This window comes from Podarcis muralis, chromosome 16 (genome assembly GCF_964188315.1).
Source record: "Podarcis muralis chromosome 16, rPodMur119.hap1.1, whole genome shotgun sequence".
NCBI lineage: Eukaryota > Metazoa > Chordata > Lepidosauria > Squamata > Lacertidae > Podarcis > Podarcis muralis.
This window is the reverse complement of record NC_135670.1, coordinates 14,655,748-14,932,550: the sequence shown is the minus strand read 5'-3', so window position 1 is coordinate 14,932,550 and position 276,803 is coordinate 14,655,748. Positions and strand designations below refer to the sequence as shown.

At 48.6% G+C, this 276,803-nt stretch overlaps 17 protein-coding genes, 1 long non-coding RNA gene and 2 other non-coding genes across 36 annotated transcripts in view; 10 read left to right on the top strand and 10 right to left on the bottom strand.

Annotated features, from left to right (window-relative positions):
* Positions 1-25,914, bottom strand: part of PYGM (glycogen phosphorylase, muscle associated) — a 28,276-nt gene extending 2,362 nt beyond the window's left edge. Inside the window, exons 1-17 of the mRNA XM_028710039.2 lie at positions 25,549-25,914; positions 17,788-17,889; positions 17,551-17,629; positions 15,813-16,048; positions 14,770-14,881; positions 13,678-13,760; positions 11,528-11,671; positions 10,656-10,748; positions 9,163-9,309; positions 7,721-7,884; positions 7,430-7,544; positions 6,411-6,512; positions 5,165-5,312; positions 3,538-3,596; positions 2,973-3,114; positions 2,117-2,324; positions 1,129-1,263 (exon numbers count right to left, since the gene is read on the bottom strand). Of these exons, the coding sequence (XP_028565872.1) occupies positions 1,129-1,263; positions 2,117-2,324; positions 2,973-3,114; positions 3,538-3,596; positions 5,165-5,312; positions 6,411-6,512; positions 7,430-7,544; positions 7,721-7,884; positions 9,163-9,309; positions 10,656-10,748; positions 11,528-11,671; positions 13,678-13,760; positions 14,770-14,881; positions 15,813-16,048; positions 17,551-17,629; positions 17,788-17,889; positions 25,549-25,791 (2,312 nt within the window). The 5' untranslated portion in view covers positions 25,792-25,914. The remainder of the gene's footprint in view (positions 1-1,128; positions 1,264-2,116; positions 2,325-2,972; positions 3,115-3,537; positions 3,597-5,164; positions 5,313-6,410; positions 6,513-7,429; positions 7,545-7,720; positions 7,885-9,162; positions 9,310-10,655; positions 10,749-11,527; positions 11,672-13,677; positions 13,761-14,769; positions 14,882-15,812; positions 16,049-17,550; positions 17,630-17,787; positions 17,890-25,548) is intronic.
* A 10,990-nt stretch (positions 25,915-36,904) lies between these two features.
* SF1 (splicing factor 1) lies at positions 36,905-52,701 on the bottom strand. Of its 6 annotated transcripts, none has more exons than XM_028711245.2 (13): positions 52,150-52,701; positions 49,861-50,007; positions 45,138-45,213; positions 42,444-42,596; positions 41,715-41,804; positions 41,005-41,188; positions 40,723-40,838; positions 40,529-40,636; positions 40,034-40,214; positions 39,295-39,580; positions 39,003-39,059; positions 38,732-38,894; positions 36,905-38,224 (listed from the first exon to the last, which is right to left on the bottom strand). In XM_028711245.2, exons 1-13 carry the CDS (start codon positions 52,625-52,627, stop codon positions 37,969-37,971), a joined length of 2,295 nt encoding a protein of 764 aa, XP_028567078.2. In that variant the 5' UTR covers positions 52,628-52,701; the 3' UTR covers positions 36,905-37,968. The 6 variants fall into 6 exon arrangements, with proteins under 6 accessions (XP_028567078.2, XP_028567076.2, XP_028567079.2 ...); XM_028711243.2 differs by having other exon boundaries at positions 38,736-38,894; XM_028711246.2 differs by having other exon boundaries at positions 38,736-38,894; positions 39,003-39,054.
* LOC144325795 (uncharacterized) lies at positions 51,655-52,100 on the bottom strand. The gene is made up of 2 exons (XR_013390972.1): positions 51,962-52,100; positions 51,655-51,929 (listed from the first exon to the last, which is right to left on the bottom strand). It is a non-coding gene; the product is annotated as an uncharacterized LOC144325795 (long non-coding RNA).
* A 4,141-nt stretch (positions 52,702-56,842) lies between the features above and the next one.
* On the bottom strand, positions 56,843-96,200 carry MAP4K2 (mitogen-activated protein kinase kinase kinase kinase 2). Its single transcript, XM_077920197.1, has 32 exons — positions 95,991-96,200; positions 90,196-90,253; positions 89,050-89,140; positions 88,372-88,436; positions 86,315-86,370; positions 84,526-84,573; positions 84,266-84,308; positions 83,390-83,462; positions 82,859-82,990; positions 79,634-79,696; positions 78,612-78,693; positions 77,828-77,938; positions 76,501-76,579; positions 75,865-75,923; positions 75,354-75,397; positions 74,945-74,983; positions 74,470-74,506; positions 74,213-74,384; positions 71,690-71,802; positions 71,111-71,152; positions 70,838-70,922; positions 70,672-70,751; positions 69,525-69,585; positions 68,927-69,050; positions 68,150-68,208; positions 66,391-66,494; positions 66,077-66,248; positions 62,502-62,570; positions 62,291-62,377; positions 61,759-61,829; positions 60,434-60,489; positions 56,843-58,751 (listed from the first exon to the last, which is right to left on the bottom strand). Exons 1-32 carry the CDS (start codon positions 96,087-96,089, stop codon positions 58,664-58,666), a joined length of 2,562 nt encoding a protein of 853 aa, XP_077776323.1. The 5' UTR covers positions 96,090-96,200; the 3' UTR covers positions 56,843-58,663.
* TRNAM-CAU (transfer RNA methionine (anticodon CAU)) lies at positions 75,575-75,652 on the top strand. Its single transcript has one exon. It is a non-coding gene; the product is annotated as a tRNA-Met (tRNA).
* A 3,444-nt stretch (positions 96,201-99,644) lies between the features above and the next one.
* Positions 99,645-110,687, top strand: LOC114586499 (pre-mRNA-processing factor 39-like). Its single transcript, XM_028710038.2, has 14 exons — positions 99,645-99,885; positions 100,847-101,157; positions 101,367-101,492; positions 102,003-102,121; positions 102,524-102,691; positions 104,156-104,351; positions 104,657-104,764; positions 105,426-105,590; positions 106,035-106,161; positions 106,846-107,114; positions 108,078-108,262; positions 108,391-108,465; positions 109,540-109,702; positions 110,070-110,687. The coding sequence occupies exons 1-14, from the start codon at positions 99,819-99,821 to the stop codon at positions 110,130-110,132; spliced, it is 2,142 nt and encodes a 713-aa protein (XP_028565871.2). The 5' UTR covers positions 99,645-99,818; the 3' UTR covers positions 110,133-110,687.
* Positions 110,688-111,289: 602 nt separating this feature from the next.
* MRPL49 (mitochondrial ribosomal protein L49) lies at positions 111,290-115,311 on the bottom strand. The gene is made up of 4 exons (XM_028710216.2): positions 115,152-115,311; positions 113,124-113,289; positions 112,070-112,197; positions 111,290-111,462 (listed from the first exon to the last, which is right to left on the bottom strand). Exons 1-4 carry the CDS (start codon positions 115,245-115,247, stop codon positions 111,316-111,318), a joined length of 537 nt encoding a protein of 178 aa, XP_028566049.2. The 5' UTR covers positions 115,248-115,311; the 3' UTR covers positions 111,290-111,315.
* Positions 115,312-115,413: 102 nt separating this feature from the next.
* Positions 115,414-119,722, top strand: FAU (FAU ubiquitin like and ribosomal protein S30 fusion). 2 transcript variants are annotated; one of them, XM_028710217.2, is made up of 5 exons: positions 115,414-115,544; positions 117,871-117,953; positions 118,606-118,750; positions 119,127-119,182; positions 119,557-119,722. In XM_028710217.2, the coding sequence occupies exons 2-5, from the start codon at positions 117,879-117,881 to the stop codon at positions 119,680-119,682; spliced, it is 402 nt and encodes a 133-aa protein (XP_028566050.2). In that variant the 5' UTR covers positions 115,414-115,544; positions 117,871-117,878; the 3' UTR covers positions 119,683-119,722. The 2 variants fall into 2 exon arrangements, with proteins under 2 accessions (XP_028566050.2, XP_028566051.2); XM_028710218.2 differs by having other exon boundaries at positions 115,445-115,544; positions 117,866-117,953.
* Positions 119,723-122,135: 2,413 nt separating this feature from the next.
* On the bottom strand, positions 122,136-122,299 carry LOC114587236 (U1 spliceosomal RNA). Its single transcript, XR_003704243.1, has one exon. It is a non-coding gene; the product is annotated as a U1 spliceosomal RNA (small nuclear RNA).
* Positions 122,300-122,558: 259 nt separating this feature from the next.
* On the top strand, positions 122,559-124,189 carry ZNHIT2 (zinc finger HIT-type containing 2). Its single transcript, XM_028710138.2, has one exon. It carries the CDS (start codon positions 122,707-122,709, stop codon positions 123,934-123,936), a length of 1,230 nt encoding a protein of 409 aa, XP_028565971.2. The 5' UTR covers positions 122,559-122,706; the 3' UTR covers positions 123,937-124,189.
* A 1,970-nt stretch (positions 124,190-126,159) lies between these two features.
* TM7SF2 (transmembrane 7 superfamily member 2) lies at positions 126,160-136,372 on the bottom strand. The gene is given in 12 exon segments (XM_077920531.1): positions 126,160-126,456; positions 127,755-127,877; positions 128,234-128,314; positions 128,885-129,053; positions 129,679-129,798; positions 130,404-130,507; positions 131,908-132,102; positions 132,397-132,451; positions 133,444-133,640; positions 134,416-134,545; positions 135,461-135,489; positions 135,492-136,372. Coding segments are annotated over 12 exon segments (1,464 nt in total). The 5' UTR covers positions 135,592-136,372; the 3' UTR covers positions 126,160-126,295.
* A 2,345-nt stretch (positions 136,373-138,717) lies between these two features.
* LOC114586969 (toll-like receptor 5) lies at positions 138,718-144,077 on the bottom strand. The gene is made up of 2 exons (XM_077920259.1): positions 143,982-144,077; positions 138,718-142,598 (listed from the first exon to the last, which is right to left on the bottom strand). Exons 1-2 carry the CDS (start codon positions 144,025-144,027, stop codon positions 140,671-140,673), a joined length of 1,974 nt encoding a protein of 657 aa, XP_077776385.1. The 5' UTR covers positions 144,028-144,077; the 3' UTR covers positions 138,718-140,670.
* A 1,602-nt stretch (positions 144,078-145,679) lies between these two features.
* Positions 145,680-154,916, bottom strand: VPS51 (VPS51 subunit of GARP complex). Its single transcript, XM_028709165.2, has 10 exons — positions 154,638-154,916; positions 153,490-153,619; positions 153,124-153,270; positions 152,651-152,870; positions 151,099-151,843; positions 149,907-150,122; positions 148,399-148,617; positions 147,582-147,703; positions 147,143-147,230; positions 145,680-146,092 (listed from the first exon to the last, which is right to left on the bottom strand). Exons 1-10 carry the CDS (start codon positions 154,827-154,829, stop codon positions 145,832-145,834), a joined length of 2,340 nt encoding a protein of 779 aa, XP_028564998.2. The 5' UTR covers positions 154,830-154,916; the 3' UTR covers positions 145,680-145,831.
* Positions 152,126-159,737, top strand: CATSPERH (catsper channel auxiliary subunit eta). 2 transcript variants are annotated; one of them, XR_013391052.1, is made up of 3 exons: positions 152,126-152,265; positions 157,684-157,783; positions 159,336-159,374. XR_013391052.1 is itself a non-coding variant. In XM_028709166.2 (3 exons), exons 1-3 carry the CDS (start codon positions 156,063-156,065, stop codon positions 159,410-159,412), a joined length of 351 nt encoding a protein of 116 aa, XP_028564999.1. In that variant the 5' UTR covers positions 155,387-156,062; the 3' UTR covers positions 159,413-159,737. The 2 variants fall into 2 exon arrangements, 1 of the variants encoding a protein (XP_028564999.1); XM_028709166.2 differs by lacking the exon at positions 152,126-152,265 and adding an exon at positions 155,387-156,236 and having other exon boundaries at positions 159,336-159,737.
* An 82-nt stretch (positions 159,738-159,819) lies between these two features.
* Positions 159,820-167,434, bottom strand: ZFPL1 (zinc finger protein like 1). Of its 5 annotated transcripts, none has more exons than XM_028709159.2 (8): positions 167,293-167,434; positions 166,338-166,476; positions 165,561-165,672; positions 164,940-165,133; positions 164,247-164,322; positions 163,570-163,749; positions 162,178-162,307; positions 159,820-161,313 (listed from the first exon to the last, which is right to left on the bottom strand). In XM_028709159.2, exons 2-8 carry the CDS (start codon positions 166,437-166,439, stop codon positions 161,127-161,129), a joined length of 981 nt encoding a protein of 326 aa, XP_028564992.2. In that variant the 5' UTR covers positions 166,440-166,476; positions 167,293-167,434; the 3' UTR covers positions 159,820-161,126. The 5 variants fall into 5 exon arrangements, with proteins under 5 accessions (XP_028564992.2, XP_028564991.2, XP_028564990.2 ...); XM_028709158.2 differs by having other exon boundaries at positions 167,249-167,431; XM_028709157.2 differs by having other exon boundaries at positions 167,280-167,430.
* Positions 167,435-167,516: 82 nt separating this feature from the next.
* Positions 167,517-176,580, top strand: CDCA5 (cell division cycle associated 5). Its single transcript, XM_028709163.2, has 6 exons — positions 167,517-167,684; positions 168,096-168,226; positions 168,490-168,552; positions 172,114-172,152; positions 172,629-173,132; positions 175,490-176,580. Exons 1-6 carry the CDS (start codon positions 167,624-167,626, stop codon positions 175,568-175,570), a joined length of 879 nt encoding a protein of 292 aa, XP_028564996.2. The 5' UTR covers positions 167,517-167,623; the 3' UTR covers positions 175,571-176,580.
* A 3,242-nt stretch (positions 176,581-179,822) lies between these two features.
* On the top strand, positions 179,823-187,406 carry LOC114587059 (uncharacterized). Its single transcript, XM_028710974.2, has 6 exons — positions 179,823-181,672; positions 182,517-182,545; positions 182,854-182,982; positions 183,224-183,290; positions 184,042-184,149; positions 184,915-187,406. Exons 1-6 carry the CDS (start codon positions 180,185-180,187, stop codon positions 185,902-185,904), a joined length of 2,811 nt encoding a protein of 936 aa, XP_028566807.2. The 5' UTR covers positions 179,823-180,184; the 3' UTR covers positions 185,905-187,406.
* A 10,574-nt stretch (positions 187,407-197,980) lies between these two features.
* Positions 197,981-202,320, top strand: LOC114586968 (solute carrier family 22 member 20-like). The gene is made up of 6 exons (XM_077920665.1): positions 197,981-198,404; positions 198,782-198,912; positions 199,102-199,256; positions 200,012-200,180; positions 201,428-201,598; positions 202,059-202,320. The coding sequence occupies exons 1-6, from the start codon at positions 197,994-197,996 to the stop codon at positions 202,318-202,320; spliced, it is 1,299 nt and encodes a 432-aa protein (XP_077776791.1). The 5' UTR covers positions 197,981-197,993.
* Positions 202,321-207,575: 5,255 nt separating this feature from the next.
* On the top strand, positions 207,576-238,395 carry POLA2 (DNA polymerase alpha 2, accessory subunit). 2 transcript variants are annotated; one of them, XM_028709583.2, is made up of 18 exons: positions 207,577-207,772; positions 208,749-208,873; positions 209,685-209,770; positions 210,297-210,354; positions 211,607-211,713; positions 213,496-213,689; positions 214,396-214,484; positions 215,470-215,625; positions 216,199-216,261; positions 216,490-216,532; positions 217,628-217,752; positions 219,798-219,836; positions 221,428-221,501; positions 222,288-222,393; positions 226,293-226,399; positions 235,596-235,655; positions 236,628-236,754; positions 237,939-238,395. In XM_028709583.2, exons 1-18 carry the CDS (start codon positions 207,676-207,678, stop codon positions 238,089-238,091), a joined length of 1,809 nt encoding a protein of 602 aa, XP_028565416.2. In that variant the 5' UTR covers positions 207,577-207,675; the 3' UTR covers positions 238,092-238,395. The 2 variants fall into 2 exon arrangements, with proteins under 2 accessions (XP_028565417.2, XP_028565416.2); XM_028709584.2 differs by lacking the exon at positions 235,596-235,655 and having other exon boundaries at positions 207,576-207,772.
* An 18,851-nt stretch (positions 238,396-257,246) lies between these two features.
* CDC42EP2 (CDC42 effector protein 2) lies at positions 257,247-269,150 on the top strand. 5 transcript variants are annotated; one of them, XM_028709943.2, is made up of 3 exons: positions 257,247-257,369; positions 267,676-267,878; positions 268,058-269,150. In XM_028709943.2, exon 3 carries the CDS (start codon positions 268,070-268,072, stop codon positions 268,790-268,792), a length of 723 nt encoding a protein of 240 aa, XP_028565776.2. In that variant the 5' UTR covers positions 257,247-257,369; positions 267,676-267,878; positions 268,058-268,069; the 3' UTR covers positions 268,793-269,150. The 5 variants fall into 5 exon arrangements, with proteins under 5 accessions (XP_028565776.2, XP_028565780.2, XP_077776488.1 ...); XM_028709947.2 differs by lacking the exon at positions 267,676-267,878 and having other exon boundaries at positions 257,299-257,369; XM_077920362.1 differs by having other exon boundaries at positions 257,299-257,369; positions 267,673-269,150.
* The last annotated feature ends 7,653 nt before the right edge of the window (positions 269,151-276,803 follow it).

The window sequence follows — 276,803 nt, the reverse complement described above, 5'->3', positions numbered from 1 at the left end:
TATTCAGACCAGAAAATAGAGGGAGAGGAAGCTTCTCTCTTCCTAGCCATGCCAGGGAGAAAACTCCACCCCTACCCAACATGAGCTTAGAAAAAAAGGTTTCATAGCCACTTTTTTGGGTGGGGGGAGGATAATCTTTGTCCCAATAAGGATCCCCATCCCCATCCCACGTGCCACAACCCATGCCTGCAATTAAAACGAAAGGTGAAAGGTTTTCCCCCAAAGGCACAGTGGAATTGAACGAAAAGAGGAATAAACAAATTCACTGGCCCCTGGGTGCCAGCTGGGCATCACAAGTGGGGAGAGGGGACTGTGGCACTCGGGTTCTGATGGGGGGCATCTGCTGGGTTACTGGGCAAAATAGGATGCTGGACTAGATGGGCAAAAAAACACAACCCAACACAGACTTTGGTTCTAAGCATTAAGCCCAGAAGTGAAGAGCCTCTAGCTATCACACACACACACACACACACACACAAAGTTACAGGCAATGGCAGGTGTGGGGCAGGCAGAGACACAGCCCACAACTCTTAGCCCACAGCCAGTCCCTGCAGGAAGCCAGCTGGCTGGCCGGACTTCAAAGGAGCATCCAGGACTCCTGGCAACCCCTCCCACACCACCACTGCTTTGAAGTCTGACCTCATTACTACATCAGGTGATTGGCAGGTGGGTGGTCCTCCCAGGATAGCTCAGTTGGTTGAGCACGAGGCTCTTAATCTCAGGGTAATGGGTTCGAGTCCCAGGTTGGGCAAAAATATTCCTGTACTGCAGCGGGTCGGACTCAATGACCCTCGTGGTCCCTTCCAAATTTACAAGTCCACACCTGTTGAATCTGGCCCATGAAGGGGCGGGGGAGATTGAGATCTTGCCCACCCCTGAGTGAGCATCAGGTGTGTTTGGTCCTGAAGCTCCCCTCTCTCAAAAGGTGGGAAAGGATGCCTTGTGACCAGGGCCCAGGCCAGGTTCGTTTCATTTGTTTGCAGGACAGACAGGGCGAGACGCACCTTGAGCAGCAGAGGCACCGCAAAAAAGAGATGGAAAGGAAGAATTTGGCAGCGCTGAGGCCTCCAGAGGGTTCTGGCAAGCAAGGCAGCAGCACTCCCCCACCCCAACGCCCAGCCGTCTCACCTGTCGTGATACATGAGCATGTTGACAATGTCCTTAAAGAGGTCTGGCTGCTTGGGAGAAAAGAAGCCGCTGCTCAGCTGGTCAATAACTTGCTTCAGCTCAGGGATGTGGTCATAGTAGTCCTTGGCACAGTAGCTGCAGGGGAGGGGGCGAGGAGAAAGGGCAGAATTTAACTTGGAGCGTGTGTAAGTATCCATACCCTCCCAGGCCTTCCACATGTTCTTAGGATAATGATTTCAGTGATGGCTGTGGCACCTCTAGCACACCAGTGGCAGTCTACCCCTGAAGACCGTTCACTCATGAACAACATCGGGAGAGGCCTACTGCGCTCAACTCCCACATAACCTTCCCAGGAACAACAACTTATTTATTTATTTGTACCCCGCCCATCTGGCTGAGTTTCCCCAGCCACTCTGGGCGGCTCCCAATCGAGTGTTAAAAACAATACAGCATTATATATTAAAAACTTCCCTAAACAGCGCTGCCTTCAGATGTCTTTTACAGATAAGATAGCTGCTTATTTCCTTCACATCTGAAGGGAGGGCATTCCACAGGGCGGGTGCCACTACCGAGAGGGCCCTCTGCCTGGTTCCCTGTAACCTCACTTCTCACAATGAGGGAACTGCCAGAAGGCCCTTGGCGCTGGATCTCAGTGTCTGGGCTGAATGATGGGGGTGGAGACGCTTCTTCAGGTATACTGGACTGAGGCCGTTTAGGGCTTTAAAGGTCAGCACCAACACTTTGAATTGCGCTCAGAAACTAGTGGGTTGCTGTGAGAAAGAGGGGAGCTGGACTAAGATGGGTCTGAAACTATATAGGCATTTAAATCTCCAACAACAGGGCTGGCCTTTGCCTCCTTGCCTTCAAGGTACGGCCACTTTGAGCATTTCGAAATCGCAGCAAAGACCAGAAGGCCGGGCAGAATAAGCCCAGGAGCCAAGGAAGGTCGATGGGGCCCAGAATGAGCAACCCCGACTGGCACACTCACCCCTTCCTGTCCAGCTCATCGACGTCCTCCACCCGCATGCCGAAAATGAAGAAGTTCTCCTCGCCAGCCTCCTCGGCCATCTCCACATTGGCACCATCCATGGTGCCAATCGTCAGCGCCCCGTTCAGCATGAACTTCATGTTCCCGGTGCCAGAGGCCTCTGTGCCAGCTGTGGAGATCTGTTCCGAGAGGTCGGAGGCAGGGACCACTGCAGGGGACGCAGGAAGCGGGGTTCAGTGGGAAGCCCAGAGGTTGTCACACAAAGCGACAGGAGGAGCCCACCCAAGAGATGGGGAGATGAAATATACTCTAATCTTCCTCCTTTCCACCCTATGTCAATCACAGACGGGCTCATTTATAAGAATTCCATCCCGTCGCGTTTGCATATCCATCTGCAAATTTCGTCTGTGTGTGTGGTGGTTGTTTTCAATCCACATGATTTTTTAGAAAGTCAATGCAGATTTTAATCTGTTTCGTTACTTTAACTTTCTGAAAGCTTTTAAGACTTGTTTTTAATTTTTCTTATTGATAATTTCAATCTTTTTCATCTGAAACCACTTTGAGGTTTCTTTGTTTTAAAAAAACCCATCAAGCAGCGTACAAATTTTACGAAATAAAAAAATTGTACTAAAATATATTATCACAAAACATATTGAATTTTTTTTTAATCTTGATGAATGCATTTCTAAACGCATTCTAAAATATGCATTGCGATGCGTCTTGGTGCGCATTTCAGGCAGAAGCCTTCATCGCAAATTTTGAAGGATAATGACATCCCAGCCCCCAGATGAGCCCAGGTGGGGTGAAGCTGGTCAGCTGACAGAATCCCGCAAGCCCACCCTGGCCCCTGAGTTACCTTTTTCAGCCAGCGAGACACGGTAGTTCTCTAAGAAGATGACCTTGAGCCGATCTCCGATGACGGGGTCGTGATTGACAATGTCCCCAATGGACGTGATGAGTTTGATGATCATCTTGGCCATGTGGTAGCCGGGGGCAGCCTATGGGGAAGGGAAGATTTAAGATGACCGTAACAGGTGGGAGAAATGGGCCAAAACTTCTTGTTGCCATCCGTCTGTCTCGAGAGACAATGGAGTGCGCCTTCGGGGGTGAAGTCAAACCAATGCCTTATCTATGCCAAAGTGACCTCCCTGGGACGCAAGCCTGGGCAGGGTGTATGGAGGTCCTGGGCTGCCCAGACGACAAGGCCCCCCTCTTGGTCTCGCTGATGTGGTCCAAAGGAAAGCAGAGCAAGACATTTGGCACCAGCTTGGCTGCAGGAGTTGCAGGAAGGGGGCATACAAGGCGCCAACCACCCCTTTCCTTCCTATCTGCCCCACCCCTCTCCAGACTTGCCACCCTCACCCATACAACAACCCCCCAGAACTTGTCACCCCCCACCCTGCACCGCTCACGGCTCTCACTTTGCCTCCAATCATGATCGTCCGTGGCACAAATGGCTTGTTTGGCTCCCTCTTGATCCCTGCAGGGAGGAGAAAAAGGTGGAAAAAACCAGCAACACTCTGGGACCTCCTGCTCCAGATTCAGGGAGCTGCAATGCCCCCACCCCTGCAATGCCCCCACACCAGGTTGCCCAAACTTTCCCTCTAATGCTTGGCAGCAGAAAAGAGGTAAAGGAGGTTTTCTCTGGCGCTGCCCCATCCCAGCTTTGGGGAAGGAGAGACCTCAGGCCACAGAATGGGGGAGAGGGGAAACCAGCTTTCCCACAACCCCCATTAATTAACACGACAGCATTAATTAACTTCACAGGCACCAAAGCGCTGGTGGAAGCCTTCCTAGCCAGTTCGCCTGAACCCACTGGCTGTAGCCTGTGCTGGAGGACAGTATCAGTGTGTATGTGTTCATTTGTGCTTCCCAGACAATGCTGAGCCGACTTCTGCACATGAAATTGTGCAGGCATCAAAATGCCTTGGGCAAGCCCTCATCAGCCCCCGCTCCAGCTGATTCTTTCCGCCTTGTTTAAAACAATAAAACACTGCACATTATTAAAATAAGGGAAAGGACTCCTGGACGGTTAAGTCCAGTCAAAGGTGACTATGGGCTTGTGGCGCTCATCTCGCTTTTCAGGCCGAGGGAGCCAGCGTTTGTCCACAGCCAGCCATTGCCATTACAGTCGTACCTTGGTTCTCGAACGCCTTGGTACTCAGACGTTTTGGCTCCCGAATGACGCAAACCTGGAAGTGAGTGTTCCAGTTTGCAAATGTTTTTGGGAAGCCGAACATCTGACGCAGCTTCCGCAGCTTCCGATTGAGTGCAGGAATCTCCTGCAGCCAATCAGAAACCACGCCTTGGTTTTTGAACAGTTCCTGGAGTCGAACGGACTCCCAGAACGGATCAAGTTCGACAACCAAGGTACAGCTGTACAGTGGTACCTCGCAAGACGAATGCCTTGCAAGACGAAAAACTCACAAGACGAAAGGGTTTTTGGTTTTTTGAGTTGCTTCGCAAGACGAATTTCCCTATGGGCTTGCTTTGCAAGACGAAAACGTCTTGCAAGTTTGTTTCCTTTTTCTTAAAACTGTTAATACCCAGGGTGCATTGCTTGAAGAGGTGCAGTTGCACGCGGTGTGGTAGCCTTTTTTGAGGTTTTTGAAGACTTTGGTGATTTTTGAAGCTTTTCCAAAACTTCTTTTGAAACCGTGCTTCGCAAGACGAAAAATTCGCAAGACGAAAAAACTCGCAGAACGAATTAATTTCGTCTTGCGAGGCACCACTGTATAAGAGAACGAGGGAGGCATTCAGGGTGAGTTCTGGCACCTCTTTTTCTAGAAAAATAGCACTGCTCCTGACTCTCCTTCTCTCTACAGCACCCCCCCCCCTTCTCAGCCCTTCCAGGAGAGGAGGGGGCTGGTGACCACTCAACTCAGCCCCCTCCCTAGTGGCTGGAATCAACATGGAGCCGCCAGTTCCCAACCCTAATCCCAACCAGTCCCCAAATGTGGAAATTAGGAGTTTGTGGGTGGGTGTCCCCACTTCCCCCAGGGGAAGGGGACACCAAGGGGGTCAGAATAGGCAGAGCCCCCTACTCACGGTTGTAGAGAGTGATGATGTGGAGGCAGTTGAGCAGCTGCCTCTTGTACTCGTGAATCCTCTTCACCTGGATATCGAAGAGCGAGTTGGGGTTGATCTTCACTTTGTACTCCTTCTCCAGGTAGGCAGAAAACTTCAGCTTGTTCTCCTGATGTGGGGGGGAAGGCAGAGGGGTGTGAGCTTTCCCAGAGCACCTCCCCCCAAAACACAACTGTGGACGCAAGAGAAACCCCACAGGGCCCAACTAATAAAAGGGATACTGCTGCTTACTAGAGCAAGACTTTTGATTCCAGATTCTCAAACTGTATTACATCCCCCCAACCCCTATCTAGTGACTCTCTTCTGCCAAAGAGGGGGGCACATTATAGGGGGGCACCAAATACAGAACAGGACGGGGGGGGGGACTGCATAGCCCCCAAGTATCCTGGACCGGGACATCCCATTTTTTTTAATCAAAAGAGCACAGAGGCCATTTGGGTTGACATGATCACTTTTTTCCCAGGCCCACGATTCTGTGCACTGCCTCCAAATGTACATTTGCGGGCAGTGTGTGTGAAAAAAGTACTTTTGGGGGGTGGAGGCAGTGCAGTGCGAAATCACGCAACCAAAACAGCCGCCATTCTCTCGCAATAGAAAAGAGAGAGAGAATGTGAATCAGCAAAACAGAAATACGTGACGAACTACGTCCTGTATTGAATCAATACAGGACACAGCATTTTACATTGAAATACAGGGCAATCCTATATTATACAGGATGGGTGGCAACCCTACTCTCACCTCTGAGCAATCAGCATGATTCCCACTGAATTCCAGTGAAGGATCTGAAAAGAACAAAGAACCCAACCTCTCCCTTGGGAAAGGAGGCAGTCCGCCAAAAGGCAGGAGGGGGATCTTCTGGGCACCAGCATAGCACGAGAGGCTTGTTACAGTTTACACATGCGCTCACAGAGTGTCAGGGTACTGCTGACCACAGCCCCTTGTGGTGGGTTGCATAACTGCAGCTTCTTCCCAGGGAAGGAATCTCCAGAGCGGCTCCCCCCACCCCAGCTGCCCATTGGTTCATCCTGGGCAGGAAGGAGGATAAAAGGACTTCCTTCCTTGGCAGTTGAGCCTCCCTTGGGCAACACAGTCTACCTGAGCTCTTGTGTGTGCCTTGAATTTCTGGTTTTTCAGCTCCCAGGTCCCGACTGTTTTTCAAACTACTACCACCAGCCCAGCCCTGGCCCATGGACCCCTTATTCCTCACCTGCTTGACTTTTGCCACGTCCCGGATGAAGCCTTCATCTTCCACAAAGTTCAGGAGTTTCTTCAGCTGATCCAAGTCGGAGATGTAGTCTTCTCCAATGCGCTGGAGGAGGAAATGGGAAGAGAAAACTCACCACAAGCCCCCCAGGAAGTGTGGAGTGTGGGGCGTGCTCCCTCTGCAACAGCAACCAGGAGAGGCACCCCCTCCTCTCCCCTCTGTGCTGTCCGCTTTCCCTCACCCTTCCTGTCCGAACAGTAAGATTTACGAGTGTCCCGAGGCTTCACACAAGGCCAAACCTATTCTTGGTTTTCAATGCTTTGATCAGGGAAGGTGTGAAATAATAATCGAGAGCACCACCAAGCCACATGCAGAGGGTCTTTCTGATGTGCCATGTAAGAGCCACACCCAGCTCATCTCAGGACCAAATGGGATGTGACAGTTAATTTCAGGAGTGCCACTGGTGGGCATGTGTTTTGTTATGGAAACCTGCAAACTGAGAGGAAGCTTCCCTTAAAATGCAAATAGCAGTCTTTGGGGAGGCAGAGAGAGAAAGGGTTAAATTCCACACACACACACACACACACACACTCCGAACACAGCAATTAATGGCAGGCCCAGTTTAGCCATCTGATCTGCAGTTTGGGCTTCCACGTGAGGAGGGGTCCCTTAAGCCAGAAGAAAACTAACGTACAAACTCAAAGGTATGGATGCAAAAATTAATTTGATTCTATAATGCCAAGTGGAGGGGTAGTTAAGAAATACAATGGCATTTTATATCCAACAGATTTCAAAAAATCAATACTGCCACCTTCACACACACAGCCTTAATCCAACTGTAATTGAGAATGTTGCATTAAAATGCCATTGAAGAGACTAAACGTCCATATTTTGGTAAGTGAATCAAATGTGGAAGCCGACCGGCCCAAAATTCTTTGAGTGAAACCTCCAAGACTTTGCATTTGGCCAAATGGGGAAAACAGCAAAGCCAGCAGAGAGGGCCTCATCCTGCTCATCTTCACCTCGGCAATGATTTCAGCCAGCCCTGGGTTGCACAAGACCAGCCAGCGACGGGGGGTGATGCCGTTGGTTTTGTTCTGGAATTTGTGAGGCTCAAACTCATAGAAGTCTTTAAACCTGGAAGAGGAGTAAAAGGAGAACTGCAGTTAGAGGCACTTGTGGAATTTGATGGACCAACACTCTGGCAGTTTCATGTGTTCATAACAGCCACCCAACAATGTGTCACGGGACCAGAAGAGGGCAGGAAAGGAAAGGGGGGGTGAAGCCTGCCTGTCGTGGGGCAGAGTACCTACACGGTGGCCTTCAGGATATCGGAGTGGATGCGAGCCACGCCATTGACAGCATGGGAGCCCACGATGCAGAGGTGGGCCATGTTGATGCGCTTGACGCTGCCTTCCTCCACCATAGACATGCGGCGCATGCGGTCGAGGTCCCCGGGGAACTTGGCATAGACTTTCTGCGGGGAAAGAAGGGCGCCCCAAAGAAGACATTAACACCCATTCCCATTTATAGGGCCCATCCCCTCCCCTCCATCTCTGCTCCAAGCCCAAAACTAGGGTTTGAATTAGAGCAGGGTTTCCCAAACTTGGGTCTCCAGCTGTTGTTGGACTACAACTCCCATCATCCCTGACCACTCGTCCTGCTAGCTAGGGATGATGGGAGTTGTAGTCCAACAACAGCTGGAGACCCAAGTTTTGGAAACACTGAATTCGAGGAAGTGGAACCAAACCCCCCTTGACCACTTTGCTTTTAAAATGCCAGTGGAGAGAGAGATGATTTAGCAAAAAGAGTGGGGAGAGGAGTGTGTTCATTCAGGGCCCCCCAGTTTTCTGTTGCCCAACATTTCAGGTACTGACTGGAAGTGTCCTGAGGGGTGCCTTCCTTACTCAGCCCTCGAGCTCCTTCCCCAGAGGTAGATGAAGGGCCAGGGCCAGATTAAGACCTTTAGAGGCCCCATGCACCTTAAAGATTTTGGTGCCCCCATATATACCTATTTCAAAATATGAACAATAATAACGCGCAAAATATATTTTTTATTTTTCAAAATGAAATGGAACCCACAGTAAGATGGAAAATAACGTTTGTGTGCCTGCACTTTAGTTATATTTGAAAATAATTATTTTTTCCAATTGCAAAACCTTTGATCAGATCTTCAAAAACAAACCTTACATCACACATCTGCTTCTATACATAGTACAGTGGTACCTCGGGTTAAGTACTTAATTCGTTCCGGGGGTCCGTTCTTAACCTGAAACTGTTCTTAACCTGAAGCACCACTTTAGCTAATGGGGCCTCCCTTTGCTGCTGCGCCGCCAGAGCACAATTTCTGTTCTCATCCTGAAGCAAAGTTCTTAACCCGAGATACTATTTCTGGGTTAGCGGAGTCTGTAACCTGAAGCGTATGTAACCTGAGGCATATAGGTACCACTGTAGAGATAAGGCATCATCCAGCCTTCTTTGTTGCAATAGTTGTTCTGTTGTGATTTTTTAATATACTTCAGTGGAGAAAGTGAATGCTCAGACAAGCAAATTTGTGACCATTCATGTTAAAAATCTGGCAACAAGGAATTTCTGCGGTGCCCTCTTTCCTCGATGCCCTAAGCACATGCTTATTTTGCTTAATGGTTCATCCAGTCCTGGGGAGGGTGCTGGCAAGGCTCCTCCCAACTCCTCACCCCCCTCTACCCGCCCCCAGTGGCCTCCCTTCTTTCCCACCCGGGGCTACTGAACTCACATCGAGGAAGCGCTGGTTGATCTCATAGATGATCTCCAGGTGGCGGGGCAGAAGGGCCTCTAAGAGGTGGACAGGCCAACGCTCCAGAGCCTCTGGCAGCACGGTGTGGTTGGTATAGGCACAAGTTCGCACTGTGACATCCCAGGCCTAGAAGGGACAGAGAGAGAGACTGAGAGAGAGAAGCAGAAGCAGCCCTTGAGCCAAGCCGGAACAGCTCAAGAGGATCCTGCTGCCTGACTGATTGATGGTGGCTCTGCAGGGTCTTCAAAAGGGACCGGAAAACAGTGATGGAGAAAGCAGATAAGAGAACCCCACCCCACACTGCAACCCCTGGGGTATCCCTGGTGAGGAGGAGCACAACCGTGAAAGGGAAACCCAATTAAAAGCTTGTTTCTAACAGGACTGCCTCCTGTTTCCTTGACATGCCCCTGGAACAGGAGGACACGGGCACAGGCCAATATACCCCTTCAATACCACTACTACCAACGATGTTTTTTAGAAAAGCTGTTGGGAAAGGAGCCCAAAGTAAAGCCACCCTCCCACCACACCCATTTCTGCCCTGCTGGTCCAGGCCTGACCAGGCTTTTGATTTCGTGACTTCTCTGCCCACCTGGTAGGACTGCGGGACCTGAGTCTTTCCCAGGGTTTCATTTCAGCCAGAGCTACCAAGGGGAAGGGGTCTGTGTTGGATCCTAGGGTTTGTTTTTGGAAGGGGTAAGCAGAGGCCCTCTTTGAGCACCCCCAGAGAGCCTGTCCCTCACATCGGAGCAGCTGCAAGGAGCCCCCAGGAGCTGTCCTGGGATTATGTGGAAAGAGCCAATTCTCCAGGCGTCCCTCCTATGGGAAACCTGCCTGGCTCCCTCTCTCTGCCTGCCTGCCAGTGAGGCTCACTTGCCGAGCACAGGGCTCCTTTAGAGAATGGGTGCTGGAGCGAGAGGGTGCTGGAGCCACCCAGGGCCACCAGTTTTCCCCTGCCTTGCCTGACCCCTGCCTGGGACCCTCACAAGATGAAGATGCTTCTTAAATATTCTTGTCATCTCTGAATTTTTTTATTTTTTTTGTAGGGAATGTTCTTTGGCTTTTTAGCAGGAACACTGATGTGTTTGGTTTTTATACTGCTGAAAGGTTTTGAATTTGCATCGTTTGTAGTATTTGCATGATTGCATTTTTGTGTGTATCCGTATTTGTGTGTATCTGGGAGGGTTTTGGCCTGACAGGCAGCATATAAATAAACAACAACATTAACATAACATTCCTCTTCCTGCTGTCAGAGTTTCCTTTGGCTGTTGGGTCTTGTTTCATTTAGCGCTCGGGTCATATAAATGCATTTTATGATTGTGACTTCATTGTCGTTTTAAATAGTCATAAGCTGCCTCCTCATGAAAAGGCAGGATAGACATTATTTACATGAATAAGCTCCGTGGGGAAGGATTTCTGCATCCGTCCACCCTGCTCTGGCACCGGCCATTGCTTACAGTCCAGCAGCTCCTCACCTTGTCCCAGTCCAGTTTCTCAATGTCCACTAAAACCCTCATGAGTTCTGGGATGGCCAGAGAGGGGTGGGTGTCGTTGAGCTGAATAGCAACCTGGAGGAGGCAAGGAAAGAGAATCAGGTAGAGAGGTCAGACTGGAGAAATCAAGGCCGCCCTGTGGCTCCCTTCCCTTGGTGCCCTAAGCACATGATTATGTTGCCTTAATGGTTAATCCAAGGGACGTGGGTGGTGCTGTGGGTTAAACCACAGAGCCTAGGACTTGCCGATTGGAAGGTTGGCGGTTCGAATCCCTATGACAGGGTGAGCTCCCGTTGCTCAGTCCCTGCTACACATCAAAGTGCAAGTAGATAAATAGATATCGCTCTGGCGGGAAGGTAGACGGCGTTTCCGTGTGCTGCTCTGGTTCGCCAGAAGCGGCTTAGTCATGCTGGCCACATGACCTGGAAGCTGTACGCCAGCTCCCTCGGCCAATAAAGCGAGATGAGCACCGCAACCCCAGAGTCAGCCACAACTGGACCTAATGGTCAGGGGTTCCTTTACCTTTTAATGGTTAATCCAGCCCTGCTCCCACCCCACTGCAGAGTCCCCACCGGAGGGAGGAAGTGTAACTGCCAGGAGCCCCCCATTTCCAGATGAACCTGGCTCTCCCTCTGGCCTCTGCACACTGCTGAGTGAAAACAGGCAGGCGAGGGAGCAAGGGAGGCCAGCTGCCGATCCTTGTCACCGGCTGCCACTTCTGCTGAGCCCAAGGGACAGAGAGGAGCAGCAACAGGCGCGGAGGAGACATTGGCAGGCGACTGACAACAACGCTGGCCCCAAACACCAGGCCAGCCTGCACTCCAAGCCCCCATCAGAGAAACCAGCCCCGCTACCTTGTCTGGGAAGGCGTCGAAAGAGGTGCGGACGGGATCGCGGCTGCCAAACTTGGAGGACTTGAAGCGGCGGATGATGTCTTGCAGCGTGGCGGCCACAACAAAGTACTCCTGCTTCAGGCGCAGCTCCTTGCCCTCAAAGAACTGCGGAGGAGGGAGGCAAGGGGAACCCAAAGGTCAGCACAAGGAAGGCAGGGGAGGGAGGAAGCGTAACTGCTGGGAGCCCCCCTCCCCCATTCCCATAAGCAAAAAGATGAGCATTGTGGCAGCTTAAGAGCAAAAGCCACATTTGTTTTTAAGACACCACAAGATGACTGCCTGGCCCTGCAACCTACTCAGTTGCCATATTTTGAAGAGCAAAAAAGAGGACACATTTGCCGACTTCTGCTTTTAACTACGGAATGCTATGATGATTCTCATTTAAAGACCCCTACTGTATGTAGGCTATAGAAGTTGTGATATACTGCTCGTAACAGCGTTCTTAACTTACAACAACAACAACATAAAAATAATAATAATACATATTGCTCCCTCGCTTGCCACATGAAAGTACTTGGGCTCATGTTCACATCTTTGTGAACATAAGTGTGCACAGAACAATTTATTAAACTGTTTAGCTTGTGCATATAGACTCTCCTTAAGGGCCGGGGGGTGTTACCTCTTGCCCTCTCAGACTCCTCCTCCAATATCTTGTTGCTGAGTCAATGTCCTTTTAGTTCAGCCACAAGAGAAGAGATTTATACAGTATGTAGATAGTTTAAGATGCTGCCCTGTTGTGATTCTCTGCGGCAGACTAGCTTAGCTGTGTGCCTTAGATCTGAGTCTAATGCACTAGGAAAAAAAGCTTGGGGTACTTGTAGCACAATACTACTTTTAATGTCATTTTTTATAAATTGCTTCCTGGTCACTGACCGTATTAAAGATATTTGATTTGATTTGCTTGGGGTACTGTAAACAAAACAAAAAAACCCCAGACATTTTGCCAAATTTTAAAAATTTGCCTGGACAGATTTTACTCCTGAAAAAGAGGACATGTTCATGGGGAAAGGGGATGTATAGCAACTTTAGCAAGGTGCTCCCCTTCTGAAATTTGTCCACGTCTCTCAAGAAATTGACAGGTGCTGCCCAGGATCCCCTTGGGAGCCAGGAGTCCTGTGTTCTAATCACTCCCACTCTACCAACAGGCAAAACAGCAGCAACAGAGGTGGAAAACAGAAAGACCTTTGGAAGTAGGGCTCCCAGTGTGTACCATTTCACAGTGCATTTGTTCCGTCTTTCAGCAACGTGTTTTCTCACTATAAAGTTTACAACGTGTTTTCCTGAAACGTTTTTTTGATGTGTCTAGATCCAGCCTCAGAGGCAGGAGAGGAAGCTGGGGGGGGGGGGGCAAGAGGCAGGCTGCTGAAGATTCCAGGGAGTCTCCCCCCCTACTTCTGCAACCAGCTCCCCTCCCCCCCCATCCTCCCAGAACACACAGAGAAACGAAGAGGGCGGAGCGAAGAGAGACAAGGTGAATAAGTCTCAGATTGCTGGGAATGGTGGGAAGGCAGGGTCCTTCAGTCCTTGCAACTGCCTCATTGGGACAAGACCTATTGGGAAGGGATGCTGTGATCACGAGGCCTGCGCTTTTTTGGTTTCTTTGAATAAAGAGCTAACTTCACTGACACCAAGTGTTTTTTAATGCTCACCTGCTCCTGACTCCAGCTCCTGACACCAGGTGGCACGAGAGAAGACTGGCTGGGGGCTCAAGAACAAGAGGGGGGAGCTCTGCTGCCCTGCCTGCTGCCTGGGGAGGTTGCCCCATGCTGTCCAATGGTAGGGCTGGTCCCTGTTTCCTTCTCCCCCTCATCTCACTCACACTGCTGCTCTGGAAAGTAATGCCTGGGGGAAGGCACACCACTTTTATGCTGGGCCGTCCCAGAGAATACTGGAGACCACAAACTGGGAGCACCTAGACTTGGTCCTTCAGCCAGCATAGGTAGGAGAAGAGGGCTCAGAACCCTCCTTGTTTTCTTCTGCTCGCTCTCATCATGTGTGGTATCAGATGCAAGTCTAGCCTCTACATTAGTCTCTCCCCAACTCCCTGAATAGACCTGCACATTTCTGGAACGTTCTCTCACACATCAGGAAACTGAAATTACAGAACTTACGTTGTCATTGGGATACAGGACCCGGGAAATGTTCTCAGCCAGGTTTCTGTCCAACACTGCCTGGATGTAGCCACCGACATTAACTGCGAGAGAAAGGGAGAGATGAAATCTATTCAAATGGGGCAAAAGTTATACAAAGCGGTCAGAAGCTGCCTTGGAGGGGGCTGGACTAGATGACCACCTGTGTCCCTTCCAACTCTATAGTTCTATGGTTCTAAGTCAGCCTGGTTCTCTAGCCAGCTCAGTGCTGCCTGCTCTAACCAGCAGGGGCTTTCCCAGACTGACCTGGTGGTGGGAACTGAACCTGGGACCTTCTGCATGCCAAGCAGGTGAGCTCACTAAGAAATGGGAAGCCACCTTAGAGCAGGTCACCCAGCCCAGAGCATGGCGCCTGGGTTCTCCAGGGTGGTCTCAGGCAGGAAGAAGGGGGGACTTTTCCATTACCTGCTGGCACCCAATTCTTTTCTTAAGCGGAGAGATGCCAGCAGAGTTTCTGCATGCCAAGCAGGTGCTCTGCCACTGAGCTATGATGGCCCCTCCCCTAAGTGAGGTGCAAGGAAACCTCTAAAGATGTCCTGCACCCAAAAATGCTGCAGAGTTCTTGTCGGTAGCCAAACACACACTGAGAGACAGATATATGGAGTGAAAGAGGAAAGAGCTTCCTGTCTAGCAGGCATCAATAGGCTTCTCCTCCATTAATTTGTCCATTAAAGCCATCCAAATTGGTGGCCATCGCTGCTTCCTGTGGCAGGGAGTTCCACAGTTTAGCTATGCACTGCATGGAGAAGGACTTTCTTTTATCTGTCCTGAATCCAACATTCAGCTTCTTCGGATGTCCAGAGTGTTAGGAAAAGGAAAAACTTTTCTCTGTCCACTTTCTCCAGATCTGAAATGCAGGAAGCTGCCCCTCACTGAGTCAGCCTATCAGGTCCACTGTCTACACTTACAGGCCCCGCCTCTCTAGGGGCAGGGGATGTTCCCTGTCCCGTGTGGAGATGCCAGTGGGGATTGAACCCAGGGAACCTTTCGCATGCCAAGGAAACGCTCTGCCTGCTGAGCCACACAAGGCCTTGCTGCTTGCAATCCACTTACAGTCCTTCAGGTTGAACTCATTGGGTGCCCGAGCAGACCACAGCCGCATGGTGTTGACGACGTTGTTGCGATAGCCGGGGACGGGGGTGTCGTAGGGGAGGGCAAGGACCACCTGCAAGGCAAGGGGGGAGGTTTTGAACTGGCCTTGGGGGCCCCTGCTGAGCACCCACGACCAGACAGCAAACCTGGTCAGACTGCCTGGGATGAAGAGGGGCACAGCAGCAAGACCCCCACTCCTGCAAGAGAGGGCCTAGGAGCAGGGAGGACGGACCTCGGGGTTGCCTTGGTTGGCCACTGCCAAGGGCACAGGCCCAAGGTGTGTGTACAAAAATTGCACCTCTCCACTCTGGCTCGAAGCGACTAGGAGCTCACCCACTCGGCTGCACACTGCCCAGGCTGCTCCAGGCACAGGAATCTGGCCGCTGGTGTGGGCCGTCAGAGCAGCCCTGGAGAGCCCCCTCCCCAGTTGGCTGGTGGTGCTATTTAAAGTGTGGGCAGAGCACCAGCAGAGCTTGGAGGGAAGAAAGAGCAGGAGGCAAGAGTTGCAGGAAGGGGGGGGATGCAAGGAAAGAGGCAGAAGGGAAAGGAAGGAGGGAGGCAAGAAGGCAGGCAGACCGATGGAGGAGGAAGTGGAGGAAGAGAGCAGAGCAGACCCAACCTTGATGGCCGTGGAAGAAGTCACTGGAAGAACGTGAAATGCAACAAAAAGCAAACCTATTGAGTTTTTGGTCTATGGTCTCTCCAGGCTCCAGAGGTGCCAATTCAGCTCCTTGCCAAGGGCCCAAAGAAGCCTTGGCTTCCCCAGCTATGAGCTCAGCACCATTTCTGGCCCCTGCAAGCAACGCCAGGGCACATCTGTGCACATCTGAGCACACCCACACCATATTTGGACCGGGGAGGCCGAATCCTTATTATCATTGTTGATTAAATTTCTATGCCACTCTTCATCCGAAGGTCACAGGACGGTTAAGCCACAGAAGAACACAAGAATACAAAGCAAATCTACCCCCGCCTTCCGGTCCCCTCCTCTCCTTCCTACTGACCTGGGTGTCTACCCATTTCACGCCATCATGGTCATGCTGGACGCGGCCGTAGAAGTGCACGGGGATCATGTACTCTGGGCGGGCCTTCTCCCAGGGGTTCCCATAGCGCAGCCAGTCGTCAGCCTCCTCCACCTGCCAGCCCCCGCAGATCTTCTGGTTGAAGATCCCAAACTCGTAGCGGATGCCATAGCCATAGGCTGCCAGGCCAAGGGTGGCCATGGAGTCCAGGAAGCAGGCTGGTTGGAGAAGGAAGGGAAAGGTTTAGCGGAGCCAAAGGGGGTTTGGGCTGCATTCCTCTAGGGCTTCCACAGGAATGGATGGATTGGTTGAGTTCAAATATATGCCACTTCCACACAACGGGCTGCTGGGCCTATAGCGGCTCACATCAAACATTAAAAGTGTCCAAATACAGAGCATTGGAAATACCATCACAGGATATGTCAGTATAGGACTAATTTAGCCAGCGAGCCCTGGTGATCATCTAATGTTTATTGGATGGATTTTCCCCCTAAATTGATTTTTGAATTCTGAATTTATTGTTATTCACGTTTTATACTGTATTTTATGCTGGGTTTTGTTGTTGTTGTTGTTGTTGTTTGCATCAATTAAGTGTTTTAAATTTGTTGTTAGCTGCCCAGAGCACGGTTTTCTGAACCGGGAAGGATGGAGTATAAATAAAAAATTATTATTATTATTATTATTATTATTATTATTATTATTATTATTAAATTTTAAAATGGCAAAAAACATCAATTTGGCAAACGCAAGGGAAAAGGAGCAAGCTTGTTTTCTGTTGCTCCGGAGGGGAGGACCCGCATCAGTGGACTCTTGTGACAAAGAAGGAAATCCCGACTAAACATTAGGAAGAACTTCCTGGCAGTAAGAGCTGTTTGACAGTGGAATGGACTCCATCAGGAGCTGGCGGACTCCCCTTCACTGTCAGGGGTTCCTTAACTCTGATTCCTGCCCTGCAGGGGTTGGGATAGATGCCTCTCGGCATAGCTGTCAACTTACAGATTTGAAAATAAGGGACCAGCAGCCTCGAAAATAAGGGATCAGCAGCCAAAATAAGGGATTTTCAGAGCACAGGTATGTTCAACTTCTGAGCCCCTCCGAGCCAAAGGCAGAAAGCCCAGCCAGCAGCCAAACGAAGCCTCAAGCGGTGGTTCCCACAGCGAAAGCAACCCGGCAAAGGGGATGCAGCAAGGAAAACCACCATCACCTCTCCGCTGGGAAGCGCTGAGCAAAGGCGAGTTCCCAGGCAATGCGTCCAATCTGATTGGCACAAGGCATTCAAGCTCCACCCCCCCAGTCATTCTTAGACTCCTTATTGGGTGAGCAACGCAACCAAGCAACACAGTTGGAGCCTCCCTCCTCCCTGGCCAGCAGGAAGGGAGGGAGAGGAGCTGCTTCCTTTGAAACCCAGGAAATTTAAGGGACATCATCAGTAAGGGACAGCAGCGGGACACAGTTCTGGGATAAGGGACTTTCCCGTCAAATATGGGACGGTTGACAGCTATGCCTCTCGGGGTCCCTTCCCATTCTATGATTCCATGGGACAGCCATGTTGGGAGGACGAGGAAGACCGTCAACACATGAGTGCGCTCCCGAGATCCTCGGCAGCCACAGGAAGGCCACGGTCATCCTAGCCCCACCGGGAGATGCTGCCAGGGAGAGAGAGGTGCTTGCAAAGCAGGGGCTCAGCCACCGAGTGGCAGCCCCTCCTCTGGTGGCTCACCTGCCAGGCGCCCAAGCCCTCCGTTACCCAGGCCAGCATCTTCCTCGATCTCCTGCAGCTCTTCCATGTCCAGGCCGAGCTGTTGGACAAAAGGAGGGTGCGGAGGGGAGAGGGGGTTGAATTAGCTCAGGTGGGGGTGGGGGGAAGGCCCCAGCCCCAGGAATCTCCCAAGCCTCCTTGGCCCATCACCACCAACCTCATCCACACACACCCCAGGCCCCTTGGCAGTCCCCAAACCTGGTAGGTAGCTTCATCGCAGGCATTCTGCAAGGCCAGGTTGACCATGGTGTTCTGCAAAGTGCGCCCCATGTAGAACTCCAGAGACAGGTAATAGATGCGCTGAAGAAGGAAGAAGATTGAGGAGGAGTTAGAGAGGAGCAAAGGTGGACCTGTGAGCTTGTGTTGTGTTTACGGGAAGAAACTGTGCACTGCCGTCTCCCACGGAGAGGATTAGATTTGGATTGTTGTTCTTATCACCATTGCGTTGTTTTTATTGAACAAGATGTTGCGCCTTGGTCACCTTCGACTGTTGTTTCGAAACACAATAGATTTTCTTTAGTTCCGCAAATATAAATATGGCACTGAGAACAATACTTTTAACTCTTTTTGAAATAAGTATTATAGTAAACTAGAGCTTAGTACCAGAAAAAGGTGGCTGGCAGATTGACGGGTGGGAAGGAATACTCATAGGAAAAAATAGATACAGTGGTACCTCAGGTTAAGAACTTAATTCGTTCTGGAGGTCCTTTCTTAACCTGAAACTGTTCTTAACGTGAGGTTTTGTTCTCATCCTGAAGCAAAGTTCTTAACCCGAGGTACTATTTCTGGGTTAGCGGAGTCTGTAACCTGAAGCGTCTGTAACCTGAGGTACCACTGCATATAATTGGACATATATAATAATTCCATAATAGCTTACATCATCCCCAGTAACGTATCCAGGTGACCATTTTCTTGTATCTTATTTCACCAAGACATAACAAACATGCCCCACTTTTCCAGAGGGGCTGTTGCGAACCAAAGCCTAAACCATCATTGGTCAATTTACTGTGCCTCATTTGTGGCAGCGAGACTTTGCCACGCAGGAGGGAAGAAGCAAATTCCTTGAGGGTATGAGTGGTCAAGACTGGAGGCAGAGGGGTTCTGGGGAGCAGCAGAAGAGCCCCACTGCTTTGGGGGCACTTGAGACATGCCGCTGGCATGAACTAAACACTGGTGGAACTCCCTGATGCACCAGCACAATGCTACATGGGTGCAGCTGGTCCACCTACCACTGCGGGAAGCAAGTCATGGATGGGGTGCAGGGGGCAAGCAAGGGCACAATCACTTATCTTTAAAACGCTTTGTTCATTATTGGCATAACGACGCACCCTCTTCTTCAGCGGATATGACCCATTTGTTTTATAGCTCATCAATACCAGATTGACTGTATCATTCCACACATGTCGGCTCCGAAATAAAGACTCAGTGTGATCAACACAGCTAATCCCAGGTAAGTACGTCTAGAACTGCAGCCTTATTTCACAATTTGCATTTCTGTTTCATGATTTGAAATTTGTAATATATAAAGCCTGCCTGAGCCACTGGCTGAAAGCAGCAGCTGTGAGCCACACAGCCCCTATTAAACTGCCTTATACCAAATCAGGCTATTGGCTGATCTAACTAAAAAGAAAAAGAAAAAAGGAGGCTCCAGTCCTCACGGTTTTGGATAAAAGGCTGATTTACATAGGGACACAGTGAGTCATGCCATTGACCCATATAACCTCCAGATGTTATTGGACTACAGTCCCCATCAGAGGCGGATTTAGGGCAGTGTGACCAGTTCTGCCACACTGGACACTGAGCCTAGGGGGCGCCGCAGCTACAACATAGTGAATTGAGAAGAACGGAAGGCAAGAGGTTGGAGGTACCAAATTTTGGCCTTGCACAGGGTGCTGCGGGAATTTGAAAGACCAAAGTCTGCCGCTGCTTCCATCACCTCTGGCCATTGGCCGTGCTGCCTGCAGGGGCTGATGGGGAGCACCACATTGCTTACCTCTGGTCTACACAAACTTGCAGCAGCTCTCCAGCCTTACAAAAAGAAGTCTTTTCCAGCCCTACCCAGGGGCTGAACCCAGCCCCTGCTGTGTGCCAGTGGTCCCTCCTGGGAGCACAGGAAGCTGCCTTGTATCAGAACAGGCAGCTTGTCCACCTTGGCCTCCAGGGGTGACACGCAGACCTTTTATCTACTCACCCCTGGAGATGCCAGGGATCAAGCGTGGCCCTTTCTGCCCGCCTACCTGCCTGCCAAGCAGGGGCTACAGGTCCCTCTCTTGACAGTTCCCCTCTATTCTACCAGGAACTTAGGCGCTAGCCGTGTGGCCACTTCTGCATTGCAAAAAAGAGAGATAAAGGCAACATCTCTTTTTGGATGTTATAGGTGCAAATTTAGAAATATTATAAGTTACATAGAAAAGTAATGCATCTCACCAACGACAGACTAGCCAGCCTATATGCCTGCTTGGTGTGCTCTCTATAGTGCATTCAGTGCTAATTTAATAATAATGAGGAGGAGGAGGTGGTGCTGGAACTCACTATGAACACCCCACTTATAATGGCAATGGCACCCACCTGAGAGGTGACGGAACTGAGTTCTGGCTGGGGGGGGAAAGCCCTGATTGCATTTCTATCCCACTATTTTTCAGGAAGAGCTCAAGGTGACATACATGGTTCTTCGTCTCCTCATTTAACTCCCACAACAACAACCCTGTAAGGTAGATTAGACTGAGAAGCAGTGACCGAGCTCAAGGTCACTCCCCACAGAGCTTCAGGCAGAGGGCCTTCTCGGTAGTGGCGCCCGCCCTGTGGAACTCCCTCCCACCAGATGTCAAAGAAATAAACAACTAGAGTACCAGACTTTCAGAAGACATCTGAAGGCAGCCCTGTTTAGGGAAGCTTTTAATATTTGATGGATTACTGTATTTTAATATTTTGTTGGAAGCCGCCTGGAGTGGCTGGGAAAACCCAGCCAGATGGGTGTGGTATAAATATATTATTATTATTATTATTATTATTATTATTATTATTATTATTATTGCTTCATGGCTGAGTGGGGATTTAAGCATTGGTCCTCCAGGTCCCAACCAGACATTCTAACTACTAGGCCACACTGGCTTCAAGGCCTCCACCCACCTTCTGCCCAGCTGCTCTCCTTTCTTGCAGTTCTTTTAGATTTAAACGGAACTTGGAAGAAGACTGTCCTCTGTAAGGTAGGACACTCAACCACATGGTACTTGGGGGGCCAACCAGCCATGGCTGAGTTCAGCCCACATGCAGGGGAACATCATGGGAGGACTGGAAAGGGGTGTTATAAGGATGGAGATAATGTAAGCAAAGCTCTCTGAAGTTTTAGAAAACAACACATCAATGTATTATCTTCACCATATTTTTCGCTCCATAAGACGCACCTTTTCCCTCCTAAAAAGTAAGGGGAAATGTGTGTGCATCTTATGGAGCGAATGCAGGGGGGAGGCAGGCAGGAAAAGCCCCCAAGAGCCGCACACAAGCTCCGCACGGCTCTTGCGGGCTTTTCCCCAGGAGCGAGAAGGGACTGACGCAGCCAGTCAGTCCCTTCTCCCTCCTCGTAGAAAAGCCTGCAGGAGCCACGCACTCCTTAAAGGGTGCGCAGCTCCTCTGGGCTTTTTGCGGGAGGTGAGGGAATTGCCATAGTCGCACGCAGCCTCTCCCGGCTGGAGAGGCTGTGCGCAGCTATGGCACAAGCCAAGACAGCGAGCAGGATCCATCCCTCTCGCTGTCTTGGCTTCCTCTTTAGCCCCGCGCAACCTCTCCAGCTGGGAGAGGCTGCACGCGGCTATGGCACAAGCCAAGACAACCAGCTGGATGGATCCCGCTCACTGTCTTGGCTTCTTTGCTCTTTGGGGCTGGGGGGGGGGATATTTTTTTTCTTGATTTCCCCCTCTAAAAACTAGGTGCACCTTATGGTCCGGTGCGCCTTATGGAGCGAAAAATACGGTATGTAGTATTGTGACAGCATTGTTAGAGGGGCTTCAATCTGGCAAGCAGATCCCACCTCCTGATAAGCCCAGCCTCTCCTCATCTGGATCAGCCTGTGTCCAGTAAGGAATGCCTCTGAGATATTCAAAAAGCAATGTGAGATAGATAGACATAGAGAGATAGGTAGAACAGGCAGCAAAACTTTACAAAAGATTGCTCTGTTTTAGGGCACATTTTCTTTGGGGGCGAAAATAGAGTTAGTTTGTTTCTCAATGGCTGGCCCGCAGGAGCCACGCACTCCTTAAAGGGTGCGCAGCTCCTGTGGGCTTTTTGCGGGAGGTGCGCAGGCTGACACAGGCCGGCGGCAGAGAAGCAGGCAATGCTAGTAAATGTGAGTTTATTTGCAATGCTATCCTAATCTCGATTCCTGGATATTTTGGGAACTGGGTAGAGTTACTCAGGCTGCAGCCCTAGGCACATGCGCTTAGCACGTAAGCCCGGGTTGAGGAATGAACGCAGGAGGACTTTGCTTCTGAGTGAAGATTCACTAGATGGTGCTGTCGGGGGGGGGGGGGGAGACAAGCACTCTGTACATGCCCAGAGGCACCCTGCTTTCCTACTCCTACACATATTCTGTTGCTCCACTTGAAGTGCTCATTGCAGATCGTTTCCCCACACTAAATGTGCGACCAGAAACATTTCTGAACAGCAGGATTCCCAGTGTGGTCAATGCCTGGGATAGGACATCCTGCCACCAGCCGAACTCTTGGCATTCTCCAGCTGAGTGCTTGCAAAATACTCATCCCCTCAAGAAGAAGCTCCATCTAAGGGACCTTTGTTGGTGCCCAGGCTTACTACCACGTCTTACTAACCATTAGCAGCACTAATATATTTATTTATACATGTGATCTACAGCCTACCACTCCTCCAGTGAGTTCAGCCCTGCTTGAATGCACATGCATACCGCAGATACCATTAGCTAGCTTGATTTCTCTGGGTATGGACCCTTACATAATCAAAAGGTCACCAACCATTCAAACTGAGAAAGTATCTGTAGGGTTGGGGAAATGCAGAGTTTGCAGAAGTACAGAAAACATTTATTAGAGACCCCACTCTGCAAAAACAAAGAAACAAACATAACCACAGCCAAATAAGAACTGTGCATGATATAATCAGAATGCTATTGGAGGGGTGGGGACCCAGAGGAAGGAAAGAGAACGTGCTGGAAGATGGCAGAGTTGATCGGCTGGAACCCTGAAGTGCAGCACATGCCACACTGCAACATTTTGTTGCAGGCTCCCTCCTCCTCCTAATAATAATAATAATAATTTATATTCTGCCTTTTCTCCATTGAGCTTAAGGCAGTTTGCAGGGTTCTCCCTCAATTTATCTTCACAAGAACCCTATGAGGGAGATTCGGCTAAAACAGAGACTAAGGTTGCCCAGTGGGCAGAGTGACTGAGTAGAGCATGGGTAGGCAACCTAAGGCCCGGGGGCCAGATCCGGCCCAATCGCCTTCTCAATCCAGCCCAGGAATCAGCATGTTTTTAGATGAGTAGAATGGGTGCTTTTATTTAAAATGCATCTCTGGGTTATTTGTGGGCCATAGGAATTCGTTCATTTCCCCCCCAAAAAAATATAGTCCGGCCCCCCACAAGGTCTGAGGGACAGTGGACCAGCCCCCTGCTGAAAAAGTTTGCTCACTCCTGGAGTAGAGGTTTGGAGCAAAATCTCTCCTGTCCTCTGGCCACTCTGGTCCTCAACTTAAAGTATATTTACTCAGCAGCGGCAGCATCGTGGCTCTGTGAGAATGACTTCCCACCAGCGGCAGATGAGACCCAGCCTCCTCCACACAGCTGGAATGAGCAGAGCCGGAGTCCAGGGCAGGTCACCTGGTGAGCTCTGGGTGGGATTGAGCCCCCTTGGCATTTCTCACTCCAGATGAATCCATGTCCTTAGGAATGACTACGGCACTCTGAGCATTCTCAGAGGCACTCCTATTGTTTGTTGCTTCATACGTCTCTAATTCTTAAACCCCTCTCTGTAAATGGGTAAAGTGGGGAGCACAATCTGGGTTTCTTTGGAGAGCTAGCAAACGTGAACCAAAGAGTTGCAGGGAAAGAGCAGATTTTGGCTAAACATCAAGGGAACTTTCCTAAAGGGAAGAGCTCTTGGCCAGTGGGGCAGCCTTGCCTCAGGGGGGTCATGAGTGCTCCCTCTCCCTTCCTCTCCTTTGCTAGAGCTACTTAAGCAGAAACTGGGCAACCAGCCATCAGGGATGCCAAAGTCCAACTTGCACCCTGCGCTGAGGTGGGGGTTGGGCTGGATGACCTCCCAGACCCCCCTTCAGACTCTCACATTCTTTGATTCTACGTTCTGGGACTCAGCCACAGCACTGGTGTGGTTGCCAGCACAAACTAAGCCCCTTTTTGAGATACTGGGAATGAGCAGCAGGCAAGGAGGCATTGCAAAAGAAAGGTGTTTCCTCTGGCAGAAGGAACCTGCGGCCAGGTACCCCTCAAGAACCAGAACGCAAGGCCCACCACAGCTGATGCTGTTCCTCCACCGGCCGGCTGACCTTTCCAAGCTCCGCAAGCAGAGACCGGCCCATCTTGGGTTTGCTTCTGCCAGCTGTATCTGGTGTCCTTCCCCCGGAGCCCTGGTGCTGCTGACACAGGCCTATCCCGAAATTAAATGGCAAAAGTTCACAGCAAATGTCAGGCTGGGCTAAATTTAAAGAGGACGGGAAGGAGCTGCCTCCCCTGGCCGGGCCCATCCCTTTGTGATGCAGAGAGAGGGAGGCAGATACCTGGAGACCCCACCCCCACCCAGCCTCTGGAAGGCTGAAATTGGGGTGGGTGGGGCAGATCTCCTGGATGTTCAAATGCACCTGGGTGTGCAGAATGAAAGTTAGTGGGGGGGGGCTGCTTTGCCTGGTCTTTGAAACTGAAGCCAGGTCAGCTTAGTGACCCACACAGAACATAAACTATGGAACTCCCTGCTGCAGCAGGCCACCCACATGGATGACTTTAACAGAGGAGTAGACATATTAATTGAGTGGGGAGCTGCTGATGGCTGCTAGCCATGATGGCGGAAGGCAGCAATGCTTCTGAATACCACTGGATGGAAACTGGGCTGGAGCCTTGGGGTGGAACACATGCTTGGCATGCAGAAGTTCTCCCCCTAACAGACCCCCCAAACAGAAGGGTTTTTGCCCTCCAAGCTTCAGGTGGGCGTCTTGGGGCTTTTTGGCCCTCCATCCCGACCCTCGAGTGGGAGCAGGTGGCCTCTCTCTCCCGCAGGCGGCGGGGAAGCGTCTTAAGCAGCTATTAATACCCCCGACCGAAGACTGGCTTGGATACCCCGCCTCCCTTGTCGCCCCGCCCTCCGGAGGGGCAGCTTCGACACCTGGAGCCGCGGGAAGCGAGAGGCCGGAGCTTGCTGGAACCCAGACATGCAAAGGGCACGCGGGGGGGGGGGGGGTCCGGAATAAGACACCGGGAGGAGCGGGGGGGGGGGAGGCTGACACCACTTTGAAGAAGGCACGGAGTGCGAAAGGTCAGACAGGAGGCAGACGCTCCACAGACAGTATTTGAAGAAGCAGCCCCCCCCCCCAAAAAAAAGCATTCCCCCATCCCAATCCTTCCTCCCAGGTCACCGTCTTTTCTCACTGAAGGAACGGAGTAAACTCCTTGCTCCCTCCCCCAGCCAACTTTGGAGGGGGGGCAACCCTGAACGGACACCCACACCCCTCCACCGGCCCAGGTAGGGGCGCCAACTTAAATAAAATATTGGTGGGGTGCAAGTAAGCACCGCCCCGTATGTTGATCACATGAAGGAGCTCACCTATACTATTTGAATGTCAATACCCATCAACTTGTGGGGGGACTCAAATATATTGGTCCTATGGGCCCAGGGTCCTCCCTCGGCTGGGGGCCACGAGCCCCTCCCCCCTCCGGACCTCTCCCCCCTCCCGCGCTCCTTTGATCTCCTCCTCCTCCTTCCCACCTTGGGGTCCTTCTCGTAGTAATACTGCTGGGTGCGGATCCATCGCCCGACGAGGTGGTCGCGGACGGTGTGGGCGAGGGCGAAGTAGTAGTCGCGCGGGGTGGCGACGTTGCGGTCCTTGACGAGGGTGAAGTGCAGGTGCCGGTTGAAGTTCTTCTTCAGGTCCGTCACGTTCTCCACGCCCGCCAAGCCCCGCACGCTGATCTGCTTGCGCTTCTCGTGGTCGGACAGTGGCCGAGACATCCTGGCGGCAGGGAGAGTGGCGCGGAGCGGGCGGCTAGGTAGATGGCAGGAGGAGGACTCGACGGGGCGGGCTCCGGGGGCGCTGCGCTCTCCGCTTCGGCACCAGCAAATGCGCCCCAAGCCCCTCCCCTGGGGCGCTATTAAACCCCCGGCCCCTGCTGCATTATTCAGGAGGGGGGGAAGGACCGCCCCCTCGCGCCTTCGACCCCGCCCACGCACCCAGGGAATCCCCCGCCCCTCCTACGCCTCCTGGGGAGAGAGAGCCCAGAGGCTGCAGCTCTGAATCGGGAACCACAGTGGTACCTTGGTTCTCGAACTTCATCCATTCCATAACCAAAGCTTTCCGAAACCAAGGCACGCTTTCCCATAGAAAGTAATGCAAAATGGTTTAATCCGTTCCAGACTTTAAAAAACAACCCCTAAAACAGCAATTTAACATGAATTTTACTAACAAGACCATTATTCCATAAAATGAAAGCAATAAACAATGTACAGTGGTACCTAGGGTTAAGTACTTAATTCGTTTCGGAGGTCCGTTCTTAACCTGAAACTGTTCTTAACCTGAAGCACCACTTTAGCTAATGGGGCCTCCTGCTGCTGCTGCACTGCCGCTGCACGATTTCTGTTCTCATCCTGAAGCAAAGTTCTTCACCTGAAGCACTATTTCTGGGTTAGCAGAGTCTGTAACCTGAAGCGTATGTAACCCAAGGTACCACTGTACTGCAGCCACACAATCAATCAAGCAGTAGCTGAACTGGGTTCCACACAGTCACAAAAACAAAACAAAAAACCCTGCAAAAACAAAAGTGCAAAATAAATAGCAAAATCAGACCTCAGCGTAACACTCAAAACAGAAGTGTGGCACTCAAAATGGAGCATGTTCAGCTTCCGGGAAAAGTTTGCAAACTGGAGCACTTACTTCTGGGTTTGCCGTGTTGGGTTCCAAATTGTTTGAGTACCAAGACGTTTGAGAACCTGTACTGCAGTCACAGAAGAGCTGGAAGGGTCCCTGGGAGCTGGGATCTCTTTGACACACACACCCCCAATAAAATATTTGAGGGGGTCAGGCCATGGGCGTAGCCAGGATTTATTTTAGAGGGGGCAGGCTTCGTGTTGTGGGGGCAGAACCAAATTATCTGCAATGCAAGTGGTCAGTTAGTCAAGTATTTTATTATTATTATTATTTTACTTGATGGGGGGCAGCTGACCCCTGCAACCCCTGGCTGTGCCCATGGGCCAGCCCCACCCCACCCCAGGTTGATGGGCATTGTCATTCAAATAGTGTGCATATGCTGCATAAAGTGATTGATTATGCATGGAGGGACATACCTGCACCCCCCCCCCCATATTTTATTCAAGTTGGAAACCCTGGAAGGGTCCCAAAGGGTCATCTAGTCCAACCCCTTGCAATGCAGGAATTGGGATTCTTATTATTATTCATAAGGCAATATAAGACTGTGCGTAGGATAGTACTTGAGTTTCAAATAACCTCCCTTGCTAGATATCAATAAATAAGGATGGGATAAATAGCTAAATATATACAGGTTTTTTATCCCACACTGCTTGCTCGTTCAGAGTCTGCTATATTAAGGGTTAAACTTAATAATTTCCCCCAAATGCCTCCAAATAGCAGATACAAATTTATTTTCCTTTGCACTTTCTGATGCGGGTAAAATACAACCAAGTTCCATTTTTTTCAATCAAGACACCTTCCATTCTCCTGCCTTCTCTCTCATCACCAACCTTGTGAGTTTAGGTGCCTCCCAGAGCCAATAATTTCCCTGTGGAGGACGAGGAATTTCCCCCGTTTTTTGCGAATTACCATTTTGCTGCTGCCTGTACATTGGCTGTCATTTCCTGGTTGGAAGGTATTCAAATATTAATATTACAAATGGAGCTCTGGGGAGATCCTGGCCAAGATTTGTTTTACAGTGGTACCTCGAGTTACAGATGCTTCAGGTTACAGACGCTTCAGGTTACAGACTCCGCTAACCCAGAAATAGTACCTCAGGTTAAGAACTTTGCTTCAAGATGAGAACAGAAATCATGCAGCAGCAGCCAGAGGCCCCATTAGCTAAAGTGGTACCTCACGTTAAGAACAGTTTCAGGTTAAGAACAGCCCTCCATAACGAATTAAGTTCTTAATCCATGGTACCACTGTATTTTGCTTCTATTAATACAAGCACCCAAAACATTTCAATTAGTGGGATTCCCAAATGATGTGGAGGATGTTTGCCTTTGCAGGATTTTGCATCTACAGTGTGGGCTGTTTATTGTTGCACATATCATGTTCACTCCAGTTTGGGGGGGAGGGGTTAAAATACCAGTAAGCATGATTTTATATATGAAAAAATATTTAAGCATCATGCAAATTTGGAAGTGTTCTTCCAAGCCCATATCCACTTTTATCAAGATATATTGCTGTGCATATCCACATTCCGCTTTAATTGGAATTTGTGCTGAGATGTTTCCAATTATGTGATTATATTATACATTTGTCCCTGAGGTTCCTTTCAGCTTATTGTTTCTAAAAGCCAGTGATTCAAAATTAGTACTATCTATCAGTGCCCCAAACATTCTCAATAAGTTGCTTATTATATGCCGTACCTGAAGTTACTGAATGAAATGCAGTTTTATATTTTGTAATGTTTTGCAAGTGATAGCCAAACCACTCTGACTTATAGCATGAAATTTGTCCGGATTTGTCTAGTGTCTTTAAAAGAGGTTCAAATTATTCTTCTCATCTTTTGACATCAGTACTTGATCATCCTCATACAGCTTTCTTTTTAGATTCCCTTTTTCATCCCTGAAAATCTTTGTTCTGGTCTATTAGCTTTGGCCAAAGATCCTATTATGGAGGTAATGTGAAGGTTTATGGATTTGCTTCACTTATGCATATTGAGGCAGTAGGATTCGAATAAATCAACTAATCCAGGAGGCAAAAGTAGAACCCACTCCCATTTTATACACTACTTGAAATAAATGTCTCCACATCACTCTGTCAAAAGCTTTTTCTGCATTTATAAACTGCAGTCTGTGCATGTTATCTATCTATCTATCTATCTATCTATCTATCTATCTATCTATCATCTATCATCTATCTATCATCCGTCACATTGATATCCCATCTTTCCTCCAAGACGACCATTTGAGACATTTTAATAAAATTCAGTAGTAGAGGTTTCAGGGCCTGTGGCTTATTCATTGCTGTCATTTTGCCTGTCCATTGACTGCTTTTGCACTTATTTTGCATTTTCAGGTTGGACTACATGATCCTCAGGGTCCCTTCCAACTCTATTATTCTATGACTATGTAATTGGGCTCCTGGGACTTTTCTGTATCCTAATGAGTGGGGGGCAGAGCTTTGAGCTTTCTAGAGGCACATGGAGAGCAACCAAATGCTGAATGAGATGAACCCCACTTTGATCAAGGCAATCCCTACAGTCCCTGCCCAGCTCCTCCCTTTTGGGCAAGCAAAGCCTCAAAAGCCTCCCTCCCCAGCCTGAGTTATGACAAGCAGGTGCCACTCAGCCACCCTGCCACCCCCCGAAGAGATCAGTGGAGGAAAACTGCCCAGCAACATTCTTTTCTATTTTGGGCCTCCTCTGGCAGGGATGGTGTTGAGTGGGTGTCTTGACAACAACATGACCGGTGAGCGGGTGGAGGGGGAGGTTACACTCTGCTTGGTTTTCAGGAGGGTGTGCAATAGGGCTTGGGTCTCCCCTGAACCAATGCATCCCCCACCCCCATCCACAGACCTAAGCCCCAACTCCAGATGCTGACAAATGTTTGGAGGTATGGTAAGCAGGTAGATCTGTATTGCTACAATAGCCCTGTTGCAAATGCAGAATTTGTTTAGGCAGTGACTTGCAAGCCTGTCTTCACTGCATGCTGGGAAAGTTTATAGTAAAGTAAATGTATTAACAAGGCAAACCAACTAGACCCAAATCTAAGCCCCCTTATAGCGTGGAAAGAATCTTAAAGCTTTCTCTTTCACGATACCCAGGAGCTGAACAGCGAAGCTGTAGAGGAGCTACAGCCAACATTCAGACTGCGAAAGACAAGACTCAGCAACAGCATAGGAGCAGGGCATGGGGTACTTCAGGAAGGCGACCCTGCATGCACAGCTTATAAGAAGACCCGGTTTTGACACATTTGCAAGTCTCCTCCTTGCATATGAAAATCGGTATACCATTGTGGCCAAGAGGCTGGGCTAGCAAGTTCCCAGTTTGTATCTCGCCTCTGCCCTGGACTTGCTATTCACACACTGCCTGTGTTTCCTGTCTCCTGTTCCCTAACCTGCAGAGCTCCACACCACCTTTTTGCCAGCAGCACCAAGTCCCTCCTGTCCCTAGGCCCTGTTTTTCTCCCATTTAATTTCCCTAACAGAGACTACACTGATTATCAATAATCTATTGCCGACAACCAGCCCCAAGCAGTTAAGATTATTCAATAAATAGCTGGAGAGTTGCTGTCAACAGTCCAGAGGTGGGGGGTTTGGGGGCAGGGGGGGGTAGGGCTTGATTCATAAACACACACACACACACACACACACACACACACAACCTGTGAAAACCCCTGTAACACCCGGTAAATCTCCTGCCCGCCTAGAACTGATTCCCACCTCTTTCTTCCTCCCCGCTTTCCCTGTAATCCTCTTTTATCTGAGCTTCTAATGCTCTTCCTCCTAATTCTCTTTCCCCTGATCCTTATCATCAGTCTACCTAATTTCACTCAATTTCTCTCTCTAATCTTGTTACCAGTCTAATCTCTCCAGTCAATGTTCTCAATCCCTCACGCTGCCACAAACCAACCATCCGGGGACTGAATCCTGGCTTTGCTCTTTGCAGCTGCAACAAAGGAGTGGCTCCAGGAATGGGCAGAAATTTCCCCTGTCCCAAAATGCAAACCACGACTTGTCCCTCCGCACTCTTCATCCCGCTTCCAGGGTCAATGATGACACACCAGATTCCCCCTGTTGGCTTTGTGCTGAAGGATAGCCGGAGGGTGACAGCCCAGTCTTACTGGGGTCGTAATTCACTGGGATCACAATGCTTTAATTGGTCTATCCAGCTCAGTATTGCCTACACAGACTGGCAGCTGCTGCCCAGAGTCTCAGGAAGAGAGGAATCTTTCCCAGCCCCACCAGGAGATGCCAGTTGGGTTTCAACTTGGGAACTATGGCCTACAAACACTGTGCTTGACTACAACTGGGCTATGGTCCTCTGCCAAAACATTTTCTTCCAGTGGATCCTTCCAGGGATTCTGCAGAAGTTGGCTGAACTTGGTCTAGTTGAAGTTGAAGTTGGTCTAGACCTGGAGCAGTTCACTTGCTAGACGCCTCTGGTGTTCCTGACCTCCAAGTTACGTTTTGATGATCACTTCCTTCCCTGTTGCTGCTGTTGGTGATGCAGATGGCCTGGATTGTGTGGGTCAATTAGCAGGATAGCACTCTGGTGAACCCCCCCCCCAAACTGGGGGCAGAAGCAGTCCTCTGCCAGGAGCTGCCATTTAAATCTCCCATCATGTTAGGAAGAGCAGAAGCTCAATGGCAGAGGATTTCCTTTGCTTGCAAAAAGTTCCAGGTTAAATCCTTGGCATTATCTCCAGGTAGGGATGGGACTTGTCCCGGCTGAAGCCCTGGAAAGACGCTGCCAGCCAGTGTAGAAAATCCTGAGCTAGATGAACCAATGCTGTGACTCACTGTAGGGGTCCTGTCCTGTCCTGTCAGCAGTGCATGTGCCCATTTGACAGATGCTGAAGGGAAGTCGAGAGCAGCAAGCCTAAGGTAGAGGCCCTGGGTTCTGTCTCTCTCCTGCAAGGTTTGGGCAATTGCTCCGGCTTCAAGCTATTGCCAAGCTGAGAGAAGCCTGCGCCTGTCACTCAAGGCCATCCACATCCCTATAAATATAGCAGCTTTCAGGGGAAGGTTGTGTTACTTGGCCAGGGGGCAGCAACCGCTGCACCAGATTTAGAACAGCTTCAGGCCAGTTGCTCGGTTCTGCTCTGTTGCCCCCATGGCATCCTGGGAGATGTAGTCTTGCCACCAAATATTAGACAGTGTTATCACCTGTTTCAGCCACTTCACTTCCCCTTCTGGCTCTCCACTGCAGCACTGCTGGTTTCCAAACCTAGCAGCTGTATCCCATGCTAGCCCTACTCAGAGTAGACCCATCAAAATCAATGGGTGTGAGCTACTTGCAACCCCTTGATTCTGCCTTTTGTGCTTTCATGCCTTTCTCTATTCAGCCCTCCAGCTCAGCTCCCTCCACAATAAAAAAAATCTCCCTCAAAATCTTAATTCTCAAATCTTAATTCTGGATCTGTCTGGTTTGGGGCCATGGGGACCAGTCACCACTGAGCAGGAGTCACTAGAGGGCTGCTGCTTCTTGATCTGAAGCGAACCTGCAAAAGCAGACAAAAGATCCAACAGGGAAGCAGCAGAAGCTGAAATCGCAACAAGGGAGCACCCCGAAGTGTAGCAAGAGAGAGAAACTGTGAGAAACTGTGGCGAGAGAGGTACATTTTTTCACACATGGTGGTTCTGTAAAGAAACCTTCACCTTCTGGTTCATTTGGTTCATTAAACAAAATACAGTCGTACCTTGGAAGTCAAATGGAATGTGTTCCAGAAGTCTGTTCGACTTCCAAACGTTCAAAAACCAAAGCATGGCTTCTGATTGGCAGCCCCGTCGGACGTTCAACTTCCAAAAATTGTTCAAAAACCAGAACACTCACTTCCAGTTTTCGATCGTCTGGGAGCCAATTTGTCCAGGAGCCAAGGATAATTTGCAAACCACATCAGAATCAGAGGCCAGTGAAGATGGCGAGAAGGGCATGGAAACAAGCTATGTGAGGAAAGGGTGTTGACAACCAGTGACCTAGTTGGGGGTGGGCTCTCTCCCTGGCTGGGGGGTTGAAAAGCAGAGGCTGTGCCACCATCCGTTCTAGCTCTGGGTTCTCTGCACTGACCAGAGGTTGAACTAGATGGGCTTCAGGAACCCGTCGGACTCTTATGACTTTCTGCATCTGTGCTATGGCTTCAAACCCACCAATGTCACACCTGTTCACACCTGTAAACAGTTTTGGGCACTTAGAAATGCCTCACTATCCCAAGAGAAAGAGGAGCTGATGCAAGGGACAATTAACAGCACACAACACCCAGGCCAGGGAAATCGCTGTGATGGTAAGGACAACAGGCAGCCTCCTCTCGTGAAAGGGGAGTGGCCAGCTCTTCTCATCCCTTGCAAAGCTAATGGCTCTTGCTCACCTCTCCACCCCAGACATTGTCCTGGTTGGCACAGGTGCGCTTTGCTCACCTCCTGCTGTGCAAGGCATCCCAAATTTAGCTGGGGCTGAGCTTGAAGAAGTAACAGGATTATGACACCTGGCGCCTGCAGCCAGAGAAGGTGGGGGCTGTAGCCTGCTCTTGACTTTCCTTTATTGGATCTAGCTGATGAGATGAGGTCTCCGAGACCGACCAGCTGATCAGCCAAGCCAGCCAGCTCCTGCTTCTCCTTGCAATATCGGGGGCGTATCTGCATTGATGCAGGATGAACACAGGGAGGGGTAGCATGCACGGCGCTTGGGTTGTCTTCACAGCAGGAGCGATGGCGTCATCTGCGGCACTTGCCAGTGCCATGAACTTGGAGGATTTGGAGGACAAGGCCTGGTCTGTCGGTAACCAGGCCAGGAACAGCCAGTCACCTTCATGGCTGATGAGGGATGTGAGCCCAGGTCTAGGCTACTGTTGAGCTTCCTAAATTGTAGGAGGAAAGACACTTTCACCAGCCCCAGAGCCCAAAGACACAGGAGCACATCAAGACTGGATCAACCGCAAACCTCAGATTTTTGCCCATGTTTTCCAGGGTGCCAATATAAAATTCCCCCATTGCTCATTTCTAAGAATGTCAAAAGCACATTGCCCCAAGTAATACTTTAGATCAGGAAGGCAGTGTGTGTGTGTGTGGTTGTGTTTTGAAGCATCCCCCAGTGAGATGAGGTGTCCAGACCTATTTATTGCAAATAAAACTTCAGCTCCTTATTCAGGGTGCTCCCTCTGCTTGTTGAATGCTTCAGTCCCATCACACTGTGCCTAAGATCACAGCAGTGGTCATGACTAAGGTTTGCATCGAAAAGATTGGTGAGCCTTGCACCCTAGTAGTTTGGGTCTCACTGAAAAGAAGTATTGAAAGGTTGACCTTCCCTAAGTTGTCCCGTTCATTTAAACAGGAACTAAGCACAACTAACTTAAGTCTGGATCCAACCCACTGAGCCTTCACTGCCAAAGCTAGCTAGGGCAAAATTCCAGTGGACAGGAAGCCCGGTGTCTCAAGTCCTCCTTCCCTCCCAGATTATGCAAAACAAGCGTTATGCTGCAAATCTGCATAATTTATACAAAACTCAGCATTTTGGGACAGTTGCTCTAAAAGCAGACAACACCTAGCCCCCATTTCAATCACTTGGAAGCTGGGGATAAAGAGAGCAGTTCTGCCTACCAAGAATCTCAGCTTTAAGTAATGTGTATTACCTTAAGCTTTACAATAGTCGGCAGGATGAATCATTTGCCTCTGACCAGCATGTTGTTTAAAATGAAGATTTCAATACCTCTAGGAACTGTGCACATGTAGATTTGCCAACTGAGGAAAACCTTGATGAGCACCTGGTAAAGTGGGCATGAAAATTGTGCCATTATCAGTAATTACAGCAGCACCTGTCTCTTTTTGATGCTACAGACTAGTGTAGCTTCTTCTCTGGGAGCAGTATTCTTTACGCTTACATAAATAAACATGGCAGTATCTTAGAAAGTCTGAGGAGGACCAGAAATAAGGAGTGGCAGGGGGAGCAGGAGAAGTAAAGAAAAATAGGACTCAAGCACTCAGCAAGCTTGTTACCCCCATACTGTCAGAGTAAGTTATGCAAAATTTGCTTACATAGCAAAACCTATTACACTGACAGTACTGCACCGAGATGGCCTGAAAAGTTAATGGGCACGAATTAGGGGGGGGGGGTACTGAAAAGCAACTGGTTTTCAAACTTCTGCTGGTTAAGCATTACTTGGTCCGAGAGTTCAGTATTTCTCTGCACATTCAGAGTCCAGTTTCAGTCCCTAGTAGATAATGTTGACTCTGCGGTGTGAATCTCACAACCACCCACCTCAAAAGGTGACAGGCCATTAGGTGAACTGCTTCTTTCAAGCTCTAGGAGCTTTCAGATGGGAACTTGAATCTTATATCAGATGCTTGAAGCAGTTAAAGAGCAAAGCAAGGAGTGAGCTGCATGCCATGAGGCTTCGCCCAAAGGTCAGGCATAAAGCTAAACAGAGAGCATTGGGTGACTTGGCTGGAGATGAAACCTGATCGGTTTAGAAGCCTACACAAGCCCTTAAGGATTGCAGACCCTCACAAGCCATGCCTGCCTGACCCATCTGACTTGGAGGGCAGATTCTTCTGCACAGGTGTGCAGAATCACACTTAAGCCCATTTTCTGTAACCCTAGTGTCAGCTTTAAGGTAGGTCCCCATCAAGATAGCAAATGGGCCACAAAATCTGCATCACAATTTTTTACAATTCTCTCTATGGTTTGATCCTGGAATTTGATTTTTTTGTCTTCTAGGAACAAATAGAAACTGTGTTCTCTTACAGAGGGGTTGATCTCACACAATGATGTAACCACATGGCTGCTGCAGCCAGGATTTGGCAGAACACTAGACAACCTGTGTAGCTTGGAGCAAACTGTCTCCATAGGGAAGTCTGGCCACACCTGTGCAGATTCCCATTTAAGAGCAAAGTGTGGATTCCAGGACACTTATGGGTGTTTTATCTCCTGTGCATTTTTAACCTGCTTGGAAGGTAAGCTACCTCTCAACTCCTGTGCTTGGGGTGGAAGACACCCCCCACCAATACGACAGCAACAGCTCCCCAGCTCAGCTCCCTGGGTTTGTTTCTTCCCCATATCCCAACAAAGTTTCTTTCCAGGATTATATTAAAGTACACAATGGGAAGAGGAATTGGTTTACGATACTCCCATTTGCAACTCAGAATTGACAAGAGAGCAGCCATCTAGTTATGAAATAGAAGTGTCTTGCAGTTGGCTTAATACCACCTTAAGCCACCTAAATAAATGTTAAATATGCCAGTGCTTTTCTCCTAATTGATATTCTGACCCTCATATGCAGACTGGAAACAGGGTGGGGAGACCTTTATATTCATGGGGGAACAGTAGCGGCAAGTGTACAGCCAAGCAGCTTTGCCAGTTCTTAACCAAGATGTCTCTTTCCAAATAAAGTCTGGGGGTGGGGGGCAGTGGGAGAGAAAGGAGGGACACAGCATCCCAACAGTGAACAAAAATGGTGGGCATGCGTCACCATTTTAAGCATCCCTCGCAACTGGCTTTAACTGCCGTCTCTGTGCACCGTAAATGCTGTTAAACGGCTGATTAATACGGGGACACCAGCATACTCCTTAAGCCTCAGAACAGAATGTTCTTGCTTGGAGCACTTTTGTATTCAGGTGACGCACAAAGACACCAACAGCAAATTGAATGGGTGGAAACGCTGCAGGAATCTGTTGTGGAGAGGACAGACTTCACACTCGCTGGAGCCACCAAAGCAGCAGCAGAGGGGACTGCTCAAAAGGACCCCACTGCCTCAGATGCTATACACACACAATAGCCACTGGCAGGCATTAATGAGCTAGCAAGAAGGCCTCAAGCCTGTCCAAAGTTGTAACTCTGTTTTAGAGGAAGTGAAATCCGTAAAAGGAGAGGGAAACCACGCCAACAGATTCAGGCAGATCAAGGAGATTTGTAATTTCAAAGATGAAATTGACTGGACTGTCCACATGCTTCTACTAGTGGACAAGAACAGCAACTGGCAAGAGTGGGAGTTGACAGTGGATGAGGGCCATTTGGTAGAACTTTTCCAAGCAGAAGTGACTCACTGATAACTCCCAGTAGCATACAGGGGAAGAGCCCTCTGGCTCAGTAGAGTATTCTCAGGACACATCTAGCTGATGTTATAGAACTTGGCCCCCACCTACTGGTAGCAGCAAACACCCGAAACAGAATCCTCTGCTCCCCCCACCCTTTAAAGGAAAGGGATGCACAACAAGAACTATTTTAAAAGCTGCATTTAATTGGAACCTCCCTTTCACTGCTCTTTTATTCTTACACAAAAAGCAATTAAGAAAATGGTTACAGGAGATCGAATGAAGCATTTGTACACACATCATTGTCAACAAAAATCATTCAATCTAGGGGCAGGTCCACCCCAAACCACAAAACACTCAAGGCATGTAAAAAGAAAAGAAAGGAGTTTCTAGGCAGATGGACAATATCAAAATGGACTTCAAAAGAGATGAAGATGCCCTCTCAATTGTGACTTCATCTCAACTACTCGACGGGAGTTGGGGAGAGGGCCTAAAGCCCCCACTCCCAGTTTCAAAGGAAGGCCCACCCTGTGAAGTCTGCCTTTCCTTTGCTATGGAGAAAAGGGGAGAAAACTGGCACTCCCCATATCAACTGCAGTGCATGCGACGTCCAGCTTCAGAGAAAGAAATCTACGGAAATAATCCATTTGCTTCTTTAACTCTACTGACAAGACTTTTCCGTGATGGGAGATACATGTGGCCATGGAAAACTTGTGTCTCTTAGATGAGGTTAAAAATCTAATTCTGTAAGAACAACTTAAAATGAACAAAAACCACTGCCCCACCCCAGAGGGCAAGGCAGGTAGAGCTGCATCTAAACACAGAAGGGGCCTTGCCACCGTTGCTACCACCATGGCTAGACCTGGCAGTTTCACATGGACTTTCCCAAACTTTAGGATGGTGGTGCAGACCTCACTTCGTGGGATGGGGGGGGGGGGGAGACTCAGCACTAGCATCCTGATGGGCAAGTTCTGCTACTGAAGTACACCAGTCAGTCATCAAAAAAGGATTCTGACAAGAGTCACACACCTCTCTAAGTACAGAGTAAGGAGGGGGAAGAGGAACACACACTCCTCATGTGCTCCTGGCTGGGTTTCAGAAGTCTCCCCTCCAGCTCCTGGCTCCAGATTGGCAAGAAAAAACAGTATAGAAAAACCATTCTTCAGTTCTGTGGTGGGGGTGGTGGGGGAGCAGGGGGCATGCCAAACGGTGGCAAGGCTGGCACTCCAACCCCCATCATGGTGACAAAATTAGTAGGGTCCATGGGAGGCGGAGGAGGGGGAGGGGCGTACATCATGCCCGCGGAGCCAGGCGGCGGGGGCGGGGGAGGAGGCGGGGCCCCGGGCGGCAGAGGAGGCTGGACCCCTGGAGGCAAAGGCACCATGGAGGGGCTGCCTTGCATCTGCGGGGCCCCCGTAGAAGTTGCCACCGCCGCCGCTCCCTGCTGCTGCTGCCATGGAGGGATGGCCCCGGTGCCAGCGCTCGTGGTGGTGGTGGTCGTCGTATCTAGGATTTAAAACACCAAGTGGTCACCCCAAGAGCTCAGAGCCAAGCTGCTCCCCCCCGCCCCGCATCAAGCAGGGAAATGGCCGGTCCAACCTTCTCCAAAGAGGAAAAAGACCCAGCCCATCAATAATCAACCCATAGCTAGGATACTGCTCCAATCCCCACTGACCAAGGTGATTCCCTCCTGATTTAAGATATGCCAGCTTTTCTGCCAACTTTCCCCAAAAAATTTGGCCAAGGCAAGGAGAAGTCAGGCCCTGGAGGGAGAGGGGTGGCCAATTGAGGAACCTCCTGAGGAGCCAAGCTCAGATAAACATGTAGCTGCAAATCAAGGGGGAAAGAGGCTTCTTGCAGATGCTGAAGGCCAGGCTAGAGGTCAACAACTTTCCCCAAGTGCAAGCAAGGCACAGGAAGAGAGAGGGAAGAACTGGCCGGTGGCCACCAACCCACGTTTAGTTTGCCCAGAGGCAGGTCACAGAGGTGCAAAATTAAAAGAAGTGCTCTTACTCACTTTGCTGCCATGGCAAGGGAGTACTGCTGCTGGGAGGCGGGGGTGGAGGCTGCTGCTGCTGCTGCCATGGGGGGAGAGGACCAGAGGGAGGCGGGGGAGGCTGACCACTGGGTGGAGGGGGCGGAGGGGGCATCATACCCATCGGAGGCGGCATCATACCTGCAAGGTCAGAGCCAGAAAGACAGTTAAGTAGAACCGGGTAACACCCACACACATGCTTTGTGTGCCCCCACCTCAATTGGAAAAAGAAACAAACAGGTTGCTCACCTTTTCCTTGGAGGCGATAGACCCCAGAGCCCACTGGCGCATTGCCCAGGTACTGATCTTAAGGGAATGAGAGACCATAGCTTTAGCAACAGTTGGAATTGATGAGCTCCACCAGCCCAGGTCCTCATGACAAAGTCAGCCACCAGCAGAAATAAACGAGACTGGGCTACGGAAGGGCAAGGCTCATCAGCCCATGCGGCTGCACTGAGGTTGACCCTACCCATTCCCAAGATCGCCAAGGCTCATCCCCCCTCTTCAGTAGGCTCCCCGTGGTGTTCTGGATTGTACTCACCCATGTGATGGGGCCCGGGGGGACCGTGAGGATGTGGTCCCTGGTTCATTGGTGGGTTGTGAGGCTGCATCCAAGGTGGAGGGCCGTTGGGGTTGTGCTGCATTGGGTGACCCCCATGTCCTCCCATATTTGACATGTGGTGGGGGAAATTGTGAGGGCCACCATGCCCTCCAGGTCCCCCTCCTCCCCCTCCTCCTCCTCCGCCGCCTCCACCTCCGCCACCACCATGCATGCCATGGAAGGGCCTGTTTTCAGAGGGGCCAGAGTTCATCCATGGCGGGCGGTTCTAGGAGAAAGATGGAAACGAGCAGTTATTCCAAGGAGGTAAGAACAAACGAGGAAGATCACAGGCCATGTACACTCTGCACTGGAAGTGAATTCCCCATCGGTCAGTGCAAAGTATCAAAATCCTAACCCCTGTCCAAGGGGAATATCTGCTCACCCCTCACCACAGGATTATGAAATTTCAGCAAGCAGTGCTCAAGTGTTTTAAAACTTACCTTTGCAGCCATGCCAAAATTAATGACACCCTCACCCGTCCAAGGATGTTACACTTTTTACTTCCACATAACACAAACAGTCTTCCTGGACCACAACAAACTCTTCTGATGTCCTGCCAGGCACACTGGCTCAATTCAATCCTATTATTCCTTTTTGAAAGACTTGAAGCATCTACTCCCATGACTTCCAGTCTGCCCTCACCAAGACCTTCCACCTAGAGAAGCCCATGACTACTCACAGGAGGTGGCTGGTTGTTTCCTGGCCCCGAAGGTCTTGGACCACTTGGCAGTGGTGGATTGGAAGGTCCCGAAGATGATCCCACAGATGCTGGGACAGGAGCTTCTCCCAACTCAGCCATCAAAGACAGGTATTCCTTGTCCATGCGTGCTTTATCCTGGGCTGACTGGGGGTCTCCAGGCCTGGAAGGAGAAAGCCAGTTACTGGAGGCTCTGTGCCAGACAGAGGCCAAGATCCCAACTGCAATATCAAAAACACCCAAGTCCTGAGTTGGACAGTAATCCTCCCCTCCTGGCCAATTATGGGTATCTTCACTTCTACCAGAAGCTATTTAAGGCACCCATAGAATTGTAGAGTTGGAAAAGAACACAAGGGTCATCTAATACAACCCCCTGCACTGCAGTAATCTTTTTGCTCAACGTGGGGATTGGATGCCCTGCTCCTCGCTCTGGAGCACGAGCAGTGCCATTTTCAGGCCTTCCCAGCTGAGGCTTACCGGGCAAATTTGCAATCTGATGCAATGTGGCCAGCTCCTCCACACTTGGTACACACAGTGGTGTTGGTGATGCTGCGAGTCTCAGTGTTTTGCCATGGACGCAGAATTCTGAAGTGGGACAGTAATAAGAAAAGATTGGTAACTGACCCGAGCTCCTTTCCAGTGGGCAAAATTGGGCACTGACCAATACACACCTGTTGTCATCTTCACGCAGTGTCCCATTGAGGCGGGCCAGTTCCCGCAGCTGCATCTTGCGCAGATCATTCTGGTCCTCTGGAGTTTCAATGCCTTGCTTCAGAATGTTACGGATCTAGAAGAGGAGAGGAGTGTATGTTGCTCTATCATTAAGTCTGGATCACTGGCCGCTTACCATGGTCCTTCCAAGGGGCATGCAGGAAACTCCCAAAACACCCACCAATGCATGAGACAGGGAGGATCACACAGTGTTTTGTTGCTTGGCCCTCTGTGTCCTTTACCTGTTCCACTGCCTTCTTCACATTCTCCATGGTGTTAGCTGTGACCAAAGCATGAAGTGGCTCATCCTCACCAGGCAGCATCTGGCCATCTTTCCGGCCCACCTTCCCTTCTTTCACAGACCCTTTGCCTCTGATCATAATCTTAGCATTGCACTCCTTCTCAATGTTCTTCAATGTGTTCCCTCTAGAATGGGGAGAACCCAAATCCAAGAGTTGAAATCAACAGCCAACACTCTGAGTGTCTTCAAAAGAGAAAAGGCACTCCCACCACTAACAGCTTCAGAAACAAACAACCAACTAGGAGGCTATCTTGCAATCTTGAAGGCAGGGGGAATAAATTTCAGTGATAAGGAAACAACATAGCTAAAGGAACCTAATCCTATTGCTACTGTACAAGGTTTACAAAACAGGTTCCAAGGATCAGCTTTGCCTCATAATTAAAGTCTTATCAGGAAATATTGTGGGGAGAAACAGAAAATTTACAGTATGCCTGCTGAATTTACTAAGGATCAATAGTGACACATTAAACTAGACATTTTATCTGATCAGAGGAAAAACTTCACGAGCTAAAGCAATTCTCACATATCCAACATTCTACATCACCACCCCTTGACATCAAGACCATTTCCCAAAACCTTCCCATGATTCTGGACTTGCCACTTCTCAACTCTCAATTATCCACCCTCCATGGAAGAAACACATGCTCTTACCTGGGTCCAATCAGAAGCCCAACAAAGTTAATCTCAGGATATTCATCCTGTGGGATCATCACCTTATCACTCACTCGAGTTGCTGGAGGTCTGCGAAGGATTAGACAGCAAGTGTCATGCATGGTTGTCCCCAACAACAAACCCCTGCCAAGCTCAAACTGACAACCCTTGAAAACAATTCAAAACAAAGAGGCCCTGGGATAGCACCAGTTGAGAGGCCATAATCAGTTCATTTATTTTATTAAAAATGCTATTACTACTTGCTTTAAAAAAAACCCCTCAAAGTGGTTATTGAGCAAATGATTCTACAATGGCTGCTAATTTTGATAAAATACAAACCAGACCACCTAAGATTTTCAGACACCCTGTTGAGAGTGCCCCCCACCTTTCGGGATCTGGTGAGTGAGAATGCAGAGCAGGGTCTCCTCAGCTGTACTGCCTCACCTTCTGAGCTCTCCTCTTTGTTAACTTGTCAGATATCCAGATGTGTCTAGGTGACTGCCAAAGACCTTTCAATTCTTTATTTTGACGGTATTTGACTGACTATAATGTCATTTGCTGAGTCTTCTTAAGAAATGTCTTTTACATCTTTTACAGTTTTGATTTATGTGAAATGCTGCTAAGCAAGCTCAAAGTGACTGTGAGGCAAGCTAGATCCATTTCAAGTAATAGGCTAGGCAAGAAAGAAGCTACCCCTAACCCCAAACTTGTCATTCTCCCCCAGTTTACTTGTAATCAGCTGGTGGCTTGAAGTCTGGGTTGAGCGCCACCATCTCTGTTATCAGGTTGTGCCTCTCCTCTTCCAGTTTCTTGCGTGTACGGAATTCACGGGTGTTCAAACGCTTCCCCTCGCTATTGTAAATCGGTTCAGGGGAAGGAGACCTGCAGAGGAACAATCTCCAGTTATTTCTCATGCAACTGAACCCTCGAGGCTATTTATTAAGTACAGGCTTCCCCTCAACTCTAGCACAATTTAGAAAAATAAAATGAAATAAGAGACCACAGGAAAGGAAGGTGTAAACTCACTCATGCCCATTAATGCCTCATGGACAAGGCGGCTGTAGCAAACCACTGCCTGCTACCAGGAAGAAAAAAACTGGGGTATTTTATTGGGTAAGGAGGGGTGCAGAAAAGGGAGTGGGGTCACACACAGCCATGACAACAGCTCTGCCATGAGTGTGCCTGTTGTTAAAAAAGGGGAGGGGGGGCAGGGAAGATGGAGAAAGTTGATTCACACAAAGAACAAACTTTCCAACTTCATTATTCCATGGAGGCAAAGAATTAGAAAGAACCCTGGTGCAGGAGGTAAATCAATAAAGAATTATTCATGTTAACCCTGGACTTTTTAACATCAGAAAAGTAACAAGACAGGTTAAGCTTCTATCAAACCCTTTCTGTCAATACAAATTATGTCTATTTCACTGGCACCACGTGGACGGGTCAAGGCTTCTGTCCTGGCTTTACCTCCATTTTGCTGGCTGCATCAAGGCCGACTGAACCTGTTTACTGTGTTTAAGAGTTAGAGAACTGGGGTGGGTACAAGTTCAACAAGCCCACCCTTCTCATGCCACAGTCTGGGCCTGTAAACCGCTAGAGACAGACCTGCTTTCTCCATGTAGTTTAGATGCCCAGAGGTTCTAACAAATAAAAATGTTATAACTAAAATTAAAAAGAGTCAGTTTGATTTATCACAGCTGCACTTGCGGTAAAAAAGCCACACTCTTAGAATTCTGCTTAAGTTTATGGATCTTTTTCCAAACATATTGAAATAAAAATTTAGAGTTAGCTGCAAGAAGGGAAGAGATATTGGTCATGTTATCAAAAAAATACAACCTTGAAGTAATCAGAAACCTAAACCTTGGGATTTTAGTTAGACAATCTTTCTTTCTAGTTGGTTAAAGGATTGATTAGAGCCAGTTGATCCCAATGTCTTCTCAGCCTGAAGTGAATCATCAACACAAGAATATGAAATAAAAAGGTCAGATTTTGTAAGGAGTGATCACATCTATATTACACCTCCGTTTCTAGGACCTGAGAAGGCTTAACAGTCCCAAAGCAATGTGAACAATTTTATCTCCCCCAGTCAGCATTCACTAATAAGTTTAAAATAAACCCATTCACTAGCTGAGTAGATCCTTTTAAACACAAAGACATGGGTAATTAATAAATTGATGGTTCCAAGATTAAACCTTCAGGAAAAGTTTAACGCTGAATGTATCTAATAGCTTCATGCCTTTAGTAAGAGCTGTCTTTCTGCAAGCAAGTGAGGTAATTCACTTTTACTATATGTTAATGGCATCATGTATTTTAGCCAGTATGGTCTCAGTTCAAGAACATCTTATGTATACATGACAGTAACTGCAGCCCCCACTCCCACCCCACATTCTGTATTAACCTTCTGTTACATTAAGACCCAACACCTCATGTTACTCTTCTAAAGCACAAAAATAAGGCGTATAAATCTGCTCCCACCAAGAATGAGTTCACCTGTCAAGTTTAACCCAAAGCCCATTATGGGAGTCCAAAAGGTATTCCTCAACTGTACTTTTAAAACTAAAATAGGCAATATCAGGCCCCAAGAACTAGAGCTGAAAGCTCTTTTCTTTTGCAAGGCGTCCAAAACTACTAGCAGCCTCACCATGTTTATTTACGGTCCCAAATAACTGTTTCAGTTGGGCTAAATTTAAGGGGAAAGTGTATTCCACTTCAAGAACAAGAATTAGTTTACAAGTTGTGCAACATGCTATAACACAACAATTTCCTGATTATACCTTCTGATAAAGAAATTAATGTTTACAAGCCAATTTAAAAACGAATCAAACACAGAAGTTATTTTGTTGGATGACACTGAAAGCCCAACAAAACCACAGGTGTCCAATTCGGCATACTGCAGGTGCAGTACTGCTTGGGCCCCAAATCCCAAGATATTGGCCAATGCTGTGTAGTAGCTGCTACCAAAGAAATTGGTTAGTACCCATCTGGTTTAAAAACCATGCTCAGCCACCACTTGAAAAGTATTGTAAAATCAGCTGTCAGAAAAAGTTTCCAGGCTGCTCAGACTCAGTGACTGTGCTGAGGATTCCTCAGTGTGAACCTGCGAGAAAAACCTCTGGACACTTGCCCAAGACCAGCACTGAACAGGTTAAAATTAGTTGGCCACCATGTATGTATCTTTTTCTTAGGTCGGGTTAAATAATTGCAAACTACAGACTTAGAAATCCTCAAGCAATGATGGAACCTTTATCCCTTTCTGGTTTTACCTTCCCTAGCAAGTAAGATCTCAGCTACCATCTCTGACAAATTAGACCACTGAAGACATTTCATTAGGAAGAAATTGCATTGAACTGACATTATGATGCCACCAAAAAATTATTGAAAAAGGTAAAAAATGTTACTGTCAGCTGGTTAAAACTGTTTCCCAACCTGTCCTCAGGGTTAGGGGGGATGCCCAGGTCTCCTGTGCGCAGTTTACGAGTCAGGTCTTCTATCTGCAGTTGCACTGGAAGAAACCAGGTTAGGAAAGAAAAAAGGATGGAAAAAAAGACAATGTTACCAAAAAACATCTCAAATCTCAACATCAAAGCATGAAGAACTGGAGAATTTGCAAGGGATGACTGATACTTCATCAATATAAAGATCAGGAGACCCTACAATGTTATTTCAGTCAAATATGTTCATCAGGATTCCAGAACAGTCCCTCATTATTTCTAGCAAGTATTCAAAAAACATTACACATCAGGAAGCAAAGCATTCATCTGAGAGTTAGCAATAAAATAAAATAAAATATCTGATCTTTGTGAATCTTATTTCCAGCCTACTGAAAGATAATCATCCCAACTTTCTATAATTGGCATTGGACAAAGACTTCTAGTAGGAAGCATGGGCATCACCAATGCTTACTTCTTTAAAAACATCAGAACCATCTTGCTTTGTTATGAATGCATTGGTCAATCTAAGATGGAACTTTGAAACTGCACAGATCATACCCAATTAGCAGAAGCTGTTTCTTTCTTGAGATTCTGTCATATTGGCCATGCTTCTGCATGTATTATGTAACCCATTGCTAACTAGCAAACACTAAACATTGAACTGCATAATTAAAGGAAAGCATGCTTTAATTTTCTGGTTATCCAATACTGCACAAAGACAACCGAACACCCAGTACTAACAGATGTCAAACATGTACCAGTCAATTTTTTACACCCAGAATAAAAAAAAAATTACTCTGGTTCATCCAACATAGCGCAAGGATTAGTATTTGCTCAACTAGTGAAGAGTATCAAAGGCAGAGCAGCAACTGGTTTGGGATTCAGAACCGAAGCCCCTTGTTGAAGCAGCTTTGTTCAAATCTCCCAGACATCAGTCAGGCTACAATGGAGGAAATGGTTTGTAGACTGCGAGCCAAATCACTACTAAGCAAAGGTACACCCACACCCATATTAATAAGAGACTCCTTATACATGTAACAGAACATAGAAGACGCAGATAATCCAGGCTTGACAAAACCTCCAGGGCACAGCAGGCCTGGTGAGAGAAGGCCACTGAACACCACACAACCCAGCTTCTCATGAATTGCCTTTGGAGGTGGAAAAGGGTTTCTGTATACAGGAGAGGGAGGGCTGTTCTCCATGTTGCACTGAGCTTTGGGAAAAACAAAAGCAGCCACTTTTGCTTGCTCCAAAAGCCTAATATGATGAGACACCACCAATCCCTCTTTCCATATGCCTCTGGCACACAAAGGGGGGGGGCAAGCACAAATAATGCTGGCTATGGAGCCATGTCAAATTGGGAGATTCCCCTGAAATAACTGAAACTTTGGAAGATGTTATAAAGAGCCAAAATACAAGCCAATGAATTGAAGCTGGATTTGAGTCAGTAAGCTGAAGGTGAATCCTCAAGAAGAAGCAGACCCATACTTTGGGGTCAGGTAAACTGCTGGATTGTCACTGGAGGTTCAGGTGGCCTTGGTGGCTAGGAATGCCTATTTCCAGCTTTGGTTGCTGCACCAGCTATGACCCCTTTTAGGCTGAGATGAATTAACCACTGCACCCCATGCTCTAATAACTTCCAGACTGAATTATTGCAATGCATTCTACTGTGTCTGCCCCCTTAAAGATGACTAAGAAACTTCAAGTGGTCCAAAATGCAGTGACCATATTGCTGGCTAGAGTTCCATTTAGAATGCACATAATCCCTGCCTTTAAAGAGTTGCATTGGTTGCCCAATTCAAGGTGCTCACATTAGCATTTTAAAGCCTTAAAGAGTTTAGGCCCCCAAATTCTGCAAGACCATCTCTTTCCCTAAAGATGCTCTCAGGTGTTGTGTTCAGTAAACTGAGGCCCTCTTGGTAGTTCCACCACCCTCAGAAGTTCAGACATGATGGCCCTGATGAGGTCATTCTCTGCAGCAGCCCCTAAGTTGTAGAATTTCCTTCTCAAGAGATGTGTCTGGCACCTTCACTGTATATCTTTTGTCGTCCCCTGAAGATGCACCTCTTTACCCTGGCCTTTGACGCCCAAGATAAAATAATAGAATGAGCCCTAAATACATTAATTGTAAACTGTCTTAACTGATTTTAATATTGTATTTTTATATTATTGTGACATCCCTTAAAATGAAATCCAACAATGCCAGAAAATGCAACTAGCTGTCAGTTTCTCCAGCCACAATCTTACAAATGAGATATTAGGTGGCTGAGCTTTGTACATACATCAAAATATAATGCATTCCATGTGTGAGCCAAAACCAACAGAAAAATTGGTACTAAAAGATTTCCTTCATTATTTTAGGCATTGGCAAACCTTATCTAATCAATAATAGATTCTTCAGTTGATGTTAAACGTGAAAACAAATGTGGGGCTGAAACACCGTTGGACATTAAATATTATGTTATGGAGACATGAGAGAACTTAAGGAACAAATATGTTATTTACTGGTTATCACACAAGACATATTATGAACATCATTTGTGTGTCACCAAGGCTTCTCAATGTGGATTATAACTGAGAAAGCCTGCCGTCCTTAGCAAATACATTTCCAAGAATGCAGAAAACAGCCTAAAGTTCATCAGCCAATTTTTCTCCTCCAGGCCAGGCAGTGTCTAGCTCTACTGTAGAATCTCTCTCAAACTTTGTTCCCACTTATTCATCTTAAGTAAGAGACATGAAAAACCTTCCACAAGCTCTAATCTCCAGTTACTTCTTCGTGTTTGATCTCCTTGAAGTAAACATAATTTGAAAAGGTTCAAGCAAATCAATCACCTGTTGAAATCAATAGAGTTGACCATGGCGAAGTTCAGAAAACGATGGAACTTATTTCCAGAGCTTGCTCACAAGCAAAGCTTTGGCTTTTTAAAAATTGTTTTTCCTTTACTGAAATGCTGTAATACTATGTTTTTTTGACACTGGTATTTCATCTCTCACATTAATGGTATATTAATGGTATATTCTCTTTCACATAGAAGGAGCCTTTCTCACTCCCTTATTACAGATGTGCATGTACCTTTGTGATAGTATTTAGGCTCAATAAAGGTCACACGTTCCTCTGCCTCTTTACCTAGTTCTGTTGTGGACTACAAGGCCCATCTTCACCATACCAGTTAGTTAAGCAAGTGGAGCACTCGTATCTTCGCATAGACTGAGAATTCTGACCCAATTCTATCCATTTACAGACAGAGCTGTTTGTTAGCAGAGTCTGACAGAGCTGCTCAATTACATATCAGAATTTATTTTTAATGCATTTCTAAACCAAATGGTTCAACAGAAGGGCTGCTCTCTTTGATCATTTCAAGCCAACCATTCTTTCGCCCACATCGATTCTCTACCAGATCTGTAAAAACTATTAAATTAGTACCAAGTTACTGTTAATAAGAATATAAGGTAAGGATCAGGTAGTGTAGCTTGGTTAAGCCTAAGTAGAGGTAAATTAAAAATTAAAAAAAAAACAACTTCAGAAATGTTAAGAAAAGTGACTCTTCAGGAATGCAGTGCAGAGCACAAAGTAACAACCAGCTTTTCCAACTTGCATTAAGTGGCACACCTTTTCAATACAGAAACTTTGACTGACTCAAGAGAGAATATTCTGCACTGTATAAACATTGACTTAACCTTGAAAATTGTGCAAGCCTTTAGAGCAGTAAAGCAGCTCTCAGCAGTATTATGGATAGCTATACATTATATATCAAAATTCTCAGTGCTTTATGCATAAGAAAGGAGTTAAAGCTTATTGTGCAATCCTAATGAGATGAACAGTAATTAAATGGCCTTATGTTCAGGGGAAAACCTTGGTTTATTGAGAAGGCAAGGACTGTACCATGTAATGTAACACCAGAGCACACTAGAATGATTTCAGTCGGAGTACTGATCAACAGTCACAAATAAACAGTCACACCACATTTCTCAATACAAATAATGCAAATAACGTTCTCTGTTCCACATACAATACAGTATCATTTGTCACTCCCCAGTTTTCACAGTTAACAGTTCCAACATCATGATTCCCACAGAACCGAACAGTGTCTCTTTCCCAGTAATTGTGTACGTGAGTACAGATCCACAAACTAACCTAGCGAAGCCCACCCATCAAAAATCAGAAGTTAGGGGGCTCTCCCTGCTTTTGAGTGGCATCAACAATCTTCACCACCTTGGAGTATCAATTTTAGCTTTAAAGAATTAGCATAGCAACATAAGAGAAAGTCAGAAGGGAACCATGGTTAGGTTAGTTTACAATATTCCACTGCAAAAGAGGTACTTGCTTCCAACAATACAGCTTGAAAAGGGACTCTTAGTGTTCTCTGTTAGCAGGGAGTCTGTGAAGCTAATAAGAGACCCTCCTGATTAGATTTTAATGGCCAATTAAGTAAATGTCAGCAAGTTTCATTCCCCAGCACCTCAAAGGACTTTAGCTTTTCTACTGTGCCTGTGGAGGACACTCTTTCACCCAAACAGTACAAGGAGCTAGGATGGCGCACAATTCACTCTGAGCAGAGACATGAATATTCATCTATTTTAAGAAATGAAAACAAGGCTGGAATAACTTGAGCCCTTAAAAGCACAATTTTTAAATGCCTCAGACGCACACAACCAAAAATAGTGTCTGGATCAGTACAGACATGAACAAATGAAAACAGGAAAGAACGAGTATTTACCTATATAAGCTCTCTCTTGTTCACGGGTAAGCCCAGGAGGGATAACTGTGGGCATTCCAGGGATGACAGTCTTCTGGTCCATGGTATCTTGGTTCCATCTGCTCCTCTTCCTCTTTTTATTGGGAAAATCTGCAGACAGATAGGTGTCTTTAAAGGAACAGTTAATATGTGTCAAAGTTCAATTTGGCTTTAAGATAGCCTTAGTTAGTGTTGTTCAAGTTCCCCACCATGGCATATTATTATTATTATTATTACCCCACCCTTTACTATCAGGTCCCAGGGTGGGTTACAGCAATTTAAAATTCAGTATTAAAAACAATTTTAACAGAACAAATTAGTCCTGTGAGTATTGGGCGGTATACAAATTTTATTATTATTATTATTATTATTATTATTAAGTAGTAGTAGTAGTAGTAGTAGTAGTCGGGGGAAGAGTGACAAGGTCCTGAAAGCATATCACAAGCGCCCACAGCGTAACAAAACCATCTCTATTCTTTCAATGATCAAGCTCCCACACAGATAAAATGGACAATGGGGTCTCTTGCAATCTGGGAACCAACTCTTTAGTTCCTTTGGTTTTCAAAGTCATTTCAGTTTAGGCATGCTGTGTCTCTTGAACAAGCCTTTTCTTCTTTTTATAACTTGTCTAATGCCTGTGGCTTTTAGGTGAGCATGCAGTTAATTAATCTTACTAAAGACTCCAAAAAGAAAGCAAGAATTACATGCCCTTTCAACATTAATAAACAATCCAAAGTCAAACTGCGAAGTACAGTAATATATTCTCAGAGATGAAACTGTTGCGAAGGTAAGACAGTTCAAAAAGGGATACAGAGACACCACACAAAGTAGCCTTGCCCCCAGATTATGGACACAAAGCTACTACAGTACTACTTAGTTCTAGATCAGCAAACATTTGGAACATGAGAGCCTACTACTTATTTCTCCACATACCCTGGTACATATCTCAAGTAATTTGCTTAATTATTAAACAGTATTTGCACCAAATGAAGCACTGCAAAATTACATGAATGACAGTTCCTTCAGATGTGTAACATTTTCCACAGAATTACAATCTACTTACAAGACTTTTTGTCTTATTCCAAGATTTTGAAAATGATTTTTCCTGGAGAACATTAAAATCAGGGTAAAATTAATTGCCCTTAAAAACGATATGCGTTAGGGGGGGGGGGGAAGCTTTATTACGCAATTCTTTAACAGTCCTTCAACTAGGCTGCATTTTGTCCATCCTTATCCACAGGGAAACAGTCAGCTTTTTCAAAGGCACCAACACACCAGATTACACACCTCCCTTAAACCCTGTCCACTGTTTAACTAGAAACCTCTCTCAAACCATAATAAGCACAATTATATTTGTTTTTATAACACATTGATTCTTCTCCAGCCCCCATTTTAACCTCACAACAATCCTGAGAGGTAGGTTGATGAGTCCAAGGCCACCCAGTGAGCTTGGAAATTTGAAACTAGGGTGTTCCCAGTCCTATTATTATTAACAGTAATAAAGCCACACCAGCATTTTATTATTCGTTCCTCTTTCATTCAATCCACTCCAACAATCCTTCTCTAGCTCCCTGTGTTTAATGTCAGGCATACTAGAATCATGTTTGTAAACATAACACGAAGGAAATGAGATGAAAGGGAGTTCAAAATCCCTCTATCTGGCTTCATCGGTGACATCTGGTTAAGTTCTCTGATGTGCAGCTACCTCTTTAGGAGTTAAACTTGGTTTCTTTTTCTTTTAAATTGAGTTATTACATTTGACCAGAAACCCTAACCTATGCCTGTAACAGGAACATGAAAATCCCTAAAATAAGGAGCACTGAAACTACCATTAGAAGCTGCAGAGGAACCACGTGGCAATCCTACCCCGAAGGGCCACGTCGCCTATTTTACACACAGCCTGGTGTGGCGGCTCAGGAGACTGTCTTTTTTGAGAGACCGGCGATCAGCGTCTGGGCCCCGCTCCTCCTCCGAAGCGATCTCGGGACAGTCACTTTCTCACACCCCTCTAGCCCAACCTAGCAGGGTTGCTGTGATGGCAAAGGATGCCTCTCGAGCCAGTCTCTCCCCCTGTGCGTTTGACCTGCTTCGCGGGGCTATAGCATGGAGACGGGGGAGGAAGTATCCTCCCCTCCATTCTCTACCTAGCCTACCTAAAAGAGAAAGAGGGCCTCTTGTACAGCGAGGCATTCATACCAACAGCGATCAAATAATAGTAATAAAACGTTAGGCGGCGCTGGCGGCCGCGTGCCATTCCTCCCTCCGACTTGCCTTGGTTCCCGGCCCCGGCCTGTCCGCCCTCGTCCTGCTGCTGGAGGTGGTGGAGGTGCTGCGGGCCTTGCGGCGGGGGCTGCTGCTGCTCCAGGCCCAGCGGGGGCTGCGGCGGGGGCGAGGGGAAGCGGTACTGGCTATACTGGGCCTGTTGAGCCTGCTGCTGCTGCTGGGCCGGCGGTGGCGGCGGCGGGGGCTGCTGCTGCTGGGGAGGCGGCTGGGGCTGCTGCGGTGGCGGCGGCGGCGGAGGAGGAGGCGGCGGCGGCGGCGGCGGGAGGGCGGCGAAGGGGAAGGCGGCGGCCGCCATGAGGCTGGGGATGGCAGGCTGAGGCTGGGCCTGCGCGGGGCCCGGCGGCGGCGGTGGAGGCGGGGGCCCTTGCATGACCAGGCCCGGCGGAGGCAGCGGGTAGCCGGCCTTGCCCGGCGGCGGGGGCGGGTGGAGCTTCCCCAGCGGCGTCGCGTTCGCTCCAGTCGCCATAGACGGAAAGACACACGCAATGGCGCCCGCCGCGATTTCGCGAACCTTCCACGCCAAAGTCTCCCCTCACAAAGGCGGGAGGCGGCGATTGGTCGCAGGACCCGTCCTTCGAGCTCCCGCGCACCATCCCGTTGGGCAAGGTTCGTGTCGCTCAGCCCGCGCCGTGAGGCGATTGGAAGAAGGGCGTGTTCGCGGGAAAGGGATTGGCAGGAAGGCAACGGAAAGGCAGGACTGAAGTGGATTGGGTGTGTCGGTTGTCGCTCAGCTATCAACCGCGCCGCCGTGGTCATGGATTGGCTGTGAAGCACGGTGGGCGGGAAACGTAGCTGAAAAGTGGGAGACTCGAAACTGCGAGGATCTCTGATTGGTTGTACTTGAGCCCCCCCTCCCCCCGCCTCTCGGGTTACTACGCTTTCTGCGTTTGCAGGAAGGACGTTAAGAAGGGATGACGTCAAGGAGCTCGTTATCTGTCATTGGATAACAGTTTAAGGTGGCCGGGGTAGAGTGAACCTTTGGTTCAGAGAGTTTATTAGCAAGGAGCTGAAGCGGCTCACTTGCCCAGCGCAGAGGCTTATGGGAAAGCAGGAGTTTGAGCCCGCGGGGTCCTTAAAGGATTCTGGGAGGCTCGCCTTTTAAGTCAAGGCCCAAGATAGAGCAACTCATTTCAGTTCAAGGGCCACACGTTATCTCATGGAAAAGCTCTCGGGGGCCACATTCGAGTAGTGGGCGGGGCTAGAGGGGAAAGTATGGGCGGGGCTTGATTTTAAAAACCCACCTTTATTCAGTGGCCTATGATATGTCTGTATTTGTATTTATTGCAGGAGTGGGGAACTTCCAGTCCAAGAGCCCCACAGGGCCCAGTAGGGACCCCCAACTGCCCTGCACCTCACGTCATTCATGCCTTCCATGATGTCATACATGCCCATGTGGGAAAGGACAGTGCTTCAAAGGAAGAATTGGGAGCTTTAAACTGTGTTCCCAGTTGCTTCCAGTGCTTGCAAGAAGGGAGCGCATCTGGCTCCAGGAGGGGAAACTGGTTCCCATTTGATGGGAACGGTTTTTCCCTCCCAGTACTGTTCCCATGGGGAGGTTTGCAAAGGATGGGGCTGGTTGGTTGCGGAAAGTAAAGGTAAAGGGACCCCTGACCATTAGGTCCAGTCGTGGCCGACTCTGGGATTGCGGTGCCGTTTACCTTCCCGCCAGAGTGGTACCTATTTATCTACTTGCACTTTGACGTGCTTTCGAACTACTAGGTTGGCAGGAGCAGGGACCGAGCAACGGGAGCTCACCCTGTCGAGGGGATTCGAACCGCCGACCTTCTGATCGGCAAGTCCTAGGCTCTGTGGTTTAACCCACAGCGCCACCCACGTCCCACCTGTAAGACCCATCTGTAAATCATATGGCCATTTTATTTATAAACCTATTTATACACTGCTATTCATTTAAAAAAGAAAAGCATTTTACAACAATGGCACATGAAACCATACAATAAAAACCATATTTAAAAAGTTAAAGTTAGAAATCCACTAACTTACGCAAAGGTGTGTTCTTAATTGCCTGCATAAACCTGATGGCACAAAAAAGCAGGCATTCAGAACTTGAAACAGATGTCTGCTGAATCTCTGTTGGCAGAGAATTCCACAGTACTGGGCCATTTCTTATTGTTGGCAGATGAGACCAACTCAGAAATGAACTGATAGTATGCAAATAAAGGCCCCTCATCTGTGCCAATGGGTCAGTGATATGCAAATAGCTGCAGCCAATCATAAGGGATCTCGTAAATCTCTGGGATGTGATTTACATGTAAGCCACCCAGAGTGGCTGGGGAAACCCAGCCAGATGGGCGGCGTATAAATAATAAAATTGTTATGTGTCCTGTGCCAGCCTTACTATTGATCACATGAGCAGGGGCTGCCTCTTGACTGAGGACCTGTCATTTTTTTGGCAACACTCTCAGATGGTGTGGGTGGTATCATGGCCACCCCTAGGCTGGCAGACCTGCATGTTCATTACCCCTGTGGGGGTTTCTGGCAGGTTTTTAAAAATGTCATAATCAGTGTGCAGGGTTTGTTCAGGAAAGTGCTTCTCAGCCCTTTTATACTTGGGTCCTCCCCAAATTAGGTGGTGGAGAACTTCCATTCTGTGGGCTAGTCTCGATCCATCAGAGGGTCCAATTTGGCCAGGGAGGCCTTTCCCTCCCAAACCACCTGTCAATCATCAGACATCACTGATGGGACAGCCAAGGGGTATGGTTCAGTCCTGCTGGGAACTCCTTCAATGCCACATTTATTGCAGGAAACATGCTGGTGAAGCAGACCCCTCTCCCAACCCATGTGTTAACTATGACAAGTGGGAATGATGGGCCACCATCCATGGCCACTGAAGAGTCACTTCTAGCCAAGACACAGCTGGGATTAGGAAAAAGGGCTTTTGCAGTGGGGGTGGGAATGCTACCCTGTGGCTGTAGAAATTAAGAACTGTACCCCAAACTTAATTCCATGTGACGGTTCTGATCACTCCATTCCCTTGGGATCATGCTGTTGACTGAGTTATTCCATGCACCAATGAGGAAGACTGGGGTGTTTTTGGAGGAGTGTGTGTGCTCTTGCCGCCGAGTCCCAGCTGAAGTGTAAATGTGTGTGTATGCGTGCTTGGCTGGCTGTCCCTGTGCCTTCCAGCACTTCTGTGTCATGGGAGGGAAGACAGCGACAAGAGGAAACAACCAGAGGCAATGTCTGCACCAGGAAGATAAGATTTGGTGCCTAGCACTGCAATGACTTTTGACTTGCTCTTGATGTTGTGACTTCCTGGAACAAAAGTAGGGTGGCAAGGGGAGCCTGTGGTGGAAGGTGGAGGAGAGAGTGCCAGGAGGGGCTTGCCCAGCTGCTCATCTTTCCCGCCCCCTCAGATGAAAAGAGGGTGGCCCCCTTAGAGAGAATACAGTCTGCCTCTTTGTTTGCAATGTGGATGTGTGTTTGTGTGGATGCACGTATGTGCATGGATGGATGGATGGAGTGGGTGGAGCAGTCCATGCCTGGGTGCTGATTCCAGCTTCACCCCCCTGCTGCAGCATGTGCAAGGAATGGGAACTGGAACCAGGGAGTGGGAGGACATTGAGGCACATTCCTCCTCCTCCTCCTCTGGGGGATACACATGTGGGAATTTGCACTGAGAATCTCCAAGTGTTCTCTGCCATGGCTCTGATTTGTCACTTGTGTCCTTCAGCCTCCATCCCTGGGCCTATGGCAGCAGATCAAGCAAGTTCACAGGTGAGGGAATCACCCCCAACATCAGAGTAAGTTAAAACTGGCGTTCCCCTACCCCTAGTGCCAGTCCTCAGCTAATCAAGCTCCGCAAACACATAGCAAATGAAAAGGGAGGGAACTGGGTTTTTAAAAAAAACTTTTTAAATTATTTGTTGGGTTATATCTTACCGTTCCCGACATACCAGGGTGCTCATGGCAGATTACAATACCAATCCCCTACTGAGTCAACCCCATGGAATTCCTAAAGAAACATGCAGAGAGAAGCCAGGTCTTCTTTTTTAGCCCACCCAACCTCTTAACCAGTTAAAAAGGAGCATCAGCATCACAGAAAAAGGGAGGGAGTCCTTGATCCTTCAGTGAATTAAAAAGGTAAAGGTAAAGGACCCCTGACAGTTAAGTCCAGTCGTAAATGACTCTGGGGTTGCAGCGCTCATCTCGCTTTACTGGCTAAGGGAGCCGACGTTTGTCCGCAAACAGTTTTTCCAGGTCTAAGGTAAAGGTAAAGGTACCCCTGCCTGTACAGGCCAGTCTTGCCAGACTCTAGGGTTGTGCGCTCATCTCACTCTATAGGCCGGGAGCCAGCGCTGTCCGCAGACACTTCCGGGTCACGTGGCCAGCGTGACAAGCTGCATCTGGCGAGCCAGCGCAGCACACGGAACGCCGTTTACCTTCCCGCTGGTAAGCGGTCCCTATTTATCTACTTGCACCCGAGGGTGCTTTCGAACTGCTAGGTTGCTAGGCGCTGGGACCGAGCAACGGGAGCGCACCCCGCCACGGGGATTCGAACCACCGACCATGTGATCGGCAAGTCCTAGGCGCTGAGGTTTTACCCACAGCGCCACCCGCGTCCCTTTTCCAGGTCTAGATTGGCCTAAAACACCACACCAAAGGCTCCCAATTTAAAATTTAACCAAGTCAGATCCATTAATTCCACACATCCACTGGGGAGTAAAATACCACAATTTAATATCAAACCCTTACGTTAAATAGCAATTTTCTTTTCAAGTTTGGGTTTTCTCCCCTCTGTTCTCAGACAATAAATTCCAGCTTTAGCAATTAAAAACCACAGAGATATTGGCATCCTGGGAAGGAAAGTTCTTGGCATCCAAGTTAAGCGGAGTTGCGGTCAGCCCTGATGGTCCACAGTTGTGATTCTGATGGGGAGTCTCTTCTGGGCTTCAAAGGCAGCAAAGAAGGGCCCCCAAAACACACACAAACCTCCCTTGAAGTGACTCGTGCAGCCTTCCTCTGCTGCCAAGGCAAGCTGAATCAGCATGCCTGGCAGGAGGACCACAGCAGCAGCACTCAGTAGTCATTCAGCCAACCTACCGCCAGGGCAGGACACCCACAAGACGTGGCCCAGCTGGGGCTTCACCACCTGCCTCAGAGTGAACATCCATGCTACTAAAAGAAGGCCAAAACCCCAGACAGTACATTAAATGTGTGGCTGCACTTTAAAGTGAACAGCTGAGGATCAGGATCCTTTCCCCCAGCCATCCTGCCACACCATCCTCCAGGCAGCTATTTACCCTGCGAGAGAAGCTGCTATTCCCTCAAGAAGTGGCTGGGGACCATTTTCATCAGGGCTGTGGTTCATGGGGAAAAGATTCAGGCCTCCTCCTCCTTGCATTCCAGATAGCAACTATAGGTAAGGCCATGACATGCTGGACGAAAGACACCCCACATAACATGACATGCAAGTTTGCATTTAATTTGTTTGATTACACCCCCTTAAAAAAAAAAACAGGCCATCAAGCAATGCAAGAAGCAGACATTTATCATACTGTCTGGTTTGGCCCCCATAGTGTAAACTTTCTCAAAACTGGCTTGCATTGCATTCTCTCTAAAGGCTCCTGGGAACTGTAGTTTTTTGCAAAGGTGCTGATTCCACTAGAGATTCCACAGCCCCTTTCACAGTCCTCCATGGGGATTAATTACAGTGATGGTCAGAACTGGCCTGGAGCACCTGAGAGGCTCTGTTGAGCGATGAGCTCAGGTGCCACCTAAGCCACCACTGTCTCACCCAAAAAAACAACCGTCCATGCAGGGAGGCAGTTACTCTCCCTACCTAGTCAATCAAAAAGCATGACACCCAACCACACACACACACACGCCAAACCCCCATAGACACCCCATCTCTTTCATTATCATCACTCAACCCTGCCCATCTTCAGCATCTATCCACTCAGCTGTCCAGCCACAAAACAAATGTTGCCAGAATCTCAAAGTGCCCTGAAAGACCTTTAAATTAAAGCTCAAGTGCTAAGGGAAGGGGGGTGCGCTCCCCCACCCAACAAACGATTGTCTTCACACGGCAGCAGATTTTGGCGTCCCTCCGCAGCATCACGGGAGCGCAACTCCTAAAGGGAAGAAGGGAAGCATTCAAGCAGGCACAAGGTGTCAGCCAGGAAAGATTGCAAATTCTTCCAAATGGCTAGTGGTCAAATTATTGCAAAAGTTTCTCAGGAGTTGCTGGCCCAAGTCAGGAGGAAAGAGCTCCTCCCATCCTTGTGCACAGCAGGTTCTCAGGAAGACGAGGGCGACGGGCGAAGAGCATTTCCGGAGCCAAACCGAGGTTGCGTCCAGTGTATGCGGCAGCAGAGTGGGGGCTCTTCTGATTTCCAACCCGTCTTTGCCACACACACACAGGCTGGCAATCATCTCTGCCATCAGCAGGCATGGCTTGCAGCCCTGTGTCTCCAACAATAGTGCATCCCCACAAGGCTGAGCTGGCCACCTCCCAGAGGCTGGAGGCTTTGGAAGGAGGTCGTCAGTAGCTGCTCTCGTGACCCGTCAGGATGTAGAGGTTGCTCTGCGCTGTGGGGTTGTCTGTAGGGGTGCTCTCCAGGATGATGTCTCTGGCAGGGAGGAGAGAGAGGAGGCAAGAGGATGAGCAGCACAGCCCATGTACAAGCATGTGCCAGGCAGGCAATGGAAGGGCTGGCACAGCCAGGGCACTGGCAAGAAGTACGCGGGTGGCGCTGTGGGTTAAACCACAGAGCCTAGGACTTGCCGATCAGAAAGTCGGTGGTTCGAACCTCCGTGACAGGGTGACCTCCAATTGCTCGGTCCCTGCTCCTGCCAACCTAGAGGTTCAAAAGCACGTCAAAGTGCAAGTAGATAAATAGGTACCACTCCGGCGGGAAGGTAAACGGCATTTCCGTGCGCTGCTCTGGTTTGCCAGATGCGCCACATGACCCGTGCACCACATGACGCGGAAGCTGTACGCCGGCTCCCTCGGCCAATAAAGCGAGATGAGCGCCACAACCCCTGAGTCGGTCACGACTGGACCTAATGGTCAGGGGTCCCTTTACCTTTACCTATACCTTTACCCCAGGAACAGGCAGGGACTTTGCTGCCCTTTGAGAGGGAAGGTGGGATAGAAATTTTAAAAATATTTTTAAAAGGCACAGGGAGGAAGGAAAGCTTTCAGTGCACTCCAGTTGAGAAACCGGCCCCATTTGCTTGCAACGCTAGGTGGTTTTAGCTGTTCTTTTATCTGTGAGCCTCCTGTCATGGAAAAGGTGGTTTATAAATAAATATATAACAACCACCACGCTGAACAGGGAAATGCCCTTACCATGCATCTCTGAGTATTGGGCTTCCCTGCTCTGCAGCCTCCTTTCCTCCCTCATCTGCAGTGAACAGGAGGATGAGGAGGACTCCAGCAGAGCTGAGTCTTCCTTTTTGCAAAATCCTGGCTTGTCATTCCATTTGAACCAGAGATTGTGGATAAAAGCAAACGCCAGCCGTGGTCCATACAAGCCAAGACAACGTCCAACCATGCGTTGTTTGACGAAACCAGAGCTTGTTTCCAACCACAACCTGCGGTTCAAACAGAACGACAGGAGGCTGCAAAACTAAACTCTGCTGGAGTCCTGGCTGCACCAGAAGGAGGAAGGGAGATTTTGGTGCCCCTCCACAGAGAAAGGCTGTTCCAGCTCCTCTACAGAGCACCGGACTGCAGTTTAGTGTGGCTCATAAGCACACCCACTCAGCCAAAAAGCAATGTACAGTGGTGCCTCGCAAGACGAAAATAATCCGTTCTGCGAGTCTCTTCGTCTAGCAGTTTTTTTGTCTTGCAAAGCAACCCTATTAGCGGATTAGCGCTATTAGCGGTTTAGCGGCTTAGCGACTATTAAAGGCTTAGCGGCTAAAAGGCTATTAGCGGCTTAGCGGCTATTAGCGGCTTAGCGGCTAAAAGGCTATTAGCGGCTTAGCAGCTATTAAAGGCTTAGCGGCTTAGTGGCTAAAAGGCTATTAGCGGCTTAGAAAAAGGGGGGGGGGAGCGAAAAAAATCGCAAGACTCGCAAGACGTTTCCGTCTTGCGAAGCAAGCCCATAGGGAAAATCGTCTTGCGAAGCGCATCGAAAAACGGAAAACCCTTTCGTCTAGCGGGTTTTTCGTCTTGCGAGGTATTCGTCTTGCGGGGCACCACTGTATGTGGATCGGAGGTGACACTGAATTCCATGTAACATGGCAACAGGAAGGTGGGAAATGGAGAAATGTTGAGGTTTCCTCCTCAGAGGCATTTCCTCACCTGTGAGCTCCCAAGACCCGGAACACTCTGGACTCATCCGTCACCTCCTGCGTCACCTGTTACAGAAGGAAGGGACAGCTGAGTGGGAAATCCCCATGTCAGATGCCACATTTCTCAAACCCATAATACCCTTTAACTTCTCAAAAAAGGAAAAAGAATTAACCCACTGCTCCTATTAATTACCTCACATTTTCTACTCTGTTAATGATGATGATTAAAATTAACTGTATTTATATCCCACCCATCTTCCAAGGAGCTCAGGGTTGCTGCACATAATCCCCAGCCCACCACTTTATCCTCACAACCACCTCCTATGAGAACTCAAAGCCATCCAAGTGGGTTTCATGGCCGAGTGAGGATTTGAACCCAGGCCTGCCCATCTCTAGTCCAATAAACCACTAAGCCACGCAGCAGAAAGGCACCACTTAAACCATGAAAGGAGAGTGCAGTGGAGGTCAGAGACAGGAAGATGCCTTATGCTGAGTCAGACTGTTTGTCCATTCAGCTCAGTCTGGTCCCACACCAGCAGCATTCCAGGGTTTGACCTGGGATGTGTTGCATGCAAAGGAAATGCTCTGCCACTGAGCTAAGGACCCTCCTGAATGGGTAGGTATGTTAGGATTTCTATCTATCCGAGCTGCCCCAGCGAGTGGTACTGTTGTAATGTGTTTTGTATATACATCATGTGAGTGTCTGAGAGTGTGTGAGACAGGAAGTCTTACTGTTGGAAGTCAGTTTCACTTCTGAAAGTGTTGCTGTTCTGTACTGGTGCTCAAAGAGCACAGACATGCTGATGGATTCTCTGTACATATAGACTGCAAAATAAAGTAGTTTTAGAACTACGATTGACTCTTTCTTCTGCAATGACATGCCAGAAGAAGGGCGTGCTCCTCTCAGGAGGGAGGGGTCGCTTATCCCCGGTCTCTCTGGACTGAGGGTAATTTACAGTCAGGGAGGACCACCGGAGAGACGCCCAGGAGTCTTGGGAAGTTGGCGGCCTTCCCGGGCGTGTTTCCAACAGGGTATACATAGAATTGGAAGGGACCACAAGGATCATCTAGTGCAACCCCCTGCAATGCAGGAATCTTTGGTCCAATGTGGGGCTCAAACCCACAACCCTGAGGTTAAGAGTCTGATGCTCTACCCACTGAGCTATCCCCTGTACGTCAAATGTCACAGACGGAAGGCACACAGTCCAGGAAAAACAGCACCTCACCACCCCCACCGCCCAATGGAGCTTAACTCATGTTTTCTCTGATGGTCCTGTTGTCAGGCTGGTGGTTCAATGCCCACAGGCCCCTCTGCCCCAGGCTGGCCGGACTCACCTCACTGGATTCCAGGCTTCGGCCTTGCATGCCATGTTTCCAGAAGGCCAGGACACTGTCCTGAAGGCACACTGCAAGAATGGGGAGACAACAAGTAAGCAAACAGCCCCCCCCCCCGTCAGAGGTTGGCTGTCATAGCAAGAGCCTCTTAACTCAGGAATCAGGAACCCCACCTCCCAAATCCGATACAGTGGTACGTCTGGTTGCAAACGGAATCCGTTCCGGAGGCCCATTCACAACCTGAAAGGAACGCAACCAACGTCTGCGTGTGCGCGGGTTGCGATTCACCACTTCTGCACATGCATGTGACGTCATTTTGCACGTCTGCGCATAAGCGAGCGGAGGAACCCAGAAGTAACCCTTTCCGGTACTTCCGGGTCTCCACAGGACGCAACCTGAAAACGCTCAACCTAAAGCAAACGTAACATGAGGTATGACTGCACTGCCAGAGGGAAGGCACTCGAGGATCCATGACCCGTTTGGGAGGCCTCAAACCCCACCTGACACACCCCACCCAGGGACCCTCACCTACCAATGGTCTCGATAGGGAAGTGGAACGTGAGCTCTGGAGGAAGGGCTCCCTGAGGGGCGCCGTGGAGGTTCACCACCCTCACACAACCTGTGGGAACGAGAGAAGGAGGGGCAGCGTTGGCCAAAGGGCAAAGAGGCAAGCGAGGGGAGGGGCAGGCAGACCGCGGGGAGGCCAAGGCCAAGGGAGCAGGTCAAACTGGGGAAAGACTTACGCTCAAAACACACCAGGACAGTGTCTCGGTCCATCTGCGTCACGTGGCTGGCCATGACCAAGGGCCGACCTGCAAGGAGAGAAGCATGGGAGGCTAGTCTAGGGCTGGCCCTGGCAGCAGGGGCGGGGGAAGCTGGGGGCCACATTCAGAGGAATGGGAGGTGGAGCAAGAGGGCCGAGATGTCAGTGGGAAAAGAGGAGGTGGTTGGCATGCAGACTGCCTCAGGCTCAGTCGCTGGTGAAATCTCCTTACAGGACAGGGAATGTCCCCAGTATGAAACCATGAAGAGCCACTGATGGAGCAATGGATCTGACTCACCATAAGGCGGTTTCCTACGTCCCTTTTTTTTTTTTTTTGCCAATTATTTCTTATTGCTTTTCAAAATATTTAATGAATTTAACATCACATTAATTCAAATTCAGTACAAATTTAAAAGTGACTTCCCACCCTGCCATCTTGATGGTTCACTTCCCACCCTCGTTAGCTGCTCAATATTAAATACATTTCTAAATTCCATTTCAAAAACGATACTTTAGCATTTTATCTTTGATTCCCCCCCCCTTCAATTTTCTTCCTCTTTATTACCCATCGGCTGTTCATTTCTAGACTTTTGCTTAACTATAACATATTCCCTAATGTCAAGAAGAGCTACTCTTCACTTTGTCAGCCCACAAATCCTTACTTTTAAATCAGTAATCCCCCCATTAAAATAAATCTCTCCTGCTATTTTCCATAACCCAACATTTGACTGGTCCTAATAAACACAGAGGGACGCGGGTGGCGCTGTGAGTAAAACCTCAGCGCCTAGGACTTGCCGATCGTCAGGTCGGCGGTTCGAATCCCCGCGGCGGGGTGCGCTCCCGTTGCTCGGTCCCAGCGCCTGCCAACCTAGCAGTTCGAAAGCACCCCTGGGTGCAAATAGATAAATAGAGACCGCTTTCTAGCAGGAAGGTAAACGGCGTTTCTGTGTGCTGCGCTGGCTCGCCAGATGCAGCTTGTCACGCTGGCCACGTGACCCGGAAGTGTCTGCGGACAGCGCTGGCTCCCGGCCTCTAGAGTGAGATGAGCGCACAACCCTAGAGTCTGGCAAGACTGGCCCATACGGGCAGGGGTACCTTTACCTTTTACCTTTAATAAACACAGACTGCGTTCCTATTCAGTTCAGTCCCTTGTTTGGAACCATGAGGACTAGAATCTTATTTTATTTTTAGGGAAAGGGCAAACCAGCTCAGCAGTAGAGCATCTGCTTTGCATGCAGAAGCTCCCAAGGCTCAGTCCCCGCTGCCATCTCCTTGTAGGGCCTAAAACTTTGGACAGCTCCTGCTAGTCACTGCAGGCAATAAATAAATAAATAAATAAATAAATAATAATAATAATAATAATAATAATAATAATAATAATAATAATAAATTTTATTTATATCCCGCCCTCTCCAGCCAAAGCCGGGCTCAGGGCGGCTAACAACAATAAAACAGTACAAAAGTACAGCATAAACAACACTCTAAAATCATTCATTATAAAATTAATTAATTCAAGCCACTAGCAACCATTGGGCCAGAGCTCCGCGAAGATTGCCGAGGGAGGGAGTCAGGCTGTGCCCTGGTCAAAGGCCTGGTGGAACAGCTCTGTCTTGCAGGCCCTGCAGAAAGATGTCAGGTCCCGCAGGGCCCTGGTCTCTTGTGACAGAGTGTTCCACCAGATCAGAGCCACAGCCGAAAAAGCCCTGGCTCTAGTTGAGGCCAGCCTAACCTCTCTGTGGCCTGGGACCTTCAAGATGTTTTTATTTGAAGACCGTAAGTTTCTCTGTGGGACATACCAGGAGAGGCGGTCCCGTATGTACGGGGGTCCTAGGCCGTATAGGGCTTTAAAGGTTAAAACCAGCACCTTAAACCTAAAATTCTGAGCCAGATGGAAGATTCTCTTTATATGGCAGCTTTTGCTGGCAGCTGGGTGACCTCCTGAGCCATGGGCCTTGGCAGCTGCCGGGCAATGCAGTCTCTGGCACCAGTCCAGCCAGCTGCCATCTGGTTACTTTGCCTTTGACCACCCATGGTCAAATATGCCCCACAGAACTGAACTCTTCACATGCATCCTGGGTGATCCTGGGCCCGTCGTCATCTCTCAGCCTAACCCACCTCACAGGGTTGTTGTGAGGATAAAATGGTTGGAAGAGGAACCATGTCTGTTGCCCTGAGCTCTTTAGTGGAAAGTCAAGATTAAAAACATAATTTTATTCAACACACACAAAAATTCTACTCGTAAACTTAGTTGGGCAGGTGCCAACAGGGTCACCATGCTCGGATGAACGCTGAGGGGTATGCAGAAGTACAAAACAACTTTTTAAAGGGCCAGAGGGGGCAAACCCCATACAGCCCTGAGCGTAGTCAAAGGTTTCCAGGAGCCATTAAATGCTGAATGTGTGTTAGAAATGGAAAAGTTGGGGTTGGGGGGGGTCATTAGGCCTGCTTGAGACTCCAACATCTTCCCCTCGAAGGGGACCGCCCTGGAACCTTAGTGGCTGGAACCTTAAACAGGATCATTCCCGATAAAGGAGCCAGGATATCCTCCAACATTTGGGGTTGGGTCCATTGTAACAACAAACCACTCAGGCCTATGGGGTGCATCTGTGGCAGAGATTATTTTATTATGTGTTTATTTATTCCTGCACACCTGGCTTTTGTCCTTCGCCCTTCCTTAAGAAAAAAATAATGTAAGAAGAGTCCTGTAGGATCAGGCCAATGGGGCTCCCATCTAGTCTAGCATCCTGTTCTAACAACACCAACCAGACGCCTGTAAAGTGGACGCTCAGGTTGCAAACATGATCCGTGCGGGATGCATGTTCGCAGCCCGCAGCATTCACAACCCGCATCTGCGCAGGTTGCGATTCGGCGCATGTGCGACTGCCAAAACCTGGAAGTAACCCGTTCCGGTACTTCCGGGTTTCGGCGGTCCGTAACCCAAAAAACGCAACCTGAAGCGTCTGTAACCCGAGGTATGACTGTATTGGGAAACCCACAAGAAGGACTGAGCCCAGGAGCCGTCTGCCCTCCTGTGGGTTCCCTCCAAAGGGGAGCAGAGGGGGGAGGCCTAACAGTACTAAGCAGCAGCTCTTAAAGGGGCCGTGCCCCACCCCTCCCTGACTCCATGCCGGTTTCCCTCTCTCTTAGAATCATAGAATCATAGAGTTGGAATAGACCGCAAGGGCCATCGAGTCCAACCCCCTGCCAAGCAGGAAACACCATCAGAGCACTCCTGACATATGGTTGTCAAGCCTCTGCTTAAAGACCTCCAAAGAAGGAGACTCCACCACACTCCTTGGCAGCAAATTCCACTGTCGAACAGCTCTTACTGTCAGGAAGTTCTTCCTAATGTTTAGGTGGAATCTTCTTTCTTGTAGTTTGGATCCATTGCTCCGTGTCCGCTTCTCTGGAGCAGCAGAAAACAACCTTTCTCCCTCCTCTATGTGACATCCTTTTATATATTTGAACATGGCTATCATATCACCCCTTAACCTCCTCTTCTCCAGGCTAAACATGCCCAGCTCCCTTAGCCGTTCCTCATAAGGCGTTCCTTACCTGAAGGGCTTGAGGTGCTGAGGCCAGTGCTGAGGGAGAGGGTGCTGAAATGCAGCTCCGCCCCTGGCTGGTCAGTGCCGGTGACCCCCAAGCACACTTGTGGGTATTCCTCCGTCTCCACAACCAGCAGCTCAAAGAGGGTCAGGGGGACGGGCAGCGCCACAGAGACGTGCTGGAGAGGAGAGAGAGGATGCAGGAACCAGGTCTGACACTGCCCAACCATGCCCTCCCTCCCTGCTCCCTTGGGTGCTCTTTGGAAGGCCAGAGGGGGAGTCCCATCCTGCACCCCCATTCCTGGCCCTGCACCCACTTACCTTCAGCAGCATGAACTTCTGCAAAGGCTCGTACCACTGCAGGAGGGCCAGGCTGGAGGGGAGTGCAGCGCAGAGGAAGGTACTACCAGAGTAAGGATTTCGCACTGAAATACAGAAGAACCGGGGGGGGGGGGTGTCAACCTCCCCAAAGTCCCCCCTTCCCCCAGAAGAGCCTCCTGCTGCCTCTTTGGTCAAGGCCTCCTGCCCAGCAGCAGCTGACAGCAGAAAAGGGGTTTGCTTCTCATGGCGCCTCTCCCTGTGTCTTGAGAAAAACTAATTCAGAGTGCAATTCTCTGTCCTGTCAAGAAGAAATGCGGCAGAGCATGGTGCAGCTGAGCAGCTCAGAGACTGGGCTGCAGGCAAGGAAGTTGTTATACCATGTTGTGGGTTGAGCCTGCTGTCATGCCCTCCACACTTGGGCACATGGGCAGTGCCATTTTAGCGGTGTGTTTATCTTTCAAAATAAAAGAGCTGCGTTTTAATTTGCGCTAAAACACTACCCCGCTTGCGTTATTAACTTCAGCGAGCAAAAAGCCTTCCGGTTTAACATGTTGTGTGAAGGGCTCTCCATGTTCACGCAGGCTCCAAAAGGCTGCAAAATTGCAGCTGGTTGCATGTGACTGTTGCTGGGCCTGCAACAATGCTGCTCTGGATCTGGAAGGCACAACACCCCACAATTCCTCCAGGACATAATTTAGCCGAATTTCACTCACCTATGGTCTTGGGCTTTTCACTGGGCTTGTTTTTTAGGGGAATGCAAGTGAGTGGTGGGGAAAGCTGCAAATTTGACTGCTAAAGGGCTTCTGGGGGAGGCATTGATTACTATTTCCTCATCATGCCGTGTTTCTCATCAAATTCCGCACACCCACAAGAGTCACCCCGTTTTCTTTTTCCAATGGATGAGGAAGCCATTAATCACCCACTTCCCCCTTTCAGCATGGCTTACTCCAATTCCACCCAACTGCATTTCTCAAGAAAGCACAACACTCCAGGAGGCTGGCATAACACAGGGCTACAACGTCGCCTCCACCATGTGGGCGCAAGTGGGTTTTCATTTGTATTGGCCAGGTCATTTTTTAAACATATACAAACTGTCACACACTTCCACCCTCCCATCCCTTTGTCGATGAAATAAGACCAGAGTTTAAAAGCTGCTCCCTTTTTGGCTTTGGGGTGGGGAATACTGGTGTGACCCAAATATCAGTCAAATTTTGAATATCCAATTCTCCACTGAACATCATGGGGTTGTTGTGAGGGGAGAACGGGGAGGAAGAAAATTACACTGAGATCCAGCACGAGGGCCTTCTGGCGGTTCCCTCATGCAAGAAGCCAAGTTACAGGGAACCAGGCAGAGGGCTTTCTCGGTAGTGGCGCCCGCCCTGTGGAACGCTCTCCCACCAGATGTCAAAGAGAACAACTACTACCAGACTTTTAGAAGACATCTGAAGGCAGCCCTGTTTAGGGAAGCTTTTAATGTTTAATGGACTATTGTATTTTAATATTCTGTTGGAAGCCGCCCAGAGTGGCTAGGGAAACCCAGCCAGATGGGCGGGGTATAAATAAATTATTATTATTATTCATATGACTTCATGAGCTCCTTGGAGGAAAGCTGGGATATAAATAGAATAAAAACTGTAAGTTATCCTTTCATCTCTCTCCCTCTCCCCCTCATCTCCTCCACGTCCCCAAAACTCCTCTTTCCCTCACACAGTCACCAACTGTCATTTCCCAACAGGCCTGCCCACTCCAGAAAACTCACCTACACGGCACTTCAAGCATCCTTTGGTGTCAGCTATCTTGGCTGAGAGGGCAAACTTCCTGTCAAGAGAAAGGAACAGATTTAGGCCTGGGTGTGTGTGTGGTGGGGGGCAAATTTCACCAGGTCAGAGGCAAAGAGGAGAGGGTCCTCCCTGCCAAGTCCGTCCTTAACTGAAAAGTCTGTCTGAGACTGAGCGGGGGACCATCTTCTGTTTGCAAAGCAGGAACTCTTAATACAGAGCTATAGTCCTTCCCTCACAAAATGAAGTAAGACTCCAGTCCTCATGAGGCCCAATAAAGGAATTATTAAGCGGGAACTCAGGAAGCTGCTTTTATAGGAAATCAAACCCACTGGGTCCACCAGCCTCAATACCACTGGCATTGCCAGGTGGGGCGCTTTCAGGTGGGAGTCACCTGAAGTCACCAGGGAGGGCATTTTGGGCATCACATAGGCTGGCTTAGGAATGTACAGGCTGCCTCTTAAGCCCAGGGGCCTCCAGAAACCACAGGGTGGAGATCTGAGGCTCTGCACAGCTCCTTGCTCCCATGGGTCCTCTGCCTGCCCAACATCTTTCCCGGGACCCCACAGCCAACCCTTCCCAGCTTCAGTTCCAGTCGCAAGCGGCTCCTGGGAAGCAGCTTGGAGAAATCAGCCATACTTCCACCACTAGGATCGAACATGGGGTTGGGAGCGGGGAGAAGAGAATTTACTACTCTCCTCTCTTTGAAGTGGGGCAGGGGGCAGGGGGGGGGTCCCTCCCTCCCCGCCTCTCCCCACCTGGGGATGATTCGCTCTGTCAGCCGGTTGGTGGCGATGGAGAGGGGGACCTGCCGCTTCTGCAGCTGACGCCGCTGCTCAAAGAGACCCACAAGGTTGTGGGAAGAGAGCTGGGAGGACTTCCCTGCAAAGGCAGAAGTGGGAAAATTGGGAGGATCATTTGCCGGAGCAAAATGGAAGTTTAAGCAGGTGCCTTTATATATACAGTGGTACCTAGGGTTAAGTACTTAATTCGTTCCGGAGGTCCGTACTTAACCTGAAACTGTTCTTAAAGCATCACTTTAGCTAATAGGGCCTCCGGCTGCTGCCGTGCCGTCGGAGCCCGATTTCTGTTCTTATCCTGAAGCAAAGTTCTTAACATGAAGCACTATTTCTGGCTTAGTGGAGTGTGTAACCTGAAGCGTATGTAACCCGAGGTACCACTGTATACAGAGACCTTCTGGACTCTTCAATCCTATAGCCACACACTCAATTCCCCCTCTAAACCCAACGTGTGAAGCTCACCCCCAGTCCCCTTAAATCGACCCCGATACCTATGGGCAAGGCAAAAAGAGGGAAAATGAGGGGGGTGGTTCTAGCTCTGTCTCTGGACACTCACCAGCTAAGGTCAGTAGCACATTGTTCATACAGTAGAGCCAAGAGCACCTGTGTGGAAGGAGCTGGGGGAGGGGAGCAGGCGGGGGGTGGGGGCGGGGGGACGAATTGCACAAAGCAGGAGAGAGAGGGAGAAGTGGCGAGAGAGAGATCAGTCGCTTGTTGGGCCATCTCTGCATTTTCGTGGCATGAAACAAGTGTGTCCAAGTTAGATACAAGGAACTTAATGAAGATTGAATAGTGTTTATATATATATAGATATTTTAAAGGAGCCAGCAAAAACAATATAAAATTTCAACGATCATAAGAAAAGAGCCTGTGGGGATAAGAAACCTCAGCATCTTGAAAGACAGTCTCGTGGGCATCTCTGAGCGATGAATTAAAAGTGCCTCCTGAGTTGACCGCCACCAAATGCACCCCCCCACCTGCCCTTCTGTTGCAATCCGCGGGGGATGTCCACCTCTGGTGGTGGTCATGGTAAAGGCCCAAGCAAGGAGAGGCCAGAAGTTCCTAGTTCCCCTGGCAGGCAGGGCAAGGGTCAAGTGAGGGCTTAGCTTTGCCCCAGACCTGCCACTCCAAATTCTGAAGCTCCTTGTCCGAGTTCTCTTTCTTTCACCCCAGAGCTTTCCTCACGAAAACCAGCTCTTTAAACCTGAACCACAACAAACAGCAACTTGGGTTTTCCATGGATTGCTGTTTGCTCCAACTCAGCAGTAAAGAGCAGGTTTTTTGTGGGGGAAGCTCTGGAGCAAAAATAAGAGCATTTCGAAACAAAGCTATGAAGCACGGGTCATGCCCGGAAAGGGCAGAGGGAAGGTAGCTCTTGGCCCTTTGGAGGGAAAGCAACACAACTGCGATTCAGGACCATGGACAGCACCACTGCAGCTGAGGCCACGCATCCATGTTGCCTCAGCCAGCAGCCCCTTGACCAATGCCTTCCACTGAGCATTGGTGCTGAGCAGAGTTGTTTTTTTGCTGGCACCGCTCAATTTCTAACTTGGGTAATTTGGCATCGTTTTAATGTCAGGTGATAAGACAGGTGGGCAGGCCCAAACGTGGTCCCACGGGGCGTGTGGAAACAAGGATCCGCCCCTGCTTCCCATGGTGTCCAGAACCCTCCATCCCAGCTCCTCCCTCTTCGGGGTCCTCACCTTCTCCATCGTGTCCTCATGGAGCTCATGGAGATTGAGTGTGTAGATGCCTTCTTCAGCTCCCACCACTAGGTAGAGATCTACGGTGGGGAAGAAGAGGGGGAGGTCAGATCACCAGCTGCCAATCTCTGGTGCCAAGGTTCCACAGGAATCGTGCGGGTTCTACCTCGTGTTTCTGGGTGGATCCACGTCGTAGCCGAGTTGATTTTCAGCGGACAGCCATTGAAGACTTTGGAGAAACAGGCCCCCATCTTGGAAAAGAGAAGACACAGAAAGCTGGAGAGGGGAGCGGAGAGGGGAGCTGGAGACCCATTTCCAGGGCTCCTATACTGAGACCTACAAAGTTCCTTGGCTGTGAACCCCCTGCCCCACCCCAGTCTCCTGGCTCCAGTTTGCTGATGCATGTACCACCCTCCCCTGCCCAGTGAAGAGGACTTACGTGGACTTTTGGAGTAGGAGGCAACCCATGACACAGCAACCTCTGCAAGAGAGGAGGGGTCAAGAAGAGGTGGGGGAAGTCACCAGAGAAAGAAAGGAAGGAAGGAAGGAAGGAAGGAAGGAAGGAAGGAAGGAAGGAAGGAAGGAAGGAAGGGAGGGAGAAAAGGTGTAGTTATTTGAAGATGCCAACATATTGGGTTAACTCCAGACCCCTTCCCCTCAATAGGATTGCAACCTTCAACCCCGTACCTGTAGCAGGTGGGGCGGGGCACTTCTCATGAGAAACAGGAACGTTGGGGGTTTTTTCACAAGTGTCAAAGAGCCAATCCAGACATGTCCTGCTACTCCCCAAGCCCCACCTTTCCCTCTTACTACACCCCACAAATATTTGGAGGGGGAAACCCAGCAGCCCATCCGGCTGGCACTCTCTCCAAAGATTTTAGCCAGCTAGGTCGTGTTTCGGAAGACCATGTTTCCTCCACCAGAAACAGGCTTTAACGGTTGATTTATCTGCTCTGATCCCAGGCTTCCTTGCTTGGGAGATTTTGGGATGCTTCTGTCCCCACCTGCCCCCACTTACAGTGGCCTCTTCCTTCCTCTTCATAGTAGCCCACTCTGTGGAGAGGAGCGAGTCCACAGGCTTGGGGGAGCCTGTCCGTGAGGTATCTGAAGGATCGCTCAGATCTGCGTTGTCTGTGGGGGAAACACAAGCACTGCTGTCACACCGGCACAAATTAAAAGATTTAAGAAGGGGTCAGAAATGGAGCCCCTCTTTGCTGGATTCTACTAGCCCACCCAACTGCACAGATGCCATCCTGGATGGCTGCTAAACCCTTTCCCTGCCGAGCCCCCTCCCACTACAGTGGTACCTCGCAAGACGAATGCCTCACAAGACAAAAAACTCGCTAGACGAAAGGGTTTTTTGAGCTGCTTCGCAAGACGATTTTCCCTATGGGCTTGCTTCGCAAGACGGAAACGTCTTGCAAGTTTGTTTCCTTTTTCTTAACACCGTTAATACAGTTGCGATTTGACTTCGAGGAGCAACTCATAGAACGTGGTGTGGTAGCCTTTTTTGAGGTTTTTAAAGACTTTTGTGATTTTTGAAGCTTTTCCAAAACTTTCCCGACACCGTGCTTCGCAAGACGAAAAAAATCGCAAGACGACAAAACTCGCGGAACGAATTAATTTCGTCTTGCGAGGCACCACTGTACTCCATTTCTGTACCGGCTTGGTTTTAATTGCCAACCATTTCATTTTATCTACTCCGCTCCCTGCTGCCAGATTTGCTTTCTTTCTACTATGCCGTTTTATTGCATGGTTTTATCTTTTTACTGTATGTAATGTATTGGTTTATCAGATTTGATTCTCAGCTGCCATGAAGCCTTGTGTTGTTGTTGTTGTTGTTGTTTAAAAAAGTAGGATATAAATCCATTTTTAAAAATACATGCAATGAAGACCCCAGCTTTGACCCCCCCCCAACAGCAACATCCTTTAGGAATCCTGTAAAAGGGCGAGGGGAGCAACCGCAGAAAACAATGCATTTTAAAAAGGGTGGTAGGGAAAGAGTTAAACACTACTATTGCCCCCCCCCCCAAACAAACATACATTCACTGCCTCTCCTCCTCCTCTCAGCATTATGGCTTCTGGAGGCTGCTTTTAATTAAAAAACACACCCAAAACATTTGGGTGTGTGATGTGCCGGCAAAATAGGAAGCTGAAATCCAGGTCTGTGTTTAAAATCCGGGTCTGTGTTTAACATCCTGCCGTGGGTGTCATGGAACTCCCTGGAGGAAAGCAAGGAAGCAAATGGGCAAGCAGAGGGTGATAGGAAGTTCCCGCCCCACTTGGATCCCATTCTGGCCATAGAAGAGGAGCAGGAGCCCCCCCCAACCCATCTTCTCCTCCCCTTCTCCACAGTTGGTAAGAGAAGAGCTGTGAAAGCTTGAGGGAAAGTGGAAGCATCAGGAGGAGATCCCGGTGTGTGTCCCCCTCCAATTTCCCTCAGTTCCTCCCCCCATTCCTTTAAAAAAAATGTGTGGCAAAATGTTTCCCCCTTTCCCAGTTTTTCATTCCCCCGCGCCCCAGGCCTTCACATCTCTAGCTCAGAGGCTAGTAGCCTGTTTTTCCATGTTCGCTGAAGACGACAGAATGAGCAGTCTGGTATTATTATTATTTTTTAAAGTCTCTGGTTAATAACTACCTTTAGTGGCTTTATTTACTATAGCAGAAAAACAAGGGGGGGGAGGAGTCTACCTGTGGCATCTCACAAAGCAATCCTATGCACGTTCACACACAAGTAAGTTCCACCAGGAGTAATCAAGCATTCATAGGACTGTAGCCTATTTGATCTTAGGAGGATGTAACGAAGCAGGGTTTAATCCTTATTGCCACCCTAACTAAGTTATTGTCACCTGAGCCTTCAGAGCACCAGATTAAACCCTGCTTCACAGCTGGTCTTGGAAAAGGTTGAATTCATTCAAACAGAGCATAATTCAAGATGGTGTGAAAATTCAGCACCTGGAAGAATCCCAGCTTTCAAGGAGGTGAAAAAGCAGGGAACAAGTTTCTGCTCAAGGTGCCTAATATATGCTTGACAGCATGTGGGCAATTCGTGGTGAAATATCACAAGGGGCTGAGTAAGATATCCAGTGAGGAAGAGGTGCAGCTTCCCCTTTCCAGCACTGGCAAAACCTGGAATGAATCATGTAGAATGAGTAGAATGAAGTGGCTCCATTTCTATCATTTATACATGTCACAGACTTTGGCTTTCCTTGGGGCAAAACCTGAGCCGCTTTGGGCAAATTTGGGCTCCGGGCATCGGAAAACAGGATAAACTAGATAAACTAGATAGCCCTTTGGTGTAGAACCAACTGAGCTCAGAAGAAACCAGCTTGCACCAGAAGCCGGTTCTGTGCACAGGGCCTATTGGCCAGCGCTTGTGCCATCTCCATCCCCACTCCCCAGCATGCTTTCTCATGGCTCTTTTCTGTGGATTTCCGCTTTCAGAACACAAATCCCCTCTCCTAAAAGGGTGAAGACTCCAAACCCATTTTGGGGCCCATCTGCGTTCACCGCAACCCACGTGGCTCCACTTCTTCCTCACCTGGCAGGCTCTGGCTTCTCTGACACTCGGGGGCTGGGAAGTCGAGGCCCTCCTCGAGCTCCCAGGGAGCCTTATAGGCCAGCTCCAGGTTGAGAAAATCCCACAGGGGCCCCCTCTTGATGGTGCTCATGTCCCCCTCCCCAGTGCTGCTGGGCCGCTGTTCCTCATGGACCTGAATAAAGCAAGGGAAAGGGCTTCTTAGTGGGGGAGACTGAGGGTGGAGAGGGTAATAGGATAGATGCAATGAAGAACAGTACCTTCTCTGTGGTGCCTGCTGGGCGAATGGTGAGGCTCCTGCAGGAGACAAAGGACTCATCAGAACAGAAAGAGGTGTATTGCCTTGAAAGGGGAATATTTGGGGCTCGGTTTGCGCCCACACAGACCAGGACTTGGCTCCAGAACCTAACTGCCAAAGCTCCACAATAAGCAAGGAACAGAGTGCCTGAGCATGTGCAGAGAGACTCGTTCTTCAGTTGCCAGCCTAAATACATTGGAGGTCAGGGCAGGGGAAGTTAAAAACTTCACAGAAGATTGGGGGCTGAGTTTGCCTGTCTGGAGATGGGAGTGGCAGAACTGCAGGATGGGGCCTCGCTGGAAAGGCAGCTCCACCTCTTCTGTCTCTGCCTGCCGGAGCTGAGACAGTAACAGAGGGCCAGAGGCGTACAAAGAGCTGAAGTCATAGAAAGGCAACAGCTCCCAAAGTTCTCCTCCTCCACCCAAGCATCAGCATACCTTTCCTCTAGTGCTTCTTCCACCGACTGAAGGAGGCTCCTAAAGAGGAGAAAAACAGCACCAAAAGTACCATCAGGAAATCGCACACCTGTGCAGCAGCCCTGCCTCCTTCCTTCTCCTCCCCCCCGCAACTACGTTAACCTCATTTCTAACTCCCTAAATTCCACCCCCTTCCTTGTAGGAAGGTGGCCCTTTTCCTGGTTGTCCCCTTAATAGCAGCAAAGCAGGAAGAATTCAACAGGCCCTGCTTTCCCCATCTCTGCTGGGGGAGAAAAAGCGGCCGCTCTCAAGCTCTTCCTCCCAGCAGGGAGGAAAAGGTGGCCATCCTGTTTCACAAAGGTGGGGAGGGATGAGAAACAGGGGCTCCTACCCACCTCCCATCACCCTACCCCTCTCCCAGGCTCCTTACTCTCCATCTCCTAAGACCATCCAGTTCTCCTCTTCCTCCTCCTTCTGCAAAACACACAAAAATTACTGTTAAATCTTAAGGCAAGAATAATTTGACGCACACACTCCCCAAAAATACCCAGTGAAAGAAGGAGCGGGGGGGATGGGGGAGGCAAGAAGCACCTTACCCTGGAAAGTCACCAACAGTCAAGAGTAGGCAATATCGGGTGAGGTGGGCCAATGACCCAGCTGGGATAGCTCAGCTGGGAGAGCATGAGACTCATAATCTCAAGGTTGTGGGTTCAAACCCCATGTTGGGTAAAATATTCCTGCATTGCGGGGGTTGGACTAGGTGACCCTTGTGGTGCCTTCCAGCTGTATGATTCGATGGATGAAATTTGCCCCCCCCCCCCCGTCAGAATTTCAGTTGGGAATTTCCCTCCCCAAACGCGCCCTGGGGCCAAAGCAAGCAATCCACTCATTCTTTTGCCCCTCCGAAACATACACACACACACACTGACTGACATTCTTACCAGACTGCACCAAGGCTCTGTTTCTTTCCTCAGTGGGGGCCCAAATTTGACCTGATTAACTATAAAAGAACAAACATCAGTCATTTTGCTCAGAAGTAGGGCTTCCTCACCACCACCAAGGCCCAAATGACTTCATGCCATTCACCCAAGAAAACACTTCCTATACCCTGCCTTCAAAGGCCACTGGAAGACAAGGGGGGGCCCTGCAGGATACCCCACAATAGCTCAGGACTTGGGGAGGGGGGGCAGAGGCGCTTTCCGGACCTCCTAGAAGGCAGGCTGCTGATGCTGGGAGGGAGAGGTAGCCATGAGGGTGGCACAGTGCAAACACACCAGCAGGAACACCAGACAGGCCCTGCCATGGAGTTTGCACCACGCCAACCTGACTGCCACCTCTCCGCCCCCCTCTGCTCAACTCCATGCCATTCTAAGCTCCTGGGGCACCTTTCACCCACCATCTCCAGAAGGAACTTTCACCAGCATCCCCCGCCCCAAACAGCTTTCCACTTTCACTAGGGGGCTTCCCATGCCACGGGAGAGTCTGGAGAGAAATCAGGCTGATTTAAAGCCCCACCGGAGAGAGAAATCAGGGTCCAAACAGGTGGGCGGGGGAGCCGGGGGAGATGAGGAACTTACACTGGATCTCTGCAAGGGTCCCTTCGACTGGCCCGTGTGGCTGATGGGAACGGATTTTGTCAGGAAAAACTTCGTAGGCCTGAGTGGTTTAAAGAGAGAAAGCCAAGCATGCCTAAGAACTCAGTCAGAACAAAGAGCCTCCAGGGCAGCTTTCACCCATCGGGTGCCTTCCGTACGCTTTGGACTACAATTCCCATCAGCCTCAGCCAATGCATGGGAGAGCGTGTGCTCCACATGCAGGAGGTCCCTGGTTCAATCCCTGCTGCCACCTCCAGGAAGGGCTGGGAAAAGACCCCAGAGAGGGCCACTGCCAGGCAAGGCTGCCAACACTGGGCTAGACTGGCCAGTTTGGTGTGATGCGGTGGGAGGAAGATTCCCACGTCTCTCATTCTCAACAGAGGTGTTTAGGACCAGAACATAAAAGATAACAGCTCTGGCCTCATGGTAGCCCCCAATTGCCCGCACTCTGCCCCTGGGGTGGTAACTCTTGCCACCTCCTTTATCTGCTGGTTTCATAATGATGTTAGCTTCATTAGAGAGCTCTTTGAGACAGACACCTTGTGACTTCGATAAATTGTCTGGAATTCTGGGACCCTTCTTTTCTAATTTTATACAGACGCAGATTTCATCGCACGTATATTGTAATTTCAGCTTGTTAAGAAATTGAACTGTATCCTTCTCATATTAATTCTTACAAGTCTGGGTGATGAAGAATTGATCAAGACTGGCTGATGAAGAATTGAACGAAACAGATTGGTTATCCGGAAACTCTGTTCCGGCGATTTGGTGACAGGTTATGTATATATCGAACTTTTGAATTATTCTACAGCAACTGGTGAAGAAGATTTAGAGACTTTGGTTGTAATTTCTGATCATTTGTATTAGTTTCTAAATAGTGTTTAGTGCCGTTGTTTTTGCCATCGTGTTGTGTTATATTGTTCAGTAGCATATACTGTGGCAGTGAGTCCCACAAGTTAATTATATGCATTGCATGAAAAAAATCAGAGGTTGGAGTTGGAAAATCTCTGGGAGGTCCCCCTTCGACAGGATCTGCAGTGCAGACTGTTACAGCTCCAACAACATTCCTGCTGGGCCTTTTCTGAGCTGCCTCCTAGCAAAGGGTGCCCCCACCCCCCAAAAGGCAGCCTGTGACTCCACCGTGGAAGAGCTCTCACTCTTAGGAAGTTTCTTTTCCTATTTAGCTGAAATAAGCTTCTTGGCAGCTTCTACTCTTTGACTCTCGGGAGAGAACAAATCTGCTCAGTCAATGGCTTGGGTCTATGGCAGATTCCCCACTCCCTTCTGCCACCGCTTTTGGGGACCATACCTCTAAATCTCCATCATCCACCAGGGCAGCTGCTGCCAAATCCGGGTTCGTGGCTTTATCCAGTAGCTCAATGACTAAGACGCGAGCCAATGGCTGGCTAACGAAAGGATGCTGGTGGAGAGGAAGACAAGGTGAGAGGAGAGGAGGATTAAAGGTTCCCCCAAATGCCCGCCAAGCACAGGGCTGGCAGGCGGCATTCTTGGGCAGCTGCTGCAGCCCATCCTGGCACCTCTCCTGGGCAGCTGGATCCAGGTTTTAATTCCCACAGTGCCCCAGAGCAGAACAACACCAGGGCACTGTGGGAAATTAAATTAAAACTGTGGCTCTCACAGCAACTAAAGTATCTGCCATAAGGACAACAGAAGAGCCCTGCAGCAGCTGGATCAGGCCACCAGGAGGGGGAACAGCTAGTCCAGCATTCTGTTCCCACAGTGGCCAAGCACATGCCACAGTTGGAAGCCGCCAAACAGGACCGAGTGCAACAGTAGGGCTGCCATACGTCCGGAATTTCCAGGACATAGCCGGGATTCGGGATAAAATGTCTGGGGAAAGTTGGGTGCATGGCTGCCCATATCAGAAGTGTTGATTTTTGGCAATTTTCCTTTAAAAAAAAACACCAGGTAAAAATAAGAATTTTGTTTGGAGATTTCACTTTAAAAAAGCACAATTTGGGGCATTTTTAAAAAAGACACTCCTGTAATTCTCTGGAAGGAATCTCTAAGGATGGAGTTGTCGTTCTCCGCCCTCTCCAAGCCCACCCACCCCAACTTCCGTCTTGAGTCACCTGCAGGAGTTTTTCAGCCACGGGACGCTTTTTGGGGTTCTTGGTTAAGGAGAGTTTGAGGAAATGGTGGAAATCTGCCGACCTGGAAGGGAGAAAGGGAAGGTAAGACAAGCTAAAAAGTCGAGTGTCTAACTGAGTAACCAGAAGGCAGTGAGCACAACAGCAGCCCTATCCCAGCAATGCCCCAGCAGCTGGTATTCAGCAGCAAACCGCATCGCAGCCTGAAACCATTACTATGGATAGCTTTATCCTCCAAGGATTTGCCAATTCCCCTTCAGAACATCAGAAGAGCTGATCAGGCCATCCGGTCCGGCATCCCGTTCTCACAGTAGCCAGATGATCAAAGAAGCTCTCCAGCTGGATAAAGCACAACAGCAACAGAACTCTCCACCCTTAAGAGTCCCATAGGGGCGGTTTGCACCATGGGACCTCCGGAGTTTGCCTGCCTCCTCCCACTCAGCCGCCCTACAGCTGGGGGGGAGGCAGTGGAAGGACCATTTGGGCAGGGCAGCGCCTGCGCACATCCAAGCCACCACGTCTCTCCCAGGAGAGACACGCAGCTCGAACGTGCTACAGGCCCTGCGGCGAGTGCCGCGCGGCATTTTGTCACCCCCCTCAGTGGTGACACCTGGGGCGAACCACACCTGCCACACACCCCTTCCTCCGCCACTGCTGAGGACAACCAGCAGCCAACCAGAGAAGTCAACGTGCCAGTCAGAGCGGATATGACTTGGATGGATGGAGAAATAGCTTAACTCTGTGAAAGGCAGCTTCTTCTAGTCCTCCACCCACTGTAGCTTCTCAATAACCCTGATAAGGGAAGCTAAGAGAGAAAACAAGTGGTTCGAGGATACAGATTTGTAGCCAAGCAGGAATCAGAACCCAGTCCACCGACCTGTCCATTGTGAAACTGCATTTCACTGGCATAAGGTGGTCAGATCCAGCCTTCTTTACACACAACCGAAACCCAGCAGAGGGAGCAGGTCTGCCCTCCTGCACAGCCCTGTTGCTCAGTCACTCACCAGCAGGCCTTGTCTTTTAGCTTGGGGGGCTGGAAGCTGCTTTTCGACATCAGCATCAAGGCCCTGAAGGGAAAGACAAAACAAGGATCATCTTTCCTGCTTCGTTCCTCCTGCATGTTTTAAAAAAGGCACAATACCTGCCTCTGTTGTCCCAAATCTGTCCCCACCTCACCCCCCCCCCATTTGCTGGTTATGTCTGATGTTCCAACATGCTAACCCATGGGTAGGCAAAATAAGGCCCTGGGCCAGATCCGGCCCAATCGCCTTCTAAATCCAACCCGCGGGCGGTCCGGGAATCAGCGTGTTTTTACATGAGTAGAATGTGTCCTTTTATTTAAAATGCATCTCTGGGTTATTTGTGGGGCATAGGAATTCGTTCATATTTTTTTCCAAAATATAGTCCGTCCGCCCCCCACAAGGTCTGAGGGACAGTGGACTGGCCCCCCGCTGAAAAAGTTTGCTGACCCCTGTGCTAACCGCTAGGAGGGTCACTCAAGAAATCTGGGCCTGGTTTTCTGCACCATTGTGGGTCCAGTTACCCGCCCCCCCCCCCCACAGTTGCCTTTGAAAAAGAAAAGGGCTACTACATACAGGTTCAGACCATGCTTCTCTCCTGCACGCAAACTAACTCTGCTGAGTAGGTCTGAGATTGTTATTAGTGGGGCACCAATGTCAACAGACAGCCGGCACGTCACGTAAAACACACACCGCTCTGAGAGCAGGCAAAGCCAGTCTTACTGGAGAGGCCTCCGTGTGGCATTTCCTGTTGTTTAATCCTCCCGCCCACTAGAAGCCTGCGTGTTTGTGTGTGCGCGCGCTTTGTGCGCCTGTCCTCACAGGATCCACATGCAGGCTGTTTCTTAGCAGAGGTGTGGTTAGCCATCTCAGACACCATTCACGCTTCTCCCATAAACCTGGAGCTGGGTGGTTGTGACTGAGGCTGGGATCTCACAGGAGACGGTGGGGGCAACTCCCCTTTCCCTCCCCACACTTGCCTAAAGCTGCTTCAGGTGGGTGTGGGGCCTCAAAGCTATGCAGAGCCACCACCCTCTTGGACGGCCAGGAAAAGGACTCAGGTCACCAGCTGCAACCCCCTCTGCAGCCGAAGGCAGCCAGCCGGGTACCTAATTATTTCCTTTGCTATTTTTATGTTATTTCCACCCGCTTCATCTCTATAAATAAAAATATTGACAGGCTGGAACATGTGCAGAGGACGGCGACCAAGACGATAAAAGGTCTGGAAACCAAGCCTTAAGACTGAGGAACGGCCGTGGGAAGTGGGTATGTTTAAAGGAGACACAGAGGAGATATGATTGCCATCTTCACAAGGAGCAAGCTTTTCCTTCTGCTCCGGGTTCTAGGACCCAAATGGATTCAAGTTACAAGAAAGGAGATTCTGAATCAACATCAGGAAGAACTTTCTGACAGTAAGAGCTAATCGACAGTGGAACGGACTCCTACTAAATGTGGTGGACGCTCCTTCCTTAGAGGTTTCTAAGCCGAAGTTGGGTGGCCATCTGTTATGCATAATCTATGTGAGATTCCTGCATTGCAGGGGGCTGGACCAGATGACCCCCTCGGGGCTCCTTTCCAACGCCACAATTCTTGCAGTGTTTCCTGCAAGGGTAACCGTTTTTGCACCCACGTTTTTTTGTTTTTTAAAGAAAGGAATACTTCAAGGGATTTGCTTGCACACATGCTTTCCTGAAAACAGCATCCACAGTGGCTTGATTGGCAGATTCTGCTTCTCCTTGACAGTGTTAAAGGCAGGATACGAGCAGCGGCTGAGGAAAAGGGCCCTCGCGAACAGATGGCGCTGCCAGATTCTCTTCAACGCCAACGTGCCATCCGTTCCTCTGGCACCAGGCTGGATGCCAGGGAGGCAGGCAGGCAGGCAGTTGGGTCGGGGTTAGGATAACTTGGCTACTGGAGTCCATGCCCTGGGAACCTTAAGGCTGGACTACTGCAAGCCACTCTACCTGGGGCTGCCCTTTGGCCAAAAGCTAAACGGCTGATGGGGGCAGACGGCTTGGTAGCATGGGAAACCTCTGCTAAAACCCCTGCACTGGCTGCTCCTGTTGCAGCCAGGTGAGGCTCGAGGCTCTTCTTTTGATGTAACAAAGCCCTGAGCATCTTGGGCCCAGGATACCATAAGGACTACCTGAACCCCTGCATCCCAGCTCCGTCACTGAGATCATCCAGAGGTGCACTGCTAGCCAGAGCCTCAGCCGGTCCTCACTGGGAGAAGGGCTTTTAGTGCTACATTATAGAATGCTCTTCGAGCAGAGATGCGGCGGGCACCCTCTCACTTTTGACTCCCAAGAATCTCCTGAATACCTTTTCATGTAGACAGACCTCTGCAGCTCATGGGCCAGCCGTTTTAAATATCCTTTTGTGCCATTTCTAAAGGTGATTTCTATTTCATTGTACAGTTGTACGTCGGAAGTTTAATGCCCTGCGAGTCGAATGTTTTGGCTCCCGAACACCGCAAACCTGGAAGTGAGTACAGTGGTACCTCAGGTTAAGTACTTAATTCGTTCCAGAGGTCCATTCTTAAGCTGAAACTGTTCTTAACCTGAAGCACCACTTTAGCTAATGGGGCCTCTTGCTGCTGCCGCGCCACCAGACCACGATTTCTGTTCTCATCCTGAAGCAAAGTTCTTAACCCGAGGTATTATTTCTGGGTTAGCGGAGTCTGTAACCTGAAGCGTATTTAACTTGAAGCGTATGTAACCCGAGGTACTACTGTTTGCGAACGTTCTTTGGAACCCGAATATCCGACGCAAGTTCCGCAGCTTCCGATTGGCTGCAGGAGCTTCCTGCAGCCAATCGGAAGCCGTGCCTTGGTTTCTGAACATTTTGGAAGTCGAATGGACTTCCGGAACAGATTCCGTTCAACTTCCGAGGTACGACTGTATACATATTCACAGAAACACAATACTGTGCAATTGGGAGGGTCCTCCAAGAGTCATTTAGTCCAGCCTTCTGGCAATGCAGGGATAACAGCTAAAGAATCCCTGACAGGTGGCCATCCAACCTCTGTTTAAAAACCTCCGAGGAAGGTGAGTCCACCACTTTCCAAGGGAGTCCGTTCCACTGTCGAAAGGCTCTTACTGTTGTGCGCTGCCCTGATATTTTATGATGCGGCCATATAGAAAGATTTCAGTAAATACAGGCAACTCCCCATTCACACACATTCAACTGAGGCTTAACTTTTGAGCTCACCTCATGGGGTGCAGGTCGAAGAGGGGCGGCTGCAGCTCCGCCAGCTCAATGGCCGTGATGCCAAGGGCCCAGATATCGCACAGGTGGTTGTAGCCTCCTTTCTTCTCCACCGCAGCCACCTCTGGCGCCATCCTGGGAGGACGAGAAGGGGCGCAGCTGAGCCAAACAGCCGCCCTGGGAAAGGGGGGCCTGCACGGACCTGAAGCTGTGGCTGTCCAGAGAATGACTTCTCCATCGCCTGCTGCTGCCTGGTCCTCCCTGCAACTGCCAACCTGTGAGGAGAGCTCTGCCCACTAGGCAACACCTCCCCTCCACCAGCCAAGGCTAAGAAGGTGCTTCACATACAACAACCTTGCAGGGATGTTCAGAACCACCATCCCATGCTGCAGGCCGAAGGACTGAGGCAGCGAGTGTTCAAGGCCACGAGGTACGTTTGTGGCCAAACTGGGGGCTTCATGGCCCCCACAGCTCACCCTCCAGACAGAGAGGGTGCAGAGGAAGGAACAGAGCGCTGCCCCCCACCCATATTACCAATAGGGGGTCCCAATGAAGGAGTTCCGCTTCGCCACAGACGCCGTCAGCTCTGCAGAGACCCCAAAATCCGCTGTGGGAAGGAAGGAGGTGGTTTGAGAAAGGCAAACGTTCCTTGCTCAGGTGGTGGGCCAGAGCAATCCAGGCTCCACAGGAGTAGGGTTCTGGGCCAGACCCTACACCCCCCCCCCATAAAACCCTTCAAATATCCCTGGGCCCACAGCCCTCAACCCACCCAGAATATTTTCATTTATTAATTTATGGCCTACATTTGTAAGGCTGCACAGCAGCCTACGTTCTCCAGGTATCTCACAGAAACCGAACGAACAAAATACAATATTAAGAAATGCCAAACTGGGGGGTTGAAGCTGGCATGCCAGACCCCAGCTCTGCTCCTGAGCCACCGCCACACCCCTAGAAAAGATAGCGAGATACAGCCAGAGTCCCTGCTTTAAATAAATACCGTACTTTCCCATGTATAAGACTAAGGTTTTTTTACTTTGAAATAAGGTTAAAAATCTGGGGGCGTCTTATACACGGATAGCGCATATGCCCATTTTCTAAATTTGGGGTCCCCAAAAGTCGGGGGCATCTTATACATGGGGGTGTCTTATACAGAGAAAAATAAGGTAAATCGATCTGGAGCAAAGCCAGAGGGATGTGAAGAGGTAGACCAAAGCCACCCCTGCAGTCCCCAATCTGGAGGTCCCTGCTAAGTGCAGCAGCCTGGGACACACCCAGTCAAGGCCTGGCCACTATGGATGGTCGAGGGAAGGGGAACCCGCAGATGAAGGTATTTAGAGGAAGATTTTGGGAGTGGCAGCTGGAAGTAGGAAAGGCTTGCCACAAGAAAGCAAGCCGAGAAGAGGAACTGACCGAGTTTCACGTCTCCGTTGGCCGTAAGCAGGATGTTGGCCCCCTGGAAAAGAGACAGAAGAAAGGGAAGAGAATCGCAGCTATTGTTGCCAAAGCAGAATGGGGTGGGGGTGGGGAGAGAGAGACTGCTCCCCTCCCTTCCCACCCACCCAGCCTTGCCTTCCTCCTCCGAGGCTGACAAAAGCAACCCCAAAGGGCGACTGAGCCCAGGTGACTGAGCCTAGGTTAGCCAAGCCCTGGATTCTGCAGGGAAACCATACCTTTATGTCCCTGTGCATCTTCCCTTTGGTGTGCAGGTGGTGAAGGCCCTGAAAAGAGGCAGCAAAGAGAAGCATCAAGCCAGGACAAAGCAGGATCTAAGTGTTGTTGTTAGCCAAGGTTAAAAACTGCAAGCACAGATTTACACTGGGTGGGGAGAGGGTACCCCGCCGACTGGAGGAAGCTGGGGTTTCACATTTCGAGAGAAGGAGAGAAGGAGAAGGGGGGGACTTATCTCTATCCACCTTCACACCATTCAGCGCAGGATTTAGGGCGGTGTGGGTAGTTCCCCTGCACAGGGTGCTGAGCCCAGGGGCGCCAAATTGAGAAGATCCCTAATGGAGGAGTTCCATTTGGGGGTACCAAAGTCTGCCCCTGCACCGTGCCAGACCCTCCAAGTGTCTCTGTTTCCCAGGGACAGTCCCAGATTTACAGAAGCACTCCCCTGGTTTCTGATTTGATCCCGGAATATCCCACTTTCCCTTAGGATGCCCTTATTTTCACCGGAGAAATGCTGGAGGGTATGGAGTTATGCAACCCCTGAGCCAAGGAGATAAGTAACGATGCAACCTTTAGAGGAAATCTGAAGTCAGTCCTGTATAGGGAAGTTTTAAAATGTTTTGTTATGTTTTTATATATGTTGGAAGCCGCCCAGAGTGGCTGGGGCAACCCAGTCAGATGGGCGGGGTATAAATAATAAAATTCCTATCATTACGGTATAGGACGTCCCTATTTTCATTGGATTAGTGTTGGCGGGTACACGCATAATTTGGTAAATCTCAGTTGTATGTTTTGCACCAATCTTCTTTCTTCCAAGCTAAAAACTCCCCAGACGTTGCAGCCTTTCGTTCCAGAGATTCAGTCCAGACACACACACACACAAAGAGCTAGTGACCTACATTCCACTCCCTGCCATTGTAGCAGTTTCTCTCAGCTGCAGGAAGGCAGGAAAAGAACAGAGCAGCCAGCGGGAAAATGGGGCTTCCTGTCAAAGGTGTGGAGCCTCCGTCTGTATGATGCCGCAGAGTCACAAAGCAGGAGGGAAATGAGGGCAGAGGCCACGGGGCTTGGTTTGGATAAAGAGAAGTGGGAAGACTGTGAGGGGGATCTTTCCCCGAAAGCCTCTTCCTAGTCCTGGATTGCCGAAAAGCCAGTTGTGGTGTACACATTGAAGAAATGGGGGACACAAACACACAAAAACCACTCCGTACATGCTCAAGGGACCTCTTAAACCAGGGGTTAGCAAACTTTTCCAGCAGGGGGCTGCCGGTCCACTGTCCCTCAGACCTTGTGGGGGGCCAGACTATATTTTGGAATAAAAAGAGAACAAATTCCTATGCCCCACAAATAACCCAGAGATGCATTTTAAATGAAAGGACACCTTCTACTCATGTAAAAACACACTGATTCCCAGACCGTCCGCGGGCCGGATTTAGAAGGCGATTGGGCCAGATCCGGCCCCCGGGCCTTAGTTTGCCTACCCATGTCTTACACCATGTGTGTTTCTTATGCTGCAGATCCAAACCTAGCTCCGAGTTCCAATTAAGCTCCGAAGGCGCCTCTTTCGACAACCCTACATTTTTGCAACCACACCTGAGCTGGGAGGGGAGACAGAATAACCAGGCAGAGACTGACTCCTGCCCCGGGTGCAGACACGGGGCACTCTGGCACTTCACACACACCTGCTCACTCTGGCTTTTGTTGGCACCGAATAAAAAGAAAGCTGGCTGCCCACACCCACCTGGCACGGGTCTGAACGTGCCGCAAGCTCAGCCCCGCCCACCCACTCACCTGGAGGGTCTCCCGGCAGACGTAGGCGATCTGCTTCTCCGAGAGGGGACCAGTGGCTGGAGGCGAGAAGCAGAAAAGGTGAGTCAATTGCATCTCGTGTCGCCTGCCACCCCAACGCTAATAAAAGCAGGTTTTTGCCTATGTAGACTTGGCAATTGGGTTTCCCCGAGCAAAACTCTGCAGGCGGGCTTTGCTTATTAAGGTGAAATTTAAAGCTAGGAGAGAGAATTGTGTCTGGGAATGAGGGAGATGGCTGTTTTGACTCAGTGGGGGGGGCGCAGGGGTGCTCCTCAATTACACAGCGCTGCTTAGGAGAGATGGGCTTATGACCTTGTCTGCTTGGGCTTCTGCCTCTGCAACACGTGGCTTGGCTTCCTTTCATGAGCCGTCTGCAGGGCTCGCCACTCTCTGCCTTCAGGACCTGGGAGGGGTCTGGTTAGTGGTTGGGCCCCAGAGTGTGGGGGGGTGGGGTTGGCATCTTCCATTTAAACTCTTGCAGGATGAAGGTTAAGAATGCCAACTGCCAACCCCGTGAAATAAACAGTCCACAGTGCCCTCCTCCGAGAGGGGAGGAAGCAGGTGCTATTGTGTCTGTCTGTTCGTCTACTCCCCCCCACCGCGTTAATTGTTTCCCTAGGCCCCACTTCCTCTCAGAATCTCCTCAGGCCAAACCTCCCTGGAAGGCCTGGCAGAGCCGTTGTGCTTCACAGCAGCCACCAGGAGCTTCTTCCCACACTTTATGCCATCTCTTAAAAATTCTGCTGGACATGGAGACGGGAGCCTGAGCAGAGTCTCCTCTCCCACCTCGTTAGTAAACCAACTTCAGGGAGCCAAAAGGGGAAGTAAAACCCACCAGAAGCAAAGTACCGGTTACGACAGACCAGCGGCAGGATGGTTTCCTATTTTGTCAAGGGGGGTGTGTGTGTGTGTTCTCCTCATGTCTGCGACGACAACAAAGGCAGGCAGAATAGAAAGCAGGGGTGAAGGGGAGCAGAGACCGGTTTCCAAGGGACAAACTGGACCCTAATGCAGACACCAACACCTCCAGGAGTTCTCCTTCTGGACCTCATGGCAGGAGGGCTGATTTTTATCAGGGGGAGAGGAGCAGGGGAAGACACAGGGGTGGCTTTTTTGGCGGGAAGCAAGGAAAATGAAAGAAGAGGAGTGCTGAGGGACACCCTGAGCCTCTGGTCGACTTGGGTCCTCATGCCCAGCCAGAGAGTTGTGCAAAAACGGTGGGCTGGATCCAGCGTCAGCTCTGCTCAGAGTAGATCTGTTGAAATGAATGACCAACTTGGGTCTGCCCATTTCAACATTTCTGCTCTGAGTAGAACTGTGCTGGATGCAACCCATTTTCCCCAGCAGTGAAGCTCCAGGAATACACCCACACTGTGAGCACAATATTGTCCACACCAGGTGCGGGGAGCCTTTTTCAACCTGAGGGCCACATTCCCTCCTAAGCAGCCTTCCAGGGGCCACATGCACACACTCCCCTGCCTCCAAAGCCACCCAGGAAGGTGCAGGAGGGGCAAGGGGGCATGGCCAGGGAGGGGCGCCATTCGGGAGAGGGAGCGGTTGATGTACAGCCCACAGACTGGCATTTTCTCCATCCCTGGGGCTACAGACTGGCTGAGCCAGAGCTGCTTTGCCAGCCCTCCCTAGAGATGCTGCTGGGGATTCATCCTGGGGCATTTTGCGAGCAAAGCTGGTGCTCAGTCACTGAGCAAGGACCTTTCTCCTAGACCCTGGGGTTGGTGCTCCACTCTCTCTCTTTCAAAGAACACAATAAAAGTTGGGGGAGGGGGAGAGTCCGAAGGGAAGGGCATCTAAGTGTGGAAAAGAAAGATAGAGAAAGACAAAATGCCCGGTCCATGTGCCTCGCCAGTGTCCTTCCTTCCTTCAGCCCATCTCCAGTTCTGCAAGGCAATGCAAGTCTGGGAGGGGCCAGGTATCAGCGGCAAGAACATCTGCTCTGCATGCAGAAGGTCCCACGTTTAAGCCTTGCTGGCATCTCCAGTTCAGAGGAGGACCACGGAGCAAAACAGGTAGAAACTCACTGTGGTAGATCTCCTGAAGGGATCCCCCTCCACAGTATTCCATACAGATCCACAGGCGCTCATTCCTAAAGGGAGACGAAAAAAGCTTGTGGGAATGGCCCTTCCTCAGCTCCCAAAGCGGCCCCTCTTTCTCCCACCTGCCACCCTTTGAAGGGGCACCCAAATAAATATCTTGCCCTGAGGCAACAAGAAAACTGATCTCTTGAAGGGCTCCCCCGGAATATTCCACTCAGATCCCATAAGCATCCATTCCCAAGACACACACAAAAACGAAATGTCACCACAGAGCCAGCTAATTCCATCCACGAGGCCTGAAATATTTCTCTTTGGGCAAGGAATTCTGGATGAGTTCAGTTTCTACACTCTGAGGGCCCAAGATGCCTCCTTCTGCTTAATTTCATCTCAAGCATATCCTATAAAATACGTGGTTGATTTTTCTGCCTCTGACAGCCCTAGATAGGAAAATAAAGTTCTCCACAGGTGCATTCTCCATTTGGAGAGAAGGCAAGCCCATCCCACCAAGTCTGAATCCATCCATGCCAAATACCAGGGACTAAGTGTCAAGCATCAAACCTGCCGCCCCACAATTCTGACTACACTTTCGCAACCACATCACTACACCTCAGCCGCCCTGCCCTCCTGATTCCAGTCCTTTTTCCAAAAGGTCCAGCCTCTCACCTGAGGTAGCTGCCGAAATAGGCCACCACGTTGGGGTGGCGGCAATCCCGGAGCGTGGTGATCTCCTGCTGGATGGATCCGATGTCATCCCCTGAGGAGAGGAAGAAGGACAAACCATTTCCTTTGCTCCAAAAGGGCCTCTCTGTCACTACCGCCCTTTATCCGACAGCTTCAAATTCCAACGTGTTCTAAAAATCCACGTGGTGTGCGTGACACACCTGGGGAGCTGGCTACCAGTACCTCTGTTTCAGACATTACGGGTAGGTAACGTCAGATTTAAAAATAAATGAATAAAAGCATGTTAAGGTGTAATTTTAACACTTTTTTTTTAAATGGCAGGTATATTAAATGTCTCTTTTAATAAGCATCCTGCTGTAGCACAATTAGACGTACTGCTGGATGTGTTTAATGGTTCTTGTACTTGCTTTAACTGGTGGGTGCAGTTGTTTTGAATTGTTTTTAAATGTTATACGTTAATTTGGATCTTGTACCTGTACAGTGGTACCTCGGGTTAAGTACTTAATTCGTTTTGGAGGTCTGTTCTTAACCTGAAACTGTTCTTAACCTGAACCACTCCTGCTGCCGCCAGAGCACGATTTCTGTTCTTATCCTGAAGCAAAGTTCTTAACCCGAAGTAATATTTCTGGGTTAGTGGAGTCTGTAACCTGAAGTGTATGTAACCCGAGGTACCACTGTATTTGTGGGCTGGGATAAAACATTATCAGGTATCTTGACAGACGGGAGACATGCCACATCCCCCAAATTTCTGTTGTAGACCGCCTCTTTCTGCGACACCTGTATGATGCTTTTGGTTGGTCCTTGGCTAAGGGGCTGGGCAATTTCTAAAGTCTTCAAAAGTTCTCGCACACCTTTGTTCTGGGGCGTCACCTCCTAACAAAACGGGGAGGGACTTCTGTTGCAACAGGAAAATTGGATCCTGCCTCCATCCATTCTTCTGTGACCAATAATGGACTCAGGGGACACAGAGACTCTTGACAGAGAGTGGTGCTTAAATGCCAACCCCAATTTTTTCTATAAGTCTTGCGCACTGCCTCTGACCCAGCACATTTCCCAAACCAACTAGTTCTGAAAGAGGACTTGCGAAGTCCACCTTGCTGAAGAAGCAGCCACCCCACCACAGCTTACCTGGATCAAGCTTCACTATCTTAATGGCCGCCAGTTCCCCAGTCTCCGTGTCACGGGCCTGCAAGGGGCAAGGAGAGGAGGGGGGATAATCAGTCAAAAAGCGTCATTCGCCAAGGAGGGTCTGAACCCGCCCTTGCCCACAGCCTCAGGCAATTCCTGAGCCACCCGCCAACTGCTGCACTAGTTAGTGGCCTGACACACAAACATGTCACAGCTAGCGCACCTCCTGGTGTGAACAAGCGGGACACCCCACCCCGCAAACAGCTTTGTTCTTCCACACAGAATTCACAGGAAATCCTCCCCCCCCCAACTCCGCCCACCCCAGTTTTCCAAATTCCCATTGTCACGGTCATGACGCCAAAACGTGAGGGCTGGTTGGAGATCTGCCTGCGTAAAACAATAATAAAATATAATAGTGTGTTCCAAGAAGGATCACCATTGAAAACAGCACCCCAGCCACACTCCGTAATTAACTAGAACAGGATCACACCAACAGGGCTATAAACCTTTTAAGGATACCTTTACTGGTGGGTGGGAGCGAAAGAAAGTAGGCCGGGATGACACCTGTATGGAAGGCCCCATCTCTTGTTTCTGCCACTCGGACTGATCTTTCAATTTGCAGTCCGTATATTTTTACAAGGTTCCTTTAATCGTTACAATATCAGCTCTTAAAGTCCCTGCTAGAATGATTACAGAATTCTATTAAGACTCCTAGCAAGGCCCAGCTGGTTCCTGACCACGTGCAGAGTGCATATGTCTTGACACTGAATAACCACAGCCATTTAAGGAGTCATGGGCTGGAGGTCAAAGGGCAAGAAGAGCATGCCCGTCTTTCGGAAGGAGCTCAGTCCTTTTAATCATCCTGCCTGGCAGTGAGGCAACTTCCTGCCATCCTGGCCGAGCTGGGCTCCCCTAGCAGAAAGGGAGTGGCGCACGTCAAAAATCCTCGTGACAAGCCGGGGAGGAAAGAGACAGGGTGACCCCCTCTCTCTTGGACAAAGGCGGCTTCCTCCTCACAAAACAGGTGGCCAAAAAAAAGAAGCCACCAGCCATCAGGAAGAGAAGCGGGAAGCCATGTTTCTAAAGGGACCCTCGTGATCTTAAAAGGCTCTTTGGGATTTCCATATCCTCTGCCTAGTCTGTTTAGTTTTGAAACAAAACTACCATTGAGAGAGAAGCCAGCCTGGTCTTGACAAAGAGAGGTGAGACAAGGCAGGGGACATTGCTGGGGTGTAACTTGGCGTCCTCTGCCAGAGGTGGCTGCCTCACTCTGCCCCGCTTTACCCAATGGCAGGGCTGGCCAGCCTTGCCCTCGTGAACCACTGAGGCCACGTCTGAACTCAGCCCCGGAACACAAAGTCTAAGAGTCGCAGCATCCTCTGTGCATGCGCAGAGTGCCTTTGCCACCAAGGATCGCCGCAACTGGGGCCACAAGGGTCATCTAGTCCAAAGCAGGAATCTTTTGCCCCATGTGGGGCTCGAACCCACCACTCTGGCTCTATCGTAAGGTTTCCCAAACTTGGGTCTCCAGCTGCTTGTGGACTACAATTCCCATCATCCCTGACCATCATCTCCCTCTCCTAATCTGCCCACTCCGACCCTTCTTTCCATCTCTTTAGGACACCATTTAGAGGACCCCTTGTTGCATTAGAGTTGTGGATGGGGCTCAGGCATCCCCACCAGGGCTCCTAGCCTGTTCCCGCAACCCACCTCCGAGCTGTAAACAGAACCCAGAAGTCCTGGCTCCCAGCTGGAACCCATTCTGGCCTCAAGAATCTCAGGAAATGCCATGCTGGGCTCAGAACAATGTGCCTGACTCCAGGGCGCAACGCAGGCTGCTGGATAAAGGCAGGGCTTGAATTTGGCGGGAGGGGAAGTGTAGCAGGAGCGCTGCTTCTCTCCAGGCTCCTGGGGGCCTACAGGAATGGAAAGACATCCCACCGCCCGCCCACAGCAGCTTCTGAGGCAGGCTACCAGGAATCCAGTGTGAAGGTCAGAAATGGGACTCTGGGTGCAGCAATACCAAACCTTGGACAATGGCTCAGGCCCATTCAGGGTCAGGCATCCCCCTCCCTTGCAGCCCAGGGTAACTGAGTTTGGGGCAGGAGGACAGCCAGTGTGGCACTGTCTTAGATTCCCGCATTGTAGGGGGTTGGACTAGATGACCCTTGGGTCCCTCTTCCAACGCTACGATTGTATGATTCCTAAAGTCCCCACTCAGCCGTGATGCTCACCCAGGTGAGTCACTATCTTTCATCCTGACCTACCTTACAGGAGGGCTGTGAAAATTAAAAGAAGGGAGAAGGGGAAGAAAGAATCCTGTATACTGTACTGGCTGGAGCTCCCTGGAGCAATATCTCAAGTAATGCCTCTCTCCACATGAACCTACCCAGAACCTGAGATCATCATCGGAGGCCCTTTTCATGTGCCTCCTTCACAAGCAGTTTGGAGGGTGGACACACGAGAACAGGCCTTTTCTGCAGTGGCTCCCCATTTGTGGAATGCTCTCCCCAGGGAGGCTCGCCTGGCACCTTCATTGTACACCTTCAGCCGCCAGGAGAAAACGTTCCTCTTCAACCAGGCCTCTGGCTGATTGACGTCCAATGCCCTTTTAAAATGTGTCGTGGAAGAGGGGATTATTGGGGATGTATTTGTCCTTATTTTTATTACGTATTCTATCTTTTTTATATTGTAATTTCATGTCGCAAACCTCCCAGAGATCTACAGGTATAGGTCGATATGCAAATTTATTAACGATGATAGTAATAAGCACATCAATACATATCAAGGGGGGGGGAGAGCATTTCTGCAGAGTTTAGAATGTGGTTTGACATGTGGTAACCCACAGCTGTCTGGTCCCACAAACGCGTTTCTACGGCTGGCACCCAGGTCAATCTGACTTGGTTGCCATGGAAGGGTAAGTAGGTGGACGAACGACGCTGCCACTCAGCAAGGGGTTGAGCTAGATGACCTCTGGCTCCCTCGCCACCTCCATTAAGGGAGCACAACATTATCCAATGGGATGTCCGGACAGGAAGGGCATCATGTGGGGAGAGGGGGGAAGGCAGCCTTCACCCAACTGGCACCCCTCCAGATGTTTTGGAGTTATACCCCGATCAGCCCCAGCAAGCAGGGATGGGAGTTGTAGTCCGAAACAGCTGGAGACCATCAGGTCAGTCAGGGCCTGCTTGTCCCAAATACCTCTGTGAGGAGCTTGAAGGAGGCATCCCAATGTCCTGATAATTTTTGTTAATACTACAGTGGTACCTCGGGATGCGAACGGGATCCGTTCCGGAGCCCCGTTCGCATCCCGAATGGAATGCAAGACGCAACGGCGCATCTGCATATGCGCGAGTCGCGTTTTGCGCTACCGCACATGTGCATGACGTTATTTTGAGCGTCTGCACATGCGCGAGCGGCAAAACCCGGAAGTAGTAATAATTATTATTATTTATACCCCACCCATCTGGCTGGGTCCCCCCAGCCACTCTGGGCGGCTTCCAACAAAACACTAAAATAAAATAACCTATTAAACATTAAAAGCTTCCCTAAACAGGGCTGCCTTTAGATGTCTTCTAAAGTTTGGTAGTTATTTTTCTCTTTGACATCTGGTGGGAGGGCGTTCCACAGGGCGGGCGCCACTACCAAGAAGTCCCTCTGCCTGGTTCCCTGTAACTTGGCTTCTCGCAGGGAGGGAACCGCCAGAAGGCCCTCGGCACTGGACCTCAGTGTCCGGGCAGAACGATGGAGGTGGAGACGCTCCTTCAGGTATACTGGGCCGAGGCTGTTTAGTAATGCGCTCCGTTCCTTTCGGGTTGCCACGGAGCGCAACTCGAACGCGCTCAACCTGAAGCGTATTCAACTCAAGGTATGACTGTACTGATAATGTCATCCTCATCATCCCACTCACTATTTTGCAAATGCACAGAAGGCAGCTCACATAAAATCAGCATGACACACACACAAAAGGCAGACCAACGGCCAACTTTACAACAAGATAAACAACAGCTAAAGCAACCAGCCATTAAAAACAGCAGCAGACTCATCACCAAAGAATATTTTTGTTATGACTGCTAGGGCATACTAGGGACTGCCAAAACAGGGGCAAGTCAACGTGATGCCCCCTAGATGTTTTATGGACTACAACTCCCATCAGCCTGCATGCCCAACAATCTGGGGTGATGGGAGTCCAACAATCCCTTGAGGGCCCCACAGGAGCTCAGAAGTGAAGCCCACCGTCCTCCTTGCAGTGCCCAATAACCTCTTCCATGATGCTATGCAAAGAAACTGTACACAATCTGATATATACACCGTATTTTTCGCTCTGTAAGACGCACCAGACCACAAGATGCACCTATCTCAAATAACTAGTAGGAATTATACAGGAAAGTATGAGAGCAAAAGGGTTTGAGGACTAGCAACCTGCGGGAGCTTATTGGCAAGGTTTCTGTCCATGAGCAGCCCAGTTTTAAGCCTCTGCTGGATTGTTGGACATGCGAACGCCCCAATGCCACCATTGAAGGCAGCAAATCTCTGCCAGCTGCAACACAGCCACCAACCTGAAGGAGAAACATTTCCCCCCCAATCCCAAAGCAATTTATACTGCAACAAAAACTGAATTATAACCATTGTGTAAATGGGAGGGGTACAGAGTGCAAAGAAATGCTTACAGTCAGATGATATGCAGGGAGTAAAAGCCTGGGTGCTGGATCAGACCGAAGGGGGCCCCTCAAATCCAGCATCCCAACTCCCTCTGGGAAGTGGAACAAGCAAACCATCTCCTGCCAGGGCAGCACCAATCCTGAGCAGCAGCCAGCGCCAGGCACGTGCCTCTGCCATCAGCACTGATTAGGCCAAGTCCCTTCCTTTTAAAGCTCACAGAAGTGGTGATGGGGGGAAATCCCATCGCTCAATTATGTGCAGCGGAAGAAATATTCTACTAGGTGGAAGGAGGCGCCCAGCTCCCACTCTCCTGCCTGGAGGGTGCTGTGCAAAAGACGCAGGAGGACAGACACCCGGCCTGGATGGGCCTCACTCAACAAGAGCCACCAAAACTCCCAGGACACAAAAAGGGTTGCTCCCGCTCCCTGTCCTTAGATCACCCTCTGACTTGGGGGGTGAACTGGGTGATCCGGCATCTAGAAGGGGACTGTGTCTCCAGCGAACAACAGCATCCTTGGAAGGTAGGCTCACTCTCTACTCCAAGAGCACCCAGCTTGATCTCTCTGTCTTGATCTTGCCACCCTCCCTGCCAGCCAATAGCAGCCCGCTTGGTCCTCTGGGACCCCAAGGCCATCAGCTGGGTGGCAGTCCAGTCAGGCCAGGGTCCCTCAACGGCCAAAGGGGGGGGGGTTTGAGGATGGTGGTGGAGGTGCAGCAGGAGCTCCAAAGGAAGGGGGGCGTCCCAACAAGGAGCGCCCCCCTCGCTGACATCCTACCCAAGACGCACCTACAGGCTTCCGACCCACGAACCTGACATAAACACCGGACACTCCACCCCCCCCCCCCAAGTCAACCCCGCACGCCGAGTCTCCCCTTAAAAGGGCTCACCGCTTTCGGGGGCTTGGAGGGGGACACCCAGACAGGAACCCAGGCGTCCGGGTCCCGCGGCCCCCACCCGGGCCAGAAGTCCCTGACGCTGGGGGTGGAGTCTCCCCCTCAGGGAGAGAAGGAGGACGACCCAGGCGTCCCGGTGCCTCCCCCCGCCTGGGGCCCCGCACACCCCTCCGCGCTTTCTCCCTCCCAAGGAACCCAGGCGTCCGGTTCCCCCCTCCCCCCTTCCCCGCCTGGCGCACCTTGTAGACATCGCCGTAGGTGCCGGAGCCGATGCGCTGGACCAGCTCGTAGCGCCGGCGCGGGTCCTGCAAGGAGACGTCGCGCAAGGCGCCGCTCATCCTCCCGCCCTCCCTGCCCGGCCGCCAGAGCCCGAGCCAGGGCCGGCGCGGAACAGCAGCAGCAGCAGCAGCAGCGGGAGCAGGAGCTGCCCGGGCGGCAGCGGAGGAGGAGGAGGAGGAGGAGGAGGAGGAGGAGGAGGAGAAGGCGCCGCCTTCGGGGCGGGGCGGAGAAGCGGCCTCTGGGGAGGGCAGGAAGGAGGCGCCGCCCGCTTCTCCAGCGACGACGTTTCCCAGAGTCGCGGCAAGGGGGCGCCCTCGCTCCCGGACTCGGGCGTCTCTGGGCATGTGCAGAGCGCCACCCGGAGGTCTTGCTCCTCAGCAAAACAAAACTGTAGACCACTCTTCGCCAACAGGGTGCTGCTGGTGGGAGTCCGAAGCCTCTGAAGGGCGCCACGTTGGCAAAGGCTATACTATATAAATACACACCCGCGCGCACATAGACCTTCGGGGCCCCAGCGCAGCCTCTCCGGCTGCAGGCACCTGTTTAAGGAAATCTTTCCCAGCTGATCATATGAATTATGACTGCTTAATCAATCCATCAGGGAAATCATCATTCATTTGCATATGAATTAAAATAGTTTTGACAGGAAAAACGAAGCAAGCATAATTTTATAAACCTCTTATCATGTTACCGCCTTTCCTCTAAACCAAAAGGTGTCAAATGCTGCAACCTTTCCTCATAGGGCAGGTGCTGCACCCCTTTGATCGTTTGGGTTCTGAACATTTTGCAACACTACAATTTCCTTTTTTGAAGTGAGGTGACCGTGCGCAGTATTTGAAACGCAGCTGAACCATAGATCTGTATAAGGGCATTATGATCCCCAGAATTTTATTTTCAATTCCTTTCCTAATAATCCCTTGCATGGAGTCTGCCTTTCTCACTGCCACTGCACTCAAGGTTGGCAACTTCATCAAGCTTCTATCACAAACCCCAAAGTCTCCCCCCATGTTCTGTTCTCCTGCATTGTAATGAGAACACTGAATTTCCCCGCGGTGCTGGGGACTAGGGCTTGGTGATATAGGTATATATTGATATATCATCCAAAACCCATTTGAAATCCATATTGTCATATCAGTTTCATAATTTTTGACCTGGTAATATATTGCAAATCATGGAGTGTGTGCTATGCAAAAATCACAACGTGAGGGAAAACATGAAGCCAGGCAATGCCTCTGCACAACTCTGTTCTTATTTCAGACATTGTGATCTATATTTAGCTGGTGATATATGGAAATGTTGAAAACCAGATATCGCCCAGCCCTGCTCAGGGCAAACACATAGTGGAAGGATTCAGGGGTCACTCTAGCAAGTCCAGCTGTACAGGTTTCTTTATGCACTGGACCATTCTTTTTGTAAAATAGGGGTGTTCAGAGGCCTGGTGCCAGCTCCTGGCATAGGGGAGCTATGCAAAGGCGTTTATGGCACGCCTTTCTTGCCCCTGGCAGTTGATGACACAGACCGCCCAGACTCCAGGCTCTTTCCTCCAGAAGCAGTGACAGATGGACTCCTCCTCATGGTCTGCTCTATATGGTGAAGATGCCAGCCCACAGACTCAGATCTCTTTGTGGTGCATGTGGGAAGAAGCGTCCTCTTCCAAGCAAGCACTTTCCATCTGCAGCTCTTCTGACAAACTGGGAACTCAGCCTGTTCTGGGCAGGGTTGCCCCCCACATCAAAGATCAGGATGGTAGCAGGGGTTTGCAACTAGATCAGGGGTCAGCATACTTTTTCAGCAGGGGGCCAGTCCACTGTCCTTCAGACCTTGTGGGGAGCCAGACTATATTTTGAAAATTAAAAAAAAGAACGAATTCCTATGCTCCACAAATAACCCAGAGATGCATTTTAAATAAAAGCACAAATTCTACTCATGTAAAAACACCAGGCAGGCCTCACAAATAACCCAGAGATGTATTTTAAATAAAAGGACACATTCTACTCATGTAAAAACACGCTGATTCCCGGACCATCCGCGGGTCAGATTTGGAAGGCGATTGGGCTGGATCCAGGCCCCGGGTCTTAGTTTGCCTACCCATGGACTAGATCCACCTGCATGGGTGGCTGCTGTGCCAGCCCTGGGCTTTCTTATGGAAGCACACACAAGAGGCCAGAGCAGGGACAGAGTTTGGTCTTTCAAATTTCAGCGGCACCCTGGGCAAGGCCAAAATTCACACACACACACCCTCTCGCCTTCCGTTCTGTGGTAGTTGTGACGTCCTGTGGCACCCCCTTTGGCTCAGCCTCCATTGTGGGGAAACCGGTCGCACTGCTGTAAATCTGCCTCTGGCTAGAGTTATTTCTGCTCTGGTAATGTGAAAATAAGAAATGGGAGGGAGGGCAAATTTTGACCTCAAAGCGTCATATTACCAAAGTGCACCCATGCCAGTTAACTGTGGTTATTTGGCCGATTATAAATTGGAGGATGTTTTTGGTAAGACAAGGCTTGCATTTAGCTTTGCTTAGATGCTGAGAGGCAGAAAATGCCCCAGCAACGACCTGCTGCAGTCTTCATACAGCGTTGGGCATAGAAAACTAGATCTGTTGGGTTTCTGCCTGTCTGGTTTAAAAGTCCAAAATTGGCTGTGAGCAGGAAGTGGCTACTGTGGGGCAGTATCACGAAATAGCCAGAAGATGGCAGTGTCAGGTAGGACAGAGTTGAGAAGCTCTAGAGATCGAGCCATTTCTTTTTCTAAAAAGAAAAACCAGTACAGTACAGTATATGACAATTTAGTACGAAAATAGCATTCAAAGCTGCGTAGAGACGTAAAAAACAAACCACCAACAAGTAAAAGCAGCAGGAACAATAACAATTCAATTATCAGAAAAATGAAGATCGGGGCAAAACGCAATTTAATATTTTTTTTTAAAATACTAGTGATACTGATGAAACTGAGGAGGGGAAGTTTTTCTGCTTTTTTAAAAATACACTTTCCTTTCAACTAACTATCCAATATCAAGTGTGCATTTAGGATAATTTACCGCTACCTGCGAAAGAGATGGAACAACTACGTGCAAAGAGAGAGAGAGAGAGAGAAACTTACAAAACTTGTCTTAGCTGTGCGACAGTAAAGAATAACCTTGGCATGGGCCAATCAAAAAATACAGGCAAGGTTTGGGTTCGTTCAACAGGGTGTGACTGCAAAACGCCACTGAAATACGAAGTTAAGAGGGGCCAGATAATTTTGGAGAGCAGCGCCTGTTTTTAGCCCTTGGTTTCCAGAGGTTGCTGCTCAAGACACCGGCTGATGAAACCCTGCAATTAAATAACTACAAGCAGCAACCACTTTCCGCGCAAAACAAAGCCCAAGCTACGACGATGCTGCTGCAGTTCTGTTTCTTTTCTCTCGTGCTCCATCTGCAGCTCTCAGTTCCATCAGGCGGGGCGGGAGGAAGCGAGGGGGGAAATAGCGACCGAAGTAAACCCGCACATCAAACCACCTATGCTAGTCTACAACTACAAATCTATGGGAGAAGCGCTTGCGGTCCTTCCTCCACTTTCCTCCTCTATGGTTAGCCCTTGGAACCGCCTCCTCCTCCTCTCTCTGAACTGCTTTCTCTATGGTTGCCCTGGCTCTCCTTTCAAGGCTCCTCAGCAATTCATAGGCCGCGCCAGGCGCCCATCTCATCCGGGTCCTTCGGCGGCGCAGACGCAGTACGGGCTAGCGGGAGCGGCGACGACGGGCACCGGGGAGGCCCCAGGCATAGGCGCTCGGTTCGGCGGCCGCGAGGAGGATGGCGGCGGAAGGGCCCGAGGCTCCTGCCAGTCCCGGCGGGGAGGGGCTCCCGGGGGCCGAGGCTGGTGAGAAGAGGCCGGAGGGGGGCGGGTCGGAGAGGTGTCCGTTGGTCACGGCCGGGGGTGCGGAGGGCGGGGCTCCTAAGCGTGGACGGAGAGGGGGTCGAGACTACGTACTAGAAACCCAAACCCAGCACGCGCACAAAGTCCTTTGTCCCCAAGTGCCTCTCTACTCTAGCGCTCAGTTTCCAACGGAGGACACTCCGGTTTCCCCCTGGGAAGTTCACTATGCACGACATGGCGTGTGCTGCCCGTCGCAGGTACACTGCCTCTGTCCATGGAGGTTTCGTTCCTGGCTGACATGCGAGAGTGGACCTGGCAGCCACCGCACGTGGGCATAGAGAGATACATGAGATCCTTTTAGGGGAGGAATGTAATAATGGAGCCCAATTTGCTTTCTAGAAGATGTCCAGCTGCCGTCTGCCAAGTGAGACTTTTGGTCTGTCTGTCCTAGAATTGTCCGCTACTAGCAGGCAGTGGCTCTTGAATGTTTTGGTGGCCCACCTACCCAACGACCTTCTTTATCTTCAGGACTGAGCCTGGGGAGCCCTGCTCTGGATTCTCCCCTGAGTAGAAAAGCCTTTCCCTGTCTCTTGGTTAGAGGTGACTTACCACAGGCAAAATTGTTCATTTTCAAGCCTGAGTGAAGAAAAGTCCAAAAGGGAACTGTTGGAGTGGCTATTGGAGAATGCATTTTCCATTCATATATGCATTTGTTGAAAATATTTGGCAGGGAGAGAGAATTAATGTGCACAGCAGAGAGAGCAAAGTGCTGCTTGCAGAATCAAGGCAGGAGGTTTGTTGCTTAGCCAGGAAATGCCAGGGTGGTTGGGGCATTCCTTGCCCTTGCCATGGCCCATCTTCAGAACAGCACAGTTAGCCCTTGTTAAGCGAGGGGCGACAGAACTAGGTTTCAGAGAGAACTGGAAGAATTCTCATTACCTTTTGTTGTTCCTAAATCCAATAGGTCCTGACCAAGATGTGCTTCCTAAGCCAGCGAGTAATGGAGCCCCAAACCCAGATGAGGCAACGCCAGCGCAAGAGTGCAACGGGGTCAGTGTAGAATCCACTGCTCTGGCCCTGCGACCTGAGCCTGCCAAGGAGGAAGCCCCTCAGCCCTCTGCTCCCGACGTGGTCATGCACATGGCAATCAACCCCCCCATGGAAGAGCTCTCCATCACATATCCGCTGGAGTTTGAGCGGTACTGGAGAGCGGCACAAGAGAACCCTCTCGACTTCACTGCATGGACTGAGCTGCTGCAGTATGTAGAGCAAGAGGTAAGCTGAGGGCTCCACCTGCAAGCTTGGATTGAATTGTGTGGTTAACTGTTGAAGTGCAAGTTAATTGTCCCTAATTGGAGTGAGGCTTACCCGATGAAAGATAACAGCTTTAATAAGGCAGGTGCCTCCTTTTCCTTCACATTTACAGTAGCCTGCTGTGTTTTGTGTGCCTAGCTTCACCTCTTTCCTCTTTCCCACTTGGGCAGAATCACATCTATGCAGCCCGCAAAGCCTTTGACAGCTTCTTCCTGCGGTACCCTTATTGCTACGGCTACTGGAAGAAATATGCAGACATGGAGCGGCGCTTTGACTTCATCAAGGAGACTGAGGAGGTGAGGAGGGGCCGGAGGGGATTCCGCAACTCTGCTCCTCCCTTCTGTTCCTTGTGTGTGTGTGTGTGTGTCCCTGGTTCAGACCACCGCAACCCAGACATGGGGGAGCTGCACGCTCCTTAAGGGTGCTGCAGAGTAGGCAGGCTCCAGGTATCTCCTGCAAGTGAGCCAAGCCACCTCGCGCAACAGGATAAGGCATAAAGCCTGTGTGTCGGGTGTCTTCTTAGCTTCAATTGGGGTAGGTGGACTCTGCAGGGATGAGTTAAGCTTTGCATTCAATCTCTCCAGAAGGACAAAAGCTCCTACCTCAACATTGTTGTGCCTGGTTTTGTCAGCCCCTAGTGCTTAAGAGGAAAGGAGGGAATCCAAGATCTTAAGGGTGAAGGATTGAAGGCAAGGGGTTGATGGGGAGGAGGGAATAAAAACTCTTCCTGGCCTCTCCTCCCCCAGTTCTCTACAAATGAATAAGTATTTACAAATCATTTCTCTGCTACTGCTGCTGCTCCCCAGGTTTTCCAGCGAGGCCTGCAGTCCATTCCCCTCAGCATGGACCTGTGGATCCATTACATCTCCTTTCTGCAGTCCAGCTTGGATATGAACCTTCCAGATTCAGCTCAGAAAATCTGCGGGTAGGTCATGTCAGAGGGAGGAAGGGACTTCCTATTGTAACCCTATGTGTGAAAGTGAGAGAGAAGTGATAATTTGGAAGCCTGATTCTCCCTACAAGACTCAGGATGCTGAGTGCCATGGCCCCTTTTGTGCAATATTGAGAAATACATAGCAAGCAGGTCTCCAGATCTTACTGGCCAAACAAATTGTGTCCTTGCCTCCTTACCACGAGTTCCAGGAGCACCTCCAGGGCCAGCATAACTGAGCAGGCAAGGTACTCATGATATTCTGTCAGCTGGAAAAGTAGAACACGGGTGGGGTGGAATGGAGTTTCCTAGAGGACAACTCTGCGATATTCTGCCCTGGCTCCTATTTGCAAATACTGATCACATCTGCCTGTGCCTGTGCTCTGGTCCTCGCAGCACCTTTGAGTCGGCAGTGGCGGCCGCAGGGGTGGATTTCCGTTCGGACAAACTTTGGGAGATGTACGTGGAGTGGCAGAGGGAGCAAGGGGACCTGAAGGCCATCACCGCCATCTATGATCGAGTGCTGGCCACCCCCACCCAGCTGTACAGCCACCACTGGGAAAAGTAAGTCTTGCGGGGGGCTACCGGGGGGGGGGCGGCTTCCACACTTTGTTCAAGAGCTGCGATGTGAGTGTCAGAGCTTCAGGCTCCCAAGTGAGGTGTTGGCTTGTGTGAGAAGGAAAGTGGCTAAACATGCCCACATGAGGCAGGGGCAGCTGCAGCACTTCAGGATGGGGAGTCCTGGATGTAGCGATGTACCCCACCTGCATAACTCCCCAAGGAGGGAAATTCCAAAGAAGGAACCCTGTCCGTGTTTTGCTGTTGATACAGTCATCCTTGATTTATACTTTTGTCCTTCTTCCTTTCAATTTGCTGAGAGTAGCAGACATGGTTCTCTCTCCCCTGCTCCTCTGCCCATTGTTATCCTCAGAACAACCCTATGAGGTAGGCTAGGCCGTGGGAGAGAGCGGCTGGCTCCAGGTCACCCTGTGAGGCTTTTGAGGAATTTGAATCAGGTTTTCACCGCTCTTGGTACCAGCCCTCTCCACTGCACCAAGTGGGCACTTCACAGTTTGCACAACTCAACCTGTCCGTCAAGATGGATGTATTTCAAACTTTTATCAGCATTTGAAGTCATGGAATCGGAAAGCACCTTAGGAATCGCTATGCAACATGGCATTCTCTATGTTCACAGTAGCCCTGTGAGGTAGGCTGTGTTGTGCCACGAAATGATTTCTCAGTGGCCACACCCATTTAGCTTCATTGGCTGAGTGTGTCTTCCACATGCACAGCTGGCACTGCCAAAACATACCCATAATACAGATTAGGGGATGGAGTGGAGGGCAAGAGGCCACCCAGACACTCCCTGCCTCCCAGGTCCCATCTCCCGAGAGAGCTCATGTAACCGAGATGGTGGGAATAAGGAAGTCCCTCAGCCAGGAACACCTGAGAGAATGATCTGCAGGCTCTGTTTTTTCCTGAGCAAAGCTGTGAAGGTGCTGGCTTATAAAGTGGTGTTATCTGCGGTGGGTGCACCCAAAATTCAGTTAAAGGTTGTGAAAAGACTTGCAGACGTGACTGTCCTTTAGAGACTAGATATTTGTGGATGTGATTGGATATCTCTGATATTTTGTAAGGGAAGTTTCCTGCTGGTGCTATAAATAAATATTGAAAATGTAATTCATGTGATGGGCTTAGGTATGTTGTTCCGTTGCCCTTCCCCACTCTTCCCCCTTCCAACTCTGCCTTAGGGGTACGATCGTGCTGACTTCCCTTACAGTCTTGTGGTAAAGGTTTTACTGAGATAACATCTATGGTGTCAACAACTTAAGGTCTTGAATCGGTGCTTAGTATTATTAGCTGCTGTGGGGCACCATTCTGTTGTTGGCACAGTACCAGACCACTGTCCCCTCCCCAGTTCTCTGCAGCATCCAAACTCCCCCTTCTCTCAAGGCAGTGGACATCCTGCCTTGCCTGCCCCACCTTTCTCTCAAAGAACAGGATTGTCTTTCTCTTCCCTTAACACAGGTTCAAGGAGCACGTGACCAGCCATCCCCCCAGAGAGATTCTCTCCACAGAGGAGCTGCTGTGGCTGCAGTCGAAGATGGCCTCCGAGACAGTGGCCAAGGCCACCGAAATGGAGGCCGAGGAGGCTCCGCCTGGAGAGGACGTCCCACTGAAGACAGAAGCCAAGCAGGAGATGGTGGAAGGGAGCCAAGTGCTGGTGGGTACCAGTGTGGCTGGCTGCTCTGCTTTCTCTGGTACTTGGGGGGGGGGGCTTCCTGGGCTCTGCACACTGATTACACTATTCCACAATGAAAGAGAAAGAGTGGGTAGAAAGAGAGCTTCCATCCTTAGAGGCAGTATACCATTTAAGTGTCTGGTGCTGGGAACAAAATGGCTGCTGTGGTTCACGTCTCGCAGCTTGTTCGTGAGCTTTCCGTGTGCATTTAGGCTCTCTTAAGGCTCTTTCTTGAGTGCTTCCATGCCTTGCGCGACCAGTGGCTGAGCTGTGCTCTTGGATTTCAGGGACCTCTGGACCAGGACAGGATCCGGGAGCTCGTGATTTCTATTCGCCAGCATATCTACACCCAGAATGAGAGCGAAGTCAGCAAGCGCTGGAATTTTGAAGAAGGGGTTTGTATAGCTGAGCCGCTGTTTGGTCAGTGCTTTCTATCTAGGGCTTTAACTTTTTCTAAGAACCTGGCTAGCAGCTGTCAGTCTCTCTGCTGTGGTTATGTGGTATGTGAGAGAAGCATCTCTGTTCAGTTCTTCCCTGCTTCTAAAAATACAAGCAACTTGGCTTCTTGCCTTTAAGGCTACGGAATGAGTCTGAGAAGCTTCAAAAGCCAGGCCTGCCTGTGCTGCCTCCTTGGGCCTCTCTCCTGTTAGCTTGGGGTTCACTTGCTTGGCAGCCAGACACTGTGAAGCTCCTCCCCCTGCCCTGTGAGGTTTATGCTTGGATATGTTGTCCAGGGCTCATGCAAAGCCAGAAGGGGTGACGGATGGCTGAGTACTTCTGTAGGCCTGAATTGCCAAATAGGCTGCAAATGGTGGAGCTGGGGGATGGATCCTGTGCCCTGCCAGTGTGACATAGAGCTTTTACTTTGAGGCTGAAGGTCTGACGTGCACCAATGCCAGTGCTCTCCATTCTTGCCTATCTTGGGTCAGCCAGAAAAAGTGTGCGAGGTCCCCCTCTCTCTGGACCTCAGCCCCAGTAGGATTGGGGAATTTATCTCCCTGCTTTCCTTTTGCCTCTCTGGTTGAGCTCCTTCCCGCTCCCCTCCTTTTGTTTTAGATCAAGAGGCCCTACTTCCACGTAAAGCCGTTGGAGAGAGCCCAGCTGCGGAACTGGCGGGACTACCTGGACTTTGAGATTGCCAGCGGCTCGCATGAGCGCACCATTGTGCTCTTCGAGCGCTGTGTCATTGCCTGCGCCCTGTATGAGGAGTTCTGGATCAAGGTGTGTGTTGGCAAGATGTGCTTCCTCCCCTGAATGCCCCCGGACTGCCCCATGCAGAGGAGGGGAGCGGCTCCTCCTCTGCCCTTCAGGCAGTCCCAGAGGCTGTGGTTTAAACTCCTCCCTTTATGAACAGCCTCTTGTTTCGTTAGGCCTCCTCCTCCAGAAAGTGCATTTCGTCTCGCTGCGGGTGTCCCCATGGTGGGCTCTAGTTAGATGGATAAAACATTGGCGTCTGCCCAGATTACAGGAGGAGGAGGCAATCAACAGTAGCAGCTTTGCCATGATGGGGCAAAAAATTAGTACTGGCTTTTCAGAAACACAGTGACAGAACATGATCTCTTTGGGTTAAGCTCCTTCTGACCAGAGCTGCCATTGCAGGTGTGCATCCAAGCTGATTTTCATACCACCCTCTGCTTCTTCTATTCCCTTTTCCCCTCCATCCAGTACACAAGGTACCTTGAGAACCACAGTGTAGCTGGGGCCAGGAACGTCTTCCAGCGGGCTTGCTGCTACCACCTCCCTCGGAAGCCCAACATCCACCTCCTCTGGGCAGCCTTTGAGGAGAAACAAGGTGAGGAGAATAAGGGGCACTGCCTTGCCAGCCCCCTCAGTTTTCTAGCCCAAGGAGCTGCTCGTCCCATGCTGCTAAAATCTTCTGTTGATCAGCCATAAGCTGCCTAGGCCAGGGGTTTCCTTTCAGGGTTCACAGAATTCTTCGCCAGCCAGACATTTCTACTGAACTGATTCATTGAAATGTTAACTTTTTTTGTCAATGTCCAGATGGTGTGCCATGAAAGAGACATTGTAAGTGTAAACATTTCCGCTTGCACAACAGGACTCCTCCCACACATGTGCCCCTTAAAATCTGCTCTAGGCAGTTGGGGGAACCCCTAGAACAGAAGGAAGGGGTGTGGGGAGAAGTCCCGTTGCACAAGCGGAAATCTTTGTGCTGGTGAGACACTGCTTTGGATGCAACCCATTTTAGGATGTTTGTTAAGATTCCCAGAGGCAGCTGACATAGGCAGGGGTGGGGGAGTGAATGGCACACAGTTCGCTCCCTTCAACTCCAGGGGAACTGGGCCAAGAGGGGCCAGGGCAATGGGGAAGATCTCCAAATGGCCAGGAGGATACCTGCTTGTTGTCCTTGCTGAAGTTGTCATGGATTCTTGGAGGATAATAATTTGAACTCTGCTCTTCTAAGCTCTCAGCACAGCAAATGCAGATGTTTTCACTCTGCCCCCCTCCCCCCATACAGGAGAGGTGGAAGAAGCCCGGCGCATCTTGAAGTCTTTTGAGGACTGTGTGCCTGGGCTGGCCATGGTGCGTTTGCGGCGGGTGAGCCTGGAGCGCCGGCTGGGGAACATGGAAGCGGCGGAGGCCCTCCTGATGGAAGCCATCCGGGAGAACGAGGGGATGCCTGTCTCTTCCTTCTATTCTGTCAAACTAGCCCGGCAGGTTCTGAAAGTGCAGAAGAACCTGATCAAGGCCCGGAAGATACTCTTGGAGGCACTGGAGAAGGATCCGGTAAAAAATACTGGGAGTTTGCTAAGTGGGAGTAGGGAGATGGGGACCTTGAAGGTCGGCATCCAAATGTCAGGGACTGGTATAGTTTTCAACTTCTCTGATTTCAACATTTCTGAGATTTGAGATAGATTTGAGTGTGGCTTTCTAGAAGGCTGGTTGTCAGTGTTGCGCATGGCCATGTGTGCGCACCCTCCTTGGGGGTCCCTGGCACCTCCTAGAGCCCCCAAGAGAAGTGTGGTGGGGCTCATTACCACATGTCTGCCATTGCTGTATGTGTAAACAGCTGCCTCTTCCTGCAGTTATTCCTCTTTGAGGTGGGAAGTGCAGATCAGCCCTGAATGTATCTAACCTTTCTTGAAAATGTTAACAGTTTCAGCCCACTCAGTCATGCACAAAGTTTTGGAGCTTCCTAGCTGAAGCTTCCTCCTTGCAGCATTCAAGTGTGAAATAAAGCAATCCCTTTGAACAGCGGTCAGCTGCTTGCATCCTACAGTAGGCATTACTTGGAAACGCAGCTCAATAAAGGCATTTCTTAAGGAAGCTGGTGAGAGTTTGGTCAGATAGCTAGCTCTAAAATGCTCTGTTCTCAAGAGTGGATACCAAGGGGGAAACGTGGTGTTTCTAATTGCAGGTCTCTTCTGGATTCTATCCAGAAGAGCCAGTCCCTTAGTTGACATTAATTCAAGGTCAAAGCAAAGCTCAGTTCTGCTTGCTTTTGCCCATCCTGGCTGTCTTAAAAGAGGAATAAAAAAGCATTTTCTACAGGATCCCAAATTTTTCCCTTGGGGCCACCTAGGTAGACTTAATGCTGGCCAATTTTTGCCAACCCTTTATTTTGAGCTGCAGGTTTTCCTTTGTGCTGAAATTGAACACAAAGACAGAGATGGTCTGGATTCTTTCCTTCCAAGCATTGTCCCCAACTTTTCTGAGTGATGTTTTCTGCTGCATTTTCCTTTGATGCAGGACAATGCCAAGCTCTACGCCAATCTGTTAGAAATGGAGTTCAGTGCTGATGTCCGGCAAAATGAGGGCAACACCATGAGTAGCTTCGACCGAGCCCTGACCAGCGGTCTCCCTCTGGAGACCAAGATTATATTCTCCCAGCGGAGGGTGGAGTTTCTTGAGGACTTTGGGTCCAGCATCAACAGGTAACAAAGAGAGGAGTACAGTGAAAGGGGGCCAGACTTGCAGGCTTTTGTCTGTCCAGTTCATGACAGCCATGTGCCAACAGAGCTTTTTTCTCTCCCAATATTTCATCTCCTTTTTGCATTGGCAGCTTACTGACATCGTACGATGAGCATCAGAAACTACTGAACCAGCAAGTGATGAGGAAGAGGCTCCTGGAGAATGGGTGAGGAACTCCTCAGCCACTGAGGTCCTTGGCCTGTGTTTGGCCTCTGTTGTCTGTTTAGGAGGAAGAGGTGACCAACACAGTCTTCCTCACTGAGGCTGCGGACCTCTGCACATGTACTTTAGGGGGACTTTTGTTGAAATAGGTACTATGTACTTTCAAGTGAACATGGATTAAGTTTGGGCTGCATGTCTACTGTGAAAGCTAGTCTGGCACAGGTCCCTGCTTCCAATCTCGCCTCCGTCTTGAACTCACAAGATGACCTAAGGCCAATCCCAGTTCTCTGCCTCGGTTCCCCCAATTGCAGTATGGGGATAACAGTACTGGTCTCTCCTAGAGCTCTGTTGTGCCGATAATTCATATGATTTAAATGGTTCAGAAGTACTGTGTTTTCACTGCATGACACTTTCCCTCACTCAGGGATTCTGGGTTTCTTTCCTTTTTAAAATGGCTAACTTAAAAAAACACACCAACAACCTGACCCAGTCATGCAAAAAACCCTGCAGTGTTGAAGATCAGGGTGGAGATTGTGCACCAGGGCATCTTATCTCATTTGTGTTTTTGTCACAGGCCCACCCCACTTAGCTTTATTTGCACATTCTGTTCCCTCAAACTTCCTTCTTGCTCTTCTGCAAAATAAAAACCCAGGCTTTATGGAAGCTCACCATTGTGTGAGCTTTGTACTGTCCTTTTAACTGGTCAAGGTTTCTTCCCACTGCTTTTTAGGCATGCCAAGGTTTTCTGTAGACTTGGGCCCCTCCCTCATAACGTGTGGATTTAGTGACGTTTCCTGGCTGAGACATCTGTCGGCGCACTTTCTTTACAGTCTTAAAAGCCATTGGTTATTTCTTCCCACCTTAAGATCTTGGGGGGAGGGTGTCTGTGGCATCATAGACATTCATGTTAGTTATGTTGCTGTGACCCAGCATGAGGTCCTGAAATACCAGCTGAACACCAGTCCCCTAATGCACGTATTACATTCCTGACTGCCACTGCTAAGCCAGGCCTCTAGGGCAGCCAGAGATGCCCACTCCCTTCCAGGATGCTGACTGCCCTTTTTGAACTTCCGTGCAGTGCTGAGGAGGCCGATGAAAAAAGGATGAGACTTGAGGATGCTGCTGCAGCTGCAGGAGGCGGCAGCCTTGCGGTTGCAACAACGGGCATCACCCCTTTGATGGCAGCAGATGTGAGCAACAGCAGCACAACAGGAGCTTATAACTATAACACTTGGTACCAGGTGAGTTGCGAGAGGCTTCTAGAATGAGTATATAGACATAGCAGAGGTGGCTGAAACAGACTCTTGGGACCGGTTCCTAGTTAGCTTGACAGGTAATACACACATTACTGAGGTAGCTTTTTGATTTGAGCCAGCTAGGTGGTTTGCATAACCCAGTTGAACAGAGTTAATTTGGGCCAGTTTGAGTAGGCAGCTTAGCTTAGGCCTGTTGAGCCAAGCATTCTGTGTGAACAAGTATTCCATGGAACTTTTTGCTGTTGTGGGGGACAGAAGGAAGGCTGTCCGCAAAATAAATAATTTATTTAAAGCTGCTTGGCAAAATTGAAATAAATTTATTTGCTTCATTTTTTATCTACTCTGTTTGCAGAACTATAGTGGCTATGGGTACCAGAACACATGGAACTACAATCAGTATTACCAACAGACCTGAAACTGATTGGCCGAAGATGCCCACAGCATCCGTGAGACTGAGTGGCAGCTGCAGCTTTTTGGCCCACATATAGAAGCAACATGAAGTCCAGACATGACCTGTAGCTGCTGCTGCTGCTGCTGCTGCTGCTGCTGCCTCCTCTCTGAGCAGCTGTAGAGAAACTTAACTGTCTCCATCTGAAAAACTGATTCTCCCTCCCCACAAAAGTTTTGTATGTACTGAGCTGCCCCACCACCTATTACGAGCCACAATTTTGGTGTTTCCACGATTCAGGGGAATATGTTGACACTTCTTAGATGTGGAGGATCTGAAATCACATATTCCATGCAGAGCTGCTGTTGTTTACCACACAAGGGAGGTTGCCACAGTCTTCCTTGGAGACCCTTTGGATGATGGAGTGACCAAGGACTACGTCTTGTCTGCCGCAGGATTCTCTTAGCAGGCTTCACAAGGCAGAATTGGTGTCTGTTAAAATGAGTCCTCCTTTTTTTGTAAACTTTTTCTCCTGTACATTTCATGTGTTGTTAACTGTACATAAACAGGAATTCATTACCATGTCTTTACTATCCTCCATTTTGCTGCGAGAGGGGAGTGCTCAGGGGGTTATTCTAGTATGGGTTGGCATAGTGCTTAGCCAAATTTGTGGCTTTTCTTTTATTTCTACTTGTAATACAAGTTCTGCTCGCCTGGTTACTTTATTTAACAGTGTAGGAACAGGCAATGATTGCTGCAGTCTTCTCATTCAAACTCAACTCTGCAGCTAGATGGGCTAGAACTGTTTATTCAACAACCCCCCTTGGAACAGGAATTGTGTACAAGGGATCATTTGCTCTGGAAGAAGACTAAGTTTGACAATTGGTTCTAAAACCTACTTGCTCACCTTAGAAGAATAAAACCAGGCAGAATAATCCAGCAAAATCAGGTTCTTTAGCAAAAGTGCTCTTCCCTAACAAGGAACTCTATGGCAGGCATCTAGAAGTTCCACTTGGCCAAAAGTAGAAAATGTTTAGGCTATGCTTGCTCAGCACACTTGAAAGAGCCGTTCGTTTCTTGCAGTACAAATGCAAACCTCTAGGCCTAAATAATCCCCCCCCCCCGCTCATTATTCCCACCCTACTGGTCAACATTATTAGAAAAGTGGACCTTACAAGAATATAAAAAAACTAGTGAGACTATCATTTATTTAAAAGCCTTTGTCCAACAGCCACTTTTTTAATTCCTGCTCAAAAAAGCCCTTGACGCGAATCATGCAGGAAACTTCATTCACCTGGGTGACTGCTGTCCGCCCAGACAGCTGTGTGATGAGTTCCTTCACTTCATTTTCAAGGGCCTGGGGGGAAATGAAAAAAAGGTCAGAAAGTAGCATGATTCACCCACATATTCACCCACCTCAATTTCCTAATCACTGGCTAAGAACAGTACAGCCACCACTGTTGTAGTTGTTAAACAATCCTCAACTCTCTGCTACCAATAAGATCACAGCCACTTGCTCCGGATTAACCTGGAACTATCCATAGATGGGGGCGTAGGTGGCGCTGTGGGTTAAGCCACAGAGCCTAGGACCTGCAGTTCGAATCCCCGCAACGGAGTGAGCTCCCGTTGCTCGGTCTCTGCTGCCAACCTAGCAGTTCGAAAGCACGCCAAAGTGCAAGTAGATAAATAGGTACCGCTCCGGCGGGAAGGTAAACGGCGTTTCCATGTGTTGCTCTGGTTCGCCAGAAGTGGCTTAGTCATGCTGGCCACATGACCCAGAAGCTGTACGCCGGCTACCTCAGCCAATAAAGCGAGATGAGCGCCGCAACCCCACGAGTCGGCCATGACTGGACCTAACGGTCAGGGGTCCCTTTACCTTTTTATCCATAGTTAATCCACTTATTTTGTCATCCTAGTATAAGAAAAACCAACAGGGTGCAGTATGCAATGTGAATAACACCTACCCAAATATCGCCTTCAATCTTTCTGATGACCGTCATCTTCCTGCACCCTCTGAAGGTAGTATCTGTGTAAACTGGGATATTGTGCATTCGCGACCTCCTTACAAAATAAGGAAGGTCAGGAGGTGGGTCTAGTGTAGGAGAAAGCAAAATGTGTGGATCTACAGATGGTCACATTTATATAACTAAATCAAAGCACAAAGCAGAGAGCTGGGTATGCTTGCCCCCCCTTCCTCCTCCAACCCTCCACTAATTTTATAAACATTCCTAATTTGTGTAATTAATTAAAGCCACAAAACATCTTGAGGTTCTAGCGAGAGAATAAAGGAAAGGGGTGATGTGAATCAGAAGCAGGTAGAAGTACTGACTTAAAAGGTTTATACCTTGTGCAATAAATGAAATGTCATATACAGGCACCTACTAGTGCCAGACTTGCTTATCTCCAGTGACAGAATGGTGTGATGTGCTGTCTGCTGCCTTCTGTATCTAGTTCAAACTTTACTTCCTAGGGTGCCAAAAGGATACTACATGTACAAACTATCAGGGACCCCTTCCCTTCAAAAGCTAGGGGTGGGCAACTGCATCTCACTATCTCCCTCACCTATCACAGGTCAAGTCTGGCAGGTAGATGCAGCTGTATATGAAGTCAGTCCATCTTGTTCACTACTGTCTACACTGAGTTGCTCTCCGGGATTTCAGTAAGAACAGGCCTACCTGGAGATACCACCGGGAATTGAACCTTGAACCGTCTGCAGTTAAAGAAGATGCTCTACCAGTGAACTATAACCCTTCCTCTGACATCAAGATGACTTTTGACCACACGGTTCTTGCTGAGACCTTTGCAAACTAGACCAAACGGCCTGATCTGTGGTGCCTGCAAACCCTCGTTCAGCTTAGCCAGGTTTTCACCAACCACACACCTGATGCCATAAATGATGCCCGGGACAGGGCAGTTGGACCTGGTTGGGCCAAAATGGTCTCGTGAGTCTAACTGGACCCTTACCTAAGACTCTGAACTATTTAGAGCAATCAAATTACCCCTTCCCCTGTATTTTACCTTGAGGTGGGCTCCATCCAGAAGGGGTGGGATAACTGTCATGTTTCGGGGGTACTGGTACTCGGGAGGGAGGTATAAGTCTCTCCACAAACTTATATTCATTAGTAGATTCAATAATCCCTGGATATTTCTGTTCTGTAGAGCTGGTTTCTGCTGAAGCTTGCCTCTGAAACAGAAAAACGTTAGTCAACTTACAAGAATTTTGCTTGGGGATATCGTCACTATTTTTCTGCTATAATAATGGCAGAGATAAATTTGTCAGAGAGAAAGCAATTCTTTCTTTAGCTATGGAGAATGAAAATAGTATGCTAACAGGGGCAACTGAAACTAAATGCTCCTAAAACATTTTTTATAAGTCTTATTGAACCATTTTGGCCAGACAGAATAGGCACATTGTTTGATGGAGATCTTGCAAGGCCACCTAATTCAACCCCCTGCTTGATGGGGAAATCCAGAGCTAGAACATCACTCAACAGCTTGCCCCAAAAGATGGCTGCCTAGCCTCTGTTTGAAGACCTTCAGCGAGGAAGCACCCACCCTGTAGGGGAAACGCAGAAGACCATTGTAATTTTGAGGAGTTAGATGACATGTCTCTTTCCCTTTTACATCCCTGGTTTAAGGTTTGCTGATTCATGATAGTATAATTTGTTTTTCACACACCTGTGTCTGGAGTTTCCTGGGTCCCCTGTGTTCTAAGTGCTGATTGGCTAGTGGGGAGGATACCCAGTTGCAGTGAATTGGGTTGGAGACCCTCAGCTGCCTCACATTAGTCGCACCCGGTGTCCCGGGCTGGTCATGAGTGATGCCTGCTAATTAGGTTCAATCAATTAAATCAAAGTTGGCTATAAAAGCTGTAGGCTGAAGGGGCTCAGTGAGCTTCTTCACAGATCGAGGTACCAGATGCTGTGAGAGTGTCAGCCGGGGTCTCTCTTGCTGCTCTACCTGGAGTTCTGGGCAGCTGAAGGGGAGATTGTGTGTGACTCCTCTCTGGTATGCTATAATTCGTGTTTTGTATGCCTGCTGCTATCTGTTAACCTTACACAAATAAAGCACTGGTTATTCTTCATCCGCTGGCATGCTTATTGGCTCCAGATCCAGAAAGAACCCTGCCCTTGGCAGAACACACCCCGACCTTCCTCTAGGCAATACTGGTAGTTTACGTTGCTACAGCCACTCACTGGAGATGAAGACTGGAAAAACAAGGTTAATTTTGGAACAGTCCATTAGAAGCTGGTTTGGGAGAATCAGCCCGGCACACTCCAAATTTCTATGATGTGGGGCCATGCATGGATTCTGTCTGGAGGCTAGTACTGCTAGTGTTTGCTATTTCTCTCCATCACTATACACATTTGAAGCATATTATTTTAAAAACTTCCAATGGTTCTACAGTCACTCTGCTAAATGCAACTGACCTGGGTTCAAATACTTCTTCAATCACAAAATTCAACTTGAGCCACTCTGCCTAACAAGCACCCCAGAAGAATAAAAAATGGGGCAAGGAAGAGATAGGAAGATGTCCACGTCTACCATCCTGACCTCCTTGTAGAGTAAACAAATAAAGATAATAGAGTCTATGAAGTATTGGTCAGGAGCCTACAGCCCACCAGATGTTGCTGAATTACAATTCCCATTAGTCCATTCTAATAGCCAAGCTATTTGGGACTGAGGAGAGCAGGGCTCCCAACAACATCTCGAGGGCCAAAGCTTCCCCATTCCTACATTAGAGGCGACTGCGAAGTTCCTACTCAGTGCCCCAGATGATGTCAAATAAAATAAAAACCACTGCCCTCCCCCGAACACAGGTCACTACCCGCACCGCTTATTTTTCACACAATACAGAGGAAACATGGATTTGCAAAGCTAGAAAATGCCCTTTTCTTTTCTTTTGGAGATGAAGCTCTACCCGCTGTATTTCTGCCCGTGCCCTGAAGCTCCTGCGGCGCCCGTCTCGCAACCTAATCCCTAGCCGCTTCCTTCCATGGCCCTCCGCCCCCTCCCTCCCTCAAGCTGTGCTCGAGTCCCCTTTACCGTATGAGCCGCAGCCAAGAGTCGCTGCCGCCATCCTCCCAGCAACGGCCCCTTCCGCAGCCCAACTCTGGTCAAGGCGAAAGCCAAAGTCGCCATCTTGAGAGGAGGAGGAGAAGCGCGGATTGATGGCGTCAACGCGACCCTACCATAGAGAGGGCACGGCGCCACCATAGAGACAAAATGACGGTGCCAGCCCGGCTGCGCGAGAAAACCAAGCCAAACCAACCATAGAGACGCCAACGCCCACACCGACCCCTCCCACCCGACCCCACTGCGCCTGCGCCCTGGTAGTCCCGCCCCATTTCCTGCCTCTTTCCTTTTCCCTCGTCTGCGTGCGCGGAGCGGCGGCGACTCTTCGGCTCTCCCGGCTCCATCTTGGATCGGCGACTGAGGGTGAGACGGGAAGGGAGGGGAATCAAAAGGAAAATGGTGGGGGTGGGGTCCCCCGGACTCCTGGGTCCCCTTGAGACGGCCCTCAAATCCAGGCCTCCTATTGGGAGAGGGGGGAATTGGGGAAGGGCAGGGAGTGGAGCCCGCATTCGACCTACTCGGAAGTAGACCCCATGAAGTGAATGAGCGCGGCTAACTTCTGGCCCTTGGCCCAATGGGCCTACTCGGAGCAGGACTGGCCTCGGCTCCACGCGGCTCGCAGGGCCCCGTGAAGCACGTGGAGATGGAGCGGGACGCGTGTTCCAGCGATGCGAGCGGCCGGAGTTGCCTTGGTCGGACCCTCCGTCCCCGTAGCCTCGGCTTCCGCGGGGACCGTAGAGAAGCACCCCGTGTCGGTCCGTACGGAAAACGCTGCCAGCAACGCTCTTCTCACGCTGCTAAGACTGAGAGGCGACCGGCTGCGCAGGCAGGCAAAGGCCAGAGAGCCGCTTTTAAAAGCCTGAGGAGCAAACGAAGCTGGGGGGGGGGACGGGTTTGCCTTGTTGCCATTCTTGTATCACCCCCTGTGTGTGGATGGTGCTTCCTAAAGAAGGGGCATGACAGGTCACCGAGGCAAAAACGGGGTGAGGGAATGGAAGCGAGGAGAGAACGTTGCTTGAATGGCACATCCTTTGCTTGAAGTAAAAAGTAGGGACTAGGAATGATCCAGATGAGTTTTGCTGGAGACTTTAAGGAGATAAGGAAGGTTGCTGTACAGGCATCGCAGGAGACCTTTATTTATGTAGTGATTAGGTTTTCCTTTCGCCCCATAATCAACGTTCCCTGGGCATTATACTTATTTTTATCCTGCCTCTCCCCCCTGACAGGGACTCAAGGCATCTAACGGATAAAATGGAAACAACTAAAAACATAGGCAGTGCATAACCGGTTGTAATCCCTCTTCTCATGGAGGTAGAGTGGGGTTGGGTTATGTGTAAGTGAGGTAAAGGACATAACGATTGGGCATGGGTAATTAAATACAGTACTTGGGGGGTTTTTTGTATTAGTATTTTTTTTTTTGTAAGGGAGTGATAAGAGCCAGGACTCCTGAGTGCTTTTTATTTGACTGGGGGAACACGCTGTCTAAGTGAACTCCTGGCTTTTCCTGAAGAATTCAGTGGAGGAATGGGATTAAGAGTCTGAACCTCCTGGGTCCTCTTTTAAGATAGAAAGATAAATGGAGGGGTAGCAGGGTGTGGGGAAGAGATGGAAGAGCTTAATAAAGTAGAAAGCAGATAGGAATTGTAGGGAGAAGGCTGGGGAGTAAGTCAGGATGCTGGTTTTCATATTGTTAAGCCTGGTTGCGAAGGTGTGGGAAGGAATACAAGAGATATAATTTCAGAACTGTAGTACAGTATTTGGTCACATCCACATTTAAAGCACATTTATGCCACGTTAACAATGGCTCCCCACAGATAAACATGGGAACAGTAGTTTACCCATCACAGAATTACAGTTCCTGTTAGTATAATGCAGTTCCCAGGATTCTTTAGAGGGGGAGCCGTGGCTGTTAATGTGGCAGTGCTGTGCCTTGAATGGTATGGTGTGGGTGGGTGACCAGGATTCTCTGAAAGAGAATTGGGGACGGCTACATTCTCACTTTGCAATGGGTAGGTCAAGACATCTCTGTTTCTGTGTGTGGAGCTGTTTGTGGCCCAGCAGATGGCACTGTGTGTTGTTCAAATGGGGGGCGGCGATAATCTTTGAGAGGAACTGTGTTCAGGTTGGCATTTCCTAGTGGACTCTGTTCCCTGCACCATATTTGGAAGGATACACACAGACAATTTTGTGAGTCCCCGAAACAAAGAATTTAGGGGCCTTCCAGCAGTATCTTGATGGAAGCTAAGTTGTTGCCAAGATGAGCACCAATAGCAGGCTGAATGGAGAGGCTTGTGAGCCACATCTCACGTTCTGGGTTTGTTCTTGAACAGCAGCATTACCTTGAGGTCTGCTTTACAGAATGGAGAGAGAGTTTCCTAGTCTAAAAGATAGGTGGGGAAACGCCAGTGGTACTAGCTTAAGAAGTAAGAAGAGCATCCTGTTCTTGTAGTGGCCCACCAGATGCTTTGGGAAATGAGCAAGCAGGATTTGAGCACAGGAGCCCTCTCCTCTCCTGTGGTTTCCAGCAACTGGTATTCAGAAGCATTGCTGCCTCCAACTGTGAAGGGCAGAGCATAGCCATTGTGGCTTTTGGCCATCAATAGACCTCTTTTTAATAAATTTGTCTAATCCTCAGGAGGAAATGCTGTACTTTCGCACCCTAATCTGATTGCTGTTCTCCTCAGCACAGGTGGAACCATGCAGCTCTTTATTCGTGGTCAGAATCTGCACACCCTTGAGGTGTCCGGACAGGAAACAGTAGCTCACCTTAAGGTAAGGAACAGTTAACTTGTTGTGCTATTTACTAAATTATTGTCCCACTTTCTCACCTATTCGTGTTCAAGGCAGCTTATAGCAATATTCAAAAAAATATGAAGCAAATTGGCTAATTTTCTATTGCTGGAGAAGAAAAGACCTCCCCCCCCCCCCCCACTTAGCAGCCTTTGTGAAGAGTGCTGTACCTCACTAGGTTCACTGTACTTGGTTTGTTGCATAGCGATAGCGAGTGTTGCTTCTGCTATTTTCTAGTTGCTGTATTTGGAGTTGGGAATGGATTGCCCCCCTGTATAGATTGGTCTGAGGCTCTCAACACTTGTATCTATAGTTTTGCCACCTTTCATTACACCTCCCTGCTGCTTTTTCTACTGCTATTTTCCCCTTGCTTCGTTTCACACATACCCTTACAAAAATTCACCAGGGCTTTCTTGGGGGAGGGTTGGGCACACACCCTGCCCCATCTCTGCTGCCTTTTCCTTGAGGGAGTGGGAAGTTCACACACACAAGGGCTACTGAGGAGTTGGCTGTTGATGGGTCCTTCCAGCTCAATTCCGTTTTCCTTGTCCGTGGCCTTTGTGCCACCCTCCCTGCTGTTGCAGTTAGAGCAGTGAGGTGTTTCGGTGACTCGTATCTCCCTTCCCCTCCCCAGGCCCACATCGAGTCCTTGGAGGGCATTGTGCCTGAGGATCAGGTGATCCTCCTTGGTGGAACCCCCCTGGAAGATGATGCGGTCATTGGGCAGTGTGGCATCAGTGACCTTACAACACTGGAGGTTGCTGCACGCATGCTGGGTGGTAAGTATGGAGCCCACAGAACTATTTGTGGCCGGGGGTGGGGTGGGGGCAGGTATCAAAGTGACGGCAGTTGGGTTGAGGCTTGTTGGGTTGCTAAAAGGCCAGCAACTGCATTGCCACAGGTGATCAGAAGTCAGGATTTTGCCCAGCTTAAAGAATGTGGAGAGTAAACTTTCAAACAATAGCCTAGCCAGCGGCTGGGTTTTAGTCCTCCTGTGAAGGGCTGTGCCAGCCTCTTCTCCCTGGACCCAAATATCATCTCACCAACAAGGTCCTGATTGACAAGATTTTCTTTAGCCCACACGCCTCTGGTCTGTCAGCTGTGGTGGTGCCTCCAGTGGCCTCCCTGATATCTTTTTGTGTTTCTCCTCCTCAGGTAAGGTCCATGGCTCCCTGGCTCGTGCTGGCAAAGTGAGAGGCCAGACCCCAAAGGTAGGTCCTGTTTTTGTTTTCTGCTGTGAGGGAGGACTGAGCCGCAAAGCCACATCAGCATAAGAGTGCCTGGACTGTAGTCCATGAAATCCATGAAGTATAGTTCACCCCGGCATGCTCTTGAGCTAGCAGCTGCTGAATTTGGCCCGGTCCATAACTTAAGTGCCCAAATGTCTTCCAGGCAGGATTGGGCTGGGTGGAGAGTTCTGAACTCCCCAGCTTTCAGGGTGTTGTTCTGGGAGTTACATATCAGGGGCTAGACCTTGCATGGTGGAAATTGAGGCTGCAGGGCAGGGTGAATGGTGGTAGGCTGAATTCCTTGCTGAAGTTCAAGTGGATCTTTTACTGATGCCTGTTCGGTTTTGTTCTCCCAGGTTGCTAAGCAAGAGAAGAAGAAGAAGAAGACTGGCCGTGCCAAGAGGCGCATGCAATACAACCGCCGCTTTGTCAACATTGTGCCAGGCTTTGGCAAGAAGAAGGGCCCCAATGCCAACTCCTAAGCAGCACCCAGTTACCTAATAAATCTGATCTTAGCTTGGACCTGGTGTTGGTGGGCGTTTTTCTTCCTTATTGGGAACAGGGGCTTTGTTTCACTTGAGCCCGAGGACTGCAGTCGATTCAGAGAAAGTGGGGCAACCAAAGTTGCAAAGTGGTGTAGGAGAGCTGAAAATAATGCCAGCTTCTGGGTCATGTGGGCAGCATGACTAAGCCGCTTCTGGCGAACCAGAGCAGCGCACAGAAACTCCATTTACCTTCCCGCCGGAGCGGTACCTATTTATCTACTTGCACTTTGACGTGCTTTCGAACTGCTAGGTTGGCATGAGCAGGGACCGAGCAATGAGAGCTCAACCCGTTGCGGTGATACAAACCACCAACCTTCTGATTGGCAAGCCCTGGACTCTGTGGTTTAGACCACAGCACCACCCGCATCCCCTAAGTACATGGGTAGATGAATCTAAAAATCTCAGGACACAAATTTTCGGCCAGTAGTATTGTATTTAGTGTTAACTCTGAAAATATACTCTACAGTGGTACCTCGGGTTACATACGCTTCAGGTTACAGACTCCACTAACCCAGAAATAGTACCTCGGGTTAAGAACTTTGCTTCAGGATGAGAACAGAAATCGTGCTACGGCTGCAGCAGGAGGCCCCATTAGCTAAAGTGGTGCTTCATGTTAAGAACAGTTTCAGGTTAAGAATGGGCCTCTGAAACGAATTAAGTACTTAGCCCGAGGTACCACTGTATTCTGACCAAACTACGCCTCCATTTAGCTATTTTTAAAATTTGTATATCAGGTTCAAGACTGTGGTCTACCCATTTGAAAAACATTCAAGAACCCACCCGTCACAGCACAGCTGAGTGGAGAGGACTGCGAAGCAAGTAGTAAAGTGCTCAATGCCCTCTTTCCTATCACTCAGGGTTTACTAAATCAATCTTGGGGGAGGGAAATTCCTTTTTCAGGGTCAGAGTTTTTAGAGGGAAATACTGTCACCAGTTCACAATATACCACCAGCCACCTTCATAAAAATAAGGAAGCATATGTGCATTTAAAATGGGCAAGCTCTCCATTGCCCCTCCATGATGGCATATTTCCACGGCTGGTTTTTATATGTAGCGCATTAGCCTCTACTATTTGACAAATCACTTCCACTAGGAGCTCACAAAGCAAGAAAGTAATGGAGGGGGAGGGTCAATGGCTCAGTGCTCATTTAGTTTGATGTATTTTTAAGTCGGTCATTGGAGAGGGCTCACAGGATGGACTGATTTCATACAGGAAATATTTCCAACACAAGTATCATGGAGAAGGATCCTGGCTTGTCCTTGCCATGCTTTTTTTTTCCTGCCAAGGGATGTTTTATTGGAGGGGAGACAGGAACCTGGCCATGGTCCAAAGTGGACAGCCACAGGTTGACCACTGTAGTAGCATGGCAGTGCTAAAAATGCTGCTCTTGAAGAAGAAGGGGAACGCAGATTACATTACCTGCTCTACTACCTCTGCTTGATGGAATGTGTTTAGCTATTTAAGATGGGCTTGAGTCGGTGGGTTCAGAAATTGCAAGGAAACACATGTTGCTAATTAAGCTCAAGCCGGACCTGGAAATGCTGCCAGCTGCTCCTTCCTCTCCCAATTGCTCCAGTCGTCCCTGTTGCCCACACAGTGGTGTTGCATATTTCTCTCTGTAAATTTCTACAGTGTTGATTCTTCACTACCACACTACCCCCATTCCTCTGGAAGTTACATTCTTCTGCTTCCTGCCTCATGTCTGCAGGCATAAACATTCAAGTGCAACATTAAGCTGAACTGTTAACAAATTAACTGGTGCACAATTATTTTTATTCTATATTGTTCAAAGAGCCGAAGCAGCTGCCACGCCCCCCAAGAGCTTGTCCAGCCCCTGCTCCCAGCTCACATTTTTGGACCCTGTGAAAATTGCTCTTTGCATATTGTAACTAGCTCAGGATTTTGGCACACACCTGCACAATACCTGTTGGATATTGGAGAAGGCAGGGAGGCCAAACTGCAGGTAGAGTTTTTGTGTCCCCTGCCCCCATCCTCCCTGCAGCAGAGATCTACTGCAAGGAGCAACAGTCCCATTAAGGAGGAGGAAATTGATAAGTGACCCCCTCCTTGCCCTGGTTATAAATCAGAAGGCAGTTAAGTTGATGGAGCATGCTGAACGTTCTGCTTGGTGGGGCAACATGGCACTCGCCTTATGAACCAGCCTCCACCATTAAGACTCCACTTAACAAATCAGGTATGCTTATATCTCAAACCAGCGTGGCTAACTTCTCGCGTTTCAAAGCAGCTTAGCGCAGCGCCAACCAAACTGTATATGAGCGCTATAAATATATAAATGGTTATTACACAGCTTCTTCGCTCAGAAGTACGTCTAAGCTTAAAAGTAGCACGATACACTACTACAGTAGATCTATTTTTATTACCGAAAAATCAGGGGAAAGCGCGAACGCAGTCCCCCACTACCACAAATTATGCAGTCGAGTTTCCCGCATTTGGGGAAATCGCAGGGGTCAGCACACCCGCAGTGCAATGGATGAGCCTCACCCTGGGAAAACCACCTTCATGATCATGGTGTCTCCCCTGCCAGGTAAGTATGAGTTGGGGTTGCTCAAGCACCTCCTGGGCACTCTTTGGCTCTGCTATGAAGGATATGGTGGCCTCTCCAAAGCAGGTGCAATAAACCGCTCTGGTAGAACAGCAATGCTTCCATATCCAATTATGGTAGATTTATGTATTCAGATGCCCTAAATTCCCCGGTCTTCGCTCCGATTTTCCTCCCACAATGCACTGTTGTGGCTAGATTTACATACGTGCGTGCGTCTGCGCGGAAACCAGTTTTCAAGGAACGCGCGCACAGCCTTCTGGGGCTCGGCGCTCTCCGGCCCGAGAATGAACGGAAACTTCCGATTCGCAGCAAGGTATTAACGCGGAAACCCTTTACACAGGCTGCTGCCGGAAATTCCCGAACGCGCTCGGCGTTCCTCGGCTGCCTCTTCTCCGACATGGATTCCGCGGGTTCGAGTCCCGCGCCGGACCTTCCCTGCGGGCACTGCCAGGCCGGGCGAGCCCCTTACACTTGCCCGCGCTGCCACCTCCGCTTCTGCTCCGTGCCCTGCTACCGGGACCACGGCTCCTGCGCCCAGGACTTCCAGAGCCGCGAGCTGGAGCTAAGCCTCCGGGGCCTTCGGGGGGACAAGGCTTCCCAGCGCCGCCTGAGAGAGGCCCTCCTGCGGCTGCAGGAGCTACGCGAGCCTGGGGATGAGGACCTTTCGCTAGGCCTCAACCCCGACGTGGAGCAAGAGGAGGCGCTGTGGGAGCAGCTGAGCCCCGGCCAGAGGAAGCACTTCCAGGGGCTGCTGAGCAGCGGACAGATCTCGGGACTCCTGCCTGCCTGGGAGCCTTGGTGGCTGAGGGGCAGGAGATGCGATGGCACTGCCCTGATCCAGGAGCTCCAGGGGGACTCCAGGGATGCTCAGGAGCCGGAGCCCCACCGGCACCCAGAGGCTTCTTTGCAACAGCCACCACTTACCACCCACACAGAAGAGGCTTCTCCCACCGGCACCCGGAGGCTTCGACAGCAAGCAGTACCCACGTTGCCATCCTCCATCCCTCCGCTGGCCTCCCTGACTCGTACTCCTGCCTCACCTCTAGTCCGCTTCCAGCTGCCCAATGTTCTCTATGCCTATGCCTACGCCTTGGCGCTGTACAACGGAGAGGCGGACGAGGCAGAGATGCTCCCTGAGTTTTGCGAAACGGTCCTTGACGTTTCTGGGGCTTTGGGGGCCAAGCAGGTTTTCCACTCTACAGCCGAGGCCCTACAAGCCGCCCTCCAGGCCCTGGCAATGGGGCAATACCCGGAATGCCTGCTGGGCAATGCCGAGGTGATGGTTGCCGTGGCCCAGATTTTAATGGGGGAGTGCCAGGCCCAGCAAAAGGGGTTCAGCCTGGCTGCCCTCGCCCACATGGCCCGACTGCTGAGCAAAGGGAAGAGGCGGCTGCCTGCCCAGGACCGAGCCAGAATCTCTGGGGCCCAGAAGAAGTGCGAGTTCTTGCTCTCCTGGGTGAATGAGAACGAGGTGGCTCTGAGCCTCCTGGCCTTGGAGGTGCAGCAGGAATACCATGCCCACCTAGACATGGTCAAGGAGGTGGGGGCTGTCAGCCAGGAACTGGAGCGGATGTGGGGGGCCAAAGTGCCTCCTCCTAAGAAGCCCCTGATAGAAGAACTGGACTGAATTCAGGAACTTTGACAGCTGTCAGATGCTCACCAGCTGGCCTGGGAGGGATTTGGGGGAGAGTCCTCCTGCTGAAACGAGATTAGGCTTTGGAGCAGGAAATTGAATACTTTGTAAACTGGATCACATATTGGATTAGACAAGATTAGCCCCTTTTCTGTCTCACTTCATGTTAACACCTTGAAATGGAGCGAGGCTTGGGTTTCAAGAGGCACTTGTGGGGGCTGCTGGTGTAATAAATTGGTGGACTTTCTTGCTGTTTTTGTTCCATTTTTTAATCAATGGCCCAATCCTATGTGTGGTTAGTTGGGATAAGGACGATCCCACTGTATCTAGTAGAGTTTACATTCTAGTAAATACATTGAGTAGCCACCCTCCAGACTGCCCTGATTGGGAAGAATCTTACAAAGTGTGAATGGATATTGAACTCAGTGGGCCTCACTTCTGAGAACATGCTTTAGGATTAAGGCACACCTAGCGGAAGTATTAACAGCCAATGGGTTTAGAGTTTAATAATCTGGAGTCAGCATATTAAAACACAAAGGTGTGTTCCTTGTTGTAAAATAATAAGTGAACATGTGATCTGTTGATTTGAGGGAAATTAGCTGTCCATCACTGTCATTACTGAAATTACAGCATTTTGGCAGCTTTCTTGTATGCAACCATGATATGGAGAAAAATACCCTCTTGGTAATATCTGTGTGGACTCTGCATTCACTGTTGATGTCCTCAAAGAAGTGTGGAGCAGCAGCTTTGCCAAAATTACATTCCAAACCCCGCAGAGCTTTGAATATATTATTTATTAAAATAAGTTACATTTGCTCATTTCTCCCACCCCTTTCAAAAATGCAAGTAAATAACCCCCCCTAATTTCCCACCCAGCCAGGGAAATCCAGTTTAATCCTTAACCCATCAGCATCTACAGACAACTCTGGTGTGCTCCAATTCCTTCTACTGCCCTGTTATGTTTCCATTGACTCTTTAGCAAATGGTTGGGGTGTGGGTGTAAGACAGAGAAAAAAGGTTGCTCTCTTTCAGCTGTTCCATGCACACATGAAGTGCCCAACTAAACCTAAATTAAGATTCTGCATAAATTTGAAATTCTGCAGACTTGACTGCAAACATTCCCCTAGCCTAGCCAAAATGGTTAAACCTGACAAAAACTCAGAAAGTTCCCTGGTGTTAATTTGCTGTTCAATAAACATTTGACTTTCAAAAGCTGCTTTAATAAACCTGAACCTCGGTTACCAAAATCAGTGGTTGCTAAAATCTAGTCCCCAAAATCCAAGCTTGATTAGAAATCATTCAAAATCCAGATTGAGAGTTTTTTTGTCGCTTTCTGAATGTCTAGTGACATCCCTAGTCAAAAAGTGGAGTTAGCTATTTTCCCCATCCCAAAATAAATTAAGTTCTGTTTAATATGTCAGGTTTCTCAGTTAGTACAGCTTTCTTAACTTGCAGTAAACAGGAATCTGCCTTTTCCACAGGTTAGTAGCACTGTTCACAGAAATTGTGCATGCCAAAGATCTCTGTTTTTTTAAAAAAAGTTTCCTTAATTAACTGAAAATGCTTCTAGTTCTTATTGCTGCAAAACGAATTGCGGTGGAATCTCAGAGGCCAGAGAAAGAGTCAGAGCAGCACTTCCAGTTGGTTGCAGCTTGCCAAACGTCTTTGATGTATAGCTCAGTGCTCTGCTGCATTGTAGAAACAAAATAAATACAGTGGTACCTCGAGTTACAGACGCTTCAGGTTACAGACTCCACTAACCCAGAAAAAATATTACCCCGGGTTAAGAACGCAGCGGCAGGGCCCATTAGCTAAAGTGGTACCTCAGGTTAAGAACAGTTTCAGGTTACGAACGGACCTCCAGAACGAATTAAGTTCTTAACCCGAGGTACCACTGTATGTAAAGATCAACACAGTAATTCCAGTCGTGTAATCTGGGCTCTTGCTGTCTGCACAGAATAAGGATTTTTTAAAAACCAGCAACACAGAGTTTGCCCACATGATCTTTGTGGGTTAAATTTTTGCAAATTCAGGCTTGACAAAAGAAGGCGATTTCTAGATCGAAATGTCCTGACGGGCAATAGATAGGATGCAAGAGAGCCTCTTGTTTCCTGAAAGAAGCAGGCCATGTTGTCTGAGTGGGTCTTGGAAACAAAGCTGCAGCAGGCTGAGGACCCCCCCCTCCCCACAGTTCCCAGAGGTGGGGAGGGGGGTTGTGACCCCACAGTGAGGACCACAGCACCAATTCCTCTCCTTGGTTGGGCCCGTGTGGGCATGGGCTTCTCCAGGCAGGCAGAAAAGGTGGGTTTCCATTGTGGTGACCAGGGCGAGAGCTGAGTTGTCAAGCAATGGCTCAGTAGAGGTAGGGGAAGATCCGGTAAGGGACGCGGCGGCAATACTCCTGCCAGGCGAGGCCATACTTCCTCAGGCACTGGTGCTCGTCCCGGGCTTCCCGGTGAATCAGAAGCATGGTGAAGTAGAGGACATAGAAGTAAGGCAGGATGTGGGTCAGACCTGAGGAGAGGAAACAGAATGGGGAGGCCATTGGGGAGGGCGGGCTATTGGGACACAGAGGAACCACTTCAGATTTCAGTGCAAGGAGGCACAGAGAATCCCATTTAGGGGTGGCGAAGAGAGAAAGAAAAGGGGTCTCTCGGCACCAGCAGCCTTTTCTCTCTCTTTCCCCCTCGCCCCAAACCCAGCTTTTAAGGTCCAGCCTGATCAGTTTGGGCGGGGAAACCCTGAAAGCTTCCAAACTATTTTGTAACATTTAGGCTGGCCTAACGGAGGTGGCGCTGTGGGTTAAACCACAGAGCCTAGGACTTGCCGATCAGAAGGTCGGCGGTTCGAATCCCCGTAACGGGGTGAGCTCCCTTTGCTCGGTCCAACCTAGCAGTTTGAAAGCACGTCAAAGTACAAGTAGATAAATAGGTACCGCTCCGGCGGGAAGGTAAACGGCATTTCCATGTGTTGCTCTGGTTTGCCAGAAGCAGCTTAGTCATGCTGGCCACATGACCCGGAAGCTGTACACCAGCGCCGCAACCCCAGAGTCGGTCACAACTCGACCTAATGGTCAGGGGTCCCTTTACCTTTACCTTTTTTAACAGAGGTATTGCTGTAATGTGGATCTTAATGCTTTACCTTTAACTCCTGTGTAACATACATATAGTGTTTCAAATGAAATGCCATTCTTTGCCTGCTGGGTTACTGCGAGGAACAGGGGCCAGTGCAGGGGTCCCCACCAGGCACTGCTGGACTACAACTCCCATCAGCCCCGGCAGCAGCCAGCATGGCCAATGGTCAGGGATGAGGAGGTGGGAGCCCAACTGCAGGCTCCCGCTCCCTGGGTTAAGCCTTGAAAGGATGGAAGGTGATGGGAAAGCTCTTTCTGGGATTTTGCAGGGCATAACATGAAATTATAAGGGGTATGTTTAATTTTCAACGTGTTTTGCTTGTTTCTCTCCAAAGTGAGGATTTTGAGAGCCTCTCAGCGGTTACTCAAAAGGCCATGAGAGTCGTGGACATCGGAAAACGGGCGCTGCTTAACTCTGCACCCTCAGAATTTGCGTCAAAATGTATATGATGGTTCTCTCTTTCTTTAAAGAAGCACAGCAATTTTGTCTATCTGAGGAGATGCTGTCTCCCTGTCCTCCTTTCTGTGCCTTTGGCAACTTGGCACACACTATGTGCAAGGTCATGTAATTGCCTGTAATGGTGTTGTGTGACCCTGGTGAGTGGGCCGGGCACTGAGATTCTCTCCCTACAGAGTGTGGTCTGGATATTGACGGAGGGGGAGAGAGGCTCCCGCTTACCGCAGGGCAAGGACCACGCAAAAGCCATGATGAGGTCTCCTAAGTAGTTGGGGTGCCGCACAAACCCCCACCAGCCGGACACCAGCAGGCGCCGTCCTGTGGCCGTGGGGATGGTTCGCAGTCCTGCAAGGAAACAACATTTCTCTTGTGAGAACAAAGGGGTTCACAAGGCGTGCAGGTCCTGCAAAAGCAGGAGGCCAGCCATGCTCTGTTTTCACAACAGGGAGGAAAGCAATGCCCAATTTTCCACCTCCCCCCCACAGGCAAAACACGATGCCCAGGCACCCACTCCTCTTCAGAAGCGATGGCATTTGGATTTTAAATGCAGGAGCTTTTCTGAGGCACTTGCCCGCGTGAGCCACGGCTATGCATTTTAAGAAAAGGAACGTTAGAGGCCAAAGGTTGTGAAGGCGCAGGGCACAGCTTGTGTGTCTCCCAGCAGGGTTCAAACAGGCCACAAGTTACAAAGGAGGACAAACCAGCAACTTTGGGGTCGGCAGGATTCCGGCGAAAGGCATTCTTCTGGGAGTTGGCACCACGGAAAATGGAGTAGCCCAGGCCTGCAGGGTTGAGAAGGGGGCGGGGGGAGAGTGAGATGGCATGAATGGGCAAAGCAAGCTAGAGAGAAAGAATGGGTGGACAGAGAGAGAGTTTGAGCTCTGGGGTGGGCTGAAGGGGCAGGGCTAGGAAAAGAAATAATTAAAACATGCACATTTGCATAGATATGTTTCAAGCCACATTAATTTTGCTTTTCTTTCTCTTAGCACCCTATGCACAGCCTCTCCCTTGGCCCTCCCAAACTCAGGAAATAATTGTTTCCGGGTAGCAGGCACAATCCACACCCCAGCTTAGGCACTGGGTAGGGGCACTCTGCAAAGAGGGGCTGCCTATCTTTGACACAGTGGAAATTGTGAATATTGCCTGTTTGTTTTTAAATGTACAAAGACCCCACTCTTTACTATCAATTGATTAAGGCTTTATATCCCTTCCCATTCTGGAAGCTTAGTTAAGAGCAAGTTGGCTACGTTATTAGACCCCTGACACGAAAAGAAAATAAAGTTGCTGAAGCTTGGAGGGGAAGAAAATATATTCTGAGCATGCTCAGAGGCCCTGTTTGCCGCCCAACTCACCATTTAGCAGGGTGATGCCCCCAGCCATGGGCAGGCTCAGCTTCTGTGGGTGGGTGACGAGGAAATACGATTGAAGGGTGTACAAAAAGGGCACCCACGTCAAGTCCCCGAAAGCCAACATGAAGCCGAAACCGTCATGGACAATGTCCATCGTGGTAAGAACAGCCTCCTTTGGGAAGGAAGAAAATTTGCCTTTTTAAATCTGGCCCAGGAAAATCCACCAACTCTCAGTCCCCACTAAACAAACCCACTGCAAGCCACACACTGGGGAGCGGGTGCATTTCAGAGAAGTGGCTACAGTCAAACAGGTTCAGGTGATTTGAGGAAGCAGGTACTAGGGAGGACAGGTAAGCCTTCCTCCCCCAGGGGCGCACCCCAAATTCAGAAGGAGGAACATGAGCAGAATTGAGGTCCACTAGGATGAAAACAGCCCGACATGCACACGTTGTGTCAATTTCTCTTTTTGTGTTCTTTGTTTACAGCCAAGCAGGCAAAAGAAGGTTTATTGAGCCCCTGGGAGGCTTGACTGAAATCGACACTAGGGAAGGGGAGCAGTTTGGAAATCCCTGCTTTTGTTTCTGTTCCTTTTTTAAAAGACAAAAGCAAGTTTCTAGTCCTTATGGAAGGAAGTGCAGGAAATCACCAAAAAAAACCCATACATGGGTGTCATTTGTAAGCTCAGCCTGGCAGTTCCTGTGATGCATCTCCGTGGCAGAAACTGAAGAATTAAGGCTCCTTGCAAAACTCAGGCCAGCAGGCCAGCCAGTTCAGATCCCACCCTTGGCCAGACTTGCCTCGTGCCATAAGGCATCCACCACGTAGAGAAGCTGGAAGCCATTAACGAGGATCATCGCCAGGGAAGGGCTTCCTCTCAGCTCCGTCTCCTTCACCAACATGGCCATGTTAATCAGGGCCTACGAGAGAGCAGGGAAGCAGCGGGTGGCAGAGGGGGGAAAGCAGTATTATCCTCATCACCATTAGTAGTAGCAAAAGCTACCGCTTGTGGCATACCCCTCAAATGTCCTGTTTTAAGCAGGACACCCCAGAATTACAAAGCCATTCTGGCTTCCGATTGGCTCCTGGGATGTCCCATTTTGGCTCCTGCGAGAGCATGGCCCCGAAAGACGTGAAAACAATCTGAAGGCCACCCGGTTAGGGGAGGTTGCTGCCAGCTCTATGGCAGGGGTGGGCAACCTTCGGCCCTCTAGATATTGCTGAACTACAACTCCTGTCGTCATTGGCCATTGCTGGGGCTGAAGGGAGTTGTAGTTCAGGAGCATCTGGAGGGTCAAAGCTTCCCCACACCTGCTCTACAGGCGGATTTGAATCCGCATCTCCGCAGTCCGCACCCAGCACTCCAACCACAACACCATACTGGATCCCAGTTGTGTCGGCTGCCTGATCCCCAGCGATCCGGACCCTCCAGTATGGGGGGAGGGGCACTCCTTGGCGCTGCCACACCAACACAAAGGGGTCGCTCCCCAACCCTGCCTTCTGCTACCAGTGCAGGGATGCCTACCCATCCGAGGAGACCTGGGCGCAGCTCACAGAAGAACTTCAGGTCAAAGGTATTGATCCGTGGGTTCAATTCGTGGCCCATGAAGAAGTCATAAATGGGATTTCCTGTGGGATGGGGAAAGAGGCAAGCAGGAGAAATCGCCGTCAAAAACACTTTGGGGAGGTGGTTCTGACACCCCCCTCTAGGCAGCTGCACCCCCGTGAAGCAGGGAAGTGTTGGCAGAACGTTGTGCCCACATTTTCAGCATACAGTGGTGCCTCGGGTTAAAAACTTAATTTGTTCTGGAGGTCCATTCTTAACCTAAAACTGTTCTTAACCTGAGGTACCACTTTAGCTAATGGGGCTTCCTGCTGCCGCCATGTGATTTCTGTTCTCATCCTGAAGCAAAGTTCTTAACCTGAGGTACTATTTTTGGGTTAGCGGAGTCTGTAACCTGAGGTACCACTGTATATGCTCAGAAACCAGAGGAAGAACACACAGCCTCCCAGAATGCTCTGCAGCTGATCTTATAGTCACCATGTCTCAGTGTAAAAGAGCCAGACTAGGACCTGAGAGACCAGGGTTCAAATCCCCACTCATGAAGCTCCCTGGGTGATCTTAGCCCTTTGCATTCCCAAAGACCTTTCTGGCCTATTCGCATTTTCCCGTGTGTTCATAACGATGCAAATTACATGTACGAAGAGGTAATTGCCAACTGGGAATAACAATTTGCGTCCCCTGGGTATTTTATCATTTTTACACGTAGCGATTTTTATACCGTTGCTGTATAACAATAATATCAGCAAGAATAATGCTACATAAGTGGTGGACGTTTTCCTGCAAAAACTCCTGCCTCTAGAAATGAATGAGCCTCAAGGTTGAAATTTAAGGCAATATTATGTTTAATTTTAAGGTATGAGTAATTGATAAAAATCACTTTAAATCAAGAAGTAAAATATTTGGAAAGTATAGAATAAGGTTTGAAACAAGGTAATAATTTGCTGGTTTTTCTTTATTATAAATAATGCGGGGTAAAGGAGATGTGAGGAAGTCCAGTTGGTTATATAAAATTGTATTCTTAATCTTTTTATTCTACTTCTTTTTGAGTTTTTCTCTTTTCTTTTGTTTTTTTCTTGTTCTGACTTTTTTGTGTATTTTTTCTTTGGTGAAGGGATCTTGTATGTAGATTGTTGATTTTGTATTTGAAAATTTAATAAAATATTATATATATAAAAAAGAAATGAATGAGCCTTAAAAGGACTGCAGGTCTCTCTGTTATTTTTTTAAATGGCGTATCATCCCCGGGAGACGGTCCTTATCCGATTTTGCCAGCCAATTCACATGAGGAGATAACGGCTTCAGTCTTTCCCCCCTTCCTTTTCCTTCCTGCCACCCCACCACCAGCTTGCACCAGACACGGGACATTTGATGGGTTTTGGCCATGCCCATCAAGTCGCTAGTCCCTGCCGAGGTGGAGCTGTCAAAGGAGGCCAGAAGGAGCCCAGTGTCAGGGTTCGCACCTCACCTGAGTTCCCGCCTGGGGCCAGGGCTGCCTGTGGGGCAAGCAAGGCCTTGAGGTACAGGAGGGCGCTGAGTCCGAAGGCCACGAGGGAGGCAGAGAAGGCCAACTGCAGGAAATGGTCGTGGATGTAGCTGAGGCGCAGTCCAGCCGCCAGGCCGGCTCCAACCACCAGCGCTGTGACCACCATGGCATGGCACCCTGAGAAATGTAGGGCAGGGGGAGAAGGAGGGTGGGGCAAACAAACAACAACCAGACATCAATTTATCATCCCTCCTGCCCCCCCCCCTGCCTTCCTAAGCCAATACTGATATGGCTAAACTTGGGGAGAATCACGAGGTGGCGTTTAATAAAATGTTCTCAGTCTTGAAACACTGGGATACGCTGAAAGGCCACTCAGCACCACATCCCTCCCCATTGCTGAGAGCCACCAGCAACACCCCTGGCGGCCGTCTCACCTCTGGGGGACCTTTCCTAAGGGTGGGGGGCACTTACCATTAATCCGGTACTGGAGCCGGGTCTTGTCTCGCAGGGGGGTCCCTTCTGTGAGCTGTTGAAAACACACACAGATGCAGAAAGCGGTGGTGGGGTCTGTGTTGCCAGGGCTGCCTGAAAGCAGGGTGCTTTCTTTATATCAGGGTTTCCCAAACTTGGGTCTCCAGCTGTTGTTAATATTGGCAAAACCTATTTGGTGTTTCGCAACTTTCTGACTAGTTGCAGGAGCTTAGCCAGACCTAGCAGAGTACACGCAGAATCCATGGAAGCAATTGGCGACTTGGCTGCAGACAGGCTAGACGAAGCAGGAAGCAGGAACTTGTAGTTAGGTGTTTATTATATACAGTGGACTATTTACAGGAACAGAACACGGATCTTTTGCTAGCTCTCTCTGACACGACTCACAACTCCTACACTGACACACAGAACTCTGAACACTGAGCTCTGAATACTGAACTAACACATTCCAGTTAGGAGGCCATTAATTATCACTCCCTACAAAGAGCTTGACCAATCAGGGAGCTCTCCCCATGTCTCTGTTATCACCAGGCAGACTTACTCCTTCAGATTGTCAAACCTTAACTGACTCTGTGTGAGTAGCTGCACGTACACAATTTCCCAACAGTTAACACTACAATTCCCAGCATCCCTGGCCACTGGTCCTGCCAGCTAGGGATGATGGGAGTTGTAGCCCGACAACAGCTGGAGACCCACATTTGGGAAACTCTGCTTTATATGGAGCCAGGGGGAAGCATCTCTGGTGGGAGAGGAATGCTCAAAATGCACTTTGGGAAAATAAAAAGACAGAGGGCTGCTTTGGCCTTTCCCCACGACTCAAGGGTCCCTCTGCAGCCAAGGGCTGCCGCTGTTTTCTGATGTCAATTCCCCATTTCTGCCATTTTACTAGTAGGACCAGCTAGCCTTTCTCCCCATTGTGCAGATGAGGAAAACTGAGGCCAGGCTGCAGAACCCTACTGCAGCGCAGGCAAGAATGAGTCCGTGGCAGAAGCCAGGAAAAATCCCTTGAGAGTGTGGAGGTCTTCTTACCTTCCCCATCGGGAGCATATATAAGAAAGCTTGCAATCCAACCCAGGCCAAGACTAGGGCAAAGTCCCGGGGGTCCCACAGGGAGCGGAGGGTGGGCAAAGGATAGGGGATGTTCAACAGGCTGGCCTGCTCCGTTCTGCAAGTCAACAGGAGGTAGAAGACAGTGGTGGGCATCAGGACGATAAGGAGGGCAGCCCCTGTGATGAAAAAAGATGGAGCGGTCAGAAAGGGGAAGAGACAGAACCCAGGAGTCCTGCATCCCCTGCTCACACCATTCCCAAGCCTCCCTAATAGAGGATTCCTGGGGAGGGATGAGAGAAAGGTATAGTTACAAAAGTTGAGTGCCTCCCCCTCTCTCTGCCGAGCAGTAGCCAGAGTCCATGGGATTCCAGGCACTCACCCAGGCTCCCTTTGGAGACTGTCGTAGCTTTAAGAAATATGGTTTATTCACCTATTTACACCTTCAGTCTGCATGGAGTCCAGATCTTAAAGCATGGTCATCTCAAGAGGGGCTTGTCCCCCACAGCAGTGCAGCCCTGGCATCTCTCCCAGCCAGCCTTCAGCCAGCCTGCCCAAGATGGATCCCAGTCTTTCTTCTCTCCCCCTTCTTCTTCCCAGCACACCTTGCTAAAAATTATCTTTTCTTGTCATACAACACCAAGTTATCCTGGCAACCTTCTGAACTCCCAGTCTCTGTTCACAACTCAGGGCAAGTGGGGGGCGGGGAGAAGGACAGTTCTCTTGCATTGACAATGGCCCTCAATAACCCTGTATTGTTTCTTAACGGCCCTAAGCTTGGCCAGGTCGTTTGGCATAGTATAGCTCAGGAATTCTTCCGCAGCCTGTATCGCATCCCCAAATAATAAAAATCTTACCATTTACTAATTTCTAAGGTTTAGCCCCTGCACCCAATCTATAACAGTATTCTTCTGCCTGCACACACCCACCCTGAGCTCAGCCTTCTCCCCTCACCTAGGACGCCTCCAAATTCCAGCTCTCTGGTGCGGGGGACCTTCAGTCGATCCATTGTCCTCTTGAGCAGGTCCTGGGCCAGAAACCTCTTCTTGCAAGTTTCCCCGGTCTTCAGCAACCACACACAGACCTAGAGAAAGAATCCATGAAGACCAAACAGAGACCCTTGAGACAAGCCTCTGAGTATCCCCCCACGTGTGTTTGAGCTGATTTGGATCGCCTGTTAACAGAAGCCACATTCTTTCTAACTGACTGTGCCTTACATGCAAGGCCGCCTGCCCGTGGAATAATTCCGCCCAGGTCCCCTTCTTTTTTTAGACATTAATCACCAGGAGGGCACAGCCAACAAAAGCTGGCCAGCTGGAGGCTGGGATTCCAGAGGAAGGGCATGCTTGTCAGACTGTCATGTCTGTCCCATTAGACATCTGCCACTAGTCTACCTCACAGGGCTGTTGTAAGGTATGCGCAGCATTGTGAACCCTTTGGAACAGACCTCCAGTCGATACAAAGTGCTACTGGTTCGTGAGCACCTCTCATAGGAATACAGGATGCTGCCTTTGGCAGAGTCAGGCTGTTGTCCCATCGAGTTCAGTATTGGTTCCACTGGCTGGCAGCATCTCTCCAGACTCTTCCCCAGGCAACCATCATAACCGGGAAGGATGTTTCGTATTCTAAACTAGTGCTTGGCAAGTCCACCTTCCCTTTCCCAGAAAACTTGCAACTCAGGATAAATATTTGGGTGCAATTATTTCAAATAGCAGGTGCAAAGTGTACCCCCTACCCCACTTCTGGGGGTCATGAGCCCAAGAGTGTGTCAAGCTCCTCACTTAAGTCTCCAGCTGCACAAAATTGGAGTTGGCGCTTGCCAAGGTTGAGCTTCACCACCCATTTCTGGCACCAAAGCACACCTCTCAAAGTTACGATCAAGTGCCTCTGAGCATATTGGGAGTGCTTGCTCTCTCACCACTAAGCCCTCCAGACACATCTGGACACTGTTAGAACAAGGGAAACGTGAGTCCCAGCACACACCCATCCTATTCCTCACCTTTCCTCCTAGGAGTCCACTGTGGTATTTTTGTGTGTGTGACTAGCCCAAGGTCATCCAGAGAGTTTCATGGCCAATTAGGGATTTGAATTTAGGCCTTCATGGTCTAGGTTTGCCAACACACCACGCATTTAAAGCATCCCTGCTCAAGGATCCTGGAAACTGCAGTTTGCCCCTCACAGAGCTACAATTCCCAGCACCCTTAACAAATTACAATTTCCAGGCTTAGTTGGGATGTCTTTAAATGCCTTACAACACACTGGTTCTCAACTGAAGCCTCATCCCTGTGAAATTGTTAATTGATTTACTGGTTGCAAAATGAATTGGCCTTTCTCCTCCTCTCCTTTAGAGTCCTGTCAGTTTCGTAATTTAGCATTAAGAACATGCTAACTGCTTTGTAGTCTCTGTCTGAAGTTCTCAGCCCAGTTCCCTGTCTCCAGCAGAGAAAGCAACCCTCCAACAAAGAATCTTCCGGATCCAACAGCCTGTGGCAGATTTGTCCTCATAAGCGAGAGAACTGCCAACCTTTGAAATACATGGCTTTTGTATGTATTTTGAAAAACATGGCCTTTGTGTGTATCTTCAAGAACTATTAAACAACCTGACAAGGTGCACGCTTGAAATCTGTGCCATTTGCATCACCCCCAAAGTGTCTGCACCCCTAAATAACGGCCACAGCAGGCACCATAATCTTCCAACAGCTTGACTTCACCCACCCCCAAAAAAGGCACACACGCCCATTGTTTCCTGAAACAGACTGAGGCCAACAACATTATGAAGTAATTCAAGGTACAGTGGTACCTCAGGTTACATACACTTCAGGTTACATACGCTTCAGGTTACAGACTCCGCTAACCCAGAAATAGTACCTCGGGTTAAGAACTTTGCTTCAGGATGAGAACAGAAATTGTGCTCCGGCAGCGCGGCAGCAGCGGGAGGCCCCATTAGCTAAAGTGGTGCTTCAGGTTAAGAACAGTTTCAGGTTAAGAACAGACCTCCGGAACGAATTAAGTGCTTAACCCGAGGTACCACTGTACTTTGGCAGTCAAAATTTGTGGCGCTTCTGAGGAGGACAGTTCTGCTGCTGACCTCAATACATTTCAAAAGAGGGAGATGTCAGATGCCTTGCAGGTCTGGATGCAGGATCCAACCCTCATAGGAAGCTGCCATACTGGATCAGTCCCCATCTTGCCTGCCCAGCAGCCACCCTCAAATGTGTGTGAAAGAGAGAGAGAGAGAGATTGAACCTGGCCGGGGTGGGTGCGGGGACCTTTTCCGTGCAAAACATGCGCCCTCCCATTTGAGCTACCGCCACCTTTCCCCTAAAAGAAAGGAGCAAGCTCCCAGTCCTCATGTTTCTGTAGAAAATTCGTCTTTTCTGTAGAAAAGGCAGCTGCCTCATTCTCCGCCGGTCCTTGCTGCGCCTAAGCTCCGCATCCACCGACGGCGCTGCAGTTCCAGACGGTGGCCTTTCCCAGCCCAGCGGAAGCGTTGCTGGCGAGGATGCCAATCTCAGGTCGGGCTGGCCCTTTCGGGAAGGTCCCTAAATCCACCCTCCCCCGCGGGGACCACACTCCCCTGCCTGGCTTGTGTGCATCCCGAGAGGGACCCGCGCATGTCTGCCCCACCCACCGGCCCTCCCGATCCCGCCAGCAACAGCGGCGGCATCCTCTGGCACGGGAGAGGGGACACACCGGAGGAAGGCTTACCTGGCGGCGCCTGGATGCGGGAGGCGCTCACCTGTCCCGGCCACCTGTCCGCCCGCATCAGCCCGGCATCAGCGGCGCCACCCTCTGCCCATCCTGTCCCTATCCCGGAGCAGCCAATCGCGCCCGAGGGAGGAGGGCGCGGAGCCTATCAGGCGAGAGGAGGCGGGCCCGCCTCACTGCTCATCCCGTCCCGTCCAGCCCTGTTCGTGCATCCAGGCGCCCGCAGGAAAGAAATGAAATCGTGGTGGTGAAAAGGGAGAGGACAGAAGAGGGAGTGGGCGGTGGACGGTGGTGTCCCAATCCTTCGCTTTCGCCGTCCTGGGTTCCCTTGGTGGTGGAAGAATGCGCTAATGAGAAGGAAAAGAGAGTGCCTGGGCATACGCAGAGTGCAAAACGCCTCCTGCTCTAATGCATTGGAGTTCAGTGGAGAAATGAACAACTGGGGGTGGGGGGAATGGACCAAAACGGAAATAAACACCAGGACGCGTCGAGATGGCTTTTAAATCTCGCCTGTTGTTTCTGAAATGGAAAAAATATACTGCCTTCAAGTCTCCATTAAGCCACAGGAATTTTATTTATTTATATCCCACCTTTTTTACGCGAGGCAGTGTGCATGACTCGGCTCTTCTGTTGTAAGTGGCCTTTTAATTAAGGCGCTGCTTGGAGTCTGGCATCTCAACAGCACCTGCTTTCTGCAAAACCAGCTCATCCACAATGATGTGATGGTGGCTGTGGCTGTTTGTCCACCTGGGGGCGCTGCAGCATAACCATGGTATTATCTCCTTCGCTGGCCTCATAGGCACCAACTCCTTGTAACCGAGGTCCCTTCGACCCCCCCTCCCCAAAAATAATAATAATTGAGGGGGCCGCCCCTCCCCCATTTGATGCGCATTGCCATTCAAATGGTGTGTGAATGCCGTGTGTTGTATAAAAGGTGTGGGTTTGTTTTCCCTTTGGCTGCTCAGATTTGGCAAGTCGGTTTTTCGGATAGGGATATACAGTGGTACCTCAGGTTAAGTACTTAATTCGTTCCGGAGGTCCGTTCTTAACCTGAAACTGTTCTTAACCTGAAGCACCACTTTAGCTAATGGGGCCTCCTGCTGCTGCTGCGCCGCTGGAGCACGATTTCTGTTCTCATCCTGAAGCAAAGTTCTTAACCTGAAGCACTATTTCTGGGTTAGTGGAGTCTGTAACCTGAAGCGTATGTAACCCGAGGTACCACCGTAGACCATATCCGTGAGTACCAAGCTTCTGCGATCAAGCCCAAAGCAGTGTGCCATCGCAAGGCAATCTCCATTCAAAGTAGCTGCAAGGAGTTCTTTATTAGGAGTTCTTTATGGAAGACCCACATAGACCATGTGTCCATTATTTTCAGTACAGTGAGTTTGTGAGAGGGTGCTGTGCGTGTCAAGTTGATCAGGCCTGAGACGCGCAAGAACCTTTGTTTTGCAAAGGGAATGCAAGGAGACAAAGATGAACAACTAAACCTCAATCTGGGGGTTTTTTCCTTTGCAAGGGAATGTATAGGGGGAAAATCCAGACCAAAAATGAAAGTTCAAGACTTTATTACCTAGCAAAATATTTAAACCAGGGGTGTCAAACTCAAATTCATCGGGGGCCGTACGAGCAATTTGGTCACCCTCAAAGGACCGGTTGTATCTGTATCTTGCATGTAAAGTGGAGGTTTCCTATGTAGAACGGCCGGCGCCGCTAGAGGGCAGACGTTCTCTGGCTTGTAGGCTGCTGTGCATGCGCTGAAGAGGCGGCTTTCTTGTGTAAAAAAAAAAAAAGCGAGAATAAAAGGTGAAGGCTGGTGGCCGGCGGCGGCTACACGGGCCACATGATGAGGTCTGGCGGGCCGGATTTGGCCCGCGGACCTTGTGTTTGACACCCGTGATTTAAACAGTGAGGTGTTTTATCCCTTGTGGAGACTGACTCTGGGAAAAAGGGAGAGAGAAGCTGGAATGAAGCTATTACCCTAACCTAGCAGCACACAAACCCTAAATTCATACACACTCAGGAGTACACACACCAAGGAATCCGAGCAAGGGTTCTGTAACAACCAAACATAGGGGGAAAGTGAGGCCTGCAGATATGTGTTGACTCTTCAGAATTCTGCTGTTTAAGTCTTTTCTGAATTATAATCCTTTCTTCACATTGTAATATTTTCCCCAGTTGCCTTCTCCCACTCGGTCTTCTCTGCCCCAAATTGCCTTCCTGGTGTCGGCACTGAAACAGAACTGCCTCCATAGACACATGGCAAAGGAAATCCCACCCCACAGGATGTAGAAAACAGTGCTGGGCTGCGGAAGCAGGCATTTTCCCTTTGCCCAAATAATCCATGATTGTCTCAATATTTGTCCTTTTCACATGCGCTGGAACTTCCATTTGCGTAGGTTCAAAGTTAGGGCCAACCCTGCTTCTTAGCTTCTTAGTCCTCTGTAAGCAAAACCTGATCACTCGCAAACACACACACACACACACACACACACATGTGTTAACTGTTCTGTTCAGGTTGCCAGGTCACCTTGGATTGCTTTCAAGGCTGAATTACTCGGCAAAGCTAATGATCAATCTAATTGGATTAAGGACACAGTTTTACTGATAATGAAAGGAGAGATGTTTTAAAAGCATTTATGTATGAATACATCATCAGCATAAGTATCTCTAACAAACGTTATTTATTTCATTAAATGTATACACGTCTTTTAAAAAAAACCTTGTTCAAACTATGTTATGTATTTTTGTGTTTTTATACTTAAGCCACCCTGTGATCCTCAGAGGAAGGGCGGTATATAAATTTAATAGGTAAATAAAATAAATAAATACAGTAGTAGGTTACTTAACTTGCTAGGTTGCCAAATCCACAAGTTGGCTCTAAAGCTTCTGCTTCTTAGGGTTATCAACTTACTAAAACCATGTTTAAAGATACAAAATGCATTTTAATCATCACACACCCACACCCCAAATTACTGAGGGTGGAGGAACTACCAAGAACTGATAGGTAGCATCTCTAGGAAAGCACGTTTCTCACATACTTTGGACCCAAGTCGTTTAGGACTTAGTAAGCAAAGGGAGAGGGAATTGGAATGGGCAGTTTTGACAGCAGGGAGTAGGAGGGTAGACTCACTTCCAGGACTGTCCCTGGAAAATCGGGACATTTGGAGGGCCTGCAATCACACAGCATTTGCCTCTCTCTGTGTGTGTTTGGATTGTTTTGCTTACACATGCCAGAAGCAAAAAAACAAAAACAAAAAACAAAAAGCCAGCTTGGGGGTGTGAGTTACGAAACGTCAGCAATTTGGCCTTTGCTACTTGAATACACAGAGATTATGGGCCTACCAAATGGATGTTCCCAGGCATGCGAAAAGGACAATGAGGCATTTTTTTTTGATAACTGGAACACAGATTTTGGCACTGCTGTGCAGCTTGATGGCATCCCGCATCCTGTGGGATAAGATTTTGTTCTCCATCCCAATCCCCATATTGGGTCGTAACATATTATTGGGCACACTTGCTCTGGAGGAACCAGGACAAGGAGAGATGCAGGAAATCAGGGCTGGTTTGAATGCACAGGAGATTGGCCACAGCTCCACTCAGCCTTGAGTCTTTGTCCTGCATCAGACTCTGGAAGTCAGAAAGTCCACAGTCGCACAGCAAGGACAACTCGCTCAGGTCCAATGACTGCAGCTGCACCAGTGGTTGAAATGTAGAGTGGGAAAGGGTCACTATGGGGTTCCCATGGAGGCTAAGGCTGCGCAAGGATTTCAAGCTGAGGAATGCCTCCTCAGGAATGATGGGCAGGAGGTTGTCAGAGAGATTCAGAGTCTGGAGAGACACCAGACCCTGGAAAAGTCCTTCAGGAAGGGCCCGAAGGCCATTGGAGCTGAGATTCAGGACTCTAAGGTTCTCCAAATGCTGGAAGATGTCCGCACAGCTCTCTGTTTTCCAGATGTTTCCCAGGTCGTTATGGGAAATATCTAGTTCTCTGAGCTGCCCGGGGCCTCTCTCAGCCCTGAAGCACGTTGCCAGCTGATTGCCTGAGAGATTCAGGAAACGCAAGGTGGGGTTTTCCCCTAGTTGACCCCAGAGACTCCCTAAGTCACTCAGGCGGTTGGAGGAGAAGTCAAGGTGGGTCAGGTTGCTGCTAAGACGTTCAAGACCCCAGGCATCCCCAATCCTGTTTTGCCCCAGCATCAGGCGCAGAAGGGATGGGAGTTTCCCCGCCGGGACCCTCACGAGAGCATTGTCCCGGAGGTCAAGGGTTTGCAAGGAGTTCAGCCCCACCAGGGCATCGTGTTGAACAATCCCAAGGTGGTTGGACTTCAGGATGAGGTGCTGGAGTGGGGATGACCTCAGGGGTCGCAGGGCTTCTGTGTACAGCTCCCCAAGCAGATTGTGGGACAGGTCGAGAATACGCAATTGGCTCAGCCCAGAGAAGGCCCCATCCTTGATCTCAGTAATCTGGTTGGATCTCAACAGCAGGATGTTGAGGTCTGGGAGCCCCGAGAAGACAGATGGGCCCAATTCCCTGAGGAAGCCATTGGACATGTCGAAGGAGTAAACTCCGCTGCCACGGAGGCCAAGAAAGGTGCTGGGCGAGATGCCCTTGAGGTTACGGAAACCAAACCCGCTGCCGAGGGCGGCTGAGTGCTGCATCTTGAGGTTATGGATTCGAGTGCCATTTAGTCGTGTGAAGAACTTCTGAGCTTCCATCGCGTTCCATGAGTTCGAAGAGACGTCCAGAGTTCCCAGCACGATGCTGAAGAAAGGGTTGGTGCAGGCATTGGGATTAAGCAGTCGGTTGGATGAGAGGTCAAGCAAGGCCAAATGGTGCCCCCTGAGGTGCTGTAGGTCTTCCCCACAGATTTCCCCAATTTGGTTGAGCTTCAGCTGAAGGACACTCAGCTTCCTCAGGCCCTGGAAAGTTGGATCAGGCCTCAGCCTACGGATGCGGTTTCCAGAAAGATCCAGCCTCTTCAGTGATACCAAATCCTGGAAATAACCTCTTTCCAGTACTTCTTCGTCAAAACCATTGAAATCCAAGAGCAACACCTCAAGCTGGGTGAGGCCGTGGAAAGCAGCTGGGTGCAAGGTCAAGTTCTTGTTGCCACCAAGATCCAGGATCCTGACACTGGGCACATTCTGAAACGCCCTTTCTCCGACATAGAGGGATCCTCCCAGTTGCTTCCCAAGAGACAGCATCTTCAGGGACGGCATTTGGGAGAAGGAGGAATCCGAGATGTTGGATAAGAAGTTGAAGTTCAGCAAGAGGACCTGAAGGGAGCTGTCCATTTCAGGGACTTCCTTGTGTCTTTGAGCTTGGCAATTGGCCACCAGCAGAGAATTCACTTTGGTATGGTAGCAGCGGGGCTGGCTGTCAACAGTGGACCCCAAAACCAGCAAGAAGATGATCCTACTAAAAGGAGCTGGCAATTAAGAGAGAAGAAAGGGGACATTTGTTAGTTCCCTGTTCATTTTCCTAGCACAGCTTGTCCTAACTTTCCTCAAGTTTAATGGGGCAAGAAGAAGCTTTGACAGTTGACTGATCAGAGAGATGGCATAATTTGGCTGCTGATAGTCCCAGATTTAAATGCCACCTCTGCAACAAACACACAAAGTGGTCCAATATTGTCTCATTTGATGGGCAGCAGGAAGAGCTCTTCAGGGTGTTCCTGTGCCGAGGCCGCTCCCAGCACTGCTTGTCCAATAACCCTTTAACTGGAAATGTGAGGATTTTATAATTTCGGGTATATTCTGCCTTTCCTCTTAAGGAGCTCAAGGCAGCAATCATGATCCTCCCCTTTCTCATTTCTTCCCTGCAACACCCCAAGTGGCCCAAGATCACCAAATGAGCTCCATGGCTGAGTGGGGATTTGAACCCTGGACTCACAGACACTAGCCCAACAGCCACTGCACCAAACTGGCTACACAATATCCCAAACTGAATAATCTTGGGCATGCAAAGCACGGGATCTAGCAATAGAGTTGCAGACTGACCAGCAAAAGGACAGACCATCTTTTAACCACCTTTTAACACCCTCTTGATGTGCAGAAAACTGCAATAAAGCTTCCCTCCTCCCACACAGTAAAGAGATAAGTCATGGCCATCTGCTGATGTCTGCAGTTCAAGCTGTTGGCCTTGTGAGTAGTAACAAGAACAATAACAACAACAGCAATAATAATAATAATAATAATAATAATAATAATAATAATAATTGTACCCCACCCATCTGACTGGGTTTCCCCAGCCATTCCGGGTGGCTTCCATCATAGATAAAAATAAAATAAAACCTTAAACCTTAAAAAAGTCCTTATACAGGGCTGCCTTCAGATGTCTTATAAAAATCAGATAGTTGTTTATTTCCTTGACATCTGATGGGAGGGCTTTCCACAGGGTGGGCACCACCACTGAGAAGGCCCTCTGTCTGGTTCCCTCTAACTTCACTTCTTGCCAGAAGGCCACCAGAAAACCCTCCGAGCTGGACCTCAGTGTCTGGGCTGAACAATGGGGATGGAGACGCTTCTTCAGGTATACTGGGCCGAAGCAGTTTAGGGCATTAAAGGTCAGCACCAACACTTCGAATTGTGCTCGGAAATGTACTGGGAGCCAATGTAGGTCTTTCAGGACCAGTGTGAAAAAAACATTTGCATCCCACCTATGCCACGGAGTAACGGGCCTTCCCCATCTTAAAGCTCTTCACTAACCTGAAAGTTGATGACTCACCTGACAGGGGAGAATTATTGAATTTCTAGAAAGAGGACCAGTCATATTGAGGGACTCAAACCCCACTTTATCTTCTGTCACTCACCTTTTGGAGCCCTCCAAAGTGGGCGACTTTGGTGAAACCTCGGCATGGTGTTGAAGCTGGTGCAAAATGAGACTCTCTCTCTCTCTCTCTGCTGCTGCTGCTTATGGGTTGGCACAGTCCTTGCCCCATATAAACACCACCCGAGCAGTTCCCTTTCTGGGCCCCACGTCAACAGCCTGTGTTGACTCAAATGTGATTTGGAAAGATGCATAATGGGGAAATACTGGGGAAATTCCCTGAGGGCCCTTCAGCAGATATTACTGTTCCCACCCCCACCCCCCGCCGCCGCCCTCCACCATGCTAGCTCAAGTGCAACATTTCCTAGGTGCACACAGATCCTTAAAGATTGCTAAAACCAAGTCTACCCAAGAATAACTGCACACAGGCTTCCTGCACTTTGTATCATTGGGTGAAAGTGGAAATTTCAGGCAAGGTACCTTGTCGCCCTGCTGGAATGTCCTCTCCAGAGCAGCGAATCATTTCCATTTGTAGTTTTGTCATCTTGCATTTAAGGCCAGAGTGGCGAACTCTCAGCCTTCTGTGCCACATATGCCCCCGAAAGCAATTTCACTCAGCTGCCCATTTCCCTACCAACTTTCTGAGAAGGGGTGGTTAAAAATTATTCACAGTTGCATTTGCAAGGCAGGGAGGGCAGGGAGAGCAACATGTTTCAAGAAGGGGGGAAATGAAAGACCTAAGCTTTCAATGTTGCGTGTCCCTTTCAGCTTGTGCATGTCACATGCATGTAATGTAGGACTGTAGTCCTCTGTATGAAATCCCTGAACTCAGCCCAGAACTGAGTTCAGCAGTTTGGAGAAGCTGTGGTATAGGAGAGCCGAAAATATTGCCAATATATTTCACATCTGGCAACCCATGTGCCCCTTGGGTTTTAGTTAGTACATGGGTAGACGAGTCTAAAAAGCCTGGGATGCAAATTTTCACAGTCCTCTAGTGACTATGGTGGCTCATTTACCAGGTATAATGTATTTAGCATTAACTCTGGAAGTGTATACCTGATTCTGACCAAAAAGTCTTCTGATGTATTTTTAGTTCTAGGAGGCTTAGTTTGGTCAAAATCCAGTATACACTTCCAGAGGAAGGGGGAGACCCATGCATGCTTTTTCGGCTGTGGCCCCGATCTGGTGGAACGCTCTGTCACAAGAGACTAGGGCCCTGAGGGACTTGACATCTTTCCGCAGGGCCTGCAAGACAGAGCTGTTCCACCAGGCCTTTGGCCAGGGCACAGCCTGACCCCCTCCTCTGGCAATCTTCGCGGAGCTCTGGCCCAATGGTTGCCATTGGTTTGATTTGAATTGAGTTTAGAATGAATTGATTTTAGACTATATTTCAATTAATTGATTGTGATTTTATGTAAACTGTGTTACTTTTACTGTTGTTAGCCGCTCTGAGCCCGGCTTCAGCTGGGGAGGGTGGGATATAAGTAAAATTTTATTATTATTATTGAGCTCCTTGGAAGGAGGTAGGATATAAATTGAATAACAATAATGAACAAATCTGGTTGGCCACAGAGACAGGATGCTGGACTGGATGAGCCTTTGGCCTGTCCCAGCTGCTGCTGCAGGACTTTTCTCATGCTCTCGTGAAATCATGCAAAAAGGAGCAACTGACACGGTCTAATTTTATCCAGAGCTACAGTTTCCTGGCTGCTGCGGAAACAAAATAGCCTTCACCAGTGAATACGGTTTAAGTTATTCTTTATTTATTACAACCACATTGACATATTTTGAGGTCTCACCTGCCAGACATTCCCGTTCTCCCCCTACCTGGCAGGGAACAAGAGTGCAGACACATAGCTGCCCTTCCCCCCGGTCCAGCCCCCTCCTCGTGCCCTAGCCGCGCTCACAGATGACTTCAATGACACTCTGCTCCATGGGCACGGGGTCAAGGCAGCGGTGGGCTGTGCTGCCCACAATCTCATCCAGCAGGAAGTGCACCAGGTTCTCATCAGAGACAAAGCGCCACAGATAGAGTTGCAGGTAGTAACAGTCCACCTGGATCTGCTGCAGGCCAAAGCGGCCAAAAGTTCGCAGGCGGACACACTCCAGGAACGTCTTCAGGCTGATCTTGATGATGCCGGTAAGCACAGAGACCTGAGTGGAAGAAGACGATGAAAAGGATTAAAAAATGGACAGCAGACTGAAGATCCAAAAATCTGCCCAACAGATATTTTCCTGATACTTTCCCCCGGAAGTGCTCACTGAAATCATTGTATGGTTTTGGACAACTGCTCAGTATGCCTCTCTTCAGCCAGGCCTTTGGTTAAGTCAATGGGTGCCTCCCTTCCCCTTGCATGGCCGTTTTGTGTTTTTATTCTATGATTTTCATTTAAATTGCACTTGCTTTATTGGTAATGTTCTGCAACCTACTTGGCCTAAGAGTGCCAACAAAACAGGCAAATGCCATTGCCTGTGGCTTCGCCCTCCTGCCCCAATCACACATTGCTGTGTCAATTTTGATGATTACAAACAGAAAAAACTAATAGAGAGGGGAACACCTAAGACCCAAGAGTAAAGGCACTTATGTGGCTTCTCTTACCAGCCAAGCTTAACCATCCATCCTGGCCAGGTCTTACTAAGGACCTTCATCATGGATGTTCATCACAAGCTTCTTAATAAAGGCTTGATTCACCTCTGTCCTGGTGGCAGCCAAACGGTGCTCAGAAACTGAAAGAGGGCGGGTGATTCATTCAGCAAAGGTGCCAAGATGACCACAAGCTCTGATTCTGGGCTCCGCTGAGAATCAGGCATTTTGGGAGGGGAGAAGCAGATTGGAGCTCCGTGAACTATTAGCCTTTAACACTGAGAGGGAGAACCCAAACGGACGCCTCCCCTACATATTGAGAAAATTACGGTTCTCTCCTGATCTGAGTGGTGTAATCGAATGAGGTTCAGGCTGCAACTGCAGCCCTAGTGAAAGATATATACATATATATCTAGCAATAACCAAAGAAAAGGAACCTGCTACCCTTTCTAGAGATCAGTCCCATCATCTGTTGGCAAGGGCAATGGCTCCTCTCTCCCTGTGGGGTGCATGCACATCTCCCCAAGAGGCAGATCCAGGCACCCCTGTAGAGAGGCCACCAACCTCACGTGCTTTGGCAGGAGGAAGCACAACAGAGCAGGCCACTGCAGGCTCCTCACCTTGTTGAACTCCGCAGGGCTGAAGATGTCGATGCGCTCAGAGAAAAGCTTCTGGATATTGCTCAGCAGGTTGGTATCCATGGGAGCGCTTGGGGAGAGAAGAGAAGAGATGAGGCTCACACAGAGTGGCTGACTGCTTGTGGGGCTAAGGGCCGTGCCCAAGAGATTAGCACACCATCCCCGACCCCTGAACTGCCTTGCTGGAGAGGGGTTTGGATGGACATCTCTTTCCCTCCACCCAGGCCTGTGGCACACAATAACTATGCGAGATATCCATGGCAGGCAAGCCAGCATCAATTCTTGCGAACCAGAAACTCTTAGGGGCCAATTTGCAAGGTTGCATTACATACACACAGTGCCCCGCCTGCTCCTTTATGATTTAGGGATGATTCAAACTCCCCGTCCAGCAGGAAGGACAGGGCCTGCCTCCCCAGCTCACCTGGGCGTGTAACTTGGCGCGTAGCGGCTCTGCTGCCGGGAGCTGCTGTAGACGGAGAAGGTTCTTTTGCTGGAGTCACTGCTCTGGGCTTTGCGCACACCTTCCTCATAGAGAAGCCCAACCTGCGTGGGGAGATTAACGTGTGAGGCAGTTACTCGAATGGAGAGGGAGCCTCTGCACAGGTTCACCCTCTTTCAAGTGAGGACCCCTGGCACCCCACGCCTACCCTGTAACAAGCAGCATATGACACCACTGTCAAAACAGCTGCACTGGCTGCCCATTTACTATTTGTATTAATTTACAGAGCCCTGACCAACTTAGGTCCAGGGTGCCTCAGGGACCGACAAAGCTCTTCTATCTCAGCTCAATTACTGAGAACATCTGCAGGAGCATCGCTGGTCGTTCCCCGAGTTGGTGAGGCTCATTTGACATCAACAAAAAAAAGAGCCTTTGGTGTCATTGGCCCAGTCCTGTGGAACGCTCCACCACTAGAGATTCAACAGATGCCTTCTGTGCCAACGCTTGCTGAAAATTTTTCTATTCTGCCAAACCTATTTAGCCTGTTAAGAATACATTTTCCATGACGATTAGCCGATTTTAAATTTTAATGTGCTTTCCGTATAGATACACTGGAAACTGGTATTTTCATGGTATCATTATAAATAAACAAATAGATAAAAAGGAACAAACCCCCAAATTCCAACCCCTTCTTCCTCATATGGTGCCCTATCTTACCCTATAGCTGACTTTTCCATTTACAGGCAAGGTAAGAAGCTGGAACCGGGTGGTTTTCTGAAATCCCCCCCCCTCCACTCACTTGAACATCAATGGAGGTGGCATCCTCCACCACACGCTTCATGACAGCACGGACATTGCGTGGTTCAATGGTGGTGATCCAATCCCGCGTCTCGACGCTTTTGCGCAGCATCTGAGAGATGACCAGGCCTTGCACCTTCACGTAGTGGTTCAGCAGCTTCTGGGCGGCTTCCCGGGCTTCAGCACACAAGCCAGTGACAGGGGTGACGGGAGAGTGGTCCTGGTCCAGAGGCAAAGCAGAGCAGGAGGAGGATGAAAAGGGTGGCACACTTGGCAGCTTGATGTGGGGCTCTGGAAAACTCAAGGGGCTTTTAGATACATAAAGAGGCCTCGCCACAAGGCAGGCCAGTCCGCTAAGAACAAAACTGGAGGTGGAGGGTGGGAAAAGCTGAGAGGGACTGGCTTGCCCAATGTCATCCAACAGGCTCCCAGAAGAGACAGGATTTGAACCAGGGACTTCCTGGCTCAAAGCTCACGCTGTTAACTGCTACACCATACCAATACTAAACAGGCTATATTTGGATAGGCTTTGCTGGTTTCTGAATGGTTTGAGATTTACATCTTTCTGAACTGCATCTGGAGAAATGAAATACGGTATATGTTTTATAGGAGGCGAGAAATGTAGGGGTTTCCTGGGGTGGTGGGGAAGCAGCAGGTGCGCCCTATGCAGTGACCGAAAGACTGAGGAGCAACTGGAAAGCTAATCGACACAGTCACCAAAGAAGCGGCACAGAGGACCAGAGCCATAAATGGAGTTAACACATTTCATTCTCAGCCAACACATGTGGAATGCAGGGGCCACAATACTTACATTTCAAGCTTCTTCCAAAGTGACAAAACCCAATTCTAATGCATTTCTAATAAATAGTATTGACTCTGCATAAGATGACTTCCCTTGAAAGAGACTCTGGCCCTGTGATATGGGGGGGACCCCACCTCCACCCCACACCTGAACACACCAAGCAACATGCTCAACAGGGAAGGACCCCTCCAAAAGCCAGGAGCAAGCTAGCCAGGATTTCTCGTTTGGGGCTGCCCCTTGGCTGAGAAAGTTCTGTGAGTCACACATACTGCAATCCCCATATTCTGCAATAAGGAAATCAGCAAGCTCTGCCACACACAGAGAGAGATGATGCAAATGGGACAGTATGTACAGTTCTGGCTTCCGCTATTTCATTAAATATTATGTTATATATGTTTTTTTAAAAGACCTGTTTACGGAGCTTGCGTAATGCTTCCCCCCCCTTCTTGTTTGGTAGTTGGCTTCTAAAAGTAAACTGGCAGGTCTAAAATGTGCTTCTTTGTATATATAAAGAAGGAACAAAGCCCTATGTTTGTTCCATAGTTGTGTGGAATAATGGCACAGCTGAGGCCTTATTCAGATCTCAATGAGCTCGGTTCTGAGCAGAGGAAAGGAAGCACAGCCCCCTTCTGCCCCCCAATCTAGCCATTTAAATCTCCCAAGCCTGAAATGACTCCCAGCATCCTCTCTTCCCACGTGTGACACACCTGCACCAGAAACTGTTCATCTGTCAAAGTGAGGATGTAGCTGATGGTGGAGGTCTCGTAGTCCAGGCAGAGGCGGGAGAGGAGCAGCAGCAGGGTGGGGGGCGTGGAGCCCCCCTTGTCGCCAGTGCTCTCACAGAACTGCCGGGCTGTCTGGCAGATGGACTTGATGAAGCTGACAATGAGGCCTTCGCGGACACCCTGGCTGCAGAATTCCCCCTAGGAAAAAGCAAGGAGAGGCACAGAGGAAAGTTAGAGGCATCGCAGCAAAAAGTCTCAGCCACCCAGCCTTGACATGAGCCACAGTTTGATTCCAGGGCCAGCACTGAAGGGAGTTGGTGGGCTCTTTAACCCTTCCTTCTCCTGCAAGAACAGGGACAGAGGCTCTGCCAGAGTTCGCCCCTCGGGTCCCTCAACCACTCACTGGGTCAGCAGGAACACTGACAAATGGGAGGGATGCCTGAAGTGGAGGATGCTGGCAAAGCCCATTGCTCATAGGCGGTGAGAAAGCTTTGAGCCTTTGCTTTTCTTAAGAGAGAAATCACATAGCAGGACTGGAGCTATGTGGGGCAGTTCAAGTACGGGGCCACCAGCTGCTGAACTGTCAGGAAGCCACTACGGCTGTTCACATTGGGGAAGAAGGGTTAAGGAGCCCTAACCTCATTTCAGACATTTCATAGAATTGTATGGCTGGAAGGGACCCCAAAGGTCATTAGTCCAACTCCCAGCAATGCAGGGATCTTTCAGAGATGCAAGTGGCTGAGGGGCATAATGAGAAGGGATTCATGAGGACTAGCAGCTATGGGGCCCCATCGCAGAGCAGGCAGAGGCTTCAGGCTGGCAGCTGCATATCCCAAAATGTAAACTAAAGAGACAGAGGCTGGGTACACCCAGCTCTGCCTTAACCCCTGGAAGGGAGATATCCTGGGGTGCTTCTCCCACAATCAGAGAGGTCCATCCTACAAAAGCAGGACCCAAGGAGGAGTTTCTTATGGGGATTCTGGTGGCAGTGGAAGGGTCTTGTTGTGAAGCCTACAGAGGGTTTGGCTCTCATACAATTTGTATCACCATGGGTTACCTTATGTAATTCTACATATGCGCATTTTTATTTCTTGCAATGTATCAAGTCTCTGGGCTCCAGCAAGCAACTTTCTCTCTGAGAAGTCTAACAAAATCTCTTTCTCTCTCTCCTTACCTTGAAATAAGGCTTGTTAGAGAAAGTGATGTCCTTGGCAGTGAAGAGGTGGACGTAGGTGAGCACAGACTTGATCTGGTTGAGGATGGAGGCTGAGATGGTGGCCAGCAGCTCTGCCAGGTTGGGGCTGTCCTTCCCCATGAGCCGAGGGGCGGCCAAGGACTGGCGCACGTCCGTCAAGCAGTCCAGGTAAAAGCTCTGCAGTGCCTGTAGGTACTGGCGGATGCGCTCCTTGGCTGCCCGCACCACGATTTCTGTGCCCTCCGCCGCTGACCGCGAGGCGGGCAAGAGCTTGACCAAAGCCTGCAAGCGGCGGTGGAAGCGGTCCAGGGCCCGCACCAGCAGGGAGTTATCGCCCACGCCCCGCTCCAGCTGGATGCGCCTCTCCACCAGGGCGAAGTAGCGCTCCATCAGGCCGTCCACAAAGGCCACCAGCTTGTCGTGGGCCATGCTGGCAATCTCACGGGCCCCCTCCCGGCTGACAAACAGCTCTTGGTATGAGGCAATCACCAGGCACATGTTGCTGACAAAGTTGTTGCAGCCGCGGTCGGTGAACTCCAGGATATCGGTGGCCGGGGTGGCCAGCTGCCCCTCGCCCAGCTCCGCCTCCAGGGCTCGCAGCTCAGCTTCCAGGCGGCAGCAGGCGTGAGAGAGGAACTCGTCGCACAGCTCCTCGGCAGGCTCGCCCAGCTGCAGCAGCAGCTCCACGCACTCCGCTAAGTCCTTGGCGCAAGAGCCCCCATCCCTGAGGAGGCAGGAAGGAAGGCTCTGAGGGCTGAGCTGCAGATTTTAAATTGGCTCCTCCTCTTAAGTGACATTTTCATCCCACCCTTCCTCCCAAGAGTCCAGGGTGACACAGAAGATTATCCCCCAGAAATTTCATAAAGAAGAAGAAGAAGTAGTAGTAGTGGTGGTGTTTGGATTTGATATCCCACTTTATCACTACCCGAAGGAGTCTCAAAGCGGCTAACAATCTCCTTTCCCTTCCTCCCGCACAACAAACACTCTGTGAGATGAGTGGGGCTGAGAGACTTCAGAGAAGTGTGACTAGCCCAAGGTCACCCAGCAGCTGCATGTGGAGGAGTGGAGACACAAACCCGGTTCACCAGATTACGAGTCTACCACTCTTAACCACTACACCACGCTGGCTCACAACGATCCTACAAGGTAGGTTAGGCTGAGAGATAGTGAGGGGGGCCAGTATGCCCATCATGCTTCAGGGCTGCATTGAGCAGGGTGGTGGTGTACCTGAACCCCAGCTCCTCGTTAGGCACTCCAACTCTGGCACCACATTGGCTCCCTGCAGCCATTCTCTCCCCCCAGGGAACTGTAGGACTCTGGGGAATCCAACTTCAGGATTCCTCGAATGGAAACCATGACAGCTAAGCTAATCTAAATTTGTACAGCAGAATCACAGAGCAGCCACCCTTCTTTGCCGGGTCTTCTGGCTCACAGCCTCCTCTACTTCAGTCCCCAAGAACTCCCCAAACACAGCCCCATTTGTAGCAAACAGTCAAGTGCAACAGCTCCCCTGATGTCTTCTGTTGCCTACCTGAATTTCTCGCGCAGCTTCTGAGCGAGGTCAGCCATGATCTTCTGGCAGTCATCCTGGATGCCCCGGAAGGAGGGCATGTGTTGGTACTGGTGGAGGATGGAGCGGGCCTTGCTATAGTATCGCACAGCCTGCCCGTAAGCCTCCATCTCCACACATTTGGTCAGGCGGGCTGGCAGCTCAAACAGGAACTGCAGCTTGCGTAGGAGCGCGTGAACACCTGGGGTCAAGAGAGAGGGAGGAAGTCAGAGCAGGGCAGGCAAGCTGCTTTGCAGCCCCAAACCCCAGCTGGTGCCACCCCACCTTCCAGCACTCAACAAGCTCCTCCTGGAGATGCTGGGGATTAAACAGGTAGCCTCCGACATGCAAAGTGGATGTTCTGCCACTGAACTGGTGCCCCCTCCCCATCAGCTCTGACGGGCTCCTGACACCCTTGTCGCACATTAGCAGCAATCAGAGAAGAGGTATCGCACCAGAAAGTTTGGTGATCTGCTCATGTTGATCCTGCAAGGTGCTGCTGATGCTCGCACTGAACTCCGTGATGACGGCCATGTTTGCTGCCAAGCAGTCCATCTCATCCTCCATCTTCTTGAAGTCATTCTTCATCTTACGGATTGTGTCTGAAGAATGGAACGTGAGAATGTTAGGAAGAGTCTGCTTCAAAAGCATTTTCTTCCATTGGCACTAACAGAAGCTGTCTGTTTAAGCTGAAGGCTGAGTGGGGAAGTTCTGTGGGTTGCAGGTTTCCCACACCTGATCTAAATAATAATAAACTGGAAGAGGGAGGTGAACCACAAATATAACTTTCCATGACCCCCCCCCACAAGCCTCCCAGTTACCTGTGGCCGAGATGAATTTGTTGTAATTTTCATAGACTAGAGTCTGCATGTCACTGTCCAAGGATCGGATCTGCTTCACCATGTCTGTCTCGCAGTCCATCAGCTGGGCCAGGGGGCATTCTTTTCGCAGCTGTCACACACAACAGAGGTGGGTGCTGAACTGAACTTGGCCAATGCACCTCTGGCTATCCTTGTGAACACTCCTCCACCCCCACCCCCACCCCCACCCAGTTTAATCATTGAGCCCTTGCTTTGTGTACAGAAGGCCTTAGATTCAAAAGGATCACCAGCTGCAGGGCTAAGATCTGGGCTAAACAGAGCAAGAGTCTGACTTCTGGATAAGGCAGGTCAATAGGTGACTGAGCTGCTGCAAGTGAAATGCAATACACTGCCGTTATGCATGCTTGTTTGGGTTATTCGTTTTTTTTAAAGGAGATTATTATTTTTTTACTCCCCAATATTGCAGTTGGGGAGACAGAGGCTGAGGGAGTGGCTTGCCAACACCAAGGAACACATAATAATAAAAATAATACATTTTTATTTATACCCCGCCCTTCCTGGTTCCAAACCGGGCTCATAGTGAATTCAGGGTGGAAATGAGAGCCAAAACAGGGGAGGATAAGCCTATCAGCCCAGATCCTGCTTGGGGGCTTCCCTTTGGTTGGCCACTGTGAGAATAGGACTAGATGGGCCAGTGGCCTTATGCTCTCCTTATCCTCTTATGGCCTTGCTGATTAATAGCTTAGTCTCTTTACCACAACACCACACCAGGTCTGGCATCCTTTGGAGATGGCACTCTGCAGATTACCAGAGGCACTCTGTTCTCAGATCCAATGCTTCAGTAATAATAGACGACTCCCTTCACCATGAGGAACCCTGAGATCTTTTGAGTGAAATCTGGATCTGTGAACATGCTAACCCTTCGAGGCAAAAGGCACTCTGCTCATGCCCAGAGACACTCAGCTCAAGCTGTTCAGCATTTTGGGAAAGCAAAGCAGCATTTCCCGGAAGAAGTGAGTTTTGGGGACGGGCCAGCTCGACACGGGACGGTGGAGCCAGCCCAGAGAAGGTTGCCATGGAGACCTCGCCAGTGGGCAGGGTGTTGCTAGGCGCGGAGGGTGTATCTGCCCGTCCGTGCCCCCCCTCACCTTGGTGAGGAAGACTTCCGGGTCGAAGTGGGGACCGTTGATGTCGGTGGGGCCCCCGAGATCCCCCCTGGCCGATCCCGCCAAGGCCTCCCCAGACGGGTCCGGCAGCCCGTAGTAGAGCTTCAGCATCCCGTGCGGCCTCCGCTTGCCGCCCGCGCCCTCGGGGCCCCGCTCCGCCTGAGGCGCCGACATGACCCGCTGCCTGTTTGGCCGTGGGGTGGGGGTTGGGGGGAGGCTGGGGAGACCGGAGAGGGGAGGGCGGCAACGGTCAACAGCAACTTCCACTTCCGGGAATAATAAAGTTTTGTTGCGACAGGGCGCAGGGAAGGCCTTCCCGTCTCTATGGAGACCGGGCGCTCAATAAAGTTTTGTTGAAGCGCTTCCGCTTCCGGCTCTTCCTCCAGCTGCTGCAGCTGCTTAAGGGAAAAAGCAACCCTACCGCTGCCTGGCGACGTTGTCAGCGCTCGGCTGCTTCCCAGGCCGGCCCCTGGAAAAGAGGGGGGAGCCTCCCCCCAAACCCCCCCCCACCCACCCTCTGAGGCACACAGGGAGCGCCCAGCCTAGCAACACAGGGACAACCCCTTGAAAACGCTTCTCTCGCCCCCCGGGAGGCCCCCTTCCACTGAACAGGACTCGGAAGGGGGGACTGGCAGGGTCTCGGGGTCCCCCCCCCTTAAGGAGCATACTCTTCACTCTCCCCCAAGGGAACTAACCTCCCCCAGGGGCACTGAGGCAGGTACAGTGGTACCTCGGGTTACATACGCTTCAGGTTACAGACTCTGCTAACCCAGAAATAGTACCTCAGGTTAAGAACTTTGCTTCAGGATGAGAACAGAAATCGTGCTCCGGCGGCGCAGCGGCAGCAGGAGGCCCCCATTAGCTAAAGTGGTGCTTCAGGTTAAGAACAGTTTCAGGTTGAGAACAGACTTCCAGAACGAATTAAGTACTTAACCCGAGGTACCACTGTACATTGAAGTCAGATCTCGGCTTCTGTGCATGGAGGGAGGGGAAGAGGAGGTGCTGCCTGGTCACGAAAGGGTTAGGGGTCAGCCTGCCCTAGTGCCAGAGACCCACCCCGCATTGTATGATGTGGAGGAAGGTTCTGCCCATCGTCTGGAAAGTGAGGCTTGAGGAAAGCAGCCTGGCATGCTGAGAGTTTGCTGGGGTCAAGGATTCCAGCTTCCTGGGACTTTGCAAGGTTGCCCACCCCCTCTTCCTTATTCTTCCTCAACTTGTTGCTGCACCCCAACACTCTCTTGCCCGTGGCTGCCTTTTCCCAGGCCAAGAGTTCTGGAACCTCTGGGCCTCTATGACTTCAGCAGGCCAGGATCTGCATCTGTCAGAGGCTGGGCTGTCTGAATGCGCGTTGCCTTCCTCAGGGTTCTAAATCAATGAAGCAGCCAACTGCAGAGGGGCATAGAGAGGATGAGCTGGAAGGATCCATTCATAACTATCACCTTCCCAAGCAAAGTCATCTACACCATTGGCTCTATCCTTATGCTCATCATTCACACAGGTGTTCTCATTGGTGACCTGTATCACTTCTTCGTCTCCCAAAGGGGGGACCTCATGAGCTTCCATTTTACCGTAGTGCTATTGGTAAAAAGCTCTATCTCTCTCCCTGTCTCTCTCACACATTTCCTCTATTTTGCAGGCAGTCATTTCAAAGAGGCTTACACAAGAAAAACTCCCTGGTGGTGCTTGCGACTGTAGAAAATGGATGAGTTCTGGTGCATAAGTACCAAACCCATCAGGATGGACATTGACACACTGTCCCTTCATAAATAATTGGCATTAATTTGTGTTTTCAAATCTCAAAGTCACTGTTTATCAAAAAGGTTGTTGTAGAGGTGGAGTAGGGCAACTTAAATGATCAGGGACGTGCAGCAACTCCCCTAGGAGGAAAGGTCACTATGCTTGAGTTTTTTTAGTTTAGGTTTAAAAGCACTGAAGAGGGACATGATAGAGGTGTGTCAAATTGTACATGATGTAGAGAAAGTGGACAGAGGAGTTTCTCTCTCCTGCAATACAAGAACCCAGTGGGATCATCCAGTGAAGACTGAATAAGAGAAGCCCAGGAGCTCAGGGTGGCATCCACACTTCTCCTTCTTGCCATTTAACCCCCATAACAATCTTGTGAGGTAGATTAGACTGAGAGGAAGTGACTGGCTGAGGGGGGATTTGAACCCTGGCCTCCAGGGTTCTAGTCCAGCACTCTAGCCAGTGCACCACACTGGCTCTCATGTTACGGGTGAATGAGAGAATTAACTACCATAAGATGTAGGTGATGGCACACACCTGGACAGTTTTAAAAGGGGACAAGACAAATTTGAGGAGGATAAGATGGTCAGTTAGAAGTGATAGCACTTCAGTTGTAGACTGCTCTGCCAAAACAGACAAGCTCCTTTGTCGTATTTCCAGCACCATCAACTCTTTCAAAAATTAAATCCTGAAAACGGTTTTAAAATATTCTTAGTGCTACTTGAGTTTGAGATGTTTTTAATTTTGTTGGTGGAATTTTGTTACTCTTCATTAGATATTCTTGCCCTTACTATTTATATCTTAAATGTTTCTATTGCTATTGGGCAGTCTATAAAAATAGTGCTAAGAAAATAAATACATAAAATATTGCCAGTCACCCACTGTAGTTCTTGCCCTTCCTTCTACCTGTCTCTGTTTTAAACATCCTGACTTGGTGGTCATGGGTGCACTTAATTTTATGCACTGCTGAATCTGCATTCAGCATTGCAAATAGAAAACCAGGAAGGTTAATGAAAAAAGTTCTTGAATATGACCAGCATGCTGAGACTCACTCCAGATTAAATGGATGTGGAGAGATTTGGGGTATGTGGTTTAGGATTCTAAGCTAACTTTTCCACAAATGTACCGGGGGTTTGCAATAAGCATCTAGAAAAGTGTCCCATTTGCCCCCTTCCATCTTAATCCCCCAGACAAAAGTGCATCAGAGTATAGAGATGATTCCCCTCTCCCACTTTTCCTTCATTGAAGACAAATCACTTCTGCTCCTTCTGTTTGGTTTCTGCAGTCCTCACATACAACCAGCTTCTACTGGGCACTGCTGGCAGCGATCTACACTTTACAAGCAGACGACGATGTGCTGATGTACATTGCCATGACATCCTTCGGTAAGGCAAATTGGGGAACTAGAGGGATGGGGACCCACCACATATTCCGGGGCTCCCTTCAAGCCCAGTGATGTGAGCTTTCTGGGAAAGATTGAATTGGAATCTTTTGTGCAAATTAGGGCAATTTCCATAGAGCAGGGTTTTTATTATTATTTTGCCATCATAATGTTTTATGAGGCTCTAAAAAGTGATTTAATTTAACAGGTTTATTTTGCTTTTATTTAGTAAACAAAGCAAAAAACACTAACATCGTCCAAGGGTGCTTAATACTTACTGGCATCTGTTGATTTCTACTAATAAGCTCATGAAATAGATCTCATAGAAAAATGCACACTGAAAAACCTGCCCCAGCTCTAGCCAATGAACCAGGACAAAAGGAATCCACTCACCGTGTCCCCATCTCCAAGTTGGAACAGCCACCTCCAAAAGAACCCAACCCTGGGAGGAGGAGGAGTGTGGCTAGAGCTTAGAGGGATGGGCCTTCAGCTGGGATTATCGGTGGTGGAAAGAGGTGGGCCCAGTTAGGAATGTCACATTTGCTGCAAAGGAGAAGGTGCCGCCTCATGTCGCAGCAGAAGCCAACTCTGGCCCTGGGGTAGCAAGGTTTTCCCTGATGCTTCCCAGACATAAGACCCAGTCCCCTAGCCCAAACTCCATACTGAATGGCTCAACTTCTGTGAGGGCTTCCCCTGACCTCCCAGGCTGCTGTCAGCCACTCCACATTTTGTCATACCCAGAAACGCATAAACTTGCTTGCTTCAAAGCAGTGGGTCCCTCCCACCCCCATTGTGCGTTGGAGAAGTGGAGTCACTTTTTTCCATCAGCGCTTTCAGGTCCCCTGCCACAACGTACTTTTCCACATGATGTTAGTGGTTTGTGAACGAGTCTCCTCTGCTAAAGCAGTGAAGAAACTGGAAGCTTCTGCTTTTGCTTTGAAATGTAGGATCAAAGCCATGGTTTATGGTGCTGCCACTATCAAGTTGTTGGTTTGTGGTCCTGGCTTATTAACAAACCAGGAGAGGGCTGCAGCTCAGTGTCAGGGCATCTGCCTCGCATGCAGAAGGTTACAGGTTCAGTCCTCAAAAGCATCTCTGTGTAGGGCTGGGAAAGTCCCACATCTGAAACCCTGGAGAGCTATTACAAATCAGTGGAGCGGGGACAGTACTCAGCTGGGTGGATCAATGGCCTAACTGTATGAGGCAGCTTCTCAGGTTACAGTTTAAGCTAACCAGAGTTCCGCCAAACTGAGAAGCAGCAAGGAATTCTAAATAGTTTGAAAGTGGGTACTTCGAATTTCCTCATGGGAGCCATGCCAGCGGAGAGGGAAAGGGGAAATATGCTAGCCCATGGCTTATTACCATAGAGCTAAACCATGGTTTAGCGCTACATTCCCAATGGGCCTGCATATCTGTAGCACACAAGTAACTGTGAAAGAGCTCATTGGCCTAGGTTGTGTGGAGGATGTCAGACTTCAGATGTCCATCTTTCAATTGGGAAAAAGCAGTGTTTGTACTGAAATGATTACTGATGCCTTCCTCTCCTTTCTGCCCAGCCCTGAACTTTGCCGCCTTCCTTGCCCGCTTCAGCATGGACTATGCCACCATTGATTACAGAGAGGAACAGTACTAAGCAGCGATTCTCAAAAGGGGGGTGCACTCCCCAGGCTTGTTCCAGTTTGCCTCCAAGGAAGAAAGGAGGGAGCAAATACAGTTTCGGGTTAACCAAGAGTTTAATGGAACACCAACAAACAAACAAACAGGTCTATTGCTTCAGGTGTAATAAAGTCTTGTATTTTCACCAAGAGAGAATTGAGGTGGTCAGTGAGCCACACAGTCACGTTGCTGGGGCAATGCCTCCAAATAACCTTTCCTTGCTGCAAGGGATCATGGGAAGTCTTGTGTGCCCCACTCCCTTTCCAAACTGCTATGAATGGGGCCAGCACCTCTCAGTTGAAGAGCAGGGTCTGAGAATCACCCAGCTGCTACCAGCCCTGCAACGTGAGATCTGGGGGGTGGATGAGCAGAGAGAGGTGGTGCTTGGGATTGGTACACAGGCATCACATTTGCCACAATAAACTTAACATGGAACCCACGATCCCAGCCACTGCACTGTTAAAGCAGGAAAAACAAACCCCACTTGTGCTGCCAGCTTTCAGTTAGATTTCTGCTATTTCAGCATTCTGCTGAGCTGACAATGAGCCATTTATCCATGTCTCCATTACTGCCAGAGTATTGTGGTAAGGGGATTCTGCTCCCTCCTCCCCAGTGCTCTCTCCAGCTGCAAACGCCCTGTTGAGAGGTGCACACTTGGCAGGGCAAAGATGGGCTGTGCAAGAAGCAGGCACCTTCTCCTTGGGGCTACAGCTGTGCTAAGGAAAGCTATCGGGAATGGTGCAGACCCTTGTGCTGGAAAACCAACTGCATTAGGTAAAGTGCTTGGCCCCCCACGCACCAGCCCTGCCAGGACCAAAAGGAGATTGAAGTAGGGCTTCCCTATGTTCATGGAATTCAGATAGACCACAGCAAAGCACTGAGGCAGGTCTGAAACAGCAGAAGCCTATTACTGAAACCCGCTCCCACCCCAAATTGGTCAAAGGGAGGAAACTCCTCCCCACCCCCACTTGGTCCCACTCTTTTACCAACACTGTTACAGGGCACTGGGAGGGAGCTGGGGTGCATGGGGAGTGCTTGGTTTCCATAGTTCCTTTATAATTATGAACATCAAAGCTGAGAAAAACAAAACAGAGTATCTCAGCTGCTAGTAAAAGCAGAGCGAAGAGGATGGGCTTTTCACTTCAGTAAAAGAAAGCCAATGAAACTTTGGGGGTTGGTGTGTGTGTGACGGGGGTGGGGGGAGCGAGAGAGCTCCTCTGCTGACTCAGCAGCTGTCATTTCACATCAGTGAACGGAGGAAGACTGGGGGTACTCCATTGAGTGGTAGTCAGAAAAAGCAGATGCAGACCACTGAACTGTTATTCCTCTCTGTAGTGTCATGGGGAGATGCCCAGGAAAAGCGAGCCTCCCTTGCCTGTGACCATCCCGGCATTTGGATGCAGCAGGAAAGGGGTGGGGTGCTCTCTGGGCCCCCCCAAAAATGCAAAAAGAGAGTTCCCAGCTCCAGCTTGAGTTTGCAGAAGACAGAAGGAAGAGGGCGACTCCTTCACCAGAGTCTCTTTGTCCAAGCTGTCAGGAGTGGCCGTGGTCCCCTGTTTCTTCCTGGGAGGGGCTGAGATTGCAACCAAAGAGCTATTCCAGGACTCTCTTCGGTCCAACTTTCTCCAGGAGCGGGCAGGGGAGCCCAGAACATAGAAGGGAGCCCAGCAGGGAAGAGGCTGCCCCCCCACTCACTCCTGCCCAACCCGGATGTGTGGGTTGAACTTGGGGTCCAAGTTGGGGTCATGGTCGGCAGAGGCCCGTCCCACCTTCATCATGATGATGACAAGGGTGAGGAAACCAATTCCACCAATTAGGAGGAGGATGACGAACCTCTGCATCATGGAGCGGGGCTGCTTCCTAGAGCTGAAGCGGTTCCTGACAGCAAGAGGAAGGAGAGAAAGTGTTAGCAAGAGCTCCTTCCAAGCAGGGAAGAGGCGAAATCCAAACTGGTGCAGTGTGAGCTCCTTCTAGACATTAGCTGAGCTGCTGTGAGGACACAGCTGAGGAGGAAAGCCTTAGGGACAGAACAGTAAGGAACAATGAATTTTCTGAAAGGAGTTCCTTAATAAGTAGGCTAAAGAAATAAGTGCCTGCTTTCAGTGGCACAATCCAAGGTGGGGGGAAAGCAATTGGAAGGTTGAACATACTTTGCTTTAAACATTTTATAAGCTCAAATAAAAAAGATGGGTACCCAGAAGGTAATGGAGGGAAGCTTGGGAAGTTTGGGGCGAGAGACAGACCTCGTGCCTCCCAGCCTGCTAGGTGGATTTCAGCCCTCTCCACGTTACAAGGATGAGTCAATTCAGAACAGGGATGATGAGACAGAAATATTTGGAATCAAGGCTAAACAGAGCTCAGTCTATGAGGCTCAATTTGGCTTCCTGCACAACATCATAGCCCAAATGATGTGTTTGAAAATGTGAAGGCAGTACTGCCCTGAAGGTACAAACAAAACAAAACAAAACAAACAAACAAACAAACAAACAAACAGAAGAGAGTGTGTGTGCCCACATTTGCATACACACCACAGCCCGGCTTCCTGCCCCTCCCACTGGGACTTAGGCTTCCCGCCCTTCCCTCAGTACAAGCCCAGACTCCTCCTGTATCTGATCTCTCTACCATTCTCATGCCAGCCTGTATAGAAGCCTCCCAGATTCCACATCAGCCCCATGGGAACAGGAGCCCCCCATGTCTCTGGCCAGTCCCACTCTGAATGGCTGCAGCTTCTTCCAAACTTACTTGAGCAGCTGGGCAAGCCAGCCAAGTGCTGGCCGCCGGCGGTACTTGTCTTCGTCAAAGTCCACGTGAGCCTCAGAAGCCCTGCTGCCCCCGCCTTCCCGGGTGTCATACACTTTCCGTGGCGAGGAGGCTGCCAGAAAAGAAGCGGATAATGGCATAGAGAAGATGGGTTGGGAAAGGCCACCCACCCCCACGAAAAAGGCCTAACCCACTTTACAAACCCTGATATGCCATGGACAGAAAGTCTCTGCAGAGGGTGGTGAATATAGCACATGATATCATGGGCTGTCCCTTGAGTCCACTAGATGACATTGCAAGGGATTGTTGCATTCGGAGAGCGAGAAAAATTCTCAGGGATGACTCACACCCCGGCCCTCACCTCTTTAATCTTCTACCCTCAGGCAGGAGATATAGAAGTATAATCAGCCGTACCAACAGGCTAGAAAATAACTTCTGTCTGTGGGCTCTTAGGCTGTTGAACGGAAAATAACATAGCAAAATTGACTTGCGAGATGGTGTGTTGTTCAATAAGAGATTGAGTGTTGGGGGGGAGGCTCATTTAATTTCATTGTATACAGGTTGTACAATGACAATAAAGGTATAATTATTATTATTAGCAAGAGGATGACCCAGGAGGCATCCCAGAAGCTGCCCTGTCCCAGCTCAGATGAGTCAAAGGCTGCTGCCTCTGCACACACTGACCAGCAGAACTGACCCACCAGGCAGGCAGGCAGGCAGGCAGGCAGGCATAGCCTTCCCAACACCTCTTGCTGCTACTGCAGCTCCCTGATCCTCTTTTTAAATGGAGATGCCAGTAGGGATTGAACCCTGGACCTCTGGACCTCCTGCGTGCCAGGCATGGGGATGGCTCTCCTCCTTGTTGCTTGCCTTGCCCTCCATGCCAGAAACCCATTTGGCTCCAACTTGCCGCTTGCCTTGGGACTGCAGAACTGAAGAACAGCACCCTCTGGCTCCTGCCACTGATCAAGGGGCGCTACTGGGGTGAGGTTGCCAAGGAGACAATCAACAAAAGAGGAGCAGCAGGGAGACCCATGAAGAAGGCAGATGTGTATCCAACTATGTGTGGTCTGTGCTGTAAAAAGGTTCTTCCTTTTGTCCATCTTAAATATCTGCCCGTCAACTGGCAGCCTCAGTAGGATGGGAGAACTCTCCTTTCCCTGCTTCCCACAATCCAATTTGCCCCATTTGCCAATTTCAATTGATTTGCCAGCTTCACATCTGAGAGGAACGGGCCACAAGCAGCAAGGCAGAAAGCAAAAAGGCATGAGATCCCATGCTCTTCCTCAGCCCACGTTCCATCGCAGGGGAGATAGTATTGTTCCCCCCAGGCACCCTTCCCTGGATGAAAGGCCCCCCCACCTGTGTGCCTACCTGCGTTAATGGTGACGGGGTCATTGGACAAAGCATTCATGCTGATAACCGTGTGCTGATGCTCCTGCACCGCCCCGTTGTTCATGCTTTGCTGTTGTTGGGAGGAGGGGAAGCTTGCGCTTGAACCGTAAGAGAAGGCCGAATGGGGGCTCTGCTGCACAGCCTCCTCTGAGTTGAGGACTTGATATGGGGTGAGAAAGAGAGGAGAGGTCATTGAGGCAAGGCTGGAAGAGAGCAGGCTTGGTTCATGCGCTTGAGACACTTCTTCACAAGTTTAGGCCAGAGACCCAGGGTCACCAGGGCCATGCCCCTTCCCTCAAGGAGCAAGGTCTTCAGTGTGAGGCCACGGCAATTCCTTTCCACCAAACACAGAGATTCTGGCTGCTATGAGGGTAAGCCCCTTCCCCAACTTTCCTGCTTGCAATGCACATGGGAGAGAGGGGTAGGAAATCTCCCAACGGGAATGGAATTGTGAAATGCCGCCCCCTCCCCAGTTAGTTCCTAAACACAGCTGTCTCCCTGAGTGGGGCACCTTGAATGCTCTGCGCTCACAAAGCCTCCAGAGAAAAGGAGTTGTGTTATCATGCCAGGAGACCCTGCCAGAGGGGTGGGACCAGCGGCCAAGAGACAGAACAGCTGTCACAGTGTCTGGCTCCTCCTACTCCGGCAATACTCACCGGTGAAGCTGGACCAATCTGTGTAGTCTGCGGTGTCGTGAGGCTCCGCTTCCTGGACTGTCTCCATTTCATCAATCTGACCAGAATGAAAGCAAAAGTCAGATTCAAGGCTAATTAGGAAAATCAACAGCAGGCAGAAGAAACGTGCGGGTGGGTGGGTGCAGAAAGTCCTCTGGCCCTGGAATCTATGCCTTCAGTCCAGCAGGCCTGGCTGAGGTTCATCTTCCAGCTCGCAGAGATGCCCTGAAGCTGACCCTTCACTTCCATGGATATGTCTGTCTGTCCACAGATACAAACACCCTGGATTTACCCAAGTGGGAAACGTTTGCACATGCTGAAACATGGAACTGGTCCAGTCCCCGAGAGGGGAAAGGAAAAAGGGAACTGCCATCTGGGAATCTGTTTGATGAGGAGCCCACTGCAGATTCCCCCTCCCCATCAAGGATGTTTTGCTGACTGCTGCATCACATTCTTTCCTCCTCACAAGACAATCCCAGAAGCTAAAAACAGCAAGAACTTCTCTACCTGGCAGCAGGCTCTAGGCAAATCATTCATAGCTATGCTCTATTGGCCTCGGTGAGAGATGCTGGAACAGATGGGTCACTGGCCTGATCCAACCAAGCTTTTCTTATGCCTTCAATTAGCCCTCCTTAGAATAAAACAAAAACCAAAAATGCTGGAATTGCCTCTTACCAGTGGGAGCCCAAGGCCAGCCCGAGCCCAATTCACCATCGACAGCTTCTCTCGCAGTATTGATGCTACTGGACTGACAAGGTTGGCCGGTGGAAAGACGGGGCCCTGACAGTTGGGACACTGGTAGCCAGCTGGGGCAGTATTCTTCGGCAGCTGGTTGGCCATCTCGTTGAGGCAAGACCAGTGAAAGAGATCTACAGGAACGGGGATGGGGGATCTGTTAGGGCGAACCTTCGCATGGGGACAGATAGAGCAGAACCACACCATACAGCTAAAGCATATCCAAAACACATGACTTCCCACAATGAATACTGGGAACTGTAGCTTCCCCCTCCCAGTAGCCTTAACCAACTACAGGTTTCTGGCAGACTCGGAGTAGGGGGCATCTCCCACAAACACCCCACCCTCTTTCCACAATCAACATTTTCCTGCCTCTCTATTTGCATGAAGCCTACTTTAAAGTTGCTGCAGTGGCATTTCAAGGTCCAGTGAAGGGGGGGGGGGAATTTTCTGGATGGCCTCAGGAGGACGATTTGCTAAGTTTAGCAGAGTTACTGCTTGCAGAGCCTGGACCTTCATGGATGGATGTCACACCTAAGAGCGTAGAGAACTTTTACTGACCATAGCAGACCAGCCGGACTGTCTCTTTAGTGGAGAGAAGTGTATTGCACAGCCGACAGTTGGGATTGTAATCACTGTCCTGAAGCCACTGCAGGTATGACTGGACAATGCACTAAAAGAAGAAAAAGAGAGGCAAATGCTTGGCAAGAGGGAATTGGGCTCAGGGTAAGTGTGGTTGCACCAGAGTTTTAGGATATTGGTAACAATGATAATGATAACAATAACAAAATTTTCTAAAGATGCTCAGGTCTAGTAAGATCCCCAAAGGAAAACACAGCCTACTTTTGTGTGTCTGAGAGGTCTGAACTTGGTGCAGAGTAGGTGTTACTAAGAGGGTGCTTAGGAAATTGTCGAACTGAAGGAAGGAGACAGTCACATAACTGAATCAGAACCAACACTATTTGGAGGGAGGGAGAGGAGCTGCTTCCTTTGAAACCCGGGAAATTTAAGGGACATCATCAATAAGGGACAGCAGCGGGACACGGCGCTGGGCTAAGGGAGTTTCCCGCCAAATAAGGGACGGTTGACAGCTATGCCCTGGTGGGAGTCATAGCCCAAAATCTTGAATGATGCAGGTTCCTCTCACACACCCCATCACAAAGGCAAATACTTTTCAACATTCTGCTTTCGTGTTTCTAACAAGAGCAGGAAAAGGGAGAAAGACGAGAACCTAAAATCCCCATTCCCCCCTTTTCCAAGGTTACATTGCCTCCAGGCACAAGGTAACTCTCTAGCCCAGTCTCAACCCTCCACCCTTAATCCAGTGTCCCCATTTACCTTGGCGTGATTAGCAACAATGCAGTTCTCACAGACGTTCACCCGGTGCTCAAAACAGAACAGATTGGTGACTTTCCTCTTGGGGCATTTACAAAGCCCCATGATGGCAAATACAGTGCCAACTCAAGAGCAAAGAAAGCTAGGCAAGGAAAGAAAGAAAGAAAGAAAGAAAGAAAGAAAGAAAGAAAGAAAGAAAGAGGGATTACTGCCTTGCCTGGATGAAGGCTTTCCAACCCCACCTAGATACCAGATTAGCAAAGCACAACCTGCACCCCAAGTCTTCATCATTAGCTCCAATTCCTACAAGTTCCTCACGAGCAGAGTCCAGAATCTACACTGCCACCATCTGAATGCTCTCACAGCATCTGCACTCTCCCCTCCACCTCCCACCCCAAAACACAGCAGGTAACACTGAGGAACATGGCGCTGCAAAAGCAGAGAAAGCTAGACCTGTTGATTTCCCTGATCTTTCAGGCAACTATTACTGCTCTATAGAGGAGCTATACCAGAATCACCCCACGGAGAGAGCAATACTCTGCCCACACAAATACAGTACTGTCCTACCCAAGTTAGTCCCAGGCGCACTGGAGATATCTCCACGAAAGCACCCTCAAGACTGGGATGTTTAAAAACCACAGAAGCTTTTCTCTCCCCCCACCCACATGCCAATCGTCATCTCTTCCAGCCAAGCATCCCAGCCGCCGCCCCGCCCGGATCCAGCGACGCTTACGCCCCGCGAAGAACCCAGGAGCAGTGATCGCCCCACTGCCGCTCCTCTTTCACAGAAGGGGATCCGGGCGCCCTGCTCTGCAGCCCCGCCCTGTCAGGAACCCAGGACTCCTGCACTCCACCAGGAAAGGAACCCAGGCGTCCGAGTGACGCGATCCCTTGGCGCCCTAGCCCTTATTTACCGGCCCCGCGCGAAGGTCCGCCGATACTCACGGATTCCCCTTACAGATTCCGGGGAAGAGGCGTGGCCATGACGGGAGGAAGAAAGGCGGAGGAGGAGGGAGGGGGGACGACGATGCCTTCGCCTGTTGGCCCTGTTGCCACGTCTCTTCCGGGAAGGACGCGCTCTGATGGCATCATCCCCAGCGTCACGCGAGCGGCGCTAACCTCGCGAGAGCGCCGCGCGGGGCGGCTGCGGGGGCCTCTCCCAAGATGGCGCTAGAGCGGCGACTCGCTTCCCTTGCCGCGCCTCTTCCCTTACGCTACTTCCGCCGAAGCGGTGGCGGGCGAATTCAACGGCGAAGAGGATCTTGAAGCGAAGCTGCCCGCAGGCCGCAATGGCGGGAGGAGGCCGCGCAGGGGCCAGGAGGGCTCGCTCCGCTGGGGAAGCCCGGGCAGGTGAGCGGGGAGGGGTCACGTTACCAGAGAGCTGTTATCAGCAGGGGGCGGTGGGGGGCAAAGAGAGGAAGAGGCGCCCATTTTGTGGGGGGCGGCAGTCGGTCAGGCCGTTTCCGTCTCTCCTTCAGCGCCTCTAGCCCCGCTCTTCCCTCCCTTTGGGGCGACCTTCAGGCCCCCTCGGCTGTGGGGTCCCGTTGGCTGGCGGCCTGGCTGCGCACGAAGGGATCCTGCCCCCAGGACGGGCGTCTGTCTTGCCCGAGCCCAGCCCGCCTGGGGTGGCCGCTGCTGGGGCGGCGGCGGGAACGAGCAACATCCAGAGCGGCCGCCCAGGGGGATCGCGGGAGATCTTGGCGGATCCCCCCGGGGTTAGCTGCTGCTGAGCGCCCCCCTCTCTCGGTCCCTTTCTCGCAGGTGCTGTTAATGCTGATGCTGCTTCTCCCTCGCGGCGGCGCCGGTCGGAGAGGATCGCGTCGCCCTCGGCTCAGCCCGTGTCGCAGGGGAAGCCGAGCCCGGTGGCGAGCAAAGTGCCAGGCGGCAAACTGGTGGGTGGAAACGTTTATCCTGTTTTCCTGCCCAGGCTGCGATCAGGGCAGGAAACACCTCAGCCTGTGTGTTTTCCCTGGGTGCGCTCCTCCTGCTTGAACTTTGACTGCTTCTACCAATGTGCTTTTTTGACAGCTGGTGTGCCTAGGGAATTGTTAGCAAAAGGCTGGTGTTGGGGTTCTTTTGGACAGAAGGAGCATAACCCTTTCTACTAAGGTTCCCTTTCAACACTCACTTCAATTGTTACTTGTCTTCTCCACAGACATCTGGACCATTTGCAATGCGGCCGGTCACTGTGAAAAAGATCATGCCACGAAATCGGCAGGTACGTAGAGTTTCAGAGGCCTCGTGCCATTTTCTGCTAGTGCAGAGAGAGCCATCCATGGATTTTCTCTCTCTCTCCACCCTGACCTTTAGCCTCTTTGCACCCAGGACCCAGATTAGAGCCTAAACTGCAACATAGTATCCCCTTCAGATTAATGTTTTGTACTTACATGCCACTCTTTAGGGCAGTGTTTCCCAACCTTTTTTGGGCAAAGGCACACTTGTTTCATGGAAAAAATCTCGAGGCACACCACCATGCCAGATGGGGAAAGGTCACTTTTTACTTATGTAAAAAAAAAAAAAAATAGTAACAGCATAGAAGGTAATGGTTAGGCTAGCATCCCTCTTCCAAATATGCTAGGTTTTTATTTGCAGGGACTGTTCTACCTGGGAAAGCATTCAGCACTGTCATTCTCCCATCTGCCATCTGAATTGGTACTATTCTGGGTCAACTTACTCTGCTGCATGTGTAGATGAAAATGGCACCAAGTGTGGGGGAGGGGGCAGAACAGGTTTCAGATACAGGATATTAAGCATACACGTACTTCAGATTGAACTGGTTGCTTGCTTTGCAAGTTTTCATTTCCCAAATGACTGCCTTGGCAAGCGCAATACCTACCAGGCTCAACGCCGGTCTCGCGCTGCCGCTTCCCGTGCTCTCAAGGACCCGGGAGGAGGAAGGCGTGAAGGGAATCCCGAAGGCGCTAAAACCTCGCGCATGCGCAGGCCTTCCGCCTGCGACAGCCCAGTAGGCCGGCCGAAGCGAGCGGCGATGGGATGTGGGAGGGAGCTCGCTCACCGCCCCGCGTGTGCCTATGTGGGGCACGTTACAGCCCCGTGACGTCAGCGCCACGCAGGCAGCCAGGCAGGCAGACGGCGAGAGCCCCGCGCTGGGCGGCCTCTCCTCGCCGCCGCCGCCCCGCCTCTCGCCGCCCGACTCGCCTGCCTCCCTCCAGGCAACATCTCGCGGCACACCAGGCAACGTCTCGCGGCACACTAGTGTGCCGCGGAACACCGGTTGGGAAACACTGCTTTAGGGTGACCAGATGCAAAGATAGTTAAATCAAGTTTCCTGTTTTGAAATTCACAAATTTCCTTAGTAGTTAACTGGTTGCTCTAAGAATTGGACTATAACTCAACATCTTTTGAAGAATTGTACTGAAAGAAGACATGCTGGAGCTTCTGATGGAGGTTGGAAAAGCTGCTACCACCAAAAAATCTCCCTGCTGCTTGTAGATGTGTGATACTCTGCCCTTCACACCTGCTCACCACTTCTTCTTTTCATCTACACTTGGCTCTTAAAGAACAAGTAAATCCAAATATTGGCAAAATTTTAATGCTATAGTGCATCTACCTTACCGTATTTTTCGCTCTATTGGACGCACCGGACCACAGGACGCACCTAGTTTTTAGAGGGGGAAATCAAGGAAAAAAATATTATTCCCCCCCCCCAGCCCCAAAGAGCAACGGACAGGCTGCACGCAGCCTATCCACTTCTCCCAGAGCTTCTCGGGGCTGCGGGGGAAGCCCGGGTTCCCCCCCCCCCAGCCCCAAAGAGCAAAGAAGCCAAGACAGCGCGTGGGGTCCATAGCCGCGCAACCTCTCCAGCCAGGAGCTAAACCTCTCCAGTGCAGCTAAAGAAAAAGACAAGGCAGCAAGCGCAATCCATCCCGCTCGCTGCCTTGGCTTCTTCTTTAGCCTTGCGCAGCATCTTTAGTCTTGCGCAATGGGATGGATTGCGCCTGCTGTCCACCGGGGCTGGACTAGATGACTCCTGGGGTTCCCTTCCAACCCTGCAATTCTATGACCTCGGAAGGTGTTTGGGGTCTCCACCACTGGAGGCTTTTAAGCAGCAGTTGGGGGACCATCTGCCTGGCGTTCTTTAGATGTGATTCCTACATTGTGAGGGGGCTGGGCTAGATGACCCTCGGGTGGCCCTCCCAACTCTATACAGTCCTACAGTTCTGCGGCAGGGGATCCACAGCCACTTCACACAATGCCCACTCCCAATTTTCATTGGAGAGACATGTGGCTTCACTGTCTAGGTAGGTACCCCCCTACCTGCCACACTTCCCCCACCCCACTTAAGCTGAGGGAATTCCTGCCCAGAGAAGCTCCCAGCAATCACGGAGGAGGAATCCTCTGCAGCCTCCAGCAGCGGAGGATCCATGGTCCCCTTCCTTCCCTCCTCCGTAGTTGCTTTGAAGCAGGAAAGTGGGAGAGGAGCTGCTTACCCGAGTGTAAGCTGCCCCCCTCCCACTTTCCTGCTTCAAAGCAATCACGGAGGGGGGGAATCTGCTGAAGCCTCCAGCAGCGGAGGATCCATGGTCCCCTTCCTTCCCTCCTCCGTAGTTGCTTTGAAGCAGGAAAGTGGGAGAGGAGCTGCTTACCCGAGTGTAAGCTGCCCCCCTCCCACTTTCCTGCTTCAAAGCAATCACGGAGGGGGGGAATCTGCTGAAGCCTCCAGCAGCGGAGGATCCATGGTCCCCTTCCTTCCCTCCTCCGTAGTTGCTTTGAAGCAGGAAAGTGGGAGAGGAGCTGCTTACAGGAGTGTAAGCTGCCCCCCTCCCACTTTCCTGCTTCAAAGCAATCACGGAGGAGGAATCCTCTGCAGCCTCCAGCAGCGGAGGATCCATGGTCCCCTTCCTTCCCTCCTCCGTAGTTGCTTTGAAGCAGGAAAGTGGGAGAGGAGCTGCTTACACGAGTGTAAGCTGCCCCCCTCCCACTTTCCTGCTTCAAAGCAATCACGGAGGGGGGAATCTGCTGAAGCCTCCAGCAGCGGAGGATCCATGGTCCTCTTCCTTCCCTCCTCCGTAGTTGCTTTGAAGGAGGAAAGTGGGAGAGGAGCTGCTTACACGAGTGTAAGCTGCTCCCCTCCCACATTGCCGCCTCAAAGGGAGCCCGGGAGGAGGGAATCTGCTGCAGCTTCCCCCACCTCCCGCAGAAGCCGCACGCTCTTTAAAGGGGCGGTGCGGCTTCTCCTGGCTTTTCTGGGAGGTGGGCGGATTCCCCCACCTCGTAGAAAAGCCTGCAGGAGCCGCACAGCCTTTAAAGAGGGTGCCGCTCTTGGGGGCTTTTCCCCCAGGAGGGAGAAGGGACTGCTACAGCCAGTCAGTCCCTTCTCCCTCCTGGAGAAAAGCCCGCAAGAGCGCACGAAGCTTGTGTGCGGCTCTTGAGGGCTTTCCCCGCCTGCCTCCCCCCTGCATTCGCTCCATAGGACGCACACACATTTTCCCTTGCTTTTTAGGAGGGAAAAAGTGCGTCCTATGGTGCGAAAAATACGGTAATTTGAAGATCAGGAGGGGACATACAGACCCTGGATCAGACCCTGAATGCAGTGTTGGTCTGGGCCAGTTAACTGAATCTGAATCCTGGCAAGAAAGATGCCCTGTGGAAGAATGGTTCCATGTCTAAGAAATAGTTCTGTTACCTGTTCTGGATGAGATTGCACTCCCTCTGAAGCAGGGAGGCAACCACTTCAGACGGCATGATCCACAGGAGCAGCAGTTCTGGCAGCAGAATGCTTTTTCATTTGGGTTTTCTTTTCCTTTTTCCAAACCAGATAAAAGAAACAGCCTTAATTCCTCGTCGGAGTCCAAGGGTAAGTCTCAAGCACCAGGTTCTGTGGTTAACAGAAAGGCCACGCCTTTCCATCAGGGCTGTGAACTTTAACTTGCCAATGTTGGAGCAGGGATGCTGTAAATGACGGACACACTTGTTCCTATTATAATTATTATTTTAAGCCTCTTTGATTCTGGTGTGTCACTGCACAAGGAAATGAAAAAAGAGCTATTTAAAGATGATCCCAACTCGCAATGTGATGGGTTGTTAATTTACAAATGAATATGGATATACTGTATTTGATACCTGAAAGGTGCATAACATTGTTACTTTGGCTATATGCAAATAGGCTTAAATTAATTTGTTCCAAGGCAGGTAGTTAATCAGCTGAAATTAGTGAATCATTTGGCATTCTTGCTGGAGTACTCTTTTCAGCATTATTCAGAATAGAGTGCTAAGTCTGTCACCTGCAGAAGCCTTTCCTATTGAAGGTTAAGCTTGCATCTTCTCTTACAGAATTCATTAAAAGAAGACAAGGAAAACATTCCTCTGAGAACCACAGAGGTTGAAAGTAATGCCAAGGTGGAACTGAAGCCTTCTCCCCTGCACAGCTCTTTGCATCCTGAGGCCGAGGCCTTACCGGCAGGGACCGACCTCCTGCTCCCAGTCAGTGCTGATGACGAGCAAGAACTGGCCAGGCCAAAAAGAGTACGCCGGTCTTACAGCCGCCTGGAGAACCCCTTAAGCTACAGTTTCCTGGGGAGGCGACAAGAGTCTCCCAGCTCCGGCCTGTCGGACACTTCCACACCTACCCATGGCCCAGTCAAGCGGCAAACTCTTTTTGGCTTTGATAAGCTTCTGGTTCCAGGTGAGCTCGCCAACATCTCTCCTGTGAACACAGCTGTTCCCCAGAAGTCAACAGTGGCAGAGCCTGGAGCCATCAATGAGAGAGACACAGACATCCCAGGTATCTCATTTGTCAGGGAAAAACGAAGGAAGAAGAAGATGCCACAATTTGATGTAAGTATAACATTTCAGACGGATACAGATAGGTAGCCGTGTTGGTCTGCCATAGTAAAAAAAAAATATTCCTTCCAGTAGCACCTTAAAGACCAACTAAGTTAGTTCTTGGTATGAGCTTTCGTGTGCATGCACACTTCTTCAGATACACTGCCAGTGTATCTGAAGAAGTGTGCATGCACACGAAAGCTCATACCAAGAACTAACTTAGTTGGTCTTTAAGGTGCTACTGGAAGGAATTTTTTTTTATTTCAGACTGAGTGGGGGAAGCATGAAAGGGGGACATAACATGGACATTAAAGTCTGCACCAACTGGGCTTCTGGGGCTCCACTGCTGAAAAGAAAAGAGTCGCCTAACATCACTGCAATGTCAAGTGATTGACATGTGGGGGTCCCCAACCATCTTGTCAAAATGGGCTTCCCAGGGATTGGAGAGATAAAGATCTGGCCTTGTGGCTGAAAAATATTTCCCTACACCTGTGAAAAGTGTAACATGGTCTTGTTGTAAGGATCTCAACTAAATAATGCACAGGAAGCCTTATCGAGCACTTTAAAGTGCTATATCTAGTTATTTACTATTGAAGTTGCACCTTGGAGGGCTAGAAATGGCCACATCCTGGCAATCCTGGAAACAATGTTAGAAACTCAGATGTATAAGCTAATCACTAAATGACACCTTAAATCTAGGTTATAGTCACTGCAATGGAATGTCTAGGCATCTACCCTGCTCCGGCCCCAGTGAAATTTGTTGTTATAAATATTCATTTCTATACTGTTTTATATTTTAAAAAATATATATCAAAAGCAGTTTACAACACACTAAAACATCAAATAAAACAATCTAGAATAAAACAAATTCAAGCTTCAAGGAAAATATTTCAGATCCTTCTCTGAGTGACATTTTACTTTCCCCATTTTTATTCACTGATTTAATTTATATAGCTGCCCCTAAAGCAGAAGTACTGTAGGAAGCCAGGGTAATGTAGTGGTTAGAGCAGGGGTCAGCAACCTTTTTCAGCCTGGGCTGGTCCACCGTCCCTCAGAGCATGTGGTGGGCCAGACTATATTTGGGGGGGGGGGGGGAGATGAACGAATTCCTATGCCCCATAAATAACCCAGAGATGCATTTTAAATAAAAGGACACATTCTAATCATGTAAAAACACACTGATTCCCGGACCATCCGCAGGCTGGATTGAGAAGGCGATTGGGCTGCATCCGGCCCACAGACCTTAGGTTGCCTACCCCTGGGTTAGAGTGTCGGGACTAGGACCTGGGAGGTCAGGGTTCAAATCCCCACTAGTCATGAAGCTCACTAGGTGGCCTTGGACCAGTCATAGCTTCTTAATCTATGTCATGGGGAATCTATGTCATTGTAGGAATTAACTAGGGGGTGGGTGAACCATGTACTCCTTCGGGGGGAAAGGTGGAGTGTAAATGCAATAAATAAGCTCTTCTGCTTACCTGCTTAAGAAAGCTGGAGAGCCATCCTGATGGAGATGTCAGTCGCCAACCTGGCATCCTGAGATTTCCACAGTTGCAATTGGACACATGCCAGTTGCAAAACACCTGGGGGATTTCAAACATTGCCTGGAGGGTGCGTGTGTGGAGAAAGGAAATGGTTGGCCATATTTGCTAAGGCCTTGAAAGCTGCTTCTACTGAGTAGCATTGCCCAATGGTTAGCACCCTGCTTAGATATTTTCCCATCCCCGTATCTAGCAGAATAATTGTAGGCTCATGTTCTTAATTTGCAGAGCCCTTCCAGTAGTAGAGTTTAGTCTTGTCTCAGAACTTGGGTCACCTTGGCAGGGAGTTCTGGGATTTTAACAAGCACAGCTTCCTCTTTTTAAAAAAGGGTGACAAGCACAGTTCCACAGGGCCCTATAATATGCCTAAACTATAACATAGGTTTGCTTATTTTTATATTATTTGAATCTTTTTTTAACCACACACAGTTCATTCACTAAGATGTACATTTCAAATTTGCTTAACTCTAGAGCACAGAATTTCATTTCTCCCTTTAGTGTTTCCTTCTGCTAAACTGTTGGCCTTTCTGGCACTTTGCTGCCCCAACCCCAGGCATGTCCAAAGTCTGTTTCAGGGGCCTAATCCGGCACACTGGTCAGTGTAATCCGGCCTGTGTGGCAGTTTACTTCCTGGGGTAAAATCCTTAAAAAAATCTCGACAACTTCAATCCTAAAAAAAGGTTGGCCCTTTGGTTGGCCCTCACGGCCCTTCACTTCATCAAATCTGGCCCTCTTTGAAAAAAAGTTTGGACACCACTGCCTGTTTGTTATCTTGTAGGGTCACTAAAGTGGAGCCACCCTTTTAGCTGAAGCCTCTCTGTGCCTTTTCAGGTATCACAGCTGGATGAATGGGCAGCCCAGATGAACGCGGAGTTTGAAGAAGCGGAGAGATTCGACCTCCTTGTGGAATAAAGTCTCCTCTTTCACTGGAGCGCTGCCTGTCTGCTCATTGAGTGCTCTTTGTTCACAGATTTTGGGCTTGTCCTATGGAGCTCTTCCGGTTCTCCAAACCCAGAAAGCAGTACGTTTCTTTGCTGCCAGGTGGACTTGGTGGCAAATTGCAAACTGGGTAATGATGTTGTACAGGTCCAGCTACTGGGTGATGACTTTCCCTTGAGTTTTGACACTGGCGGAAGCAAGGACAACAGCTTCTGGCTGCATCCCATGTAATACTTGCTAAATAGCCTGCCTTGTGCATTTGAAACATCACATCTGCGTGATCTGCCTGTGTTCATTCTGTTTTTATTCTGTATTTTAAAAAGGCTGTTTATCCTTTTCTTCATAGGTTGGCAGGTAAATAATAATTACTTGGACTATTCAAAATGTGCTAAGGTATTGTTGCACCACCAGAACATTGCTGTATTTTTAAATTCAGTGGGTTTTTCTAAAATATATATATATATATTCTGTGTTGGCTTTCTGTGTTTCTAATTCCTACTTTGGAGCATAGAGTGAAATACCAGCTCTTCTTGATTTTTAGGGGTGATACATTTTATTACTATTTTTTTTTTTGCAGTGAAATGTCACCAACAGAGTGACATTAGTCCATGGTTGGTAATTCTTATCATGTACTTGTTAATGGTAAGGTGGGGTGGTTGCCTGAGGCTCTTTCACTGGTTTTCTCTGGCTGTGTTTCTGTTTCTCAGTGCACTTGTTTAAGAGTAAGTACAGAAGAAATAATGGGCATTCCCTCACTTCATGCTGACATTTCCCTGTTGGAAAAAGAACTCCCCCATGTACACCTGCTCCATTGGTTGGTTTGGAGAGTTTCTTCATGGTGACACAGTGTGTTGTATAAGCTAGCAAAAATGTCTAAAAGCACAAATTACTGGGAGGGTTGGGCAGTGAGGGAAGCGTGCCATGTTTGGGTTCAAAACATTTTATAGCAATAACATGTTTAATAAAAAAAATACTTCCATGTTCATCCTTTCCTGGTTTTCCTTTGTAGTTCTGCTGGCTGGTCTTGTCCAGAGTGTTTATATTGATGTGTCCATAATAAATGACTTTTAAATCATGATAAATGCATGCCTCGCCAACTACTGCTGCAAGAGGCAAGCAGGGCAAGTTTCCTTAATGTGCCACATCTGCTGGCAGGATCCAAAGAATCAAGCCACTAGCTCCACACAGCAGAGAAGAGCCTCTGGGCTTGTTAGAGCGCTAGAGTAATAACAGCGGAGGAACGTATGAGCAGCAAAATCTCTGGCTAAGACCTCACTTTGGCTAAGAGCTTCCTCGGAGGGTGAAGAAAGTCGTTCTCTCTGTGTCTCCACAAGATTGAGAGCCCTTGCCTGCTTTTAGAGAGAAAGAAGACGTGAAATGGAGCCACAGAGTTAAACTTCCCTGGAAATCTCAGTTTTCAATGAAAAGACAATGCCAGAAGTTGGAGAGATGGCGGAATGCATTTCCAGTCTGGCTTAGAGCAGCTTCAGCATAGCCTTTCCTTGTTGTGAGCAAACTAGAGAAGACCTGTGCAAACGGTCTTGAGCAGATGCTCTACGACTGAACCATGGTCCTTCCATAGGAGGTGGAGTGAGTAGGATTAGGCTTGACTTTCTAAAACACCTGCCTACCAGCAGCTCAGCAGCTGGACACTACAACCATCCTGGATGCCAATTCTGCCCTGTTTCCGTTACTGCATTGTTCTGTCTTGCGATCAAAGGAGAATCTTATTTGGCTGCCGTTCCATTCATGTATTGGAGAGCAAAGCAACTGCAGCCTGCCAGCTGATGACGTGAGAAAGTGTGCGTATCTTTAGGCTACGTAGAATTTAACTTGACCTTTTAGGCTAGTTGCCTACACATGTGAGTAAAAGGGGACCTGATATATCTTAACAAGCTTGAAAGGGGAGACCCAAAGCTTCTCAGCTGCTTGCTCTGAATCAGTTTTTAGTGGCTGTTATCAAATGCTACCTGTAAGTGTCCTTAAAGTGGATTTGTAAGAAGGAAGCACTTTGTTTCAGCACCAACAGGTGTGGGGAAACTCTGGCCCTCCAGATGTTGGACTCTGGATTTTATTGGCTCTGGTCAGTGTGACCAGAGGTCAGGAATTATGAGAGTTGTAGTCCAGCAAGCTTTGCGGACGGGAGGGTGGGTACCAGTTTCATACCATTGCTCTATGAAACTCAGAATCGTAGTGTTGGAAGGGATCCTAAAATCCACCCCCCTGCAATGCAGGATTGAACCTGCAACCTTGGCATTATCAGCACCACACTCTAACCAACTGATCTATCTAAAGAGTCTTAATCAATTGGTTCAATCCACATATGTTTGCATATAAGTAGTTTGTGCCCTCCCCCCCAAAAAAGTAAACACCAGAGCATACTCAGCATCTCCTGGTCAGGCTGGAGAAGATCTCTATCTGAGATACTGGAGAGCAGCTACCTATAAATGCTTCCCCGTTGTCCCACCAAAAGATACAGAAGGGATGGATCAAGATCCTGGCATCTACATAGGGTGGGCTTTGCTGTTGACTAAGTTGTGAGAAGCATTTTTGTGAAACGTCTAAAATTGCCAAATAGGACCTGAGAGAGCTTCCTCTCCTGGATGTTGGATTTGTCATAGTAATTGATAAATCCTGCAAACGATGCTGTTTCAATGCATGGAGTAGTTAGGGGAAGGGGGGAGCTCTGGCGATTGGGTGCTGCTGTACAGATTACAGTAATTTCTCTTTGGCTTTAACCTGCTCTGCGTCTTTGCTACCCATTGAGTTCCTGCCAGTCACAGAGGAGCAACCACATAGCAAGGCCACGTGTGACCTTGCCAGTGTCACTGCTCGAGGGCAGAGGAGCCGCACTATCGATCTTTGCTTATTGCTGGCTACAAGAGGCGGGGGGAGCTCCTGCTTGGCTTAAAGCTTTCCGAGTTGCCTCCAGGGGGTTATTGCAGGAGGCAGTCTTAACCCTCGGAGAAGATCTGAAAGTCATGCTGATGGCAAATGTCTCAACCAAGACTGCAGAAAGTTTGCTCTGTAAATGTCTACGGGTGATACATAAATGTGGCATCAAATAACTCCAACATTTAATTACGGGATTGTACTCCCTCCTCACATGTCACAATGCATCAATATTGTATTAATACAGTAGCTTAGAGGCTAGGAAAAGCGCTCTCGGGTATACACATATTTATGTACTGGTACTTTTGTATGATGTATGGAAGTGAGAGCTGGACCATAAAGAAGGCTGATCGCCGAAGAATTGATGCTTTTGAATTATGGTGCTGGAGAAGACTCTTGAGAGTCCCATGGACTGCAAGAAGATCAAACGCATCCATTCTTAAGGAAATCAGCCCTGAGTGCTCACTGGAAGGACAGATCGCGAAGCTGAGGCTCCAGTACTTTGGCCACCTCATGAGAAGAGAAGACTCCCTGGAGAAGACACTGATGCTGGGAAAGATGGAGGGCACAAGGAGAAGGGGGCGACAGAGGACGAGATGGTTGGATAGTGTTTTCGAGGTTACCAGCATGAGTTTGACCAAACTGCGGGAGGTAGTGGAGGACAGAGGTGCCTGGCCTGCTCTGGTCCATGGGGTCACGAAGAGTCGGACACGACTAAATGACTAAACAACAACAACAACTTTTGGGTGCTTCGTTGGTTTGGCTGAGTCTAGATCGTTCCTCCTGCAGTCTCTCACATGTACCATCATCCCCTCTCACAACAATAGTGTGCAGGAATGGGTGCCACTGGTTGCTTTAAAAAAAAAATGGTCACTGTTGATTTTCTGTGTCTAAATGGCCAGTCTGTGTGCTGGTGTGTGCTGTTACAGGCTAAGCCTTGTGCAAACTCCTTAGATACAGAAACCTGGCGCAGTGGTTTCACAGCAGCTGAACATCCTTGTTGCTTATCCTTGCCTATGATGAGCTGGACTTAAGGCATTGGCTCCAAAATCTATTCCTCTATTCCGCATTGACCAAAGATGACACACAGAAGCAGAGATTAGTAAAACAAGACCATAAGGTTATTTAAAGTCGTAATGTTGGGGTGGCATATGGGGCCCAGGATCCTGCTGTGGGGCAGCCAGAGTGCTGGCCAATGTCTCGTTCTCCCAGGCCAGTGGATAGGAACTGGAAGTAGTTACCATAGCTGGCCAACAGAGAAAGGCCACTCCAGCATGTGCATTTCTGGTGGTCCCTGTACCCACCCAAGGCCCCTTATACCCTCCAATATTTCTCAAAGGCAAAGTGGGACATTCTGGGATCAAATCAGAAACAGGGACAGCTTCTGTAAATCTGGGACTGTCCCTGGAAAATAGGGACATTTGGAAGGTCTGTCTTATGTGGTAGGTAATAATCTTGTTTAGCTATGATTCCATGAATCTATGAGCAGGGCGGGAGAGGGGTGAGGCAAAGCATATGTCACAACAGCTCGGCCTGCTTCTCTCCGCTTGATGAGATGCTCCAGTGCCCATCATATTGACATTTCCCACTTCTGCTCCACTGAGCCAGGCGGGGTGGTTAAATAATCGAGTCAGGCAGGGAGAAACTTGGCAGTCGGTGCAACAGAGTGAGCCCAGCGGAGCCCAGTTTTCCAGGATGAGCGCCTCAGCCATCCGCCGAAAGTCCTACAAGAGAGCCCAAGAGGAAGCCGGGCTGTTCTCCCCCGTCCACTGGGAGGGCGACAAGGGCAGCAACGGAGACGTTCCAGCTGGGAAGCTGCAGGTCATGGAAAAGTTCTTCACACCTGTCCGGCAGACCAAGGAGAACAAGGGGGCCTCCTCCTCTTCCTCCACCGACTTGGGGCTCAGGGACTGCAGCAGCTGCCACCATCAGTGGGCCGAGAGCCGAAGCGGCCACTTCTCCACGCTCTCGTCATCCTCAGCCTCTTCCACCTCGGCCTCCTCCTCAGCCTCTAGCTCGGCCTCGTGGTCCTCTGAAGCCAGCCTGGACAAAGAGGCCTTCTTGCTGACCAGCTCTCGCTACCACCCCCAGCACTCGCAGTCCTGCGTGGACCTTTCGGGAGAGGCCAGGGCCTTCCGCCGCGGTCGGGAGGAAGAAATGGCGGAGTTCGAGGAGGAGGAAGCTCCCGGCTCCTTCAGCCGCTTGAGGAAAGGACAGAGCAAGAGTGCCGACCGGCTGGGCAACCGCCACGGCCTGCAGTCGCAGCCTGGCCAACCCGACGGAGTGGACAGACACCTCTACAAGGCCGCCAGCCTGGAGCGCAGCCTCGCCTTCAGCGAGCAGGCGGAAATCCTGGCCCCGCGGCAGCCCCACTACGCCGGGGCTCCGGCGCCGAGCAAAGGCATCTTGAAAAACGGGGCAGTGGCCGGTGGCGACTGGCTGCGGAAGGCCAAGTCCATTGAGACCATCACTGTGCGGTCCATAGGGAAGGAGCCTCTGTCTGCCCCCGGGCCTGCTAGGCCTCTCCAGAGGGAGAAGCAACCCCCAAACAGCTTGGATCTGAGTACCCCCAAAAAGCCCCCCATCACAGAAAGGATGAAGCTGGTGGAGGAGAAGCTCCGCTTCTCAGAGTTCCTGAACGAGATCACCCAGCAGGTGATGAGCCCCTCCAGCCTCAGTTCGCTGGGCTGGAAACCCCCAGAGCCCTCCCTGGCCAGCAAGGCCCCCAGCACCGACGGGTCAGACTCGAAAGGCTCCAGCAGCAAAGGCAGCTCCCCTGGGTCCTTGCTGGAGATGGCTGAGGCGAAAGCAGAGGCAGCGGCGAGGAGGAGGACGGGGCAGGCCGAGGCCAAGGTGGACGCCCTTCCCAGCCCCCACAGCCGACCCCAAGCCAACCTGGCCTTTGGCAGGGCCACAGATGAGGCCAGTACCAGTCCAGAATTGGCGCCCTTTGCTCACTTGCCAGCTAAGCTGGGGAGTTTGCCTAAGCTGCCAGGAGAGGCAGCCAAGCGGCCAAAGAAGCCCAGCGAAGCCAAAGGTGGACACGGGCAGGAGGCCAAGAGGCTGGAACAGCCCCTCAAGAAAGCAGAGAAGGGCCTTCCTGCCGGAGGGACAGCCGAGAAAGCCAACCCCCTGGACGAGCATGAGGGTGTAGCCGCGAAGAAGAGGATGCACAACAGCAAGGTATGGGGGCCTGGCAGGGGCCTGTGGGGTTTCCTCCTCGGAGTGCCTTTCCCTGCCAACCTGCTGCCCCACACCATTAACAAAACCCAGGTGATCCGCCAAAGGCTCACACCTTCTAGGCGGCCCATTCAATCTCAATGATGGAAAAGCACTCTGTACATATTCATAAACAGTCAGGCCACAGGGTCTGTTAACCTGAGGTCGAGCCGCAGAATTTAGGAGGGATTTGAACTTGTATTTCCTGTGCATTTTCAAAGGCCACACACTATGTTTTTCATTTGGCTAACTAGAGAGAACAGACCTTTAACGGCACATGGCCTTACCAGGCTATGTTCTGACACCTTTTCAAAAACCGATGGGGAGGCCGCACTTGGAATATGGTGCCCAGTTCCAGGCATCGCATCCCAAAATGAATACTTGGGAAGGTGCAGAAATGGGTGGCTAAAATGATTAGGGGGCTTCAGGAACATCCATTTGTGAAAGGCTAATTTTGGGGGGAAGTGAGGAAGAGAAGACTAATGGTGGGGGGAACATGATAGAGACTTTAAAAATCATAAAGGTCTCTACAATATCCTTTTTGATGTGAAGCAATCGGTATTCCACATCTAGCTGCATTGGATAACCACTCTATCACGTTGGCTCATGGGTCCCAGATTGGGAAGATGCAATCCTATTTCTCCTCCAATGCATGGGGAAATGTTTCTGGAGTTGGGGACACTGACTCATCTGGTAGGTGTGTGTGTTTAAACCTTTTGTCACAATCTTAAGTGCTTGTACCTTCGCTTTAAAGAATAATTTAAAATAAGAGCATGGAGATGAATTTTCTCCTTTTTTTAATCTCCAGGAGCTGCTGGCAGAGGCAGAACAACCTGTGTGAGTATGCAAATCAGCAGTTGGTTGATCCAGGGTCTTCCTTCAGGGATCATCTTCCAGCACCTATCCCCTCCCTTCATGGGGCAGCAGTAGCAAAGCAGGGAGCCAGTGGTAAAAGTTGTACCTGCTTTCCAGTTGCCCTGACTCCTGCACCCTCTCTTGCTGCTGCTGCTGCTGCCGCTGCTTGCTTAATACACTGCAGCTACAGGTATCAAACTGCCTACCACCTGCAGAGATTTTGATCCTCTGCTGCTGTTCGCTAGAATTGCTTCTCCATCTCATATACACACTCCCTACTGTCATTACAGGCCCTCACAGGAGCAGGAGCCAGCATCCCCAGCGCAGAAGGAGGAAGCAGATGCCAAACCCAGAACGGCTCAGCGAGACCTGCAGAAAACCTGGGACGAACTGGACGCTCTAAAAGAAAAATTTAGCAGGTGACTCGTCAAAAGCACAGCGGTCAGGGCTCATCCTGTATTCAGGATTTGTGAGAGAGCTTTTTTCAGGCCAACCTGCATGTGGCGGGGAGGAGTTTGCTCTCAAAGCCTTTGGGGGAGGAGCAAAAGATGCTTCAATTGGATTCATGCAACCAATAGATATATTAATATATAGAGTAATTTTGTGCAGGGACTTTGGCTCAGAGTTTTTGCTGTCGTGACTGTATTTCCTTCCTTTCAGGCTTCAGGAAGACTATTCCAACACACGGCTCACTAACCAGCTGCTGGAAGACAGACTTCAGATTATTGTAAGGGAAACGTAAAAAAAACGAATGAATAAATTTGGCTCTCGCCATTATATTATACATACTGGCAAAAAGCAAAAATACATCGCCACTGGGAACTGTACCGCTGTGCTATGTCAAAACATGCATGAAGTTCTCAAGATGAGGCTTCCTTTTTTAGCAGCCACATGTCCAGCTGTTAGTGAGAAAAAGATTCTCACCACCCTGCCTCTTTAGAGTAGCAGCTCCTAAAAGTATGGGAGATGAATTATATGGTCACACTAATTGATCTTGTTGGAAGAAGAGAAGGAATATAATTATTTATTTGGAAAGAGGAGCTTTTTTTCGTCTTATTCTGGAACCATTAAGTTCAGAGCACAACCCAGTGCCCTATGAATAAGGTTGTAAAATGAGAAGACAACATTGAGACCCACTGAAAAAGATGCACAGCAAGACTCACTTAGGCCCATTTATCTTTGTGGGTCTATTCTAGATGAATCCACCCCAAGATGTTTAAATACATAGCTGTTTTTGCTTTTTTATTATTACATGTTATTCCCTCTGCATCCCTGTCTCCCTTACAGTAACTGGCTCCCAGGCTTGTTGCAAGAAACATACTTAAATTACTTATTTAATTAAGTTACACTTTGCAGCACCAATTAGAGTGTATTCTATTTGTATTATTATGTCTTGCTGCTCTCTCTCTCTCTCTCTCTCTCTCTCTCTGGCCTCCTTTGCTGACTTGCCTCCCCGCCCCATGCTTTCCTCACAACAGGCTCAGAGCATGGCTGAAGAAAAGCAAACTTTGAACCAGCGGATCAATGAGTTGCTGGAGAGGCTGATCAGTGCCCAAAACACGATTTGCACCTTGGAGAAAATTAACGTGAGTACTTTGATCAACGTACTTTTTTGGGGGGGAGGGGGGGAGGAGAGAAAGGTATAACAACAGAATAATGGAGGAGGACTTGAATCATGGGAGGTCCAATTTCCTCTGCCCCACTACTCTAGCGGGGGAAATTCAGAGTGCGAGACCATTCCCAACAAAAGGCTCTTGAAATTCCACTTCCAAGACCTCTAAACCCAGCACCCCCCCCCCCCAGCTTAGGTTGATCTCACTTATCCATCAAGAGGTTTCTCCTACAGCCCTCTTGCTCCTCTCTTGAAACCCCCTTAGATCTAGTCCTGCCCTTTCTCTTGGGCAGCAGAGAAGAGAAGCAGCCTTTTCTCACTGCTGTATGTGATGGTGCTGCTGGCAAGAGCCCTTCCAATATTTGCCATTGCGATTGTTACCCCTTCTCTTATCCAGTTCCTTCAACTTTTCCTGTTTATCCAGGCACCTCACACGCCTGTGAAATCGCATATGATTGAAACCCATTGAAAACCCCCGCAAACAAACCACTCCATCCCCGTCCCACCCTTTTAGTGATATTTCAGTGACTTCAGGATTCAGCGTGATGCGTTTATACATGGTTCCACACCTCTTGAATGTGCATAAACTGCTCTCCTCTGAATCTGTTCCACTTTACAGTGCCAAACATATTTATAGCATATCCTCATACATCCCATACAGGACCTGCTGGGATTTTTTTGGGAGGGAAGGCCATTACCTAAATGGTCCGAATGGTCTTTGCTGTCTCTCCACTCACAGATCTCAGGGCTGCTGGCAAAGCCCAGCCTGGAAAAGCAGCGGCGCAGTGGGAAGGACGAGTCTCCCTCCGACAGCCTCTGCTCTCTGCACATTCTGGATGTCGCGCCCCCTCCTGCTTTCATGGATGGCGCCTCTGAGACGCAAACCACCCCCAACCAGTCCGACTCGGCCACCGAAACCAGCAAGCTGGGCTGCAGCTCCGAATCGGACACAGCAGCCGGGCCTAGCGAGGAGAGGAGCCTCCTGCTGAAGTACGAAGCGGCCCTGGTGGCGCCGTCCCCAGAAGGGCCAAAGAGACACAGCAAGAGCCACAGCCGGGCCACAGCCTACATCCCCTGGAAGCAGAAGTCCACCACGTTCTCAACGCAAGACACGAATTCGACAGAAAGCGAGTGCAGCGGGGAGGAGGAAGCAGCCCCGCTTTGCCCTCTCCCAGCCCCACGCTTCCTATACTTGAGGCAGGAGGCCCTGGTGGCCCCGCCAGGGCCCAGCAGCCATTTCCCAGCCTTGCCCACACTGCAGCCAGAGGTCTTTGAAGCAGCCCACCTGCCGTCCCCCACCAACCTGCCGCCCAGTGGGAAGCTTGAGGAGATGGTGCCAGAAATGAGCAGCTCTGAGAGCTCTGAGGATGGCGAGGTCTCCTGGAGCCCTGGCTTGGTGGAGAAGACATCAGGAGGACCCCACCTGGATTACCAGTCGGCCCAAAAAATGCTTGACGGCTTGCTGCAGAAGAGCCGCCGGGGGAATGAACCACCCAAGGTGGCCAGGTTGGAAGGCTTCCGCTTAGCTGGTGCCACAGAGGGGAACGGAGCAGGCCGGGGCCTCCCTCACTACCACCACCAGCAGCAGCACCAGCAACACAGGATCCGTTACTACCAAGAGTTCCCGAGTCCTGAGGAGGGAAAGAGCTATCCATGCCCCCTGGGCACCAAGGGGGCAGTGGTGGGGCCAGAGGGCAGCGATGCTGCGCAAGATTCTACATCCCTCTGAGGTGGGACGAAAGGAAGCCGCTCCCTTAGCCATGCCATACTTCCCACCCCCTGCAATCCATGGGACTGTCTTCCCTTCCTCAGTGGTGAAGAAAAAGCACTCTGCACGTGACTCAGATGAACTTTTTCCTTTAGGCTTATCTTCCTATGAATCAGGGCCTGAACCAGGTCCTGAGCTAAGCCCCTGGACCCCATGGGAACCTTGACCAGCTCCTTTCCCACCTCTCCTCCAGGTGTGACTTTTGGTTGTAATTCAATCCCCGTTTTGCTTTAAAAAGCAGCAGCAGCAGCAGCTAGGTTATACTAAATCTCTGTCTTGTAGTTTGGAAAGTTTATTTTAGTGAAGAGGAAATCTGATGATGTGCTTCTTCTTTCGTAACAAATGGGGCGCAACTTTATTTACAGCGTGAAGTACGTCAGACACATGAGAAGCAGTCACCTAAAGGACAATTCACTATTTGCATTCAGAAGTGTGTGTTGTTGTTGTTTAAAATTAATTCCCATAAGGCAGAACTTTCCAAACTTTTCATGTTGGTGACACTCTTTTTAGACATGCATCATTTCGCGACACAGTAATTCAGTTTTACAATGGTACCTCGGGTAACGAACTTAATTCATTCCAGAGGTCTGTTCTTAACCTGACACCGTTCTTAACCTCATGGGGCTTCCCACTGCCGCCACACCACCGACGTGAAATTTCCATTCTCATCCTGGGGCAAAGTTCTCAACCCGAGGTACTACTTCCGGGTTAGCGGAGTTTGTAACCCAAAGTGTTTGTAACTGAGGTACCACTGTACTAGCAAACTGAAGGTTAAATGAACGTATTCACATGACACATCTACATACTGCAGCCAAAATGCTAATGTGTCACTACACACAGTTTAGAAAGCTCTGCTGTAAGGGCTTAGTATGGCAAAGAATGATCTAATTTTCTAACCAGGCTTTTACCTGTAAGCATTGTATCAGGCCAGCACTGTTCTTGTGGGTTTTCGTTGGGTGGTTGTTAGCTTTTGAAGACTGTGAACTAGAAAATGTATATGCAACTAGAATTCTAAACAGGTCATATGGGTTTACCACTCATCTTCAACATTCTCCCACCTCCTTGATCAAAAGAAGGATGGCTCAAAATAATGCCATATTGGGGAAGGTACAATTTGGGATAACAGGATTTAAACTAAAATACAAAGAATGCTTGAACACAGTAGAAAATAGGGCAATTTTACAACCAGTGAGGAAGCACAGTGACAGCTTAATTTTAATTTTCTATAGTGGAAATCCTGGTGGAGTATTTTTTATTTTCATCCCTCAGATGTGCACAGAACTGGCAAACTATGTAACGAAAAACAATATTGGGCAGCAATCTGATAAGCATGTGTGGAGCGTGTGTTTCTTTTCTGCTATGCTTCTCGTAAATATACATAATTGTTTGGAAAGGAAATCTGACGTTAATGTTAATGTAAATAAATTTATCAACACAAGCATATTAAAATTAAATCAAAATCAGTTAAAGGCTGGGTTTTTAATTAATATACTGGAGAGAGAGAGAGAGAGAGAAAGAAATATATGACTTCTGAGCATAATGTCATGTTTTATTGTTTATTCAGAGAACCAGCAAGCCTTCACGGATGCTAGAAGCCAGAGGATGCCACTCATATCCCTAAGCACAGCAAACTTTGTCCACAGGCATAAGCTACACAAGCGTAGTGGAGCCTCCACATCCAGAGGCTTTCTACCTCTCAGTAAACGAGCTGTTCCTCACCTGGTTCTTCCCCTGCCCTCCAAGAATAGGGTAGAGGCGGTGAAGAAGGACGTCGGTGTCTCCCATCCCTCTTCCCACCTCATTCTCCGGGAACAGAGTTGTCTCACCCGAGCCCTCCTCGAGTCCTCTCTTCCCACTCGGGGCGTTACGGCGTCCCCGAGGGCACCCACTGAGATCTCCCGAGCAGGGGCGCTCGAGGTGTAATAAGAAACAGACGCCGATTCTGCCTTAAAAATAAAAATATCCCACTCCCCTGTCTCACTCAGTGGAGGTGGTGGGGTAGACTGCTGACTGCAGCACATGGGGGCTGCCTCTGGGCAGATGCAGCGTGCTTATATGGAGCTGGAGACTTAAGAGCGCAGCGTCCGCCCGCTCCTGAAGTCCTGCCATCGCCTGCAGGCAGACTGCGCTGAGCCATGGAGGCTCCAAGCAGCCCTTCCAAAAGAGAGACTCTGGGAGATGGAGGGGGTGGCCGGTTTGGAGTGTGCTGCTTAGGAGATTCCCCCGTTGGTGTGTGTGTGGCGCCCTCTGCACATGCTCTACGGTCTACGGTACCTAAGGAACTGGAGCTCCGCGACGGCGCCCTCTTGCAGCTGCTCCTCCGGGAGCGCTGCCCTCTTGAGAAAGGCGCTGCGGGATAAGGTCGGGCGGAAATGCGCCATCTTGAAGCTGCAGCGGGCGCCGCCACCGAGGGCACTCAAGACGCCATCTTGCGAGAGGCACCAGAGGCGGAAGTGAATCTTCACAACTAGAAAGGCTGCTCCTGTGTGCAGTCTTCTGGGTGCAGTCCTGGCGAAGTCAACAGAAAGAGCACTTTCCCAAGAGTACTCTTTAGCCTGGCCAGGAATGGGGGAGAGATTTGAATCAGTTTGCAGACCAGCCTCACCCATGAGCTGTGCTTTTTTTCAGGAGGTCCTTAAGGGCACCTCTTTTCTGTTGTTAAAAAGTGTGGCACTTACTGCAACAACTTCATACTGAGTACCGGCACCTATTTTTTCTAGAAAGAAAGCACTGCCCATGAGCATACCCTCCAACATTTCTCTAATAAAAATAGGGACATGTTATTTAATAAACATAAACTTTATTATTTATACCTTGCCCATCTGACTGGGTTGCCCCAGCCATTCTGGGTGGCTTCCAACATATATAAAAACATAATAAAACATTTTTTTTTTTTTTAATAATGTTTATTGAGATTTTTCAACGTTAAAAACACACTTCACAACCAGTCAAAAAAAGAAACACAATATCACAATCACACCAAAACACACTGAACAATAAACAGCAGAAAAAGAAAGAAAGAAAAAAAAAAAACACACCAAAAAAACATAAGAACAAACAAGGACATTTACATACAACATTTAACAATCAACAGCTGCTTCCTTCCCTCCTGGTTTCGGGTTTTAACTTTTTCTCTTTTTGTTTAACCACTGGTGTTAGTCTTTAGTTTTCGCGTCAGAAGTGATATGTCAATCCTGCTATAGTTGGTAGGTTCTTAAAGTTACTTTCCAGATAAACCGAAAATTTGTTCCAATCCTCATTTAACTTTGCGTTTTTTTGATTTCTAATTTTTTGAGTCATCTTTGCCAATTCAATGAAGCCATATAGTTTTGTTTGCCAATCTCTTACTGTTGGCAAGTTTGCATTTTTCCAGTTTTGAGCAATTAACATTCTGGCCGCTGCTGTTGAATATTGAAATAAAATTTTATCTTTATCCTGTATTTCTTTCCCGACCATCCCTAGCAGGAAGGCCTCTGGTTTTTTGGGGAATGTGTATCTAAGTATTTTTTTCAGTTCCTCATATATCTGATTCCAAAATTTTTTCGTTTCCTCACATGTCCACCACATATGTATGAAATTACCTTCTTTTGTTTTGCATCTCCAGCAATCTCTATTACCGGTCTTATACATCCTGCTTAATTTTTCTGGTGTTAAATACCATCTATATATCATTTTCTCTAAATTCTCTCTGACTGCCGCGCTTGCTGTAAATTTTATTCCAACATTCCACAGCTTTGACCATTCCTCATATTCAATGTTATGCCCCAGGTCTTTCTCCCACTTAACCATGACTTCTTTGGTTTTTTCATCTTTTGTATCCCATTCTAATAATATGTTATACATTTTGGATAATAACTTGGATTTACTTTCAATTATTTCTATCTGGAATTTGGATTTTTTTTCGTTCATTCCTAGCTTTTTGTCTTCCGTCCATAATGCATTGATCTGATGGTACTGTAACCAGCTCTTCAAGTTCTCCTTCAACTCCTCGTATGGTCTTAATTTCCAACTGTCTTGAGCTCTTGTCAATAGATCTTCATATGTCAGTTTTCGTTCTTCCGAGTCAGTCTTCTTGATTGATAGGATATCTGTTGGGGACAGCCACCAAGGTGTTTTCCTCTCCAGCAACTTTTTATTTTTTTCCCAGACTTCACATAGTGGGCCTTTGATAATGTGGTTCGTGAATCCTTTATGTGCTTTCCCTTTGTTTAACCAGAGGTAGGCATGCCATCCGAACCTGTTGTCTGCCCCTTCCAGGTCCAATAGATCAGCATTCTCCAGGGTTATCCAATCTTTGACCCAGCACAGGCAGGCTGCTTCGTAATACAGTTGTAGATTGGGGACTGCTAGCCCACCCCTTTCTTTTCTGTCTGTAAGCAGTTTGAATCTTATCCTAGGCCTTCTGCCCTGCCATATGAACCTCGAGAGGGTTTTCTGCCAGTCTTTAAATGTTTTGGATCCTCTAATGACCGGAATGTTTTGAAATAAGAACAGCATCTTAGGTAATATGTTCATTTTTATTGATTCCATCCTACCCAGCCACGAGAGCTTGACTCTATTCCAGACGTCCAAATCTTTTTTAACTTTATTCCATGTTGCCGAGTAATTGTCTTCAATTAGATTTATATTTTTCGATGTGAGCCAAATTCCTAAGTATTTTACTTTTTTAACTACTTTAATTCCATATTGCCTCTCAATCTTCTCCTTCTCTTCAATATCCACGTTTTTTGTCAGCATTTTTGTTTTGGATTTGTTTAGTTTGAAGCCTGACAGTTTGCCATATTCCTCTAATGTCTCTAGCGCTTTAGCGATACTTCCTTGTGGTTCTCCCAGGGACAGTATCAGGTCATCCGCATAGGCTTTTAACTTATATTCTTTTGGACCTATTTTAATCCCTTGGATCTCTGGCTTTGCTCTAATCTTATTCGCCAGGATTTCCAGAGCCATTATGAATAGAAGCGGGGAGAGAGGGCAGCCCTGTCTCGTTCCTTTCTCTATTTTAAACGTGTTTGTAAGATTATTATTTATGACCAGTTTTGCAGATTGGTTTGAATATATCGCCTGTATTCCTTTCAGGAATTCGCCCTCAATCCCTGCCTTTTCTATAGCGTTCAATAGGAATGCCCAGGAGACGTTATCAAACGCCTTTTCTGCGTCTATAAAGATCAGAGCTGCCGGTACTTCATTTTTAATCTCCAGATACTCTATTATGTTAATAACGTGTCTCACGTTATCTTTTAGGAATCTGTTGGGTAGAAATCCCGCTTGATCTTTATGAATAAGGTTTGTTAAACACTTTTTCAATCTGGTTGCCATAATATCTGCATAGATTTTATAATCGTTATTTAGCAGGGATATTGGTCTGTAATTCTTGATGTTCAGTCTATCTGTATCTGGTTTTGGGATTAATGTTATAAAGGCTTCTCTCCAAGACTCTGGTATTTTTCCTCCTCTTAGAATGTTATTCATGGTGTCGCACAGCGTGGTTGACAGTTGATTCCCCAAAACTTTGTAATATTTAGCCGATAGTCCATCCGGCCCTGGCGCTTTCCCCAGTTTCATTTTTTTTATCGCACACTGGATCTCCTCTATGTTTATGGGTCTATTTAATTGGAGTTTTTCTTCATCTGTGATGGTCTTCCCTTTACAGTTCTTTAAATAACATTCTATATGGGTTAGTTCTTCTTCACCTTTCTTGTATAATTGCTCATAGAAGTTTAAAAAATTTTTTTGTATTCTTTTTGGGTCCACTATCAGTTCTTCTCCTTCTCTTATCTTGTTTATCACGCTCTGTTTTTGTTTCTCCCTTAGTTGCCATGCTAGAAATTTTCCGGTCTTATTCGCTGACTCAAAATATCTTTGCCTCATCAACTTAATCTTCCATTCAATCTCTTGATTCGTTAACATGGAGTATTGTGTTTGTAATAACTTTAGTGTTTGTAGGCTTTCTTCGTCTTTCGGATTTTTTATTAATTTTTTCTCATTCTCCCTTAGCTGTTTGAGAATTTCTTCCTTCTTTTGTTGTCTTACTTTTTTCTTGTAGTTGTTTTGCTGAATGAAGAGGCCTCTTAGGACCGCTTTGCTAGCGTCCCATACCATTTCTATACTTGTTCCTCTGTTAGTATTGATGTCAAAATATTCCTTTAGAGTGGCTTTAGCTTTCTCGCTGATCTCATCGTCATCTAATAAATATTCATTCAGTCTCCATCTAAAGCCTCCCTGGGTCACCCCTTTTATTTCAAGTGTTAATGAGTTGTGGTCAGAAAAAGTTCTCGGGTGTATATCACATTTAATGGTTCTTAAAGAGAGTGCCTTTGAGGTCCATATTTGATCTATTCTGCCCCAACTTTTATGTACCTCAGAGAAGAAGGTAAACTGTTTTTCTGTTGGGTGTTTGTATCTCCATATATCTATTAGATCCATGTTTTCTTCCAAATCTAGGAAAGATTTCGGTAATTTCCCTTGTTTGTGTTTTTTCTTTTCCGTTTGTCTGTCCATTTCTAATGTCGGGACCGCATTAAAGTCTCCCAATAATACCGTTTTGTTATTATCAAGGTCTAATAGCATTTGTTCTAATTTTTTAAAGAATTCTGACCTGTTTGAGTTGGGGGCATAGATGTTTACTACGTTAATCTTTTCCCCCTGGAAGTTGATTTGAACCCCCAGTATCCTACCATCTTCGTCCTTACATATCAGTTTGGGTTCCCACTTTTCGTTGACATATGTTACTACCCCTTTTTTCTTCTCTTCCGTGGAGTTTATGAACTCTGTTCCTAGGTTTTTATTTACTAATACATGTTTGTGTTTTCTGGCTACATGAGTCTCCTGCATACAAATTACATCCAGTTTTTTCTTTTTTAACACATTTACAATTTTATTTCTTTTAGTTTTTTCATTCATGCCATTTACATTCCATGTTAAAATTTTTAGATTCATTATCACTTTTTATTACTATTTAGTCAGTAATCTACGTTTCGTCTAGCTTAGATTCGGGTGAGTTTGTCTTCTGTTTCTTCCTCTTCCTCTCCCTCCTCCTCCTCCTCCTCTTCACCTTCCTCCTCTTCCCCTCCTCCCCCTCCTCCCCCCCTCCCCTCCGCCTCCACACCTTCTCTCCTCTCTCTCTCCACACCTCTCCCTCCGCTTCTCTCTACTGTCTCTCCGAAATCCTTCTCGTATCTACGTAAAAATTTGCTGATTTCCTGACTTTCTGTAATCTTGAACCTCTTCCCCTTATAAAAGAAAGAGATTCCCTCGGGGAATTCCCACCTATGCTTTATGCCGTTCTTTTTTAGCGTATTGGCTAGTTGTTTGTAGCCTTCTCTCTTGCGGAGGAGTCTAATTGGAATTTCTTTGAAGATGATAATTGGTTTCCCATCAATTACCAATCTTCTCTGGTAGCTTTCTCTCAAAATTATGTTCCTCATTTCTATTGATTTAAAGATCACTAGACAGTCTCCTGGAATCTTTTTCATTCTGTTTTGTTTGATTTTTATTTTGATTCTGAAAGCGTTCTCTATCGTTTGTTCGACTTCCTCCTCTGTCAACGCTAACCATATCGCCAGTTCTTTGACCATTTTTCCTTTAATATCTTCTTCCCTTTCCTCTCCTACTCCTCTGAATTTTAAGTTTAACTGTTTTTGTTTCATTTCCATCATAGCTAAGTTGTCTAGTACTTGGTCTTGACTTTTATTCAGCTCCTCCAAGTTCTCTTTAAATTTCTCGGCCTCTCTTCTCTGGTCTTTCATCTCTCTTTGCAGCCTCTTGTTTGAGTCTTCTACGGTTTTTGTTCGGATTGTTAGGTCTTTTATTTTGTTAGATATTTCCCCTACTATTTCCTCCATTTTTTTATCAAAGGAATCTTGCATCTCTCCTAGCTTTTTTTCCATGTGTGTTTCGTTTTGTCTAAACTCCTCTTTTATTTTTAGCCATAGTGCATCCAAATCTCTTATTTCCTCTTGCTTTGAAGTTTTCCTATCTGTTGGTGTTCCTACTACCTTCCTCCCGTCCTTTCCCATCATCCTCCCTCTCCTCCTCCTTCCCTCCCCTATCTTTAGCGTCAAGCACACCTAGAGTTCTTGTATCTCTCCCCTGTAGGGGCTCACAGTCTTATAACCTTTTTCTTTTCACCAAGAAAGTTGCTGTTACTGATTCTCCCTTTATGGGTTCTGTTTTTTTTTTTTTATCAGCCAATCTCTCAGCAACTTCCGGAGAAGGAAATGAAAGCTGAAATAGAGTGTCTCAGAAAAGGGAAGAAAGAGGAACTGGGGGGGGTAGAGAACAAAAGAGGGGTGAAAGGAGAAGAAGAGAGAAGATGGGGGCCACAAAAAAAGAAGAAAGGAGAGGAGAAAAGAAAAGGGGAAAGAATAAATATGGGGGTAGATTAGAGGAGGGGTTGTACTGATATGGAAGAGTCAGTGATGAGAGGGAGTCGATGTGTAGTGGGCACAGAAAGTCTTCCTTTTAGGTAATTTCCAATTAAAGTCTGTCTTGGTTTCTTCCAGCCACTTGCTTGGCTTAATCCATATTTGCACGTTATAGGCATTAACCAATGTCACGACTCTTCTCCCTGCTCTCTTTCTGTAAAACTTTCTGTAAAAACCACCGGGGCTGGGAGGGGAAAGGGAGAAAAGGGGACGTGAGGAGGGAGAGGCGAGGGAGGGGCTTTAAAGGCCAAAAAAAAAAAAAAAAAAAGAAAAAGAAAAAAGGCAGCAGTCAGGACAGGGGAGGGGCAGCAGTGGAGATAGGGAAACGTATGTTACGCTTGAGGTTTAACGTTCCGGAGGTTTTATCAAAAGGTAGTATACAAAGTAGATATTTCTGTCTCTGTCCCTCCTGGACTTATGTTCCTTGAAGGAGTCAATATCAGAGCAGATCCAACAAAAGATCACCGTGGAGCACAGAAGAGGAATCTGCCGTAGCACACAAAGGAAAAAAAAAAAGAGGGGGGAAAAAGGTGGGGGGGGGAAACTCCGCTTCCGTGTAGTGGTTTAAGGCGGGTTCCGGCCAGGGGCCTCGCCGTCTAAATCTCTGTGAGGCTTTCCCCTCCCGATGTCTGCAAAATGTCGATGGCGGAGAGTCGGGGGCGACAAACCACAGGGGCCTCAAGGCTCCGGGCGGTGGGTCGAGAGCGGAGGGGAATCTCCGCTTTCGTCTAGAGGCTCAGAGGTTTAAAGCAGATCCCAGAAAATATCGCCGTGGAGGTTTAAAACAGGTTCCGACCAGGGATCTCACAATCCAGATCTCTATGAAGCCCTCTTCTCCCGTCGTCAGCGAAATGCCGATGGCGGAGGATCGATGGCGGCAGGATCACTGGAGCGTCAAGGCTCCAATACTTTCACGAGGTAGCGAGATGGGAGGGGGGGTGCTGGATCGGGCTGGATCGGGCTCAAACCTTGCCCTTTACTGCTCCTTGGGGCTTATGAGAGGAGGTTTATCTCGTTATTATTTCGTTATTGTAACCTCCTCTTTTTCCTAGGCGCGAGTTAAAATGTCTTCCCTCGTTCCTGACTACCTCCTCCTTTCCTCCTTCTCAGTGTTTCCCTTAAGCCCCTCTCCGAAGTCTTTCTCTAGCCGCTCATGCAAAGCAAAGTCTTTAAAGTTTCCTCCTGTTTAGATACTTTTTTTTTTTTTTTTTTGTTACTTTTGCCCCGACAAACTCCCGTCGGGGACTTTCCCTTCCACGGTTTTTACAGCAGGAAAGTACTGGTTTCTTTGTATCACTCTTCCGACTGAGGTCTCAGCGCCATCTTAAACCCCGTCAAACCAGATGGACTCCGTAACTCAATCTGTAACCATCTTTCGCTCCCTTGGGTTTGTTTCTCATTTTTTTAGTACAACGTTGTTCATTTCACCCCAAGGTTAGCCTCTCTTAAATTAACGGAGGTCTGTCGCCTCTCTCAGTGGGAGCTTAGAGGCATTGCTGAACAGGGTCCGCAGAGCTTACCAAGTGCGCCTCTCGGTCCCGTCGCTCCTGGAACAAATCCACTTAGCTTCGGGCCACTCCGGCGCTGCTGGTCACGCTTCCCTCAAGGGGACCCCCCTTGAGGTTTTGGGGGGCGCAGTGCCTTTGCGTATCCCCCAGAAACCCCGTTTAGCTCGGAGAAGTCGGAGAGCAACTCCTCCGCGCTCCCATACTGCAGGCGATCCAAACCGGAAGTCCAAAACATAATAAAACATTTTAACTACTTTAAAAAAAACTTTCTTGTACAGGGCCACCTTCAGATGGTTCTAAAGGTTGTATAGTTACATCACTCCATATCCTCCAACATTTCTCCAATGAAAATAGGGACGTCCTAAGGAAAAGCGGGACATTTCTGATTTGATCCCAGAATGTCCTGCTTTTCCTTAGGATGCCCCTATTTTCACTGAAGAAATATTGGAGGGTATGGAGTTATCCAACCCCCTTAGCCGTCTGAAGGCAATCCTGTATAGGGAAGTTTTTTTTAATGTTTAATGTTCAGTTATGTTTTTCTATATGTTGGAAGCTGCCCAGAGTGCTGGAGTGACCCCGTAAGATGTGTGGGGTATGAATAGTAAAATTATCATAATGGAATGGGATGTCCCTATTTTCATCAGAGAAATGTTGGAGGGGATGTAGAAGAATCTGTGTAATTAATATGTTTCTGCCCCCATGGGTGCTTTCCCTTGCATACACTGCATTGGCCCTTTGATTGTAATCGATTCTTATTGTCAGCCAAAACACCAAGTAATTGTATTTTTAATTAGTGGTTTCTTTTCCAATAACAACCATGGAAATAAAGCTTTCCCACGGTAGCCAAACACCTGCACCTTACATAATCCCTTGCTCTTTTTAGGAGCCTGTGAAAAGAGCAGAGGCCCAGGAGAAATTAAAGAGTAGCTGTGTGGATGTTTGTGTGTGTAGACGTGTGTGTGTGTGTGTGTGTGTGTGTGTGTGTATAGATGCGTATATAGTCAGTCAAGACTCAATAAACAGATTCAGGCCTCTTTTGCAATTTGGGATGCTGCAATTTCTTCAAGCTCCCTCAAAATCTGTTACATGTTAGGGCATCACAGGGATGAATTAAAGGATTCCTGCAATCCAGAAAGCCTGTCTCATCTTTGCCCATGCAGAGATTTGGAACCTGTTCTGTGCCTGGTAAGTCTCCCCCCCCCCCAGTTGCCCCCTATACCAGCACTGCTTTTACCTGCCCAGAAGGGAATTTTTGATCATATTGTGCACTGATTAATTCCCCTGGATCTGAAAGCTTTTCTCCTTGTTCTGCGGCAAAAATCCACTGTTACTTGCTGAATCGGATCTTATCAGATGTACGGAAAATCCAAAGAGATATTTTGCTTAGCAAGCTTCTGATTCAGTGGGTAAGATCCGATTTTCCAAAGGCACAGCCATGGAACAACAAGAGGAGCTCTCATACACCTGGGGAATTTATTGGTATGAAATCCCATCAAAATACAGGGCAAGGAAAAGTGTGAATGAGCCCTTAGTTCATGCAATTAAAGTGGATAAACTTTTTTAATAAACAACAATTTGGGGGGTAGTTAGGAAACTGATGGGAAAATACACTAAAAAGTGTGGAATTCAGAGAAAAACATATAACTTCTGCACAAACAGAACCTCCTTGCAATCAAATCAGAACAAAAACTCGATAAAGACAGGATCTTATTGGACTTTAACACAAGCTTTGTGCAGGCACATCTGGATGAATGTGCAAGAAATACTAATTGGAGGGGACACTAAAATGCCCACTAGAAGTTGCAGGTTGTTTTCCTCTGTCTGAAAAAACAAGTGGAAGTTGTTGGGTTATTCAGCGTTTAGATTTCTGACTTAGATTTGGGGGGGAAATAATACGTTGTGTTTTTTAAATATTGAGATTATTGTTTCGTTTCAGATTCAGTTACAAGGCTTTAGTGTTCAAAGCTGCTTGGAAAGTTCAAAACGGCTAACTGCTCTTCTTGGGTAAGCTTCGATTCCAAAGGGCTTTCCCATAAGTTGGCCTACGTGGAGAGAAATCCAGAAAAGTAGATAACCTCACCTGTTCTATCCAATTGCACAGTGATCCTCAACTTTTGTCATGGCATTCAATGATGTCTTGGAGTCTATCGGAGGAGTTGGCCGCTTCCAGATCTCGCAAATCACCTTCTTGCTGATCTCTGTATGCCTTATTGGTTGCCACAACTTCCTGCAGAACTTCACTGCCGCTGTTCCAGACCACCACTGCAAGCCTTTGCTGCCCACCAACCAGACCTTGCCCTCTAGCTACACCCAAAGCACAGCAGAAGGAGTCTTGCTGAAGGCACCTGTCCCCATAGACCAGAATTGGAAGCCGGAGAAGTGTCTCCAGTTTGCCATGAGTTGGCGGCGCCTATTGAGCCCAAATGCGACTGTGGAGGTTGGGGACTCTGCCACACAGGTGCACACCGAACTCTGCACAGGTGGATGGGTCTATGATGTGAGTGTGTTCGAGTCTACCATTGTGACGGAGGTGAGCTTTCTTCATCATCAACAAGAAATGAAAGACGGGAAGGCAGTTTTAAAACACAGAGTGGCAGGGATATAAATTAAACATTCCAATAACAAATGAAGTAACTCGTTTGGGGTTGTTTGGCTTAGATTTAATTTTTAAAAGATAATATACAGTATTTATCATATTAAGATCATGTCTAACTGGGGAAGAATTAGTATTAGACCCTGCAGTAGTACCTTTTGGCTATTTACGGTAAATCCTGCCATTTTACAATAAGATCTGAAAAGGACCTCTTGTTTCTAATGTGTTTGTTATGTTCGCATTCTGCTTTTCCTCAAAGGGGCTCAAGGCAATGGAGACAAAATTGACTCAGTTCTCCTCTTTCTCCCTTCCAGTGGAATTTGGTGTGTGACCTACAGAACCTGAGAGATGTAGCCCAGTCACTCTACATGGCTGGTGTGCTGGTTGGGGCTGGGGTGTTTGGAGTCTTATCGGACAGGTGGGTGGTTGTTGTGATGAATGTTAGGTGAGTAGGGTTGCCAGACCTCCAGGTTTGTCCTGAAGTCTCCGGATGAGGGGATGGGGATTGTAGTCCAAAAACAGCTGGAGACCCAAGGAAGCTAAGACCCAGCTAGATCCTGTCCCCATAACTCACCACCAAGCAATATATTAATTAATGCATCCTACTTCTCCTTTTTTGGGGGTGGGGACTCAGGTTTGGCAGGCGCAAACCTCTGATCTGGTCATATCTGCAAATTGCCATCGCTGGCACCATCACAGCATTCCTGCCCAGCTTCAGCAGCTACTGCGCCTTCCGCTTCCTGGCTGGCATGACGTTTTCAGGAATCATGCTAAATTCTCTGTCCTTGAGTAAGTAGTTTGGTTTGCTCCAATTCAAATTTAAAGAGCAGATTTTGCAGCGAAAGCTCAGGACAAACAAACAAGGCTAAAGCCCAGGCCTGTGCAGGGGTAGAGAAAGTGGGGATGGTGGGGGCGGACCGCCCCGGGTGTCATCTCTGAGGGGGGGTGACATTGGGTGTGCTGACCACCCGTCACTCCCGCCTATCCCTAGCCATCGGGGGAAGGAGGGGGAGCTGTGGTGCGCTCCTGTGCTGCTGGAGGAGGCAGGCAGGCAGGGAGAGGATGGGAAGGAGGCAGGCGAGCAAACAAGTGAAGGGTGGAGGGAAGGAGAGAAGCAGAAGCTCCCTAAACTCTGGACACAAACCCTGGAATCCCAGAAAAAGTTCAACAACTCTTGACAATGATAATGGGTAGATCACAGGCAGTCTTTTTATACTGCGAGTAGATCGCAGGCTCTTGGGAGTCCAACTAGATTGCAATGTGGGTGGGTGGGTGGGTGACAAGAAATTTTCCACACCGGGTACCACCTGACCTTGCTACGCCACTAGGCCTATGCCTGGAATGAGTAGAGAAGTAGATAAGCCTCAGACAAGGCACTATAGATACGAATGTCCTTTCATCTTTATATCAGCAGTCAGCCTATGGTGCCTGGGGTTTTCTGCATGGAAGCCAAACGTTTGCATGTGACGTGTTGCCCATTAAAAAATGTTCATCCTGGTTTTTACTGCAAGTCCTTTTAACAGTTTCTCTTGCTTCTCTCCTAGTTCTGGAGTGGATGCCCAACAAGGGCCGGACAGTGGCAGGTGCCCTCTTAGGTTATTTTGTCACCTTTGGGCAGATCGTCTTGGCAGGAGTTGCATACAGAGTCAGAAACTGGCGCTGGCTCCAACTCTCCGTCTCGGCACCATTTTTCATCATTTTTGTCTGTTCATGGTAGGGGGTGATAGTGTCAAATACGACTGTGGTATGGCTTCGGTGTGTCTCTCTTTTCCGCTCATGTAGATGTGGCAGCCATTTTGTGTTAGGCCAAGACCCTATGGCCGCCATGTCTGATGTTCAGGCAGTGTGTGCTGTGCATTATGTAGACAAAATGGCACCATCCACACCGAGGAGGATGTGTCAACAGACTTGGTTGGCAGAAGAACGAAACAAAGAATACAGTGTGTATGTGTGTGTGTTGGGGACCAGTGGGAGGACCACCAAAACAGCCCAGCGAGGCCATGGAATGCAGAATGCATTTTGGAAGACGGGAAATAGATGTTCCACCTGGGAGATGGATGGAACAAAGTGGCTGGAAATGTGAACAACACTCCATTACACAAGCTTTTTTCTTTTTCTTTTAATCATCCCCCTTGTTAATAATATCTATCTATCTATCTATCTATCTATCTATCTATCTATCTATCTATCATCTATCTCTTCTCAGGAAACTTCCAGAATCACCACGCTGGCTCCTGCTTCATAACAAGGCACAGGTAGCAGTCCAGAATCTGAGGAAAGTTGCCGCAATAAACGGCAAAAGCAAGGAGGGAGAGAAAATTAATAAAGAGGTTAGCCATGACCAATGCTTTGGGTTTTTTGTAATAATAATAATTTCTATAATAGGAGATTAGCAAATATGATATAATAACGTAATAATATGTTCAGTTTTGCTTTTAGTATTTAAAGCCCTCGGTGCCACGAGTCCCATGAAGACTTTGTGGAGAGGCTGGTCAAATGAAGAAGAGTGGGGGCAGATTGGAGAGTTGCAGGGGTCCAACTCAGGGGAAGGTCCCAGCAACAGGTGCCTAGTATTTTTGCTTTTAGGCAGATGTTGAAAACATATCTTTTTCAGAGGGCTTTCCCTGAAGGGTGACTCAGACGTTTTATATAATCAGTGTAATTTGATGTAAAGTGGCAGCCTGCCATTGCCACAGAGGGTCACAAGCCAGAGCATTCTGGGAAATTAAAATGGAGGCCTGGCATTGAGGGAAGTTTTTAATGTTTGACATTTCATTGTTTTTATATTTTGCTGGAAGCTGCCCAGAGTGTCTGGGGAAACCCAGCTGGATGGGCAGGATATTATTGTTGTTTTTGTTGTTGTAATATTATTATTAGGCTAGGACAGAAGGTGACAGGTATCTTGGGGTTCAACTTGAGACCACCAAAGCCTCAATCCACACTCTTTCTTCTGGATTAAGGCCCCTGCCCAGGCCTGCCAAATTCCTTCCACTCATTTCACCCCCTCCTGCACAGGTATTGCATTCCTACATGCAGATGGAAGCTGGAAGTCTGAAATCCCGGCGGACTGTCTTTGACCTGTTTCGCAGTCCAGTCTTGCGGAGGGTCACCTGCTGCCTCATGGTTGTCTGGTGAGTGCAAGAGGACCTCTGTTGTTTTTATCTGAAGAGGGAAACGGTAACTGAATGCTTTGAGCCTGTTCTGAGAACACAGAAGTATGATGGCAACTCAAGAACATATGAGGTGGTTTATGCGTTAAATACTACTAATTATAGTAATTTTGTATTGTGTCTATTGTATTGTAATAAGCAGGCAGAGGCTGTGGAGTTGTCGTTTTTTCAAGGGCCGCATTTAGAACATCTTAGGTGCTTTGTAAGTGCTGAGTTGTAGCAGCAGCATCAATGATCACTCATTAGTAGCAGTAGTAATAATAATAATAGTTTGTGCATAATATGCAATGCCGACACCCAGCCAGATGGGTAGGATATAAATAATATAAATATTATTAATAATAATAATTATTAGTTATACATCATTGCAGAAATCCAGCCTTTAAATTTGCAACTCAAGCTTGCTTCCCACTCTACCTAGGTTTTCCAGTTCCTTTTCTTATTACGGCTTGGCGATGGACGTGCAAAAATTTGGCCTGAACATCTTTGTGGTGCAGGTGTTGTTTGGAGCAATCGACCTTCCTGTTGTGCTGCTGTCCACCCTTGCCATGGTCTTCATCGGGCGCCGCCTTACCATGGCCGGCTTCCTATCCCTCGCTGGGCTCCTGGTGTTCGTCAACATGTTTGTGCCAGATGGCAAGTTGCTTTATGGGTTTTTGACCTGCATCTGCTTGGGTCACTGATGCTCCATGCGATGAGTTTTCATCAAAACACCAAAAAGAGTCTGGCTGCTGGATCAGGCCAGTGGCTTATCAAAGCCAACCTCCTGTTCTCACTGTAGCCAACCAGATGCCTAAGGGAAGCCCCAAAGTAGCACAACCTCACCGAGAGCCAGTGTGGTGTGGTTAAGAGCAGTGGACTCGTAATCTGGTGAACCAGGTTCAATTCCCCGCTCCTCCACATGCAGCTGCTGGGTGACCTTGGGCTGGTCACACTTCTCTGAAGTCTCTCAGCCTCACTCACCTCACAGAGTGTTTGTTGTGGGGGAGGAAGGGAAAGAAGATTGTTAGCCGCTTTGAGACTCCTTAGGGTAGTGATAAAGTGGGATATCAAATCCAAACTCTTCTTCTCCTCTTCTACATGTGATCCACAGTGAGTGGCATTCTGATGCACACAGCCTCCAGTGCTGGAAGTAAAACACAGCCGTGGCTAGTAGCCACCGATAGCCTCCAGGAATTTGTCTAATCTGTTTCCGCATGAATATTGTGCTCAGTCCATCCTATCAACCTGTGAGCTGTACTGCTGTCACCCTTGGTATCAGCCATGCAGTGTTGCGGCTTGAGCAGGGGCCACCAACCCAGTTCCATGAGGCACACATGCGCCTGTTGAGCTATTCCTTGGTCCCATAGGGTCCCTGCCCCTGCTGAAATTAGGCTTGAAAGACACTTCCATGGTAGCCTATAAAACAGGTTGCAGTGTGTGCTTGTTTGTGGGTGTGTGGGTGTGCCTGTGGTGCCCACAGTAGTCTCTCAGGGTGGCAAATATGCCCACAGACTCCCAGGGTGCACCGCGGCTGAAGGGGGAACCAAACTCTCTTCAGTCCTAGACCACCGCTCTCGCTCACTGTGTGACCTCAGGCTACACACCCTCAATCTAACCTACCCCACATGGTTATTGTGAAGTTAAAATGGGCGGGGGGGGGGGTCTTGAATTGAATTCCTTGGAGGAAAGACAGCATATACTGTAGTAAGATAGGAAGATTCTTCAGACTGAGCCCAGGCCATTGGTCCATCTAGCTCAGGGTTACAGAAACATTTTCAGACTTAGGAACACAGTCCCTTCTGAGCATCCTCTTGTGGAGCTACATACTAGTGATGGACAGGGCCAGAGCCCAAAGTGTTTGGAGCAGTCAGTGAGAATTTTGCCCTTGTACAGTAGGTTTGCTAGTTTCTTCAACCACACACATCCCTCTCCATCCAGGAAAATAAGAAGCATTATTAGAGCCCAAGGTAAGGCAAAGGGAGGTGGTTGTGTGTCCTTCCAATGCTAGTTTTACTCAGAGCAGACCTACTGAAATGAATGCTGCTAAGGTAGTCAGGTTCACTAACTTTAGTGGGTCTGCTCTGAATAGGACTAGCCCAATGAATTTTAATAGCTTTATAGTTTGTTGTAAAGGAGCAATATGTGATTTACACTGGTGGGGGGGAGTATTATTTTTCTGTTTTCTTTTGTGTGAGTACATGAGGGGTGTGTGTATGTAACTGCCTGTTCAATAGGTAAAAAAGACAGTTTGTTGTATTTATATTGTGACGGTCTATGGCTGTAAAAAACAAGGTTTCGTTCATTCTATATATTTCTCCTTCCTGCAGAACTGCAAACGTTGCGTACAGTGCAGGCAGCACTAGGGAAAGGGTGCCTCGCCAGTTCCTTTATTGGTGCATATCTGTATTCTGGGGAGCTCTACCCGACAGAGATCAGGTGAGCAGCTAGTATCATCTAAACCAGGGTTTCCCAAACTTGGGTCTCCAGCTGTTTTTGGACTACAACTCCCATCACCTGCAGCTAGCAGAACCAGTGGTTAGGGATGATTTCTGCCAGATAAATGGCCACAGGGTTCAAGCAGCTGGTGTTTAGAGTCTTATAGACACCAGTGTTTCTTCTTGCCAGGCAAACAGGCATGGGATTTGTGTCCATGCAAGCCCGTCTCGGAGCCATGGTTGCGCCCCTGGTCTACGTGCTCAGGGATTCCTTTCCTGTCCTGCCACCAATTATATTTGGAGCTGCTCCCCTCCTCGCGGGGGTCTCTGCCTGCTTCCTGATGGAGACGAGACATTTACCCCTCCTGGAAACTATTGCAGAGATGGAACGCAGGTAAGTTTTCTTTCCCATCCCTGATAGGAGTTGAAAAACGATTAGGATGAGACTCTGACCCAAAGAGTATTTTCATGCCATTTAGCATGTATGGAGGAGGGGGAGACCATTTTCAGTCTGAGCACCACATTCTTCTATGTTCAACCTATTGGGGGGGGGGGGCACCTGTCAGCGGTTGGCAAGGCCAAAGGCAAAAGTGAGCAGAGCAATGGATGCAAATTTCACCTTTATACAGTAGGGTGGTTTCAGTAACCTGCTGTTGCGGTGAAGGACAGATAATTAATTAATAGAACACTGTCCATAAAATGAAAATTATCATGGCGCTAATCAATATTCTGGTGTTTGTGTTCATTTAGGTCTAGAAATGTACCCTCGATGGAAACAGTAGAAGAAATTTGCCTCCAGCAAGTAGAGAGATCTCTTTTCAAAGAATCCGTTTAGCACAGCAATAGCGCTCTCTCTCTCTGTGTGTGTGAGAAAGAATCCCTTGACAAACCACACATTTCTGGAAAAAGTGATTCAAGAACTGGAAAAGGGTAGCATTAAAACCAAGCATCTTCCTTTGAGAGAAGACTGGAGAAACAGGAGGCTGATACTTAGTTCAGGGATCGCCAACTTTTTTAGAAATGTGGGCACATTTAAATTTTTGAGCGAAAGCTTGGGACCACCCCCTCTGGTGGGATATAAATGTAATGATGATGATGGGAAAGTCTGGTGTAAGATTCAGTTCATACAAAATTAAATGACTTCTTTTTACTCCACTTAATTTGTGGAATTCACTTGTTCATTGAAATGTTCTTTAGCTGGGAGCTTCCCCCGTGTGAGACTCAATAACTTTTTTGTTTGTAAGCGCAGACATCAAATTAGATTTAAAAACCTGCAGAAAGGTTATATGACCCGCATTATTTATTGATTTGTTTGGGGTGGAAGCTATGCAGCTTTAGCCCAAACTTTTTAGTGCATCTCCCTCAACACTTTCCTAACCAACAAAAAGTGTGTGATGTGTTTTTAAGTGGAATTGTTGTACCCAAACACTTTAAGAAGAAACGCTGTGTCAATAATAAAGCCCTGTGGTGCCATGCAGGTCAGTCTTTGGGAAAGAGGTCCACGGTCCCCATAACAGACTGAGCAGGAGGGCTCCAAAAAGGAGAGTGGGTATGAAATGACCGGCAGAATCCGAGATTTGGATGAAGAATCAGTTGAGGGGGATTGGAAAAAATTTAAAGACTATTTGCAAAAATATTATAAGTTGTATGAATCTTAAGATAGTGCATGTTATTGGAAATGTTATGCTTTAGCAAATATGATTAAGCAAATGGTAAAATAAGTCACAAATGAGAAAAGAAGATAAGTAAACCAAACATATTATGTTTATTTTAAAGGTATCAAAATTGAGATACAACATATTGAATACGGAGACATAATAATTGAAAGTTGTAACAAGGTTTGAAATAAGGTAACAAATTGCTGATATTGTTATTACAAAGAACGCAGATTTGGAAGGTGTGGGGAAGTCCAATGGGGATTTACGGAAAGTGGAATGTTTATATATCTATAACTTTATTAAGGTTTTTTCTTTTTCTTTTGTTAAAAAAAATATATCAAAAAAAGTGTTTCTTGTATTTGGTTTCTTCTGTACTATTTGGAATGTACAAAACTATGAAAAGAAACGCAATAAAAAATATTTTTTTTTTAAAAAAAGGAGAGTGGGTAATTCACCTCACTCAGAAGTAAATGAAATAATGCACATTACCATCTAAATAGCACGCTCCGCAGTCTAGAAGTCCATTAAGGACAGGATTCTTAAGTACCCACCTGCATCACTGCTGCTATTGATTTTTTTAAAAAATCCTTATCTTTATTACATTTTAAAACCACTTAAAAAGAGAAAGAAAAAAATGTATTGCTGCTGTCAAAGTATTATACACTTCAAAGAAACAAACTGACACAACATAAGATTGCCAGTGATAAAAGTACTAAAGAAAGAAAAAATAAGTAAATGAAACCAAACCATGCATTTCCCCCCTAAAACCCTAAAGCCAATAAATCAAGACCTCTGCATATCCAAAACATATCTATCAAGCAGGTAAGTTTGTAGGTACTAGGACCCTCGTATCTACAGAACCGCCTCTCCTGGTATGCTCCGCGGAGGACCTTAAGGTCCCTAAATAACAACACTTTGGAAGTCCCGAGTCCCAAGGAGGTTAGATTGGCATCAACCAGGGCCAGGGCCTTTTCAGCTCTGGCCCCAGCCTGGTGGAACGCCCTACCGCAGGAGATCAGGGCCCTGTGGGATTTGACATCTTTCCGCAAGGCCTGCAAGACGGAGCTGTTACGACTGGCCTTTGGACTGGACTCAGTCTAACCCCCCCCCCCTTTTTTTTTGATGGAACCCCTTATATGGGATTTTGTATATAAATTTTCCCTCGGCTCCCCTTATGGTTTTGATCTATGGGCTACCACTAAAACGAGGCTGTATTTTAAGCTGTATTCTGATTTATATTTCAATCAACTGTTTCGTTTTTTAATGTTTTTACTGTATTCATATTCGGTGTTAGCCATCCTGAGCCTGGTCTTAGCCGGGGAGGGTAGGGTATAAATTTTTATTATTATTAATTATTATTATTATTATTATTATTATTATTATTATTAGTCTCCAATGTGAGAATAATCCCACCGTACTATATTGCAGGGTTGTTGTGGACCACTCTCACAGCCTCAGCCCATCAGCCACTATTCATTAATTAAGTCAAAATACAGCATTAAAGACAGAGAAGGCTTTACCATCTCAAATTAATGATGACCTGTTATTTAATTTGGCGGGGAATAAAAATACTTGCGTTTATAAAGAACAGGAGCTCTGTTTATTCTGGCGCAGAAGGGGCGGGGCGAGGCGAGGGAGGGAATTCCACGGCGCAGGCCAATCAAAAGCAGCCGCCTTTTTTTCACTCCGCAAAGCGTCGAAGGGTATCCCGGCGTTCTTAGCCACTCTAGGAGTTTCAAGCAACAGCAGCAGCAACGACGCATCTCTATGCTCCTCTGCAACCTCCTCCCATTCATGTAGAACTGGCACGCGCCCAATCAGGAGTTGAAGCTCCGCCCCCTCCCGCTCTTTCCTGCTCCTTTCCATCTTCTTGCAGGCGAGGAAGGTGGCGCCGTAAATAACCGAATAGCTGCGCGCTTCCCGCCTGCCCCGCCAAGAAAAGTGGCGGGAAAGGAGGTCTGCGATGGCGGCGCTGGTGGTTGAGGACGTCTTGGCTGAGCTCAGGCTCTTCGGGCTGGACTTGGAGGAGGGTGAAGACGGGGCTGCCCTTACCGACAAATGTGAGCCGCATATAGAATGGCGAAGGCGATAAATGGGGGGTATTTACTAGGAAGGGCGCTAGTTCTCATTGAGGAGCTTTTTATTCGGAGGGGGCGTAATTTGGGATAAGCAGCTATGTGGGGAAGAGCGGTGGGCTTGGGGGGATTTTGGGGGGATGGAAGAAGCGTGGAGAGAAAGTGGGGAAAGAAGATATGGGGAAAAGAGGGAGGCGGATTCAGAAAGATGGGCAGTTTTAAAAATGAGACTTGCCTGGATCGGGCCAGAAGATCCGTCTAGCCGAGGATCCTATTTTCAGGAGTGAGCAGCTGTAGATTCCTCTGGGAAGGCAGGACCTGAAAGAAACGGTTGTTCCCTGTACCTGGTCTTCAAAGGTAGACTGTCCCTGAATGTGGAGGCTCAGTGTGACTCTCGTAGCTGCTGTCTGCAGGAGAAAGTGGCTGTGAGCTTTGCCTGTTTGAAATGCTGCCCCTTAATAAATTGTTTTTGGCTGGCTTTAATATCGTTGTAACCCAGCCCTGGGGCCTTATGGTGAAGGGTTGCCTTCCTGAATCAGACGAGGGGATTTAGGGTTGAACTGTTAGTCTTACATTCAAACAAATCCAGGAAATTATTTTCATTGTAATACTTGTAACTATTTTTTTGACATTTCAATGGAATACAATGTACAATACTTCAGTTATTTAGATTTTAAGAAAAACAACAAAGGTGCTAAAAGTTATAAATATATTTTTAAACTTTGATTTTAGATTTCACTAGTATGGTTTCAATTTCCCATTTTGGACTGGATTGTGTGTATTCTGTTCACTGATTACATGAGACAATTTCAAAAACTGGAAAGTTTTCTGCAGAAAAATCTAATGGTGGAAATTTTTCATCGCACTTCTCTGAGGTGGATCTCGCTGTCTGTTAGAGGGATGTCCTTGAGGAACTGATAAACTACCACTGTTTAATAACTCCTCTCTTTCTCTCTTGTAGTGGTGGAACTTTGCACGTTGTACAGGTTGAAAGAAAACGAGATTGCAAATGAAATAATTGCTTTTGCTGTAACGAAGCAATTCAGTAAGCTTACGGCAGAGTCCCTGCACATCTTTGAACATGAAGTAAGTGAGTTTTTGGAAGGCATTGCGGTAGATAGATGTTTTGATTTGCCTATTTGAGGTAGATCCACTATAAAGGCAGCTCTGCTATGGTGCATTCAGTGCATAGAACGTTATATGGAGCATAGGCAGCAGCCCCTACTCTCTGGAACTCCCTGCCTATTGATGTTAGGCAGTCTCCTGGGCTGTACTGTTTTTGGCACTGGCTAAAAACTTTTAGAACGCCATCTTGCATGCAATTTAACCGTGTACAGTGGTACCTTGGGTTACATATGCTTCAGGTTACATACGCTTCAGGTTACAGACTCCGCTAACCCAGAAATAATACCTCAGGTTAATAACTTTGCTTCAGGATGAGAACAGAAATTGTGCTCCGGCGGCGTGGCAGCAGCAGGAGGCCCCATTAGCTAAAGCGGTGTTTCAGGTTAAGAACAGTTTCAGGTTAAGAACGGATCTCCAGAACGAATTAAGTACTTAACCCGAGGTACCACTGTATGTTCATTTTAAAACAGCAGATTTTACTTTTTGATACATTTCATATCAATTTGTTTTTAATGTTTCATGTTATGACTGTTTTGCTAGAGAGAACAGAAGGGAGGGCGTCATCCAATGAAATGTGGGCATGTTTAATGGGACTTGCAGGAGGAGCAAGCAGTCTTTTCTTCATTGCTGATATTTACGGGGGCCATAGCAGGTACTGATGCACATAGCAGTTCCCATGTCTGCCCTGTTGGTGCCGGCTAAGCCAAAAGTGTTGTGATGATGGGAGGTGTTGGCTTCCCTGGGGTTTCGACTGCTCGTGCTCTTCTTTCAGGTGCTGCACAAGCGATCCACGAAACCGCAGAAGAGGAAGGAGAGCCATTACCCTAGAATCAGAGATGTCAACAGCATCCAAGAACTGTATCCTCCCAAGCAGCTGAGCGTGACTCAAATGGAGAGGCCCTTTTGAACATGGCAGCAAACCGCCCTAGTGGTAAAACTAAATCAAATGCAAGCTTTATCTCTCTGTACCCCACTGTTGTCTTCTAATGTTTGGGTGAGAGGAAAAAATCTAATTTTAAAAATGGGGTGAATTGGAGCAATTTTCCCTTTTTGTGGTGGCTGCTATTATGGGGTTTAGCCCTTGACTGATTTCCGTGCTCTGCCTTGAAATAGGCACACTAATACTGAAGAGGAGAAGGCATCTAAACACGTGCAAAGTGCATTTGCTTCACCAGCGTAACCTATGTTCCACACCCATGTAGTCTTCTCCACCTTGTGCAATAGCACCCTATGGGTCGTGGACCACATCTGCCATCATGCTTTGCCATTGGGTCTTTCTGGGTGGGACCGATGGGGATCGGACAACCAGTGAGCGACGATGGCTCTTGTGTAATTTTAGCTCATGCATTTTCTGTGTGCGTTTGGCTCCCTTGACTCTTCTTAGTCTCGATGTAGAGGAGGAGGAAGAAAACCTTCTAGATACCTACACGTCGCCATCAAAAGTAAGTATGTGGAAGGGAGGAAATTTTGAAGAACATGTATAGGAACGAGCTCACAACGCATCTTGCACATGTTGGCTGATGCAGGAACATTGCAACTTAGAAAGCTGTGTGCACCTGTGACCTTCTGCATTCAAAGACGGTGCCTTGCCTCTGTGCTATCTTTAAATCACATCAGACTATTTATCTATCTAGTCCAATGTTTATCCTCTGTGGCTTGTGGCAACTCTCTAAGCTGTCAGGCAGAGACCTGCTTTTGTGCTGGGGCAATTTTTGTATGGTATATTTGTATTTGCATTTTATATTGATTTGTATCAATAAGAGCACTACTGGGGCAAGGCAAGGGCACATCTAGAAATCCAGCACCCAGGGCTGTATCCAACTAATTTCTACTTAGAGTAGACCCAATGAAATTAATGGGCTCAAGTTAGTTGTGCTCATTAATTTCATTGGGTGTCCTCTGAGTAGAGCTAACATGGGGTGCAAACTTCTCACAGTGGCCAACTGGATATCTATAGCAAGCAGGACCTGAGTGCAACAGCACCAACAATTGGTAGCAAAAGACATGCTGCCTCTGACTGTGGAAGGAGAACTTGGATTAGCTATTGTGACTAGTAGCCACTGATTAGCTGCATAGAATCACAAAATTGCAGAGTTGGAAGGGATCAACTTCGGCAGTGCAGGAATCTTCTGCCCAATGTGGGGCTTGAACCCATGACCCAGAGATTAAGAGTCTCATGCTCTATCAACCTGAGCTATACCGACTCAATAATTTGTCTACCCCTCTTTTGGCCCTTGCTGCCTTTCGCTGGAGCAAATTTCCTAGTTTGTGTGCTGTGCAAAGGACTTCCGTTGTGTGTCCTGAATTTTCTTCACCTGGGACTGGGAGGCACCTCTGTCTGAGACCCTGGAGAGCCACTGCCAATCAGAGCAGAAAACAGCTGTCCAGATGTTTTTAGTTTAGTCTTTCTTTTTCAAAAAAAGGCAAGGAAGGTGAGAAAACACAAACGATATACAGTGTAGAGCCAGTTTTTCTCCCTCTCACATATAACACTAGAACCCAGTGATGCTGGATGATGGGAGGTTCAGGACAGAAAGCAGGTAGGCTTGTGAATTATCCCCCACCAAAAACACTGCAGAGCTTCTGCCAGCCAGTGTAGACAGTACTAGGCTACATGGACCAATGTTCTAACTCCTGTGCTTCCAACAAGGCTCTCTGTGAGGCTGAGCTGCTCTACCCTTTACTGTCTTGCAGGGATCTCAGAAGCGGGTGATAACCACACCGGAAAACCCGCGTTCCAAGCGGACTCTCTCCAACTGCAGTCCCCGCCTGGCCTTCTCCCCCAGCAGCTTCTCGCCCAGGTATGCCTTGACGCAGCCCGTAAATGTGTGGCCCACCTCTTTCTTTGATTAGCCAGCGTTGCTTCTCCGAAGGACTCAGAACCTGCCTCTTGTTCAGAGATGTCAAAGTGTCCTTAAAGAAGAGAGCCCATTCCGGCTGCTGCACAAATGCATTGCAGCTGAAAATGGACCCATTTCTGGTGGAATTTTGAGGTGCAGCAAACCAAGTCTTGGTACAGTGGCTTAGTAACTGCTGTTTCACTTTGCCGGTTGACCGTGAAGCATGTCTAGCTGTGGTGGCGCTGATCCTTCGGTTGATTTGCCACATGCTGAACTTGCCGGGGGTCCTCTTGGGTGAATTGGGATTTTTTGTTTTTGTTTTAGATGCTGGATTTATTACAGGGAAAGGCCTTGCCTAGAAAAAGAATCTGTGTTTTCTAAACTAGCTTTTAGTATTGCGTGTGAATAAGAGGGAAATCCTAACCCTAATCCTAGCTGCAGCCCTAAAACTAACCCTAGCAGCATATCTGCACCACAGGCATAAAACTGGTTTAAGATCCCATATCTCTGCTGCAGAAATCACTGGGAAATGTCACTGGGTGGAGGCTTAATGTGTGTAGGGGGCTGGGTGCATGCGTGGGAGCCACACCCCAATATCTCCTCTGTACTGGTTGCACCTTGACTTTCATGCCGAAAACATTTAAAAGTTGGAGTGGCTGTGTCTAGCGTTCAGGGGGAGTTGGTTTGCGCACTTCCAGTCACATTTAGATTAGGCTGGGCACCTGAACAGTGCTTCTCTTAAATGAAGATAAAACCTGCTAACTTTAAAGTCTCTTGATTTCAATAGGACCACTCTGAGCCTGACTTAATTTGCCGCAACCTTATTGCTTATTACTCCTCAGCTCATTTCAGAGAGCATGCCCCAAGCCATGGTTCAGAGCTTCCAACAACAGACTGAGGAAACAACGGTTCTGGGCTTGTTGTCTTCTTTTTTGTGTGTTCTTTGCCACCTGCTTTAATGCTTCAGGCGTTGCGGCCTTCAGAGACAGAACAGTGGTTTGTCACTTCAGATGTGATACTAAGTTCTAGTTGGCACAAACTCAAACCATAGCTCCTGGTCTTGGCCGATCACAAACCACGGTGCATCTATTTAGACACTTAAACACGGTGCAAGCTGCTGTTAAAGACAGATTTCCCCTTCTACTTTTTGTTCCATTCCTTTTCTGCAGTAACCTACCAGAGGAAAAAAATGCCTCACATCTCATACCCCTACTAAGGTTTTTGTTGATTACTCAGGGGGGTGCGGGTGGCGCTGTGGGTTAAACCACAGAGCCTAGCACTTGCCAATCAGAAGGTCGGTGGTTCGAATCCCTGCAACGGGGTGAGCTCCCATTGCTCAGTCCCTGCTCCTGCCAACCTAGCAGTTTGAAAGCACATCAAAGTGCAAGTAAATAAATAGGTACCGCTCCAGCGGGAAGGTAAACGGCATTTCCATGCGCTGCTCTGGTTCACCAGAAGCAGCTTCGTCATGCTGGCCACATGACCCAGAAGCTGTACGCCACCTCCCTCAGCCAGTAAAGTGAGATGAGTGCCACAACCCCAGAGTCGGCCATGACTGGACCTAATGGTCAGGGGTCCCTTTACCTTTTACCAGATTAAAGACCCAGTTGCAACTGGATAAAACTATTTAACACTGGGCAATACTTGTAAAATATTGATGTTGAAATCAAGGAAGTGACCAGGTTTTCCTGAATTTTTAAATATTGTTTCTCTTCTTCCCCTTGCTTGCCTGTCCTCCTCAAGGGCTACCCCTTCACAGAAGTATGGTTCTCGAAGCAACCGCGGAGAGGTGGTCACCTCCTTCGGCTCTGTGCAGGGAACCTCCTGGAGGGGAAATGGCGGCTTGGCCACCTCTGTGAACCTCTTCCATTCCCCCCAAGATTCCCTCACCAAGCCCTACAAATTCATGTTCCAGGAACTTGTGGATAACCGTGAAGGTAATTTTTAGAAAACCCTCTTATCTGTTTCTACTTGTATATGGAAAATCTACTGGACATGATCCAGCTAGTGCAGAATGTGATTGCTGGTGCACTCACAGGTACTTGCAGAACTCCTGGTTTTTTTAAGGATCTGCGCTAACTGCCTGCATGTCACCAGGCCAGCTTAAGGTGTAGTCTGGAACTATACTTGATGATCTAATAATGTTTACTTGGACTTTGTTATTTTAATTCATGTGAAGCTACTCATTCTGCATGCCTACTTTACAGTTTTCATCTTTTAATTTTTTTAAAAAATTGAGTTTTGTGCAAATACAAACAAGACTCAACATAACAAACAAATCTACAGAAAACAAAGAAACAGCAAAAAACAAAAATAAGAGGAAATAAACAAAAAAGAGGAAATAAAAATAAAAAGAAAGGAAAAATAAAAGCATGAACAAAAATGAAGTGAAATTAACTACACAATACTATCCCAAAACATCTATTCTCAAACAAAATACTTCCCCTTTTGGAATAGATCTCTTTTGTTATTCTATTTATTTTCGTTTTCATCTTTTAATTTTTGCGTGTTGTTACAATTGTTCTCTCTGTTTTATATAAAATATAAAATGAAATAGTAATAAAAACATTGCAATAATAATAATAATTAATACAAATATCCATCTTTATCTGCCTCTTTCCCTCCCTCTAAAAATGAAATAAGTGCTTTCCTGCAAGATGGAAGACCTTGGTGCGGCACTGAAGGAACACTACAAAATAGAAGAATTTTCTTCTTTGATCATCCCTGTGCAGGTAACCCCTGTGCTAATATCTTCTGAGTGCTAGAGCTTAATTATTTACACAGATGAGTATATCTAAAGCTATCCAGTGGGGTTTGTGAGCATTCTGCACATGCTCAGAGAAACAGTTGCTTTAAACTAGCAGTGGAGAATCTCAGGTTTCCAAGCCTCCATGTCACTGCCAGGCCTCTCCATTTGGCCAGCGAGGCCATTTCTGCCAAGCCCATGCCCTTAGCACTCTACATTTGATGTCTGTTGTGGGGCAGGTAAAGACGTGGCTGGGCTGAACATGAGTTTGTGAACACCGTGGCTTCCCTAATCGCTGGGCTCTTCCAAGCCCCACTCAGTGGTTTGCAAAAGTGCCATCAGTTAGCTTATCGTTACCATGCTGGTCCTGTTTGGGGAGGAAAGGATTGCAATCCTTCCAATTTGTGAACCAGATCAGACTTTAATGGGTTATATCAAACTAATTTCTCCTTAATGTAGGCCAGGGGCCAGCAAACTTTCCGCAGGGGGCCTGTCCACTGTCCCTCAGACCTTGTGGGGGGCCGGACTATATTTTGAAATAAATAAATAAAAATGAATGAATTCCTATGCCCTACAAATAGCCCAGAGATGCATTTTAAATAAAAGCACGCAATCTACTCATGTAAAAACATCAGGCAAGTCCCACAAATAACCCAGAGATGCATTTTAAATAAAAGGACACATTCTACTCATGTAAAAGCACACTGATTCCTGGACCGTCCGCGGGCCGGATTTAGAAGGCAATTGGGCCGTATCCGGCCCCCAGGCCTTAGTTTGCCAATGCATGATGGTAGGCCCATGAAGTTACCCCACTTTCCCCCTCTCCATTCACAACAGCCCTATAGTGTCGGCTAGATCTGATGGACTCTAAGGCAACCGCTTGGTAGCATGGAGATATGCTGTGCTCAGGATTTTAGTGCTTTAAAAAAAATGTTCCTTCGTTTGTTTGTCTTTGAATGATGCTGGGAAAGGAGCCAGTCACTGTCCTGGGCCAGATCGGCTGCGATTCCAACGGGAAGCTGAACGCCAAGTCCGTCATCTTGGAAGGGGATCAGGAGCACTCCTCCGGAGGCCTGGTACCTGTGGATGTATCTGAGCTCCAGGAGTACTCGCTCTTCCCAGGACAGGTGAGGCATTTGGGAAGTGGGGTGTGTGTGTGTTCATGATAATTTATTAATTTATGAACCACCTTTTCACAGAGGACAAAAGTAGTCATAATAAATAAAACAGAAAAAGTACACAGCCAAGCTGAACAATTTCCACACAAATTATAATCCGATCTGAAACAAAGATACCAAAAATCTATGTCAATAATGGCAACTAACCCCCCACCCCAGCCAACAAAACACCCTAAACATTACCCAGCACAAGAGTTTGTTCAGCCGCCTCAGCTTTTGTAGCTGGAGTCAGTCTGGGCCCTTCCCTCTCAGGCCATATGGGAACAGGCCTGCAAGGCCGGGAGTAGATTTTCCAGGACTCACAGCCAAGATGACAGTGGAGATGAAACGTAGCCATTGTGGCTAGTAGCCATTCAAAGCCTTATCGCCCATGAATTTGTCTTTCAGAAGACTTGCCTGCCTTGAGAAAAGTAAATAAATTGTGAATGCATTCCTTGCTTTTGCCACCGTCTCTTTCCTGCAGTGAAAATAAACAAAAGTTGACGTTGATTGCCTGTCTTATTTCCCCCTTACATCTTCCAGGTTGTGGTTATGGAAGGCATGAACAGTACTGGGGAGAGGCTGGTTGCGTCCAAGCTGTATGAGGTGATAATTTATTTCCCCCCCCCCCCAATGCATTTCCCTACCACATTTCATGACCCTGAAGTCAGGTTATTCTGTTCTCACAACCACATTATTTGCAGAGGCCTGGTATAGAGGGGGGGGGGGAGAGTTGCAAGCATCATGGAGATATGGATCTTTTCTCTCTTTTTAAAGGAAGATGGAAGCACATTTAACTCCCCCCCTTTTTTCTCTTCCCCCACCCTCCCTCAGGGCGTACCGCTTCCTTTTTATCAGCCTGTGGATCAAGCGGAAGGTGAGTTAGACCCAGTGCTTCAAAGAGAGGGGCTGGGTCTCAACCTTGCCCAAAACAGGGGTGGGAAAGCTTTTCAACCTGAGGGCCACATTGCCTCACGGACAACAGTCTGGGGACCGCATGCCAGTGGCCAGCCCCCACGTGATACTTACAACCAGAAGCAGGCTCCAGAAACAGCTTCTCAGCTGGTAAAGTTGAGGAGGCAGGGAGGTAACAGGAGGTGTTTCTGAGAGCTACCTTGAGCCTCCTTCAGAGGGCAGGTCTCCGCCCTCTAGCCTGCTGGGACCCTCCCAGGGATCAGGGATCTCTTGGGGTTCAGAATCTGCTATCCCCATCCCACGGACACCCTCGTCACAGTCCTCCAGTTCTAACTCCCCAAATTCATCACCATTTTATTTGTATGCCGCCTTTCCATTGTTAAAACCATGTGCAAGGCAGTTTACAGCATGAAAAGATTTACATAATTACCGGAAGTAGGCATAAACCATAAATAAAACACATCAAAAAGTACACAACAGTAAGATCTGAAAATATACAGAAAATGTCAATAACAGCAACAAAAAATCTCCTAATGATACCGAGCCTGAGAGTCTGTACAGCAACCTTAACTTCTGTAGCTGGAGTCAGTCCGGGCCCCGCCCTCCTGGGCCAGGTGGAAAAATGCCACTCCACCTCAGGGTCTGTTCCCTTTCTCCATGATACCTCCACGACAGTCCTGCATCTTCCAACATTCAGCTTCAAGTGCACGGCATCCCCTAAAAGGGTAAGGAAACAGTTTCACTTCTCTTTATGAACTGGATAGGTATATGCCTATCCATTTAGAGTACCTCGCTGAAATTCTCATTGGCTTCTTGCGTTTGGCTCCTGAGATTATCACCCTCCCTCCCGCCCACCTTCTTGCACGCAACCCTAAGGACTAGAAACTTGCAATTTAATTTGTCCCCCTCTCCCACAAATGGAAGATAAAACTTTGTATCCAGTACCTGGTTCTGCTCTTGTATGGAATTCATAACTCAGGATCTGTTCACTGTAGGAACTTGGTTGGTTAGTAATGGAAGCGAAGTTCCTGTTTTCAAAGCCCGTTAACCGTTTCAGGTCCAGAGCTGCAGATGGTCCTCGTTGCCTGTGGTCCTTATACCACCTCGGACAGCATCACCTACGACCCCATGTTGGACCTGATAGACGTTATTAATAGAGACAAGCCAGATGTTTGCATTCTGGTAAGGGCGGAGCGTCTGTGGTTGCTTTATAGAAGGGCGGGGGACCCATTTTCAGCCTGAGGGTTTCATTCACTCGTGGGCAAACTTCCAGGAGCCACATACCAATAGTAGCCAAGGGGTGGGCAAGGTGGACAGCCAATGGCGTCGTTTCTCTTCCATTTGACCAGCCTGAATCAACACAGGGCCTACATGCCTGCAAGACGAAATGTGTTGCCCTTGGCAGTGCTATGGGGGAGGTTCTAGAAAACTCCACTCGTAGAGAGACTCTGCCGCTATGGACAGACACAACTAGAATCAGTTGCACATGTTGTTTCGAACTGCCCCTGGTATCAGACAATTTGATCTAAGTTCATTAATCGGTTGGTTGTTAGCAGGGAGAGGCATTCAAGCGAATGCAAGGTAGCCTTCCTTATGTTTACTCAGGATGGGGCTAAGATGGAGATAGTAGCTAGGTTTCTGCAACATGCAATGAGGATTCGTGAATGCTATACAACACTAACTTAGGTGTTAGATGCAGGATTTTCTCTTTCTTTCTTTTATTTTTGATTTTTGTATTAAACCCTACTGGAATCTTGTACATATGCCAATAAAGGTTTGAGAATCTGGTGGCAAAAATTGGGCAGAGCAATGGGTGAAGCTCTTAAGGTTACATTTCAGCCAAGCAAAACACTCAAGGAGGATGTGGCCTTGAGAAGTGTCCTGAGGGCCAAATGAAGAGGCAGGGGGTTGCATTTGGCCCTCGGGCCCTGACCTCTGCTCTATATAGGACACTGAGATCCAACACCGAGGGCCTTCTGGCGGTTCCCTCATTGCGAGAAGTGAGGTTACAGGGAACCAGGCAGAGGGCCTTCTCGGTAGTGGCACCCGCCCTGTGGAACGCCCTCCGTTCAGATGTGAAGGGAATAAGCAGCTATCTTCTTTTTAAAAGACATCTGAAGGCAGCCCTGTTTAGGGACGTTTTTAATATTTAATGCTGTATTGTTTTTAACACTTGATTGGAAGCCGCCCAGAGTGGCTGGGGAAACTCAGCCAGATGGGCGGGGTATAAATAATAAATTATTATTATTATATAGGTTATCAGTAAGTGGCTAGTTGCCCGTCTGTGTTCTCCTTAGCAGCCAAGGATGAGTACTTGAAATAAATGAAATGGCAATAAACAATGGTTGCTGGTTGTGATACTGTTCTAATGACGGAGGGGGAAGGCAGAATAATGAAAGTCATTGATGCATGGGAAGTCAATGTCATGCTTATCGCATCTGGTAAATGTTAGAATTTTTGTGGGGAGGAACAAAAAAAATTCCTTCCAGTAGCACCTTAAAGACCAACTAAGTTAGTTCTTGGTATGAGCTTTCGTGTGCATGCACACTTCTTCAGATACACTGAAACAGAAGTTGCCAGATCCTTCTATATAGTGAGAAGGTGGGGAGGGGTATTACTCAGAAGGGTGGTGGGAATGGGTGATTGGCAGATAGCTGTGATGAGCCTGTTGACGACTCTTAACGACTGCAGTGGGTCTTACAGGAAAAAGCAAGGGGTGAGAAGGTGAAAAATGGCTTTGTCATGTATAATGAGATAAGAATCCAATGTCTTTGTTCAGACCAGGTCTCTCCATGGTTTTAAGTTTGGTAATGAGTTGCAATTCAGCAGCTTCTCTTTCCAGTCTATTTCTGAAATTCCTTTGTAGTAAAACAGCTACTTTGAGATCTTGTATAGAATGTCCTGGGAGATTGAAGTGTTCTCCTACTGGTTTCTCTGTCTTGTGATTCTTGATGTCAGATTTATGTCCGTTTATTCTTTGGCGTAAGGTTTGGCCTGTTTGTCCAATATAGAGAGCTGAAGGACACTGTTGGCCTTCAACAGTGGGAGGAAGTTTTCCTGTGACTCCAGCCCTAGAATTGAAAACACATCCTTGTCCTGCTACCTTTTTATTAATTGACCGGGCTCTTAAGGGACCTTGATAGGTTTTTCAGAAATGTTGGTGGCGCTTAATTAGGGCCTTGTCGTCCCCTCTTTGATGACCTTCATTTCCTTTGATTGTTTTGCAGCTCGGGCCTTTCCTTGATGCAAAACACAAGCAAGTTGAGGTAAGTTCAGTGCATGGGGAATGGATTTGAAAGTTCATGTCTTCTTTCCCCCCCTTTTCTCCCTTTTCCTTTAGAAACCCTGCTGACTGTGCGTCCCACACTTTCCTTTTTGGAAACCAGTTGTGTATGGGGATCCCTGATTCTTAAAGCAAACATCTAGTCCTTAACACAGTATTTTCCTAACTAATGACAAATAGTATTTGTGTGCGTGCGTGTGTGTACACATTACCTTTTCCTTAGATTAAAATCGGATGTACATTTTGTTCACAAACTCCATAGATCTACTCCAGAGATATCCAAGGGAGAGTTTTTTCATTTATTTGGGAGACATCCAGGGCCATAGTTTGGAAAGCAGGACTTGCAGGAGAAAGGTTTCTCTCGAGGAACTCCCCAGCTTCTCATTTTAATTTTCAGATTTCATTTAAAAAGCAGCAATCTAGAATTCTTCCTTGGCAGGGGCATAAAAGAGGTCAGCTGTGGTGTAGTGGTTAGAGCGCCACACTAGGGCCTGGGAGAGACCAGGGTTCAGATTTCCCACTCACCCACAAAGGCTGCTTGGTCAATCTCTGTCTCTCAGCCTGGTCTACCTCACAAGGTTCTTGTGAGGATAAGATGTAGACAGGGAGAACCATGTCCACTTCCTTGAGACTCCTTGGAGGGAAGGTGGATTATAAAGGTAGCAGTGGTAATAATAAAAATATGCAGTCAGTATTCTTTCCCAAGTCTCTAGGAAAAAAAGAAATGCAAGGTTAATTGTACAGTGCTACCTTGGTTCCTGAACGGCTTAGTTGCCAAATGTTTTGGCTCCCAAACGCCGCAAACCCAGCAGTGAGTATTCCAGTTTGCGAATGTTTTTTGGAAGCTGAACGTCCAACGCGGCTTCTGCTTGAGTGCAGGAAGCTCCTGCAGCCTATTGGAAGCCGTGCCTTGGTTTTCAAATGGTTTTGGGAGTCAGACTCCCGGAATGGATTAAGTTCGAGAACCAAGGTACCACTGTATTTTAAAAATTAATTTGCTCCTCCCTACTAACATTTAATTAATTAATTAACATTTCTTAGCCACTTTCTGCCATAAGGTCTCTGGCAAGCTTTATAACAATGGAATCATATATATATATATGCGCCAAGTAAAACAGTTCCAAACAGAATAGTGTAGATGAAACAAATGAAGCAGGGTTCTAAGGAGAGGTGGGAAATCCCTTAACTGTCCAGGGCCAGGGTAAGAAACTATGCAATGAAGGTACCAGACACGCCTCTGTAATAGGGAGTCCTACCATTGGGGCTGCCACAGAGAAAGCCCTGTCTGGAGCATCCATTCTCTGCACTTCTGAGGGTGTTGGAACTAACAAGAGGGCCCCTCCCAAAATTGGGATTTATAAGGATGGAGGTGGTCTTTCAGATATTTGAACTCGTTATCCTGTGTGGATCTTGCTGATCTGGGGTCTCTGGCATGAAAAGATCTTCCCCCTGGTCTGTGGTTGGATCCTCCTTAACTGGTAACACCGGGGATTGAACTTGGGACGTTCTGCATGTGAAGCAAATGTTCTGCCACTGAGTTCCTGTTCTTCCTCTGCTTTTTCTTCTCTCCCAAGGACTCTCAGCTCACTGCCTCCTTTGAAGACATCTTCAAGAAGTGCATGAAGATGATAGTCGAAGGGACAAGGAGGTGAGAACAAGAACATGAGAAGAGCCCATGGCCCATCTAGCTCAGCCTCCTGTATCTCGCAGGGGCTCATCAGATGCCTCTGGGAAGCCCAAAATCAGGACAAAACGCAACAGCGCTCTCCTCACTTGTGGCTCATAGCAGCTGGCAGGCTGCGAGAGACTGCCTCCGACAGGGGTTACAGGACATAGCCCCCATGGCTAATAGTAAGAAGCAGGGTCTGATGGGAAAGGAATTGTTCACACGGTACATAATTATCTTCTGGAACTCACTGCCACTAGATTTAAGATGGCCTCTAGCTTCAGTAGAGGGTAAGACCTGGAAGAATGGTGGCACCAGGGACCCATCACCATCTCTTGGCCACAGAAACCAAGTGGTTCAGAGGCAGTGAGAGCTGTTGCCTTCGGGCTTCCCTTGTGGGCTTTCCTGAAGCAGCTTGTCAGCTGACAGCTCCCAGGATTCTTTGGGGGAAGCTGTTAAAGCAGTACAGTGGTACCTGGGGTTACATAAGCTTCAGGTTACATACGCTTCAGGTTACAGACTCCGCTAACCCAGAAATAGTACCTCGGGTTAAGAACTTTGCTTCAGGATGAGAACAGAAATTGTGCTCCGGTGGCGCGGCGGCAGCAGCAGACCCCATTAGCTAAAGTGGTGCTTCAGGTTAAGAACAGTTTCAGGTTAAAAACACACCTCCCGAACGAATTAAGTACTTAACCCGAGGTACCACTGTATAAGAGCATTTTAAGTGTATAGTGCGGAGGGGACCTTAGCTCTTCTGTTTCCCAACAGTGCTGGATCGCACCTTGTCATCGTTCCTTCGCTGAGAGACGTCCACCATCACTGCATCTATCCCCAGCCGCCTTTGACTTGCGAGCTCTCGAAAGAAGACAAACAGGTGCTTCCTACAATCCAAAAGCAGTGCCTTTGTTTAAAGGTTTTGAGTCCGTGTGTGCACAGCTGGAATATCTGTATTTTGGCCTGTCGGGTGGAGCTTTATAGAGCTTGATGGCTTTCAAAGCCTTTTAGGAACGCTGAAGTTTCTCAAATGCTCTGTGAGGCCAGAAATCAGCCTTGTCTGTCTGAAGACATCAACTTTAGCTGGAGTGCCTTCCATCAGCTTCGGCTGGTGGCTCAGCTACGCCCCTCTCTGGACAGGGATAGCTTAACTACTGTTGTCTATGCTCTGGTCACCTCAAGGGTAGATTACTGCAATGTGTTATACATAGAGCTGCCTCTGAAGATGGCCAGGTTGCTCACCGGAGCAAGATGGTTTGAGCATATTACACCGATCCTGGTTCGAATGCACTGGCTACCAGTTAGCTTCTGGGCCCAATTCAAAGTGCTGGTTTTGGCCTATAAAGCCTTAAACGGCGCAGGACCGCAATACCTCAGGGCCTGCCTCTTTACATATGAACCTACCCGGACCCTGAGATCATCTGAGGCCCTTTGTGTGCCTCCTGCTTGAGAGGTCCAAAGGGTGGCAGCACAAGAACAGGCCTTCTTCAGTGGCTCCCCATCTATGGAATGCTCTCCTCAGGGAAACTCGCCTGGCGCCTTCATTATACACCTTTAGGCGCCAGGTGAAAACGTTCCTTCTTAATCAGGCCTTTGGTTGATTTGATTGACATCCTATGCCCTTTTAAAGTTTGGGGGGAGGGGTTATTGGGTTGTTGTTTTTATTTTTATTAATTGATTTTGTGGTTTTTATATTTTGATTTTGTTCTGTATTTTGATTTTGATGATGGTGATGATGCAGGTCTCTGCCCCAAGGGACTCAATCTGAAAATAAACATAGAAGCACAGAGGAAGGAGACTGAAACAGAGACAAACAGGGGAAGAACCTGTGATTAACTTAAGGCTTAGCTGCAGTAGGGTATACCTTACACCAGGCTCCCTCAACCTTGGCCCTCCAGATGTTTTGAGACCACAATTCCCAGCATCCCTGACCACTGGTCCTGCTAGCTAGGGATCATGGGAGTTGTAGGCCAAAACATCTGGAGGGCTGAGGTTGAGGAAGCCTGCCTTACACCTTTACCTGAGAGGTCTACGTAGGAACCTGGTACTGAGTCGGGCTATTGGGGTCCATCTAGTTCCATATTGTCTACACTGACTGGCAGCAGCGCTCCAGAGTTTCAGGCAGCGAATCTTCCCCAGCCTTACCTGGAAAAGCTAGGCAAAGCTGATGCTCTGGCACTAAACTAAGAACTTTCCTGCTCCAAATGAGTCCCCTCACATGTTCAGTAAATGGGGGAGGGGGCTAGCAAGGGTGTTCCTGCTGGCCACGCCCCTCCCTTCACTAAACACATGAAGGATCCCCCCCCTTTTAACACTCCTTGTGTGGGTGCATTCTGCATGTGCAGCGTTTAGCTGGATCCCGTGAAAAAGCTCCATCTCCCATTAGGGGGAGCTCCCAGCTGAAGAAAAGGCACCGTGTTTGCCCTGCTGTTTGCTGTGCTCTTCTGGGCAAAGCCTGGTGTTTTCCTCTCGCTCCTGACGGGAGTTTGGAGGTGCTTTTAGTGAACTCTCAGGTTTGGTATGGGGTAGTGGGGAGACCTGTAAGCCTGTAGGACTTTTCCCTACAAAGAAAAAAGTGTGTTCATCGGAGCTGATGAGCTCTTTGCTGCACTCTGAAAAGTCTTCTGTTTAGACCATCTTGGGTCTCCAGCTGTTTTTGGTCTACGATTCCCATCATCACCTACCTGGCAATGATAGGTAAAGGTGATTTGCATTTAATTATGTAGTTTTATGCTCTACTCAGAGCTGACCCACTGAGATCAATTGACAGTAGGTCTACGCTATGATTTGCCTTCTCCGTGGTTTCAGACTGGGCATTCCCCGTACTACCTGGGGAGATGCTAGGGATTGAACCTGGGACCTTCTGAATGCAAGGCAGATGCTCTGCCACTGAGCTACCGCCCTTCCCAATCCCTGCCCATCCAGCCCAGTATTGTGTACTCGAACCAGAATCTAAGGGCCTTACTCTTCCCTCCCACAAGGGCCCTCTGACTCCTTCCCTGAGCTTGGAGAAAGAAGTGAAGAGAAACAGGATGTAGCAGAAGGGCGAGGCAAGGCTGTGGTTCTGCCTTCACTCATGGAGGCAGATTGCCTCTGAAAATCCAGCTGCTGAGAATTGCAAGCGGGTGGGGGGGGGTCGAGAGTTGTGCTGCGCTCAGTTCCTGTGTTCAGGCACCTGGTTGGCCACTGTGAGAATAGGCTTATGTTGTTCTGAGGCTCTGGATAGAGATGGAGAATCTTAGGCAGCAAAGGGCTTCTCAGCTATCCCAGAGTCCAGCTGCGTGTGTGTGTTGGTTATAGCGCTTTCCGAGGAAGCATAGAGCGCATTCCCAGTCGGAGCCCCTTGGCAGGAAGTCCTGTGTCATTTACTCTGCAGCAGAAATGCGGGGGTTTCCCTGGAGCAGCTTAAGCTTTTCCCACCAGGAACCAAATTTGTCCGTAGCCTTTCTGAATGTGTCCCTTCCTTACACACCTGCTTACTTGCCTTATTTGCTTATTGAAGGATTTTTACTCTACTCTTGGCATAAGAGCGCCTGAAGTGCGCTGCAGCAGGATGAGGCCAAAGGCCCACTATAGTCCCAGCACCCTGTTCTTATAGTAGCCTACCAGATGGCTCTGGAAAAAGCGCCCAAGCAGGAGCTGCCTGCTTGTGATTCTCTGCAGTCAGATACTTCAGGACATACTTTCCCCAACAGTGGAAGTTGAACATGGCCACAGAGAGCCTTATCCTCCATGAATCCTCCTTTAAAAAAATATTTTTTAAAATACCAATTTTTAAAATTGAAACTTTTCAATCTAGAATACAATAAAAGCCAAACTAATCTAAGTAAAAACAAAAGAGAAAGCAGGAAACAAAGTGAAAAAGGAAGGAAGGGTGGGAAACAAAGAGAAAAATTAGAAAAGGGGGAGGAGGAAGAAGGAAATAAGCCCTCTATGAGAGTTGTATCTTAACCCTTGTCACACACATAGGGTACTGTGTAGGCTTCTAACACACACACTTTATTTTCAAAACAGCCTTGTGAGACTCTAGGCAGAGAGAATGTTGTTGGCCCAAGTCCAACCAGGAAATTTCATGACCTAATGGGAATTTGTACCCAGGTCTTCCCCAGCCTTTGTCTGACATCATAACCACTACACCACAGTGGATAAACCGGGATTATCCCCATTTCCTCCCCCTTGGTGGTATTGCATACTGATGTGGCAGATGAAGAAATACTGTATTTACCCAAATGTAATGCACACCTTTTTTGGCCAAATTACGTCGTGAAAATTAGGGCGCGCATAAGGTTTGACGGTGCATTTACATTCACCAACAAAGACTTTTTTGGTTTCAAGATTTTGAAAATTGAGGTGCGCATTAGATTCGATGCCGCATTACATTCGAGTAAATATGGTAACTGAGGGGAGTTAATAGCAAAACACTTGTAGCGATCTATAAGGTAGAGTCTACCTTGGTCCCATTTTACAGATTTTTAGTGTGTGTGGGGAGGTGGGAAGTGGACCAAAACAATTCTCTTGAGGCTACCTGAAAATGTATGATTCTGACCTGGTATTCAAACTCTGAGTATCCCTGGGCTGTGCTGAGTCTCTTCTCTCTGCGCCCCCCTCAAAGTAGTGAGGAAAGAGCTTTGTAACTGCCTCATATCTTTAGGCCCTGACTCTTATCTTGCTTTAAAAATAAAAATAAAATCTTCTGCCGTGCTTTCTACTCGAATGCCTGATTTGGGAGCTGTTTGGTCAACCCGCACAAACCCTCTCTCCCCTTTTCTCCAATTCCAGAGGGTTCTCTTCGTTTCTGACCCCTGCACCTTGGAGATTAACGGTGTGGTTTTTGGCTTGACTTCTGTGGACCTGGTCTTCCACATGGGCTCAGAAGAAATTAGCAGGTATGTTGAAAGCAGGGGTGTAGATTCGCAGAACTGTAGAGTTGGAAGGGGACAGCAAGGGACATCTAGTCCAACCCCTTGCAATACAGGATGCTCTTAAACTCTAAAACCATGATGTGTGTGTATTTTTTTCCCCCAGCCTGAGGGCCGCATTGCATCTTGGCCAACTTTCCAGGGGGCCACACGACAGTGCTGGGTGGTGCCAGAGGCAAAAGTGGATTGAGCAAAAAAAAAAATGTAAATTTTACACTCCCTTTTCTGTCCCCCATCCACACAGAGAAAAGGCACTGCCATAGCTCATGGACACATTCCAGCGAGGCCAAAACCCTCAAGGAGGGTGTGGAGCAGGCCCAGTGAGGGCCGTGGGGAGAGTCCTAAGGGGACTGAGAGAAGCCCCCAGGCATAAGTCTTCCCACCCCCGTTCTAAAACCTTAAATCTCCAGCATTAAAATGAAGGGATTATTAATCACCCCCAAACACATCCATTTGCTGGCTGAGATTGTATTCATACTGGGAGGTACTGTGGTTTGGTGCTGGATTTAGCTCCTTGGTGTGGTCATTGTTCCTTGAGCAATTTTCTTCTTCTTTTAAAAAGGTTATCTGCTGATCTTCAGACAGCTGTGAGTGTGGAAGATGTGATAATGGCAGGGGGGGTGGGGGAAATGACACAGCATGAATCAGGCGTGATTCAGAATCCAAAAAGTGTAATCAGTCTGTGAGCGAAAGAAATGTCAGCCCTGAGCTGTGGAATCACATGGCTTGATGTCACACAAAATTCCCTCTTAAGTTGCTAACGCTTCCAAAGTGCAGTCCACATTTCTGCTGTAAACCCTTTGGAGGTGTGTGTGTGCACGCGCATGCTTACGTTACAGTGAAACCGTGTTATTAATTTTGATAGCGCTACAGGCTGCGTGTAACTTCTGTATGGGATGAGCTTTTTGTATTTACATTAAATATATTTATTTAATGTGGGACGCGGGTGGCGCTGTGGGTAAAAGCCTCAGCGCCTAGGGCTTGCCGATCGAAAGGTCGGCGGTTCGAATCCCCGCGGCGGGGTGCGCTCCCGTTGCTCGGTCCCAGCGCCTGCCAACCTAGCAGTTCGAAAGCACCCCCGGGTGCAAGTAGATAAATAGGGACCGCTTACTAGCGGGAAGGTAAACGGCGTTTCCGTGTGCGGCTCTGGCTTGCCAGAGCAGCGATGTCATGCTGGCCACGTGACCCGGAAGTGTCTCCCGACAGCGCTGGCCCCCGGCCTCTTGAGTGAGATGGGCGCACAACCCTAGAGTCTGTCAAGACTGGCCCGTACAGGCAGGGGTACCTTTACCTTTATCAAAAGATAAATATAATGCATCAAATTAAAATAAATGCTATAAAAATATAATCTAAAAAGGAGCAGAAGAAAAAAGAGAAAACAAGAAATGAAAGAAAGAAAGAAAGAAAGAAAGAAAGAAAGAAAGACAGACATTGAGTTCTCTGTCCTCTCAATTTAGTACTATTTTCTATAAGCCAATTTTTTTTTCAATCTTTGAATCCAGATGGATTCATTACAAGTTCATTTTCTCTTTCATGCCAAAAAGTCCAGAAGAAGTTTTCAGTCCTTAATAAACTGAAGCTCAATCCAGCTAAGACTGAGGCACTGTTAGTGGGGGTTCCCCAGACCAGATGGCTGGGAGATTGCCTGCTGATGATGGGGTTACACTCCCTCTGAAGGAGAGGGTACATACCTTGGAGGTGTATTCCTGGATCCTTCGCTGTCACTTGAGGCTCAAGTGGCCTCAGTGGCACAGAGTGCCTTCCATCAGTTGTGGCTGGTGGTCCAGCTGCGGCACTTAGGCTGCCCCTGTCCAGATAACTGCTGCTGTTTATGTTCTGGTAACCTCGAGGTGAGATTATTGCAGCGCGTTACATGTAGGGCTGCCCCTGAAGACAATTCGGAAAATTCAGCTGGCATGGAATTTGGCAGCCAGGCTGCTCACTGGGGCAAGACAATTTGAGCATATTCCACCAATACTGGCCCAAATGCACTGCTAATTAGTTTCCGGGCCCAATTCAAATTGCTGCTGGTTTTGACCTATAAAGTCTTAAACGGTTGAGGACTGCAATACCTCAAGAACCGCCTCTCCCCATATGAACCTATCCAGACCCTGAGATCATTCTGTGAGGCCCTCCTTCCTGTGCCTCCTCCAGGAGCAGTTTGGAGGGTGGCAACGCAAGAACGGGCCTTCTCTGCAGTTGCTCCCCATTAATGGAATGCTCTCCCCAGGGAGGTTCTGTTGGCGAACCTTTTAGGGGCCAGGTGAAGAGCTGGAGAGGTCCCCTGGCTGAAAATCTGGAGAGCAGTGGTACAGTGGTACCTCGTGTTAAGTACTTAATTCGTTCCGGAGGTCTGTTTTTAACCTGAAACTGTTCTTAACCTGAAGCACCACTTTAACTAATGGGGCCTCCTGGTGCTGCTACACCGCTGGAGCACGATTTCTGTTCTCATCCTGAAGCAAAGTTCTTAACCCGAGGTACTATTTCTGGGTTAGCGGAGTCTGTAACCTGAAGCGTATGTAACCCGAGGTACCACTGTATAGGCAATACCGAGGGAGCAGTGGTCTGGCTCCCTACATCCCAAATATGGTGCTCCTGAGTGTATGCAGAGTTCCTTCTGTCTTAGCCAATGAATCAGTCATCTGGATGGGTTGATCTCCAGACAAGATCAGAAAAAAAGAAAGAAAGAAAGAAAGAAAGAAAGAGAAAGAAAGTCTGTCTCACTTCAAAGTGCAGTTCCTGAGAAAATCTCTTGACAAGTGGCGTGCCTCAGAAGTCGGCTGGTGCCAGCCGCCCATGGCCTGTCATTAAGTAAATCAAGCATCACAGTCATCCTCTGCCTTGAGGGTTTGTGTCACATCCTCTCTTTTCCCTTCACCATGTGTTTTTCTTCTTTTCTTCGTCTTTTATGGGGAGACAGCTCCCCATTTCTCAGTCGGCGCCATCGTCATCTGTTGGTGGCGTCACACATCTGAGTGAAAAGCGTGCTGCGACTCGAAGTCATGATTTTAGCCTTGTGGCACCAGTTCCCCGGAATTCTCTTCCCTCAGGAGGGAAACAAGCCCCGACATTATGATTCTGACGGTCACTGAAAATCTTTATTTCATATGAGCTCTGACTGACCAGGAAGGAGACCTTCAGGTGTAGTGGATAACTCGACAGAGGTGTCTTTCAGGTGTGAAAGAAGCAAATTCCGTGCTAGGGGTAATTAAGAAAGGGGCTGAAACTAAAACCGCCTATATCACGCGATTAATGCACACCTGCGGTGCAACTGCACTTGGAATTTAAAAGAGGATTAGACAAATTAATGGTGGATAAGTGTATGTTCTACCTTGATATTCCTCTGAATACTAGTTGCAAGGAATCGCAAGCGGGGGAGAGCATGGTGTAATCATGCCCTGTTTTTGGTCTTCCCACTGGGGTTTCTGGTTCGTCACTATGAGAACAGGATAAGGCACCAGGTGGGCCTGATCCTGAAGCTAGGCTCTTTCCATTCATTTCTCCCAAACTGGCCTGTTTTTTTTTGTTTCCTGAAGTTTTTAACTTCTGGGTTTTTATGCTTCAATACTGTTCATGGCCTGTATTTTTTAATATTCTATTTCTGTACACTAGTTAGATGTCCTCTGGAAGTATAGTGGGTTAAAAATTTTGAATCTCTCTCTTTCTCCAGCCCAGGCCTTCTCTCCTTCACAGTGTTGTCTTCTGTCATGTTACTTTATAACAAGAGAACAGGCCTTTTCGGTGGTGGTTCCCCTAGTGTGGAATGCTCTTCCCCTGGCACCATCATTGCAATATCTTTAGGTGCCAGGCCAAAACATTCCTCTTTACCCAGGCTTATGGCTATTAAATAATCTATTACCTGTGGGAGAGAGGACTGTTATTTTGATGACTATTTTATTATTAGGCTGTCTGTCCGTATTCTTTTTATTATGTTTTTATCACTGGTGTTCTGTAATGTGCTTTAAACATTGTACACCACCAAGGGATCTCTTTGATAAAGGGCGCTATATAAATTGAATTAATAATAATAATATCCTGGGAAAGAGGGGTTGATTATGAAGCCACTCTCAGAACTGTAGCTCTGTGAGGGGAATAAGGGTCTCCTGACGATTCTCAGCTGCCTTAATAAACTACAGTTCCCAGGATTCTTGGGTGGGGTGTGTGGAAACTGTAACTCTTTAAAGTGGTGTCACACCACTTTAAATGCATCGTGGAGATTGGGGTGGGGGGGTTTGTAGATTGTAGGAGTTTGTCTCCCTGTCCCATGTTGTAGAGAGGGAAGGGGCACATAGAAGTCACCTCACACTTCCTCCTTCAAAGGAAACAACCTCAAACACTTCCCTCGCTGGAGGAGAAAGGCCAAAACATGCCAAAAATATCTTATTGAATTAGTCCAGTTAGACTCTCTCTCGGGAGCTTCAAATTCTGCTGCCTTTCCTCCACTTCCCATAACAGGGAAACCAGTTCCTTAAACTTGCCCTGAAATACCAGGAAAACCGGCAGTTGGCTCTTATAACTGTCTTCTCAGTGCTGACTTTATTATTTTTAGATCTCCAGGGGCTGCTCATTTGGGGGGGAAAGAGGATTGCTCTTCTCCAGAATAAAGACAGGAAAGCAATGTTGTATCTCTAGGGGGGGCTGCATTTCTCTCCTCTCTCTTTCCACCCCATGCCCCCCCTTCCCCTGATGATTATTAGGATCTAATGATTCAATAATATTGAAGGATTGCCTCACCTCATCTGTGCCCACACAACCTGCTTCCGTCTGCAGAAGTGGCACTTTTGCAAGTGCCACAATATATTCATTCCACATCTGCAAGAAATCAACCCTTCAGTGTGGCAGCACCTAATCTCTGAAACTACCTGCCCCTTGATATTAGCCAGTTACCCTTGCTATATTGTTTTCAGTGCCTGCCAAAAAAATTTTTTTGTTTAGGCAAGCCTACCCAGATGTGTAATTTTGTCATGCAATTTTAATACGTGGTTTTGATAAGTATAATTTTTAAATTACAGTGGTACCTCAGGTTACATACGCTTCAGGTTACATATGCTTCAGGTTATAGACTCCACTAACCCAGAAATAGTGCTTCAGGTTAAGAACTTTGCTTCAGGATGAGAACAGAAATTGTGCTCTGGTGGCGCGGTGGCAGCATGAGGCCCCATTAGCTAAAGTGATGCTTCAGGTTAAGAACAGTTTCAGGTTAAGAACGGACCTCCGGAACGAATTAAGTACTTAACCCGAGGTACCACTGTACTGATTTTTAAAAGAAGTTTAAAATTTGTAATGTTTGCTTTCATTGGTATATTTTGAAGAAAACTTTAGATTGTCTTTTGTAAGTCGCTTAGAGGTCTTTTTTGTTGTTTAATTAGGCGGTATATAAATCTTGTGAAATGAAAATAATATCTATATTCTCACAGAGAAGGGCAGGGGGGCTTCTCAGCTGCTGCACAGAAAGAGTGGTTTTGTGGCTGGAGCAAGTTCCTCTCTGCCCCCATAGATTTATGACTTGTCATGCTGCTGAAATCCCCCCACTTCTGCACAACTGTTAGAGAAAAGGTGGAGGACCTCTGGACCCTTAGCTGGGCCTGCCAAATGGTCTCTAATTTGGCCCACAAGTGCATTTTCTCCCATACCGCACCCAGCTTCCCTACACCCAGCATCAGCTGTGGGGCAGATGAAGACACAGCTCCCATCAGCATGGGCAGTGGTCAGAAATTATGGGAGTTGGATGAAAAGCTATTAATTAAAGGTAATACTTTATTGCCTTTTCACCTTGCCCTGTATTTTTGGGATCACGTGGACTAGAAACCAGCAAAACGAAAGGTGCCGTGAGCAATCTCTCGCCTGGCAGGGAAGGCGTTTGATCCTGTCCTGTTGTTCTTCCACCCAGCTCTCTCCCTTATTATATCGGGGAGGGACTTGTTGGGTTGCCTTTGTTTTTCTTTTGTCCACTGCATACAAAACACGGATGACGTGGTGTTGTTTGTGTCTCTGTGTATGTGTGTTTCATGCCTGACTTTCGCACTCCCTTATGTCAAGGTTTCTGTGTTTTGGTGAGTCGCCGTGCCTTCAGACAACAGAGAGCTTTTAATTTATGAGTATTAGCTGGGACTCCACAGGAGGAGGGGGGAGGGTACAAAAACATGATGCATTAAGCTGGTTTTGTGGGTGATTTAACAGCGCGACTGCCAAAAAAACCCTCTCAACTGCAGCCGAGTTTCGAATATTACAATAGGCTGGCAGAGGGCCAGCTCTGACATAATGTAATGTAAGCGCATGAGTCTTTCCCTTGCACACATACATGGACCACACCAGCAGGGTAAAATTTGAACACAGAGGCCTCTTTTCTGGTTTTTTTCCTGCTTTGCCAGTTATAAAATCCACTCGCCGTATGTGTGTCCTTCATCTCAGGGAGTGGGGGAACCTGGGGGGACCTCCAGATGTTGTTGGACTCTAAATCCCATCAGCCCCAGCCAGTGTAGCTGATGGGAATAGTAGTCCAATAACCTGGACGCGGGTGGCGCTGTGGGTAAAAGCCTCAGCTCCTAGGGCTTGCCGATCAAAAGGTCGGCGGTTCGAATCCCCGCGGCGGGGTGCGCTCCCGTTGCTCGGTCCCAGCGCCTGCCAACCTAGCAGTTCGAAAGCACCCCCGGGTGCAAGTAGATAAATAGGGACCGCTTACTGGCGGGAAGGTAAACGGCGTTTCCGTGTGCTGCGCTGGCTTGCCAGATGCAGCTTTGTCACGCTGGCCACGTGACCCGGAAGTGTCTCCGGACAGCGCTGGCCCCCGGCCTCTTAAGTGAGATGGGCGCACAACCCCAGAGTCTGTCAAGACTGGCCCGTATGGGCAGGGGTACCTTTACCTTTACTTAACCTGGAGGGCCTCATGCGTTTCCCCATCCTTCCTATCCCTGCAGTATCTTAGGAGAGTTGGGCTTGCTTAGGAGAGCCAGTGTGGTGTAGTGGTTAAGAGCGGTAGGCTCGTAATCTGGTGAACCAGGTTTGAGTCTCCGCTCCTCCACATGCAGCTGCTGGGTGACCTTGGGCCAGTCACACTTCTCTGAAGTCTCTCAGCTCCACTCACCTCACAGAGTGTTTGTTGTGGGGGAGGAAGGGAAAGGAGAATGTTAGCCGCTTTGAGACTCCTTCGGGTAGTGATAAAGCGGGATATCAAATCCAAACTCTTCTTGCTCAGCCATGAAGCTCCACTGGAGCCAGCCAGCCAGCCACCTTTTCTTCAGCCTGGTTTACCTCACAGGGTATTTGTGAAGATAACTGGGGGTTAGGGAATCTCCACATACATCTCCTTGAACTCTTCAGCTTTTAATGTCTGATGTTTTGCTGGCTTTTTTATTATGTTGGAAACTGCCCAGAGTGCCTGGGGCAACCAAGTCAGATGGGTGAGGTATAAATATGATGGCGATGACAACGATAGAGAATATTATTATAATGATGATGATGACAACAGAGAGCAGAATACACATTTTAATGTATTTTTAATCTTTTGTTGGAAGCTGCCCAGAGTGGCTGGGGAAGGATTTGTTTGTTTGTTTGTTTGTTTGTTTGTTTGTTTGTTTGTTTGTTTGTTTGTGTGTGTGGCTGGCCAGTCAATTGAAAGATTGATTTGGCATCTTTAAAAATGCTTCTGTTCAGAGCTACAAGCCCAAACCAATCTCAAGTTTCTTTCCCTGATAAATTGTGGCGGGAGTCCATAGGGCAGTGCCTGATGTATTTATGAAAGCATTTTTATAGCCCACCTTTAAGCTATATAAATACTAATGGCGGCTTACAGAAAATTTGCTAAAGCCTATTTTAGCTGATTTTTAAAAAGCTGTTTAAAAATCCTGCTTGGAATAGCTGAACTGGCAGATAAACACGCCAAAAAAATAGAAAAAGGAAAAAAAAGAATGTAGACCTTCCCTTCTCTGGCTTAATCTCAAGATCCTTGAATCTGTCTCCTGAGAATAGAAAGCCTGGAGCCTTTGCATATTCAAGCTGGGGCAGAGCTGGGGAACTTAAGACCTAGCAGCTGAAAGCAGCCCCCCAGGCCTCTAGCTGACCCTCGGACAACTGACCCTCCAAGCTGCAGCCCCTCTTCCCAAAGCACATCCCTTACTGGCCTGTTTCGCTTGAGCGTCCCTCCTCCCTCCTGTTCCCTTTTCCTCATGTGCCGTATCTTGTTTGTTAGCCTGAAGGCAGGGATTTTTTTACAAGCTACTCTGAAACACTTTTGGGTGAAAAGGCTGGGGTGCTAACACTGCAGATAAATAATAATACTAAATTGCTAAATTCTGCAGATGTTGTTTTTGTTTATCTGTTTGATTTTTGTTTTTACACTCGTGCAGTATATTAATTTTATGGAACAAGTAAGTATTTTCCAAAGAGGGGACGGGTGGGAATATTCCTGAACAGAAGCAGCTTCTATTGGGAACAAGCCTGCCGATGTTTCCAATATGCCAGGGAACTGACTTGTGTTGTATTTTGAGGAGTGTGTGTGTGTGTAATGACTGAGGTTTATTATCCTGTACATCAGGTGCAAAGGGAGTCTTTGGCTTCCAGATGCTGCCAAACTACAACTCCCATCATCCCTGGTCCATTGGCCATGCTTGCTGGGGCTGATGGGAGTTGTAGTTCAGCAACATGAGCTGGGGGGCAAAGGTTCCACACCCTTGCTGTTGTATGTAGCAGCCTAAATTTCCTGCGGGTGGCTGACTTGATGTTGCCTGGTATGTGTACGTGTCTGGGTTGGATTTAAGAGGGTCAGGTTTAAACCTTTTAATTTTAATTAAGGTTTAATGTGTTGAAGCCATTTAAGGATGAAATCTTTACATCAGCCAGTCATTTCTAAGAAGATGATGATAATTAATCCCACTTGGCAAAATAGGCTTCTAAGCAGTTTTACAAAATATGAAAGCCCATCTACACAGAAATTAAAATACAAATAATTAAGGTATGCAACTAAGCAGTCCTATTATTAAATCTTCCATCTCCCCCACCCATTTTATCCTCATGACAACTCAGGACTTATTTTAGGCTGAAAGGGAGTCTGTTTTAGAGAAGCAGATATGGGAGGGGGGCTCAGTACTGGTTCTATTTTTAATACATATTTTCACGCCCTCTTTTTAATTTTGCCACCTTCCTCTCTCTCTTCTTTCTGTCCTAGTTCTTCCAATGTCTTGGACCGTTTTTCCCGAACTCTGAAGCACATCCTGACTCAGAGGAGGTAAGCTCCTTTTGTTGCAGCAAAACAAACCCTCCCTGCTCCCAGGCATCTTTTGTGGCAAGACTTGACCTCATTTCTTCCTTTGGCAGCGTGAGGCCTCCTGCTTTGCCTGCCAAAGGTCCTGGGTTCAAATCACAGCAACTCCATTGGTCCATCTAGCTCAGTACTGTCTGCCCCGATTGGCAGCCGCTCTCCAGGGTTTCAGGCAGAGTCTTTCCCAGCCCTACCAGGAAAAAGCTGGGGGGGATTGAACCCAGGACTTTCTGCTTGCAAAGCAGGGCCTCTGCCACTGAGCTATGGCCTTGCCCCTTAAAATAAAGTTGGTTCATTGCATGATTACGTGTAGTATTGTAAAGAAGCGCAGCATCTGTAGCCGTGGAGATGAGAGGAAGGGAAAAACCAGAGGCTGGGGTAGCCAGTTGGCTGGGATCTTTCCAGGCTCGATATTATTGCCATTTGTATTTTGTCCTTCCAAGCTGTATGTGTCCTGAACCCCTGGCCTACTTGGCGGCAAGTCCAGAGTCTGGGGGGGGGGTCAAGCCATGCACGCCAAGTCCAAAGTCCAAAGGTCAGGACTAAACATCAGGAAGCACTTTCTGGCAGTAAGAGCTGTTCGACAGGGGAACAGACTCCCACGAGAGGTGGTGAACTCTCCTTCCTTGGAGGTTACCAACCCTACAGCTCTGTGATTCTATGATATTTGGCAACTCCCTTTGTTTTCCTCCCCTTCCCAACACTTTGGAAACATGGAGATGTGGAACACGGTGCCTTTAAGGTGCTGAATTTAGAGACTGCAGAAACACACACATGCAAACTGAAATTGGCAGCAGAGTTGAAAAGCACAGCTTGGCATCCTGTGGGTACCCAAGGGGGAGAGGAACAGCTGCTGGGCGTGTCAATGTATGCGAGGGAGCGGGTTGCGGAATGGGAGGGGTAACGCGATCTTTCCTTCTTTCTCTAATTCCTGAGCAGTTACTATCCACTCTACCCTCCCGCGGAAGAGATGAACATTGATTACGAACATTTCTACCAATACGCAACCCTGCCTGTCACGCCGGACGTGCTGATCACTCCGTCGGAACTGAGATACTTTATCAAGGTTGGGGGGAAATGAAGCTGTCTGGGCGCAGGGCGATGGAGGGAGGGGACACATTCCAAACCGTCTTATGCACATTAGTTCAGTGTTCTCCACACAAATTGGCAGCGGCTGTCCAGGGTTTTGAGCAAGAGTATTCCCCAGCTCTGCCTGGAGATGCTGGGGACTGAGCCAGGGATCTTCATGCCAAGCAATTGATCTAACCACTGAGCTACAGCTCTAAAAATAAAGTAAGATTCCAGTCCTCATGGAGCTGAATAAAGGACCGATTTATATAGAAACATAGGAGACTGGGTCTAGCTCAGTATTGCTTGCAATGATTGGCAACAGCTCTCTAGGATTTTACTCAGGAGATATTCCGAGTCTTCCTTGGAAATGCCAGGATTGAACCTAGGACCTGCTCTGCCACTGCCCTTCCCTCTAATTCCGGCATTGGGATTCGACCTCCGGTCCACAGGTTCTTGAACACAGCCACACCACTTCATTGCAAGGATCTCTGCATGCTGCCCTGTTGAGCAGGAGTTGGGGTGGAGAATAGATGGCAGAGTAAGGCTTAGAGGGGGAGAAATACAGATGAGTTCACTGAAGATCCATTGATAAAACGCTATTATACCATTCATGTTCAGAGGCAGTCTATTTTAGAGGGCAAGCTGCTTACTTATCCTGCCCTCCCAAGGACAGCAAACAACAAAATGTCGGCTGGGGGGGCAATTACATTAAGAAAAACATTGAAAATCTTTAAGCCACATACACTCAATTGGATAGCAACATTAATAATGAGTGGAGCAGGCCCACTTCAGCAAGGAGGGCACCCCACAAACAGAACCACCACCAAAAAGGCCCTGTTCGGGTTGCCACCAATCAGGCACCACCAACATGGCCTCCCTTGCTGATCATAGGTCCCAGAATGGTTGATACTGAGAGAGACACCCTTTAAGATCAGTAAATGGTAGCCATTGCTGCCATACCCAGCTAGTGAGTGCTGAGAAACATCTGGCTGCCCCCATTTTTTGGAACTGGGATGCTGGACTAGACAGATTTTTCTGATCTGGCAAGACAGTTCCTACACCCATATTAGGGAGATTAAAATCAGTATGTCCTAATGATACCTTCCCATCTGACTAGAGAGCCTGTTTCTTGTTTTTAATGTCTCTTTCCCCCTCCCCTTGTTTCCTGCCCATCCCTAGGACGTCCTTGGGTGTGTCTGTGTGAACCCAGGCCGGCTAACAAAAGGCCAGGTAGGGGGCACCTACGGGCGTTTGTGCATCCAGCAGGAAGTCTCCAAGGACCAAGAGGAGCGGAAGAGCCCTTGCATCGCTGCTCAGGTCGTGAGAATCTAACTTGCATCCGTCTCCTCAACCCACCAGCAGAGAGGACTGCAGAGGTTTTGCTGGAGCGGGACCAAAACACAGTTTAGGGACGAGACTGTGAAGAGACGGAGCGGGTTTCTCCTCCAATGGGGTCTCTCAGGGCTGCAGCTGTTTGGGAATCTGCCTTCCACCTTTGCTGCCAACACAGCTGGAGAGAATCTCTTCTGTTTCAATTTCCCCATGTTTGGGCGGGGAAGAATGGATTTGCCTACGCTAATGTCCTTTTGACAAAACACTTTCTACTTTGAGAAGACAGATAAAAAGTTAGCTATAATCATTGGTGTGTAGCCTTTTTTTGGGTGGTGGGGGAGCAGCATGCCTCCCTCTGTGCTGCAAAGTTGATATCCTTTGAGGTGTCTTAATTCCCTCCCCCACCCCTCTCAGACACTCCTCTCCTGCAGAGTTGGTGGGGAAACTGACCTCTAGTTTGGAAAACTGAAAGTTCAGGTCTTGCGTGCGGCTGGGGTGCAGACATTTAAAACAAAAAAACCCACAATTCTTCTGCAGTTTCTTATTATCTAGTCTTGGATATATTCAGTGGTTGCTGTTGCCCATTGGGACCAGTGTGGTGGAAAGTAGAGAGGCCAGGGACAAGTTGAACCATCTAGCTCTGGTTTTGTCCCCATTCTTCTTTGCTGAGTTGTACAAGGTGCACCAGCCTGAGAGGTGGGGCAAAGAGATTGAACTATGAGTCCCTGGTTACTCCCAGGTTGCCTTAGGCTTAGCTTTGGCCCTGCCTGCAATGTGTGAGGGGTCATAAGTGATCTACTTCAGAGGCTTATTTTGAAAGGGTTCCCGAGTGCGATATACATATAGAGTGTTATGAACTTGAGCTCCAGAGCACACTACGGATGCCCTCTCTCATAACACAAGGACCCAGCGGGTGCCATCCATCGAAGCTGAATGTTAGAAGATTTTGGACAGACAAAAGAAAATGCATCTTCACACAGCGCTGAGTTGGATTGTGGAAGTTGCTCCCTCTTGATGAAGTGATGGCCATCAGCTTGTGATAGCTTTGAAAGGAGTTCTGGAGGATAAGCGTATGAAGTGGCTACTAGCCACTATTTTGGAGGCAGTATACCTCTGGATACCAACAGGGCTCTTCTTACGTTCCCATGACAATATTTTAAATAATGTAGCTCCATTTTTCTTCAAACAGTATTTATAAATGGATGTTCTATGGTTCTATCAATGGTTTGGTGTTCCTGACCCAGGTGGGCCCTGATTGACGGGTGGCTGTGGCACCTAGGAGATGGCTCAGTCGGTACAGCATGAGATTCTGAATCTCAGGGTTGTGGGTTCAAGTCTCACATCGGGCAAAAGATTCCTACATTGCAGGGGATTGGACTAGATGACCCTAGTGGTACCTTCCAACTCTATAATTCTATGCTTCTGTGTCCATTAAGGAGATCAAATAATCATAGAATTGCAGCGTTGAAAGGAACCCTGAGAATCATCTAGACTAACCCCCTGCAATGCAGGAATATGCAGCTGTCCTATAAGGGGATCGAACCTGCGACCTTGGTGTTCTCAGCACTACGCTCTAACCCAGGCTTCCTCAACCTCGGCCCTCCAGATGTTTTTGGCCTACAACTCCCATGATCCCTAGCTAGCAGGACCAGTGTTCAGGGATGCTGGCAATTGTAGTCTCAAAACATCTGGAGGACTGAGGTTGAAGAAGCCTGCTCTAACCAACTGAACTATGGTGTTTTCGTTTTTCAATAAGGCAGACCGACAAAGAGCTTAAGAAAGATATAATCTAAGTATTCCTCCTGCTTTGCACTGAACCTGTGATGTGTTTCGTTAAACCTATTAACACACACATTCTTCGGAAAGGGGGGTGGGGAGGAACACTGCCTTCCATGCTAATGACCCAGTACCGCCCGCCTATAAAACCACACTGCTCCATAAAAGCAAAGTGCAGAGCAGCTAATAAAAGAAATGTGACAATACTTAGATCTAGAGCTTAGAGCACTCGGTGTTGGCAACCCAGCCTCCTCCCCCCGCCCCCAGCCATAGATCAGTGCTTCTTCTGGAAGTAAACTTTGCCTTTTGGCTCTTGCTATGTGTGTTGGTTGGTTCTATGTAGTTCACTTTGCATTATTGGGCAGCGAGTGGGTTAGGGGGGAATGGAGGGACCTTTCCCCAGGCCACAGCCCCCCCCCCCGGCGAACCTGCTTTATACCCTCCTGGCTGAAATGTGCCCTTAACCTTTGAGGCTGCCTCTTTGCTTGCCTGGGTGCAGGATAGATAGGGGGAATGTACAGAATCTAGCTCACCGTGCAAAGTTGAAATTCACATTATTTGCCTCTGGCCCACCCACCCCCGGCATGTGGCACCCGGAAGGTTGCCTAGCTGGGTGTGCAGCCCTCAGGCTGAAAAGGGTTCCCCACCCCAGTTCTGGAGGGTCGCACGTCATCCATTCCTGGTCTTGACATTGTTTTAAGGGCTTCTCGTTGAGACAGCCCTGTAATTATTCTCCTCCTCTTGCCCATCCTATGTCTTTGTGTGAGCGACTGAACTTGCCGAAGGGCGTGTGTTCGTAGCTGACTGTCTCTTCTAATTCACTTGCTAGGTTAGCTGGTTAGGCTACTGCAGTAACTAGAGACAGCACCCACAACAACTTTCATGAAATTGGTTTTGTTTCATTTGCGGGGAGAGGGTCAAGCCGATATTTCCTGGAGTAAGGAGGGAAATGATTCTGAGAAGGCATTTGAAGGAAGAGATCAGAAGGTGATAATTCAAGGTGTTTCTATATGGATAAGTTGTTGGCGGGGGGATGACGACTTCTATTTCTTTATTTTCATTTGCATATCACCTTTTCCTTCAAGGATATTAAGGTTCTGTGCACGGTTCTCTCCCCATCTGAATCCTCCAAACACTCCTGTGCTGTCCCGGCACAGCCATTAGGTGGGGTGAGGCCGCTGCCTCAGGCGGTGGAAACCCCTATGGTAGCATCCACGTGCCTCCACTGTGACACCATGTGTCCCTCAGAAAATCTGACTTGCTGGCAGTTCGAATCCTCCCTGATCATTGACTGTCCTGTCCTGGGAGCGGATGGGACGAGTTGCAGCCTAAAGCCCCAGGTTGGGGAAGGCCACTGCAATGTCTTCTTCTTATTTAGGTTCGAGGTTCAGTCCAAAATGCTGTATATAACATATGATACTCCCCATGCCTTCAGCCATGCATACCTCAGACTTGAGGCTGGCTCCACTTCCCCCCACCCCAAGCCTATCATGATCGCTTCGTTCAGGAATGACCACCTGCTGCCACCACCACCCCCCAGCCCCATGGCTGGTTCTCAGAAGCATTTTGTCCGCCCTCCTCTGCTGGCAACGCATCCCCAATTGTTACCAGTGCTTTAAATGACCCCACAAATTGACTCGTGATAAAATTATGCTCCTAGGAAGCTGCCTTATACTCAGCTGTACCATTGACCCTTCTAGCTCAGAAATATCCACGTCAAGGGCTGCCAACCTTTTTAGGCCTGTGGGAACATTTGGATTGTTGAGTGACTGCATACCCCTCAAGTGTCCCAATTTAACCGGCACATCCCAACTTGACAGACGTCGTGGTGGGCAGCAGCAGTGGTGGAGGCCGGGCAGCCACAGCAGATATCTTGTGGGTGCCAGGGCCCCCTGGAGTTGGCGCCTATGCCCAACCCATTCAGACTTTTTGAAATAAGCCCACCACAAGTATGAGGGGATCGGATTGAGCCCTCCCCCAGTCTTGAGGGGTCAGGCCCCACCCGGCCTCCTCACGGTGGTGGAAGGCCTTGCTGGGCCTTGCGGCTTCCTCCCAACATGTGTGACATTGTGTATGTTGCACGTGTGATGTCACATGACAAGCCTCCCCCCCCCCCCAATGGCTGGGTGGAATTCAGCACCTCAAGATACCTCCTTTCATCCGAGGATCACAGGGCAGTTTACATTTGCATTAAAATGCTGGTGGATTTTCATGTGAACCTTTCCTTTAAAAAATTCTCAAGCTGATGTGAGAATGTGGAGAATTGACCTTAAGACTGAGAAACGTAGACCAGAATTGACAGATGTGACCATCCTTGACTGAAAGCAGTAGGTGGCTTCCTCTGAAAGTTTCCACTGGGGTGTACAACTGCTTTCCTCACTTAGCTGCCCTTTTCTTTCTCCTTTTCTGTGCCCCCCAAAAAACCCCCAAAGCTAGAAATCTGGAGTCTTTTGGGGAAGGGGGAGAGGTTCAGCTAATGAGCCAGCATTTTGAGTGTACAGAAAGTCTTGCACCCAAAGAGACAATACTGTACTGCCCCCGTTTCCTCAAGATCCTCACCTTTCCTCCTCTTCCTTCCCCTCCCTCCCTTCTGGGGATTCTCTTGCCTGCTGTCTCTGAAGCCAACCGCCTTGAATTCCTTTCTAAGAAAGTCATTCTCCTCTTTTAAGCCAGGGCTGCTTTGCATTATTTTACTTCCGAGTTTTGGGAAATAGGATTGAGTTCTGAAAGTGGGAGCTCTATTGCTGAAGCGGAAAGATCTGCATGTTTTCCGGTCAGGGAAAACGCCCTCCTCCCCAGACAAATCTCAGTTTTGTGGGGGGTGCTTGCAGTGGCGTAGCGTGGGGGGTGCAGGGGGGGCCGGCGGCACCGGGCGCAACATCTGGGGTTAGGGCAAATCCACGGGTTAGGAGGCGCAAATCCACGGGTTAGGGGGCACAAATCCACGGGTTAGGGGGCGCAAATTACTTGCCTTGCCCCGGGTGCTGACAACCCACGCTACGCCACTGGGTGCTTGTGAGGAACAGGTCTCATGGCCAAGCCATCCATTTTGCATGCAAAAGTTCTCGGCGTCAACCCAGGTTGTTTCTCCAGCTAAAAAATGGGGGAGACCGCAAGCTTAATATGATTCAACTGTGATGCAGCTAATGCAATTCTAGGCTGCATCAACTGAAGTCTAGTGTTTCAGATCAAGTATAGTAATAGAACTGCTGACGTCGTCAGACCCCACCTGGAGTCCTGCGTCCAGTTCTGGGCACCACAGTTTAAGAAGGCTATTGGATTCATCCAGGTCTGCACTTTCAAGCGCCTTATCCGAGTGCTCCCCCCCATACCCGATGTTTTACTGCTGAATCACAACAAACAGCGATCTGCAGAAAACCTGAATTGCTGTTTCAATTCAGTTCAATCAACCTTTATTGGCATACAGAGAAGACAGGAATATATGAATCAAAACATAAAATTGGCATCTGTTCACAGAAGAAGATGCTTTGAGATAAAACTATACAGACATAATAAGGTTAAAAAAACACTCGTGTTCTACGACAACATAGTTTCAAGGCATTGCTCAGAAATTGCTGTTCCAATTCAGCATGGGGGGGGGGGGTGAAAATGAAAAAAAGCTCAGATACGGCACTTTAAAGTGCAGATCCGTGTCTAGAAAGCATTGGTGGGGGGAAGTTAAGTGTGGACCGGCCCATTGGCAAGTTGGAACATGTGCAGAAGAGGGCAACCAAGATGCTCAACGGCCTGGATACCAATTCTTAGAAGGAACAGTTGAGGGAGTTGGGGATGTTTAGCTCAGAGAAGAGAGACTTAGAGGTGATATGATAACCATCTTCAAATCCCTGATGGTCTGTCGCATGGAAGATGGAGCAAGCTCGTTTTCTGCGGCTCCAGAGGGTTTCAAATGACAAGAAAGGATATTCTGTCTAAAACTCAGGAAGAGCCATTCTGCAGTAGAATGGACTCCCTCAGAAGGTGATGGACTCTTCCTTTGATGGTGAACGGGGCATTGGCAGATATTGGGGTCTCAAATTCCAGCAGCACCCTGTGCGACGTTGTGTTGGATACATTGAAGATGGGTGTGTGTGGCTTCCCCAAATTGGCTTTGTGGCCCAAATGTGGAGGACTGGTGGGTCAAATTTAGCCTGTGGGCTGGGGGTGGTCTTCACTCCTCTTGTAGAGGGAGAGAATCTTGTATGGCAACTTGAGTTCCTTGGAGAAAAGGCGGGACACAAATGAAATAAATAAATTTATAAGGGAAATGGAGAGGGCCATTGTGGATTTTCCGCCTGAGGCAAGAAAAAGTTGCTTTCAGTCAGCGATAGCTCATCTCACTGAGCATTTGGCCTCTCTCTATTGATGTGTGCAATACAGTTTGTGACTGTCACTGAAGACGTGCCTCCAAAGAGAACCTTTCCCTGTCATAAATGCTGATAACCTGAGGTAATATCAGCAATGGCAGAAGCTCAGCCCAGGCTTAATCTGTTAGGGCTGACCTTTGGCCTAGGCCAATCTGAATGCTTCACCCCTCACTCCCTGGCAATCCCATCCCAGCTGAAGCCTGGGATAAAATTTCCAGTCCCAGCCACAGCTAGTAAAGGGAAAGGAGGAAATATTCTCCACATTTTTGCTGCCAATTGTGTTTTTTTAAAAAGCAAAACAAAACTGATTGCATTTCTCCAGAAATGTTGCTGCAGGGTGTGGGGGTCGGGTTGCAGGGCGAACAGGGGGGGGGGGGGCAGGCTGTCCTTTGTTACGGGGATATTTGTTTTAGATTTCAGCTGAAATGCATTTCACAATAGGGAAAACTCAGCCTCTGGCCGCCCGCCAGATAGCAGAGCTGATGACATTTATTTATTTCTTCGCAGAATGAATCACGCATGGGAAAAGAGAGTTTATGTGTGTAAAGATACGGAGTAGGCCCTCCCTCTTCCTGTGTGACGTTCCCCATCAACCAGAAAAGACTTAGATTTCCTGGGTCCTTTTTCTGGAAGTGGGTGGGTGTTTTCTTGGAAAGGATGTAGGACTAGGATCAGGGTTCAAATCCCCACTAAACCATAAAGTTTTTCAAGCCTGTGACCTCAGCCTAATCTGCCTCACAGGGCTGTTGTGAGGATAAAATGGCGTGAGGCGGGGAGAGAACCTTGCACACCGCCTTGGAGGAAAGCAGAGGGAATATAAATAAGTGGGATAGCTCAGTAAAGCATGAGACTCTTAATCTCAGGGTCGTGGGTTTGAGCCCCACATTCCTACATTGCAGGGGGTTGGACTAGATGACCCTCATGATCCTTTCCAGCTCCACAATTTTATACTTCTAAGAAGTAATAAATATAAAATAAACATATTGTTCCTTTGGTGTTGAGTTTCCAACTTTGGACAATGAGTTCTTTCCAGCTAAATTGTACTCAAAATAGATTCACTGACCTGAGTTAGTCATGTCCATTTATTTCAGTAGGTCTACTCTGAGTAGGATTAACATGGGCTCCAACCTATTGTTACTCATGTGCAAGTGCACACCTGTATGTACGTCCTCTCCCCCCCCCCCGGCTGGAAATTCAAACCAGCTGTTGTAGGGAAAAGTAGAGGGATATTATAATCTTTGAGCCCCAGCACTTGAGGAGCCCGTGTTTCTCAGAGGCAGAGCAGCTGTAGACAATACTGAGCTAAATGGATCAAATGGTCACTCAATATAAAGCAGCCTGCTATCCTATCATACCCTAAGTGTCGCAGAAAAAACAGGACATCCCACGTGGGGGGGGGGCACGAAGGGGCCTCAGCCCTTAGCAGTTGGCTCCTATGGGTCTCAGTTTCTGATTTGATCCCAGATTGTCCTTCTTTTCCTTAGGACATTCCTATTTTCATCAGAGAAATGTTGGGGGGTATGGAGTTATATGACTCCCGAGCCAACGAGATAAGTAACTGAAGGCAGTTGCATCTGAAGGCAGCCCTGTATAGGGAAGTTTTTTAATGTATAATTTTTTATTATGTTTGAAATATGTTGAAAGCTGCCCAGAGTAGCTGGGGCAACCCAGTCAGATGGGTGGGGTATAAATATTATAAATATTATTATCATCATTATGATGGAATAGGACGTCCCTATTTTCATCGGAGAAATGTTGGAGGGTATGAAGGAGGCATAACTTATATATGCATGTTGTCTTTGTCCATGGAGTTTTCCTGGCAGGGATACTGGAGTGGCTTGCCGGTTCCTCCTCTAGGTAGATCACGTTTGGTCAAAACTCTCCACTATGACCTGTCCATCTTGGATGCCCTGCTCAGCATAGTTCATAGCTTCTTTGAGTTATTCAAGCCCCTTCGCCACAGCAAGGCAGTGATTCGTGAAGGGGATCCAACAAAGGTCCGTATAGTTAAAGCTATGGTTTTCCCAGTAGTGGTGTATGGAAGTGAGAGCTGGACCATAAAGAAGGCTGATCGCTGAGGAATTGATGCTTTTGAATTATGGCGCTGGAGGAGACTCTTGAGAGTCCCATGGACTGCAAGAAGATCAAACCTATCCATTCTTAAGGAAATCAGCCCTGAGTGCTCACTGGAAGGACAGATCCTGAAGCTGAGACTCCAATACTTTGGCCACCTCATGAGAAGAGAAGACTCCCTAGAAAAGACCCTGATGTTGGGAAAGATGGAGGGCACAAGGAGAAGGGGACGACAGAGGACTAGATGGTTGGATAGTGTTCTTGAAGCTACCAGCATGAGTTTGACTAAACTGCGGGAGGCAGTGGAAGACAGAAGTGCCTGGCGTGCTCTGGTCCATGGGGTCACAAAGAGTCGGACACGACTAAACAACAACATGAAGGAAGCAGGCAGGTGCGAACTGAGGTTGGTGGGGCAGGGCCTGCTTTGCCCTAATGGACGAGCAGCTGTGAGCTTGAACTGCCTCTCATCTCTCCGCTCCAGGTGGTTTATCCCAAGCCTCTCATTCCAGCCCCTAAACTTTGCAGGCCAAACTGAGCTCCCTTTCTCGCAGCACCCACCATGCAGGCCCTGGAACAGCTTCCCCACAGTCACAGGGTGTGTCCTTGGTGGAAAAGGTACTTGCCAACGCCAAATGCATATGGAAGCGCAACAGATCTTGGAAGGAGCTCCCTTCTCTTCCTGGGCTAATCCACAAGGCCCCGCCGTGCCTCTTACCTCCCAAGACTGGCCACACCACCTCTTTGTTTTGCAACTTTCCCCTAATCCAGTTTGTTGTTTCTCATCAGGTGGTCTGAAAATCCAAGATTTGGACAACGTTCAAGGGAAGATTTACTCCTCTCTTTTTTTGTCACTTTATTTCTAGTTCACTTAAGCTGCTTCTTTCCGTTCCGTCGCTTCCTTGTTTCTGTTCTGTTGATTCCCCAATCCCCGCCCCGCCTATGGAGAAAGGACCTCAGCTCAGTGGTGGAGAGCATCAGCTACACACACAGAAAGTTAGTAGAGCAGGAGACTTAATCTCAGAGTCATGGGTTTGTGCCCCGTGCTGGGCAAATGATTCCTGCATTGCAGGGGGTTGGACTAGATGACCCATGGTCCCCCAACTCTTCAAATCTGTGATTCTAAGGACACAGGCTCCATCCTTGTCACCCTGGGAATGCCCCATGCCTGAAACCCCAGAGAGCCACTTCCAGTCAAAGTAGACAATACTGATCTACATAGACCAATCACCTGACTCAGTGGTTAAGATAGTTGCATATATTCTTATCAGTAGACTCATCCTTCCTGAATTTGTCTTTTGTTGTTGTTTAGTCGTTTAGTCGTGTCCGACTCTTCGTGACCCCATGGACCAGAGCACGCCAGGCACCTCTGTCCTCCACTACTTCCCGCAGTTTGGTCAAACTCATGCTGGTAACCTCAAAAACACTATCCAACCATCTCGTCCTCTGTCGTCCCCTTCTCCTTGTGCCCTCCATCTTTCCCAGCATCAGTGTCTTTTCCAGGGAGTCTTCTCTTCTCATGAGGTGGCCAAAGTACTGGAGCCTCAGCTTCACGACCTGTCCTTCCAGTGAGCACTCAGGGCTGATTTCCTTAAGAATGGAGAGGTTTGATCTTCTTGCAGTCCATGGGACTCTCAAGAGTCTCCTCCAGCACCATAATTCAAAAGCATCAATTCTTCGGCTTTATACCCTTCCAAAGCCATCTAAGTGGCTAGTGTATGGCCGTCACATCAAGTATTGTTGCTCTATCAGTTTTATTATTTATTCATTTATTATATTTATATGTCACCTTTATTCTCCAAGGATCTCAAGGTGGTCTACATGGTTCTCTCTCCCCTCCCCCCCATTTTATCCTCTCAACAACCCTCTGAGGTAGGTTAGGCTAAGAGATAGTGACCAGCCCCTGGTCCCCCAGTGCTCTGATCCTGAAGTGTCTGCAACTCCCTGCAGCTGAGTGGCACAAATATTTTACTTTTCCTGCCTCTGAAGAAAACCTGGATGAGTTTTCTTGCTTAAGCCTGGTAACTTTTCTTACCGCTGTCTTGCTCTCCTCGTGAAAAAGAGAAAAACCCAAGGCCACCTTTGCTTTCTAATTGGCCTTTCATTTCCCACCCTTCCCAAGCAGAACTGATAAAAATCTGCCCCACCTCGAGGCGTGTTGCATCTGACTTGTGTCAGAAGAAGGAATCTTTGTCACATTCCTCCAGCCCCGAATAACAGTCTGTTTCGCCTTGAGATGCAGTGCTTTGCAGAAGACGTTAATCTTCTCCCGAGTCTGAAGGATTCCACGCTGACAGATTATTAAAAATTATAGGCTTGGCTTGCTTTTAGGGAGAGGAAAGTTCAGACCAAGTATGGATTCAACTTGCAAGTTCTGATGGCCTCTCCTGTGGATCAAGTCAAGCGGAAGTGGAGGCGGGGGCTCCCCTTGTTGCACCCTTAAATTGCAACTAAGCTCTCCATCTCTGCTCAAGAGAAATGGTTTGTTATTTAAAGTCCTCCTGGGTAAAAGCAGAAAGCAAATTATAAATGATCCATGAAATAAACGGAACAGATGGTGAAATTACATATTTCACTTGAACAGTTTAGGGTTTGATGCAAGAGCGTGGAAGCTATCAGACAGCAGATTTCCTCAACAGCAGGCATGGAAAAGCAGGCAATGTTTCATATCGAACAGTCCTGCAAAAGCTAAGTGCAGCTTGCAAGCTATGTATGGTGTCCTGCCAGTGGCTCTATAAACTTGTTTTCCTACGCTTATCTGAGATTGCAAAATGAGGGGGAGGGTTAACATGGGAAGGGTGTAACACAGACGCAAAGCCACCAGCATGTGGAAGATCCCAGGGTGAGTCACTAGCATCTTTTGATAGGGCTGGGAAAGACACTCACTCTGTAAACTTGTAGAGTCTACACTACTGGTCAGTGTAGACCATGGGTAGGCAAACTAAGGCCTGGGGGCCGGATCCGGCCCAATCGCCTTCTCAATCCAGCCCATGGATGGTCTGGGAATCAGCGTGTTTTTACATGAGTAGAATGTGTGCTTTTATTTAAAATGCATCTCTGGGTTATTTGTGGAGCATAAGAATTCGTTCTTTTTTTCCTTTTCAAAATATAGTCTGGCCCCCCACAAGGTCTGAGGGACAGTGGACCAGCCCCCTGCTGAAAAAGTTTGCTGACTCCTGGTGTAGACAGCACTGAGCTAAGTGGACCAATGGCTGGACTCAGGGCTCGTGCACGCTTCCACTTGTCCAGCTGCTTTCACCCACAAAAAACCTGCTCTTTACAGCTGAATCAGAGCAAACATCAGACAGGTTTTCTATGAGTTGACATTGCACATATAAGTGAAGATAATGTACAAAAACGTATCATATTGGAACGGCTTTGCAGAAATATGTGCATTATGCAACACTGCATACAAAAAATGTGTATATCAGGATAAATTTGAACCCAGCTGCTGAGAACTTAAAAAATATATACTGTATATGTTGTGGAATTGTGGAGTATCAAACTTAAGAGTGGAAACCGAAACCGACATATTTGCCCATCCTGACTCAAAGAGCAGAGGTTTAAAGTGCGTTGTCCAAAATGCCAGTATTTTATTACGCTAGCTCATGCTGCTAAGCTATTGCAGCCAGCTTCCATCCAGGTTGCTTAAGTTTCCTCTTCAGGTAGTTTGGGCAGAGGCACCAATATAATTTTTCTCTTTTCCCTTGGGGGAAAAAGATACAGAGAAGAGGAGAAGCTCATTATCTGGATCAGTCAGAAGAATTATGCAGAGACAGAAATTAATTTAAGCAGTGGCTTCAATTAATATACACACTTACACGAGTGTAGGCTCCACTTAAGGAGACGTTCTGAGTAAGCATGCAAAGGATTGCATTGCAAATTGATATTTCCTCCTTCCCCATAGGTATTGAATTAAAACTTAAATAGTATCATATCTGTCAGGGGTTCAGGAGCAGAGGCGAGGGCAAGGAAGGAAACAGAGAGCGAGGGGGAGGAGTCCGAAGAAAGGATGAGTGATGACGACGACCCGAGATCTCCGAGTCTTTCCAGTGAATCGGAAGATTCACAGAAAGGAGCGCCAGTGGCCAGAGCAAAGGGGGGGCCTAGGGGGACACCCCAGGAGGAAGGGACCAGCGGGGGTTCAGAGGGCAGCAGTTGGAAATCGGGGCCAGCGTCCCCACCAGAGCGCAGTGGAGAGGAAGGACGTCAGGGATCGAGCCCTGGCAGCTCGCAGCAGGGAGGAGGGCATGAGTCAGGAGTGACCACGCCCCCATCGGGGAGCGAAGAAACGGTCAAGCGGAAAGTGGAAGGCTGGGCGCGCGCGCCAAGTTCAAATGCACGGGAAGGCGGCGCAGTAAGCAGCCCGGAAAGGGAGCCAGGTCCTAAAGCCCGACGCAAGGAGACAGGAGGGTCCGGGGGGGTCAGCGTCAGAGGAGTCCCGGAGGGAGGAGACCACGGGGGGCAGAGGGACCCAGAGAAGGACGGTCAGGCGGAAAAGGTGGAGTAAGGCGAGGATATTAAGTTGGTGTACGAGGGGCGGAGATTCAGACGGAGCTTCGCCGGTCTAGCCATAAGACGTAGAGTTGCACGCAGCAGCTTGGAAATGGAAACTGTAACTCAATAAAGACTTTTATAAAGCGAACGCTGGCTAGCGTGATCCTCTGTGAGCTGGGATCGGGGAGCAGCTCTGACAATATCGTTTCTGACTTTTCATGATATTCACTCTGTTTTCGTCTGTTATTGTTAGCTGGTCTGGGCTTCCTTTTCTGAAGGTTAAGCTTGAGTGCAAACATTGAAATGAAATGGAATTTGATTGTGCGCCGGGTCTTTCAGTGACCATGATAGATAAGTGTTCATACTCCTGCCCCTGGGGATTAATAATCAAAGATGGACATTTCGGAACTGCGACAAAATGTTGCAGAGTGGAGTCCCCTTGTTCAGAGTTCCAGCCAGTCAGTTTCCCATGCCTCTTTACAAGCTACTCCATTACATTCCCCCTCCTCTCCTGTATTCTATTCACACCCCCCCAAATATGCTCTCACTGAGCATGCTTGGTCATCATTTGGGGTCCCCTGCACCACTTTAGGGTAGTTCCCCTCCCCTCCTTTAACAAAAAATGTACTACAACTGTGGGATTTTCCCTAGCCTGCTGTTACCTTCCTCTTATGAATGGGAACTTCCATTTTGGCTACATAAAAAGGGTGTTGCTGGATCATGCCAAAGGCCCATCTGCTCCAGCATCCTGTTCTCATAGTGGCCAATTAGATGCCCCATATAGGAAGCCCACAAGCGGCACATAATGCAGCGGCACTCTTTCCACTTATGATCCCCACTCTGACAGTGGAGGGAAAACAACCATTGTGGCTAATAGCCACTGATTGCCTAATAACTACCGTGAATTTGTCTAATCATCTTTTAAAGCCACTCAATTGATGGTTGTCACTGCCTCTGGTGGGAGCAGATTCCCAAGTTCCATCATAAATAGAAGGAAAAACACAAACAAGATTAGCAAACCACACCTCCCTGTTAGACAGAGCCTCTCTTGAACCCCGGGAGCAAATTCCACAGTTGTGTGAAGAATAACTTTCTTTTGTCTGTCCCGATTCTGCAGAAGGACCCATGCTTAGAGGGCTGAGTTCACACAGTTAGTCAATAGGATATTGCCATCCTGCCCTGCTACGTCTCATCCAGTGTGTGTAGTTGCTGAGGTAGACGGAGCGCCAACAGGGTCATTTTAGGTAGTTTAGGAAATTGTAATGAGGAAGGGAAATTTTGAAATGCAATTAAACATTGACCCTCCCTGCTGAAAAGGAAGACAGCAGGAGAAACCACAGAGAGCAGGCAAGCTAGTGGAAATCCACCTATTGCTCATGGCCGGGCCTGTTTGTCAACATTCACATTGGCTCCCTCTATTGTACTGACTCCCTCTATTGTACACCAAGAAGAGGAGATGGCAGCGAACCAGCAGCAGGTCAGTGCATTAATCACAGGTTTAAAACGTGCGGCATTTTAATTAGAACTCTCTCACTTTCTCCTTTACTCCCTGTGAATATGTGCATTAACAGCCTCTTAATCGGTTTCAGGCGGCTGATTAAGCAGGCAAAAAGCAATTTTAATTCCACCTTCCCTCCTCCCGCCATCTGGGTAAACAGTGTGGGAAATATGCAAAGATTAGGGGCCCAATCCACTGAGCAGTTGCCCCATTGAAATGAATGAGGGGCTCAGGGATCTGCACTGGGATGCTGAACATGTATTTTGGTTCTGCCTAAAAATAAGAACCATCTGAATGACAGTCGTTTGAGAAATGGAGGAGGGTTACAAGGGTATATATATCCTGCCGATTTTAAACTTTTAATTGGATTTTTAAATAAATTGTATGACTAAACTCAAGCAGAACGAAAACAAAAAAGAAAACTAAACTCTGCTCCCCTGGTTAACCCAAAACAAAACAAAACAAAACAAAACCAGACATCACTGCTTTACTATATCTGTGTACAAAAGCATACAGACAATGCAAGTAAGTTGTCTGGAGGTGAAAAGTAGGAGCACAGTCGACTTAAGACTATGTACAGCTAACACACACACACACACACACACACACACACACACACACACACACACATTATTGGACCATTTCTATTTTTCTCACTTTTGCGTGCATAGAGATTTCATCCCTGGCCATTAGCCATGCTGCCTGGAGCTGATGAGAGCTGTAGCCCCCAGTATCTGGAAGAGACCATGTTGGCTACCCCTGGAGCAGGCAAAATTACAGCAGATGAACCAGCGATCTGACCTGAGATGAGGTAGGTTTCTGGTGGCTTGGAAGTTCAGAGGTCCATGCGTGGCTACTAGCCATGACAGCAATGCTCTTCCTCTACTGTCCGAGGCTTCTGAACGCCCGTTGTTGGGAATCGCAGGTGGGCAGAGTGCTGTTTCCCCATCTCCAGCTTGCAGGCTTCCCAGGGGCATCTGGCTGGCATTTGGTGAGAACAGGGTGATGGAGTAGATGGGCCTTTGGCCTCATCCATTGGGGCTCTTGTGTTTTTAGGGTAAGGGAGGAAAGATAGGGTAGCATATGCTTTTGACAGCAAGCAACTGCGTTCCACTACATTACCAAAGTTAATAAACAGAAACCAAACTGATTCAAAAGTGTCCTTTTCTGCTTACAGGCCACCCTCAACTTTGGCATTATTCCCCGCCTACCGCCCCCCAAAACAGCAGCTTGCCCTATTCTCTGATGCTATGGATCTTATGCCACTCTATTAAAATCCTTCCAGTGCTCCCTGTGAAGAGTGATGGAGCATATTTCCTGGACCACTCTCACCCCAAGTGTTGGTACACAAGAGCATTCCCACCACATATGTACCAATAAGTTGGCACCCCCTCCAAAAAAGAAGAAAATGTTCTAAGATACATAAAGAACAGTTTCCTCAGGGTGGTGTTGTATCACTTGTGCAATGGTTTTAAAGTTAGCTCCCTGACATTGGCAGATACAGTTTTATGGGAATGCCTATTCCATATTTAGTTTCAAGCATCCTCCTGTGTAATTAACCCATTAGCTTTCCTTTTTGTTGTTAAGGATTTGTTTTTATTGTAAGACAGACATCTAGTTTCACATTTAATAATATGGTAATTAGTTATAACTCGGGTGGGGGAATCCAGTCCCCAGTGGCGTAGCGTGGGGGTTGCAGGGGGGGCCGGCCGCACCGGGCGCAACATCTGGGGGTTAGGGTTAGGGGGCGCAAATCCACGGGTTAGGGGCGCAAATCCACGGGTTAGGGGGCACAAATTACTTGCCTTGCCCCGGGTGCTGACAACCCACGCTACGTAAGAGCCAGTCCCCCAACAGCTGGGGCATGGGAGGTTGTTCAAATGATAAAGCTGACAAATTTAATCAGATAAAAGGAAGACAACATGATAAAAACATTTAAAAATGGCATATCTTTATTATGTACAAGTGGAACAAAATACAATACGTTGAACCAAATAGTCTATTAGGAATTTTGTAGCAATAGTATTATAACAAGTTTGCAAATTAATTATTAGTAATTATTCAATGGTTTTTTTTTTGTTCATAAGCACTGATTGTGAATTTAAGCAATAGATTGTATTATTATTATATCCCTTCTTTATATATGTATGTACATATATATATTATTAGAAGTTGTTAATACAAAGAATTTCAAAAATGAAAGTGGAGAGGTTTTGATTTTAAAAAATATTAAATGGTTTATAAATGCTTTTAATTACATATGAATAAATAGAGGTTGAAAAAGCACCACTGTTGTGTGCTATGCATGTTTACTTAGACATTCAATGGGATTTACTCCCATGTAAGTGCGTGTAGAATTGCAGGCTTGGCCTCTTAGATTCCACTATGCAGTAATTTTCCACCCTGTCCATTCTTAACTTGAAAGATTATAAGTTACCAACTCTAGATTCACAAAGCTGCAACTTCAGACACACCCAGATATTATTTACGGAGACAATCTTTCCACACCCAATATCCTGAGGGCTTTAAAAACATATCCCTTAATTTCATTTTATCTCCACAACAGCCCTGTGAGGGTGGTCTAGCCCAGAAACGGACTTTCCCCCAAAGGCCACCCACTGAGTTGCATAACTATGAGGATCTGAATGTGAGTTTCCCACTTCTGAGTCCAACACAGTTCTATAGCATCGGGGCTTAAACTGATAATAACACAGTACGGTACTGAATCCAGGAACTCCAGTTTAATTCCCCACTTCTGCAAAAGTTCAAGGTGCTTCTGTACCTGTGCCTCTGACAATGGAAGGAGGATATAGCTGGGTGGCTTTATGGTGACCCCTGCGGGGTTTTCACTGCAAAATGTGGGGGGGTTTTGCTGCAAAACGCTTGCAAAACTCTGGCACAGGTTTAGAGCAGATCCCAGATTTAGGGGTTCATAGTTAATGGGGCCCCCAAAGCTGCCTCAAATGGGCTAGCGTGGGACTTCCTGGCCTCTATGTCAACCATGGGGCTCTCTCAGTACATCAGTGGTCCAACAAACCTAGCTGTGCATATACTTAACCCTTGAGTGGAATGGTAATACTCTGCTGATCAGGAGGCTCCTGTGAGCTGTTGAGGACATGTGTGCTGAATGTAGCTACTCCAATTCTGCAAGGACAGGGGACCCATTGACTGATGGAATCTGATGGATTCCTGAATGCTCTGGGGGATTTTCCGGCAGACATAGCTGGCACTCCTGCCGAGGCACTTGTGTCACTGTCGAATGTATGCTGAGCTGTGAGCCGTTGACGCAGATCACCTTGGTGTTCCAGTAACCTGCCGTGTGATGAAACAGGGTCAGCGGCTAGAGCACAGGTTGCATGACTCAGGGCCCATCTATGCTTCCATTTGTCATAGAATAATAGAATTGTAGAGTTGGAAGGGACCTTGAGGGTCATCTAGTCCAACCCTCTGCAATGCAGGAATCTTTCGCCCAACATGGGGCTCAAACCCACAACTCTGAGATTAAGATGCTCTATCAACTGAGTTATCCCAGCATGATTTCAAGTCATGGATCCAAGAGGGTTATTTTTTTGGTCCCACCGCTTTCCCCAGGAAAACCCGCTGTTTACTGCTGAATCGGAACAAATGTCCATCGGGTTTTCTGCAGATTGACATTTGTTCCAATTCAGCAGTAAACAACGGGTTTTCCTGGCAAAAGCAGTGGGACAAAACAAACAAAAAAACCCCCAAACCCTCTCGGAACAGATCTGTAACTTGACATCACGTGAAATCATAGGAGAAGTGGAAGTGTGGAAGGGCCCCTGGTCTGAACCTGACTTAACATGGGTGAGGCTGCCTCATTGTACAGTGGTACCTCAGGTTAAGTACTTAATTCGTTCCGGAGGTCCGTTCTTAACCTGAAACTGTTCTTAACCTGAAGCACCACTTTAGCTAATGGGACCTCCTGCTGCCACTGCGCCGCCAGAGCACAATTTCTGTTCTCATCCTGAAGCAAAGTTCTTAACCCGAGGTACTATTTCTGGGTTAGCGGAGTCTGTAACCTGAAGCGTATGTAATCCGAGGTACCACTGTATCTGCTTTTGGGTTTTCAGAGCTCCCTTTCTTTCTTGGACAGGCAGTAGGTGTCTGGTGCAGGGCACCTGTGTTAAGGGAACAAATAGAAAGAGCATATCAGGGATGTCATCTACACAGAATAGTGCATTCTGACTGGACTCCGAATTTCATGTTTGTGGGAGTTCATAGAATTGTAGAGTTGGAAGAGACTGTGAGGGTTCAACCCCCTACAATGCAGGAATCTTTTGTCCAACGTGGGGCTCAAACCAACAACCCAGGATGTGATTACTTGGAGGTGTGCCACGCTTTTTCAAGGATCTTGTTTTGGTTGTTACTGCTTAACATATCACAGCCCCTGAGCATGTGCAGAGGAACTTTGACTTTGACTACACCTGAAGAAGGCAACTTAAAACCCCAGGAAAGCAGGAAAATAAATACCTCCTCTTGAATTTCCAAGCTGCTGGTATTTCTACAGGACACACAGGAAGCTATATAGCTCAGGATTTTCCACTCTTTCTGGCTGCAGCTATCCAGGATCACAGAGACGGGTCTTCCCCATCACAGGCTGCTTGATAATTTTCTATATGAGATTCCTGAGCTTGAATTTGGGTTTTTCTGCAACCCAAAAAGCCCCTGCCGTCAGCGCTGAACTATCGTCCTTTCCTCTGGAGGAAAGTCTGGGATTGTAAGTAGCCTTCTTCGGCTGCAGCGAAAATCTAAGTTCCTCTGCACACGCTCAGGGGCTCTTGGGTCACAACAAGCCCAGGGGTTTCGCTTCCTTAAAAGACTGTTGCAATATGCAATTTTGAAAAGAAAAAAGCAGAAAAGCGACGAGGGGAGGAGTCTGAGAGAAGGGCGGGGCTTGCGGCTCAGAGCTGCCGCCTTGGATTGGCTGGTGGCCTCGGGGAGGCGGGGCTTTGTGGTGGGTGGCAATTGCAGGCTAGTGGAGCTCGCTCCTTCTTTGCTCGTCAGTTGCCGCAGGAAAAGGAGCAGCCGGCGCCGCCCAGCTGCGAGCCCGGGGTGAGTAAATCGCATTGGGAGAGGAGAACGAGGAAACTGCCTTCAAAAATACGGGGTGGAAGGGAGACCTGGTTAAAAGCTGCGTCCCTGACCCGCAAGATCTTTAGGGGGGCTCTGTATTTATTGTGGGGATCCAGATCATTGTGGGCTCTTGGGAGGGGATCCATCCCATTGACAACGCCCTGAAGAGATGCCGGGGTTCAGGGATTGCCCAACTTATGCTGGTGGTGTTATAGGGAGAGGGGGATTTGCAGTGTTTGGGGAAGGCACTCTGCACATGTTCAGAATCCCCAGGGTTGCAGTTCCTACCTGGTAAAAATCTAGCCGCGGGATCTCTCTTTTCCTTCTACCCGACTCTGTTCACCCCCGACCCTTCTTCCGCGTTGATCGTTCCACATTCTCCAGCACAGACCCAGTCGCAAAGTATGAACATCGTTTTTTAAAAGATATATACTGGGCGGGGCGGGAAGTTTTTTGGGGGTGGGGGTGCTGTTTTGTGTTAGCTGCTCCTGAGTCGTTAGAGGTGCCTTCAACTTCCTTGCTTCTTAACCCTTGGAGATGTCAAGAGTTGGCGGGTTTGAGATCATTCTAGATTAATTAGAACAGGGTGTGTGTGTGTGTGTGTGTGTGTGTGTTTTGCGGCGGGCGTTGCGCGCAATGGTTAGGGAGCCACGCGGCGGGGCGGGTGCGGGGTGTCTAAGGAGGATACAGAGCTTGGCTCCGGGATCTCCCAGCTTCCCCGCCGGGGATCCAGCATTCAGCGTGTGCCATAAGAACGAGAGTTTACTGGAAGGAGTGCGGAGAGCGGCTGGTGGGGTTTGCTTACTTCCTAGCCCCTCCCTGAGCAACCGGGGGGGGGGGGGTGCGAAGCAGAGAACTTCACTTTGCATCCGGCAACTTTTTGCCAACAACCTTTACCAGCCTCTGCTCCTGTGTCTATAGCAGCAGCAGCAGCAGAAGCAACTGGATCTATGGAGTGTCGCAGAAAACTTGCAAAAAGGTCCACCAGTGATACAATCCTGTACATATCTATCCGGAAGGAAGACCCGTTGAGTCCAGTGGGCCTTATTTTTACGCGAGGACGACCCCAGTCTTATTCCTGACAGATGCTGCTTAGATCTCCCTGGTAATCCTGATAACAGGGTGCAAATTCAACAGCCCCTTCCCTCTGTATTTATTTTTTGCTATTTATTTTTTAGCAGACGGGGAGGTTCTATTTAACAATCCTGACTCATAGCCTCTGATAACCCCCCCCCCAAAACCCGGAATTTATTGCCTCTTCCCCACACCCCAGCCATTTTGGGCAGTGGTCCCTGTCATTGCAACATCTTGTGGCTGGAGTTTCTACTAAGTTAAACATGCTGTGCAAAGAAGTGTCTCATTCTCAATGTGCTGCCTGTCAAACTTTATTAGGTGACCCAAGATATATCTCTCCCTCTCCCCTCTCCTGTTGTCTCTTTCTAAGCTACACAGCACTAAATTGAGGGTGGAGGCAGCCTGAGGGCCACATTTGGCCATCAGTCTAATTTCATGCAGGTGGCAGTGGGGAGAAGGGCGAGAGGAATGGAGATGGTGGAAAAAGAGAGAAAGGGCTATTCTTCCCATTTTTCTTGGTGCCAACTCCACCCTCATGTGCACCTGGCAAGTTTTCTCCTTGCCCAGAACGTTGCCCTCATTAGAAAAAAAGTTTCTCCACCTCTGTCAAAAATGCTTTAGCCCAATCTTTGTCAACTGTGTGCCCTCCAGATGTTTTTTACTGGTCCAAACCATCTGGGTGGCATCAGGCTGGCAAAAGCTGCTTTAGCTGTTCCTTGTATCCCTAGTGTTCCGACCCCATTTTATTCATTTCGTTCACCCTTACCTGCACTTAGATGCTCTTCCAGCTCATGTGAACAATTTCCCCTCCTCATTTCTTCCTATCCTTGACTGGCTTGCTTTCTTTTATTTTTTTTTTACAATAGCGTACTGTTTTTAATATTGGGTTGTGTTCAACTAAGTTCTTCCCAGAGAATCGAATGGGCCCAAGTTACTCATCCTCATTAACTTCAGTGGGTCTCCTCTGAGTAGGAATAGCATTGGATGCAGCCCATTGCCTTGTTTGCAAGTAGCCCAGGGGATATTTATTCTGGGATGGCCTTGGAAGCAAATGATGTAAGTAGAAGGCATAAGAACAGCGCAGGCTGGGCTTTGCTGGGTATGTTGGAAACCCTGGCACTTTGCATTTTAGAAAGGAACACTTGATCATGTAATGTCAGCTGTTTTGTTTTAACTGTGATAATTCTGGAATAATACAGGGGCAGAAGACAGATCTCTTTAAAAAAAAAAAGTGAAAAACAACCAATCTCTCTCTCTCTCTTAAATATAAATTAAAAACTGGCCAGATGGCAAGCAGACATGTCTGTTCCCATCTGTCTTGGCCCGGCTTTCCACACCTCTCTGTATTTAAGGAATGGAACCTGGCAGCTACATTTGTGTGTGTGTGAAATAAATCTTGGACCTTTTACAACAGGGGTGTGGTGGTCAGGAGGGCGTCTCTGAGGTTCCAGGCCTGGCAGAGTAACTATAAACTCTCGGGTTTAGAAGCTGGCGTCATTGTAGTGCTTTCTCTCTCTCTCTTTCTCTCCCCACCACCAGACCCCCCAGAGATTCATCTTCTGGGCTATATAAAGCCCTCTGCAAGTGTCCACCCTTCTTTCACCCCCTCCCCAAGTTGCCCCCAATATATAGCCCTTTCCATTGCTGCCCAGCTATTAAAGACCCATCCGAATTGAATGGCATTGATTTCACAGAACAGGTGAGCACACGTGAAAGTTGCATCAGGGTCTTAGATTGGACAATACCTTGGCGGAGGGCGGGGAGATGCTTTGTAACTTTAGAAACCCGCTCCCCTCTCCTGGAGCTATCTTTGGATGCTACTTGGGCTGTGGGAAGTCTGAAATGGATACAGAGGGGTCGGTGGGTGGGCTAACTGGGCACGGCACGTAAATGACATAGTGCCGGGAGAGGGGGGCAGAGGAAGCTGGATGGAAGCCTTCTCTTCGTAAGCATTTTCAGTCGCTAGGCAAATGTACGGGAACAATTCTCGTTGGTTTTGTGAGGTGTTAGCTTGCTCTCTTCATTCAGTGTTTTGCTCTGCCTGCATCCCTGCCAGGGGAGAATTCCCATGGGTTCCCATGCTTCTCTCCCTGTGCATATGTCTTTATGTACTCATATGGGAGTCCTCCTGTGCTTCGAATGGGGACAGTGGTAAAAGCAGGAAACATGGGTGGTTGGCATGTTTGGACCTGTGGGCACATTTGGAGGGAGTGTGCCCTGCTCTCCCCATCTCCTTACCTGCTGACAGACAAACACCCCCCACCACCGTCACTTTCCCTTGGGACCTGGATAAAATGAAAATGGAGTCTCTAGAATTTTTACATGGGATTTCCTAAAAAAACAAGCCCACTATCAAAGTTTTTACTGCACAGTAAAAATCACAGATCAGGTTGGTTTAAGGTGCTGGTCCTCATGGAACTTCAGGGTTGGTTTTTTTCATGGGGGTAAGAAAAACAAATTGCAGGAGGACACACCTGTGTAAATGGGGGTCAGCTGTGATTTGATGGTGGTTTTTAACATTTGTGTTGTGTTTGCAAGTGTTCAGACTGCTTTAGTCACCCCCTGTTGTTCACCTCCCTAACACCTGGGTACTTGGAGATGGACTGCATCTGAGTATGGAGGTTCTCTTTGATAGTTCCTGTTGGAATAGGTCACCCAATTCTCTTAGATGTCCAGTATCCTGTTTCTAACCCCTGGTTGGCCAAATGCCTCCAGGAAGTCCATCTAAGCAGAGCATGGAGACAGCAGCCTTCTGCCATTCATGTGTCCCTCGTCCTCTGTTGGTCAGCAGTATAAAGCCTCTGACCATGTGGGGGTTTATTTAGCTGTCATGAGTGATAGCACGTGGAAAGGCAGCTTGGATCAGAAAGAAACAGTCTGCAGAGAAGGAGTTGAGCGCATTTTGCTGCAGTTTCACACCCTCCCAATATTGCTTTTCACAGACAGCAGCGTCTAAGTGAAGATACCTGGGTACCAGGATGGCGCCTGATGTCTCCAACATCATGCCTGGGGATCCTTGGTTCTTGCCTGTTTTCACACACTAACAACACAACCTGTAAAATTCTTTTTGTGATATTTTATCTGCACATTTGGAGCGAATTTCAGAAATCAAAAAGCCGTATTAAAAAATATGACTTTCGAGATGTCTGGTCCCAAAATGGCAACTAGACGTTCCGCTTTGGTGACTGTAGCCTTAAACCCCCATTTAAGGAGCCATGTATTTGAGTTTCTAACACTGATTCACAGGACCCTAAAGTTGAAGGAGGCCTCGTACAGCCCATTCCCCTGCTTGGGTCAGGAAATCCAGGCGAAGGTCACCCCATGAGAGCATGGTGAAGCCTCTGCTGGAAGACTTCCACTGACATAACACGCAGAAAGTAGATATGGATTTCCTGGCAGATTTCTAGGCAGTTAGTGGTAGGACTAGGAAGCTAACATATTAGTAGTAGTAGTAGTATTTGTCAGTGGCTTTTTACCTTCAAAAAAGCCTAATAATAATTTTATTATTTATACCCTGCCCATCTGGCTGGGTTTCCCCAGCCACTCTAGGCAGTTTACAGCACATTTAAAAACATAGTAAAGTGTCAGACATTAAAAACTTCCCGATACAGGGCTGCCTTTAGATGTCTTCTAAAAGCTGTGTAGTTCTTTATCTCCTTGACATCTGATGACATCTTGATACAACAAATGAAAAAACTAAAACCAGATTTTTTAAAAAAATATTGTATAATAAAAAATATCTAAAATGCTAATCCAATAACATAGTAATAAAGTATCAGTAAGAAAGAGTATTCTGACCGCCCTTTACGAGTGCATTGTGCAACATTTCATTGATGCAATGATAGTGGATTTAAATAGGCCACATCATTCCACTGTTGTCTGCAAGGGCACACTTTGAGCTATAGCGCAACAAGGGGCTCATCCACACTGCCTCTGGTCCTTCTGCTTTCATCCTGGGGGAAAGTGCTCTTTAGTGCTCAATCAGAGCAAACAGCAATTCGAGTTTGCTCTAGTTTAGCACTGAAGAGCAGGTTTCCCCTAAGGAGTGGGGCAAGTGGAAAACCATTCAGACCTATGACTAGAAAGCGTGGGTCAAGCATGAAACAGCTTGGACTTGTGCTTTCTAGTGACAGACCAAGCGGAAGTGTGGACCAGCCCCAAAGCGGGACAATGGGGCCTCCTCCCCTCTGGTACATTTGCGATACGAAAAGTTACAGAATTTCACCAGGAAGTTATGGGACATTTCCCGATTGGAAAGCTGCTCTGCAGCTTTGGTGGGTGCAAATTGTCCTGAAAGTGGAATCCCGGGTAACTTCCATCATGAGCGCAAACAATCACTAATGCACAGTAAAAAGGAGAGCCCCGCCCCCAAAGTTCAACCAAAACCTCCTTTCTAACTTCAGCCCATATTAAATCTAGTCCTGCTGCACCCTGGGGAAGAAGTCTTTGCCTTCTTTTTATATGGAAGCCTTTCTGGTCTTTGAAGAATATCAGGCCGCCATTTCTCCAGGCTAAAACAACCCCATAGCAGGTGTCTGCCCATCTCATTCTTGTTCTGCCTCTGTGCAGCTGCTCTGACACCTCGAGGTGCATCTTCAAACTGCTCGAAAAGTGCTTTCATGATCACTTGCAGGCCTTTGTTGCTGCTGCTGTTGCCACCTGCTCTCGCTTCCTTTGTGCTGCGTTTATTCAGCACCATTAATTGGTGCACAGCTCACTGTAACATAAGCAGCAAAGGCGAGGTCCCTGCCCTGAGCTGCTTCCAATCCATAGGAGCTGACTCCTAGGGGTTGAGGTCCCTTTTCCCTCCCCATAAGTTGATGAGTGTTGCCATTAAAATGGTGTCTGTGCACTGCGTCATGCAATCGATTATGTAGCGTGCAGTTTACCTCCCCCCCATATTTTATTCAAATTGGCACCCTGTTCCAATATTATTTTTTGTAATAATTTTTTATTCGTTTTCAATTACAGTTCAATAATAGCCTCATTATAACAATACCAATTTATAATACAATTATTAATACCAATCATTCAATTAGCGAATTATATAATTTAGCTAGAGTGAGGGCCCTCACATTTTAGATTTGTTGGTTTTCTTTATTTCTGCGTTCCAAAATCTTATTGGATTTCATTACATTCCGGTCATAATAATAATCCCTTATTCAACCACTGCAATATTAATAACTTCTATTCGTGTTGACACATTAAATGATTTATAAAACTTCAAGTGAGGAACTCAAACTGTATCCTTGTTCTTCTTGTGGGTGACAATTATATTGTCCTTGGTATTTCTTCCTGTCCTTGCAAGATGTTACGTCTTTCTTTCTCCTGATTATTGCTGTTATCTGTTGTGCCATGGGCAATTTTAGACTGGCTGATATCACAATCTAAAATTCATTGATGGGGAGAGAACCAAAGGAGGGAAGGATGCGGGGAGGCAAAAGGTTACAAAGAATGAAAGTACATTTCCTTATGGGTGAAAATGTGGAACATTCACCCTGATCGGTTTGCAGGAAGGTTAGATGGCGTGCGGCTTGTTTGCTGAGCATTCGTTCAGATTTGTGGGAAGGTTAGATGTTTCATCAAGCAAGGGTTAATCCCGCACTTTCTGATGCATTTTCTCTGCAAAAAGTTGGATTTCTGTGGTGTGGGGATGGACAGTGTGTTGGTTGTACAAGAGCTCCAAATCGACTTGTTCAACCTGAATTTGGTGGTATACGATTGAACGCCACCTGGAAGCAACACCCGCGGTGAGTGCAGTGCCCAAGTAGCTTGGAATGGGAAGCCACGACTGCACCACCATCTTAATAACGGTTCAATGTCCCAATCTTGTGCATGTCTAATCAGAAGTTAGTCTTTGGTCAGAGAACTGCAACTTGATAGGGATTCAGTTTGCACAGAGAATCTTAGGAAGCAGTGCCAGTTAAGCTGATTGCAAACCAGTGTGGCCTGGGGGTTAGAGTGTGTCTGAATAGGATTTGGAAGACCCAGGTTCAAATTGCCCTGTCTCTTTCAGCCTTACCCATGGTTGTTGCAAAGATAAGAGGCAGATAAGTTAGCCAGTACACTGCCCTGATGTCTTTGGAGACGAGGGTGGGATATAGGTGTACTCAGAGCTTGGAATGAGCTAGTTTGCTCTAATGAAGTTTGCTGAATTTGTTCAAAAAAATCTCTGAACTACACCTGAAAGTTCCCATAATTACCAGGTGAACTAAACATGAATTAAGTTCTTTTTTTTTTTTTTTCAGTAGAACTTGGGACAGTTTCTAGTTCACGTTCATTCTCTTATTGTGTTTTTTCAGGTTTTAGTCTCTTGTGAGCCTTTAAGCTGAAAGGGCATAACTGTTGGCAATAAATAAATAAAATAAGTGAAACGATTCACATTTCCGCTACAGGGACGTTTCCTTAGTCTTCAGTCCATTTTACACTTTAGCTCAGCAACTTGTAGCATTATGAATGCCAGGGAGAAAATTGCTGAGGATGATTGGGATGAACTTGAATTGAACTGTAAACCTGAAATGGTTCATTTTCTAAAGGGACAAACGTGAACTGGAATTTGTTCCTTGTCTCATGGTCTATGTTCCCATCCGCCCTAGACAACATGGGCAAAGATCAAGGAAGTTGGAAGCCGAACAGCATTGGGAGACTCACAGGTTCCTTATCTCTGGTTTAAAGAATTGGTTGGTGGTTTGTGGTTGCTCTTGAGAGGAGCCAGAGTTGCTCCTTTGAGAAATGTGACTTACCTGGACTTACACAGCCACCTAGTGGAATCTTGGAAGAACTTGGGGTCGGTTGCTCAGGCAGGGGACCCTTTAGAAATTTCTTTCAAATTCCCCATACACTCTTTTTGTGGGTTTGCAAAATTTTAATCAGGCGGGGGGAGGGATAAATGGGAAGCCTTGTTAGTCCCTGGATATTTTTGGCTTTTTAAAGGTGGATGTTCACATCCCCCTGCCTGGCCTAGGCCCCATCTGCACTATACATTTAAAGATGAACCATGGCTTTCCCCCCACAAAGCCCCCCCCCCTCAAAAAAAAACTACTCAGGACTTTCTCCTCAGAGAATCCGGGGAGTTCCAGTTTGTCAAGGGAGTTGCGAGTTGTTAGGAGGCCCCCTATTCCCCTCAGAGAGCTACAATTCCCAGAGTGGCTTAACAATCCCTCTTCACAGGGGACTCTGGGAATTGTAGCTCTGCAAGGGGAGTCTCCTACCAACTCTTGGCATCTTCAACAAACTACAGTTCCCAAGGTTATTTGGCAGAAGCCATGGCTGTTTCAAGTGGTAGCTTTAAATCTATGATGCAGATGAAGCCCGAGGTATGTAGAAAATCGCTTGATACCAAGCCCTGCACTGGCCTTTCCCAACCTGGTGCCCCTCGGATGCTGTTGGTCTACATCTCCCATCATTCTTGACAGTTGCTGATTGGGGCTGATAGGCCTTGAAGTCTGTTGCTTCAAGCTGTGCTGCTTTTTCTGGGTTGGTGACCTCCGCAGCAGTGCTTTTGAGCCCAGAGTCAAGGCTGTTTGTGTGTGGCATTTGGCGGGGCAAGAGAACAAGTGGCGATTGTCCAAAGCAGCGCATCGGAGCTGTGGGCCCAGCTTCTTTCAGCCGCTGGCGTATTGTTCTCTGTTGTGTACCCTCCGCTTGCAAAGAGAGAGAGAGAGAGAAAGCTGCCTGGATTGCTTTTCTGTGGTTGTTGCAAATGAGGCCCGTTTCCCCTTTTAAATCCTTCCCTTCCTGGCTCGTCCGTTAAACAGTTGCTCGTGATAACCTGCTCTGTCAGCAGTGCGCCGAGCCAATGCTCTTGAGGCTTTGGTGTGCACCAGCGCCCTGCCAGGCGCTCAGACAAAAGGCCGCTTTATCCATCAGCCCACCCCTGACAGAGCAGCCACCTGTTTCGAGTCGGCTGCAGAACGCTCTCGCTTGTTCAGACCCGGCCAGGCCACATGGACTGGGGTGTCCTTGCTTTTTAATGCCTCGGGGAGCAGAGGCCCTGCCAAATGGCGCTGGGATCAGCCGTTTTAGTTGTTATTTATTTCAAAAACAGGTATGCCGCTTAATTGCCGCCTCTGCCTCTGAGCGGTGCTCAAAAAGCTGAACAAACAGAGAAGAGAAAATCTGTTTTACAACGAGCAGCAAAAGTGTTGCTCTGAATATCAGTTTCTGGGAATTCAAAACTGGGAGAGCGCTGTTGGCCCTCAGGTCCTGTGTAGTGGGGCTCCCAATGTGCAGCCGGCTGGCCACTGTGAGAACAGGATGACGCCCCTCCTTCCTCAAACATCTAAAAGGGGTATAATGTGTTAATCAGGCAAAGGGCTGGTGACTAATGGTGTATATTATTATTGTTGTTGTTGTTGTTGTTGGCCTTTGGACTGATCCAGCAGCCAGGCTCTTCATGGCGACATTGCTGCTCCTTTTCCTCACTCTATGCCTGGGGAGGGGGTCAGATGAATAGCGTCTGCTGCCTGGTCACGCCAGCCCTTCCTGAAGGCATTCTGGGAAGGAGAGGGAGATGACCTTGACGGGCCCAAGGCAGCAAGAAATGCTTCCAATCCCAAACAACACAGGTTCCAGATTTGGCCCTTATGTGGTGAGCAAAGAGAGCTCTTAGTTCAGGGATGAGGAACCACAGGCCTAGAGAATGGATGTGGCCCTCCAAGCCTCCCTACCTGGCCCTCGGGACTCTTCCCTGGCCGTGCTCCTCACCAGCCGTGTTTTGGCTTGGCCTGAATGTAATCTGATAATGCTTGCCTGGAGGGAGGATAGAGAGGGGTTGAGTGTAGAATATGTGTGGGGAACCTTCAGCCCTACAGAAACTGCTAAACTACAACTCCCATCATCCTTAGCCGTTGACCATGCTTGCGGTGGCTGATGGGAATTGTAGCTCAGCAACACCCGGAGGTCCAAAGATTCCCAACACATGGTGTAGAAACTAGTCTCCTGTACAAAGGTAAAATGTGTGCTCATTGCTCCGCCCACTTTTGCTTCTAGCCCCGCCCACCACAGAAATAGGGTTCTCAGAAGGGAATGTGGTCTTCTGGGTGAATAGGATTCCCCATCAGGGATTGCACTTGGGACCTTCTGCATGCAAAATAGATGCTCTACCCTTGAGCTGTAGTCCTTCCCTCTATGGTTGGGCTTAAATTCCAATTGGGCGATCATTAAAACAGAATTCTTAATTTAATTTCAATCTTTTCTTCTTTCTTAGCAGAACTGCAGACAGATTCTGGTTATGAAGGAAGGAATTTATCCAGCCTGAGGTGGCTCTGGGGTTTCCCCCTTGTATTGACTTCTTGAAGTTCTGTTGGAATCTCCCGTGGCTCGGCCTCTGCGTTGGCGAACTTCTCAGGTGCACGGCTGCCGGGGAATCCTTCGTAAGGTCACTTCCTACCAGCAGAATCAACTTACCTCTAGGTAACTTGTTAGTGGCTCATGCCCAACTGAAAGCCGATCCCATTGTGGCTGATAACCTCCTGTCTTGCAAGGACTCTTCAGCTTTTAAGCGGCCTGGTTTTGACTTGATGATGATTGTTTTGAATCTGAAGCGCCAGCACTGAACGGCCCTTCTTCTTCCCCCCTCCCCTCCTTTACAGCAGTCGACAAAGATGTCCACCACCAAAGTGCCCATCTACCTGAAAAGAGGAAGCAGGAGGGGCAAGAAGGAGAAACTGCGAGACATCCTCTCTTCAGACATGATCAGCCCACCGCTAGGGGACTTCCGGCACACAATTCATATCGGCAGCGGTGGGGAGAACGACATGTTTGGTGACATCTCATTTCTCCAAGGGAAGTTCCACCTCCTGCCCAGGACAGAGGGCAATGTGAGTCCAGGTGGCACCAGCCAGTACATGGTGCCGTTCGAGTTCTCGAGGACCGCTACCATCTCGGGTTACGATCCGCCGCCTTCGGACATCCCCTCCCCTCTCCTCAAAAACGCCATCTCCCTGCCGGTCATCGGTGGCTTGCAGGCGCTGACCCTGCCTTCTGCTCCACCCCCGCCCAAACCGCCGCGCCTGCACCTCGACGACAAAGCCCAAGCCGCTCCCCAGACGAATGACCTTGTGCTGAGTCCTTCCTGCGCTGTATCTGCTAGGACTTCGGAACCCCTTGGCGCCGCCAACGGCAAGTGCCCGGCCCCTGTGAATGGGTTCTCAGGGGAAGAAAACAAAGACAAGGCTTTCATGTCCCACGCAGGCTCCCTGCTCTCCCTTCACGTGGACTTGGGCCCGTCGATTTTGGACGACGTCCTGCAGGTGATGGAGAAGCACCAAACGGCAGATGTGGGTGCTCCGTTGCAGGATTCCGGCAGACAGGAAATCCTGACGTAATGAGAAAGGCGGCCGGCGGAGGGGGACCTGTGACTTTGAAAGCGCAGCCTTTTTGTACATAAGAGAGTGCTTTGCTGTTAAATTGGGTGACTGGGGGTGCGTGTGCAGGCAAGGATGTGCGCACACACCTGTGTGAGATCCTTTGGTGCAGCTTCACTAGTAATATAATTCCTCCCAGCTTTCAAAGAGCATCTTGCAGAATGCAGGCTTCACTCCTTACAACGCAGCACTCCGTTTTGACAAAAGCTGAGATGGGTCCCTGTCTTGTGTGCTCTTGGCAGGCTCTACAAAAACACACCCTTCTACTGAAACTTGTATTGGAAGCAAAGCAATAAATTAATAAGCATCTGTTAAGTTACCCTCGTGAACAAATGTTATGGGTGTGGATCCTGAAAAGCTGATGGTTAATTGATGGGTTGGGGAAGAAAACCTCAACAGTGAAGAGGTGTGTGTTGTTGTACATTCTTTGTAGCAGGAGTGGCGGGGACGATGTTGCACTGCTCATTGATGGGAAGGGCAGCACGGCACTCTTGAGCAGTCGTCAGAGATTGTCCCGTGCTGGAGGGAGGAGGAAGCCATGTTTCTAGCGTTGGAATGTAAACAGGAGTCAGGATATTTCATTTAAGTTCTTAAGCTGGTAATATGGCCATGTTAATGAATAGTTAAGGGTGGCATTCCTGTGCTGGAATTTCATGGGAAAAGACTCTGAGTCATACAGGTTGGCTGTGGCTGGTGCAGTTTAGGGAGCTGCCTTATAACACATCACACTATTTATCTAGATCAGAATCATCTGCTCTGATTGATGGCAGGGTCCTAAGCAGAGAAGGTGCCTTTCCCATCACTTGCTACCTGATCCTTTTAACTAGAAACGCCAAGATCTGAACCTTAGTCCATAGTTAATGCTATTTCCATTTTCCCTGTGTGTGTTTCTCCTCCTCTGATGGCAGAAAGATGGGATGTTAAATTGGTTTATTTACAGGGCACCACTCCTTGGTGGTGACTCAGCAGCCAACAGCATAGAGAGGACTGTGGTTTAGCTGTGGAGCACCTGTTTTGCATGCAGGAGATCCCAGGATCAACACCTGGCATCTCCAGGTAGACATGGGAAGGACCTCTGCTTGAAGCTGCCGGGAGCCACTGCCCGTCAGTGAGCTAGTTAAACCCATGTTTTGATTCAGGAGAAGACAGCTCCCTATGTTGCCATTGGAATCCACGCTTTATTCAGAACCATGAGGACTGGAATCTTACTTTCTTTTTAGCAGAAGGGCTGCAGGTCAGTGGCAGAGCACATACTCTGCAAGCAAAAGATCCTTGGTTCAATCAATCCCTGGCATCTCCAGGTAGGACAGGAGAGAGACCATCGCCTGAACTTCAAGAAAGTTACTGCTTGTCAGTGTGGATAATAGTGAGTGAGATGGACCAATGGTATAAGGCAGCTTCCTGGATTCCTGTTACAGTATTTGGTTATATTGTTCAGAAGAGAAGGTTGCCTCGTGGCTGCGGCTCTCCTCTTTTGGCCGTTCCTGTGCTTGGTTTTTCCTGCACCATCCTGGCCGCTTCTGTAGTCGGCTGTCCAGCAAAGCAGACAAAGCCCCATTTCAGCATCTTCAGGGGAAGAATAAATAGAGGCTTGTTAAACTAACAAGCCGTGGCCTGGCATTGTCCCCAGGCAACTGGCTGTTTGGCAGCCGTTTCTCATCCGGCCCATCTGTCGCTGCAAAAGGCCGCTTCGCAAGGGGACCCCGTCAGAATGCTAGGATGCTGTCAGTCCCACGGCACATGACAAAAGGTGACTCTCGAATAGGGGCAGGCTTCGCCAAGAAAGCCATTTTCTGCGTCCCAAGTGACTTTTGGGCAGAGACTGCTGTTGCAGCTTCTTTGGAGCATCTTTGGCCTTAAGCCAAGTTTAAAAATCTCTACTTGATAGCATGGCTTCCTTGAGGACTGACTCCCTGCCAGATGCGTACTGGGTTTGTCCCAAGAATTGGATACTCCAATCTGTGGCGTTTCACTTTGGGTTCTCCAAAATTCACTAGAAAGCTGTGTTGGATTTAAACAAATTCAAAAGGGGCCCTGAATTTGAATATTGCGAATCTTTATTTTTATGTCCCCCAAAGCTATTTATGATACAGCACCAGCAACTTATATCAGGGAGGGGTGGGGAGCTTTGGGCCCAGGGGCCAAATGTGGCCCTCAGAGTTCTCTGTCTGGCCCTCAGGGCCTTCCTAGGACTGGTGCTGCTTCACACATTTCCTCTGTTTTTGCTTGACTGAAGTGTGTCTTCGAACACTGATGATGCTTCCTGCTTGCCTAGCCAGAGAACATGGTGTAGAAACTGCAAAGGTAACGTTTCGATTAGTTGCTCTGGCCACTTTTGCTTCTGGCCCTGCACACCTTGAGCACGTGGCCCCTGGAAGGCTGCCCAGAAGGGAATGTGGCCCTCAGGCTGAAATAAGGTTCCCCATCTGTGCTGTGTATGAACTGTTAAAAAGAAGGAAGCAGAGGGATGTTGGTGGTGGTGCTGGGGAGACAAACAGCATGAAAGGAGGAGGGAAACCTAGAACTGTAGAGCTGGAAGGGACCACAAGGGTCATCCAGACCAACCCCTTGCAATGCAGGAATCTTTCACCCAATGTGGAGCTTGAACCCATTACCCTGATTTTACCCATGACAACTGAGCTATCCACAGGGGAGAGGCAAGGCTGATGGGTAAAGCTAATAAGTACATGTGTGCTTAGTGGCTGCTTTCCAATGAATATTGGAGGATTCGGGACAGACATAAGATGGTACTTCTTTATGCAGTGCATAGTTAAACTATGGAACTCACCCCCACAGGAGACAGTGATGGTGACCATCACGAATAACTTAGGAGGACTGGACCAATTCATCATGAGATCAATGGCTTCTAGCCACAATGGCTATGTGCTTTTGGATATCTCCATTGTGCTTCTGAATATCTAGTTGGGAATTGGGCAAAAGATTCTTGCATAGCAGGGGGTTGGACTAGATCAGTGTTTCCCAACCTTTTTTGGGCAAAGGCACACTTGTTTCATGAAAAAAATCTTGAGGCACACCACCATTACAGCCCCGTGACGTCAGCGCGCAGCGTCACGCCGGGAGGGACGCACGAAAGTGTAAGTTTCAATTTTTTCCCCTCCCCCTTGCCTTCCTTCTGTGCCAACCGCCAAAAAGCCAAGAAAAAAGCCAAGACTTTAGGGCAGCAGGTCGACACGGAAGAAGCTCCTACCTAAGGACAGGTGCGACGGCCGTGTCCTCTTCTGCCACACTTGGCAGCCCTGCCTCACGGTCGTGACTCCCACCCTGATTTCTCCCCGCAGGTCGAGCGGCACAGGCAGCCCAATGTGTCCAGCCCAGACACAAGCCCCGCTTCCCCACTCTAGATCCTGAATGCGACCAAGTGCTCTGGACTCCCGAGCAGGGTGGGAAAGAGGACTCGCATCTGGTAGCCTCCGGGCTCCTCGCCTGCTCGAGGGATGGCATTGCAGGCAAGCTGCCGGCCGTCGCCATCGCCGCCCCCTCATGCGAGTGGACCTGCCCGGAGTGGTGGGCCGGGGGAGGCTCGCTCTCTGTGGGGATGTGGCCCGCACGCGCGGCCCCGCTTCCTCCTGCCCAGGGCTGAGCTCCTTACCCGGGATCTCGGTCTTGCGCACGCGGATCCCACTTATTCCGAAGCTCGCGCCACTAGCCGGGGCTCTCACACCGTGCCAGGGCGAGGCGGCGCGGCCCACTGACGTCATCGCGGCTCGCCGCCGCCCTCGACTTCCCTGTTCCCTCCCCTCCCTCGGGTCGCCGTGGTTACCGAGGACTGCAAGCTGCTCGGGCGAGCGTGGGGCATTAAGTGGGAGAAGGCCGCCTCTCCGGATATCTTTCGAATTTTTTAATTTTTCCCGCGGCACACCAGGCAACGTCTCGCGGCACACTAGTGTGCCACGGAACACCGGTTGGGAAACACTGGACTAGATGACCCCCGTGGTCCCTTCCAACTCTCCAATTCTATGAATCACAAGTAGGGATTCTACTGCATTCACTCAGGTCCTGCTTGGCAGCTTCCCACCAGTATTTGGTTGGCCACTGTGAGAGCAGGATGCTGGACTAGATGGGCTTTAGGATGTGCTATGGGAGATCCAGGTTGGTTGGTTTTTTTGAGTTTTACAGTGGGAGGGAGAAACCCTTTGGAAGCACAATTCTGGGGTTTGGGGAACTTCAATTTCCCATTGCAAATGACTCTCTTGAGGTAGCTCTTTGCAGCTTTAATGAAAAAGGTACCCATATGTGGGAGAAAATCGCCACAGGGATGAGAGTTAACGCCTCCTCTGCCAGCACTGCAGTGCTGATCAGATTTGGGCTCCCCTGCAACTGATATTAAACTTATTTTAAAATAGTACGAAAGCCCATTGTGGATTATTTGACTCTCTCTCTCTCTCTCTCTCTCTCTCTCTGTGTGTGTGTGTGTGTGTGTGTTGAGGGGGTGGTGTTCACAGAAAAATTGGGTTTTGAAGAAGTGAAGCAATGTGTGTGCCTTGGTGGTGATGGAAACACTGCAAACATGGCTTGTTTGCCAAATATAACCCAAGTGTAGTGTTTTGTTTTTTACCCTGAAAGCAGAATGTTCTCTAACTGGAGGAGACTGGAGACAGAAGCTCTTTGCAGCTTTGATTCTATTCATTATATCCACACCCCTCTCTCCAGCTCCCAGGGTGAAGCCCCCACCTTTTCTCTTTTTCTTTTTGCAAAATTACTGCCTCTCACGCTTTCCGATTCCCTTTTTGCAAGCTTTTTGTTTGTCCCCCCCCCCCCCAAACGGCCTGCAAGCCGATTGTTCGCGAGAACAAATGGGAGGTAAATTTCTGGAACCAGCAAGACTGCCTTGTGTGCAAAAGCCAGCCTGTTACAACCAGGCAGCATCTGTTGCTTTCTCCCTCTCTCCCTTTCCGTAACCCTTCTATGGTCTCCGTGGCCATGGAGATGGCAAAGCAGTCATGACGGACCAGTGCCTTCGTTGCCATGGGTTTCCCCCTCACCAAAGTCAAGCGCACAAATGGATTTGAACCCGAGGTGAACCCCGGACCTTCCATTCTCCTCGCCTCCTCCAGTTTCTCAGTATAGTCTCTGAAAGCAGTAAATTGAGGGTTTTTGCAGTAGCAGGAGAATGGGTACAGACAGGGGACTCTCTAGCACTGATGATGAAGGAATACGGCAGATAAATTTGATTCATTTTGCTTTTTATGGTTGATCTACCTAACTTGGTCAGAAATGAAGCTATCCTTCAAAATTTGCACAGTTCTGAATTTTGCAATGCGACTCTCCAGCCCGTAATGTGTGCACAAATGCATATCCTAAAGTGTGCACATAAATGCATATCTCAGTGAAAACGACATAATGTATTGTGCGTGGGGGAAATTGCTTTGCAAAAAGGTGTTTATTGCTCAAAATTGCAAACAAAAATTCATGTAAGCAGAAATTTGCACAACAGTGCTGATGAAATTTCATGAGGACTTGGGGGGGGGGGGAATTACAAATGGATGTGGAGAACTAAAGTTAAGGTTGGAAAAATGAGAAACAAAGAGAAACCGATAGGTTTGCCCATCCCTAATGGTGAATGAAGTTTCTTGAAAGGCCCCTTTTGTCTCTCATATCCTGGAGAGCAACTAGGGCAGCCAAACACTGGATTGCAATGGAGCAATTATTCAACCTAGTCTAAAACAACAGCTTGTGTTCATCTTCTACCACTTCCCTAGTAGATCAGTGTATCACTCTGGCAGAACACCTACCTTCTGTGCAGAAGGCCCCAACTTCAATCCCAGGAATAAGACCGTTAGAAAAGCCCAGCTGGTCCAAGCATCTTGCTCTCACAGCTGTCAGCCAAATGCTTGTTAAGCATCCTGAGTTAAGCAAGAATCAGGTGGAGAAGGCAGTACAGTAGGTGGGAATGTGGTCCTCCATATATCTCTATCCAGACCTCAGGACTAGCCAAGCCACACACCCCTCACCAGCTCTAACCTGCCTGGGATAGAAATGTAGAGTTGGAAGGGACCCTGAGGATCTTCTAAGTCCAACCCCCTGCAATGCAGAAATATGCAGCTGTCCCATACTGGGATCAAACCTAGAACCCTGGCGTTAACAGCACCATACTCTAACCAACTGAGCTATCCAGGCTGACATGTCCTTGAAGTGTTCTGATATCTCTTGCTTGCCTGCATGGGTTGGGGGCGGGGCATGTCAGGCCACACCAACCACTGGTACGTGAGCTGAAAAACATCTCCCCACCTCACACAATACAGGGCTAGGTGGACAAATCATTTGCCCTAATATAAGGCAGGGGCTAATGGGGGTGGAGCAACAAATGTATATATTACCCTTTGTATGGTAGGCTAGCTTTTACATGCCCCTGGCTATCTTCCATACAGACAGGGGTGCCAACTTGAAAAACAATATTGGGTGGCAGGTAAGCCCCACCCCACACAATCAATCACTTGATGTGGTGCGCACACACTATTTGAATGGCAATGCCTATTAATTTTGGCCCCTCCGGCTCCCTGAAATAGTTTATTTTGGGGGTGCAAAGGGACCTCATCCCCCTAGGAGTTTTCTCCTATGCATGCAGGCAAGCCTGGGGGACCACATCCAGCTCCCAAGCCTGAGGTTCCCCAGCCTTGCTCTTCAACACTGCGCCCAAGGGTGCCCCAGCAGAGTTCTTTGCAATATGCAAGGTGTTCCCCTCCCCAGACACATATACAATGGTACCTCGGGTTACATAACGCTTCAGGTTACAGACTCCGCTAATCCAGAAATAGTACCTCGGGTTAAGAACTTTACTTCAGGATGAGAACAGAAATTGTGCTCCGGCGGCGCGGCAGCAGCGGGAGGCCCCATTAGCTAAAGTGGTGCTTCAGGTTAAGAACAGTTTCAGGTTAAGAACGGACCTCCAGAACGAAGGTACCGAGGTACCACTGTATATGCGTATATGGTCCCATCCAGGAAAGGCAAAGTCCTTGTCGAAAGGGTTCTGCTCCAAGATGGAAAGACTTGGGTTGAAGCTGTCCTCCTGAGCCTTTCAGTACTAGAGGAATCGCCTTTGGAAGAAGTCCAGTTTGCAAGTGACTCTTCTTTCCCTTGCATCTTCTCACCCTCTTCCTTCCTCTTTCCCCACTGTCCAGGGGCAGGAGTGACTCATTGGCAGAGTTGTGGACCAGGCCCTTGTCCCGGGTTCAGATGTTCTCCCAGCAGCTTGCTAGGGCTTCCTTTGTTTGGTTCTGACTCCTTGGCAACCCCGTGGCCCTGTCTCAGAGCCCCTCCCTTCCGGCCCTTTCTGCATTCCCTTGCAAAATCAGCAGTGCCTGCCTGCGGTGTCCTTTAACTTTCTCAAAATGCAAAAGCACGATTTCCAACCCCCCAAGCTGTTGCGAAAGAAGAAACTGTGTCCATACACACATGATGGGGGTGGTGGTGAGAGATGTTGCTTCATGGGGTGGAGCAAGGGTCAGCAGCAACGGGTGAGTTGTGTGGGATGACAGAAAGTTGGAAGGGAGGTCATCCAGTCCAGGGCCATGGAAACTTTTAAAGCCCATGGAGTTGGAACAAGTAATAGGTTTTCTCCTGGATCAGAATAGGTAGCAATCAGGGATGATGGGAGTTGGAGTCTGACCACATCTGGAGGGACAGAAATCAGGTTCCCCATTCCTGTTCTAGGCCAGTATCCTGAGATTTCACTCCTTTTCCTTAAGACCCTGATGCTAAAATCCTGAAACTTCAGACTTCAGATTAAGCTGTGAGACCTGTCAAGCCTCTCTTGGGATCACTTGGGGATGAAGTGACTTTATCCAGTAAGCTCCAGAGCAGCATTCACCAGTCTGGCTCCCTCCTGGTGTTGTTGGACTACAACTCCCATCAGCTGGGGGTCTAGTCCCTTTTGAATCTTCTCCCTCGCGTTTTGGCCCGCTAAAGTTTTGCAAGAATTATTGCTGGAAAGGGGCAGTTACAAGGAGAGTTC

Excerpts from the sequence above, each read along its gene's own strand:
- LOC114587059 (XM_028710974.2), top strand. The coding sequence starts at position 180,185 with ATGAGCGCCTCAGCCATCCGCCGAAAGTCCTACAAGAGAGCCCAAGAG. Across the intron at positions 182,546-182,853 it reads GCAGAGGCAGAACAACCTGT|GCCCTCACAGGAGCAGGAGC; the intron begins GTGAGTATGCAA and ends CTGTCATTACAG. Across the intron at positions 184,150-184,914 it reads GCACCTTGGAGAAAATTAAC|ATCTCAGGGCTGCTGGCAAA; the intron begins GTGAGTACTTTG and ends CTCCACTCACAG.
- LOC114586968 (XM_077920665.1), top strand. The coding sequence starts at position 197,994 with ATGGCATTCAATGATGTCTTGGAGTCTATCGGAGGAGTTGGCCGCTTC. Across the intron at positions 199,257-200,011 it reads GCTAAATTCTCTGTCCTTGA|TTCTGGAGTGGATGCCCAAC; the intron begins GTAAGTAGTTTG and ends CTTCTCTCCTAG. Across the intron at positions 200,181-201,427 it reads ATCATTTTTGTCTGTTCATG|GCCCCTGCCCAGGCCTGCCA; the intron begins GTAGGGGGTGAT and ends TTCTGGATTAAG.
- CDC42EP2 (XM_028709943.2), top strand. The coding sequence starts at position 268,070 with ATGTCCACCACCAAAGTGCCCATCTACCTGAAAAGAGGAAGCAGGAGG.
- VPS51 (XM_028709165.2), bottom strand. The coding sequence starts at position 154,829 with ATGTCGGCGCCTCAGGCGGAGCGGGGCCCCGAGGGCGCGGGCGGCAAG. Across the intron at positions 147,231-147,581 it reads GCGCCAAGTTACACGCCCAG|CGCTCCCATGGATACCAACC; the intron begins GTGAGCTGGGGA and ends TCTCTCCCCAAG. Across the intron at positions 146,093-147,142 it reads GCCCTGCGGAGTTCAACAAG|GTCTCTGTGCTTACCGGCAT; the intron begins GTGAGGAGCCTG and ends TCTTCCACTCAG.
- ZFPL1 (XM_028709159.2), bottom strand. The coding sequence starts at position 166,439 with ATGGGGCTTTGTAAATGCCCCAAGAGGAAAGTCACCAATCTGTTCTGT. Across the intron at positions 165,673-166,337 it reads TTGTTGCTAATCACGCCAAG|TGCATTGTCCAGTCATACCT; the intron begins GTAAATGGGGAC and ends TTCTTCTTTTAG. Across the intron at positions 164,323-164,939 it reads CTGGCCTTGGGCTCCCACTG|ATTGATGAAATGGAGACAGT; the intron begins GTAAGAGGCAAT and ends CATTCTGGTCAG.
- POLA2 (XM_028709583.2), top strand. The coding sequence starts at position 207,676 with ATGGCGGCGCTGGTGGTTGAGGACGTCTTGGCTGAGCTCAGGCTCTTC. Across the intron at positions 211,714-213,495 it reads CCCAGCAGCTTCTCGCCCAG|GGCTACCCCTTCACAGAAGT; the intron begins GTATGCCTTGAC and ends GTCCTCCTCAAG. Across the intron at positions 222,394-226,292 it reads TCTCGAAAGAAGACAAACAG|AGGGTTCTCTTCGTTTCTGA; the intron begins GTGCTTCCTACA and ends CTCCAATTCCAG.
- MAP4K2 (XM_077920197.1), bottom strand. The coding sequence starts at position 96,089 with ATGAGCGGCGCCTTGCGCGACGTCTCCTTGCAGGACCCGCGCCGGCGC. Across the intron at positions 88,437-89,049 it reads TATTTCGGCAGCTACCTCAG|GAATGAGCGCCTGTGGATCT; the intron begins GTGAGAGGCTGG and ends GTCTCCCTTTAG. Across the intron at positions 74,385-74,469 it reads CAGCAGGCACCACAGAGAAG|GTCCATGAGGAACAGCGGCC; the intron begins GTACTGTTCTTC and ends TGCTTTATTCAG.
- CDCA5 (XM_028709163.2), top strand. The coding sequence starts at position 167,624 with ATGGCGGGAGGAGGCCGCGCAGGGGCCAGGAGGGCTCGCTCCGCTGGG. Across the intron at positions 167,685-168,095 it reads CGCTGGGGAAGCCCGGGCAG|GTGCTGTTAATGCTGATGCT; the intron begins GTGAGCGGGGAG and ends CCTTTCTCGCAG. Across the intron at positions 172,153-172,628 it reads TTCCTCGTCGGAGTCCAAGG|AATTCATTAAAAGAAGACAA; the intron begins GTAAGTCTCAAG and ends CTTCTCTTACAG.
- CATSPERH (XM_028709166.2), top strand. The coding sequence starts at position 156,063 with ATGAGCTGGAAGGATCCATTCATAACTATCACCTTCCCAAGCAAAGTC. Across the intron at positions 156,237-157,683 it reads ATTTTACCGTAGTGCTATTG|TCCTCACATACAACCAGCTT; the intron begins GTAAAAAGCTCT and ends TGGTTTCTGCAG. Across the intron at positions 157,784-159,335 it reads CATTGCCATGACATCCTTCG|CCCTGAACTTTGCCGCCTTC; the intron begins GTAAGGCAAATT and ends CTTTCTGCCCAG.
- LOC114586499 (XM_028710038.2), top strand. The coding sequence starts at position 99,819 with ATGGCGGCGGAAGGGCCCGAGGCTCCTGCCAGTCCCGGCGGGGAGGGG. Across the intron at positions 104,765-105,425 it reads GCTGGAATTTTGAAGAAGGG|ATCAAGAGGCCCTACTTCCA; the intron begins GTTTGTATAGCT and ends CTTTTGTTTTAG. Across the intron at positions 108,263-108,390 it reads TTTGGGTCCAGCATCAACAG|CTTACTGACATCGTACGATG; the intron begins GTAACAAAGAGA and ends TTGCATTGGCAG.
- ZNHIT2 (XM_028710138.2), top strand. The coding sequence starts at position 122,707 with ATGGATTCCGCGGGTTCGAGTCCCGCGCCGGACCTTCCCTGCGGGCAC.
- MRPL49 (XM_028710216.2), bottom strand. The coding sequence starts at position 115,247 with ATGGCGACTTTGGCTTTCGCCTTGACCAGAGTTGGGCTGCGGAAGGGG. Across the intron at positions 113,290-115,151 it reads TCTTGGCTGCGGCTCATACG|AGGCAAGCTTCAGCAGAAAC; the intron begins GTAAAGGGGACT and ends TTTCTGTTTCAG. Across the intron at positions 112,198-113,123 it reads TGGATGGAGCCCACCTCAAG|ACCCACCTCCTGACCTTCCT; the intron begins GTAAAATACAGG and ends CTCCTACACTAG.
- FAU (XM_028710217.2), top strand. The coding sequence starts at position 117,879 with ATGCAGCTCTTTATTCGTGGTCAGAATCTGCACACCCTTGAGGTGTCC. Across the intron at positions 117,954-118,605 it reads AAACAGTAGCTCACCTTAAG|GCCCACATCGAGTCCTTGGA; the intron begins GTAAGGAACAGT and ends TCCCCTCCCCAG. Across the intron at positions 119,183-119,556 it reads TGAGAGGCCAGACCCCAAAG|GTTGCTAAGCAAGAGAAGAA; the intron begins GTAGGTCCTGTT and ends TTGTTCTCCCAG.
- SF1 (XM_028711243.2), bottom strand. The coding sequence starts at position 52,627 with ATGGCGACTGGAGCGAACGCGACGCCGCTGGGGAAGCTCCACCCGCCC. Across the intron at positions 42,597-45,137 it reads CCCCCTAACCCTGAGGACAG|GTCTCCTTCCCCTGAACCGA; the intron begins GTTGGGAAACAG and ends GTTCCTCTGCAG. Across the intron at positions 38,895-39,002 it reads CTATCGCCTCCAAGGAAAAG|GTATGATGCCGCCTCCGATG; the intron begins GTGAGCAACCTG and ends CTGACCTTGCAG.
- LOC114586969 (XM_077920259.1), bottom strand. The coding sequence starts at position 144,027 with ATGCCGAGGTTTCACCAAAGTCGCCCACTTTGGAGGGCTCCAAAAG. Across the intron at positions 142,599-143,981 it reads ACTTTGGAGGGCTCCAAAAG|CTCCTTTTAGTAGGATCATC; the intron begins GTGAGTGACAGA and ends CTTAATTGCCAG.